The sequence below is a fragment of the Malaclemys terrapin genome, chromosome 2 (genome assembly GCF_027887155.1).
Source record: "Malaclemys terrapin pileata isolate rMalTer1 chromosome 2, rMalTer1.hap1, whole genome shotgun sequence".
Lineage (NCBI taxonomy): Eukaryota > Metazoa > Chordata > Testudines > Emydidae > Malaclemys > Malaclemys terrapin.
The window spans coordinates 37,130,626-37,418,983 of record NC_071506.1 but is presented as its reverse complement, the minus strand read 5'-3'; the positions used below and the strand labels follow the sequence as shown (position 1 = coordinate 37,418,983).

General features: G+C 43.7%; 2 protein-coding genes and 1 long non-coding RNA gene across 6 annotated transcripts; 2 read left to right on the top strand and 1 right to left on the bottom strand.

Moving 5' to 3' along the window:
• The first annotated feature begins 66,224 nt into the window (after positions 1-66,224).
• Positions 66,225-180,887, top strand: GRHL2 (grainyhead like transcription factor 2). 4 transcript variants are annotated; one of them, XM_054018247.1, is made up of 16 exons: positions 66,225-66,654; positions 90,211-90,400; positions 92,636-92,703; positions 94,562-94,952; positions 98,680-98,735; positions 102,193-102,346; positions 105,105-105,216; positions 119,839-119,933; positions 132,776-132,934; positions 155,256-155,343; positions 155,431-155,570; positions 158,349-158,380; positions 160,203-160,297; positions 165,145-165,230; positions 175,157-175,221; positions 176,718-180,887. In XM_054018247.1, the coding sequence occupies exons 1-16, from the start codon at positions 66,635-66,637 to the stop codon at positions 176,830-176,832; spliced, it is 1,866 nt and encodes a 621-aa protein (XP_053874222.1). In that variant the 5' UTR covers positions 66,225-66,634; the 3' UTR covers positions 176,833-180,887. The 4 variants fall into 4 exon arrangements, with proteins under 4 accessions (XP_053874222.1, XP_053874220.1, XP_053874219.1 ...); XM_054018245.1 differs by having other exon boundaries at positions 102,190-102,346; positions 155,434-155,570; XM_054018244.1 differs by having other exon boundaries at positions 102,190-102,346; positions 160,206-160,297.
• Positions 180,888-185,149: 4,262 nt separating this feature from the next.
• On the top strand, positions 185,150-186,455 carry LOC128831172 (uncharacterized). Its single transcript, XR_008443770.1, has 2 exons — positions 185,150-185,785; positions 185,816-186,455. It is a non-coding gene; the product is annotated as an uncharacterized LOC128831172 (long non-coding RNA).
• On the bottom strand, positions 186,014-272,886 carry NCALD (neurocalcin delta). The gene is made up of 4 exons (XM_054017377.1): positions 272,746-272,886; positions 214,712-215,111; positions 203,667-203,772; positions 186,014-197,237 (listed from the first exon to the last, which is right to left on the bottom strand). Exons 2-4 carry the CDS (start codon positions 215,087-215,089, stop codon positions 197,140-197,142), a joined length of 582 nt encoding a protein of 193 aa, XP_053873352.1. The 5' UTR covers positions 215,090-215,111; positions 272,746-272,886; the 3' UTR covers positions 186,014-197,139.
• Between the last annotated feature and the right edge of the window lie 15,472 nt (positions 272,887-288,358).

Below are 288,358 nucleotides of genomic sequence, written 5' to 3'. Positions count from 1 at the left end.
ACTTCCTGCAGCACCTAATCTCCATAGTGCTCCACGGTTGTGATTCTGAGTGGCACTATCCCCTGTCATAGGCTCTGCAGACCTTTGTTTTAGGTCCACTGATCCTTATACGTCAATGCTTTGCAAAGATCATGATACCTAATCTATTTTTACATTACTATCTAAGTCAGTAATGGTATGTCCGCTTCCATATGATAGAAGTGTAACTACCTTTAAAATGCACACACTTTGGGGAAAGTGTTTGATCCTGTCCCAGATGGGACAAGGTTCACTGGTATGCTCCAGCTACGTTTGGGCCACTGCATAAACACAGTAAAACAGGCTGATCAGATGAGGTTGACAATAGCTTTCCAGTGAATCTAGGTTAGTTTGTAGAAACAGAGTAAAGAGATTAACTCTCATCAGGGGCTGCTCCCCATCTGCCTCCCACAACCCTTCCTGTGGAGCTGCTCAGCTCAACCACAATGGGACCTAGGCATCCTCCACCCAGCCCCTGCACTCCACACCACCCACCTGTGTCCCCTGTCTGGTCCCCCAGCCCAACCCAGCTCTCACCCCCTACATGGCTTCCCATGCCCCAAGTCTGCCCACCCCCACCTTTCCAGCTAAGCTCCTTGCTGTTGATGCAGCAGCTGGGGCAGGGGCTGGGAACTGCCAAGGTAGCAGGGTCCCTGGGGGCCAGCTACAGAGTAGCAAGTGCAGCCTGGGTGCTGACATGAAGCCCAGGCAGTGCTGATGATGGTGTTGCCAGGAGAGCCCCAAGCTACTTAGCGCCTAAGCCTTGGTTGTGATCTTACCTGCACCCTGGGGAGGGAGTTGCTGGGGAGGGGGCAGGAGTGCTTCCCAGGCATGGGGCCACTTCCTGCTGCTTGGAGCATGGGCTGGTAAGCAGCCTCCTATGTTACACTTCCAGACCAGGGGTAGTTTTAAACCAGTTTTATTATAAGTTAGTATAAAAAAACCAAATACGACATGCACAAGTCCCATTGCTGCTCAGTCCTTTTAGAACACACACAATTCTGCTGCTGCAGCAAGAGTTATCCCCTTTGAGCCCCTCATCAGATAGGGTTGCCAACTTGGTAATTGCACAAAACCGAACATCCTTGCCCCACCCCTTCTCTGAGGCCTCGCCTCCCTCCTTCCAGCCCCCTCCCCCCATCGCTCATGTTTTCCCACCCTCACTCACTTTAACTGGGATGGGATGGGGATTGGGGTACAGGAAGGGGTGAGGGCTCCAGCTGGGGGTGCAGGCTCTGGGGTGGGGCCAGAAATGACGGGTTCAGGATTCAGGAGGGGGCTCCAGGCTGGGGCAGGGCTTTGGGGTGTGGGAGAGGGTGAGGGCTCTGGCTGGGGGTGCAGGCTCTAGTGTAGGGAGGGGGATGAGAGATTTGGGGTTCAAGAGGGGGCTCGGGCTTGGGGGGAGGGGTTTGGCATGGGAAAGGGGGCTAAGGGCTGGGGTAGGGGTTTGGGGTGTGGGGTGCAGGCTCCAGGAGGGGGCCCAGGGCTGGGGTAGGGGGTTGGGACGTGGGAGGTGGTGTAGGGTGCAGGCTCTGGGAGGGAGTTAGGGTGCGAGAGGAGGTTCAGACCTGGGGCAGGGGGTTTGGGGTGCAAGAGGGGGTTTGGGGTGCGGGCTCTGGCCGGGCGGTGCTTACCTTAGGCAGCTCCTGGTCAGCAGTGCAGCAGGGCTAAAGCAGGCTCCCTGCCTGCCTGCCCTGGCTCCATGCTGCTCCTGGAAGCGGATGGCATGTCCAGCCCTTAGGTGGAGGGTCAGGTGGCTCTACGCACTGTGCTTTGCCAGCGCCCGCAGGCAGCGCCCCCACAGCTCCCATTGGCCGCGGTTCCCGGCCAGTCGAATTGCAGAGCCGGCACTGGGGGCAGGAGCAGCATGCAGAGCTTCCCTGATCACCCCTGCCCTAGTGGCCGGACATGCTGGCCACCTCCAGGGAGCTGCGCAGAGCCAGGTCAGGCAGGGAGCCTGCCTTAGTCTCACTGCACCACTGACCGGACTTTTAATGGCTTGGTCAGCGGTGCTAACTTGAGCCACCATGGTCCCTTTTTGACCGGGCATTCCAGTCGAAAACTGGGTGCCTGGCAACCCTGTCCTCAGACCTTCAATCGCTAAGGGGCAGGACACGTAAATCTAATCCTGACGTTCCCTAATGAGTATGCTCCCCTCTCAAAAATATAATGTTATCCTGACCTTTCTATTAACAAAATATAACATACAGTCCATCCATTTGACTTATTAGCAGTAGTCTATGAGTTCCACAAGCTCATAACTTTCCTTCTCAATTGAGTCTTTGATCAATGGTATAACCATCTAACTCCAAATCACTGGGCATATGGCAAGCTATTTAGAAAACATACTCAATTAACATAATTACAAACTATCCCGAACTATAAAATATTTTAATATCCATACCGAAAGTCAATATCACTTTATTTACCAATATTAAATCAGTCTTGGATAGAAAGCAGGTAAGTTACAGGAAAAGGCACTTGGTATGGCATGTGATAAATAACCCCATGGTGCATTCACCAGTTGGATTTAGACACTGATAAGTAGGTGTCCCTGAGTGTTTGTGTCAGTTTGAGTCACTGTCTGTGGGGCTCTTGTCTCTTTAGTCCAACAACCTCGCCTGTCAGTGGATTGTTCTGGTGATCTGTCCTCCTGTGCACTACTGGTTTCAAGTTCAGTGACCTTGTTTTGCATTCGTGTCTTTCTACAGCAGGTCTGAATGCCACTTCAGTCTGATCAGCAGTTTCCAAGTTTACAGGATCAACAACATCTTCATTTCAAAGACATGAGTGAAATGTTTCAGGCTCTGGATTCAGAGTCTCTGTGCCCTGTGTAGTATCTGGTACCATCACATAATGTAGTTCATCTCCACTCTTGCTATAAGAATCACTGGAGTCCAAACTCCTGTCCTCATTTTCATCTTTTATTTCATTAGTTTATCTTGTTGTCTGTGTCTTCCACTGTGGTGGTTTAGTAGATCCAAGGGTAAGGAGTCACAAGAAAGTAAAAGACTACAGTGAAGAACTCTAACACCTCCTTTTCAATCTTCTGCTTTTACTTCATAGACTGGACTATCCCCTTTCCTTTCAGTTTCATACATGAATCCTATCTTCCTAACAGAATCTTAATTTGCCAGTTCTCCTCTCTCTGAAAGTTTCCCGACAAGAACTTGGTCACCTGCGAAGAGGGCAGCACCATGCACTTTCTGATCATGATTCTTTCCATGAGCAAGAGATTTTTTTAGAACATTTTGATAGCAGTTCTTAAACTTCTTTCATCTTCTGTTTCCATTTCTCAGTCAAATCTTTATGGTCCCCAGCTGCAGACTCAGCATTCATAGGTAAAGCAACTTGTGATATCAATGGACAAATATGGTGCTGTAACTATCTGAATAAATTATTTTCTAACTCTGCCCCTTGTTCGTGATGGATGCTCTTGGGGAAATCAAATTTTTAGAACAAGGTAATTGAAGATTATAGAATTCATAGAAGATTAGGGTTGGAAGAAACCTCAGGAGGCCATCCAGTCCAACCCTTTGCTCAAATCAGGACCAACCCCAACTAAATCATCCCAGCCAGGGCTTTGTCAAGCTGGGCCTTAAAAACCTCTAAGGAAGGAGATTCCACCACCTCTCTAGGTAACCCATTCCAGTGCTTCACCACCCTCTAAGTGATATAGTTTTTCCTAATATCCAACCTAGACCTCCCCCACTGCAACTTGAGACCATTGCTCCTTGTTCTGTCATCTGCCACCACTGAGAACAGCCGAGCTCCATCCTCTTTGGAGACCCCCTTCAGGTAGTTGAAGACTGCTATCAAATCCCCCGTCACTCTTCTCTTCTGCAGACTAAATAAGCCCAGTTCCCTCAGCCTCTCCTCGTAAGTCATGTGCCCCAGACCCCTAATCATTTTTGTTGCCCTCTGCTGGACTCTCTCCAATTTGTCCTTTCTGTAGTGGGGGGCCAAAACTGGACACAATACTCCAGATGTGGCCTCACCAGTGCTGAATAGAGGGGAATAATCACTTCCCTCGATCTGTTGGCAATGCTCCTACTAATGCAGCCTGATATGTCGTTAGCCTTCTTGGCAAGAAGGCACACTGCTAACTCATATCCAGCTTCTGGTTCACTGTAATCCCCAGGTCCTTTTCTGCAGAACTGCCGCTTAGCCAGTCGGTCCCCAGCCTGTAGGAACGCATGGGATTCTTCTGTCCAAAGTGCAGGACTCTATACTTCTCCTTGTTGAACCTCATCTGGTTTCTTTTGGCCCAATCCTCCAACTTGTCTAGGTCACTCTGGACCCTATCCCTACCCTCCAGCATATCTACCTCTCCCCTCCAGATTAGTGTCATCCGTGAACTTGCTGAAGGTGCAATCCATCCCATGAAGATGTTGAACAAAACCGGCCCCAGCAGCGATCCCTGGGGCACTCCGCTTGATACCGGCTGCCAATTAGACATCGAGACATTTATCACTACCCGTTGAACCTGATGATCTAGCCAGCTTTCTATCCACTTTATAATCCACCTTATATTTCATGAACTGTCCCCAAGATCAAATAGATGCAATCAGGTATCAGGGGGTAGCCGTGTTAGTCTGTAACTACAAAAACAACAAGGAGTCTGGTGGCACCTTAAAGACTAACAGATTTATTTGGGCATAAGCTTTCGTGAGTAAAAACCTCACTTCTTCGGATGCATAGAGTGAAAGTTACAGATGCAGGCATTATGCATAATGTAACATCTATGCATCTGTAACTTTCACTCTATGCATCCGAAGAAGTGAGGTTTTTACTCACGAAAGCTTATGCCCAAATAAATCTGTTAGTCTTTAAGGTGCCACCAGACTCCTTGTTGTTTTTGTAGATGCAATCAGGTTATTTCTTTATTTTGGCTTGTGGATCTCCTCTGTGCTAACCGCAGATGCTTTTGTTTGCTTGTAACCTTTTAGCTGAACCCCAAGAAGCTATTTTGGGTGCTTAATTTTTGGAATTGATCTTTTAAAATCTAGCAAAAGCCTAAGTTACAAATGTATTTTCTTTCTTTTTGTTTTTAATAAAATTTACCTTTTTTAATAAGAGGATTGGATTTTGGTGTCCTTAGAGGTTTGAGCATATGTTGTTTAATTAGCAGGCGGCAACCACTAATTTCTTTTGTTTTCTTTCTCAGCTTTTCCATGGGGAGGGAGGGGGAAGGGCTTGAGGGTATCCCACAGGGAGGAATTCCCAAGTGCTCCTTCCTGGGTCCAAGAGTGGTTGTTTTTTTTGTGTTTTTGTTTGTTTGTTTGCATTTGGGTGGTGGTAGCGTTTACCAAGCCAAGTTCAGAGAAAAGCTGTAACCTTGGGAGTTTAATACAAGCCTGGAGTGGCAAGTATTAATTTTTAGAATCCTTGCAGGCCCCCACCTTCTGCACTCGGAGTGCTAGAGTGGGGATTCAGCCTTGACAGAGCTACTATAAGGTGGGTGCATAATTGGCTGGAAAACTGTTCCCAGAAAGTAGTTATTAGTGGTTCACAGTCATGCTGGAAGTACATATCAAGTGGGATTCTTCAGGGATCAGTTCTGGGTCTGGTTCTGTTCAATATCTTCATCAATGATTTAGATAATGGCATACAGAGTACAGTTGTAAAGTTTGCAGATGATATCAAGCTGGGAGGGGTTGCAAGTGCTTTGGAGGATAGGATTAAAATTCAAAATGATTTGGACAAACTGGAGAAATGGTCTGAAGTAAATAAGATGAGATTCAATAAAGAGAAATGCAAAGTACTCCACTTAAGAAGGAACAATCAGTTGCACACATACAAAATGGGAAATGACTGCCTAGGAAGGAGTACAGCAGAAAGGGATTTGTGGGTCATAGTGGATCACAAGTTAAATATGAGTCAACAGTGTAACACTGTTGCAAAAAAAGCAAACATCATTCTGGGATGTATTAGCAGGAATGTTGTAAGCAAGACACGAGAAGTAATTCTTCCGCTCTACTCTGCACTGATTAGGCTTCAACTGGAGTATTATGTCCAGTTCAGGGCACCACATTTCAGGAAAGATGTGCACACATTGGAGAAAGTCCAGAGAAGAGCAACAAAACTGATTAAAGGTCTAGAAAACATGACCTATGAAGGAAAGATTGGGAAAAAATGGGTTTGTTTAGTCAAGAGAAGACTGGGGAGGTGAGGAGGTCATAACAGTTTTCAAGTTCATAAAAGGTTGTTACAAGAAGGGAGGTAAATTGTTCTCATTAACTTCTGAGGATAGGCCAAGAAGCAATGGGCTTAAATTGCATCAAGGGTGGTTTAGGTTGGACATTAGGAAAAACTTTCTAACTCTCCAGGTGATTAAGCTCTGGAATAAATTGCCCAGGGAGGTTGTGGAATCTCCATCATTGGAGATTTTTAAGAGCAGGTTAGTCAAACACCTGTCAGGGTTAGTAGATAATACTTAGTCCTGCCATGAGTGCAGGAGACTGAACTAAATGACGTCTCCAAGTCCCTTCCAGTCCTATGATTTTGGTTCTTTAGTGTTTTAGAAACAAAAAATGTCTTACGACTATGTACACTGCACCTTATAAAAGAGAGACCTCCTGTGCATAAGACTACAGAAGCTGACAGAATACAGGAGATCTTGCACAGGGTGGTCTTAAAGGGCTTGAAGGAGCATTGTGGGATCATGCTGAAACTGGACAATTGCAGTGGTGCAGCTGCAATACTGGGATGCACAGAGCAATGATTCGGCCCTACTTAAAGACAAGTATGGTGTACACAATAGCAGAAAGTGTCCATCCCAAAGCGAGCGCACATGACCCACAGCAGCCCCAAAACAGTGAGTAAGTACAAGGGCAAGGGGGACCGATTGCTTCAGGGCCGTACTTTCCTCTGGGTTTCTGTGCCTTGGGGAGAGCCAACAGCTGCAGGGGGCCCCCATACAGAACACTGTCCCCACATTTTCCACAGGATGAGTTCATCCTGGAAGATATCTCGCTGCTGAGGGTGACCCAGGAAGCAAGGGAGAGTCTTCTACTACAATGTGGCTTTCGCCCTGGCCCTTATGCAGCTTGCCTATGTGCAGCAATGGTCCTCTCCCGCCCTTCACGGCACAGTGGCATGAACATGTTAGCCTTACTGGGACAAGGAGCACAGTAGCTCTGCCAAGGAACCTGCACAAGCAGATTTCCCAGCTTCTGCATGAGACCTTTGAAGAGATCACTGAGGCTGATTACCGCGATGTGAGAGAGCACATCAACGCCCTATTCTGCATCTAGGCATGCACGCCACCTTAACCCTTCTTTCTGCCACTCTCCTTGCCCCAAGAGCCCGCACCAAACAACTACCTTCCCAAAATAAAAGCCACTTACCGGGTACCTCCTCTGCTGTTTGTTCTTCCCCAAGCACCGTCCGCTGCGACTGGCTACCTTCCTCCTGGCTTGAAAACAGCTCCTGGCTGCATGCATCTATGGATGCCGGACTGTCCTCTGGCTCTGGGCCCCCCTCCTCCTCAGCACCCTCATTCCCGCTTTCCTCCTCCTGCCTTGTTGAACTCTGTGCTGCTACGGCCTCTGAAGCGTCCATGGTGGTCTTTGGAGTGGAGGTGGGGTTGCCCCCAAGTATCACGTCCAGCTCTTTGTAGAAACAGCAGGTCATGGAGGCAGCACCGGAGCGGCGGTTTGTATCTTGCGCTTTGTGGTAGGCATTCTGCAGCTCCTTCACTTTAACACTGCACTGCGTCCTGGTCATGGCCCCTTTCCATCATGGTCTTTGATATCTGCCCATAGGTATCATAATTCCTACAGCTGGAGCGCAGCTGGGACTGGACAGCTTCCTCCCCCCAAACATTGATGAGATCCAGCACCTCGCCATTGCTTCATACTGGGGATCGCCTGGCGTGTGGAGGCATGGTCACCTGGAAAGATGCACTGAGAGCACTCCACGCCTTGCTGAGCAAACAGGAAGGGGAATTTCAAAATTCCCAGAGAATTTAAAGGGCAGGTCTGATGGTTGGTCACCTGAGGGCAGGGCAGTAGAGTTCAAAGTGATGACCAGAGTGACTAGAACAGGCATTGTGGGACACTTCTTGAGGCCGATCAGAGCACATTAATAGACCAGGGCGTCCACACTGGCGCTGTGGCGCTCCAGCCGTGGCACAACAAGCTTTATGCTTCTCATGGAGGTGGATTACTACGGGCACTCCAGCCGGGGAGTCAGGGCACTCTACGTGCCTTGCCAGTGTGGATACCTCAGGAGTTAGGGCACCTGGGGCTGATCTAATGCGCTGTAACTTGCAAGTGTAGACAAGGCCCCAGTGTGGGATTGCAGCATTGGTGAGCCCTGCACCAAGCTATTGCAGTGATGATAATGCTTGTATACCATTGCAAACACCTTGATCATAGGCCATGTTATAAGCATGGCAGGTATTTGTAGTGCCAGAATTTTGAATTGAGGACAAGGTTTCTGGGCAGTGCTAAACCAGTCTCCGCTTGGTGTAAGAGGAGTGATGCTTCAGGTGGCAGTTGAAGTTTCCAAGGTATTTTGTGCAAGAGTTACAAATACTAGGATAGGTATCCTGGTTGTATTCTAATTTGGGTAACTACATTTTATCTAAAACAGTTTTCTGTGTATTGAATGGGATTTTTTTTCTTTTTGGTAAATCTACCTTATGCTCCAGATAACAATCTGTAAAATCCCCTCTTTTTATGCTATTGATTTAGTAGGCCTTAATTATTGTATTTAGAGAATAATTTAAAAATCTGTGGTTGTCATTAGTATCTCCATTAATTTATATAAATTCCCAGATTAGTAAAATCTTGCCTTCTGAGCATTATAAGTAGAAGTAACTATGAACTGAACTTTGGTTTTAAAACCTAGATCTTAAATCAGACAATGGCGTTCTACCTTAGAGGGTAAACCCAATACAGTACAGCATTATTTCTTTAAAATAACTTTTGATCTGTATTTGAATACTAAATGTACTAAACAGTGTGGCCGGGCTCTAAGTACAAATCATTATGGCAGAGTTAACTGTGAACTCTCCTCTTGGAGAGGCCTAAATGGAACATTCCATCCATGCTGATGGACAACTAAGGTACTTGCCAGCCAATCAGCCAATCAGGAAACCCAGTGTTCTGAAAGCTGCAGAGACAACACAATTAATTAAGGGTGCTTCAGAATTCTGAGAAGTGATTAGATCACACAAGTAAGGATTCTTTAAAGAGAAATAAATGCTATGCAAATATTGTTTACATTGACATATATCGTGTTAGTCTGTGTCCACAAAAACAACAAGGAGTCTGGTGGCAGCTTAAAGACTAACAGATTTATTTGGGCATAAGCTTTCATGGGTAAAAAACCTCACTTCTTCAGATGCCTGGAATGAAAGTTACAGATGCAGGCATTATATAATGACACATGAAGAGAAGGGAGTTATCTCACAAGTGGAGAACCAGTGTTGACAGGGCCAATTCAATCAGGGTGGATGTAGTCCGCTCCCAATAATAGATGAGGAGGTGTCAATTCCAGGAGTGGCAAAGCTGCTTTTGTAATGAGCCAGCCACTCCCAGTCCCTATTCAAGCCCAAATTAATAGAGTTAAATTTGCAAATGAAGTTCAGTTCTGCTGTTTCTCTTTGAAGTCTGTTTCTGAAGTATTTTTGTTCAAGAATAGTTACTTTTAAATCTGTTATAGAATGTCCAAGGCGATTTGAAGTGTTCACCTCCTGGCTTGTGTATGTTACCATTCCTGATGTCCGATTTGTGTCCATTTATTCTTTTACGTAGGGACTGTCCGGTTTGGCCAATGTACATGGCAGAGGGGCATTGCTGGCACATGATGGTATATATAACATTAGTAGACATGCAGGTGAATAAGCCCTTGATGGTGTGGCTGATGTGGTTGGGTCCTCTGATGATGTCGCTAGCGTAGATATGAGGACAGAGTAGGCAACGAGGTTTGCTACAGTGATTGGTTCCTGGGTTGGTGTTTCTGTAGTGTGGTGTGTAGTTGCTAGTGAGTATTTACTTCAGGTTGGGGGGTTGTCTGTAGGTGAGGACTGGCCTGCCTCCCAAGGTCTGTGAGAGTGAGGGATCATTTTTCAGGATAGGTTGTAGATTGTTAATAATGCGCTGAAGAGGTTTTAGCTGGGGGCTATACGTGATGGCCAGTGGTGTTCTGTTATTTTCCTTGTTGGGCCTGTCCTGTAGTAGGTGATTTCTGGATACCCATCTCGCTCTGTCAATCTGTTTCCTCACTTCCCCAGGTGGGTATTGTAGTTTTAAGAATGCTTGAAGATCTTGTAGGTGTTTGTCTCTGTCTGAGGGATTGGAGCAAATTCGGTTGTATCTTAGGGCTTGGCTGTAGACAATGGATCATGTTATGTGTCCTGGATGGAAGCTGGAGGCATGTAGGTAAGGATAATGGTCAGTAGGTTTCCGGTATAGGGTGGTGGTTATGTGACCATCACTTATTTGCACTGTAGTGTCCAGGAAGTGGATCTCTTGTGTGGACTGGTCCAGGCTGAGGTTGATGGCGGGGTGGAAATTGTTGAAATCCAGGTGGAATTCTTCAAGGGCCTCCTTTCTGTGGGTCCATATGATGAAGATGTCATCAGTGTAGTGCAAGTAGAGGAGGGGCGCTAGGGGATGAGAGCTGAGGAAGCGTTGTTCTAAGTCAGCCATAAAAATGTTGGCATATTGTGGGGCCATGCGGGTACCCATAGCAATGCCACTGACTTGAAGGTATAAGTTGTCCCCAAATCTGAAGTGGTTGTGGGTGAGGACAAAGTCACAAAGCTCAGCCACCAGGCGTGCTGTGGCCTCATCAGGAATACTGTTCCTGACAGCTTGTAGTCCATCCTCATGTGGAATATTGGTGTAAAGCGCTTCTACATCCATGGTGGCCATGATGGTGTTTTCAGGAAGATCACCAATGCATTGTAGTTTCCTCAGGAAGTCGGTGGTGTCTCAAAGATAGCTGGGAGTGCTGGTAGCGTAGGGTCTGAGGAGAGAGTCCAAATAGCCAGATAATCCTGCTGTAAGAGTGCCAATGCCTGAGATGATGGGGCATCCAGGGTTTCCCGGTTTATGGATCTTGGGTAGCAGATAGAATACCCCTGGTTGGGGTCTTGGGGGTGTGTCCATGTAGATTTGTTCCTGTGCTGTAGCCAGGAGTTTCTTGGGCAGATGGTGTAGTTTCTTTTGGTATTCCTCAGTGGGATCAGAGGATAGTGGCCTGTAGAATGTGGTGTTGGAGAGTTGCCTGACAGCCTCCTGTTCATAATCCAACCGGTTCATTATGACTACAGCACCTCCTTTGTCAGCCCCTTTGATTATAATGTCTGTTGTTTCTGAGGCTGTGGATGGCATTGCATTCTGTATGGCTGGGGTTATGGGGCAAGTGATGCTGTTTGTTCACAATTTCAGCCTGAGGTTCTATAATTTCTAGGACTCTTTATTCACCTTTTGCTTTGGCAACTTCTGTTTGGCTAAAGTCCACAGATGAGCTATCACTGGTAATATCTAACTTTGTCTTGGGCTGAAAAGTATGTCTGTGGTTTCTAATGCATAAGCTTAGCAGACAGGTTTAACATGTGCATTATTTACAGCAATAAACCTCTCTTAGTTTCTAGGAGGAGCAGGCACTGAAATAATACCACTTATTTCACTGATCAGAAGTTCAAGAGAGTAACAGTCATAATAGATAAGAAACATACACATGCAACATGGATCAACACACATGTATGTTTGGTGTGTGCATTTAGTTTAACAGAAAATACACACTTGACAGCAGCAGCAGTGAAATATCAGATAAACAAACTGATCTCTTAATCAAGGAAAACTGAGTCCAACACCTTAAACCAACAGGTGGAAAATTAAATAGCACATCCAAGTGTTGAGGTAATCATTTCATTTTGAACAAAGCTGGATAAACAAGGTGTTCTTCTTGATGATAATAATAGTGAAATATTAGCCAAAGGCTCCTTGTCCTTGGGGTGCAAGGGCTAAGAGTTAGGGAACAGGGCTATAAGTCCATGCTGAGACATCTAAAGATCATGTAATTTTTACCCCAAAAATAACCATTAGATTAAAGGAGGCTTCAGCGCCTAGTGAACTAATGATTCTATTAAAGACTAGCCTTTCAAAAAGGGCACATTTCCAATACTTAATGTGCATAGGACCCAGTAACTTCTCCACTTACACTAATGATACAGAGAAGCCATCCTCAATAAACAGTCACTTAGTTCACAATTCAGCGGTCAATAGTAGAGCACTGGAGACCTATATAGCAAAAATATTAGGAGTGGAAAGTGCATCCATCAATGTGAAACTCAAACAACCTCTTGACCCACAATCCACCTCAATTCAATCCACTCCACTTATTCAGACAGAAACTGCTTCCAGCTATGCAAATAGTCCGTTCTATCTGTCTTATTGGCCTTTCCTCCACCTGACCTAATTAGTGTGGGGAGTAAATAGAAGCATGGGGTCAAATACAGGGCTGAAGTTTCCTTCAAATGATTCCAGATCTGACAATGCTGCTGAATAGTTATTGACATCCAAGAGACTGAAGGCTGTGGATAAAAGCTGCAGCATTTGGATGTTTGGAGGTGGAAATAAGAGCAGGAGAATGGCCTAGGAGAGTTACAAACACCTGAAAATTTGGGTTCAGTATAAAAACCCATAGTATCAGTACAAATTAATATAAGTGGTGTAAGTAGATTCCATTGCTTCATGTGCATTTTTGTGGGCAAACTAAAGCATTATCTATCACTGTGACTTTTCTAAAAAAAACATTTCAGGCTCCAGGTGATTTTAAAAAAAAGTTTAATCACGAAAACAAAATTACCACAATCAGGATAGTCTATTACTAGGGTAAGCAAGCCTAGTCAGGGAACTCACATGTTCTTTCCATGGTATGAATCCAGATAGTGGAGTTTTCCAAGAATTTTAATGAGCACGTTAGACTTTTATTAACTTTAAATGCCCTTTTCTTTTGGCATTTCTAGCTGTTATGCTACAGGAAAGATCAGACCACATTCCAGTGCTTTTCTAGATTATTTAACTAGAAGCTATATTTTCAACTGATCGGGTCCCGTGATCTATCTGTGGGTTTCTGGGGGAAGTTTAAGGTGTTCTGTTCCATTCAATATAGATTCTTATACCGCACTCACTACTTAGCATGTGAGTGCTTTGCAGTAGCACAGTAACTATTAAGTGACTACACTTTTGTCACGTGTGTATTTTTCTCATCCTCTCCCAGGAGAGAAATGTATTCTGGGGACCGTCTTCTTTTGAAAGGGTTTTAGGGTTCTTTTGTTGCTATGTATTTGTTCCAATTATGACATTAGATCAAAGAAATGTGCCTTGAACTTGGAGTGGAAGGTGGTGAGGTTTGTGATGGTCCTTAGTTCCTCAAAGCGTTTATTCCACAGTCTTGGACTGGCCCCTAAAACTTCTCTCATACCCTTTACCCTTATTATGGAGAATTCCACTGTGCCAGAGGAGCATAGCTGTCAACCAGAGTTTTCATTCTGGAGCTTTTAGACAGCTTCTAGATATCCTGGGCCCAGGCCATGTAGCATGTTGGAGGTAAGGACCAAGACCTTGAATGTGATCCATAATTCTCTGGGAAGTCAGTGTAGAGAGCGGAGAACAGGTTTGGTGTCCTCATTGTAGCCTGTGTTGCTGAGATGTGCTGCAGTGTACTGCGCAAGCTGGAATTTCCTAATTGCTGAAGGCTTCAGCTCATTGCTGTAGTCCAGCGGAGAAGTGCCAAAGGCATGAATAACTGAGGCCAGGTCATCATCTACCAGGATGGGACAGAGTCTCCTAGCCAACCAGAAATGGTAGAAAGCATTTCTCATGGATGCTGCTATGTGAGAACTTAGCATCTGTGAGGAATCCAAGGCCTGGTCTACACTACGAGTTTAATTCGAATTTAGCAGCGTTAAATCGAATTAATCCTGCACCCGTCCACACAACAAAGCCATTTCTTTCAAAATAAAGGGCTCTTAAAATCGATTTCTGTACTTCTCCCCGATGAGTGGAGTAACGCCGAAATCGATATTGTCATTTTGAATTAGGGTTAGTGTGGCCGCAACTCGATGGTATTGGCCTAATACCGGGAGCTATCCCACAGTGCACCATTGTGACTGCTCTGGACAGCAATCTGAACTCTGATGCACTGGCCAGGTAGACAGGAAAAACCCTGCGAACATTTGAATTTCATTTCCTATTTGCCCAGCACAGGAGAGCACAGGTGACCACAGAGAGCTCATCAGCACAGGTAACCATGCAGGCCGATAATCGAAAAAGAGCACTAGCATAGATCGTACAGGAGGTACTGGATCTGATCACTATATGGGGAGAGGATTCAATGCTAGCAGAACTTTGTTCGAAAAGTTGAAATCCCAAAACTTTTGAAAAAATCTCCAAGGGCATGATGGAGAGAGGCCGCAATAGGGACTCAGAGCAGTGCCGTGTGAAAGTCAAGGAGCTCAGACAAGCCTATCAGAAAACTAAGAAGGCAAACGGTCGCTCCGGGTCAGAGCCGCAGACATGCCGCTTCTACGGCATGCATGCAATTGCAATTCTAGGGGGGGCCGCCACCACTACCTCACCTTCGACCGTGGATTCCGAGGTGGGGGTAATCTCATCAGCCAGACTTGAGGATTCTGTGGACGGGGAAGAGGAGGAGGAGGAGGATGAGCTTGCGGAGAGCACACAGCACTCCGTTCTCCCCAACAGCCAGGATCTTTTTCTCAGCCTGACTGAAGTACCCTCCCAAGCCAGTACCCAAGACCATGACCCCATGGAAGGGACCTCAGGTGAGTTTATCTTTTAAAATATAAAACATGGTTTAAAAGCAAGTGTTTTTTAATAATTAATTTGCCCTGAGGACTTGGGATGCATTCGCGGCCAGTACAGCTACTGGCAAAGTCTGTTAATGTGTCTGGGGATGGAGCAGAAATCCTCCAGGGACATCTCCATGAAGCTCTCCTGGAGGTACTCCAAAAGCCTTTGCAGAAGGTTTCTGGGCAGTGCAGCCTTATTCCGTCCTCCATGGTAGGACACTTGCCCACGCCATGCTAGTAGTAAGTAATCTGGTATCATTGCATGACAAAGCCTGGCAGCGTATGGTCCTGGTGTTTGCTGGCATTCAAGCAACATCCGTTCTTTATCTCGCTGTGTAATCCTCAGGAGAGTGATATCGCTCATGGTAACCTGGTTGAAATATGGGAATTTAATTAAGGGGACAAAGATAGCCGTTCCTACTGGGCTGTTTGCCTGTGGCTGAAAATAAATCCTTCCCTGTAGTAAGCCAAGCACTGGGGGTGGGGGGTGGGATTGGCACTGAGCTTTTCATGTGTGGCTAGCAGGGATCTTCCCTGATACCAGCCACGCGGTGGGGGGAGGGATAAAGCAATCATCCCAGAGAATTGGATGGGGGCGGGGTTAGTTTGTTTTCTGCTGCTGAAGGTTAACAGGAAAGCCTCAGCACTCAACAAGTTTTGCTTGGTATGTGGGAAAGGAAGGCGCAGAAGCCGAAAGACAATGGCTTACCATGGCCGCATGCAAGCCGAATTCTGTTGCCCGGACCTGTGTCTGTGATCTCTAGCAGCAACGCCACAGGCACTCAATATTAAGAGGCAAAATGCAACCTTGCACAGAAATGACATGTGCTATGTAATGTGAATAGTGTTGTTCACCGTGAAAGAGTATAAGCATTGTCCTGTAACATGTATCTTTTTAAAAACTACTCTCCTTTTTTCCCTCCCTCCAGCAGCTGCACATTTTTCAAGCCTCCTTCCTCCGTCCTGAAGGCTATCTCAGATAAGGCGTCAGAAAAAGAGGACGTGAGACAAGATGTTCGCAGAAATCACGGAATCCACCCGCACTGAAAGAGCTCATCTGAATGAGTGGAAGGACACGGTTTCAAAGTATAGGAAAGATGCCAGTGAACGTGAGGACAGGAGGGACGCTCGAAATGAGAGGTGGCAGCAGGAAGATCAGAGGAGGCAGGCTGCAATGCTGGGGCTGCTGCATGAGCAGACAGACATGCTCCGGCGTCTGGTGGAGCTTCAGGAACGGCAGCAGGATCACAGACTGCCGCTGCAGCCCCTGTATGACCATCCTCCCCCCTCACCATGTTCCATAGCCTCCTCACCCAGACGTGTAAGAACGCGGAGGGGGAGGCACTGTGCATCCTCCCATTCCACCCCAGTGGACAACCCAAGCAAAAGGCTGTCCTTATTTTAACCTTTTTTTTTAGTGGCCTTTTCCTTCCTTCTGATCCTCCTCCCAAACCTCACCCAGGCTACCTTCTCAGTTCTCTCCCTCTTTTTATAATCAATTAATAAAGAATACATGATTTTTAAATGATAGTGACTTTATTTCCTTTGAAAGCAAGCTGTGATCGAAGGGGGAGGGTGGGTTGCCTACAGAAAATGAGTCAATAAAGGGGGCGGGTTTTCATCAAGGAGAAACAAACAGAACTTTCATACGATAGCCTGGCCAGTCATGAAACTGGTTTTCAAAGCTTCACTGATGCACAGCGCTTCCTGGTGTCTGGCTGCGCGTAATCAGCAGCCAGGCGATTTGTCTCAGCCTCCCACCCCACCATAAAGGTCTCCCCCTTACTCTCACAGAGATTGTGGAGCACACAGCAAGCAGCAATAACAATGGGGATATTGGTTTGGCTGAGGTCTGAGCGAGTCAGTAACTAGCGCCAGCGACCTTTTAAATGGCCAAATACACATTCCACCACCATTCTGCACTTGCTCAGCCTGTAGTTGAACAGCTCCTGACTCCTGTCCAGGCTGCCTGTGTATAGCTTCATGAGCCATGACATTAAGGGGTAGGCTGGGTCCCCAAGGATAACTGTAGGCATTTCAACATCCCCAACAGTTATTTTCTGGTCCGGGAAGTAAGTCCCTTGCTGCAGCCGTTTAAACAGAGTAGTGTTCCTGAAGACGCGAGCATCATGAACCCTTCCCGGCCAGCCCACGTTGATGTTGGTGAAACGTCCCTTGTGATCCACAAGTGCTTGCAGCACCATTGAAAAGTACCCCTTGCAGTTTATGTACTGGGTACCCTGATGCTCCGGTGCCAAGATAGGGATATGGGTTCCATCTATCGCCCCACCACAGTTAGGGAATCCCATTGCAGCAAAGCCATCCACTATGGCCTGCACATTTCCCTGAGTCACTACCTTTCGTAGTAGCAGCTCAATGATTGCTTTGGCTACTTGCATGACAGGAGCCCCCACAGTAGATTTGCCCACTCCAAATTGATTCCCGATTGACCGGTAGCTGTCTGGCGTTGCAAGCTTCCACAGGGCTATCGCCACTCGCTTCTCAACTGTGAGGGCTGCTCTCATCCTGGTATTCTGGTGCTTCAGGGCAGGGGAAAGCAAGTCACAAAGTTCCATGAAAGTGCCCTTACGCGTGTGAAAGTTTCGCAGCCACTGGGAATCATCCCAGACCCGCAACACTATGCGGTCCCACCAGTCTGTGCTTGTTTCCCGGGCCCAGAATTGGCGTTCCATGGATAGAACCTGCCCCATCAACAACGTCCTCTCCAAAGCACCGGGACCCGCGGTTTGAGAGAAGTCTGTGTCCATATCATGTCCATGTCCTCATCACTCTCATCGCCATGCTGCCATCGCCGCCTCCTCCTTGCCTCGTTTTTCTGGTCCTCATTCAGCATAAATTACATGATAATGCACGAGGTGTTTACAATGTTCATGACTGCTGTCTTGAGCTGAGCGGGCTCCATGCTTGCCGTGGTATGGCGTCTGCTGTGTTCACCCAGGAAAAAAGGTGCAAAACGGTTGTCTGCCGTTGCTTTCATGGAGGGAGGGGTGAGGCTGTACCCAGAACAACCTGCGACAATGTTTTTGGCCCCATCAGGCACTGGGATCTCAACCCAGAATTCCAATGGGCGGGGAAGACTGTGGGAACTATGGGATAGCTATGGGATAACTACCCTCAGTGCAATGCTCCAGAAATCAACACTAGCCCCAGTACATGGACGCACACCGCCGAATTAATGTGCTTAGTGTGGCCGCATACATTCGACTTTATACAATCTGTTTCCAAAATTCGAATTCTGTAAATTCGGATTAATCCCGTAGTGTAGACATACCCCAAGAGTACTCCTAAAACCATGGACTGAATTGACCAATTGTGGGGATACACCGTTCATCAAAGGAGACTGCATCATGGCTGCAAACTCTTAAATGCTTTTCTCTGCCCGTAGCATCACCTCTATTGCTCAGGTTCAGCTTTAACCAGCTGATCTTCATCCATGAGCTGATCTCGTCCAAGCATTAGGTCATTTTAGTGGTAGAGATGTGGCTGTATGTGGCATACATACAGATACAGATGTGTGTCATCTGCATATCGCTGGCATTTGAGTCCGTATCATCTGACCAGTTCACATAGTGGTTGCATGTAGATGCTGAAAAGGATGGGAAAGAAAACTGATCCTTGTGGGACTCTATGGATGAGAGATGTAGTGGTGGAGGTGCAGATTTCCATCACTATTTGTTGGGTGTGTGCCTCCAGGAAAGATTCAAACCATTTTAGTACATTACCCTGGAGCCATGTCACCTCTCTCAGGCAGGACAGCAGTATCTCATAGTCAGGTGTCAAATGCTACAGAGAAGTCCAGGAATGTGAGAATGTATGTCTATCCTCTATCCACTGACAGGAGGAGATCATCCATCAGTGCCACTGAAGTGGTTTCATTTCCATGTCCTGGCCTGAATCCAGGTTGTGCCAGGTATACAATGTTGGCTTCAATTGGATGAGTATGGAGTTAGTCTTTGGCTACCTATTCTACAGGTTTGCTCAAGAATGGGAGGTTTGACACTGGGCAGGAGCTGGCTAGAACCCATGTATGCAGGTTGGGTTCGAAGGAGAAAGGAAAGAATCCTTCTCTGAATGATGCATTGGCTGTTTCAGTCAGGATTGGCACACAAGGTGTTCATGACTCTTTCACAAGCCAGTAATGGCATGAGTTGGATTAATAAATCTTGGGTTGAGATTCCTTTAGGGTATCCAGAACTTCTTGCTGAGTGGGAATGCAGCTGGGCTGTGGATTGGTGAGTATAGGTAGAATGGATCCATATTGGTTGAGAAAGCTTCCTAAATGTGCATGATCTTCTCAATGAAATAGGATTATAGTTCTTAACAGATCTTGGTGCTCAGTTCTGATGCAGCCTGTAAGTACTCAGGATTGATGAAGCAGTTTACCACCCTGGATAGAGCTTTGTGGTGGGCTTTGGTAGCCTGCCTCTCCCTGCCCTGATGCCATAGCGGAGATAGGCAGAGGTACACAATTTGGAGTCCCATTGATGTAAAAAAGAAGGGGCTGCTTGCTGGGCATTGTCTGCAGTGGCCTCATGTCTTTTGGAATTCCAACCATCCCCAACCTTGGTCTGAGATAGCCAGACTGAGATGATCTTCAAGGCACATTAACACCTCCTTTTTTGCAGGTTTTTGAAAAGCGGGGAAGGGGGCGGTGATGAGAGAATTGGGAATTATTGGGGAAGGTGGGGTATGACCTCATGAGTTGCCTGGTTTGTTGGTGGGGTTTTTGGTTTAGGGCCCTCTCTTTTTCAATTTGAGAAATTTACTCCCATTCTTAAACACATTGTGTTAAAGATATTTTCTCCTAACATTTCCCAAATCAGTCCTCTGTGCATGATTTTAATAAGCGCTTCCAATAAAGACAAGCTAGTCTGGATTCAACTTCCATTTGTCACCTCAGGTTGCTACCCAACTCCTGTGAGGCATCTGCTGTTTCACCTGCTGCAAGTAATTTCAAATCAGGATGAGACTCTTACCAAATCTGACCAACCCCACAGCTCTGCACTCACCCTCCTATTGGTCAGCATCTTCTGATCATGCCTAGGCCCAATGTTCCTGCGTTTCTTCCACTTACAGCTGGATGGCACTAAGCCCTTGGTTAAAATTATTTCTTGTCACTGGGTTCCATGGGCTCATTTTCTTAGGAATTTACTAGAACCCCCCCACACAAACACACGCACGCACACACACACGCACTCCCCTTTGGGAAGGTTTTCTGAAGGGTTATATGCGGAGTCATTCCATTACTTGCCACGTGGGTGGAAAGGAGAGTAGGTCTGAGCTTCTTTCTCAGGTAAAATTAGCCAGTTGGAGTTTCCATTAAGAGGAGTGCTAGATCAGACTCCAGGATCTGTAATTTCTATAGTTCATAATAGAACATGCAGCACAATGCATTTGGAATTCAGCTAAAAATAAACTAGCTCCAACAAGCCACGCAAGGATGTTTGTTGATAGGCTATTGGTGCATGTGTTGAGTGCATTGTGAAGCAGCTTCTCCAATTGTAATATTAAGTAATAGACTAAACACTTATCTACACACAGTAAGTTGTTCACACTTTCACTATATCAGTATAGTTAAAGTGGTATACCCTCCACTGCCAGGGGGGAATGCAGTTATATCAGTATAAAGGTGCTTATATCAGTATAACTTATTTCCATACATTTATATCAATATAAATCCACCCTACAGGTTGTACCAGTAAAAAAATCACACCACTAACCAGAATAGTTTTAAATACTGGTGCAAAATCTTTCTATAGACCAGGCCTAAGTAATGGCTTTTGTGATAATGCTTGGAATTGTTATGAGTAAGCAAATTATTCCTATGGATTCTCACTGGCTGTTTCAAATAAGTCAAAGAATATGAAAGCTTTGTATAAAAGATTTTCATTAGTTGCAGGCTGGTATGGGGGAATGTTGGCATTAGTATCCGATTACCCTGAATTATAGAAATGTATGGCTGGAAGGGACTTCCAGAGGTCATCTCATCTACACCCCTTTGTCCACCCCTCCACCCGTGCTAAAGCAGGATTAAGTAAACCTAGACCATCCCTGACAGGTGTTTGTCTAACTGTTCTTAAAAACATCCCAGGACAGGGATTCCACAACCTCCCTCGGTAGCTTGTTCTGGTTGTTAGCTATCTTTATAGTTAGATAAGTTTTCTTATTAGCTGACCTGAATCTCCCTTGTTGCAAACTATAAGACAATTACTTCTTGTCTTACCCTCAGAGGAAATGAAGAAAAATTGGTTGCATTCATAAGTCTAATAGGACCATTCCTCATTGAATTCCTACATCTCATATCACCTGTAGAAGGATTGTCACTACCCAAGCACCCCTTCTGGTCAGATTTAGGTCTGCTGTGCCCTGCCTCAATTTCCCTCCTAGGACTCCAGATATACACAAGAGACATTCATGACTCCACTAATAGCCTTTTCTGGTTTCTGGTTTATTAGCATAAAGTTTAAAAATAAATACAAAGTCTTCCACCCCAGCTCAGGGCCACCCAGAGGATTCAGGGGGGCTGGGGCAAAGCAATTTTGGGGGCCCCTTCCATAAAAAAAAGTTGCAATACTATAGAATACTATATTCTCGTGGGGGCCCCTGTGGGGCCCGGGGCCTGGGGCAAATTGCCCCACTTGCCCCCCGCCCTCTGGGCGGCCCTGCCCCAGCCGTAAACTTGGCACAGCCCCTCCTCCCTGAGGTTCTATCTCTTACTGCTCATTGAGCTGCTGGCGAATCACGAGCCTTTTTGCTATCTCTGAAAGGACAATTAAACTTCCAAGCTGGGCTTTCTACCCAGCCACGACTCACTTCCTCAGGGATGGCTGCAGAAGACTCTCTCTTCCGGCATCTTCACTCTGCAGTCCCCCTTAGGGCTGTCCACCGGCCTGTTTTTCTATACTCCTCCCCACAGCCTGGTTCAGTCACATGACTGTCATATAATTTAATTCCTTCTCTCCACTTGGGGAGGTAAATCAGCTGCATCACAGGTGGGCTGAGACCTATCTCCCTTTAAAAGAGCCAGACACCTTGTGGCCTCACCATAGAAATTACAGACAGAATAAGACATATTTGATCATATTGTCCTTTCCTCTTCCAACGTAAGATTGCTAGAGAGATCTAATGCATCAGTATTGGGACTTGCAGCCAACCAAGAACTCCCAAACTCTAATCCCACCACCATTGAGTTTCTGTGCAGTCTTTAGCAAGTCACTTTACCTCACTACCACAATTCTTCCCATTTAGAATAAATTCTTGACTACTCCACAGGAGTGTTGTGAGGATTGGTATTTTACAGGAAATGTATTAATATAATTTTCTATTAGTGCTAAATATTGTTTATTTCAGTGTATTCTTGAGTGCTTTATCCAGCTCAGGCACCTTGAAATGGAGTTTCCAGTGCTTCCCTAGCATATTGATTTCACAGTTAGGAAATGTTTTCAACTATTCTGCCTAGATTTTCTGTTGCTCATTTCCTATTACTTCTGCTTATGCCTCTTCAGTCACCTCAAACAATTTATCTTCCTCTTAGGTATTTCAACACTTTAAATACCTGTAGGTCATCATATTCAGCTTTAGTCAGCACTTAGCCAACATTTTAGTTCTCGTAGAAGTTCCTCATACTAGCTCCTTAACATTTTAGTTGCTGTTATCAGAGTTTCCTCTAATTTTTCAACATCTCTCTGGTATTAAAGTGCCCAGAACTGAACACCGTATTTGAGATGGAGCCAGCGCTATGACATGGCACCCCTGTATATAGCTCAAAAACACATTGGCTTTGGTGGTTTCTCTATTGCAAGCTCGTATCTAAATTACAATCCCCTGGGTCTCTTTCAGTATAGCTGCTTTCTAAGTATGTGTCTTATTTTTAATATTTAGGACTTAGAATATTTCTTCCCTGACACATTGGAGTTCATTTTTCCATGGTGTTTCCATTTTATTCCCTGTCCTTTTTTTTTATGTCTATTTGTGTTATGTCTTTGTTCTCACTGTGGTTTTTTAAGACTTCTCCATTTTTTTTATTTAGATTTCTTGTTATTCCTTTTTGGAGTTATTGAAAAGATTTTAAATAAAACCAGCCCCTAATAATGATTGCAGCGTATTAGATATCCCCCTGAAAAATCTATATTAACATGTATTGAAGAATCATATAGTAACACTTGCTTTACTTAAGAAATACAGTCTAGGAGCCAGCACTCTTTCCACTAGTAGCTCTTAGTTTGTTTTTCTACACAGCTCTTACAGCAGATTGATTAAATACAGATGCAATTTAGAACACTAATTGCTACATCTTTATTGTTCCAAAGCATTTCTTGCTAATACAAAAAAGTAACTTACATTGGTTCTAGCTTAGCCTATGTGTGGCCACTGTGAGATAATAATATATGGAGATATACCTATATCATAGAGCTGGAAGGGACCTTGCAAGGTCATTGAGTCCAGCCCCCTGCCTTCACTAGCAGGACCAAATACTGATTTTTGCCCCAAATGCCTAAGTGGCCCCCTCAAGGATTGAACTCACAACCCTGAGTTTAGCAGGCCAATGCTCAAACCACTGAGCTATCATTAAGTTACTGTTTTAACATATTGTTCAAAGCACATATTTATTCTGCTGCCTGTTTTATTTCCTTCTGTGTATAGTCCTTCAGCTCAGTTTTCAGTCCATGGGACAGTGTTCAGCTGTTTTTATTTGAATTAATATTGAAAATAGGATATTGAGGATAAATTATTGGGGTGCCTGAGCAGAAACAGAACACAGCAACGGTCAGGTCTGATCAGCAGGACAGAATCTTTATAACTACAAGCCAAATAAGATCATGTCAGCTAAAAGAGCAACTTAACAAAATTTTCCCCAACCAGGGATGAACCCTGCCTTTCCTGAGACATGTTCTTTTTCCTGCCTCTCCAACAGCCCTTCTTATAGTCCTTCCCTTCACAGGTGTGCAGGGAGGAAAGGAAGCTGGGGTTAACCCCTTGTGTTCTGCGCCCCGCTCTCTGTCCCAATAAGGCATATTTAAACTAACTGGTGTACAGATTATTACATCTGTTGCCTCCACTTTTCCCCTGAATAATTTTGTAATTCAAATAAAAAGTTACCTTCCTATCTACATTTTTATAAAATCATCCCTGGGTGTGATCTCTGATCAAAAAGTGAACACAAAAATCTCTCTTCCAGCCCTGCCAGAAGGAACAAGTGTAAAGTTATTGTGTTTTTCTTTCTAATAGAAAAAGTGATTATTTCATACTGTTTAACTGCATAGTTCCGTTGTTCTCTAGGTGCCTTCAGTTGTTGTTTCTCAGTATTTGCTGCATGATTTGATCAGGGATTGAAGTAGGATGATCAATCCTGGCAATTACTTTCTAGTAAGTCTTTTTTTTTTTTTTTTTTAAGTTTGCTAATGTTTATTTTTTTCTCCAGTCCTCTGGTACCATCCTTATTAGCCCCTTTTCAAAAATAATTTCTAGGCCAATCATCTGCACATATATTTGTTTCACAATCGCTAAATATTCTGTGCACTATTTGCTACTGGCAGGGTATAGAAAAGTTTTAATTTCAGTGAATTCCAGCAATTTAGTAAGGTTGGCTGGTTTAAGCCAGGGCCAGGCTTTTCCATGTATCACCCCAATTTGATCCCTTAAAGAGTCTTAAGACTTTCCAACAATAGATTTCAAACTGACTAGTCTGTAGCTCTTAATGTGCCCCGGGCTGCTTTTCCCCAGCAATAGCATTTCGTTACATTTTCCAGTTCCTAGGAATTTCTCTTGAACTTATAAAAAGGTTTGCTAAAGCGTCTCTAATTTCTTTCCCCATTTCCTTCAACACACTTGGATATGGGCTTTTTGTTTTATCAGATTTAAGGATCTCATGTTTTTATTAACCGTTTCTGATCTTATCACCTGGTTTCCTAATTCTTCATAATCCGTTCACAGTAATCAGATTCCTGATTAGGAAAATATCTTTTCTCTTGTACATAGAGATGCAAAGTATGTGTTTAATATTTTCTTTGCTCTTATCGTTTCTTTCTGATTACCTTTAACATGCTAACTAAAGAAATTGCTTTTTTCCCCTTTATCTTTTGCCCTCTGCTAATTGTTTGTGTTAATTTAGATGATCTAGATTGATCTAAGTGTAGCTGGTTCCTCCAACTATACTTTGCATTTACAAATTGTTATTTTCTGATTATCAGTGGGATAAGGGTCTTTCCCACTCTCTCATTTACAAAGCGTGGCTGCATTCTAAAATGATTTCCATTTTTTTTCTGGATGCCGCCTTACCTGTTGATTGAATCACATCCACAATTGTATTCCATTCACTTCTAAATGTGCAAAGAGATGCTTAAGGCCCAGTTGCACAAGGTCTCTGTGCATAGAACATATACTGAAATCAGTGGTAGTTCCATGCATACAGAGCTTCAAGAGCTGGCTGTTGTTTTAGCTGAATGACTAAATTCTACTCCAACTTAAAAGCTGATTTTTGTGGGCAGCATTGGATATAGGAATTTTAGGTGAAGTGGGTGGTGGGTGTGCTCATTTGCACATCAGTATCCATAGTCCCCTTTCAGTTCACATCTGGTTTATACTGTGGGCATAGTTTTGGGGAGACACGGGGAGCGTTGCAGTCCTGGGCAGGCATGGAATTTGTAACCTCCCCTCCCCACGCTTGGCCCCATTGGCCTGTCTGGAGATGCTCCCCCAAATATAAAAGTCAAACTACACCTATGGTTTATACTGTATTCTGGTTATTTGAATTGAGATAAAAACTGCACCGTCTGTGCATGTTTGTGGGTTTGCATGTTGTGTGGCTTGTGTGTACTTGACCAGAATGAATGTAACATGCACTGTCACATTCTAGTAAATTTACAATGAGGTTTGTTTCAGCTATTAGGCAATTGGTTTTCTCTGATTCATTCTGTATTCTCTCGCAATGCTTTTTTAATTGTTTAAACTGTCACTTTATACATATCTGATGTAGTCATGATTATTAGCCCCATGCAACTATCATTAATATATTACCAAAAGTAAATCCAAAATAGTATTGGCCAGTTACTCAACATGCTGTTCCCAGGAATGTACCTGCCTTAGCTCAATGCACCTTGCTTTGGACATTTGTAATTTGTATTCCAGATGGTATCAGTATCTTAACTTTCACATAATCAGTATGCTGGCATTTTAATGGAGTTCTTTGATTTGCATAAACATTTCCTGACATTCTTTTGCCTTGAGTCCTGGAGAACGAACATTTGATCATGATCTTGTACCATCCAGTCTTGTTGCTTTCATCCCAGTCTATACTATTCTCTGCTGCAGTAACTTCATATGCTCCTTTTCTTTTCTCAGAAATACTGTCCAGCCCCAGCAATAAAAGTTTCACTAAAGCTCCTGCTTTTCTGCTCCATCTAGTTTACCCTTTGCCATATTAGATGATGGGATCATAGCATCCTCACAGACAGCTTACTGATATACTCAAGTTTCATGGGTGCACTGCAGATCATATTTGACTGTGAACATGTGGTAACACTAATAACTTTCTTGGCCATTTGTCTTCAGAACGTTAGTTTACAAAGCACTTGCTTTTATTATGCTCTCCTCTCAAAGCTTTGAGGCTTCCACTATACTGTATCTGCATGTACCTTGTACATTGCTCTCCCCTCCCTAAGCATAGTGGTATCCATACTTTCCCAGCGCTCCATGTACGCAACATACTAGCTTCCCTTCTAAAGTAAAGGGTCTGCCACCATCTGTACCTTAATATACATCACATACTGCTCACCCCACACTGTTACCAGCTTTGCCCGTTACTTTGGGATATGCTCATTTATTAGTGTTACTCTTCTGGGGGCGGGGGGGGGGGGGTCTGTATTTCTACCAATATACTGCTTGTGTCACTTGTGTTCTCATATAGACACACACACACACACACACACACACACACACACACACACACACACACACACACACACACACACACACACACATTAACAGAGCACATCTGAGAAGACCAGGTTAATCAACACTCCCAAGCTGACCCCTTATATTTCCCTGGACTCAGCAGGCTGGGTCGAACAGCACCTCCACACTGTCACCCTCATATGTCCCTGGTTCAGCACGTACCTATCCCCACTTTCACATTACAATTGCTCTGGTAGTAACCCACTCGATGAGCAATCCCGACAGGATTTTTGGGCAGTGCAGGGATCTTTTAGCTTAGGTACGAGGAGCGTTGCTGCAGACCGAATGAGGAAACCAAAAAAACTCACACGAGGGGGAGAAAGAAGCAACCAGCTTAATCATGAAAGTTATTTATTGCCAGGTAATAACCATAGGGGAGCCAAACAAACAAAACAGTTATAATATTAAATCTAACTTTAATTTGATTATAAAAGTCAGGTTTACAAAACTATAACTGATCACACAAGTCAGGGTCAGAAGGCCATACCTAGAAAGAGAGAGCTGGGTTCTCACCACTCCATGAAGCTTGAATTGATAAGAGTCCCAGGTGGTGGTGGTAGCTGAGGGTCCAGAGTGCTGGAGTCAGGCAGAGCTCCCAGCATGATCAGTCAGGAGAAGATGAAGTCCCAATGGAACTGATGCAGATTTTGGATACAGGCATCAGAACACTTACTTGAGCATGGATAGGGGGTTTTGTACAGAAACAACAATGGTTCAAGGGAGAACACTAGATTTGTTTACGGGTAAACAAGGGAGTATACCAAAGTTGTTATGTTCAGGTTAGATCATGGAAGCTGATCATTCCTGGCTCTGGACAGTGTTCTTTGGAGGGAGCTCACAATGCACTTAGGGAGCTTCACTATTTGGGTACCAATAAAAGATTTATTACTAGAATTGGTCTGATAACTACTGAATTGATTGTGTGCAGGCGGGGTTCATTAACATCTGGAGCAGCGATCCCCCATCATGCAGTGCTTCCCTGCTTTTCTGGTCCCAGAGTTCCGTGCGGTTCTTGCCTTGGAATCTCTGTTCTCTATTCTGTATGCTGATGGAGATGCCTCCCTGACCCATCTTCAATGCAAATGAGGCTAGGGGAGTTGCCTTAATCCTGTCACCCTTGTTCAGAGGGGTTTAGGTGTGTCTCCCACGGCCTTTTCATTGATTTTTGTAAGTCTTTCTTCTGATGCCGATTTGGTTCAAGCAGAAGCTGGGGGTTGGGGGCAGAAAGGTCGTTCGTGAGTCAGACAGGCTGGGTACTGCACCCTGGTTCCCCAAGAACACAGAGCTGCTAGGTAACAATACCATCTATGAGAAACTGAAATGTTTTTAATTTTTCATCATGGCTGCTCCCCAAGCCCTTCTCCCCTTTGGCCATAGGACAAATCATGAAAATAATACATTTCCTGATTCTGAGTGATTTCAGAGACAATGGTGAAACTGAAGAAATCAAGAACTGACTTCTTTGCAGCCAGTCTTCCACCTGTCTCTCCTGTCTTTGTTCTAGTCCAGTTATTTTCACAGCGCTGGCACTAAAAATCCAGTGATTGGGGGGAGGCCTGAAGCCCTTCTGGAGCAAAGGCCGAACCTTGGGCCAAAAGCCAAGAGTCCCCCCTAAACATTGGATGACTCATTTATTGTACCTGCTTATACTAATCTACCTGTGTACCACCAAGTGCACCACATGATGGTGATTCCCCTGAACTGTTACTAGAGGAGCTCACTACAAAAGAAGTCACTTTCAGTTCCATATGATCTCTCCATAGTTTCTCTGCCCTGCAAAGGCCATTTAATTTTGTCTCTAAAACTCTGCCTAGACTAGGGATGTTAAAAAATCATCTTGGTTCTTTTGCACAGTGACCAGATGACAACATTGTGCTACAAACAGGATGTTTTGACACAATGAATGTGTCGCAGAGTGCAAACGTATACAGGGGCTACCACTTTTCTGGCTGTGTATGAGATTAATATCACAGCAAAGAAGTGATTATCCACTGTCTATATATTGTCTGCTTTGTAGGAGTGGGGATTTTCACTTCAGAGAGAGTAATTAAAACTTGCTGAAGTGATTCTACAAACTATTATAAATGGTAAACACAAAATATAGGAAAGAGACTTTATTGTTTTCTCTTTTAGGTACCAGAAGCCTGGCCAAATATCTTAACATTTACTTAGCTATTAATGAGGTTATCTTAGTGGAGTAGGATTATTGGATAAGAACGATCCTAGTTTATAAGGTCTATTAGCCATAAAAAACTGAGTTCAAAGTACATTATTAAAGCTGCAAAGTCCAGCACTCAAAAGTTAGAAAACACCTTTGAAGATCCATGGGTCCTGCCCATGGCTATCGCAACATGGGGTGTACCTCATCCAGTGCTCTAAATGCCCCAATAATAATTATGTGGGTGAAACCAGAGAATCATGCTCTCGAATGAACTCACACAGGAAAATGAAAAAGGACAAAAACACTCTATCACCTCTGGGTGAACACTTTTTACAAAACAACCACTCCATATCTGACCTCTCCGTCCTCGTCCTAAAAGGAAATCTGTACAACACCTTTACAAAATGAGTCTGGGAACTTAAATTCATAACTTTGGTAGACACTGAAAACCATGCCTTAATAAGGACACTGGATTTATGGGTTATTACAGCAATCTGTAACTAGGGTGACCAGACGTCCCGATTTTATCGGGACTGTCCCGATATTTCCTTGTTTGTCCCGCGTCCCGACCGACATGCGGTCGGGACACTGGACAAACAAGGAAATGCCCCGGAGCCTGGAGCCCGGAAGTGCTCGCGCCCCCCCCCCCCCCGCCCCTACTCCGCCCCCTCCTCCCCCGATTGGCTCCCTCCCCGAATCCCCACCTCTTCCCCAGGCTCACCATTCCTCCCCCCTCCACAAGCGCTGGAGGGAGGCCCGGGAGACTCAGGGGAAGCGCGGGGCCGGGGTGAGTAACAGTCCGGCCTTGCCGTAGGGCAAGGAGGGGGGCGGCCCGCGGGCCAGGCGGCGGCTGTTCTCCCCCCCGGGCAGCGGGACTCGGGAGCAGCCGCTGCTGCAGCTCCCACTGCCGCGGGGGAGGAAGCGGCCATGGCGCTCCGCGGCTGCGGCTCTGGCGCCCCCGAACCCCCCGAGCCGGGGCCTGCTGCGGGGACCCAGCAGTGCGTACGCTGGGCCCAGCCCCTGGCTAGGCACGTCTAGGCTGCCCAGCTGGTGCTATCCCGCGGCGGCCCCGGGGTGGAGGCATCGGCAGCCCAGCCCCGTTCGTTCCCCTGCGGGACGGGGGTGGGGCCGCCGCGGGATAGCACCAGCTGGGCAGCAGCCCAGACGCGCCTGGCCAGGGGCTGGGCCCAGCGTACGCACTGCTGGGTCCCCGCAGCAGGCCCCGGCTCGGGGGGTTCGGAGGCGCCAGAGCCGCAGCCGCGGAGCGCCATGGCCGCTTCCTCCCCCGCGGCAGTGGGAGCTGCAGCAGCGGCTGCTCCTGAGTCCCGCTGCCCGGGGGGGAGAACAGCCGCTGCCTGGCCCCGCGGGCCGCCCCCCTCCTCTCCCTACCACCCAACTGAGTCCTGCCTGCTCGGGGCCAGGCCGGACTCTTACTCACCCCGGCCCCGCGTTTGCCCTGTGTCTCCGGGGCCGCCCTCCAGCGCTTGCGGAGGACGGTTTTTTTTTTTTTTTGGCCCCGCCCCCCGCCACGCCCCCCCCCCCGCATCACCCCCCCCCCGCGTCCCGATATTTGTCTTGGGTGATCTGGTCACCCTATCTGTAACCCACTAACCCCCCTTTTTCCCCCATGACTACAGAGATATTAATTGGCCGCTCTATCCTGAATGTTCTCTTACAGTATTTAACTACTTATGCTACACAATCTGTTCTATCTTGTATTGTGCTGTGACACTCTGGCCATGTCTACACTACCACATATGTTGGCAAAACTTATGGTGCTGAGGGTTGTGAAAAAACACCCCCCTGAGCAACATAAATTTTGCTGGCATAAGTGGTAGTGTGAACAGGGCTATGTCAGCAGGAGAGCTTCTCCCGCCAATGTAGCTACCGCCGCTCGTTGGGGGTGGTTTAATTATGTCGACGGAAGAGCTCTCTCCCATCGGCATAGAGTGGCTACAAGAGAAATCTTACAGTGGTGCAGCTGCTTTGTTACAACTGTGCTGCTGTAAATTCTCTAGTGTAGACATAGCCTCTGAGTACCTTTCCCAGACCTGAAGAGCTCTGTGTAGCTCGAAAGCGTGTCTCTTTCACCAAAAGAAGATGGTCCAATAAAAGAGATTACCTCACCCACCTTGTCTCTCTAATATCCTGGAACAACTCTGCAAAGTGTTAATCGGAGCTTTGACACCTGGTAATGGGGTGTACCAGGCACTTGCTGCCCCCTGCCAGAGAACCTGCTGCCTTGGTGCACCGCACTGTAAGAAGCAGTCCCTTAAAAAGAAAAGGCCAGCGAGTTTGGACCTCTGGGGGTTGCCTAGAATCCCAGGGTCAGCTGCTGGTAGAACCAGTAAGACTTGATCCACCAGCTGCTAGAAGGGCTGAGAGCTGACAGAGGCCAGTCAGGGCCCAGCAGGCCAGATAGAAAGGGCTGGCTGCTTCTATCAAATGGCAGTTCTGGGTGAAGCCAGGAGAGGGGAGGAGGTATCCTCCCTCTGCCTTAGCCCAAGAAGCCATGCTTGGCCAGAGCCTACTCCTGACTGTACTTTGTGTTTAGGTCAGTGAGAGACTTTTGATTTATTTTGTGAAGTGTCAGGCCCAGGCAGGCCATCCTGAGTGAGATATTAATTGGACACTGAGCAGTGGGCAAGTTCACTTCACAATACACCCACCGGCTCAGGTGAGCCAGTGATACACCCTTTTACCTTGAGCTATTTAGTCATCTCAGAGGGCTGCACTAATAAAATCTGCTGCCAGAAGCTCTGGCTGCTCTTCCTTGCCTTTCTAGTGGGAAGAAGCCTGTTCTAGCTATTATTCTAACCCTGATGTTCTAACTTCTTGGTGTTCCCCTAGAAGTGGATGCCTGATTTATAACTTCAATTTCATTTAAAATCTATTTTGAGTTACTGTTTTTTAAAAATAGTAAATGTACGTCATCCCGGTTAATTGTATATGAATAAATGTGTTTACAATACATAGGGTCTGTCCAATCCTGACTCCAATGAGAACAGAACTGGGCCCAGAGTCAAGCATCATATTGTAATGAACAAATTCATTTGTGTGTCTAGCGCTACCTTCTGCAGGACAGAATCAGAACTGCTTAACTGTGTCACAGACCCTAAGCCAGTGCTTCTCAAAGCTGGTCCGCCGCTTATTCAGGGAAAGCCCCTGGCGGGCCGGGCCAGTTTGTTTACCTGCCACGTCCGCAGGTTCGGCCGATCACGGCTCCCATTGGCCGCAGTTCGCCGCTCCAGGCCAATGGGGGCTGCGGGAAGGGCGTCCAGCACGTCCCTCAGCCCACGCGGCTTTCCACAGCCCCCATTGGCCTGGAGCGGCGAACTGCGGCCAGTGGGAGCCTCGATCGGCCGAACCTGCGGATGCGGCAGGTAAACAAACCGGCCCGGACTGCCAGGGGCTTTCCCTGAACAAGCGGCGGCCCGACTTTGAGAAGCACTGTCCTAAGCTAGCAACAGCTAATGGAGAGTGCAAAGTGCAAGGCCTGCACTTTTGTAGAAGTAGGATCTGAGTTCTATACCTACTCGTGTGGCAAAGTTCTCTGCCACCGTAGTGCGCAGCACAATGACTATTTGAAGCCGTGGTGCCAAAAATGTGTTGCAGTAAATATAGAGCAGAATGAAAAGGATATATTTTGGGTCTCCTGAGCTACTTCGATTTACACTAGCTGTGGATCTAACTTGACAGGTCTAACAGACCGCTGTATGAAAAACATTCAGTCACTGGATTCCAGGTATAACTACACATTGCTGTGGGGTTTGAAAAATCCACTCCCTGAGCAACATAGTTACACCGGCCTAACCCCCTGTGTAAACAGCACGATGTCAGCAGGAGAGCTGCTTCCGTCGACATAACTACTACCTTTTGGGGAGGCAGATTAACTACGCCGCCGGGAGAAGCTCATCTTCACTAAAGCACTACAGCTGCACTGGTGCAGCGCTGTACGTGAAGACAAGCCCTAATAAAACAAGTGTCTGGTGCCTATATTTGTCATAGGGTTAGACTGACTGAAGTTGGTGGTAGATTTAAAAAAATTGTAATTGTTGTGACACACTTGTAAATAAAACTGAGCTATAGCACTAATTTTTAAAAAATCATAAACTATAACTTATTAATATTCCTTAAACTATATCTCAGTTTGCTGAGTGTATAACAGTAAGCCAGGGAAAGGAGAGTTGAAGACATTTGTAGTTCTAAATCAATTATAACCAATCTGAAAATATTTTTGAACTTCTAGCACTTGAAGGAAGTTTTTTTTTAAATTGGAAATTACTCTGAGTGCCATAAAACCACTCTTAAAATAACTAAGTGTTCTTCTGTTCTTGTGGAATGAAAAAAAAAATCTGATTCACATCCAACCAGCTCTGTAAGTATTCTGACACTGGATCCCTCTCCATTTGGTTTCAGCCAATAGCTGGACAGTTCCCTGGGGTAGAGAGGTGAACTTGCTCTTCAACTTCCTTCTTGCTTCATTCAGTTTTTAAAAGAGTGCACTTGTAAGGGAACATGAGCCTCAAGAGGGTGTCTTAGCAGGACATTTTGAATGTCTGAAGTTCAAGTGGGTTAGGAAGTTGTGCAGTCATTGGTCCTAAGACTTGGTTTTTATAATAACATTCTGAAGAAAAAGGGCAGTGGGCGGATGAGGAAATTGGTAGTAGGAAATGGAGACTTTAATCTCCAGGTCACCAGTTTGAAACTAGCTTGAGTCAACAGAGATCAAACCGAATAATCATGTATTAACTGTTTCGTGGTCTATGGCTTATAAGTTGATGGTCTCTGCCAAGTTCCTAGTAGATTGGTGTCCACATAACAAGAATTGCCATCACAAATGGCAATCTCAGCGGAGAGGCCAAGGGGTGAATGGGTAAGGAGAATGAGTCTAAAGGTGGTCCACACAGAACAAGACTGGGGGGAAACATACACTGAGTCTGGGTCTATATAAGTCTAAATAGAAGACTTCAGTCTCCAATGTGGTCAGTCTGCTGTGGAACCATTGTCCAATACTAAATATGCAGAAAAAATATATTCTGAAGGAATTGTCTCATTTAAAGCAGTACAAATAGAGAGTTCAAGGCAAGATTAATACAAATCAAAGACCAGATGGAATGTGGGGCCTTAAATACCAAAACTGGGTTTGAAAGCTGCCCTCCCAAGGACAACCCAGGCACCCTCTGGGCCACAGTAATCTCGTCATCTACTGCGCTTTTGGAGGAAGATTGTATGTTAACTTTCTGCCTGGACTTGTTTTAGCCATTGTGGAATATGTGCTGTAGCATGTCAAGTGATTCCTCAGGCTGCCTAGGAGTCTTCCATCCTGTATCCTTAGCGTAAGAATAACTATGAGATCACTGGCTATTAAATACTTGCCATGATGATGTCCCAAGGGATCCCCATTATACCATAAGTACTGTGGTAATATTGTCAGTGCCCTTGGTAAGGCTGACAAAAGAGCTGAAATATTCTTTGAAGCATTTAGATGTGTGCGTGTTCGGAGGGTGGGAGGTTCCACTTTGTTCATGCCTGTTGAGAAGTGCTGCAAAACTCAACCTTCCTTCTTAAACAATTCCTTTCATAATAAAAATGTTTAATGCTTAGGTAGATCCTACATTTCCCCCAGAAGCCATCTAACAGGCTAGCTCCCTCTCCTGGGTACAGAGAGCTGGATGCTGCACGTTCTAACACTCTGTGGATAGGATGAGGGAGGGAGGTCTAGGATAGAGAATATGTGCAGAGCAGAGGGAGGAAGTTACTAGAAGACTTGTAGAGGATAAGTTGGCCTTTTGCATTTTGATGTGCTAGAATGTATGGTATAAACTTGTGATGATTCTCATCATTTGATTTTAGATCTTCATTTTTTAAGTGTTTAGACCGTGATGTGTATATATAGTGAGTGAACTCAGATATTCTGAAATGTCCTAGGAAGTAAAATATAATTCCCAATTGAACCTCTGTTTACAACAAAGTTATTCTGTAGTGGGGGGGAAATTACCTCAATAGAACAGGAATCTTGTGACAGAGGGTCCACTCTCAAAGGCTGTGTGTGTGTGTGTGTGTGTGTGTGTGTGTGTGTGCAGGGAAATCTTTCTGTCTTACAACATCTTGTCCTTATCCTAAGAGAAGCATCAACAACTGTGCTTCAGAGCAGAGCTCCTCTGCTGACCTACATAATCAACAAGACCAGATGGCTCTCATTACTCCCATTGATTCAGCAGATATGAAAGTCTGAGAGTGCCAAAGGAATGGAGAGGAGGGAGCAAATCCTTCAAGGGAAAACCCTGGGACTAGCCGTTTTAAGAGGGAACTCGGACAATGTTTGTACTGGCGTAGTTTTGAAGTATGTTTCTGCTCCAGGCTTTGTTTGAATTAAGTAATTGAGGAAGTTGAATAAAAGCAGCCACTAGAACAGGAGTTGAGTTATATAAGAACCTACCTGGTGTGTGCTGTATTTGTTTTGCTGTGTGGACTCCTGCCTACTCATAGTTCGAATCTATTCCAAGGAGACCGTGCTGGACAAATTCTAAATACATATTATAACCAAAAAAATTCTCCATAACCTAAGTCTCCTCCATCACAAGAAGTACTGCGTGCCAGTACCTAATCACTGACAGTAACATACCATTTTTCTTCTTAAGCACAGACAACATTACTGTACTTTAAACTATCTGTCAAAGGGCTTCCTCTTTGTTCTGCTAGGCTGCTGCTAATATACAATTAGGTCTGTGTGCAAACCATCTTATTTTTTGGATTTAAATATCTGACAGCTGCAGAAGTTTCAGTAGATTTATAAAATATTACACACACAAAATTACATTGAAATAACATTATTAAGGTTGCAAAGTTAAACACTCAAAAGTTAGGAAGTTGCAGAATTAAAGTTAGCTATGCAACCTTAATTTGTCTCCCTTGTGTATTATGATATAGTCTTTAATTACATGATCACATACTGTTTTTTCCATAAGACCTATGCCTCATTCAGTGCACAGACTGGATGGTGCTAACTAAAGGATCAGTTATTGAATAATCTGTTTTCTCCTCATTGTTCAATGTGTGGCCCTAAGCCTTATTTACTGCATATAATTCAAACCATGCTCTAAAGACAGAATTATTAACTTCTTCATGGGATTACTAGGACATTCATCGCTATAGTGTCTGAGTGAGTGCTTCACAAACATTAATGAAATTATTTCAACAACACCCTTATGAGGTGAGAGGGTTGCATTATTATCCACATTTTACAGATGGGGGAACTGAAGCACAGAAACGTTAAAGTAAAAAATATCCACTAATTTGTGGTTTAAGTGATTTGCCTAGCATCCAGTCTGTCCTTGTCTTGGTCTTGTCTCTTCCCCTCCCCAGGCTCCTTGTCCCAGTCCCATTCTTCTCACCTAGCTTGTCCAGTCTCCACTCTTGAGGCTTCTCATCCCACTCCTAGTCTCCTTGCCTAGTCAGTCCTAGTTCCCTCGCCCTCCCTCCCACCTTGGCTCCTCAATAAACCTGTCTCTTGCCCCCACCCTTGCCTCCAGTTACCAATCCCATGTTCCCTATTCCCAATCTCCCTCCCCAGGCTCCTCATCCAATGTCAGTGCCCCCCAACTCCCTTTGACCCGGTCTTTGTCCAGCTTATGTCCGTTCTGTCCCTACACCCTGACTCTTCATCAAATTGGTCTCCCCTCCTTCTTCACCTCCTTCCTCCACCCCACTGGTTTTCAGTCCCAGTCTCCTTTGCCAGCTAGTCCCAGCCTTCCCCCAACTCCTCATCTGAGCTCAATCTCTCCACGCACCTACTGGCTTCCAGTCCCCACACCCCAACTTCCAGTCCAGTTTCCCTCCCCAACCCTGCCAATCTCCAGTCCCAATCTCCACCACTTAGGCTCCTCATGCAATCAATTCCTCCCCCCCCCCCCGTAGGTCCAGTTCTTGTCTCAAATGTCTTGCATTTGAATCAGGCAGATTCCTCCTCTGTGCTGTCTGGGTCCATCAGGGGAGTCATTGAGAGCACAGGAGAGAGTTTCCTGGCTCTCAGTTCAGGTGCCCAGATCAGGCACATCCTGCCGCAGCCCAGAACTGCAATTGCAGAGAAAATCCCCCTGAGCCCCAGGCCAGTGCAGGCCACAAGTAAAGGGGGGGAAATAGTTACACTTTACCAGGGCCCGGTAGGTCCAAGGGGCCCAGCCAGAGGGCCACAAGCCTATTATCATGAGAAAAAAATTCAAACAACATTGTGGTTTAGCATCCCAAGGAAATAATAATCCACACAACAGCAACTTCCTTGGAACTCTTGAGTTACTAGCTAATTATGACAACGTAAGTGTTTCAAGACAGTGGTGCATTTAACATTTAAGAAAGGTTTCTTGAATTCATAAACTTTGGTCAAAAAACTGGAGAACAGATAGCCAAAAAGCAAATTGCCAGCATGAAATGACATAACATTCCCCTTGATGATTGTAAAGGTTAAGGATTTGATAATGGACCTCATATCTCAGGAAAATTAAAAGACTTTCAGGTCTGCATTATGTCCAAAAATCATCTTGCTATGTAGTCTCCTTGCGCTTCTCATTCATTTAATTTCATAGGAGTTAATGCTGCTGCTGCTGCATGTACTGAAACAGTAACATTTTTTTTGGCTGCGTGCATGTTTTTCATGTTTTTCAGCGCCAGTCCTGTTTGGTGGAAGATTGTATCAACTAAGCTACACTGGTCACTCCATTCTCAATCAGACACATGATGGAGTGCATGTGCTGACGCTGTCCATCCAATGGCAAAGCATCTCCCAGGTATTCTGGAGACGTTGGAATGCGCTCCTCAATTAAATTTGACACACAAAGCTTGATTAGAAGTGGAAGCACTGAAACAGACTTCAACTCATTTTCATGCCTTTTGTTGGCTGGCTTCTGGTATAAAGTTCTTTGAAGTATTGATGAGATAAACAAGATTTTACAAGCCTGAGGAATCTCTCTTGATTCAGTCAGCTCTCATCGCAGTTATTATTGAAGAATTAAAGCAACTTTGAGATCAGTGGCCCAAAGTTCTATTGGAAACATGCCTTGAGGCAGAAGCTATGGGAATTTTCTCACAATTACTGCAGAAAAGAGGTTGGATATGGAAAAGATTTCATGAGACACCTGAATAATCATGTTCTATCACCTCTGAAGATGAAACAGTCTCTTTATTCAGAAGAAATGTGTTCTACGCAACTTTGGACAATGTTATATATGAGTTGGAGCACTAATTCAGAACAACCAATTACATTAGTTTTGTATTCCAGTCAGTCCTAAAATGTGTCACATTGGAGCCTGAGGAACTGGAAGAGGAATCCAAATGTGTAGTTCTCAAGTATCCTATGGATCTTTTGGAGAGCTTACTATGCGAAATCTTACATCTGAAAAGAAATTTCAAGTCTACTTTTGGAAAAGAACTTGAACTCCCACCATTTACCTTACTTAATGAGATTTACAACAAACTACAGCTAATTTTCAGTTAAGTGTGCAGAGTCCTATGGAAAAAAAATATATTTTTTTGTTGCACAATGCCAGTGACAGTGGCAGAAGTTGGAAAAAATTTCAACAAGCTGGCACTCATCAAAAACTGCAGGTGGTCTCCTATCATGCAGGAACACTTAGATCATCTTGCTATTGTTTTGTCTATTGAGTGTGAACTCACAAGAAAAATTTACTTTGGTGAGGTCATTCATGATTTTGCAATGAAAAAGCTCAGAAAAATAAAGTTGTAAAGTGATAAGGCCTATCTATGCCATTTCAAAAACAACATATACAGTTTTCTTTGATTAATTAGTGTGTCTCTGTGGGGACCCATGTTATGAGTTTGCCCCAGGCCTGGTGAAATGTTGATTGGGGCTTGGGCTAGCACACACTTAGTGTGAATGAAATCTTTGTGGAATTTAGCTGCTAAAATCTAAGAATTCTTTACAGAGCATGTGCAAACTGTGATGTTTCAGAGGCTTATAACTTAGTCAAATTTGGGTAGATTTTCACAGGGATGGCTAAAAACACATCCCTGACACCAAGGTCACGCTGTGCTAAATTTCAATTCCCTGCCTCAAAGCATAGGAGTGCTAGTCCTGTTCTAAAAAGGTCAGAATTTTTTCACATGGACAAAAACATGTATTTTCCCCTAACCTTGTTGTCAGAAACGGTTGAACCATTTAGAGTGAAATATTCCAGAATAATTCAGCTTGAGGCAGACACTCGGCATAGAAAATTTCAGTCCAAACAGTTACAATTTGGCAAAGTTAAAAGTAACTGAAATACACATCTTATAATGGGAGATGATGAGCAATTTAGGATGTCTCTTTCCCGTGTATCTGCTCCTTCTCTCTAAGAGGAGCAAGTTCCTTTAAACTAATCCCTGTGCACTGAATTCTGAAGGTTTGGCATCCTGGCTTTTTTCCTCCAGTCTTTCAAATTCTTCTTGATTTTGCACATCTTAACTCCTCTCTTGAAATGTTTAGAAAACCTGTTAGACAGTTACAACTTAGACGCTGTTAAAGTGTGAAGCAGCATCAGTGCTGATGAACATATCAGATTGAAGGATTAAATTCCTTCATGTTCATGTTCACAAAAAAGTGTTTAAGAAAATTAATGGATATGCAAAGCTCTGTCACAGGGACACTGCTGGTGTTTGCTGTAATACCTTTAACACCAGCTTCACCTCTCTTCAGAAGGTAACGAGTCTGCTCTCCCTACTAGTGTGAAAATTGCAGTTCACAGACCCGAAGGGTACATCTACACTAGAATAAAAGACCCACTGGCTCAGGCCTTAGCTACACTTGCGAGTTACAGCTCTGTAAAGGCTCCCCCAGCGCTGTAACTCACTCCCCGTCCACACTGGCAAGGCATTTGCAGTGCTGTATCTTCATGGTTGCAGCGCTGCATGTACTCCACCTTGATGAATAGCAAGTGCAGCGCTGCCGCTGCAGCGCTGCGGTGCCAGTGTGGCCGACCAATGCGCTGTGAATGGCCTCCAGAATTATTCGGCAGTATCCCACAATGCCTGTTCTAGCCACTCTGGTCATCAGTTCAAACTCTACTGCCCTGGCCTCAGGTAACCAACCATGTGACTGACCCTTTACATTCCCCAGGAATTTTAAAAATCCCCTTCCTATTTGCTCAGCCCAGCGTGGTGTCGAGTGCTATCAGAGAAACTTTCCAGGTGACCATGCCTCCACGCGTCAAGCGAGCCCCAGCATGGAGCAATGGCGAGTTGCTAGACATCATAAGTGTTTGGGGAGAGGAAGCTGTCCAGTCCCAGCTGCGCTCCAGCCGTAGGAATTACGATACCTTCGGGAAGGTATCAAAGGACACGATGGAAAGGGGCCATGACCAGGATGCCCTGCAGTGCAGGATTAAAGTGAAGGATCTGCGGAGTGCCTACCGCAAAGCCCGCGACGCAAACGGCCGCTCGAGTGCTCCCCCCGCGACCTGTTGATTCTACAAAGAGCTGGATGCGATACTTGCGGTTAACCCCACCTCCACTCCGAGCACCACCATGGACATTTCAGAGCTGGTGTGGAGGGGGAGGAGGAGGAGGAGGAAAACGGGAGTGATGGTAGTGGGCCAGATGGAGACACCCCGGAATCCCTGGAGCCATGCAGCCAGGAGCTCTTCTCGAGCCAGGAGGAAGGTAGCCAGTCGCAGCGGCCGGTATTTGGTGGAGGACAAACAGAAGAGCACGTTCCCAGTAAGCGTTTTTTTTTTTCGGGAAGGAATTTTTTTGGTGCGGGCTCTTTGGGAGAGGAGGGTTAGCCAGGCATGCCTAGATGTGGAATAGTGCATTGATGTGGTTTATCACATCGCGGTAATCGGCCTCGGTAATCTCCTCGAATGTCTCATCCAGAACGTGTGCAATGCGCTTGCGCAGATTTATCGGGAGAGCCACCGTGGTCCTTGTCCCAGCCAGGCTAATGTGTCCGCTCCTCTGTGCCGCGAGGGGCGGGGGGACCATTGCTGCACACAGGCAAGCTGCATATGGGCCAGGGCAGAAGCCACATTGCAGTAGAAGACCCTCCCTTGCTTCCCAGGTCACCCTCAGGAGCAAGATATCGTCCAGGACGAACTCCTGTTGAAAATGTTGGGACAGTGTTCAGTGTAGGTGCCCCCTGAAGCTGTTGGCTCTCCCCAAGACACAGAAACCCAGAGGACAGTGCAGCCCTGAAACAATCAGTCCCCCTTACTCACCATTTTGAGGCTCCCGTGGGATATGTGTGCTCTGTTTCGGATGGGAAAATTATGCTATTGTGTAGACCCTGTGTGTTTTCTACTCCTTAAGTGCAGGGGGAATCATTACTCTGTCAGGTATAAACAATGCTGCCTCTGTTAAATGTTGCGTTTTGCCTATACAGCTGCATCAACCTTGAGACCTCAGCCATCCCTCTTATCGCCTACTAAGAGACTGCAAAGACTCAGGAAGAGACTGCGAAAAAGCAAAGAAGACATGCTGCAAGAAGTGATGCGGCAATCTATTAAAGAGAATGAGAAAGCACAGGACTGGAGGGAGAGAGAAAGCAGGATCCGCCAGGAAAACACAGCGCACTGGCGGCAAAGCACCACGCACCGGCAGCAAAGCACTGATAGGCTCATAAGCATCCTGGGGCACTAAGCAGACGCTATCCAGGAGCTGGTAGCTATGCAGAAAGTGGAGCAGTACTGCAAACACAAACGCCACACCCCCTACAGCCCTTGTCCCAAAACTCTTTCCATTGTGCCACACTGTCACCTCCAACTCACTTTCCCCAACTTCTGTGTGCTTCACGCCACCCGCTGCCTCCAACACCAGTATCTTCACCACCCAGCCCTGAAAACCACGACCCTTATCCTCTGCACTCAACCCCCATCACCATGCAGTATAGCTGTCCTGAAGTGCAGCACTCACTGCACAGCACACCAGACAGGACATACGCCAATCTGTGATTGTACTGTTCCCCACTCCACCCCCTTGTTTCTTTTCAATAAATAATTTTTTTTCTTTTCAATAAATGGATTCTTTGGCTTTGAAAACATTCTTTATTATTGCATAAAGTAAAAGACTCCTTAGCCCAGGAAATAAACAGGCACTGCCAGTCTGCTTGTCTGCTTAGCAAACACTGATTCCTAAAGATTGGAACTACTGCACTTCACTCCCGTGCAGGACACCAGATATCACTGCTGGTTTTCAGCCTCAAATTGCTCCCTCAACGCATCCCTAATCCTTGCAGCCCCGTGCTGGGCCCCTGTAATAGCCCTGCTTTCTGGCTGTGCAAATTCAGCCTCCAGGTGTTGAACCTTGGAGGTCCATGCCTGAGTGAAGCTTTCACCCTTCCCTTCACAAATATTATGGAGGGCACAGCACGCGGATATAACTGCGGGGATGCTGTTTTCGGCCAAATCCAGCTTCCCAGACAGAGATCGCCAGCGGTCCTTTAAACGGCCAAAGGCACACTCCACAGTCATTCGGCACTGGCTCAGCCTGTAGTTGAACCATTCCTTGCTGCTGTCAAGGCTCCCTGTGTAGGGTTTCATGAGCCACGGCATTAACGGGTAAGCGGGATCTCCAACGATCACAATGGGCATTTCAACTTCCCCTACCGTGATCTTCCGCTCTGGGAAAAAAGTCCCGGCCTGTATCTTCCTGAACAGCCAAGTGTTCCGAAAAATGCGTGCGTCATGCACCTTTCCGGGCCAGCCTGTGTTAATGTCAATGAAATGCCCACGGTGATCCACAAGTGCCTGGAGACCCATAGAGAAATACCCCTTCCGATTAACGTACTCAGATCCTAGGTGGGGTGGTGCCAGAATAGGAATGTGCATCCCATCTATTGCCCCTCCACAGTTAGGGAACCCCATTTGTGCAAAGCCATCCACTATTTCCTGCACATTACCCAGAGTCATGGTTCTTCTGAGTAGGATACGATTAATGGCCTTGCAAACTTGCATCAACACGATTCCAACAGTCGACTTTCCCACTCCAAACTGGTTTGCGACCAACCGGTAGCTGTCTGGAGTTGCCAGCTTCCAGATTGCAATAGCCACCTGCTTCTCCACTGGCAGGGCAGCTCTCAATCTCGTGTCCTTGCGCCGCAGGGTGGGAGCAAGCTCCTCACACAGTCCCATGAAAGTGGCTTTTCTCATCCAAAAGTTCTGCAGCCACTGCTCGTCATCCCAGACTTCCATGACGATGTGATCCCACCACTTGATGCTTGTTTCCCGAGCCCAAAAGCGGCGTTCCATGGTGCTGAGCATGTCCGTGAATGCCACAAGCAATTTCGTGTCGTACACGTTACGCGGCTCGATAGCATCATCGGACTCTTCACCCTCACTCTCACTGTCACTTTGGAACTTAAGGAATAGTTCGACTGCCAAACGTGATGTGCTGGCGAGACTCATCAGCATACGCATCAGCAGTTCGGACTCCATTTCCCGCAGACAGATCACGCTGCACAGAAACCGTTGAAAGATGGCGCCAAAGGTGGACGGAAACAAAGGGATTTCTGGGATGTGAAGCGATGCATCACGGGGCATTTGGACAGGACCCAGAATCCCCCACACTCACGCCCCCTTCCCACAACCCACGGCGCCAGAATGGGAAAAGGTGCTCTGTGGGATAGCTGCCCATAATGCACCGCTCTCAATAGCACTGCAATTGCCGCAAATGTGGCCACAACAGTGCGCTGGGCAGCTGTCAGTGTGGACAGACTTTAGCGCTTTCCCTACTCAGCTGCACGAAGTCAGGTTTAACTCACAACACTGTACATCTGCAAGTGTAGCCAAGGCCTCAGCTGACTTGGGTTCATGGGGCTCAGGATGTGGGGTTAAAACTTGTGGTGTAGATGTTTGGGCTCAGGTTGGAGCCTAGGCTATGGGACCCTCCCTGTTCATGGGGTCCCAGAGCTCAGGCTCCAGCCTGAGCCTGAATATCTATGCGGCAATTTTACAGCCTGGGCCCTGCGAGCCTGAGTCAGCTGACCCGGGTCAGCAGTGGGTGTTTACGTGCTGTGTAGATGTATCCTTAAAGAGCATATTATTCAATGCTAAGCAAGGTACAAATTCTCCACTCAGATCTCCATCTGCATTAATGGGAGATGGTCACATGGTCTCCAATCCAACTCTACTTGAAGTCTGTGGGTCTCTTTCCATTAACATTAATGGGAGGTGGATCAGACTCCTGTAAACAGAGAAAAACACCTAAACTAAATACTGCTGTGCAGAGGGGACAGGAGAATGTTGCTCTTGATTTTGGTGCTATGCATTTCTGCTTCTGGAGACCTTTCTTTACTCAATAAGTCAGTGGTGTGGTGGATTTCTCCACCCACCCCCCCGCCCTTTAAGTGAAAAGGGTTGCATTGGATGTAATGAAGAGAAGAACGTGCCCCTATAGGTGGACCAATCACAATATTCCTTTTTCCATACAGGCACTTCACACAAACTGTTGTTTGTTTTAAACAATAGCACATCAACAATTATTCCTTTTCCCAACCTATCCCAACCTTCTCTGACCATTATTATTATTAAATGTTTATATTGTGGTAGTGCTCAGAGGCCCCAAGCAGAACTGGGGCCCTATTTTGCTAGGCACAAGCACAGAATGAGACAGCCCCTCCCCAAAAGAGCTAGCTATGCCCTGAATATCCCGGTAGTGTAATAGTCAAGTACAGCACAGCACTTCCAAACATATTTATTTTTATGTTGTGGTTTGTTCCAGGATGTAACAGGAATGATCTCTATTACTTTGTCGTATACTTACAATAAACAGCCCTTCAGAATGATTAAACACCTCCTCTTCACTTCAGCAGTTAATCATTCTCACCAGACATTCATTGCTTCATACGCAATAGATATTAAACTGCAGTATACCATCAACTTTTAAAGGCTGGGAACAGTGCTGGCTCCTACAAGGACAAGGCAAATACTTTCATGTCGTACCCGATTGTGGATTTTTCTCTTCAAACAATGACAGACCACTAGTATGCTACAGAGATCCTTTGTGGTAGAGAGTGGTGTTAAAAAATATTATTTATATTAAAAATAAGGTAGTGTGGTAAGAAATGACTGAAAATAAGTGAAATAAGCCTTATCTCCATGGAGCTGGATCATGGATTAATTTGGCCCATCACATATTGATAATACAATAATAATTAGCATGTTTCATCCATGTCTCCCAGGGTTTTACAAAGATGGGAATCACTCTCCGTGCTTTACTGATGGGAAAATGGAGACCCAGAGAGGTGAAGTGACTTGCCCAAGGTAATACTACAACAGTTCAGTTGTCCAGTATGAAACAGGAAAATCTAAACATGAGAGCCTTTTCCCAAATATAAAAAAGTTCTTTGAAAAACCATAAATCTTGCTGTTCATGGAACTGCAGGTAGCATTCAAATGGTAGCATGGTGCTGTACAGAGTATGGAAATATCAATGTTTTCAAAACATATGTACAATTATTAATTGTCTACATAGTTTATAAGAAACCAGTTTTGTCAGACCCTCTCACTGGAACAAAATGGTATTGTATATTGAAGCTGGGGATTCTGATGGTCTCTTTGGTAGAAGACTATCATTAGGAGTTGACAGTCGTGCTATTTACCATTGACAAGGTGCTTTTCCTTTAAAGTCAGGTTTCTCTTTCAAAACATGTTGTTTGTTGGCATGTGTGCCACTGGTGAGCAAATTCTAAAGAAAATTCTTAAGCTCCATTCTTCTAGCAGTCTGCTCAGCGTATGGACAGCCAGTAAATGCTGCTATTAGATAGACAAGGAAGAAACGGGCACAACTACACTCAGATAATCTCTACAGTGAGATTCCCCACTACTTTTGCCAGCTTTTTCTAGCACCCCCGACATTTTATGTGTATCTAATTTACCATTTGTTAGGTTTTCTGATCAATACATTCTTGTCACCTGACAAATGGAAAGAGGAAGAAAAAGGGCCAAATGCTCCTCACAGTCCTTTCCTTGGCTTGTCTTCTCTGATACTATTTATTTTGCTTCTTCGCTTTGCAAATAGCTAAAGTCTTCAAGCCAGGGCTAAGCCCAGTCCTTTTGTGCCCTGCAGTCATTGCTGTATCTTTAAGAGAAAACTGATTCTCTGGAATGCTGTGCGTGCACATACCTATCTGAGCTCTACAGCCCACACCTGCCTAACAGGTAAACCAGATCCTCAGTGCTGGGCCTCCGCAGCAACATTCCAGCTAGGCAAGCTATTACTCTCTAATTGTTACCTGTCAAACAGGTAAACTAAGCTCTTGGGCCAAGTCCAAACAAGCATATATTCCCACGAAATCCTAAACCTGCAAACCTTTGACCTTTTCACAGTCCCGCAGATGATTTTAACCAGGACTGACTTAAAATACGATTATATCTTTGGCTGGCAGAAAGAGAGTAGCATTTTCAGCCATTTTTACTGTGACAAAGCTTTCCTGTACATGTTAATACCTGCACTAGTGCCCAGGATTACCACAACACGGCAGAGGAACAATCAGCCCAATAAACATCATAATAACCAATGGCTCTGAAACCGCCCGCATCACTTTATCTGTGTGGTGGCTTTTCAGTGATCTCAGCAATAAGATGTTGATCCCAAAACTGGTTCGATGACTTTGTGGTGCTAATATATAAAGTTTCCTGAGTCTGAACAAGTTAGTGTACAAAGCAGCCCAGAGCCATTTTGAAGAGCTGGAACTGGCACTTCCTGATCATTTGTTCCAGTTCAGACTTGCTCTGCAGAGCGTAACAGGATCAACTTGCTTACAATGAGAGGGTCTCCAAACACAGACTACTGCAGTATCCAGTCACTGTTGTCCAGCTCGTCCATATCAGTTATCACCATTGCTCCCCTCTACATTTTATGAAAAGGCAAAGAAGTGCCAACTAGGGAAAATGGCTCAGGCCCAATTACATCAGCAAACAAGGCTGAGTTTTTTGGGGTAATTTCACTAGAAAGCCATTTTCATTGGCTCTTCTGTAAACGTACATGCAAAGGAAGTCTGCTGCCACGTAACATCCTTAAAATCTCACAGACTTCCACAATGAAACATGCTATCACAAGAAAAAAAATAGCTGTTACTTTATTGAGATTTTATAAATTTGTACCAAATATTTAACACACAAAACAGAAATGACAAGTACCAGCAAAATAACAGGCATAACACACAAGGCATCTTCACATAGTCTCTAAGGGCTTGTCTAAATGAAGACTTAGGAGGAAGCTGGGGAGGAAATCTACTCCTGTTTCAAAGTGGGGTAGGTCAAAGCACACTACAGAGCGTTTTGTGCATGGCAGTGGGGTCGACGTGGACACTTAGTGTGCAGCAGGCTACTGCAGGGTAGACGTAACACCCTAGCTTGCCATGAATTATGTGGTCATGTGGACAAGCCCTGAGTCTCTTTTTCACAAGGCAAACAGACCACTCCTTCCACAAATGTCTTATGCTTTGTTCCACACCACCTGTTACCTATGGAAGGCTCTCCTTGAACTGATCTGTAAGGATCCTCCTTCAAATTCCTTCCCAGGACCCACTTCTGCCATGACTTACAAGGAGTCAGCCACAATTGAGTGGTAGGCTGAGGGGAGGTGGGGGGAAAGCCAATATCTATCTACATAATAAAAGCTAAAAATAAATACAATTTAAAAAAATCAATGTGTATAAACAAACATTGTAGATATTTGACTATCCCTCCACTCCCCACCCTTAACACACTCCTTGTCTTCTTAGATTATAAGCACTTTGGGACAAGGACTATAGCCCCCAACATGCTTGTACTACCTAGCACAATGTGATGCCATTTCTGCTAAATAACAACACTCAGAATGTAGTCAGCTTCATATCCTCTCCCAGCTGTCAGCAAATGCCCAAAGCAAAGGGAGGGGGAGGAAAAGACCTAACACAGACTTCAGACTGTTATCATTAGTAAGAGATTCGTGATCTTGACACTGAGATGGTAAGTTCTCTCCAGGAAGGTAGCTTTCCATTATAAACTTGATTTTTACCTCATCTCACCCTAACTTCACCAAAATTAACCAAATCCATTGCAGATCTCATACGTGTGATCTTATACTACAGGGGATTTTATTTTGAAAGTGTGTCAAATAAATTGGACAAGAGATTAGTTGGAAATGATGATTTGAAAAATTAGTTGTTTTTCACTTTACCAAAAGCATTTTAATTTTTTTAACCTAACTACAAGTTCTAGATTGGGTTTTATTGGTTTTCTTTGGCAAATATTTGTGCCTTTGATTTTTTTTTTTTGAAAGTTGATGGTTTATGTGGTGAGATGAGGTTTGTTTGTACTCCTACAAGTCTGCATGGTGCTTTTGCTGAGCTGTGAGGGATTTGAATGACTCTTTGTAGGGTTAGGAAGTCAGAAGGGTTCCTGAAGTCTACAGGTGAGCTACCAGGGATCATAGGGTTTAGCAGAGCTTTGGATCATGAGTGGACTCCTCCTGTAGGACCTGTGAACCCCTCACAGACTCTTACAGAGCTTATAACCACTCAAAAAATCATGCAGTGTTATCATACCACATTAATACTTCACAAATGTAGATACAACAGGATGTCCTGCAAGGTGATGAAGGGGTTAACCAACTCTCTGTAAAAGGAGAGAGAGCCCTACCACAGCCCCAGGGCTGTTGGGAAGCTGTCAATCATAGAGGGAGGAGCAGACAGCTGGATCTCCTTAAGGGGCATATAAAAGGAGGAGTGTGACTGTTTGGAGAGGCTCTTGCCTTGTTAAGGGTGTATCTTCCTCACGACCTGGACCTTGATGGCAGAGGAGCTGTTGTGAGGGCTCAGTAGGATGCAGCAAAGGACAAGAATTTAGACTCATGGTAGTAAATAACCTTATGAGACTGTGGCCTCTTCGTAAGGGAAGCTGTTAATCCAGCAGGCCCAGGCTGGCTGTTGGGAGTTCAGGACCAGTCCAGTCCCAGCTACACCAGAGGATGTGCAAACAAATCTATGTTTTAGCCTTAGAAACCAACAATGAACATGAGTAATTCTTGAAAACACCTCTTTTAAAACCAAGGCTTGGTCTACATTACCAACCTATATTGGTACAACTTCACCGTTATACTGACCTAACCACCAGAGTAGACAGCGCTGTGTCGATGGGAGGGCTTCTCCCGTTCACGTAACTACTGCCTCTCACGAAGGTGGATTAACTACCAACCGGAGAAACTCTTCTGTTGGTGTAGGAAGTGTTTTCACTAAGCATGACAGTGGCACAGCTGCACCGCTGCAGCACTATAAGGGTAGACAAGCTCTAAGGAAACATGCAGATAAAAATCTTTTAAGATGGATTGAAGGCTGTTAATGTATCAACTACAACACACTTTGTTTCATTTATAGGCTGGGCTCATTGAATGCACTGAGGGCATTCCCCCCCACAAGCTCCCACCCTGAGTGCCACCCTTCCATCCCCTCTATTTCAGGGGCTCTGTGGGTTCTCCTCCCCCCACCATTCTCATTTCTTTTCTGTTTTGGGAAGAGAAGTATTTCAGGCTGTCAGCATTTTAAACTACATTGGGAGGCTCAGCAAAGCTAAGATTTTTTCGGGGGCTGGGGCGGGTGTGGTATTGTTATGCTGAAAGGTGCTAACGGCTGCCATCAGCAGTACTTTGATCTATAGACAATTACCAAGGTGCTTGAGGCTGATGGCTGTGCTAAGCAGATGCCAGGGGCTGTGTGTCAGTTTTCCTCTTGTGTTTTTTTTCCAATTGTCACCATAATCAATACAAAAAGAACAGGAGTACTTGTGGCACCTTACGAGACTAACAAATTTATTAGAGCATAAGCTTTCGTGGACTACAGCCCACTTCTTCGGATGCATCAAGTACTCCTGTTCTTTTTGCAGATACAGAAACCCATAATCAATACAGTTCTGGACACCCATGCCTAGATAGAACATTCTCTGAAATCTTGGAATTGATCAGATGAAATGTTCAGAAGTTATTGTATTGCAGACAGACAAATGCCATTGAGTTGAGTGTCAGACCTCACTTTTGCTTGGCTAGTTACTTAGGAAAAGTAACCCTAAAAGAACATTGTAGTTTAAATAAATAAAATACTGGACAGCAAGGAAACCGATGCAAAGTTAAGGTTAGAATTCCTAAAAATGTAGGAAAGTATGAAAACAGCGTGTAAGTACCCAAATAACTCGGCTCTGACCCCAAGCCCTCTTACCCAAGAGCATGAGGTAGCTAGAGCTGGCTCCAATTTTCTGAATTTTGTGTTCGCGTGTGTGTGTGTGTGTGTGTGTGTGTGTGGCTGGCGTGTTTGTTGTTGTTTTTGGAGGTTTTTGCTCCATACAGGAAACTGACCTGAAGAGCCCCAAAATCTGCCTCTGCTTGGCAAAGAGGCAGCAGCAGAACCCTTTCTCAGCACATAAAGTTCATAGCTCTTATAAAATTCCATACAAAAGCTGTTCAAACACAGGGAGGTACCTTAACAAGCTCCATTCAACTGAATGTTCCTTTTTGCCTTTCCCACTTCATAATCAGCATACTTGGTCATTAAATAGGTTCCTTATTATCTGCCTCCAGTTCTCTGTCAGGCTCCTAATCTCACAGTTTGCAGTGTTTCATCCCAATTCACCATGGAAGACATTGTTGTCAATCACTAAATTGACCAAGTCTTATCTGTTTATCCAGATTCCTTTACTGATGCCCAACACCATACTGTCTGAGCAACTATGTTGAATCTGAGGCCAGTAGTAATATTTTAGGTCAATATTAGCATAAAATCCAAGACATTTCCAAAAGAAGTTTAATGCAGAACATGCAAAGGGTGCCAATTTCAAACAACCATTCTATGAAAATTGGCACGTTCATTATTAATACATGCCTCATTTACTGCATAATGGTCATTTTTAAAAATATTCTTAAGAGTTTCTTTAAACATCTTTCTTGGTCAACCTAATACTGAAAAGTGGAGGAATAAAAGACTATACTATATCAGACCTCACAAAAGCAATCTAATGGTAGAGAATGAAAGATCCTTGTTGAATCAAATACTGTGAGACAATGTCTCTTCCATAACACTATTTTTCATCTTATTTAGGGTCCTGGCTACTGCCAGATTATCCAGTTTTGTTTGTTTGGTTGGTTGGTTGGTTGCACATACCGAGTACTCCTTGCGTTTTTGTTTTGTTTTTAAGCACGAGTCCTCTAACATTTTAGTCCTGCTATGCTGATGTAGCACATTTTTACCAATAGAGATTTAGTCATATAAATCCTGCACAGGGCTAGAGACCTGTAAGTATGGTTTATTTTTTCATACTAGTAAACTTTGGTATGCTATCTTGATGTGCAAAGATATGAGAACACAGGTTCTGTGCATCGAAATGTGAATATACTATACACATACAGTGTGGTGTCGTGTATATGTATGTGAGAGTTTCTCCGGTGGTGAGCACCCTCAATTCCTGACCTAGAGCTTCTGACAGCAGCATCTTACAGGATCAGGTTGCTGTTCCTTGCACAGTGATTAAAGAGGAGTTTTATGTGGGCAGTTGGGAGCACACACCCATTGCTTTCCCAAATTTATGTTCCCAGCACAATGGTTCCTAAGGATGATCAAAAACTCTTGACTCAACAAATCTAGCTAATGGTAGATGTTTTCATTACACAAATGAACTGAACCCTGTTTCTTAAAAATTTACAGGTGCTATGAGAATTAAATGACTGATGCAATTTCTCAAATAAGAGAAAATCTTAAAACCAAACAAACCTTTAGTTCTTAATTGCTACTGGATAAAAGAAGAATAAATACACTAGTACAGCCACATCCCTGCATTAAAAGGGGATTACTCATGTTTATGAAAGTAATGTGTTTTAACTTGAACTTCGGAAAATAACCTAAATCAACTAGGTGATGACTTGGACAAACGAAACCTAGTCAAAATTTTATCTGACGGGATGTTGCTTAATAGTTGTGTGTTGTAATAATGGTGAAACCACTTAAGCACAGAGGCAGATATGGGCTTAAAAGGGAGTTCAGCACTTCTAATAAAACACTGAAAGGTTTTGAACCAAATTCAGTCGCGTAAGGAGGCATAACTATTGACTTCAGCAGAGTTGTGGCAAGACTATATCTTCTCTCTCTCCATGTATTTATGTATATATCTTTCAATCAATGATTAATACTAAAAAAGTGCTTGTGGCAGTGGGTTACCATCTCTCCATGTGAATACTCAGTCTCCTTTATCAGTATGTTAATATAGCCCTCTAGTTGAGCCCAGAAGGAGTAAGTTTTTCATTTAACAGTTCTGAAACAACCTGGAAGTTTCTATGCCAGCCCATGTTTTAGATGTGGTGTGGCAAATATGGAAAAATTCTCCAAGTGCCAACTCTTGACTTTTCAAAACCAGACTTTTTCCAATTCTCTCTCTAAGTTACTATAAGTTGCATGTATGTAGTCTTTGTTGTCAGGGCGCCATACTAGATATTTCAGGCAGCTTGGTTTAAGGTATTGGTTTTAACCTAGGAAATCCCATGCACAAGATTAATGGAGACTCTTGAGCTGGAGCCCCATTATCTTAACTTGGAGAGGGCCGATGTTCTCCAGGAAGGAGCTTTGACTTTGTATCTAGTTTTGCTTTTTGTCTGTAAGCTTGGATTTGTTTGGTGGGCCTTTTGGAAAGCCCACCATTTCCCTCAGGCATCTAGGGAGGATTTGGGTTGATGGGCAAGAGTTATGGGGGGAAGTGGGTTGACCTAATGGTTGCATCATTTTGATCATTGAGAAGGCTGACTATTACTGCAGAATTCACAGGCCTCTCTTGCTGATTGTGAATTTTGCACTGAATATTGTGTTTACTTGTTTGACGTGCCTAGAGCGTTAGGGCTTGTCTACACTGCACAGCAAAGCACTCCAAAGTGGTGTGATTTGTAGAGCACTAATGCATAGCATCCTAACTGCCCTGCATAGACACTGCTAGTGTGCGCTAAAAGGTACCTAGTTCACATTAAATGTTCAGGACTACATTAACATGAACTGGGAATCTTTTAGAGCGCACCAGCAGGGTCTAATTAATTCTGTGTCCTCCGACATCAATTCTGCCCTGCTGTCCCCTTAACCCCTGCATCTGCTCCACCTGCAGCTCCTGGAGTTTCACTCCAGGCATGGGTGAGCAGCTGCAGTGGGGTCCTCGTATCCACTTTCCCATCTAAGTTCTTTCTGCTCCCTTCTCTGAAAACAGTGGGAGCTGTTCCCTCTCCCCTCCCCTCCCCTCCCCAAAAAGTTCTCTCTGCTCCTGTCAGTGATTGAGTCATAGGTGGCCTGACCTAATAGTTGGAGAAAGAGTCCTGCCTCCCACTTAAAGCTGGATTCAGGTGGGGCAGATCCAGGAGCGAAGCCAAGGATCAATGCTGTGTCAGAAACTAATGCCTAAACCAAAGGTTAACCAGAGTTGCAGTCAGAATGTGTAACTAGCAGAGGGTCGAAGCTGGGAGTCGAAGCAGGAAGAAGCTGGGGAGTGGAGCAAGTATGGGCTGGAGCAAGGCTAGAGATAGCAGAGGCAGGGACAGGATCAAGTGCAGCTGTGGTCTAAAATCCATTGAACAGCCACTGGACTGCTGCTGCTACTGAGCTTAAGTATCAGTCGGCTGACTCCGTCAACCAATCAGGTGGCACCGCCAATCAGAAGGCTGTTATTAGGGTTCATTAGGTTGCCAGGAGACTGGCTGTGCTGCAGGCTGGCCCCTGGCAGCTCCTCAGTGGGGAAAGAGAACTCTGTCTGCCTGCTGCAGAAATCCTGATTGGCTGCTCTTTCCCAGGATGCAGGCAAATAAGGAAGGCAGCCAATGAGAGGGGGCATTCCTCCCCACTCCCCAGGCAGGGTTGAAATTTGCAAGAGGGTTGGAGCTTCTTGGATTGTGGTAAGACTCACTCCAGTCCAAGCCAACACTGTGTTATTCACAAAAAACTCGCAAGAGTTGACAACACTGAGAAATGGATGTTTCACTTCCAAATATTTAGAATGCAGGTGATTTCCTCCCTGTGAATTAAAAACTTCCAAAATGAGTCAAATTAGGTGATTAAAATTCTTGATGGTTTCATTTTAATGTAGTGTTTTAACATTTTTTTTTTTTTTGGTCTTTAAATCTGAATAATTGTATATTTCTCCCCTTCTCTTTGCCTTTTAAAGAACAATCCTCATGCACTGAAATAATAAAGCAAAAGGATTTTGCAAATGTTATTAAGAGTAGTTCAGAAAAATAGCTTAGTGCCCAATGATACAAGCACTTATTACTGCAAGAAGTGACATTGGGGACAATGAGACTAAAGCATAGCCAACTCCTGCAATGTTATCACAAGTTTCACAATAATTGGTGCTTTTCTTAAAGCCCCAGCTACTGGATTCATGTGACTTTTGAGAATCTCAGCTTTTTTTTTCCTCCCCCCCCCCCCATTTTTGAAGTGTGACAGGCCATACAAAACCCACACTGGCAAGGAGGGGAGGAGGCCCTCGCCTGTGCAGTGCACCCAATTGGCCCTGCCCCATTACACCTGTAGTAGATGTCAGGTGTGGAGAGAGGAGTTAAAAGGAGGAGACCAAGCTCAGTCTGGGGCTGACCAGGAAGAACAGAGCTCTTCAGCCAAGAGTCTAAGACAGCTGGCTGCGTGGATGAACTTGTGGATGGGATGACTCAGCACAGGAAAGCTGGCTAAACGAACAGGCTGCATGAAGGCAAGCCCGGAGTAGAAGGGTGTGGTCCTGCCGAAAGATGATTCTGGTTTTGAATTCACAGTATCTCTTTATCTTCGGACTTTGATACCTTGGAAGGGATCAATCTCAAGCATGCCTTAGCTGGAGGGTTATAGCAGAGACTATACTGGTCCCATGACAAACAGCGCAGCAGCCACTGTTGGAGACCTCATGTGCCTTCCTGGGCTGAGTGTCTTGTTGGGCCACAAGGGAGCACCATGGAGGACGGCCCTGTCACAGTAAATTTCTAGCCCTCATGATTTTCTAGGGAAGCTTTAAAATGACACCAGAAGCCAAATAACCTCCCAATAATTTTTTTCAAATCTCATGATTTGGGGGTGGGGTGGGAGTTGCCTGTTCATAATTTAACATTTGGGTCTGGCGACATTTGGGCTGCTCACAGTAGTATGCCCCATGTTCAGTAACTGCAGGACGGGCTGTCATGCTCGTGTCACTTGGGTAGTGCTCAGTGTTTACTGTACTCTGCACTCTTGAATCTAGCATATGTTTTGAGGTGCCGCCTGTCCATATTTTGCATGTGCTATGAACTTGGTGTGGAAAAATTGGAAACAGGAATAACCAGACTCGTGCATTTGCAGAAAGACAGCTTGAACTCGCTATTGTGAATTAGGACTCAACAAGCTGTTCATACTGGAGGGCCTTTAACGTGGTGTCTAATTATACTGCTCATTGTTCTGGGAGTTTGGTTCTGTAATGCTGTTTAAATAGTCACATACCCACTCTCACTTTCTGTTGCCAAATATCATTATTTAATTGCTCGAAGCAATGGTAACAGTTGATCACATGGGACTGCTCTGATTATTTTCAGTTTGCCATAGGTGGGGATGGGGAGGCGTGCACTTCAACTGTCAGTCACTAATTAGCCACTAATCCCATACAGTGAAATTCCCACACATGGCAAAGGCATCATTTGGTGACTCTCCCAATTAGCATTATAATACTTCAAGCTTTTGAACAGTTTGTGTATATTTATCTTTCTCTTTAAATCGCATAGGCTGCCATAGATTAAACCAATTTAATACTATAGACAAGCCTATTGTCTGGCAGCTGTTAGCCTAAATCATCCTCTCCCTCCTCCTAGCTAATGGTTAGAAGCAAACTTATGTTAAAGTGGGTATAATTTGAATTTGCTCGTAATCTACCGGTATTGCTATAAAACTGGAATTAAATTTACCATCTAAAGGGACAGCTTTTGCCCTTCCTCTCTAGGCATGTAGGAGCTAATAGGCAGTGGAGTCAGTGCAGTTCTGCTGTGAGGATGAGCGTGCAACAGGAGGAAGGGAGGAAAGGATAACCTGTGAGGAGCCCAGTCTCCATAGGAGCTGAATACGTGGCAGCGGGGGTTGAGGCGGGGTGAGAACATGACCACTGGATAAGAGCCTACATGAATCCATGGGGCTGAAGTACCCTTCTGAAAAGGGAGTCCGTGGCTGGGAAGCCTTCTGCAGCCCTGAACATTCAGTTACCTTCCAGTGAGGCCAGAACTCACCTGCACACTGACCTATGCACAGGGCCAGGGGTTTGACTCTATGGGTCTTGATACATAGTCCACGGAAGTGAATGGAAAAATTCTCATTGACTACCACAGGCTTTGGATCAGGCCCTAAGAGCAAGTGGTTTAAAGAGAAGAAATTGCAAGCTCTTCAGAGGGCTGGGATAGTCTCTTTGTGTTTGTACAGCACCTGGCACAACAGAATGCTGACCCTGATTGGGGCACAACCCCAGTACAAATTTTCAGTCTTCATGTTTCTAATTCCTGGGAAGTCTGCGGGTATTGGTTATGTCACTGTATCCAGTCTTTAGACTGTAAAAAGCATTTACTTATGTGTTCAGCAATGTGTAGGAGAGAGCAAAGGGAAATAGTCTGAAAGTGCCCCCTGGTCTTACTAGTTGTGAGGTAGAACAAAGTAATGCAATGGATAAAAGACGGCTACACCACATTCATACATGGAAATTCCAAGAACTAGCCCCAACTGTGGTCTAAATCATGAACAGCTAGGTACAATGATGTCATTTATTTCATACGTTCTCCCCTGAGCTAAAGGAGGTTGCAGATCCATCATGAGATATAGCTAATGAAGTAGAGGCCAACGTTCCAGAGGTGTCCAGGTCCTTACCTATCAATTCCCAGATTCACAAAGCAACCTTCCACTGTCCATCTCTTGCTGCCACCAGCATTAGCAATGCCGCCAGGCCAGAAGCCATGCTACCATTGGCTAATGACCCATGACTGATGGCATTTAACTGCTGTACCATCTATCCCTGTCTAAATTCATTTCCAATCTACACAACTCCTAGAGAGCTTTGCCATTTTTGTTGCCAGCAAACTATAGTCAACAGAGGCCAACAGCTGCTAACTTCTGAACTCTGTTAATCCTGTTAAACTGGTTCTTTGCTGCAATTTTGAGCAAAGGCTGCTCAAGCACTTTAAAGTATTGTCTTAAAGATCAGTTATCTCCATCATGCTTTAATTGCTTGTTTACAATTAAGTAATCTAAATGTGTGACATCCCAGCAGAGCAGTCTCTTCAATTGGTCTTGTATGCAATGAGAATTTTCAGAAATGCTCCTACCTTTGGTGTAGCACCCATCCTTGCTAAAGTTGGGACGCTTTAGAACCTGAAGAGAATAGCGTAGAGCAAGTGTAAGCATTTCTACCGTCATATCACCTAGCGAGCAGGGTTAGATGTTACCGTGGAATAACACCTGCATTCCCCTGACATGCTTTCATCAATGCTAGACCTTTAGGTGCTACCACAGTATAAAAATAACCAACTGTAGGATAACTTCTAACTTCATCAGTGAAGATGCAATCCTAGAGTGACCTAAAATGCCATGCTCCTCGATTGTACTGTATATAATCTTCTAGCCATTGTGCTTTCTGCATGTATGTTCCTTACAGGTCAATGAGAGTGGCCATACTTACCCGCTGCTTAATTAATATTGAATTTTAGTCCCACAGTCTTGCCCTTGGATATATATCCACAGATCCTGCTGACTTCAGCGGGTCCATCTGCACTAGAGAATTGCACTGAGCATGTGCACTTAGAACAGTGTTGGCAACACCTGTGCCATTACAACAACTTGTGTGAGTGGAACATGAAATGTCCAATAAGCAGGGGCTTCCAAAGGCTCTAGCAATGCTGAATTTCTCTTAAATAGATTGACTTGAAGTGAGCCACATGTCTCCCAAGTGAAGAATTTGGCCCTATAAATCCTGTAATTAATTTGCTTTATTGTACAACTCAGAAGACTTTTTTTCTGAACAAAAGACATCTTAGTTGTACTGTCAGATCTAGTTAGTGCTTGATGTTTGCCCTAGTTCAAGTCATCATGTTAAAGTTACAGGCTGAGGCACAGCACAGCTGCATTATACAGACCCTTAACAAAACTGGTTTAAAGTATGCACTGCAAATATCTGAAGGGACTTTATTTTGGTTTCAGCTTAAAATGCTGAGTTTCAAATATACTCACATGTAATGGAACCACATTCATATTGCAAGAATTCTTTGTTCTTCCGCAACCACTTCCACCATCATGGGCAACATACTTGCTATTAGTCTAAGTATCAAGGCGAAGCACTGATTGAGAATGGTGCCTGAACTACTCTTCCACCCCTAGAGCTGGTCTCTCCAGGGCAGGGTTGAGGGCTGTTGCTGATCATACTGCATTTGTATGCAATATCCAGCAAAATGTTTAAGAATGTGCACATGGGTAGAGTTGGTTACTCCAGTGGGACTACCTAAATGCTCTGCTGAAGTGGGGCAAGAGTGCTCAGCACCTTGCAGCATCAAGCACTATAAGAGGAAGATCTTGTCTATTCGGTCCATAAGCTTTTCATGGCGGCAACAGTCTGTTACTATGAGTGTGTACAGGGCCTGTGGGCCCTTGAGTGGCCCTATAATAATAGAAAATGTTTCTGGGTTGTGGTTAGACGACCTCAGTCTGTCAACCTAGCATCCTTCATGAGCAGAGTTCATTAAATGAAATGATGTATCCATGTACACTAGTTCACACGGGAACGGCACTGACAAAGCACTTGTTTTCACTGTCCCATCCAAACTGACTTTAGCTCAGATCTGCTTCCTTCCCCAGGCCTGAAGAAGAGCTCTATGTAGCTTGAAATCTTGTACTTTCCACCTACAGAAGTTGGTCCAATAAAATGTATTACCTCATCCATCTTGTGTCTCTCAGATCCGGAATCAACGCGGCTACAACAACATTGCAACACTGAAAACAACTTAACTATGTTTTCAATTTACAGGGAGGTGATTTGTCCCCAGAATGACAGCAGTGCTAGGTTTGCATCCCCCTACGGAGTGTCAGTACGCCAAGTTAGTTTGTGGTAAAATAGAAACACACTAATTCGGTGCACTTTCAAGGCTATTGCTGATGTGTGGGAGCAAGAGAAAGAAGTGGCAAAGAAATTGAAATGTAAATCTTACTGCTTTACACCTCACAACCATATGCATTAGATAAACAAACAGCCATCTCCACCTACTTTGTTTTTCTAGCCAAACAAAGACAGGCAAATCCTTAGAATGTTTGTATATCTTGGTGCCACATGAAACTAACTTCTTCAGTAAAATATACTTTCAACTCACTTGGTGAAAAGAAAATGCTTCCATGGAGCTGGAAAAGAGAAAAACAAACCAAGAAAAAGTAGAATGAAGCAGAAAGAAAAAGTACAGGAATTGTAAATAAACCTGTTTATCCTGCGATGTTTACTTTCCATACTGGAATAAAGGAAGCAAAATCTCCAATACAACCCTCATTTGTTTACAAAGTGTCTCAAGGCATTATACAGTACGAAGAGTTTGCAGAGCTCAAACTGCCTGAAAGGCTTGAAAAAACATAGATACCTCATCTCTCTCTTAAACACTGGAACCAAGGAAATAGATGTAATGTCATTACACAGTATATTCCATAGCTTTGAAGCAGGTAACAAAGGCTCTGGTACCCACTATTTACAAACTTTATGAAAGAACAGTTAATAAACTTGTGCCAGTTCATGCAGTACAGGAACACAGGGGTTCAGCTAGATAAGCATCTGGTCTTGCAAAAGGATAAATAAGGCACAAAGCTACGCCATGCTGCCTGTCCTGGTAGCAGTCTGCTTTCAACACAACGGATCTGATTCTTCAATCTGGACATGCTGCGATCATTGCAGGACATAGGCGCTGGAGGAAGGCGGCAAAGTGGCTGTTAGGGAACCATTTGGGAATCTAGTAGTTTCTTCACTGCAAGCCAAGAGATAACTAAAATTATTTCCAGTGGGGGGTCTAAATATGAGAAATAAAATCTCCTTGCGTGCGCTCTGTGTATGTATCTTATAAACACACACTATCACCTAGATTGTGAGCCAGTTGGGACAGGCAGCTGAGTCTGTCGCTGCAGGGGATCCTGAGCTGGGGTCTTTCTGAATCAGTGGGACTGAGTGCTCTTAAAGCTAATGAGCATTAAAAAACAAAACAACAGACAATAACCTGGAACTGATAAGCAGCCCTGAGGAAGGCTGAAGGTTATCTCAGCAGGCTCTGATGGTCCAGTGTACTCAGTCTGGCTTGTTGAGCAGATTTATTTCACTTTTAACCCAGGAAAAATTGTATATCTGCTCTCTCCTTAGAAACTTGGTCTGAATAAATAGAAATAGACAATGGAAATTGATAATATTCTGCACATGTCAAACTGACATAAAAACAAAACTGACCTAGAAACTCAGAGGTGGGCTATTGACCTTGCTATAGGACTAGGAGCCAAGGCCTCCAGAGTTCTCCTCTGGCTCTAACTCCTTTTAACATTCAACAAGTCACTTAACTCTCCTGCCTCGGTCTCCGTGTAAGTAAAATAACAGTTACCTACTTCACACAGCTGTTGTGAGGACTTTCCTAGTAACATTATAAAGTCCTCTGAAGATGATAAATGCACAGTTGGTCTTATCTTGACATTCTTTGAAAGTTGCTATTCTATTTATAAAAATACCATTTCCTAATATTTTTTTCAGTATTAACCCTGAAGTGCTCCCTGCCATCTAATTGATTAAAATATTATTGATAATTTTCAAGCATCATTTTCTATAATTTTCATAGTATTGATTTACGTTGATAGTTGGGGCCAATTCCAGTGCAATTAAAGCTTTATTTGCTGATTTCAACTGTACTGAATGAAAAGCTTTTTTTCCTGAGACTCTTTGGACTGAGTTTACTATGGTTCCTGAAGTGTGGAGAAGGTAAACAGGCTTTGTTTAGAATCCATCCTTCCTGTTAATCTACTGAATGGAAAGATTGCAGAGTGCTGGGAAGTATTCGGAATAAAACAGTTTGAGCAGGTATATCTATTACTTTTAGGACAATAAAGTAGAGCAAAGAGAGATCCTGAGAAAACACACTGAATAGTTTTTGAGTCATTTATCATTTCAAATGGTTATTTTATATCTGTATTTTCTAAAACTCACAACAGCTTTACAATTCTTGCAAACTGGTTGGAAATTCAGTCAGAGGCCCAATCCTGTATTGAGCAGTGTGCAAGCTCTGTGAAAGTCCAGGGATCCACCTGCACAGAGCTCACTGCAGAATTGGGGCACTAGAGTGCACTGTGACCTGGATTATGTTGAGTGTAGAACCAGGAAAAAACACTGTTTTCATTTGTACAACTGAAGGAATTCTTTGGTATAAAACAATAATTTTAATTTGGAAAAGGAGACTGAAATTAAACTAATGATGGCAAATTTTAAAAAAATTATGAATTTTTCCTGCCATTAACAAAAAACTGAGGTCCAAATTTTAGTGTTACTGCCTTCTGAGATTCAACAAAGGCTTGTCACACACTAGACCAAATAATAGCATTTTATGTGTCTCCCCAAGACAGCAAAAACTAAGATCTCAGATGAAGTTACTCCATGAATTTGAAGATTCTCCCCATGATGATTTAGAAAGATTCCCACGGATATATATGGAAGCTGGATCAAGCCCTAAAACTGATGCCTTGATAGCGTTTTCTCATTCACCTCCCACTCTTGCCCATTTATTCTTCAGATTGCACTCCCAACTGCCATATTTACTATAAATTCCTGGAAACTAGAGACTAAATTCTTGGGAACTGACTTCCAACATTTAAAAAAAAAAAAAACAAGAAGTAAATGATGTGTTGGGGAGGAAAGGGGGAAAAGAAAGTGTTATGTGTCTTGTTAAAAGAAAATCACCTGAGCTTGCTGGAACTCTCAGGGGGCAAACTGTGGGCCAGATCTTCAGCTTGTATAAACTGGCAGAGCTCCACTGAAGTCTGTTGGGGATCAGGTCCTACATATATTTAGAATAAAATAAAGAAATTGAACAAAACAATCAAATAAGGTTTCAGCAGGGATGAGTTTGATACAGAAGATGACTACCAAGGAGAGCCTATAGAAGGGCTTAACATTAAGGGCTATATGCTACAAAATTAGTAGGTAGGCAACTTATTGTAAGTGCACGCAGTCTGGATCAACAACTGACAATGACATAGCAGTAGAAAAGTGAAAATAGAGGGTAATCCTTTCAAACTAAGAGAATCGGTTGTCAAACATCTGCTGTCTCACTGAACTTCTTTATAGCATTGTTTTTATATAAATATAAACTTTTAACAACCTTTATCTCACAGACTTCTTTTAGTAGTTTTCAGAAAACCATTTTAGGTACTTACCCCAATTAAACCCTAGTTAAACCTTATTTGCATTTCCTATTTTCTCTGCCCAGTGCTGGCAAGTCCAAACAATGCTAGTTAGCTGTAACGGAGAAAATAATGCAAACATGAGGTAAGTTCTTAGTTGAATTCTACGCTGGTTCTTTATAGGAGTAATGCCATAGTAAAACTAGTGGCTGCTATGCAAACAAGCAAGCCAAAGCAAAGTATGAAAAACAGTGGTTGACTGGAACAGTAAATAAAACTGTTGTTTTAATTGTTCTTGTAAGCTCCAAAGATAAGCCATAGATTTTAAAATATATGCCACATGGCCATTGCGTTTTAGCTCACTCACTGTTTAGACTACAAGAGAGGATGATTGCTCTGGTCAGAAGATATTGTTAGCTGATTTTGCAACTGACTCAATGACACACAAACAAATATGGAGATTTTGTAGATCACGACGAATGAGCAGCAGGTTGGACCAGACAGGACTTGTTTGACTTGCTCAACTAGAGCTTGACTCCTACACTTTAAGATGTATTTCAGTCTGCTAGATGTAGCAGAAAAACTCCATCCAACCAAAGAAATCCCCACCAAATATAGTAGGATGATTTCCAGGATCTATTTTCCTTCTCCCACACCTCCAGGCTGGGGAATAAGGATATCACTAGACATCTCCAGTATCCACAAAACAGAAAGGGATACTACCCTATAATTTTCTACTCTTGTCCCTAGTTTTGACCTTGGACCACTTTCTTTGCAGTTGAAAGCTTATTCAGTCTCCAGGTTAGTTCGTTCTAAGGCAGGGGTGGCCAACCTGTGGCTCCGGAGATGCATGAGCTCTTCATAAGTTACCATAATATGCGGCTCCTTGCATAGGCACTGACTCCCCGGCTGGAGCTATAGATGCTAACTTTCCAATGTGCCGGGGACTTCTCAGTGCTCAACCCCCAGGCCCTGCACCCACTCCACTGCATCCCCCGAGCCTGCCAAGCCCTCACTCTCCCCTCTCCCCACTAGAGCCTGCTGTGCACCGGGCGGCAGGCACTGATTGGTGAGGCTACCGGCAGGCAGGAGTTACTGGAGGTTCGAGTGAGGAGAGCTGATGGGGGGCTGCTGACATATTAGTGTGGCTCTTTGGCAATGTACATTGGTAAATTCTGGCTCCTTCTCAGGCTCAGGTTAGCCGCCCCTGTTCTAAGGGAATCTCCTGAGATCAGACTGCCAAAAACAGTTTTGTGTTGTGATCTGTGTACTAGGACAACAAACTTAAGTTCAGATTACAAATTGGGTTTGATCCAGAATTGTGGATGTGATGAGAATGTTTTTCTTATAAAGTCACCCAACCTTCCATGTCAACACTCCTACCTCATTACAGGTGGGATTTTCAAAAGTACTGATCAATGGCCTTACTCTAATTTTATAGACTTCATTAGGAAAATGAAAAATCACATACCAAATGTTATCGTACTGTTAAAAATAAAGGGAAAGAAAGGATTAGACCCGATATGGGAACCATCTATTTGCCTTACTCATACAAACAGTCCTTTTTGGCCCAATAGTTTCTTTCAAGATAACTAAAACATAAGGATTTGGGATGAAATCCTTACCCTATTGAACTTAATGGGAGTGTTCACACTGACTTCAATAGAGCCAGCATTTCACCATTTATTTTTCCAAAAAAAGCTACTGAAGGATTGTACCCTTAGGCCCTCAAGTGGTTTTAAGGTGGCACCATAATTCCTTATTAGAAATGAGCAAATAATTTCTAGTGAGTAATTTATTGAATGAATTGGCTCTTTTCTGTTCAAATTTTGACTTTCTCAGATTTGTTACACACAACTACTCATAGAATCATTTTTATGAATAATTCTTGATCTATAGATTGTTTGAGCAGTTTATTGCCAGCATTTGTTATTCAAAATTCAAGCTGTTACTTAGTTTTGACTGTACATGCAGGTTCCAAGGTATTATTTTTGTCCCCTAATAATTAGGCCCAGTCTATATTCAAAGCTCTACTGGTGTAGCTAAAATAATTTTAAAATCAATTTAGCTAAACCAATGCAAACTTTTAGCGGACACTCTTAAATCAATTTAAATCTGGTTTATATTGATTTGAGCTTAATTGGCTAGTAACTTTGAATATAGACTCAGGTTTATGCAAATATTTATGCGCCTGATTCTGATCTCATGCTGATTTTTACATGATTGAAATCCCATTTAATTAAAGAGAGCTAAGCCTTATTTAAACTGGGGTGGCAGGAGAATAAAACTCCACAAGTTCAAAATTTTATATATTTGAACATTATAATATTTACTAAAAAATGTACTGTTTCAGTGAATGTTCCTACCAGTGAACACCTTTATGAACTAAAAAGGCATGTGAGCAGAGCTGAAATTGAAATACCAACCTCTTAGGTGCCTTATGAATAGCTGTTCATCGAGGCAACTACCTTTTACTTGATTAATTCATTAATCCTGCTGTGAAACAGGACAACTAAGTAAATATTATCCTTGTGAAAAAGTATATCATATAATGGATTTATACACTATTTAGGATATAAAATATTATTTATAAAGCACAGCAAGCTTTTGTCTCTAAGCTTTTCTAGCTCTTACTTTTCCTAGGACTTCTGTGCTTACAACCTATATCTTGCCAGATGTTCCACACCATTTGCTACCAGTTGCTCTTAAATTCTGATGGTTGGTGTCATTTTCCGGCATCATGTATCTGTCTTCACTATGAAATGTTTTCTTCACTGACAAATCCACCAATTTAAAATTCAGTTCATTACAGCCTCATGAAGTATCTATTTTAAGCCTGAAGAATTGAGTGTCTGTCTAATTCCTATTTCTGTGGAGTTACAGGGCAAATGTTGATGCTTCTCTGGAGAACTTCAAATGACAACAACAAAATGAAACACTGAAACGGCCAATAGATGTTAGTGTGATACTGACAGGGCTAAGGAATTGCAAGAATGGGTGGGTAGGGGGTGCAGGTTACTAGTTGACAGGTTTTGGTTGGGTAAAATCCTAAGGCATATACATTAATTTTCCCTACCATGTACTTAATGCCAAAACCAAAGCTGGACGATGCTGTTTAACTGAGCAGAACTCTCACAAGTGCCCTTTTATAGTCCTGATCGGGACTGTAAATCTTGTATGGGTAAAACTGGTACAATGCAATTATGTAATAGATACATTTGTCTCTAAGTATCAGGGGGTAGCCGTGTTAGTCTGTATCTACAAAAACAACAAAGAGTCTGGTGGCACCTTAAAGACTAACAGATTTATTTGGGCATAAGCTTTCGTGAGTAAAAACCTCACTTCTTCGGATGCATCATGCATCCGAAGAAGTGAGGTTTTTACTCACGAAAGCTTATGCCCAAATAAATCTGTTAGTCTTTAAGGTGCCACCAGACTCTTTGTTGTATTTGTCTCTAAGGTAGCTGTAGACTAGTTACATATTTCTGCCAACCATCCCTCTTTACGAGACAATAAATGTTCTTGTTTGTTGTTCTCAGCCATACCCCATTGGCCATCCAGGACTCTTGATATCCCTGAATTCAATAGCGTTGGCCTTTTCCCCTACTCGGCTGCCATTTCAGCTGTCTGCGGGTGGGGGTGGGGCCGATTGTTAAACAGCCCTAAGGAAAAAGTTGCGTGGAGGGCAGAGAGCGCTGATGGGGCCTCGCTCGGGCCTGTGGGCTCCTGGACCATCAGGTCTCCCCCCAGCTCAGCTCAGCTGCCTGCAGCCAGCCCCGGGCAGCTCTGTTTTCAGCTCTCCCCAGCTAGCTCCGTGCTGCCTTGCTCCGCAGCGAGTTGCCTGCAGTTAAGCAGGGGCCTTACCTGAGCGCGCCTCTTCCAATGGCAGCTCACCTGAGAGCCACCTCCATCCAATCAGCTCGCAGTTCGTCCCTCTGCCTTGTATCCTTGAGTGAAAGAATCCAGCTCCTCTCGAGAAAGTTACCTGTGGGCGCCTAGGTCTGCTGCTTTCCGCTCTGTGCCTCCCACTGCCCCAGCACCACGGGAGAGAGCCCAGCACCCAGCCTCTGCCCACATGTGAGGGGGGAGGGGGCTCTACCTGTCCTACCTCTGGGGCTGGCGGAGGGGGGGGGAGAGGGAGGAAAGCAGAATTACTAGTAGCTCTGGTTCTCCCGTCCCGGGCGCTCACACACACCTTCACCTGCACAGACTTGAAAGTCCAGTTTCACCAGAGAGACTGAGGCAGCAGGAAAAGGGGAGAGAGTTCATTGGATCAAACATGTCACAAGAGACGGACAAGTAAGTGATCACAGACATCCTGCTGCTCCTGCCGCTTTGGGCTGATCAGACCAACTGGTTTGTTGTGTTTTGTTGGTGGTGGCTCTGGACCTGCTGGGATTACGATTCTGCCTCGATAAAAGGCACTAGACTGAGGAGGTCGAATAAATCCCAGGGCTGCTGAGCACAAAGCTGCAGCTTAACGTTTCTCCTCTCGCTCTTTTTTATTCGTGTTCCCTTTTCGCTGAGCTTTCTTCCGTGTGGGGGGCGCTTTCTTTTCGCCCTGGAGCAGAGCAGCTCCTTCCACTGGCCTCAGGCCCGGGCCGAAAAGTGGCTCTTGGCTTTTGTGTGAATGCAACAAAGAGCTTTTATATTGGATCACAAACGGCCATCTTCTTCCCCCTTCTCCTTGCACTGGTGCGTGTGGCAGAGAGCAGGAGGGGGAGCTCTGAAATCTCTCCGGGGGAGTGTCTGGGGGGAGACCCCACTCCAACTCCTGGCTCGGGACGTTGTGAGGCAGGGGGGTGTTTGAAAAGTGGCTTTTGTGGGATTTTGTTTCCTCCCAACGGGAGTCAGGGGGCCCAGGCACAGTCTTGTCGGCAGTCTTGTCTGACCGTTGTTCTCTGGGCTGCTTGTCACTTTTAATTACTACCTGCATAGATCTATTTTTCAGTCTCTAGAATCTGAAATTGTTTTTAACCAGGACGTCTTTGCAGCGCCTAGGCCTCTTGCACCAGCCTGCGTGCGATCCCAGGGGTAACAAAATAACTTTTACAGCCAATTGCCCCAAGAAGCGCCACAATTATTATTATTTTTAAACAGTGCGGAATTAAAACAAACCTGCCCACATATATTTAACGCAAGGACACTTAGACCCCCCGGTGACAGACACTTTAGCATGCCCTGGTTCTTGTTAAACGTGAAAACAAATCCCAAAGGACGAACTTTGAAAAAGTTTCATCGAACTTGTTACGCGTGAGTTTCGAAGGCCACGAGACGGCAGCGTGTGTGCTGGGGGGCTGGTGTGTACACGGGTGTAGAGTACCTGCCTGGGCTGCAGCCTCCGCTCGCCCGAGCCCTGCCTCCCCCCAGTGTGCGGGGCAGGGGGCTGCATCTCTCGGGGAGATGGTTTTTCCCTCGGGATTATATTACTCCTTTCAGCGGCGTGAAAGCCCGCTGGCTCCTTGTAGCTTTGTCCGGTGACTTCAGCTCAGGCAGCAGCCGCCGGCCCTGCAGAGCCCGCCGACGCAGGGAAAGGGGCGAGGCGACTACAGGAGGCTGGGGCTGGGGAACCGATCCTGCTCTGGCCAGAATGTACCTTCTCCTTCCGGGCATGTGCAGCGCAATGTGCGTCGCGCTGGGAAAGTCACGTCTCGCTGAAGTGGCGGCCTTTCCCCTGCCCAGCCAGCGCGGCTGGGGCAGGCTCGGGGGCGGGTTGGGAGCTGAATGGAGGAATCCGGAGGAGAGATGTTTGGGGATGGGGAGGGATACACACGGGGGGCCGGGGACCCAAAGGAGGGAGGGCGCAGGAATGGAGGAACCTAGGCCATGAGGAGAGCAGCTGGAAAGGGGCACCAGGGGAAGGGTGGGTGGGTGAGCAGGGGTAGGACTAGTGATAAGGGGGGGTGGCACCCACGTTGTGCGGATGACGGGAGAGAATGAGCCAGGAGGAGGGTGTGTGGCTGGAGCGATGCCAGGCCAGTGGGAGGTGTGTGTGGGGGGGTGTCCGATATCGGGCCCCTGGGGGGCGGAGGTGGAATTTACAATGTGAGGACACCACGGACAAGGCTTGTCAGTGTGGACAGAGGGAGGGACAGATTTGAGAGGCGTTGAACTGGAAAAACCCACAGGACTCGGCGACAGGCTGCCTGACTGTGTGGGGTGGAAGAGGAGACTAGCAGGGCTGGTGGCTTAGACAGAGCGGGGGAAGAAGGGACGGTTTAGAGGGGAGAGGTGACAAATTTAGTCTTGGCCACTTCGATCATCACCTGGCAGGAGGATCCTGGAACGGTAGATGGTGAGGCGCCATTAGAGAAGGAGAGGGATTGTAGTGGAGATCGAGATTTGGGAGTCACCAGAGCACAGATGGGAACTGAAGCCAAGGGAGCAGATGAGGTCAGTAGTGTAAGTTAAGGGATAAGTATAGAGAGAGGCAAGGACAGAGCCCTGAGCGATGCTGGTGTTGAGGAGGAGCAGTTGAAAGAGAAAAGATAGAGTTGGGTGGGGGACCAGATGACTACAGTGTTCCGAAAGCTCAGGAACAAGAGGGCGTGAACGACTCTGTTAAAAACAATGGGTATGTTAAGGAAGATGAGAAGGGAGAAGAGGCTGTTATGCTTGACAAAGAGAATGATCTTAGTGATAGTGATTTCATTGGAGTAGAGGGGCAGAGCCAGGTTTCAGTGGATCCAGGAGAAAATTGGAGTGGGGAAGCCAGGTGAGGTGAGGGACAAGTCTGCCTGCTCCACAAGCTCCGAGGCAAAGGAAAGGAAGATAGTGGAGTAGGTGCAGAAGTGTGCACTTGTCATTACTGTTGCCTGCTAACCACACTGTGGGGGACACCGGAGGGATAAAGAAGTTGCAGGGGCCATGTACCTCTCAGACATCAACATCTGCCCTCTGCAAGTGTGCCTCTGAAAGATCCTGGGGCAAGGGAAGGGAGGATTTGAAGAGGAAATAAAATGTGGGAAAACGTCACTGGTCTTTGTAGACATAGGTGTGTGAAGCAAGAAGGAAAAGTAAAGTTATTTATCGAGGATAATGGCAGGGTTGAATAAAGAATTGTGTGTGTGTGTGTGTGTGTGTGTGTGTGTGTGTGTGTGTGTGTGTGTGTAGGAAGTCTGTTAATTTTGTTTTAATATGTTCAGTATATAATTGTATCTAATTAAAACCTAACCTGCAGCATTATCTCCAGGTGGCATCTCCCTTTACTTTATACATCTATATCTTATATCTATATCTATCTATATCTCTATATATGTCTCCCAGGGGCAAAACAAGATAGAGATGTTCATTATTATGATGTCAATTAATTCCTGTCAGTTTAATTGGATATTTTTTTGGTTATGTGATATTAATATGTTGGGATAAGCTACCTATGAAAAGATGCACTATTTATTCTTCTGTGTAGCAGGGGTGAGGAAGGTTGGTGGAAGTTAAATCCTAGTGAGGAAAATAGAAAGGAGCATAAACTCTGGCAAATGAAGAATAAAAATATAATTAGGAAGGCCAAAAAAGAATTTGAAGAACAGCTAGCCAAAGACTCAAAAAGTAATAGTAACATTTTTTTTAAGTACATCAGAAGCAGGAAGCCTGCTAAACAACCAATGGGGCCCCTGGACGATGGAGATGCTAAAGGAGCACTTAAGGACGATAAGGCCATTGCAGAGAAACTAAATGAATTCTTTGCATCAGTCTTCACAGTTGAGGATGTGAGGGAGATTCCCAAACCTGAGCCATTCTTTTTAGGTGACAAATTTGAGGCCTGGTCTACACTGGGGGGGGGGGGGGGGGGGATCGATCTAAGTTATGCAATGTACTTAGAACTACTTACCGCGGTTTCTTCACTGCGGTAGGTTGACTGCTGATGCTCCCCTGTCGACTCCGCCTACACTTCTCGCTCCAGTGGAGTACCGGAGTTGATGGGAGAGTGCTCAGCCGTTGATTTATCGCATATTCACTAGACACAATAAATCGCCCCCCACTGGATCAATTGCTACAGAGGTAAGTGTAGACATGCCCTGAGGAACTGTCCCAGATTGAGGTATCATTAGAGGAGGTTTTGAAACAAATTGATAAACTAAACAGCAATAAGTCACCAGGACTCGATGGTATTCACCCAAGAGTTCTGAAGGAACTCAAATGTAAAATTGCAGGACTACTAACTGTAGTCTGTAACCTATCATTTAAATCAGCTTCTGTACCAAATGACTGGAGGATAGCTAACGTGACTCCAATTTTTGAAAAGGGCTCCAGAGGTGACTCCAGCAATTACAGGCCAGTAAGCCTGACTTCAGTACCGGGCAAACTGGTTGCAACTATAGTCAAGAACAAAATTGTCCAACATATAGATGAACATAATTTGTTGGGGAATAGTCAACATGTTTTTTGTAAAGGGAAATCATGCCTCACCAATCTACTAGAATTCTTTGAGGGGGTCAACAAGCACGTGGACAAGGGAGAACTAGTGGATATAGTGTATTTAGATTTTCAGAAAGCCTTTGACAAGGACCCTCATCAAAGGCAATTAAGCAAAGTAAGCAGTCATGGGATAAGAGGGAAGATCCTCTCATGGTAACTGGTTAAAAGATAGGAAACAAAAGGTAGCAATAAATGGTTAGTTTTCAGAATGGAGAGAGGTAAATAGTGGTGTCCCACATGGGTCTGTACTGGGCCCAGTCCTATTCAACATATTCATAAATGATCTGGAAAAAGGGGTAAACAGTGAGGTGGCAAAATTTGCAGATGATACAAAACTATTCAAGATAGTTAAGTTCCAGGCAGATTGTGAAGAGCTACAAAAGGATTTCTCAAAACTGGGTGACTAGGCAACAAAATGGCAGATGAAATTCAGTGTTGATAAATGCAAAGTAATGTACATTGGAAAACATAATCCCAACTATATGTATAAATGATGGGGTCCAAATTAGCTGTTAACATTCAAGAAAGAGATCTTGGAGTTATAGTTCTCTGAAAACATCCACTCAATGTGCAGTGGCAGTCAAAAAAGCAAACAGAATGTTGGGAATTATTAAGAAAGGGATAGATAATAAGATAGAAAATATCATATTGCCTGTATATAAATCGATGGTACGCTCACATTCTGAATACTGTGTGCAGATGTGGTTGCCCCATCTCAAAAAAGATATATTGGAATTGGAAAAGGTTTAGAAAAGGGCAATAAAAATTATTAGGGGTATGGAGCAATTGCCATATGAGGAGAGATTAATAAGAATGGGACTTTTCAGCTTGGAAAAAAGACGTCCAAGGGGGGATCTGATAGAGTTCTATAAAATCATGACTTGTGTGGCGAAAGTAAATAAGGAGGTGTTATTTACTCCTGCTCATAACACAAGAACTAGGTGTCACCAAATGAAATTAATAGGCAGCAGGTTTAAAACAAACAAAAGTCAGTATTTTTTCACACCACGCAGTCAACCTGTGGAACTCCTTGCCAGAGGATGTTGTGACAGCCAAGACTATAACAGGGTTCAAAAAATAACTAGATAAGTTCATGGAGGATAGATCCATGAATGGCTATTAGCCAGGATGGGCAGGGATGGTGTCCCTAGCCTCTGTTTGCCAGACACTGGGAATGGGCGACAGAGGATGGATCACTTGATGATTACCTGTTCTGTTCATTCCCTCTTGGGCTCCTGGCATTGGCCACTGTCAGAGGACAGGATACTGGGCTAGATGGATGTGACGTTGTGCAGTCTATATGGTTTTATAAAAATATAATAAGTGAATATAATGTAACTGGAATAGTTTTATAAAAATATGATAAGTGAATATAATGTAACTGGAATATGCTTCATGCAAAAGGTCTCTTGTAAGGTATCATTACAAAGCTTATAATCTACTGAGTGTGATCATCCCATTTGTATAAATGTACCATTCTTGTATCTAAAACTAGAAATATGAAATATAACTCTGAGGACCTATTGTAATTATGTAAAGTGTGGGCCATTAATGATGGTTTGGAATCTTGATGACTCCCATTAACCAGGACCATTGTCTGCAGATGGCTGTGTTTACCTGTTAGTCTTCCTGTATATGTGTGTGCTGGCAAGTGGGCAATGAAGTCTTGCAGTGACATGTGATCATGTCACCTGAACTGGAATCCATCTTTAACCTGGTGCTTTTCCAGGTGGGGGGAGGGGTGGGAACCCAGAGGGACAAAGGGTTCCCGCCTTATGCAAAAGATATATAAAGGGGTGGAAGAGAACAGAGGGGGGAGAGGAGCCATCATGAAGAATCCCCTAGCTATCACCTGAGCTGCAACAAGAGCTGTACCAGGGGAAAGAATTGTGCCCAGGCCTGGAAGGTGTCCAGTCTGAGAAAAAACTTACTGAAGCATCTCTGAGGGTGAGATTATATGTATTCAGTTTGATTAGGCATAGATTTGCGCATTTTATTTTATTTTGCTTGGTGACTTACTTTGTTCTGTCTGTTACTACTAGGAACCACTTAAATCCTACTGTCTGTATTTAATAAAATCACTTTTTATTTAGTAATTTACTCAGAGTATGTATTAATACCTGGGGGAGCAAACAACTGTGCATATCTCTCTATCAGTGTTATAGAGGGCGAACAATTTATGAGTTTACTCTGCATAAGCTTTATGCAGGGTAAAACGGATTTATCTGGGTTTAGACCCCATTGGGAGTTGGGCAACTGAGTGCTAAAGACAAGCACACTTCTGTGAGCTGTTTTCAGGTAAACTTGCAGCTTTGGGGTAAGTGATTCAGACCCTGGATCTGTGTTGGAGCAGACGGGAGTGTCTGGCTCAGCAAGACAGGGTGCTGGAGTCCTGAGCTGGCAGGGAAAACAGGAGCAGAGGTAGTCTTTGCACATCAGGTGGCAGCTCCCAAGGGGGTTTCTGTGATCCAACCCATCACAATGGACATTTAGTCTAACCCAGGATGGCTGTTTTATGTTCTTATGGGCAGGATTTGCATGGCCCATGTAGAGAGCCTACAGAATTGCTGCAGCACAACTCCCTGGGCACCCCTGAGTTTAGTGGGAGAACCGGTTCCAGTGGATTCACAACTATTCTATGTGGCTCCAGTGGCTATTCTCTCTTAAGAGAAGGTTTATATCAGCAGTCAGGTGACAACAGTAAATAATCAGTCATTTGATTCTAACACTGAAAATGAAACTTTTTTACAAGAAGAAAAAAACCCAGTATTATTCCTGAAGATATTTTCTCTCTCTCTCTGGTTCATTGTACCCTTCGGCCTAGATCCTGTCCTTCCTGGCTTCCTTCTACAGCAGATGTGGGCAAACTATGGCCTGCGGGCCAAATCTGGCGCGCGGGACCGTTCTTCCTGGCCCCTGAGCTCCCAGCTGGGGAACCTAGTCCCTGACACCTCCCCCACTATCCCCCCTCCCCTGCAGCCGGGCCACTCTCTGGCCTGCTGCTCCCGCTGGGCAGCGTGGGGAGCGCAACTGGCTCTGGCTGGCTGTTGTGGCTGTGAGCTCCTGCTGCTGGTAAGGGGGCGGGGAGTGGGAGGGTTGGGTAAGGGAGTGGAGGGTCCTGGGGGACAGTCAAGGAGAAGGGGGAGGTTGGATGGGGCGGAGGTTCTCGGGCGGCGGTCAGGGGATGGGGAACAGGGAGAGTTGGGAGTGAGAGTTCCGGGGGGCCTGTCAGGGGGCAGAGATGTGGATGGGGGTCAGGAGGGCAGTCAGGGGACAGGAAGCAGGGGGCTGGGATCCCAGGGGACAGTTAGGGGCGGGGGGTCCCAGGAGGGGGTGGCCAGGGGACGAGGAGCAGAGGGCGGTTGGATAGGGGGTGGGAGTCCCAGGGGGAGGCTGTCAGGGGGTGTGGATAGGGGTCGGGGCAGTCAGGGGACAGGGATCATGGGGGTTGGATGGGGTGGGGGTCCCGGGAGGGGGCAGTTAGGGGACAAGGAGCACGGGGGGTTGAATGGGTGGGGGATTCTGAGGGGGGGCAGTCAGGGGGCTGGAAGTGGGAGGGGGCGGATAGGGGGCGGAGGCCAGGCTGTTTGGGGAGGCACAGCCTTCGCTAGCCGGCCCTTCATACAGTTGCGCAACCCCGATGTGGCCCTTGGGCCAAAAAGTTTGCCCACCCCTGTTCTACAGATTTAAAGAAACAGTACACATACTTGTACCAGCCAGAAGGGCCAACAGCAGTGGTTGCTGTGTGGCCTGGGTGGGGGGAATTTCTGTTCCCCCAGCTGCCATGGAGCACCCCTTTGCACAGTGTCTTTATTTGCACTGTGCACAGATTACAGGATTTTCCTCTACATTAATAAATTAAAACCTTTTAGTATTAATATTTTCTTGCTGCAGTATATATAATTTAATATATAATTCCTAGATCTTCAGACCAGTGATATTAAGTGCACTAATGATACTGAATAATTCTGGCCTCAGTTTTCATGAGATTTAACTGGTTCATAGGGGCAGATTCATTGTTGCCTTAGCCATAGCCAGTGCAGGGGGGCCGTAGGCCAAATATAAGGCAGGCATGATGAATACAATTAGTGCAGTGTCCCCTTTGACCAGGCACACAGCCCCTACTAGACAGGGCCTGGGGCAGGTGGAGGCAGAGCAAGGTCCCCCATGTGCCCTAGTTATTGCCCTCTGCCTAAAGCCCACAAGGACTGTGGCACTAGACTGGGATCTAATACCGTCCCAGCAGCCCTGGAACTGGGGAGACAAGTTGCTTCCCCTCTGTGCCAGCCCTAGTGCTGTGGCAGACTGATGGTCTATAGTTTAGTATTTCATGGTTTGGATGTCTGAACCTTCCTTGCACTCTTTACAGCTTAGCAGAAAGACCTTCTCATGTTCCTTCCTGAGTGACTGTATCTAAAGGTATTTTGCTCTATTTGTTCCCTTTGTCATAGTTAAGTTAGGAAGTTTAACAGTATGATTATCTGAGCCTTTATTTCTGATCTGCTGAATCTCTCTCCTGGCGAGTTGTAATCCTTTCCATATAAGGCCCAAGTCTTAAATTGGTCTTGAGCTGTTACAGTAAAACCTTAGAGTTATGAACACCATGGGAATGGAGGTTTTGTTCACAACTCTGAAATGTTCGTAACTCTGAACAAAACATTACGGTTGTTCTTTCAGAAGTTTACTACTGAACATTGGCTTAATACTCCTTTGAAACTTTACTATGCAGAAGAAAAATGCTGCCTTTAATCATATGAATTTAAATGAAACAAGTGCAGAAACAGTTCCCTTACCTTGTCAAATTATTTTTTTTAACTTTCCCTTTATTTTTTTAGTAGTTTACTTGTAACACAATGCTGTACTGTATTTGCTTTTGTTTTGGTCTCTGCTGCTACCTGATTGCATAGTTCTGATTCCAAATGAGGTCTGTGATTGACCAGTCAGTTTATAACTCTGATGTTTGTAACTCTGAGGTTCTACTGTATAAGATTACCCGTTACTCAGCTATTAAATATTTATTTAGGCCATATTTTCAAAGGTATCCACTAGTTTTGAATGCCTCAAATGCCCCTGCGTAAAGCATTGTTGGGCCTAATTTTCAAGTGGTGAGCATCCAGCAACTCCAAGAGAAGCCAATCGGAAGTGCAAGTGTTCAGTACCTGCATTTTTCAAAATGTTGCTCTTATCTATTTCAGTGTCCCTTGAAAAGTGTCTGACTTTATGTCAGGGAAGCAAGCAGATGAGTGGTTGCTATTCTGAGGAATGTACAGGATTTTCAAACATAGATTTGCTTGCTAAGAATAAAGTTAGCTAATAGACACATGATGATGAAGGTTGCGTGTCTGTCACGGAGGTCACGGAAGTTATGGATTCCTGCCCTCTCTGCACTGGGGAAGGGTTGTGGAGGCAGGCCGGTGGGGATGTGCTCTTAGCCTGGCCACATTAAAAAGCTCATCACCATTGCTATGGATGGGGCATCCAAATGTGAAATCACCTGAAACCAGTTGTCACTAGATGTCTTTTGAAAAATATCAATTCAGTGCACTATTGGAGAGTCCTTTGCTTGTATCATATTCTCCAGTAGTCATTGGAGAAGATGGTCTGGGTTGTCTTATATTGCTCAAAATAAAACTATCAAATATTCACCAAGATTCTGGGATTCACCATTGTATGAATCTGTTAGCTTAGTAATGCCCCTCTGAAAAAGCAGTGACTAAATACAATTTGGGGGTTATGGTAGATAATCAGCTGAACACGAGCTCCCAGAGTGACACCCCAAAAGGGGTAATACAATCCTTGTATGCATAAACAAGCGAATCTTGAATAGGAGTAAAGACGTTATTTTACCTTTGTATTTGGTCCTGGTATGACCACTGCTGGAATACTGTGTCCAGTTCTGGTGTCCACAATTCAAGAAGGATGCTGATAAACGGAAGGGGTTCAGAGAAGAGCCATAACAATGATAAAGGATTAGAAGTGTTGTAGTTGGGTTGGTCCCAGGATATTAGAGAGACAAGGTAGGCTAGGTCATATCTTTTATTGGACCAACTTCTGTTGGTGAGAGAGACACAGAGCTCTGTGTAAGCTCAAAAGCTTGTCTCTCTCACCAACAGAAGTTGGTTCAATAAAAGATATGACCTCATCCACCTTGTCTCTCTAAAAGAATAGAAAACATGCCTGAAAGCGATAGACTCAAAGAGCTCAATTTATTTAGCTTAGCATAGAGAAGGTTAAGCTCTGACTTGATTACAGTCTATAAGTACCTACATAGGAAACAACTCTTTGGTAATGGGCTCTTCAATATAACAGAGAAAGGTCTAACAATCCAATGGCTGGAAATGGAAGTCAGACAAATTCAGATTGGAAATAAGGCATACATTTTTAACAGTGAGGGTAATTAAGCACTGGAACATCTACCAAAGGTTATTCTGGAATCTCCATCACTGGCAATTTAAAAATAAACATTAGATGTTTTTCTAAAAGATACTCTATAGGAATTATTGTGGGGATGTGCTATGGTCTGTGCTACACAGGAGGTCGGACTCAATAATCACAGTGGTCCCTTATGGCTTTGGAATCTAAATCATAGGCTTCTAATCAATGACTGGAAGAATAACAGCTAATCAGCAGAGAACAGCTAACAGCAATAAATAACTAGCTCTGACCTCCCAACAGATTCGGTACACTATTCTTCTTTTCTCTAATGATATCAAATATGTAAAGAGGAAGATAAATCTTCCTTCTGAAAGAATGACTAATTAAACCATATTAAGAGTGTTTGAACTGTGGAGAAATCAAATATTGCAACATCCTTGTAATTTGTGAATATATGCCTAATAACTATTGCCTCAAATGAGAGAGACACTCACAGACTTGCTATTTTCCCTAGTAGTAGTAGAATGCAATTCTGTCCCTATTATTGAAGAATTTATCTATTTTATGTTTGAAATAAACTAAGATTTTATGATAATATGCTTTTTCCATTGTGAGAAGTCATGGCTCAAAAGAGGTTAGGACTATTGCATTTGTGCTTTCCATATGATTGTTGCATCTTCAGAATAGAAAGTCTCTTTAGAGAGCTGCATTGCTGAGGCTATAATTATTGCATTCCTATTAACTTCAGTGAGAGTTTTGAGTGAACCAGGGCTGCAGGCACAAGCCCTACAATGCAACAAGTCCAAGGAGCTTTGTCATTGCTACTTGGAGATTAAAGAAGTGCTGTGGGGCCACCTGCACAGAGAGATCTGTTAAACAATCTCGTATATTTCCTGTCAAAAGAATCAAAATACAGAGGGACCTGGATATAGGTCCTGATACAAAGCCCATTTAAATAAATTCCTGTTGACTTCATTAGGCCTTGAATCAAGCCCATGGTGCAAATCCAGAAAGTCCTCCGTTCTTTGAAGATATGCCACATAATATTGTCCTACTTAATAGAGTGAAACCTTCCTTCTGTAACTACCCAAAGGTCAACAAAAATTGGTTGCGTAATAGAAATTGTTTTTAACTAAGTCAAACAAAACTGTATTTGAAACCACAGAGATACTTTAAAGTCTTTACTTAAGACAGGAAACTGATTATTAGAGGTGGACCTTAGTTCAGGTTTTACTGTATATTTTTTATCTTTCTTTCTGTGTCAAATACTTTTCTGTAGCTGCCTTTGACACATTTAATAACATATCCATGTACCCAATATACTTTACTTTCCCTCAGAGATTAGTGTAGGCAATATAATTGCTTTTAGTCATTCAGCATGTTTGATCTTGTTGAGATTTGTCATTATATTGAAAAAGAAAAATTTACCTAGAATTACAAAAGATCCCAAACTAGCACTCCTTAGTAGGCAAACTCCCATTGCCTTCAATGGGAGTGTTGTTTGATTGAGGAAGAACTGCCGATTGGGCCAGAGGTCTGGTATCTTCTTACCTGTAATTTCCAAGTAGTCTAAACACTTGTATTTTACTCTACTTTGAAGTTATTTGTGTACAGTACATGTTTGCAGGGTTGGGGTGAAGTCTATTATAAGGACTTTATGTCTTCCTCTGAAGCTTTAGTATTGTCCATTACTAGAAACAAACCATCTGACTAGATAGACCATTTTCTTATTTGAGTATGGAAATTCTTATGCTTCTTTATAACTTTGGACACTGTCATCTAATTGAGGCCCAGATTTTACTGGCTATTAAACTGTAATTTCTGGGACAAGTTCTCTGGATTCCAACATATCTATTAAATAAATTAAAAAGTCATAGTGAGACAATGGTATATTTTATTCTTCACCTCCTGCCCACAAAAATATATTGTGAGTAGAGTTTGGGCTGACCTAGAATTCTCAATTCAAATCTCTTCAAGTTCTAGGAAAGTCAAGACAATGATCAGAACTTTTTGGCTTATGCTTATTTCTGTAATGGGCACAAGTAGAACTTCAGTTTCAAACACTCTCAAACTTGGAGAAAATTTAGATCTAGATCTTAAAGTTGTGAACTGGACCTATCACAAAAGAGAATTTTTGTTGTCATTTACCCACACTTTCAAATTTGTTCAGGATGTGTCTTCCCTTTAGCTATGTGTCCCTCAAGCAGGGCTTTCCCGTGCAACTTGTGTGTGGACCCTGGGTTTAAATCTAGTTTATATCAGCTTCACACGTCTGTAAAATTTACAAGCACAAGCTAAACTGATCTAATCAGTTTTAAAATGATGTAAGAGAATCCACACACAAAAATTGCACTGGTTTAACTAAACCAAATTAAATTAAACTGGCACAATGTCTGTGTTGAGACAAGCCCTCGTTTAGTATCTTTTCACACTTCTATATAGTGGCATGTTGCCTGCAGCCTAGAAGTTTGGTGACTTATTTAACAGCTGCTACAAGCTGCCACATAGATCATATCCAATTCTGAGCTTGTGTCTCAGCCTACTTGCATCATATTGTATCATTTGAATCAAATATTTATTTGAAATGCAGTTGTAAATGTGACAGGTTTGTTGATCTACACATTTACTCATTCATCTAGAAAGCAACTACACAACAGCACATAACAAGAATCAGCATATCAGAGAGAAACTCAATAAGGGCACGTCTGTACTTGAAACTTGTTGCAACTTTTATGTATCCGCATCAAGTGATTTGCATTAAGTGATCCACAATAACTGTTGTGCAAGCAGTTTGTATACACCACACTGTTATCCTGCATTGTTTTGTTTCTAAATAAATGCTCAGCATTCTGGTCAGCCATCCCATGATGCATTGCTCTGTAGCTATGCTGTATTCATTCTGGGATTTTTTGCACTGTGCATTGTGGGGTATCTATTGGCAGGCAATGGAACTGTGGGGCTGAGGGACAAACTAAATAATTACCATGATTCCTCTTATTTCATCCCATCATCCATCTGGCTTTTGCGAGCTAGCCAGCACCATTTTCAAAGCACTATCAGGCGTCATAGAAGATACATATGAGAGCACTATATTCATCATCATCTAAATTCATCCAGTATTCTTTAGAACCAGGTCAATAGAGGTCCTGCTAAGGAGGATGACATTGAACACACATTTCTCCTAGATCTCTTCCTGGGGTGGCTTCGCTTGACAGAGAGCTGCTTTTGGGCACAGACAAATAGCACTTACTGGTGAGACAGGATAATGATGCAGACCTGGGATGACTAACAGCAGTGGCAGACCTTCAAGATATCAAAAGTCACTTTCCTAGAAATTTGTATAGAACTAAAGCTGCAGTAGCAGAACACCGACACGAGAGCTCTTGTCAGTGTGGAGACGCGCACGGCCACTGCTGTCTGGAAGCTCACAACCATTGGTTGCTACTGGTCAGTAGTTAAGCAGTTTGGTGTTGTTAAATCAATTGTCTGGGCTATTGTCATGGAGATGTGTATGGTCCTGGGCATCAGTCTGGGCTATGCACAGAGGTTATTAATGGGTTTGCATGGTTTGGGGTTCCCAAATTGTGCTGTGCACATTGATACGACCTGTGTGCATATTCTTTGCCTCCTCACCCTCCAATCTTGGAGTTAATCAACAGGAAGGGATATTTCTTGATGGTGCCGCAAAGCGTAGTTGATTACTGTCAACAATTCACTAATATTGACATTGGGTGGTCTGGAAAGGTCCATGATCCCAGGATCTTTAGAATCTCTGGAGTTTTTTCCTGCAATGAGAAATTGAATTTTTGCTCCCATGGTCTCAATGGACATTGATGGTGTTTGTAGATGGTGTTTGTAGCCATATTGGTCCTGGGATATGAGAGAGTCCAGGTAATATCTTTTATTGGACCAACTTCTGTTGGTGCACGGGACAAGATTCCACCAGTCATTCTAGAGACTCAGCTTTACCATATGTTCCCCTGACTTTTGAAGCCTTTTACTCTACACTTGGATAGGAGAAAGGAACTGTTTAACTATACTGTGACAGGGTGCACTCACTGCTGGTGGCGCCTCTTCCTGGCCATCCCAGGGATTAGCTCTGCCAGGTGCTGTGCCCCCCTTCCAGTGGTGTCTTCACCCATCCTGTCTCATCCTGAGGCCCCTCTTGTTCCAGGAACTGCAGCCTCCCATTTGTGACTTGGCTCTCCAACGAGGTCACTAGGTGATTTCCCTTTCCGGGGTTAGGAAAGTCGCTTCTCACAATAGGCTCAGGCAGTTTTCCCTGTTCACTGCCCTGCCAGTGCCACTTCCCTAATGGCTGGTTGGGGAACCCAGGCCCAACCTCTACTCTGGCTTCCGGCTCAGGGACCCTCTAGTCAGCAGTCAAGGCCTGTTCCACCCATATCTTGCTGCATTTCCCTGAGCCCTTTCCTAACCTTCTGGTTCTCCCTTCCTTCTCTGGATCTGTCACCTTCACATCACTCCCTCCTCCTAGGAAGCAAGTTCAGGCTACATGCCTCTGCAGCCTCCAAACACTCCTCCCTCCTTCCAGGGAGTGACTGCAGCCTTTCCCATCAGCCCTTTTCTGTTGCCAACTTCCTGGCTTCATAAAGTGAGGACAGCTCCTCCTCCAGCTGGACTTTATCAGCAAATTAGGCCTTAGCACTCCTTGACTCTCTTCCAGGTGTGGCTTATGCATTAATTGGCCTAATTTACCCCATCAGGCCTTGTGTGAGGTGGACACCCCATCACCTATACCTTGAGTGTTGCAGAATGACAGTGGACTGTGCATTTGGGAGATTGATAGATAGATATTGGGGTTTGATGTCTAGGCTAGAGGCTGATGAGAAATAGCTGTTACTTATGACAGCTGCTTGCTGTGTTTTTGCACAGCCTTTGTTAGAACAAGGGAGAGAGCCTTGCAGATGGATGGGAGGAGGAGGAGGTTGGCATACTTGATTAACATTTTCAACAGCCAGAGAAGATGCCTCTGTGAAATGCTGCAGCTACTGAGGGGCACAGTTCAAGATGTATGATGTTCCTATTATGAGGCTAGGGGTCACTTGTGAACAATGTATATGCTTTTGTATATCATATTGCCTCTATATAAATCCATGGTACGCCCACATCTAGAGTGCTGTGTGCAGATCTGGTTGCCCCATCTCAAAAAGGATATATTGGAATTGGAAAAGGTTCAGAAAAGGGCAACAAAAATGATTAGGGGTATGGAACAGCTTCCATATGAGGAGAGATTAATAAGACTGGGACTTTCCGGCTTAGAAAAGAGACAACTAATGGGGGTATTATAGAGATCTATAAAACCATGACTGGTATGGAGAAAATAAATAAGGAAGTGTTATTTATTCCTCATAACACAAGAACTAGGAGTCACCAAATGAAATTAATAGGCAGCAGGTTTAAAACAAACAAAAGGAAGTATTTCTTCACACAACACACAGTCAACGTATGGAACTCTACCCAGAAGATGTTGTGAAGGCCAAGACTATAACAGGGTTCAAAAAGAACTAGATAAGTTCATGGAGGATAGGTTCATGAATGGCTATTAGCCAGGATGGACAGGGATGGTGTCCCTACCCTCTGTTTGCCAGACATTGGGAATGGGTGACAGGGGATGGATCACTTGATGATTACCTGTTCTGTTCATACCCTCTGTAGCAGCTAACATTGGTCACTGTTGGAAGCAAGGATACTGGGCTAGATGGACCCTTGGTCTGACCCAGTATGGCCATTCTTATGTATACAGCTTAAATCAGGATCACTGTGCTCGTATTAATGTGTACGTACAGTGCTGTTAGCTTTTGACATTCTGCATATAGGGATTCTAGTATACTCTATGTGGAAATTTTTAACATAGCGTATTGATGGATTGTATTATAGTGCATGTGAAGGTAGGCATTCTTATGAATTAGGTTAATGGACATATGCATTTTCATGAATTGTTCTAGATGAAAAACCATGCAAAGACATTTTCAATAATTTTAAAATAAATAACAAATACAGTACACCAATTTGAAAGTTGTGATCAGTAAAAAAGTATTCAACATTCATAAGATTGTGTAAATTGAAAAACACTTTAAAACATTTAAGTTATAAAGTATAGTGTGCAAATAAGTTTATGCTTTCAAAGTCATAAATGTATGTACGTAGGGCACTCAATACTGCTCTCTGCATCTTGGAATATGGGATGATGGTAGAAGGGAATCTCTCTGTGGCTCACGGAACATGATTTTCTTTATCTTGTGCCGTAGACTGCCTAGAACGAGAACTCTTTCCTGGCATTGTTGCAGTGAATGGTGTGTCCCAAAATGTGGAGTTTCAGAGGTAGAGGGCTGCACAGGTCCATAGGCTAGGGCATAGGCCTTGACCAAAGAGCCCCTATGCTCTAGTCTACAGGACAGTTGTTCGCCTTTCCATCATCTGCAGCAGCTGTGTATATATGTACCTAGCCATGTCCCTGTTCTTTTCTTTCTCCTTTTCTGTCATGCTGCAGGAACCCTTCCCTCCACTCCTCTGTCATTTATCTCTCTCGGGATGTTCTTTGAACATATCATGCCATGTCATCTCTTGAGCTCCTCTTCCTCCTATGCAGATTGGACAGATGTTCATGCAGTGTTAGCACCCTATCCCTGCTCATTAAGGTGTCTGCTGCGATAGCCAAAAAAAAAGAAAAAAGAGAGAGAGAGAAAGGACAACTAGTTACTGTTCAAATTGAAGTCTCCATGCCAACAGTAACTAAATGTTGCTTTTTCCTTAATTTTGGAATTCTATTCCTGAATCTCTTCCCAGTCTTGGGTGAGCTTGGAGATGGTAGGATGTCTTCACAATCTTCTCTGTTTTAACAGGACACCTTCACCTGTGATTTGAGGGGGGTGATTTGTTTAGCCAACTTGGGGAAAGGGGTAATAAATATATGGTGGGCTGTGGATGTTGGGATGGGGGCTATCTAAAGATGGTGCAGAAGAGGCAGGGTAGTAATTACACGTGCATCTCTGCAGGCTGTCCTTACTTTGGAGGATGTTACTCTGAGGCATGTCACCAAAAGGCAGAGGAGGATTCTGTTCAAAAAGACCATTGGCAAAGCAGAAAAATAGGCTGTGCTGCTGTTTATCAGGATGGTGCCCACAGAGCTGGGGTACATAGAATAAGGAACCACAAACTGTGGGCAGTGAGAGAAGAGCTGCATTGCTGTGCAATCTTCTTGCCAAAGCAGAATAATATCTTTGGTTTAGGTTCTGTTTTTAAAACACCCATGAAACAGCACAAAGTGCCCTGTAAAATAAATAGAATGCTGCAGTAGCCCAAAGAGAGCTGAAATCCTTACAGTGCCTAACAATAATTTTATTTTTGGAAATGTTTATGTCCCGTTACTTTTCTGATTTACCTCAGAATACCGCGCATTGGCTAAAAGCTGAGGGCATTAACGAAACTGTGAGCAAGATACATGATTCTGGTGTTTTTCTTTTCTGTGTCGGCCACTACGATAAAAATGCTTTTACTTTACACCATCTGCTTTTTAACCCATGCAATGCCACCATCTTGGCTTGGGGGGGGGGGGTTATTCATAGATTCTAGGACTGGAAGGGACCTCGAGAGGTCATCGAGTCCAGTCCCCTGCCCTCATGGCAGGACCAAATACTGTCTAGACCATCCCGGATAGACATTTATCTAACCTACTCTTAAATATCTCCAGAGATGGAGATTCCACAACCTTCCTAGGCAGTTTATTTTAGTGTTTAACCACCCTGACAGTTAGGAACTTTTTCCTAATGTCCAACCTAAACCTCCCTTGCTGCAGTTTAAGCCCATTGCTTCTTGTTCTATCCGTAGAGGCTAAGGTGAACAAGTTTTCTCCCTTCTTCTTATGACACCCTTTTAGATACCTGAAAATGTCCACTAACTATTTGTGTCTGTGTGTGTCTTCAATCTAGAGGAGTTGGACATTTGCTGTTTGCCTAGAGCAGCAGAAACCCGTCGAGCCAACCACACTCAAAGGCCTGGTGATTAACCATTTGATGTAGCTTCCTGGTGTAAAGGAAGCACATTAATGAAAATGGTGACTTGCTCCAGTACAGCTGACATGGAGAAAACTGCAGGTTCCTGGAGCAAGATCCAATCAGTCCCGGTTTACACCTGTTCACTTGGCCTACATTAATAGGAGTAGATAGCAGTGCACCATGTACTGATATAGCTGTATCAGTGGCTAAAACAAGAAAAAAGAAAAGGAACTAAACTCTGTCCAGATGTACAGCCAAAAGTGAAAGCAAAGGAACAGTGCATAGACATAGATAGTGTGCATCACAATACTTTCTTCCTTGTCATTTCAATCAATTATTTAAACCCCCCTGATTACAGCCTTTTCTGCTCTGCCAGTGCAACCAGTGGCCGGAGAACACCTATTGGCAACCTTTTCTTCTTTACCAACACACCCAACCACCTCAGACCAATGTTCTGATACCCCTCAAAGAAGACCAGAAAAGCATATTCACAGCTCTGACAACTGGAAGGAAAATGTACTGCAGACGAGTCATAAACAGCATTGTGTCAAATGGGCTTGAGTAGAGCCAAGTGGTGCCAGGAATTGGGGAAGGAGCCTGCAAAAGTGCCTTGCGTGACCCACGTGCAGAAAGAACTTAGCCTAGAGGGATAGAGGAGATTGTGAAATCCTGTCTATTAGGGAAGGAATGGTTTGTACCTGGGAGGGCCAGATGAACTGTTTAGTTCTTGTAATGTTTCAGAAACCAGATCCCAGGAATGAGGGAACTTTATCTGAAGCATGTTGGATGTGTGCATTCCTTGGAGAGTCAGAGGGCAAAGTGTGGCTTGGACAACCCAATGATGGGACAGGCTAGAATGAACCCTCCACATTTGCTCCAATCTCTTCAACCTGTGCCTAGCTTTTGGTACTTAACAGGGGAATTATGTTATTGTGACATGACGTTTCTATGGACATTCTGAATCTCATGGTATTTGTGAACTCCATGGTATTTGTGGGCCCAATGCAGGTGGCCATGCTCTGGGGAGTAACTTACAGGAAATCAAATATGGGAGCAGGAGAGAGGCAGACACATGGATGAAAAGGGGATGCTATTGCTATTAATAATGCCTTGCGCCACTCCAAATGCCTCATACTAGGATTGCCAATTTCGGTTGGATGTGTCCCTGGAGGTTTCATCACATGACATAATCTTTAATTAAATATTAATCTTTAATTCATGGAGACTCCAGGACAATCCTGGAGGGTTGGCACCCATACTTACTATCTCAAAATGAGTTCTTTAGGGGAAGGTGCTAGTTCAGTTTAATTTAAACCTGTTCCAAGTTTACTTAAACTAAACTGACCTTTACAATAAGAGTTTTCAAATAGGGTTTTTCACCAGTTTAAATATATTGGTTCAAATTCATACCTTTGTTTGTAGTTGTGCAACTTTCCTGTGTAGACAAGGCCTCAGATTAGGCTTATACTATCATGGAGACCAATTTGCTACAGTGTGTAAACATTTTGTTGTACTAAACCTGACCCATGAGTAATGTGATAGTGTTGCTGTTCTTCACAAGCTTGTATCCCTTCCTTCCACCTCACTCCCATCCTTCCTCCCCATCAAAAAACTGGTGATTTCCACGTAGTGCTGACAGGCAATGTTAGCAATGCAGTGTCTAGACAGACACTTTGTTGCCCTAACTACATTGACCTAAGCGCTATGCCTCTCGTGGAGGTGAAGTTATTAGGTCTGTGTAGTGGGGGACTTACAAAGGCAGCAGCAACCCTGTAGTGTAGACATTTAGAGTTAGGTTGATGTAACCTTATGTCGACCTAACTCTATAGCAGGGGTCGGCAATCTTTCAGAAGTGCTGTGCCGAGTCTTCATTTATTCACTCTAATTTAAGGTTTCGCATGCCATAATATATTTAAACATTTTTAGAAGGTTTCTTTCTATAAGTCTATAATATAGAACTAAACTATTGTTGTATGTAAAGTAAACAAGGTTTTTAAAATGTTTAAGAAGCTTCATTTAAAATTAAATTAAAATGCAGAGCCCCCCAACCAGTGGCCAGGACCCGGGCAGTGTGAATGCCACTGAAAATCAGCTCGCGTGCCGCCTTTGGCACATGTGCCATAGGTTGCCTACCCCTGCTCTATAGTGTAGACTAGAGCTAATATTGCATTCTGCCCATGACTAGCTCTTCTGATAACAATCAATTGGTTGAAATGATTTCACAATGCTTAACTGGTGATAATTAGATCTCCGCATTAACCCCCCTGTGAGCTGACTGCAGGGCTCAGGGTAGAGAAGTTTTTATTTCTGTTAGTGTTATTGTTTCAGTTTGTTTTCAAGCTCCATAAAATGACAGTGCTTTTGTTTACATGCTGCAGGCCATCTCTATAACCAGAGGAGACAGTCATTTTATTTTTAAATATGAAAGCATAGAATCTAGAGAAAATGTGTTTAGTTCAATCTGAAGGAAGACCCTAAAACCTAATCTCCTGATCTCTGCTGCCATGAATTTTTACCTCCCAGGCTATTTAATTACACTCATCACCTTAGTGTCTGAGTGCCCTCCAAAATGATAGCTGTATAACTTATGGAACTCTCCTTTCTTACCCCTTGAAGATTGATCCTATCAAGGACTGAGTGCTTAGAGGCTGATTCCTTCTGGTTTGGGTGTCTAACATTTCTCCAGACAAGCCCTGTTACAATTTTAAACAGGTGATTCTTGTGATAAGCCTGTAGCACTCACGCTATGAAGTCAGTTATGATTGTCAAATGCAAGAGCTCCAAGGGACAGAAGAGTGAATGTTTGTAGTTTTTGATTATGAGCTAAGATCACTACAGAGGAGACTGTATGTGGTATTGGTGCTGCTCACAATGGGCAGTTGCCCATGTCATAAAACCATCATGTGTTTAGTTAAAGGAGAGCTTTGTTCAGGAAAGAAGAATCCGAAGGGAATAATTACCTCTTAGCTGGTTGAGAAGTGGCTCTTCCAGGGCGGGAACAAGGTTTCAATCACCTCTTAAGCACAAAGAAAGAGGTTATTGCAAACCTGAGTTGAGCGTCACTAACAATACAAAGCTGACAAGGAAAGCAGGCCTTGCAGTTTCTTACAACTGTCTTCTAGTATAAATAAATGCTTTAGTTTCCCTCACTGTAGCTTTAGGTACCCAATTATAGATATGGAAATGAGAGGGGGAAGCCCTAAAATAGTGCAAAAGGCCAGATGATGGTGGAAAGACACTGCAAAAAGGAAAGGAGTATCTTAAAGTCAAGATATTTAACCAGAAGGAAAAAATAATCAGAGATCATTATTCTGGTTATTTGTGTAATGAAGTTATGAAATGCTCTCTCCTGCAGCTCATAAAATTTTGATCCGTGTATTGGCTGATTATTTTGTTTCTTGTTAAACGAAGTAACATGCAAACAGTGCTGTGTTCTGGAGAAATGATAATCTCTACCCCCAAAAATCCCTTAATTATTCCACAAGAAAATTCACTTTGCAAAGCCCATTCAACCATCAGTAGCGTTCAATGTGAAGTTTGTGCTTTTCAGTAAATTTACAGTAGGGTTCATTGTAACTGGAAAATTGTGGGTCAGGGCATATCCCAGGGGAGTAAAGGTAAGGGAAGCACTTATTTGGATTGTGAATTCAGTTTGACCTTTATTGTCTCCTATTTCTCAATTCAAATATAGAACTAGATTGCACAGTGTTTGTTTTAACAGAAGTCCCACTAACTTCAATTAAAGTTTTGCCTGCTTAAGAACTGTAGGATTAGCCCAACAATAATTAGAGGCGAACCAACAAATCTAAAATGAGCAGTTTTTACATAAATGTAAACGATTGTAAGGAATTAAAAAAAAAAACTTCACAAGAAAGGCTAGTCAAGTAAATAGGCTGGCAAATGAAGAAAGCACATTCAATTCTAAGTCATTTTTACCCAATTTGATTGTTCCTCGGAGAACTGATACATTTTTTGAAGAGGAAATGTATAAAAAAGATTTCATCAGGTGCATAGTTTGAACAATCAAACTGACTCAGTGCTTCCAATGAACAATGGGATTATCTGCCTTTCAATCCAGATAAAACATTTCCCTCCCAGTGCTGGGTTACTTCTGATTTTTTGTGTAGTAATAATACTTTGCATTTATATAGCTGTTTATCTGTTGGATCACAAAGCACATTATAAAGGTGCTCATTGTTATTTCCATTTCCAGTAAATGAGGCTTTGTCTGCAATGGAGATTTCAGCTATTGGTAGTCAGCCATCAGTGTAGTTGTATCAATACAAACCCATGATGTATGTGTGCAAACCCACTATAATGCCTCGATTCACACAGGTTCAGTGTATCCCAGTTTCAAGCAAGGGCAAACTACACTTGTGCAAATCATAGTTTATAGTGGTTTTGCCTGTCTATGCCAAGGGTTTACAGCTATACTGGAGGCAGAAGTCCCCAGCATATACAGTGCCTGAGACTCAGAGAGGTTAAATTATTTGCCCACAGTAAGTCAGTGGCAGAGGTGGGAATAGAATCCAGGTCTCCTGACTTCCACCCCATTGGACCACAGATGCCCCAATTATTGAAAGGCAATCTGAAATCACTGTCAAATTACCTTCCAAATAAGCAAGAAGGGAGAAAAATAGTTCTGCTATAAAACAGGCATGTTTCTTAACTGGAAAAATAATACCTATTGTTTTACAACAATTTGAAAATTATTTTAACAGATACACCAATATACATAGTACAGTGTGAGGAAAACAATGCACACAAATCATTGGGGTGCAGATGCACACCAGTTTGGTCTTCTGGATGCATAGATACATATAGTTAAGGTTTGAGGATCTCTATCTAGTATTGATGCATGTTTTAACAGCAAGTTTAGTACCGAAGTCTTTGCTTGACACTGTTAGATCAATTTTACTCCATTTTGTCTTATTTTTTGCTCATCCTCTCTTGAAAAGATTATGCAATAGAAAATTGTAAGGTGGCTTGTGGATCTGAAAGGAAAAATCTCTGGTGAATTACCATTGTGTGCCTTGTGTTTTTACAGTAACAAACGGCTTGTGGCCTTAGTACCAAATGAGACACCATTCAATACCAGACGAGCCTACACAAGTGAAGATGAAGCCTGGAAATCGTACCTGGAAAATCCCCTAACAGCAGCTACCAAGGCTATGATGAGCATAAATGGAGATGAGGACAGTGCTGCTGCTCTCGGCCTATTGTATGATTACTATAAAGTAGGTAACTTAATTGTTATATCTTCCAACCCTGATAAATTTAGCAGGGGTCAGTTTTTAAGGCATATCAAGAGAGAAAATTATGCTGCAGAACAATTTCCAAATAAGTTTCTTCCCACTGGACACTAGCATTAAACTCCCTCTCCATTTCAAGAAGACAACTTAAAGGCCTTTTGATTTAGCTACCACTGGGTATTAAAGCTACAATTACAAATCTTAAAAGAACCCAGGACCCACTATTTTGTTCAGCACAGTATTCTTGCTTTTCTTCATTTCTAAAAGCCTCTGATATAATTAATTAAGTTTTCTTTAAGTTTCTATAATTAAGTTTGCTTTTGGTTTATAAGCCTGGAGTATTCTTTAAAAAGCAGAGACCTTGCTCATCTGGAGGTTTTTCTATGGCATCAGGACTCATTTTGCTTAAATTGAAACTTTTTATTTTTGCCCACTCCTTAACTAGGCTTTCTCTCTTAATGGCAGTTCCATTTGTTATTGTTGTTGTTATTTATTTGTATTAAAGTAGTGCCTAGAGGCCCCTCTGGGCTCAGACCCCATTGTGCTAGGCGCTGTACAGACACAGAATAAGAATCAGTCCCTGCCCCAAGGAGCTTACAATCTAAATAGACTATGAGAGAGACAAAGGGTAGAAGAAAGGAAGTAGTATTACCCTGTTTACAGATAGGGAACTGAGGCTCAGAAAGATTAAGGGATTAAATCAAACTCACATAGGAAGCCTGTGACAAAGTCATGATTTGAAAACTGAGTCCCAGCCCAGTAGCTTAACAATGAAATCATCTTTGTTCTCGTATCTCTGATAATGTCTAAGTATGGCTGCTGCTAAGACTCCGGCCCTGATTACTGGCTACGACTGAAGTCAAAGCAAAACCATGGAATGCTTCTTACCAACTTTGCCATGCAGTACCTGTGTGAGAAATACCATTTTAACCCCTGCAGTGATGGTCCCCTGCTCTAAAACTCAATGCTGATTCCCGTTTGTGTAATCTGAAGTTCTTGTTGTTTCACTTAAATTGTCTTGGTCCCAATGTCTCTCATGTGTTGGATGACATTTTTTACATTACTATTACAATGAATGTGCATTTTCGCATTCAAGCTGTGTTTCAATGTGGTTTTTTTTTATATTTGGTTTTTAACAAATCAAACAATATTCACCTCAACAATTTAAAATCTCTTGCAGGTATAAAAAAAATTATCTAAATTGATCAGAGGGGTAGCTGTGTTAGTCTGTATCCACAAAAACAACGAGGAGTCCAATGGCACCTTAAAGACTAACAGATTTATTTGGGCATAAGCTTTCGTGCGTAAAAAACACTTCTTCAGATGCGTGGAGTGAAAATTACAGATACAGTGGCACATGAAGAGAAGGGAGTTATCTTACAAGTGGAGAACCAGTGTTGACAAGGCCAATTCAGTCAGGGTGGATGTGGTCCACTCCCAATAATTGGTGAGGAGGTGTCAGTACAAAGAGAGGGAAAATTGCTTTTGCAGTGAGCCAGCCACTCCCAGTCCCTATTCAAGCCCAAATTAATGGTGTTAAGTTTGCAAATGAATCGTAGCTCTGCAGTTTCTCTTTGAAGTCTGTTTTTGAAGTTTTTATATTGAATGTCCAGGGAGATTGAAGTGTTCACCTCCTGGCTTGTGTATGTTACCATTCCTGATGTCCAATTTGTGTCCATTTATTCTTTTACTTAGAGACTGTCCGGTTTGGCCAATTACATGGCAGAGGGGCATTGCTGGCACATGATGGCATATATCACATTAGTAGATGTGCAGGTGAATGAGCCTCTGATGGTGTGGCTGATGTGGTTGGGTCCTATGATGGTATCGCTAGAGTAGATATGGGGACAGAGTGGGCAATGGGGTTTGTTATAGGGATTGGTCCTGGGTTAGTGTTTCTGTGGTGTGTGTAGTTGTTGGTGTGTATTTGCTTCAGGTTGGGGGGAGGGGAGGCATCTGTAAGCAAGGACTGGCCTGCCTCCCAAGGTCTGTGAGAGTGAGGGGTCGTTTTCCAGGATAGGTTGTAGATCACTGATGATGTGCTGGAGAGGTTTTAGCTGGAGGTTGTACATGATGGCCAGTGGTGTTCTGTTATTTTCCTTGTTGGGCCTGTTCTGTAGTTCTGCAAATAGGAAGAGAATCAGCCCCTGACTATATTAACCTGAAGTTGCAAATACAAAGTGTTATACTTGCCTGACCAATGCCTGATGCTTTTCTCAGGTTCCCAGAGATAAAAGGCTGTTGTCTGTTAACAAAGTGAGTGACAGTCAAGAAGACCAAGATAAAAGGTATAGTATCATTTAAAATAATATATTAATACACTGCAGCTAAAAAAAACTTTGATCAGATGTGAATCAAAAGAATTGTTATGGCTTCTGACTTCCTTCAGCAAGATAAAAGAACAAAGTCTAATGTGGGAAGCAATCATTACACAGCTCTACATATTAAAAAAATTAAATGGGATTTTTTAAAAATGTGATTTGCAAAGTAATAAAGAATCCCAGTGAAGTTGTCATGTTATTTGAAAAAGTAAACCAGAAAAAAATATTGCCATTAGAAATACTGCTTTTTTTTTTTTTTGGTAACAAAAGCTAAATAGTTTGGCTTCAGTAAACTGCTTTAGATAGTTATAGTATCAGAGGGGGAGCCGTGTTAGTCTGAATCTGTAAAAAGCAACAGAGGGTCCTGTGGCACCTTTAAGACTAACAGAAGTATTGGGAGCATAAGCTTTTGTGGGTAAGAACCTCACTTCTTCAGATGCAAGAAGAAGTGAGGTTCTTACCCACAAAAGCTTATGCTCCCAATACTTCTGTTAGTCTTAAAGGTGCCACAGGACCCTCTGTTGCTTTTTAGATAGTTATACTTAGCCTAATCTCATCTCTGTCAGGGAGCAAATAACTTTACATAACACCTTCTTCATTAAAACTACCTTCTGTAAAACATTTTCTTCCCCTCACACCTGTAAGATCATAGCTTTTGCTGTGTCTGGAGTCAAAGTTGCTAAAGGGTCCTGTGTGGTAGGTTAAGAAAAAAACAACTGACTTTATTGAGACTCATGAGCAGGAGAGAGTGAGGCTATGTCTTCACTGCAAAAAATAGATATGTTTGTACATCGAGTTAGCTATCTCAATGTAAAATCCTAGTGGAGAGAAGGCACAGGTAACTTTTACCTTAGTTAGTCAAGGTCATAGCTATGCCCCAAAGTGGGTTTTGGCTCAGCTAGTTACATTGAGGTAAAAACTAACAGTGCCTTGTCTCCACTATGATTTACATAAAACCAGCTATCTTGATGCACAAAAAGCTACCTTTTTACAATGAAGACATAACCTGAAACTACTCCAGTCAGCATCTGGAGAGAGAGTTCCACTTCCATCTGGCTCCAGAGAAATTCCGCAGCAGGATTGGCAAAACATCCATCCAACGGAAAGCCAAGATGGCAGCCATTTTCTCATCAGCGCAACTCTCATTAGTTATTGAAAATGAGAACAAAACACTTAGCAGCTGTTGAAAGCTGAAAGCTTTATGAATTAACCATTTCATGTGTGTGACGACTGCGCATGGGGCACCTTCAGTTAGAGATAGGGTGGTGCTGCTGAAAGCTACTGTGTACCCGCAACAATTACTGTTCTGCACTATTATGGGATTCCTGGAAGTACATCTTCAGGAATTATATCAGTAAACATGGTCGCCACCCCGTGGCTGTCTGAAAGGGCAGATAGCAAAATATTAATCTCATTATTGACAATTCACTCGCTCTATACCACATGAAAATTGTTCTACTGTCAGTTATATATATTATTTCATGTAAAACCCTTGATGTTTATTTTGGCCAATAGGCTTTTGTATTGATCTATTAACTATGTATCCAAATAGTAGTCTAAGGAGAATGAAATATAGGTCACATAGGATTTGTCAGACTAGATCAGACCATTCGATCACTGGGTCCTGCATTCTAATTCCTGCAGTGGCCAATACCTGATGTTTCAGAGGAAGATAACCTCTCCTGGTCCTCAATACATGAAGAAAGTTTTGCACTGAGGGTGTATTTTCTTCCTGACTTCTGTAGCAATCAGTTTACTCCCTAAATGAGGAAATTTGATGCCAGTTTCTATTAGGACAATTCACAGGTTTTTGTTTGTTTCACAGAAATTGTCTTGGTACTAATGAAGCTCAGAGTAATTTGAGTGGAGGAGAGAACAGAGTTCAAGTCCTGAAGACAGTACCAGTTAATCTCTCCTTAAACCAAGAACATCTGGAGTCTTCCAAAAGGGAGTACAGCACAAATGTATCTGGGAGCCCAACGCCAATCTCAGTGACTGGAGTTACTGTGGTAAAGGCAGAAGAGTTCACACCAGTTTTTATGGCCCCGCAAGTGCATTATGTTAGGGGTGAAAATGAGGAGCATCGGGGGGTTATCTTTGAACAGACTCAGTATGAAGTGCCCAACATTGCCCCCCATACAAACTATCTCAAAGATGACCAGCGTAGTACTCCTGATAGTACTTACAGTGACACTTTCAAAGATGGGGGAACAGAAGTAAGTTTTTCATTTATGAACTAGTATCTTGGAACTCATTAAAAAGAATCATACAGTGTGACTCTGTGTTGTACAGCACCGAGCACAGTGGGGGCTTGGTCCTTGACTGGTGTTCATAGTTACTACTACAATAATAATAAATAAATAATAATAATTAATAAATAACACAAGCAGCATATTTTAGCTCTTTCCACAACAGAGGAGCAGGTGAATGACCATGACCATCTTTAGTAAATTCAGCTGCTCCTCACAGTGTTCTTCTTTGCCTTCTGACAGCATAAGAAAACACCATCGTCCTAGAGGGTAGTTTGGCTTCTTACCTATTGGAAACAATGAGAGGTGATGGGTATTTTAATAAAGGGCATCTTGTGGCTTCAGTCCCATTGAGAATAAAGGGGGTAGGGATGGCTTATTTTGAAAGAGGGCAAGCAGGCTGTAGCTTCAGTTCTATTCAGAACAATAGGAGATGGCAGCCATTTTGAAAGTGGATAATTGTTCATGAGCATCTCTTATGGCGGGGCCAGCTCCAGGCACCAGCCGAGCAAGCTGGTGCTTGGGGTGGCAGCTTGTAGGAGGCGGCATTCCACCCAATCCTAGGGTGGCACGGCCACTTTTTTTTTTTGTTCCGCTCCAGCCGCCCTGTAGGGGGCAGCGGCGTCCTTCCCTCCCAGCCGACCGGAGCGGCACGGAGCCCTCCCTACCTGGCCGCCCCCCTTCTCTCTCTCCCCTCCACTCCTTCCCCCTCTCCCTGCTCCTTCCCCCTCTCCTTCCCGCTGCACCGCGCCTCAGGTTGTTGTTGTTTTTTTTTTTTTTTTGCTTGGGGCAGCCAGAAAGCCAGAGCCGGCCCTGTCTTAAGGGGAAGAGTTTATGCATCAATCTCTGTTGAGGGATAAATTTTTTAGTTGTGAAAAGTAATGGCAAAAAATTACCATTAATCCTAAATAGTTCATTTCAAAAGATATCTATTGCACCAGATCTGCTCATCAAAAAGGGCACGAGGGGGAAATGGGTGGCATTAGGAGGGTGCAAGGGAATGTAGAGGTTAAAAGGTAGGGGGAAGGTGGGGTGTGTGGGTGGGTGTTTGTACAGAGGAATGTTGAGGACAGGAGGGAGGGAAGAACTGCTGTGTGCTCTGTCTGCTATGCACTGCTCTGGCAATGCAAAGCAACTGTAAATTCAGTGTAACTGGCCAGTATTCTCTGGTTGCTTTGTGCTGCTCTAGAGTGCCTGACCCTAGAGGTTAAAATTTAAAAAATAATTTAAGGTTGATACTACATATCTTCAAATCACACAGTAACATTCTCTTTTGGTTTCCTGATTCCTGTTAATGTATGAAATTATTAATAATTAAAAAAAAACAAGGAAGCTCCCAGTCAAAAACTACATTAAGATGGAGTTAAGGTTGAGAGTATGTATGACTCATTTAGGAAAAAAAGATTACAGGGATGTAATTATCTCCAAAACAAGTATTCAAACCCAGGAAATGCAGAATTAAACTTAAACTTAAAAGAAATACAAATATGTTAAGGTATGGAAATGCATATTCAGGGCACCTATACAACCTGAATTCTCTTTGTGGTGACATAGTGAGGAAATCTATTGTGCCTTTAAAAATCAGTTTAAACTAAAGTGGGAGCACAAGCACTATTATGAATTAATTATAATTATATGGCTTCAACCCTTATGCTAGGAGACTGGTAAATACCCTGTTGTAGGAGCTGGGGAGTAGTGTGCACATAGGCTTTCCCCAGGGTAGTTCATGGCACTGATCCTATCATGCCAGTACATGCTGTTGGAGATGCAACTGAACTCTCACAGAACAGTGAATCCATCCTATAAAGTGCTGTCAAATGGACAAAATTAACAAACTGGAAAAAAAGAGCAAATACATATATTTGCTAATACCTCAGTGACATCACTAATATTTTATCACATTTTTTTTTTAAATATACTCTGTCATTTACATTACCAATTTAAAATTAGGTATTACGCACTGTCTACTGTAACTTACAAACATGGCTCAAGCCTACCAACATTCCTGCACATAAGCAACTTCACATATGTAAATATTCTCGGTGCAGTCAATAAGATTACTCATATGAGTTATGATTCTTGTTTTTGAAAATGTGTGCAGGATGGGCCCAGTCCAGCTCTCTTATTTATGTGAACAATCTCCTTTAAATCAATGTGAATATTCATGTGATTAAGAGCTATGTGTGTGAATGAGTTTGCAGGGCTTTAGACCGATTGTCTCAAGTGTGAAGTGTAAGTTTGTAAAAAGTAATTTTTCCACCAACAAGATTGCCTCCCCACATTTCATTGCCCTATGCACATACATTTGTTATAAAAGTGCAAGTGCAGATACCTTTTAGAAAAGTCATCTTGATGTATATTCTTTTAATCAGTCAAGGCAGAATGCAAGAGAATTATGTATAACATTCCATGTAAATTACAGTACTATGATCATGATTTTTTCATAATATTATAAAAGTGGTAATTTCTTCTATCTGATTGTTGCCTGATTTTAATATGGATTTAAATAACTGACCAGATTTTAAATTATGTCTCAGATTAATTTAATAAAATAGTTTAATTACATACTAATTAATATAAACTAGTTGTATTGATCTAACAAAAACAAGGATTAATATTTTAAAATTGCTTATCCTCTGGAGACATTCTTGGCATCACTACACCAAGCCATACATGAAAATATCACATAAAATGATATAAAAATAAGACCAGTCAACTGCAAATCTACAACCCACTGCTGTGCCATGGTAAAAACACTCTGTAATAAACTGGCATCTCTTAAACAGGTTTCAAGTCTTTTTATTACAGAGCATTTTTATCATGGCACATCAATATGTAATTAACCTTGAGTGGTGACAAAATAGTAATACTAATAATTAATAATCCATGAGATATTACCTAATGATCCATTAGAAACAGTGTATTATGGCCACAAAAGGTAAACTAAAAAGAAGAAAAAGCAAGGATTTCACAGAATATAATTTTCCTCTGCTCTATAATGTAGTGTATAGTTCTTTATTCAATCTATGCAGTGGACATCATTTTCATAATTCAGCCTCTTGATGCAATATATTTCACATTTTTCATCTATACCTTTTTATAACTCTGGTTTCATTTTGTCAAATGAATCTATTATTCTAACATGATCCTGTATTACATGCAGAATACTTCCTTAGCCTGTGTCCCCATTCCCATCCAAATGAGATGATACAATAATATGAATTTTTATGAGCCTCAGTGCGTGGGTTGTGAAGAACAATTAGAAATAGATTCACATAAACCCTCTTTAAAAACATAGACACCGTAAAAGCTTTCATTTAATTTGCAGCTTAGGACATGCTTGCAATTGTGAGTGATGCGTGTTATTACAGGTTTCTTTTAAACATGTGATAATGTAAGGGCAAGCAGAACACAAAAATACCTGCCACTTTACTGATATGGTTATAATGAGCTAGTTAGACTGACAAAATCCAAACACTCAGTGCAAATAATTTCTCTATGTCAACTCTAGAAGTGAAACCACATAGGGACTACTAAGGCTAATAGGTTTTTTGAGTCTTAACTACCTGATAGTTTATTATAAGGGTTCCCTAATTAGAAAAGTTTTAATATGATCTTGTCAGTAATTTTAATTTTCTTTGTATCCAATAATTCGTCATCTGTTTTTTGTTTGTTTGTTTTTTATAACTTTCAGAAGTATCGCAGTGCGTCAGTAGGGGCTGAGGAATACATTTACGAACAAACAGCAAGGTAGGTTACTGAAAGACAATGGGGAATAAATGGAGCTGATTGGCCTCATATTAAAATATAGTTGGAGAACCCCACTTTGCCACCACGAGGGGTGTACTGTACTCCTCCAGCCTGGGAGCGCAGCTACTGCTGCTTCCCTCCATTGCTCTGCATGTTGGCTTTAAAATCTGACTAGTGTGTGCGTGTGTCTTCACTGACAGCACGTCTACACTTACCGTGAATCAACGCTGTGGCGATCAATCTACCGGGGGTCGATTTAGTGGGTCTAGTGAAGACCTGCAAAATCAACTGCTGATCGCTCTCCCGTTGACTCCGGTATTCCATTGGAACAAGAAGCATAAGATAAGTCGACAGGGGAGTTTTTCCCGTCGACCCAGTGCGGTGTAGACACTGCAATAAGTTGACCTAAGCTACGTCGACTCACGTAGCGGGAGTTGCATAACTTAGGTCGACATAACCCCGTAGTGTAGACCTGCCCTGAGTGTCAGGGCCTGATTCTCTTCCTATTTGCATCAGCTTAAATCAAAAATAACTTGGCTTAAGTCAATGGCACTGTACAAATGTAAAACCGGTGAGAGGAGAACCAGGCTTTCGGTACCCCAAGTACAGAGCACAAATTGCCAACCTGCTCCTGGAAAATCTTCACTGCCTTCCAGGACGCACATGTCTGAGGTTGTTAAGTCAGTTCCCCAAATTTTATGAAATTCCCATTTTGTTTTGTTTTGTAACAATTGGTTTTGGTGGAGATCTTTGTCACAATATATTGTGGTATGTTTCTGTGTATTTTGTATTATTTAATCTGTTGGGTGTCTGTCACCACCCAGCTAAGTACTGCACAATAAAACTAAAGTTTTGGAGACATAACCGGTCATCACTGTTAGCTACTAAACACAGCAAAATGCATGCATATAAATGGGCAAGAGCTAGATTAGTCATTGACTCATATTAGCTCTGATCCAGGAAAACACTTAAGCATGTACTTAACTTTAAGCACATGAGTAGTTCAATTTATATCAGTGAGACTATTCATGTGCTTAAAGTTAGACATATGCTTAAGATTTTTCCTGGATTGGGGCCTCATGCCTGGGGCTTTTTTCCCATGGTGTAGCTTTCTTAAGGCCCAATCCCTTTCCTGATAAAGTCAATGGCAAAATCCACATTATCCTCAATGGGATCAGGACTGAGACCTTAGGCAGGAGTATATCTGCAGCATCAATGCAGCAGAGTTTCCATTTCCTGTGTTGGTTATTTTTGAAACCTAATCCAGGAGTGTTTGTATTGTCAGCATTTCTGTGAAGGTGAAAAACTTTAGCATAGGGCAACTTCAGATGATAATTTACAATTCAGAAAGGAAATGCCTCCCCCCTGTGAATTATATAGCATTCTGCAAAGTGTTCCATACCCTGTATGTACAGAAATGAATGCTTCAGATAAATAACATCAACATAACTTAGGGCTTGGTCCAAGACCCACTGAAGTAGATTGAAAGATTCCCATTGATTTCAAAGGGCTTTTAGATCAGACAGTTGATGAGATTCAAAACAGGCTTAGAACGTTTTCTGAATAATAACTGCAGTTACATTTGCTAGGGTAAAAATGACAAGTGGTAGCAATGCTCATGCTTTAGGGCATAAACTGATTGCCAATTGGAGTCTGGAAGAAATTTCCACTACGGTATAATACAGGTATTACACAATTGGCCAGGTGCAGTATGTCTGATATTTTTTTTAACACCTTCTGAAACATCCAGAGTAGGAAACTGTCATACACAGGAGAACAAACTAAGGCACATGGACTATTAATCAGTTGTACTGTGGCACTTTCTGGGTCTGATTTTGATTCACACTAAACTCCATTTTAGATTCCTTTATACACTGACTGATGTTAAGGAGCCTTAATGTCAATGAGAATCTGGCCTACTGTGTTTAAAATACCCTTCTATCATAAACAAAATGTATACAGTACATCCATTAGTCTTTTCAAAACAATGCAAAATTTAGCACAAAAACCCCAAACTTTTTTCTTTTTAACATTAAAACAGAATAGATTTTAGAGTAGAGTAACGTAATTAGGAACACCTTTAAAATTTAGCCTTCATTTCAAATTATAAAAATTACTACTAAACTATATTGAAACTAAACAGTTTCTGAATGCTCTTGCATCAGATGGAGGAAAGATGCAATGGAGGGTTTTTTTTCCCATCTCTTTGGGTGGGATTTGAAAACAAATTCTTGTTATTACTGAATTGTAGTTGTTATTTTTTATTTGGTGGCTAAAAATAAGAAAAATAGTATTTTGGTCTTTGCCTTATTTCCTTTTCATATTGCCATAGGCAATGGTATGACATCAGAGTACATTTGGTTTAGACTAGAAATTCAAGGACACCTTAACCTTTTGATTTAGCATGTTCTTGCTTTTGGCCCTGATTCAGCAGTGCTTAAATGCTTTGTTAATTCAGACCTTTGAGAAGGTATTATTTTCTTCAACTTGTGGTAATATCCTATAAGTGACTCTTTCCATTATGGTGTCTGCAAAAGTATTTTGAAGGGAAATGTTTATTCAGCAAGTTTTACTATAGTGTGATGGGGATGAATATACTAAATTATCGTAATGCAACGTGGTAGGATGCCAATAGACAATGTTCTGTGAAGAGTGTGTTTAGTGAAAGAGTCTATAGGACAGAGATTCTCAAACTTTTTCATAGTGTGCACCACAGATAAAGGTGCAGTTTCTCTTATGGAACATCTTCCCTTCCAAAATCCTAATTCCCCTACGATAACATCACTGATATCTTGTCTTTTGTTTTTTCTAATTGTATTATTCATCAATTGCACTACCAGTGAAATCTAGGTATTCTGCACTGTCGGGTTTATTTCTAAAGAATTAGAAATAAATCCTGTAAAAATTAGATTCTAATTTAAAAACTCTGCCGTTCCCCTTTCCCATTTCCTCGTACAGTAGTCAGGAGGCCTGTTCCTCCCGCACACTGTCTCCGCAGCTTCTGTATTGCTCTCACTGGACTCTTCTTCCTGTGCCAGCTGCAGATTCAGATGTTCATGGAGGCAGTTTAGCTCCCCTTACTAGCAGTGAACCAAGATCTATTCCCACCTGTCAGTCAGCACCCTTATCATTGGGGTGTATATCGAGTCCCATCGTTATGTACAGAGAAACTAAAGAGACAGTCCCTGCCCAAAGAGGCTTACAATCTAGCTAGTCCATTCTTAATGAATTCCAGATTTGATGGATTTAAAGGAAGATAATTTTAGTTATTGAATCACCTGTCTCTATTTTTACGTATTTTGACCTTTCCCCATCATTATTGCTATTTAGTTTCCTATTAGTTTTATGCCAATACTGTCTGTATGCATATGAAATGTATAAATAAATAAGGGAAAAAAAGAAAAGGAAAAGTCATAGAGATTGTTTGATCTCTCTTTCTCTCTCTCTCACACAGCAGCACTTTTCAGTATACTCTAGAAGCTACCAAATCTCTGCGTCAAAAGCAAGGGGAAGGACCGATGACCTATTTGAACAAAGGACAGTTTTATGCCATTACTCTGAGCGAGACGGGTGACAACAAGTGTTTCCGACATCCCATCAGCAAAGTCAGGGTATGGCAGCCTTTGCTAGACAGAACAGAACTCTGCCGATATGTTCAGGGGGTTGCTCATGGTTTGTTTTATTTTTCTTGTGGGAACAGCAGAGACACTTGGCTACAACACCAACAGAAATATGGGGAAAAGTTATCAGCTATGGATACTTGCTGTATATTTTTTTAGTCCTTTTTCAGTCCCATCTCATGAGCTGCCCAGTTGCATATATATCTGTCTAAGGCCATGATTCAGCAAGACACTTAAGCATGTGTTTAACTTTAAGTATGAGTACTCCCATTAACTTCAGTGGAACCATTCATGGGCCTGATTCAGCAAAGCACTTATTCCTCTACTTAACTTCAAGCACATGCTTAAGTTGCACTGACATCCAGTGTTAAGCACCTGCTTGAGTCCTCATGGCCCAAACCTGTGAGGTGCTGAGTGAGCTCTCCCAGCTCCCACTCAAGCCATGGGAAGTTGAGGGCATTAGCAGCTTGCAGGATTGGGCCATTAATTTACTAATGATCTGTTTTAAAAATCAAAACGAGCATGGTGTACGCGTGTGAGCTGTTTTATATTCAAGAAGAACACAAACTTTATGGAGATTCCCACTTTGGAAATCAGACTTACGGCTTCATCGCAGTTCTCAGCTTCTGAAGCAGAGCTGTGACAATCAAACTGTGGTGAACACACTGGGCTCATCCGATAGTGTTTCAGATTAACTGGTGATCACCCGTTAGACTTGAAATGAAAAATGAGCCTCAAAGCTGCTGCCCTGAGAGTGGCACTGTCCCCTGAAGCTCAAAGTGCAGTGAGTATGTGAAGCAGATGAAATACTACTAGGTTGAGAACGCTGTGGCCATTGTAGTCCAATCTCATTCTCAACATGTTTTTCTTGCTGTGTGTCAGAGACACAGTGGGGGATTAAAGCAAGATGAAATAAATCTGTTTATTGAGGCTCTTAGATTATTAGATTTCTTAAAGGGGTTACCAGATTTATGACATAACCCCTTCTGAGACAGTTTGGGGACAACCCTCAAACCCTGCTAGAAGGGCGAAAATGTGAATATAATCCCAGAACAAATGCCTGATGCAAAGTCAATTGCAGTTAGTGAGAGGCTATTCAGCGATGTCATTGCACTGGATCAGGTCCAAGGGAACACCATCAATTGTGCTTTTTATCTCACTCATAGTTTTGGGAGACTTTACATATAGAGGCAGCAATTTTTTTAAACAGTTTGGTGATTCAAGGTGGGAGGTTATTTATGGGGAATTTGTGTGGAGATTGGGAAAAGCTTCTTCATCTGAGAACAAAAAGAACACATTGAAGGGGCTATTTTTTGTTTTCCATAATTTCAGGTTACCTTGGCATGCAGCATTTGTGACTGCAAAGAGAAATTTTTTAAATGTGCTCAAATAGGCAATTTTTTCCTGAGCTTTTATGACTCCAGTGTTAAGATGTAGAGTGAAGTTACAATTTGGTTTGGTTTGGTTTTTGGTATCACATAATTAGAGCAAAATGAATCCAGAACTTGAAATGAAAACTCAAACGAGGCTCAGTAAAAAACCCATATAGCATTGTGGTAAAAATAAAAATATATGCAAGACTTCTGACCATAGACTGGGTGCTGGGGACTAAGGCAATGGTCCCCAAACTGTGGGGCATGCCCCACCCTGGGGTGTGTGTGGAGGAATGTTCGGGGGCAGAGAGGGAGCGCTACCCAGCTCCACTCCACCCCCAGCTCTACTCCGGCCCCGCCCACAGCCCCAGCCCCTGGCCGCAGCTCCTGCCTCGACCCCAGCCAGACCCACCCCCAGCTGCGCCCCAGCCACATACCGCTTGCCTCAGTCCATGCCCTCACCTCTCCCCCCACCCCCGGGAGCCATGGCTCCGCTCTCAGCCGTGGGTCCTGGCGGGGGGCATGGACAAGGGTAAGAAGGGGTGCTACTCTGAAAAGTTTGGGGACCACTGGACTAAGAGAGATATAAAGTTGTATATCCACAAATGCAGACAAAGAACACTTTTTTAAAAATGATTGCTGCTCATCACATATGAAAACACCTGTTTGAAACTAGCTCAAACAGTAAACATCACAGTCTGTAATTTGTCTGAATTGTTGACTGTTGCAGGCACTAAAATACTATGTTTTTCTTAGGGTGTATTTTCAGCTGCGTTAAATCAATTTGTGGCTATATATTTTTTTAAATCAAACAACAAGAACATTCACAATGATATTTCCTACTACACTTCTGATTTTCCTGCAGTGCAGTCCCCAATCCTGCAAGCCCCCCTTAGTTGACTGCAGCATTATAGGAACTTTTTGTTTCTTTTACCCAGAAGAGCTCCTATCATACAGAACATATCATTTCTACTTTTATATAATCTTCTAAAGGCCCAACGAGTCCAAATGACTTATTCCAAGTATCTCAGTCAGAATTAGAATCTGGGATGCTTTTGCTTTTGAGATCACCACTTTTAGCACTATGAAATACAGCCCTCTTAAATGTAAATACTCAGTCACATTTTATTCAAACTCCAGAAAAAGCATCGTCATTGTCCCTGTTTTAATTTTTAAATTACCTTTCTATTGCACTCAAATATTAAATGCATCACACATGTAGGGCAAGAATACAAAACACTGAATGGTATTCCCTTCAAGGATAGATTTTCTAGTTGCAGTGGAGGCAGGTGGGAGTTTCTAGTACTTAGGCATCTCAGAATTAATTAAACGTGAGGTACTGCCAGTAATGTAGTCTCCACTCCCCTTTTCTGTAGAGTGTGGTCATGGTTGTATTCAGTGAAGATAAAAACCGAGAGGAACAGCTGAAGTATTGGAAATACTGGCATTCTCGGCAACACACAGCTAAACAGAGGGTCCTTGATATTGGTAAGTGAGTAGTTCTATGAATTTATATTCTCCTCCATACTCCATATTGAAATGTGGAGAAGCACAGTTTGTTATTATGTGAGGGAATAGAACATTCAAAGAGGGAAAAATCAACTCTGTAAAAGGTAGATGCAATTTATATGTGAACAGCATTGCAAATACTGTAGAAAATTACCATAGGTGGTGGAACTTTTTAACACATGGACTACCTAGTGATTACAGGTAAAAGCTTTGTGATACAACTGTTAGCAATTGCAGAGCCCCATTGAGGATTCGTCTGAGGGGAAGAGAACCAGTGAAAGATCTGTGCTGTCATGTGGTACTCAGAGAATATGATACCCACAACTTCTCCATTGATTGGAAATCTATGCCCCATGCACTCCAACTCCTCTACATGGGGAAAACTCTTTTAGACAGAAAGGATGATAGTTTGGGAACTTTGCAAGCCTAAACTTGTGGAATATCCCAAGCACTTTTTTGATTTGAATGTCTAAGCAGTCCCTCTGTTTCTAGATAGCTCTCTTTTAGGGCTTGTCTATGGGGAAAGTTATACTAGTATAAGATAAGGTTGAATTTAAACCACTCTAGTTATATGGGTATAACCTCCTGCGTGGACAGTCTTATTCCAGTATAAGAATGTCTTTTACTGATTTAATTTACGTTTCCTTGTAAGCTGTTTAAACTAAGCCACACACACAAAAAAAAAAAAAAAAAAAGCCACACTTATTCTGGAATAGGAATGCCCCCTTGAGGAGTTCCACCAGTATAACGACAGTGGTTTCACTATACTAGTATAATTATAATGGTGTCACCGGTGAAATTTTCCCATGTAGACAAATGCCTAAGCTTAAGTATATGCTTAAGTGCTTTGTTGAAAAAGGATGGGGTTACTCATATGCTTAAAGTTAAGCATGTGCTTAAGTCCTGTTGAAGTCACTGGGACTTGAGCACATGCTTAGGTGCTTTGCTGAATCAGAGCATCTGTGTATGCCTGTTTTGTTAATCTTTCATTTTTAATTAGAACACTAGGACTCATAATTAGCCTGTAAAGATTGCTTCTTAAAAGCTTTTTCCTATTTATTTCCTGACATTAATTTTGAAAATAAGTAGCTTTATCAATTATTTTTATAATATCTACACTGCAGTCAACAGCTGAATGTTCAATGTTAAATAATAGTGATTGGTGGGCAGGGGTGTTGTTTTAGTCAGAAGAAATTCCAGAAATTGTCAGTAATCATCGAATAGTGTCCAAACTCCTGGAGTCATAGACTCATAGACTTTAAGGTCAGAAGGGACCATTATGATCTTCTAGTCTGACCTCCTGCACAATGCAGGCCACAGAATCTCACCCACCCACTCCTGTAACAACCTCCTGACCTATGTCTGAGCTATTGAAGTCCTCAATTTGTGGTTTAAAGACTTCAAGGTGCAGAGAATCCTCCAGCAAGTGACCCATGCCCCAAGCTGCAGAGGAAGGCGAAAACCCCCCAGGGCCTCTGCCAACCTGCCCTGGAGGAAAATTCCCTCCCGACTCCTAATATAGCGATCAGCTAAACCCTGTACACATGAGCAAGACTCACCAACCAGAAACCCAGGAAAGAATTCTCTGTACTAACTCAGATCCCACCCCATCTAACATCCTATCGCAGGCCATTGGGCATATTTATCGCTAATAGTCAAAGATCAATTAATTCCCAAAATTAGGCTATCCCTTCTTACCATCCCTTCCATAAACTTATCGAGCATAGACTTGAAGCCAGATAAGTCTTTTGTCTCCACTGCTCCCCTTGGAAGGCTGTTCCAGAACTTCACTCCTCTGATGGTTAGAAACCTTCATCTAATTTCAAGTCTAAACTTCCTAATGGCCAGTTTATATCCATTTGTTCTTGTGTCCACATCGGTACTGAGCTTAAATAATTCCTTTCCCTCCCTGGTATTTATCCCTCTGATATATTTATAGAAAGCAATCATATCTCCCCTCAGCCGCCTTTTGGTTAGGCTAAACAAGCCGAGCTCTTTGAGTCTCCTTTCATAAGACAGGTTTTCCATTCCTCGATCATCCTAGGAGCCCTTCTCTGTACCCGTTCCAGTTTGAATTCATCCTTCTTAAACATGGGAGGCCAGAACTGCACACAATATTCCAGATGAGGTCTCACCAGTGCCTTGTATAACAGTACTAATACCTCCTTATCTCTACTGGAAATACCTCGCCTGATGCATCCCAAGACCGCATTAGCTTTTTTCATGGCCATATCACATTGGCGGGTCATAGTCATCCTGTGATCAACCAATACTCCGAGGTCCTTCTCCTCCTCTGTTACTTCCAAGTAGGGTGACCAGATTAGTAGTATAAAATATCGGGACGGGGGCGGAGCAAAAAAAAGGGGAGGGGCAGAACAAAAAAAAGGGGAGGGGCGGAGCAAAAAAAAAAAACAGTTTTAAAGGGACCTGGGGCATTAGCAGGCCCCAGCCCCGCACGCTGCCCTCCCAGCGGAGCTTCCCGCCCCCCGGCCTGCCACGGGCATACGTGGGGCACGGTGGGTCCAGGTGGGGGCAGGGCAGAGTGGGCAGGAGCCGGGTGGGCGGCAGGGGCCTCCCGCTGCCCCGGCCACATGCGGCACGCGTCCCCTGCGCCTAGTCTCCCTCCCGCTGGGAAGGAGCAGCTGGACGTGTGCCGCATGTGCGCGGGGCAGGCCAGGGGGCGCGTCCCGCCGGGAATGAGCCGCAGTCGCGAGCGGGAGGGAGAGGCGCTCCCTGGCAGCAGCGGGGATTCGGCCCACGCCCCCGCGCCACCCACCGGGCCCCTGCCCGCTCTGCGCTGCCCCCGCCCGGACCCACGATGCTGCCCCGCGGGCTGCAGGGCTGGAGCAGCCTCCAGGGGTTTCACAGATGAGCCCCCCATCTCCCTCCCTTGCCAGCTCCCCTTTGCCCGCCCGGTGCCCGGGTGCCGGAGCTGACTCACCAGCTCCAGGATCCAGGCACCGCCGCCACTCCCTCCCTCCAGGCTCGCGCCGCCATGCTGCAAGCCTGAGAGGGAGGAGGAATGCTGCGTGGTTGGGGAAAAGGCGGGGCCAGGGTGGGGATTTGGGGAGGGAGCCAATGGGGGGGAAGAAGAGGGCGGAGCCGGGGCGGGGGGGGGGGGGCGAGCGCCAGAGCGGAGGGCAAAATTTCTTTTTTGTCCAGTGTCCCGACCAATGTCAGTGTCCCGATGCGGAACGTCTGGTCACCCTACTTCCAAGTGATGAGTCCCCAGTTTATAACAAAAATGCTTGTAATCAATCCCTAAATGCAGGACCTTGCACTTTTCACTATTAAATTTCATCCTATTATTATTATTCCAGTTTACAAGGTCATCCAGATCTTCCTGTAGGATATCCTGGTCCCTCTCTGTATTGGCAATACCTCCCAGCTTCGTGTCATGTTTGGTCATGGGAAAATAAGGCTTCTAATAATACTACAGCTGAATGCTGTCTTTGAGTCATTCACTGTTTGGTTTCAAGGAAATGAATCAATATTCCAGTTTATTTGCTGTCCTTGTTTTCTTGAGTGGTATTCTTACAAGGTTGGACTTACCCCCAAATTGTGCCTCCTCTCTGTATTTCTCAGATGTTTTCGTTCAGCGGCAGGTTAAGGCAAGCAACCATAGTATGACTAATGTGAAAAAATTCCATGTTTCTAATAAGCCTCCACTGATACTGTCCAAGGCAAGGTTCTTTATTTTTTAAAAAAAGAAGATTCATTGACCAAGGCACGATCTTTTACCCAACACTGTTATAGGCTCTTTCCAAAGCCTGCTTCTTTAAAGATAGTGAACTGGTGGATTCATACATCCACACAGGGCCCCATCAAAATCAAATAATGAGTCTCTGTGCAGACACAGCAGTCCATTTGCACTCTGTCTGTTGTAGGATTAGGGCCCAAGATGTTACAACGCAGGGCCGGTGTAACCATTTAGGCGACCTAGGCGATCGCCTAGGGCGCCAGGATCTGGGGGCGCCAGGATCTGGGGGCGCCATTTTCTTCGGCAGCGACTGCAGCGGCCGGATATTTGGCTGCCCTGGTCACCGCCGGCATTTAGGCGGAGGGAGCTGGGGCAGTGGAGCGCGGGGAAGGCTGCCTGCAGCAAGTGGGGGGCGTGCTTGGGGAGGAGGCAGAGCAGGGGTGAGCTGCTTCACTTCTCCCAGCTCCCAGGCTTGCGGCGCCAATCAGGTTAGGTGCCGCAAGCCTGGGAGGCAGGAGAAGTGAAGCAGTGACGGCGTGTTCGGGGAGGAGGCGGGGCAGGGGTGAGCTGGGGCGGGGGGAGGTGCCTCAGGGTGGGGGTAGGGAGCTGCCGCAGGGGGGCACCTCAGGGCAGAGAGGGGGAACTGCTGCGGGGGGGGCACCTCGGGGTGGAGGGGGGGAGCTGCCACAGGAGGTGGGGGGTGCCTCAAGGCGGGGGCTCGGGAGGGGGAGGGCGCAAGGTGGAAGTTTCGCCTAGGGCGCGAAACATCCTTCCACCAGCCCTACTACAACGTCATGTCCATTCAGCACTTCATATATGATGCCCTAGAAAATCTGAAAAAGTGAAACATACAGAAACTCCATTCCTAAATCTAAATTGATCTACTAGGAAGACGTCCATTACTATAAAACATTCCTGCTATTAGAAAGCAGTGCTGCAAAACAATATACATGTGCAAATATCCATTCTTGGTGTCTGCTCAGGAGCTCGGAGTCTGCATGAGTGACAGCCAATGAGCACGCAGCACACCCCATCACCCTTTGTTTTCTGCTTTTTAACTGTTTGTCTGACCAAAAACTGGGAGTAAAGCTGTTTGAACCCTGATGAGTTATCCTGATAAGCACCTTTATTACTTATCCCACGACAGGCATTTACAAGATTCTCTGAGAGCCTGCAACTGCCCTCCCCATGTGCTTGGGAAGATCTCATCACTGGCTGAGCTTCCACCTTCCCCCATGTGCAGTTCACATACCTGGTAATCTGCAGCAGATTCCAGCCTAAGGAGTTTGCTAGACCAAAGCAGGCAGAGTTTACCTTGTTTTGACTGCCTGAGGGAACCAAACAATTGAGTGCAGGGAGGGAGGGGGAGAAATGAGAAAAGCAGCACTTGGAGATGGTGGAGAAAATAGCACTGTTAAAAACAAAGGAGTAATCAAAGATCACCTGTACTGTACTGGGAGCAGTCCCTAGGCTCTCAGCCCAGACAGAGAACATCAGGTTTGCCTGTCCACTTTCCGACGTTGCCAGCTTCTACTGGGGCCAGGTCTACACCACAGAATTAGGTCCACGTAAAGCAGTTTACATTGACCTACTCTGTAAGTGTATACACTACAGTGTTCCTCCCACTGCTGTAACTCTCCCTCTACAGTGACTTAATATATACATCTTGGCAAGAGGCGTAAGACTTAGGTCGATGTAGTTCATAGTTCGTAGTTACTTGCATTGCTGAGAATGTCAGTTTCACTGCTGATAGGGGCCCTGTTTTGAAATTGAACCCCCAGGGCAGGGGAGGGGTTCCAGCTGTGAGCCCTGCAATGCTGACAGCTGGAGCCTCGCTGCCTGTGCTGAAAACCCGGGCTGTGGGCAGGGCCGGTGCAAGGAAGTTTCACGCCATAGGCGAAACTTCCACCGTGCGCCACCCCCACCCAGCTAACCCCCCCCACCCCCGTGGCAGTTAACCATGCCCCCCGCCTCCCCACCAGAGGAGCCCCCCCGCGGCAGCTAACCCCGCCCAGGGCAGCTAACCCTGCCTATGGAGCGCCTCCCCTCCCCTCTGCGGAAGCTAACCCCGCCCGGGGAGCCCACCCCAGCTCACCTCCGCTCCACCTCCTCCGCTGAGCATGCCGGCATCACTCTAATTCTTCTCCCCTCCCAGGCTTGAGGCGCCGATTGGAGGAGAATTAGAGCGAGGGCTGTGTGCTCAGCAGAGGAGGCAGAGTGGAGGTGATCCAGGGTGGGGAGCGGTTCCCCTGTGCGCCTCCTCCCCCCCATTACTGCGGGCGGCCCTCCCCGCGACCCCCTGCCCCAGGTCACCTCCACTCCACCTCCTCGCCTGAGCGGGCTTTTAGGCACCCTCAACCACTAGGCACCCTAGGCGGCCGCCTAGTTCGCCTAGTGGTTGCACCGGGCCTGGCTGTGGGCTCCACATGCAGCTCAAAGCTGGAGTCTCCCTGCTGAGCTGCCAGCTGCCGGGCACTGAGAGCCCAGGCTCTCAGTTCCCCACACTCCCTTCATAAATGAGTGGAAGGGCTCCTCATGAGGATGCGCGCCACCAGCAGAAGGAGGATAGTGTGGACATGAAAAAATGGAGTAATTACTGCAGTGTAATTGTGTAGTATAGACAAGGCCTCAGACGAGGATTGTTTAGAAACCCACCTATTTGGTGAGAGCTACTAAGGTGCTGGTACTGAGTTCCTTCCTACCAACCTGGCCCCAGTGACTCAAGTTGAAAACTGTCCATCCGTTGAGGACGATTAATTAAAAATTCCCTTTCAGCTCCCAGGCCAAATAAATCTGTCTGTTTAGTTGTCATAGGAAATACTCTAACAGAGCAAATGTAGAGAGAAGTTGTATCATGTCACAACTATTGTTTAAAGCTGTATATTTTGGTACTAGTATATACATGCTGCAGTACCAATGTTCATACCTTTGCACCTTTGATGACATGGGGTGAAATTCCTACTGACTTCAATGGACCAGGATTTCACAATGGTTTAATTGATACATTTTAGGCCCTTTGCCCAAACAAGTAAATCTACAGTGTGTGTTCAGTATACCGGAGTACAGCAAAATGAATGCTGTGCATAAGCAGTGTGTTATATATGCTAAAATTAATGTTTTTTACATTTGTATTAATTTGAAGAGAAATAGGCCGTCACTGACTTCCAGGCACTCCTATCTGTAGTTTTTACTTTCATGAAGCCTGGAATAACTAGGTTTAATGATACAATGTTCAATGTCAAACACGAGAACTATTTAACATGGATCTAAACTTTGCCAAAACATTTCTCAGGAATAAGCTCCAGCGCTCTAGGCACTGCTGTATGGTATTTCAGCTAAGTGCTATTGAAATAAGCTCTTTGGTGGTTACCATTGCCAAATAAAATATTTACAAAACAGATTTTCCTTTAATCAAGAATTAACATTTTGGACATTGGGCTTCCCAAACTGCTGGTGTCACAAGTGATGCTGCCACTTCGGAACAAAATGATTGTCAAGTATAGTTCATACGTGAGCTTTCAAACACTGTGCTCCGCAAAACAGCTGCACTTTTCTTTTTCATGGGACATAATAACTCGGTCCTTAGTGTATGCTACAAATATTCCACAGAGAGGGCCAAGTCGTGACAGAGGCAGAAGACGTTATGCAACATTGTGTCTAATTTTCATGAAATTGTATTTGCATGCAGATCTGGGTGTTAACTAATGAACACACTTTGATATTTGTAATGCTTATTATTTATAGTCAGTTTATTATTCCTCATGCTTCTGTTTCTGTTGCATCTAGAGTACAATATCAGGGCCTTCTTAAAGATAATTCAATAGCTACCAGCTTTCTCTTGGAGTGGAAGAATTCTCGTTCTCAAGAGTGCTAACATAACAATAAACTGGTTAGTGTTTGTGATCATGTCTCCTGCTAGTGGCTGGTCCAAGAAGCTCCTTTCTGGTCTGTTCTCATACTAACTGGCTGGGTCATTTCTATATTCCAGCTTGTAAGCACTTTGAGGCAGGGCATTGTCCAGCTATCTTTCCTGAGGCACCTACAACATCTTTAGGCGTGGTACAAGTAACGCATATTGTATACACTTCATATTAAAAATACAGGATAGTTTATAAAATATTAAGAAATGATTAATTTATGTTGTAGTAAATTGCCATAGCTTGTTATAACCATCTATAACACCTTGTACTGATGTGCTTATAGCTAATGCTAAGTTTTTGTCATGGATATTTTTAGTAAAAGTCACCAACAGGTCACAGGCAATAATGAAAAATTCATGGAAGCCTGTGACCTGTCCTTGACTTTTACTAAAAATGCCCATGACAAAATGGGTAGCCTGGGCAGCTGGGGGAAGAGAGGGTTGGGAACTCCAAGGTCCCCCCGCTGGAGCTGGGAGCTGCCGGAGTCCCCCCTGCCACCCACAGCAGCCGGGAGCTCCGGGGGTCTGTCTTGCTGCCCGCAGTGCATGGGAGCAGTGGGGGTCCCCCCTGCCACCAGGTCCCTCCTGCCTCCTGGGGTGCAATCAGCAGTGGGAATTCCTTGCCGCTGGGTCCCCCCTGCCACCTGCAGCAGCGGGGAGTGGCGCGGGTCTCCCCTGCCACCTGTGGGGGCAGGAAGCGGCGTGAGTCCCCCTTGCGACCCGTGGTGGCCAGGAGCAGTGGGGGAGCTGCAGGGCTCCCCCCTGCCAGCCGTGGTGGTTGGGAGCTGTGGGGGTACCCCACAGCTGGCAGAGGACCCTGCAGTTCCCAGCCAGCGCTGGCTGAAGTCACAGAGGTCTTTGGAAGTCACGGTGATCTCCCTGACTAAATTGCATCTTACTTATAGCCCTCTATGTCACATATTATTTATGCCTGTTACATGCTTATTACCTCTATTAATCATTCACTAATCCTTTATAAACTATTCATTAATATATCCTTAATATAAAGCATGGCCTACAGAACAACAATGGTGCTCAAAGCTAAAGGAGTAATTCCTTTAGCTCAGATAATAGGGGCTGGTGCTGAAGGTTCCAGCTGTGTTACCTGCTAGCCGCTCTGGTGTCCATGTGTCTGTGCCAATATTCCATCATGTTACTTCTTTTTAGATACTCCTGTCATCAGCTTCTGTGCATTGTTCTGCTTCTTTGAATTAGAGATAGGCTTGAGCTGCAACCTGCAGATGTGGAGCCAACTTTTACCCAAATTCAGGAGAGTCCAGATCTGGGGGGGTTGGCTTGGGCCCATCTCAACTGTGAAGTTTGCAGAAAAGCATCATCTACCGATCATGTGAATGAACTAAGGTTCCATGACAGGTTGATGTCTCAGTCTCAGTGTTCAGATTGGCTTCAGTATTGAGAGCATGGAGTGAAGCCAGAGCACAGCTGTTCACAGTTGAACAGCTCGTCACTCCCTTTTTGTCTTCCATTAAAAGAAGATATGTGTGTTAGCAATAAATCAAATGCTGAAATGATGCAAATTTGTATTGACAACCCCTGGAACTTGCAAGAAGTCAATTTTCCCACTCCTCAGTTATGCACCTGAAGGCTGGAGAGACCAAACAGAGGCAGAGGGAGTCTGAAGAAAACACTCCGGACACTTTGCAGAACTGAAGACTCCTTTTCCCCCCTTGCTGCTGAAAAGATGAGCCTTCTGAAGGATAACTATAAGCACTGTCTCACCTTCAGCAGTGCAGTGTGTCATACTTGCTGATTTCCTGTGGGTCTAACTGTTGAACAGCTAGCAGTGGGAGGGATTCTTAGCTTATACTGGGACTAGCAGTGGGAGGGAGAATCAGTTGATATTTGGATGATGTCTATATTCAGGAGTCCAAATATTTAGATAACATTCAGACACATACCCAGCCCCAAAATACAAATGGCTTCTGATAGACTCAGTATCGTTTCTCTGCCTTCCCCTATGACTTAGGGCTGTCCCTGAAGAACACTTCTCTTTCTGATGTAAGGTTGTCTTCTTGGGGCAAGGGGGAAGCTGGGTAGCCTGCTCCAGCTCACTCCAGATACATAGGGGTGGTTAAGTTTGTACACTTTGATTTAGTGCTCCAGCTGGGGTGGAAGAATGGTCCAGTGGTTAAGGTGTTAGGTGGGGACTTTCGAGACCTTTGTTCAATTTCCTGTTCCACTACAGACTTGTGACCTTGCCCAAATCAATTAACTCTCTGTGCCTTATCTGTAAAATGGGGCTAAGAGCACTTTCCTACTACATAGAGTATTGGGAGGATAAGTATGCTAAAGATTATGAGATGTTTCGATTCTACAGCAATAAGAGCCCAGTATATCTACCCTAGAGTTCTATCTCCCCATCCAAAGTCCCTAAGCATATACTTAACTCTAAGTATAAGCTTAAGTCCCAATTACTTTAATGGGGCAAGCACATGCTTAAACTTAAGCAGTTGCTTAAGTACTGTTCTATATAAGAAAGGATTTAAGGGCTTAAGCCCTTAATTAGCAGGGAGCAAAGGAGCTTTGCAAAATCAAGGCTAAATGTAGGTATGGATTTTTGCGGAAAAGGAGGTAGGCACTTCCACCTCACCTCTTTTCTTCCGTAGGAGGACTGGGAAATATTTCTGACCTTTTAACACTTACATGCTCAGACATCCCACAGTGCACTGACTTTCTCTTCAAAAACAATGGAGCATAGAAGCGAATTACATTACACGCTGTAATCATTTGGCCAGGATTGATACCATAGTATGACCAACAGTGGTACAGTTTTACCTACATTTTACTTAATATTGGTATCATTTGGATGCTTAAAACAAAAACAGTTACCCATAGCATATTATCCATGCAAGCTTGTACCCAAGTTATGAATTTATAGTGTTTTAATAGACTGCAAATTTCAATATTGGTTTCGTATAGAATTTTCCAAACAAAATGGAAATAATTCTTGCAGAGCCATTTTCTTGCATATCAAAGAACCCCAATTTCTGTTAAAGCAGTAGCAGCTTGAGAGGAGAAAGTATAATGATGGCAACTTTCCAATATCCATGGAAATGATTTCTAAATGACTGTTTTTCGTTAGTTCACATTTATACTGAGGTAGCATCTAGAGGCCTCAACCAGATTGTTGCTTAAAACAGCTACAGTAAGTCATTTTCAAAACCAGGAATGCTGATTTATCTGCTCTGGCTTCTTTAGTTATCTTTGAGCTGGCGGGAATGATGTGCAGCTCTGCTGTTAAATGGCATGTCACACATTTCCTGAGATTTGTGTATGGCAATTAAGGAAATGGAGTGGGGGGTGTTTTGGGGGAAGAGAGATGCTGGTGGGATGGTGGGTACTTATTGTCTTTTACATGAAGAAAACATATGTCTTTACAAGACATCTTGTTCACCCCTTTCCAAGATACACCTACACAGCATGCTCATGTGCAGCAATCATTTGCACAAGGCATTTTTGGGTGAATCATAAACCAAAGTGGTGGGTGGGAAGGTGGGTGCATGTGCATATTAAACTACATATATATATCTCCTAATTCTTCTTGCTTACAGGAAAGTCAATGTGTTCATTTAGAAAGATGACCTGTGTTCACAGTGGGGATAAAAAAGCCCAGAGACCGTCTCTATACACATTCACTGTGTCCAATTGCTTGACCTCATTGAAAGTTTCATGCCATGCCTGTGGTCTGAACGTTCTGAATTCTTTGATCCAAACTGTTTCAAGCATTCCAGGCGTGTTGTTTCACTAGTCCAGACAGCATCCCTGTGCTTCAAAGCAGAGAATTTTATATGAATTATAGTTCTCTCCCTTATCACACCCACAACACTGGCACTTTTGCCATGCAAGCGTACTTGAAATTATTGTTGCATCTTAATTATTTTTTGAAAACCTAGATAATGTTCATTTTTCTTAAAGGAATAACAAGGTTGAGAAAAAGAATACCAAATTCATATAGGGCCATCACTTACAGAATGTAAAACATTCTCTTTATACAACTGAGTACAAAGCTATGAATCAACATACTTTTAAAGTGCAGATGCAGGTAAAAGTTAAGATAAAGGTTATTACATTGAGTAATCTCAGTCCTCTGGTACTGAGTCCAATTATTGCTCTCAAGGGATTCTTGGACAGCATATGTCCCATGGAAGGTTGACACATTTTCTTTTTGAAGAATCTGAAACCTTTTAATCTGTGATTAGGTATGGAACAGAAATATTAAAGGAGACTGGTAAAAGAGAAAAATGGGTTATTGTCCCTTTTTGCTTCTGTGATGTATAAAGAAAAGCTGAAATCTCCCATATTCCTGCTTCCTTCTCCCACAATTTTTTTCCTGCTGTTTTCTACCTTAGAAATTCAGGTCTCACTTACATTGGGTTTTCCCCTTTCAATACTCTTTGGATGACTAGAGTATTGATAGGGTTATGACATCATAGGTCCAAAGGAAGCAAAAAAACAATTAATTGAGGGGGGATATGTTTGGTTACTTTTGTTTTTGTTTATTCTTAAACACTCATGGATTTTTTGTTTGTTTGTTTGTTTGTTTGTTTGTTTTTGTTAATGCCAATACAATTTTTGGAAGAAAATATCCCTTTGTTAAAAATCCAATGCCCTGCACCTTCAGTTATCAGAAAGCAGAGAGAGTTTGTAACCACTGCACTGGGGACACCACTGGACACATTCCTGATATATCTAATATAAAAACAAGCAAGATTTTTTGTTTGGCAGTTGGTGGTGAATGATTTGTTTGTTTATTTAAATTGCAAAAGAAACAAAACTTTCTCGTCAAATTGGAAAGAAGCTATTTATAATATCTATATGCCTTTTCTCTGATGATCACCTGAGCTTGCTTGTTTGTTAAAGTGATCATGTCTTTAAATGTATTCAGACACTATGAGAAACTGAATGCCAGGAAAGCTTGCTTGTTAAGAGGAATTCTCATCCTTTGATCAATAATGAATAGTAAAAATGCAATTATCCAGGCTGTGGTGGTCTAATAGTGGAGTCCCAATATAACATACATTCATGCTGTAGGCCTGGATTTAGAAATAGGTTCATCCTTTTTATTCTACAGAAACGTAAAAGCTGGATCTGCTGTAGAGCAGGCCTTGCTTCTGCTTTCAATGAATCTGTCAGAGCTTTTAAAAAAAAATCATGTAAAGTAGCATCTGGCAGAAAGGGCTCAAGGAGACCAGTGGCAAAATCTTGTTGATTTCACTGGAAGCAAAAGTGAACCCCAAGGGCTTAATCCAAAGCCCACTGAAGCCAGCAGAAAGACTGCCACTGACTTCAGTGGGCTTTGGATCAGGCCCTCAATGACTAGAAATACACAAAAATCTTTCTCCTTCTTCAAATTCCTCCCTAAACCCCAGTTACTACTTCAGATTCTTTCCTGCTCAAGGGAGAGAATCTGAGTGGTCCTGAGAGGTGCTGAGCATCCTTAACTCCCATTGACTCAAAGGGAATTGGATGGGACCATTTGAAGAACTGGGGCCCTGGGAATCGGCACATCATCTTGGCTGGGTAACCTGTAAATGCTCAAACTGACTTCAGCAGGGTTCCATGCTGGTACAGCCATCTGCCTGCATGCTACACAACAATCGGTTTATTGAAGTCTTGTGGTATCTAAACTATTGTAGTGGCTTGATTCTGCTTACATTGAAGTCCCTGACTATGCTCCCTTTTCCTTAGAGGAGTGGAAGATCAGGTCCTAGTTTTTCCTCACATCTCCACTATAAACTTGGGCAGGCCAGTGTTCCTAGTTACAAAAACCAGTAGAAATGTTTTGTTTGTTTGCATTTTTAAATTTTAATTGTCTTTTTAACCAACAATTCAAAACCATTTTACCTTCCTCCTCTGAGGATTTCTTATCTAGATAAATTATAGCTTTAGAGAGTTTAAGCACAGATGGATCATTAGATCATACAATCTGACCTCCTGTAAATCACAGGCCATTCAGTTTCACCCAGTTATCACTGTATTGAGCCCAACCACTTGTGTTTGACTAAAGTGAACTTGTGTTTATCTAAAACATATATTCCAAATAGTATGATAATGAAAGAGCATGTGCTTGTTTAACAAATAAGCTTCTTCATTATAGCTTAAATAGTGCATTGTTACTTATTCCAAACAATTGCTGCTAAACTTCCCCATGGAATAGGAAGAAGGGTTTGGCGGAAGAGAAACCACAGAGAGGCTGCATTGCAAACTATAAATGTGAAGAGTCACACTGCTCCCTCCCCCCACCACCCCCAGTAAAGGCATTCTGCTTTGTATCTTAATTCCCCATTGAGCTCTTCCTTCCCAGATAGAGTATTATACCACTGGAGTTCAGATGTGAGTTCTCTGGAGACATGACTTTTCCTGCACTATGAAAGAAAAGTTCCTTTGCAAAGTCCGCAGTGCAGGAGGGTGGAGAAAGGAGAGAATACTCCTCCCCCTCCCCTCAAAAAAAAAAAAATGCTGGCAGATGGATGCCAGAATAATACTTGCATAGCATGTTGCAAGCCTTCCTCAAACTTCGTTGCAAGGCTCATTGGTCTCCTCGGCTCCATGCGTTTCCATAAAGGATTAAATGTTCCTTTTAATGTTCCCATTACCTTGTTTAACTTCCCAGTTTCAGCCTTTCCTTCCTACTGCCAAGTTAACAAGCACACACACTCATTCTCAATACAGAAACACCGGTTCCACGTTAACAATAAAACCTCCAGTAAAAATACAGCTAGCACAGTGTAATAAAGAGTACGGCTCCAGGAAGATTTATTACTCTGAACAGCTGAAAGCTTACATCTTTGTAAATCAGATTTTTAATAATGAAACATGAGCAGCACCATAGCTTTTCCTGACCCCCTAGACATACCTGCATGAAAAGGCAAAGGACAACCTTGCAGAAGAATCTGTGAACTATGAAGATAAATGATAGAACCCTGTTCTTAAAGTCATTTTTATTGGTTGTGTCTTTCAGCTGACTACAAGGAGAGCTTTAACACCATTGGGAATATTGAAGAAATTGCATACAATGCTGTGTCCTTTACTTGGGACGTCAATGACGAAGCCAAGGTGAGTTGCAGCACAGAGTGAATGTATTGTTATTATGCTATTTATAAATATCACCTTCCATCCCATTCATCATTAACAAGCATACGAAAGACAGAAGTGAGCAAGTTCCACATCCTCAAAGCCAGCACAGTAAAAGCTTGGTCACTCACTGACTTATGGTGTGGTGGTAGAATCTGTACAAGGCCAGGTGATGTGTGAGAATAGGAGCCCATCAGGAGGAGACTCCTGGAGGAATGTTTCAAATATAGCCAGGTCCCTGTCTACTAAAGTGAGGTTCAATGCAAAAAAATGACCATAAAAACGGTATAGTTTGGGTCCATATTTATTGACTTTCAATAATTTCCATATAAAATATGCTCAGTTTTACACATAATAAGAGGGTGGTTTTTTTCTAACTGCCAGATCTGCCAACCCAAGCTGGGATCTGAGACTCAAGCTGGGGTCTTCCCTTTTCATGCATCATCACCAGTAAGAAAGATTCTGCAAGCCAAATTATGCCCTCCATGATCTGCATGCCATTGTTTTCAGTGGGGTTGTAGGTGGACATAAGTCTAGTATACCTCTTCTGCCTCATAAGTGGTGTCATCATAAGGTTTAATTAATCTTTGTTAAGCTCTTTACATTTCTGTGGAATCCATTATCCAAGGCTGTCAAAGTATTTTCGTTATAATTCAGACACATTTAGGAACTTGATACAGCACTACAGTTTAAGGGAAAGGATGAATGAGTGTCACAGGGGCTCTTCCCTGTAGTATACCCCTTGGGGTCTCTCATGGCTCTTCAGGTGCATTGCATTCAAAGCTCACTTGGGTTTGTCAATCAATTACCAAGACTATGATTCAAAACATGTACGCCCTTGGTGGGGTCTGATTGGTTAAGTCTTTCTACAAAGTGTAACTCAGTTCATTAGGTGCCCCAGTTCACCCCCTACTTTGGATCCACATGAGAGTTCTGATCAGAAGGCCTCCCCAGTCCCCTTCCTGAAGCTTGGGCTGTACTTCAAATGGTCACTGTTTCTTAGGCCAGCAGTCCCCAGCTCTCTTCCCTGGAGCTGGGTTGTAACTTAGGTCGGCTGTAGGGTCTTTGCCAGCTTCTCCTTCAGCTGGCTCCTTTTCCCTAATTAGACCTCAAGTTCAGAGGGTTCAGCAGGCAGCCTTCTCCTGCTGATGTCTGCCCTGCTATGAGGTAGGAGGCAGGCGGCTTTATGCCAGTTCCCTTCTCTCAACTCATCCCCAGTTGGTTGGGTGAGAGGGGAGCTTTGCCCAGCCCACTCTGTAAGGTTCCTGGGCCCTTACAGAAACAGTAATGGATTTTTCTTCCAAACACTGCTTTTTCCTGGGACTGCTTCTTTTCCACCAGTACCTCTTATTTCCTGTCTTTGCATACATCAAAACCTCCCAAAATCTTAAAGGGTCATGCCATATGATGCGAGAATCTGGACGCCTAGGCCCCACTACCCTGTCATATACTGATACAACATGCAATCATATAGTCATGTAAAACTGAGGAAAATAGCTTTAGAACCAGTGAAGGGGACCCAGCATGAGTGCAGGAATCTGACCATCCATCAGGAGTAACTACGAATGAATGCGAGAAGGGCAAGTGATATTTTTTTCCTGAGTTTCCTGTTTCGAAGGAGGAGGATTTTGCTATTGAGAACAAAAGCTACTGCTACAGCTGGTGAACATTTTTTATTTACAACTTTTCTGTGGGGGGGGGGGGGGGGAGGAGACAGGAAGGGAAACAAAAAATGGGCTTTTTTCTTGAACTGATCAGAAATGAATTTTTCCTAAATTTTGTTGTGTAGAAATATTCTAATTCTTTTTGTTTTTATTCTGTTTCAAAACTGAAAAACATTCAAAATTGTGGATTTCCGTGCAAAATGAAAAATCTGGTTCCTGCACAGCTCTCTTAGATGGGAGCATTCCAGCCTGCAGGAATAGATGTAATTCTGACTAACATAATTTATTCATGGAGATACAGTTAATCAGAGATTGAACTGAGTGCGTATTCATGTAGAGATTGTATGGCTACCTAAATCAGTGTGAGTTTATCTAAACTTTCCCCTATTAATGCTTAGCTGGATTTCAACTGGCAATTTCTGGGCTTTTCCAATTTTGTATTGGCATGCAGGTCATTACTTTAAGCTGTGCGGATGCAATGATGTGTGTGAGAAATGAAAAGCTGTAGGTAATGCTAAAAACAAGCTTGTATTCTCTAAGCTTTTATCAGCAAGCGGAATGTGCAGTGTAAAAAAGCTTTTTAGAGATCTAGAAATAATAATAAATATTGAACACTGTCAGTGCTCAATAGATTATGGGCCCAGCTTCATTTAAATACAAACCCCACTGTTCTCATGTAGCACAAAGGGGCCGACAAACCTAGAAGGACAGATACACTCACAGCCTAGGTCACCACTGCATCCTACCACAGCAGCATTCTACTCGGAGCAGGCTGCACTCAGAACGGAGCAGCAGGCTTAGCTCCCATTCTCCCAGCTGTTTGTGGACTGGACTGGGAACACTGAGATTATTTTAAGAGAGTTTTTTATATTTAATCCATTGTAGAAGAAAAAATACAGTCAACACATCTTTAAAACAAAGGTGCTGGAAAAGCTCCCAAGTTCCTTCAGACGCTGGGGCTTGTTAAATGATATATTTGTACTTGGCCTAGTTGCCATGAAAAATTCCTGTAGGACTTCCAACCCAACCTGCCGTCACCTCATGCCCAGGAAAAGCAGGATGTCTAAGAAAATCCAAGGTGGGAAGGGAGAGCTGGAGCTACATGGACCCCTCATAGACAGAGCTCTCTCTTGTTGGCACCCTTGTGTATACGGTAGTAGCATGATAACGGTAAGGACACTGGCCAGGGGAAGTTGGTGTCCAAAGTAAGTGGTGGGGCTGGCAATTAGATACCCCCCTGCCCTGCAAAAATATTTGACACCCATCACAAAATCGTTTCTGACCCCCCTCTCCCTGCAAATAAAGATCGACTAATCAACTTGGGGCTCTTCCTACAAGGGAGGCTAGAATCTGCCTCCTTCCCCTCCTGCTCTCTCCATCGTGGAGAGAACGGAAAAAAGAAAGGCAGCTGCTACAAGGTCTCTTTGTTTAATGAAAGAGAGGGGATTAAAGACCCAGGTAGCGTAAGCTGTACTTACAGGATGGGAGACCCTATCCTGGGAAGCAGTGGCTCTGAAAAAGGGGTGGTGGGGAATAATCAGCTGAACATGATCTCCCAGTATGATGTGGCCAAGAGGACTAACATGATCCTCTGGTGCATAAACAGGGGGATTGCAAGTAGGAGTAGAGAGGTTGTTTTACCTCTGTATTTGGCACTGGTGTGACTGCTGCTGGAACACTGTGTCCAGACCTGGTGCTCACAATTCAAGAAGGATGTTGATAAATTGGAGAGGGTTCAGAGAAGAGCTACAAGAATGATTAAAGGATAGAAAAGATGCCTTGTCGGAGCTCAATCTACTTAGATTAACAAAGAGGTTGAGGGGTGACTTGATTACTGCCTGTGAGTACCTACGCGGGGAACAAATATTTGATAATGGGCTTTTAACCTAGCAGACAAAGGTATAACATGAGCCAATGGCTTGAAGTTGAAGCTAGACAAATTCAGACTGGAAATAAAGCATTCATTTTTAATAGTAAGAGTAATTAACAATTGGAACAACTTACCAGGGGTTGTGGCAGACTCTCCATCACTGACAACTTTTCAGTCCAGGGCCTTGGCTACACTCGGGACTTCCCAGCGCTGCCATGAAGCGCAAGTGTAGTCGCGCCGCCAGCGCTGCGAGAGCTCTCTCACAGCACTGTATGTACTCCAGCGCTCCGAGGGGAATAGCTTGCAGCGCTGCAGGCTCTGATCACACTGGTGCTTTACAGCGCTGCACTCGCTGCGCTGGGGGGGGGAGGTGTTTTCACACCCCTGAGCACAGCAAGTTGCAGCGCTGTACTGCGCCAGTGTAGCCAAGGCCAAGGTATGCTCTAGGAATTATTTTGACGTGTGTTAAACAGTAGGTCAGATAAGATGATCATAATGCGTCTGATGAAGTGGGTATTTACCCACGAAAGCTTATGCTCCAATACATCTGTTAGTCTTAAAGGTGCCACAGGACTCTCTGTTGCTTTTTACATGATCATAATGGTGCCCTCTGCCTTTGGAATCTATGAAATTTATTATTTTATTAAAACTCAGTATTTGAAAGCCAATCTCATGATTTCTGGGTGCCTGGCTCCTGATTTTTAGCTACTTGGCATTGGCAATTCTGTAACCAGCCACAACTGATACTGCCAAACCATCCCCGGCCAGCACACCAGGGGTTTTTAGAGTGGTAAGGGCTCTGCCATTCCATGTGAGATAGGAGCAGAATGGCCGAGGGAGCTTTCTCCCACTATGCCACTCCAGTCACTCCCTCTCCATAACGTTAAGAAGGCAACTCTCACTTAAATCATTGGCAATTTAAAATAATGGGAGCTAATGAGTCTTTTTAGGACCAAACGATGCTGCCAAGCTCTATGCCTGAAGTCTAGGAAACCTGTTTCCTGCAGGAGTTGCTAGTTGAAATGCATGGTAGCCTGTGCTTATTCATTGACGTGATCATCAAACATTTGACTCAAAGTGGACTTGAAATCTATGTGTATTGACAAGAATGAGATGGTTAGTGATAAATGTGGGGGTTGCAGTTAGCAGATTATATGATAACATGATAGGTACAACTTGCTGCAAGTTACCACCGTACACTAAAACGTATTGGCCAGCGCACACACACTATGAGCTAGGGGTGTGATTCCCTTGCTTGTATACACATGCTTGCTCTAGCTCTCAGCAAGCTAGCGTGAGTATAAACAGCAGTGCAGCTGCGGTACCGCTGGTAGCAGAAGTGCAGGAGGTGCTCAGCTGTGCCAAGTACAAACCAGCCTGAAACCAGTGGGTATGTACTCAGCCAGGCTCAGACATGCCCTATCTCCAGAGTTAGATCTTTCCTTTCTCCATCATTGCCTGCTCCACCTGGTGGGCAGCTGATTTAGGGCCAGATCCTCCCTCCCATATTCCACCTGAGTGGAACAATTTGAGGAGAAAGATACTACTCAGCCTGAGTAAGGGCGTCAAGATCTGGGCATCAGCAAGGGAAGGCTGTCCAAAACTTTCACACAGACTATCAGTTCGGTCTGATGTAAAAGGAACAAACACACACACAAAGAATTCAAACAGAGACCTCTTTTATCTCCTCGGTTATAAGAGAATTACAGCTTCAATAAAGCCAGCTCATCTTGCTGTAATCCTTGATTTTCCCACTGTTCCTTAGTGTAGGTTGGAAGAGGGAGAGGAATCATTCTCCATGAACCCGATATATAGCACACTGAATTCAGTGGGCGTCTGTCCACGAACTTTAGTGGGCTTTGGATCCGGCTCCATGTCAGAAGAATCCTTTTCTTTTGCCAATTAAGATCCTTCAGGACTCGATCCTACTGCCACTGAAGTCAACAGCAACTGTCTGACTCGGTTGAGTGAGAGCAGGATTAGGTCCTCAGTCAGCACACACTTCCTCCTCCTTCTCGATGGGGACTTTTTTTTACCTATTTAGGCTAAATCCATGGGATTTATTGGCTAAATCTGGGGCCCAGGGGAGTCAGAAGAAGAGATTTCCAGTCATGTTTAGCCTCATCTCCAGCTTCCTCAGAAGAAAGACACTGTAGGTATTAAGGGAGTGTCACTAGAACGGGAAAAAAGGATTTTATCTGGCGAGTAACCCATCTCACTTTCATTCCCCCACTTGCCCTTTACGCACAGAATATCGTTATTTAAGAGCAAGGTGATGAGCTGGTTTCTCACCTAGTTTAACATGAAGGCAGCCTTTAATGTTGGTAAAGGAAGATGGAAAACAAAAAACTAAGCATGGAGTGGCTGTGTGACTATAAAAAGCTAATATTTCTGCAGTGTCTGTTCTGCTGTACTATAGACAAGGCCGGCTCCAGGCACCAGCCGAGCAAGCTCATGCTTGGGGCAATAGATTCTCAGGGGCGGCTTCCCTCCAATCCCCCCTTTTTTTTTTTTGCTTTGCCGCTCTGGCCGCCCCGCAGGTTTTTTTTCTTTTTGGTTCGCCGCTCCGGCGGCCCTGCAGGGGGCGGCAGCATGGAGGAGGGGAGTGCCATGCTGGGAGCGGGCTGCGCGCCCTGTCTGCCCCAACTGGTGCCAGGTCTGAAGCAAGCCCGGCAGGGCAGCCCGTGTCCTTCCCTGCCCACCGACCGGACCAGCGCGGAGCCCTTCCGGCAGGCGGCGCTGCGGGAGGGGCCGCGTGGCGAGCGCCCCGCTGAAGGAAGCCCTGGCCGCCCCCCTTCTCTCGCTCCCCCTGCTCCCTCCCCCTCTCCCCCGCTAGCCGGGGTGCGCACTCTGCTGCCCGGGGCACGTCTGCAGCGCAGGGAGTCCCCCTGCACCCTGGCTCCGGCCGCCCCGCACGATTTTTCTTTTTTTGCTTGGGGTGGTAAAAAAGCCAGAGCCGGCCCTGATTATAGATGTGCTGAAGTCACAGCTTGGTTGGATAACAAAGATTTAGTGGAACTTTGGTGACAACATAACCCTTTTTTTCCCTGGAAATAGTTACATTTTCAGTTTGACTCATGATAAAATTTGAACTTTTGGGGAAAGTAATTAATAATCAGACCAGAGACCAGACTAGCTTCATTTTTCCTAAGCTGCACAAACTCTTAAGATGTAGCTGAAAATAAATTGGTGCCGTGAGCATGATTAATAGAAAACAAATTTAAACAGTTAGGACTGAGTTACATCTGAGCTTTCTCCATGGTGAAAAAACCGTGCACACAGGGAATTTACTTCCAGCGATTATTTTATATGAAAGTCAAGGCACCAATTCAGTGCACAGTTCATGAAGAAAAATATCACTTTAATGCAGATGCAAAGCAGCATGTAGATTGGGTTGAGGTGGTTGCACTGTGGTGACCTATGTATACTCAATGTAGACAATGTCTTTTGTTTATCTTGTGAGCAGTGTAGGATTTGTGATGGCCTTACCCATTCATATCCTTGCTAAAGCTACATCAAATTCCATTTCACTGGGGAAGAAATTAATTATTAATGGTTAATTATTATTATTTTTTTGTATTACTGTAGCACCTACGAGCCCCAGGCCTGGACCAGGACCCCATTGTGCTAGGGGCTGCACAAACACAGAACAAAAAGAAGTCCCTTCCCCAAAGATTAGTCTTTTTCAAACTTTTTTTTTAAATTTAAAGCTGGAAGGAATAGACATTTTGTATTTGAGGACTGGTACCAGAACTTCTTTAGTATTAGGCTTGGAGCCAGGTTTAATAAATCATCCCTCTGTATATGTATAAAGAGGATAATAAAACAGCTTGTGGTAGCAAGCCAGGTTGAAATTTCATTGTATACAAATGGTTCAGTAAATATGCAGCTGGGATTAAGGGCAAATGGCATTTTTATGTAGTTGCTGGGGTGTGGTGTGGGTTAAGGAAGCTTCAAAAGAGAAATGTAAACATTCTCTGGAGACATTGGTCTTGAACTAAATCAAAGGCCTTACCTTTGTATAGGATTTAGAAGGTAATGCACAGCAAGAAAAACTATAAAGCTGCACTTATGGTAATATAAAAGGGATGATGGGATTGATTTTTTTTTCAGTGAACAGACATGTAGTTTAACTCTTTGGTGTCACAGTATGGAATGTGGTGTTTCAAAAGCTGAAGCCTGATCAGTCCTCTAAAGAGCAGCGCTCTGGATATAGACTCCATATATTGGCAGCGATATATAGGGAAATGGTTGCACAGTTTTTAATTTTTTGTTATGAAAAATTCCTATCAGTTCTTTTTAAGGTGCTGAAAACAAGAAATGCAAACAGTAATAAAAGGTTTATATGTTACAGATTTAATGACTAAAGACCTTTACAATGTATAAAACAGGAGATTGAGGTAGGAGTCATGTTGGCTGGATTAAATGATAAAGGAGAAATTAATCCCTGAGCCTTGCATTCTCTCCTGGCAGGTAGCTGTGTTTTTTGTCTTGTACAGCACTAATTACCCTGCCATTGTTATCAAATGATAAGTAATCCTTATAATTGTTGCACAAGAGAGGAACTCCTCCCTGAAAAGAGGTAGAGATTTTGGCTATAGGTTCCCCATATGAAACAATCTAGGCTGGCCTCAGTTTCTTATTTGTTTTAGGCCAGTTCTGTCAGCTTCTAATGCATCAAACGTTTCTCCAGTTTAATTTTTCATTGTCAAAGTGTACTTGATCCCCCAGTAGCTCAGGTGAGCAGATGGATGAAATACCATCACATTGCTCAAACGTGTTCCTCACATCCAGCGGAACCCTAGCTAAAGTTCTCTCTATACTAAAGATACAACCAAGGCTCTTTCCTGGTTGCAAAACATAGTTAAGGTCCAGTCTACACTACATATTGGAGTCGGATTTGTAAATGAATTGGGGGACAAGTGCCTGTAATCAGAATCCCAAATACGGTTGTATATGGAATATTAGACAGGACCTTAGGAAAAACAGCAGTACTGCTATTACAGCTTTTTCCAAGTCTATGTTGTCCAACCATATGACTCTACCATGGAGGAGGCCAGGGCAAGAAGGCTCTGGGACCAAAGAGTATCTTTGAATGTGACACTCTTGTTTCTCCTGATTCCTGACTGTCAGTGTGTTAGGAAGAATGGTCCTGGGAGCCTGGTATGAGTTAATCTTTTGCACCCTTTTATGGCTAGTTGTGATGTGTGTTCTGCTACCTCAGAAGAGGCTGTTTGCACTCTCAGCCTCAGACAAGAGTAAGGTTTACATGAGTGTTATACAGGGAAATGTGGACCCCACTTGAAGGGGCAACTGAAATTACTGTTGGTCAGAATAGTCCACATTTCCTCAGTCATTGCCTCAGGGAGTGGGGAGATGAACATTGGGTCAATATTAGGAAGGGAAAGGAGAATCTTCACTAGGTTAATTGGGTTCCTTTCATTGCAGAGATATACTACAATAACTATTATGGCCAGTGCTAAATTCTTCTAGAGGGGAAAGGAGAGTAACAATTTAGGATGTCAGAGGAGGCTATAAGGGAGAAAGATGGTACTGTAGAGGATTACAGACTGGGTGATCAAACAGAAGAGGTTCAGCAGATTCTTTTTCCATGTTGTTGCTTTTCCTCTCATACCAAATTCCAAACTTGTCTTCCTCTGTTCTGAGGAACAACATATATGGGATGGTGTGTAATGCACTTTAAGAAGGGATCAAAGCTAGAAGCTGAATTCATAGTTATCAATAGGACAAGTGGAAAGACTAGAGACGGTTCATCCTTTATGATTTCATAGAACATATGTAACAGAAAAGGCATCTGCTGTAGAATAATTTGTTTGCGAAGAGCAATTCTACTGTCTGGAGCAAAATAGTCCATGTTTCAATTTCTAGTCCTGCTGCATGTGGTAGTTCGATTTCTCGTTGTGCTCTCTGCTGCCTGCCTATCTACTGATCTATTCCTAGAGCATCAGTCACCGTGGTATCTAAGTGCCATCCTGTCTAGGGCCGATCACTGGAGTCAAAAACTCTGTGAAAATTTAAAATGCGCTGAGAAATAATGTAAGGTCCCCCCTCAGCATTCAAATAATTAATGACTGGTCAGACAAGTCTTCCAGAGGCAAACTCCAACGGAGCACCTTGTCATCTTCAATGATGCAAAATAAGAAAAGAAAATAAACTCCAAGAAGGTGTATAGTCTTCCCACCCTACCACATTGTAAATTGCTTTTCCAGATCAAAAGCCTGCTTTAAAGGGAAGCTAATAGAAAAGCGTTCTGAGACATAAAACCCTTCTGAAAATCAATGATCTGTGTTAATTCTAATCCACCTATCTATCCACATGGTACAAATGAGACATTAAGCACAGTATGCCAGTCCTCACCTTCATATGTGTGCCATGAATGTACAACCATTGACCATTGGAGTGATGAAATATCACTATGCAAGATTAGGATATTGAATTTTATTGTGTCTATTATTTTCATTAATTGATATCTGTCTCTGTAGCAGGGACCTTTGTAATGTTTCAGAAAAAAGAAAGGCTAACAGCTGCAACAGTTTATCTTCTCTGATATCTCTTACTATTTCTCCTACCTCCAGAAATGTAGGCCAGAGAGAATACACAGTGCATGGAATTGGATAAGATGGGGGCAGTGCATTATGTCTTATGTGAGCACATGGTGTGATTCAGAGCGCCTCAGCAACCTGTTGAGCAAACATGAAGTGCAAATGTGGCATGGGTTTCCACTCACATTTTTGATGTTGCGTTTAGTTCTTTCTGGTGCAAAAATATATACTAAAATATAGCAGGACCAGATTCTCACCTTTTAAGGCCCTTCACCATGCTCTAGCAATGTAAGTTAGGGTTACCATCCGTCCGGGTTTCCCCGGACATGTCCAGCTTTTTTAGCTTTAAATGGCTATTCGGGGGGGATTTCTAATAAGGTAGAAATGTCCGGGATTTCCCTCTTCCCCTCATGCAGAGTGCGGTGTGGCTGATTGGATGGCTGGGCCTGATTGAAAGCCGCTCGCAGCCACTGGGGCCTCTAGCAGCCAAAGTCCCTCCCCCGCTCCCTCCTCCCCCGCAGAGCAGCACCTTATTTGTTTGGCTGCACGTGGAGCCCGCAGCTCTCCCTCGGCCTGGTGGGGGGGCAGGCAAGGGACAGGGAACGGGGGGTTAGATTGGTCGAGGGTTCTGGGGGGGCTGTCAGGAGAAGGGGGTGTAGAGAGCGGTTGGGGCAGGCAAGGGACAGGGAACGGGGGGGTTAGATTGGTCGGGGGTTCTGGGGGGGCTGTCAGGAGAAGGGGGTGTAGAGAGCAGTTGGGGCAGGCAAGGGACAGGGAACGGGGGGGTTAGATTGGTCGGGGGTTCTGGGGGGGCTGTCAGGAGAAGGGGGTGTAGAGAGCAGTTGGGGCAGGCAAGGGACAGGGAACGGGGGGGTTAGATTGGTCGGGGGTTCTGGGGGGGCTGTCAGGAGAAGGGGGTGTAGAGAGCGGTTGGGGCAGGCAAGGGACAGGGAACGGGGGGGTTAGATTGCTCGGGGGTTTTGGGGGGGCTGTCAGGAGAAGGGGGTGTAGAGAGCGGTTGGGGCAGGCAAGGGACAGGGAACGGGGGGGTTAGATTGGTCGGGGGTTTGGGGGGGGGCTGTCAGGAGAAGGGGGTGTAGAGAGCGGTTGGGGCAGTCAGGGGACAGGGAGCAGGGAGACTTAGATAGGGGGTGGGGTCCTGGGGGCAGTTAGGGTGGGGGGGGGACAGGTAGGGGGTAGGGGGATTCTGAGGGGAGCGGGAAGTGGGAGGGGGCGGGGCTAGGGCGGCACCCCGTGTCCTCTTTTTTGATTGTTGAAATATGGTAACCCTATGTAAAGTGGTGTTTACGTTCTCTTTAAGGCACTGTCAGAACAGTGTAACAGAGACTTAAGATAAATGAGCGTAAGGCCCCCTGTGTTTCCAAGAAATTTGCACCAATGTCCACCCCTAACCTAGGGAACTAGACAGGCTGGGCTTTAAACTGAAGCAAAATAACACTATCAGTTTCAAAATCAGTTTCAGCTAGGGCCCTTCCCTGATGCCTTCCCCTCATTTCAGTTAAAGTTCAACTACTTGATTTGTAAATGCAGCAGTGTGATACAATCAAGTGCAGAAATGCTGCTGTGCCATTAGCTCAGTCAGGCAAACAAGCTGTGCCAACTCCATCATAAACTACCTTGCGGTAATATTAACTCCTGCAGTTAGAGTAAAGTGCCCCTCCCCCAAAGCGACACCAGCACTGCTCTTTTCTCTGGATGCAAGCTAGCACAGAGATATGAGGGGCTGGACTTTAATGTTCCCTGCTAAACAAAAATCTTTCCTTTTGTGGGTGGGGAGAGGCCTCTGCAATTCCGTGATGTCTCTAATTCTTATACCACCCTGTGGATTCCCACCGCCTACAAGTCTCTGCTCTGCACCCTCGAAGTCCCACAGCAACAGCTTGTGTCCTTGCAGATGAGCAGGACTTTGGGCTCGCTATGGAGACCATCAAAGTTCTTCCTCTAGGAGTCAGTAAATTTTATTCCAGAAGGTTTCATTGCCATAACTTAGGCAATTTGTATTGGCAGTTTTCCTTTGTATCCTCTTAGTATAAAGTGCTTAGTTTTCATCTGTGGGAAAGAGATAAATCTAATCAAGTTAAAACGTAATCAGCACAAACGAATATATGATGCACAGGTACTTCAATGGGAAATAACTAAAAGCAACTGGATTTTTAGTATCACATTTTCATCTCTAAAATCCCATGTCGGGTATTCTGGATTGGGAGAAACCAGTATTTCAGAGCAAAACTAATAATTTATTATTTGTATTGTGATAGCACTTAGGAATACCAGTCATAGACCAGGACTGCACTGTGCTAGTTGCTGTCCAAAACAGAACAAAAAAATGGTCCCTCCCCAAAGATCTTACAATCTAAGCATAAGGCAAGAGATAGCAGGTGGATATAGGCAGACAGACCAGGGGAATACAAGGACACAATAAGACAATATTCATCAGCACACCAGCTGCCTAACTGTTCTCAAGTTTTATGTAAACTTCATGGCAAAGAAGAGTGCTAAGAAAGGATCTGAAGAAGGAGAATGAGGCAGCTTCACAGATACTTATGAGGAGTTTTTCCCAAGTGTTTTTTAAATGAGATGACCCTGGCTTTAATCTTTGCCAGACATTTCCATAGGTCCCAAGTGTCCTACATTTAGTAGCAATTTCAGAATAACAGTTTGCACAGCATTTTAAGGTAACTTCTGATCTCCATCTCTCTGCTTCAGATTTTCATCACGGTGAATTGCCTGAGCACGGATTTCTCCTCACAAAAAGGAGTGAAGGGGCTTCCTTTGATGATTCAGATAGACACATACAGCTACAATAATCGCAGCAATAAACCCATCCACCGGGCCTACTGCCAGATCAAGGTCTTCTGTGACAAAGTGAGTGAAGATAACATTGTGAAAGATGGAGGGAGCCCATATCCAAGGTCTCCTTTTTCTCTCTGATGTGCTTGCTATCACCAATATTTGGAGTGGCTTCTCCCCTCTCCTCATATGGGTTGGGGCCTGGGTTCTTTTATTTTTTCTTGGTGCATGGAGCCTCCACACAAAGTAACTCCTCACTGTGCCCTATATACAGGGGTGCAGTCCCTTGAAAAAATCAATGATAACCCTATAAGCTGGAAAGGAGTGTAAATCCCAGGACACAGGGGACAATAAGGTAAATAATACCAGTGCAGAAACACCCCTTCAAAAATAACAGTGTAACAAAGGGAGGGGGACTTTACTGGGAACAGGAACATAGGATCTGGGGAAGGAAGGGATTAAGGTTAACTAATAAACATAAATAAGCCAATTTTCCGCCTCCTTATACTCACAAACTCCTCCAACCACACCTCTCTCCCTGGCACCTTAGCAAGTTTAGCCAAGGCTGCATGTGCCAAGATGGAGACTTTTACCTCATCCCTTGTTGGGCAAGGTCCTCTCCTGATTCCAGCCAGGCTCGCTGGTTTCCTGGTCTGAAATTCTCCTAGGGTCTTGGTTGGCTGGCAGTAGCTGTCACTCTGTCTGGATGTTTTCCACCGTAGTGCTGCTGCTGCTTGATCCAGGCAGCTAAAGTTTCAGAGCATGCAAATACCCCTCGAGGGAAGGGAGAATTCAGCAGGAACTTCTGAGCTGCACTCACTCTCCCAGCTCCAAAACTCAACAAAAACCCCTAAACCACCTTTCTTCATCAGTTTGTCCCTTACCCAGTTCACTTGCTGGAAGCTGTTCAAGCCTGGCTTGTCACTGGTCCAGTGGACTGCTTGTCCAGATTACCCCATGAAGAAGCTTCCCTAACTGGCCATAGCAGATATTTTTAGTTTCTTTTGCCTCCACCCCTAATTCCAGGCATGCTGGAAATAAGGTCAGGGGATTCTGGTAGCCATTTTAGTTGTAGTTCTATTGGTAGTGCCCCTTAGGGTATGTGTAAACGGCAATTAAAAACCCAGAGCTGCCTGTGCCAGCTGACTCGGGCTTGCAGGACTTGGCTAAGGGGCTGTAGACGTTCGGTCTTGGGCTGGAGCCCTGCAAGGTGGGAAGGTTCCAGAGGTCAGGCTTCAGCCTGAGCCTGAATGTCTACATCGCAATTAAATATCTCCGCAGCCCGAGTAGGGTTGCCAGGCATCCGGTTTTCGACTGGAACACCCGGTTGAAAAGGGATGCTGGCGGCTCCAGTCAGCACCGCTGACCAGGGTGTTAGAAGTCCGGGTGGCGGGGCAGCGGGGCTAAGGCAGGGGCAATCAGGGGCAATGCTGCCTCCGCCCCCAGCGCGGGCTCCGCAGCTCACGTTGGCCAGGAACCACGGCCAATGGGAACTGCGATGGCGGTGTCTGCAGGCACAGGCAGTACACACTGCGCACAGCTACCTGGCCGCATCTCTGCCTAGGGGTCAGATATGCCGGCCGCTTCTGGGAGTAGCGTGGAGCCAGGGCAGGCAGGGAGCCTGCCTTAGCCCCGCTGCGCCCCCGACTGGGAGCCACCTGAGGTAAGCACTGCCCGGCCGAAGCCCGCACCTTGAAATCCCTGCCCCAGGTTAGAACCCCCTCCCGCAACCAAACTCCCTTCCAGAGCCTGCAGCCCGCATCCCCTCCCGCACTGCAAACCCCTTGGCCCCAGCATGGAGTCCCCTCCTGCATCCCAAACCCCTCATTCCCCACCCCACCCCAGAGCCTGCACCCCCAGCCAGAGCCCTCACCCCTTCCTACACCCCAACTTCTTGCCCCAGACCAGAGCCCTCTCCCATACCCATAACCCCTCATTTCTGGCCCCACCCCAGAGCCCGCACCTCAGCTGGAGCCCTCATCCTCTTCCGCACCCCAACTCCCTGCCCCAGCCCGGAGCCCCCTCCCGTACCCTGAACCCCTCATTTCTGGCCCCACCCCAGAGCCAGAACCCCCAGATGGAGCCCTCACCCCCTCCTACACCCCAACCCCCATCTCATCCCAGTGAAAGTGAATGAGGATGGGGGAGAGTGACGGAGGGATGGGGGCTGGAGTGAGTAGGGGGCAGGGCCTCAGAGAAGGGGCAAGGCCTTGGGGAAGGAGTGGGGTGGGCAGAGGTGTTCAGTTTTGGGCAATTAGAAAGTTGGCAACCCTAAGCCGAGCCTTGCAGCATGAGCCACTTGCTGGTATAAACCAGAGTAAATGGTGGATTCTCTGTAACTTGAAGTCTTTAAATCATGATTTGAGGACTTCAGTAACTCAACCAGTGGTTTTAGGTCTGTCACAGGAGTGGGTGGGTGAGGTTCTGAGGCCTGAGATGTGCAGGAGCTCAGATTGGATGATGACAATGGGCCCTTCTGGCCTTAAAGTCTATGAGTCCATCCAGAAAGGAACAACTTCAACAGGAGAGACTGAGGGATACCCATATCAGAATTCTCTATAGCTCAGTGGTTAGTGCACTCTCCTGAGTGGTCGGAGACCTTTGTTCAAATCCTTTCTCCACCTCTGGCAGAGAGGGGGAATTAAACCTGATCTCTCACATCTAACCACTGAGCTAAAAGTTATCAGATGGACACCTTCTCCAGCCAGATTTTGAATGGGCCCTGATCCAGCGTACTCAGAGGCAGGGGTGTGTGCAGGAATTTAAATTTTATCCCTTTAGGAGGGGCACGTTCTGTGCCCCCACCAAGGCCCAGGGTTGGAGGAGCTGTCAGCTCCCAAGGTGGCCCCCAGGGTTGGGAGGAGCTCACTTCCCCCCATCCCCTACCAGGGCCAGAAGGAGCTCACTCTCCTCCCTCCACCACAACCCCAGGGACTGGAAGAGCTTGCTCCTTCCCCACACTGTGGCCCTTTGGCTGGAGGAGTTCTGTGTCCCTGACAATTACCTGCTTGCCCCCACTTCTGCATGCCCCTGCTCAGGGCCGGCCCACACATTTTGGCACCTGAGGTGGGGAGCTCAAGTGATACCCCCATACCTCCTCGCTTGGGCCAAAACTTTGAAAGGTCTCAATTCTGCCTTCTTCCTGTTCTGCTCCTCTCATGGTACTGTTCTGCTAACTACCCCAATAAAGGAGAACTAACAACTTAAAATGCCTTGTTCAAAAATTTTAAGTAATACTTAACTTTCAAACGCCTGATCAGCAAATGTAACTTCTCTTGTCTGCATAGTAAACACTGGCATTTTTATCTGTTTGAATAATCAAAGTGGTGCTTTCCATGCCTTCTTGGTTGCAAAGATTTTAACTGCTTCCTGAAGGTCCACAGTCTGGGTCAGCTCATGCTCTATTGAGATGGTTGCAAGGCCGACCAGCCTCTCCTGTGTCATTGTGGAGCGTAGATGTGTTTTTATTAACTTCAGCTTGGAGAAGCTGCGTTCTCCACCGGCAACTGTTACAGGAAGTGTTAGAAATATGTGCAAAGCAACAAAAGCATTTGGAAAGAGGGTGGTCATCTTATTTGTGCACATATATTCCAGAACAGCCTTTGGAGTTGATCCTGATGAAATGTATCTTGAAAGGGCTTTCAGTTCATCACCTAAATCACTCGCATCAATATCGCACATGTTATCATGTGTCAACACTGTCTCTAGTGCCCTGCATTGCTGGTGTAGGTCTTCTTCAGGTATAGTGAGGAGTTTTGGAATATCATACAACATCCCAAATATACTGCTGTGTTCCTTGAGCTGCATGAAATGTACTTCAACTGACTGTATTGCACAATCTAGCCCCTGGTTAAAGAATTCAACTTTGAATTGTTGTTTGGGGTCTCTTATGGGATTATCCCGTGCCTCGTAATCAAAATGTCTTCTTCTTCGGTGACTCTTGTATTCTTGAATGGGTGGGAAAATAGCTTCAGTGTGAAGTTCCTCTGCCAACATTCTTCAGAATGTTTTGAAATCCCTCATCTGACTGGTAAGACTGTAGGTATGACTTCGTTTTGTCCAGTTGTTCCATTGCTCCAGATATATCAAAATCAACACCTTGGAGTCTCTTGCTTACAACATTTATTTCAAACACTATGTCATGCTACAACACTAAGCTACACAGAATTTGAAGTTATGTATGTTTCTGGTGATTCCATTTCCCTCTGCCTCTGTTCTCCCACAAACAGTTCCTGTCATAGCATTATTCTCCATAATGGCAAGTATGGCATCATCTATCTTCCCAATTTGGTGTTTTATAGGCTTTATCGCCTCCACTTGACTTTCCCATCGTGTGGCACTCAGTGGTTTCAGTGTCAGATAGGATGTTCCCAGATGTTGCTTCAAAATTTGCCATTGATGAGTTGAAGCAGAGAAAAATACATAGATGCTTTGAATTACATTAAAAAATTCAGCGATCCTCACTAGAAGCTGATGCTGCATCACTGACCACCAAGTTCAATGAATGAGAACTGCATGGGACAAAAAAAGCTCGAGGGTTTAGCTCTTGGATCCAGGTCTGCACTCCTCTGTTCTTTCCTCTCATGTTGGCACCATTATCGTAGCCCTGACCTCTCATGTCAGTTTTCATAATTCCCATATCTTCCAGCTTTTTAAGAAGCACATTTGTCATACCAGCTCTTGTAGTATCATCAATGTCAATAAATTCTAGAAATGCTCTCTGACAGTCACCATTGCAGGGGCATTTTCACTAGGTTCTGTTGTTGTTACAAAATGCACCATTAAAGTCATTTGTTCCATATGGCTGATGTCAGGTGTGCAGTCCAGAATAACAGAGTAATATTTTGCTGACTTCAGATCTGCCACAATCTTCTGTTTGACTTTTGTTGCCAATAACTGTATGATCTCATTTTGAATTGTTTTTCCAAGGTAGCAGTGTGTGTACATTTCTTGGGTGGTGACTCTTCTTAGATGCTCCTGGAGTACAGCATAAAACTCAGCCATCAGCTCCACAATTTTAAGGAAGTTTCCATTGTTTGGCACATACAGCTGATCTGAAGTGCCATGCAGTGCTAGGTTTTGGGTAGCAAGCATTCTCACAATGGCAATGAGCCTTTTCAGAACATTTTGCCAGTAAAGAGACTCTGATGCAATCTTCTCTTGATGCTGATCATCTATGGTGGCCTTTAACGGTAATCTCATCTCAAGATCTTTCCACCCAATGAATGCTCTCTGGTGATTTGCTGCCTTCTCATGGCGTGCCAGATTTCTAGCCAGATTTTTCCAGCCCTTTGTTCCTGTAGAACCCACTGTGGCTGGAACATTAGACTGGAAGAGTTTGCAACAAAAACAGTATGCAGCGTTCTGGGTTTTTGAGTACATAAGCCATGGCCTCTCCAGTTTGTCACCATTGGGGATTTCAAGCCAGTAATGTGTTGGATGGAAACTATTCTCATTGTGTTTGGGGAACATGAAGTTTTTCACTTGCTGTGGCCCATGCAGTACAAGGAAGTCCCTCAAGCTACTGCTCAAGTGGGTCCACAGTCCTGGATCATCTAGACTTAAGGAACTAAACTCAGCAGCAGCTGTTTCTTGCGCCTCCATCACACTCTTCTCTGATCTACACTTTTCTTCAGGAATGTGCATGGTTACATCTATTTGAGATGGAGATATGGATGCTGTAGTAGCTGCCAGGTCACCTGCACTCTGACTAACTAGAAGATCAGGCATCTCTTCACCACTCACATCCTCACTGGGGCCAAAAGGCTCACCGTGAACATTTGTGTCTATGTATCTCAGGAAAGCTCCTTCCTGCTTAGATAGACAAGCTTCCTTTGTTTTCTTTCTTTTTCTGAATGCTGCCCCAGAGGAGCGTTTTCTTCTTTCACCCATGACTGCTGTTCTGTGCCAGCTATAGTGGCTCTCAACACTCAATTGAAGGGGACAAATAAGCAGACTGGTAGCAGGGCCTGAATGAGGGAGGATATCAGTGTCTTAAGGGTCTAACTGGCTCCTACTACTTCAGTTGACTGCCTGTTCTCCTCAAGTGAGTTCAGGGAAGCAGCAGGAAACAGGAAGCTCCCTGAGAAGCTGGTGTTAATCAGTCCAGGCTCCTGGGGGTGCTAGAGAGGTCCATAAGAGGCTCCTCCTCCTCTCTCTCCCTGCAGCTCCTGCTGCGTTCTGTTATTCCCTCTCACCTTTTCTCCTGCCTGCCTGTTATGTCTCTTGTGCCCTTCTTCCTCCAGCACAGCACTCCACCATCTCTGTGCATCTAGAGCAGAGAGAATACATATGCACCAGCAGCAGACACAATTTTCTACACTCTGGGTCCTAGTGGCGCCATCCCCCCCCCCCCCCCCCCCCCCACACACACACAGTCTGGCACCTGAGGCGGCCGCCTCAGTGCGCCTCATGGTAAGGCCAGCCCTGCCCCTGTTCAGAGGCTGCCTACTGGATCAGACCCTGCATGCAACTTAGGCGGGTGAACACCTATCTTCCCCTCGTTCATGAATTGCTCTGTGGCTGAGGCAGGAGACTGGCATCTGAACACTTAGAGGGAGGCAGCAGTGCACATGCAAAGAGACAGAAACTTAGGCTCAGAGGGAACTTTTACCCTGAAAACTTAGGTGCCAAGTGAATTTAGGTGCTTACAGGGTTCAGCTGGAGTTTTGTGGATTATAGTGGAGCCTCAAACTGGAATTTAGGCACCTGAACAAACCTGAGATGTGAGCACCTAAGTCTGGCAATTGAGTGCCTAAATGCCTTCGTAAATCCTGCCCTAAGTGACTTAGGCACCTACACACCATTGAAAGTCAATGAGTCTCAGGCAACTAAATCATTTAGGTGCTTTTGAAAATGTTACTCAGAATTCTGATTCCCATTTTACAGATGGGGGCAGAAAGATTAGAGGCATGCCCAAGCCACAGAGAGTCAACTTTTAGAGTGAGAGTAAGATCTCATGTGGCTTCTAGGCCTCTCCTCAGATCACTATACCACTCCCTCTCCTTTTTTCCACTACCCCCCTCTCACATTTCCCCCTCCTTCTAGCACCCTCTTGGCAACAAAATCTTTGAAGGCTAATCAGGCAGTTTTATGAGTGGAGAAAAAATGTTGAAAGTAATGAATGTAAATGTATGCGCTGAAGTCATCTTAAGGCCTAAGTGCTATATTTTTAATTGTAACTTTGAATGTCAAATATTTACAGAGATTTGAAGCTACAGCTGGCTGTTAAAAGCTCAGTAAATATCAAAGGAATGAGTGTTTTTCATCTACCCATTTTTAAAAAGCAATTAGAAAAATCTGAACTATTAAAAGACTTAAAAAAGAAAGAAAGACATCTAGAGCACAACCTCATCAAGGGTGACCTGAAGATTTGAATTATAAATGTTCATTACTTTGACTATCTATCCACCTAATTGATACTTCACATTTCCAGGCTAGGAAGCAGGAAATGAATGCTGAGACATTTAATCAAAACCGTCTTAAAGTAGGAGAAAACATCACAAGGGTAGTTAAAGTGTTACACACATCAAAACTGTGCTAAAGGTGTGGGCTGGAGAGCTCAGGGGGATTGGGAATAGGATATAAACCCCTTTAACTGTAGGTTGTCCTGAAGACTGATAATGACTGAGATTCATCCCTCTCTGAAGGATGTTTAGTGGCCTATGTGAAATGATGTGGTGGAGTCTCAGTCAAGTTCTTAATGTGCAAGAGTTCACGTCCCTAACCTCAACATCACCATTAGTGCTCACTGGCATTTTGTGTAGAGACCGGAGCCTGATTCTCTGCCCCGTTACGCAGGTGTAAATCAAGATTAACTCCACTACAGTTGGTTTGAGTTACACTGGTGTAAAATGCTTGTAAGTGAGAGGAGAATCAGGTCCCAAGTATTGGTTGGGCAAGGAGATCAACTACCCTCTGTGCTCTCTCCTATAGATATATGTGTAGTGCTCATATCCACCTAGTTACCTTCTTCAGCATCAGTCTCCTTACGAGATTTGATGGACAGGCCTGGGTTCTTTTGGTTCCCACCTCTACTCAGCAAGGTGTAAATTCTTTATTTTCTTCCCATGTGAATTTAGTCAGTGGTGCCTACACACTTGCTCCTTTCTGGCAGGTCAGCAGGTCAGCTTGGGAGAAAAATTCTAAGCACTGGGAAATCCCCACTTACTTGCCAGATAGTTGGAGACGCCCAAGAAATAACAAACACAGAATACATATATTTAACAGAGTAATACAGGAAGTAAATATAACATAATGGGGTAAAACACTACTCTTAGGATCACTGCTGCCCACACTGATAATACCCAGGAATTTCCCCAGTCCCATGACCTGATAGAGCAAAAGTAAAATTTAGCATCCCATTGGTACATGTACTTTGTAGGGGCCCTTGATGACCTGTGAACAATGATATCTTCTATAGTCCCAAAGCAACTTGGCTGACTGGGTTTAGTACAGCCCACAAAATTCACACATGGGATAAGGTGGTAAGTCCCTCCACAGGTTTAATAGGCAGCAGGAAATAAAATCTTCCAACCCTTATCCCTCAGCTGGAGGACACAGTTCAGGGGATAGGGGGTCCCCCAAACAATTTCCCGGACTAGCTAACTAAAAGATGGTGCACTCACAACTCCATGAATGAACTCTGGACTCCTCAGCAACTGCAGAGGGGCTAATGATCACTGCTGTCAGGAATCCCCATCCTGCAGGAATGAGACTGATTCTGTTCCTGAGATTTCCCCTCACCACTAAGGGATGCAAGGTGCAAATTGTAATAACTCAAATTCTAATCTCCTGCCCTAGCACTGAGATACCCTCCCAGCAGCCTGGCACTAGCAGCAAAAGCAGTACTTGCCACGTGGTAGCTGCATGTATTTAGGAGCTGGAGGACTAACCCAGTCTGGTAGGGTAGGGAGTTTTCCCAGCAGAATTCCATACACTGGGGAGTTACCTTGACGAGGGAAAGGACAAGGCTTACGGCTATTGCTTCCAGGTACCCAGAAGCCAGTTCTCAGGGGAACCCTGCATGCAGGCCTGGGACTCAGGAGCTCACCCCGGAGCCAGTCCTTCCCTTTCAGTGGCTGGCTCCAGACTCCTCCAAAAATGGCTTTTCCCTGCTCACAACACTCCTAGGGGCAAGTATCTCACTTCCTGTTGGTCAGGCTAGCTCAGGGGTTCTCAAACTGAGGGTTGGGACCCCTCAGGGAGTTGTGTGATTATTACATGGGGGGTCGCGAGCTGTCAGCCTCCACCCCAAATCCCGCTTTGCCTTTAGCATTTATAATGGTGTTAAATATATTTAAAAGTGTTTTGAATTTATAAGGGGTGTCACAGTCAGAGGCTTGCTATGTGAAAGGGGTCACCAGTGCAAAAGTTTGAGAGCCACTGGGCTAGCTCTTCTTCGAGGGCTTATACTTGTCAATTGTTCGACTCTACCCCCCCTCCCGCTTTCTCTCAGACACTGCTCCTCCTTTGAACAGGTGCGCAGGTGGCCATACAGGCACTCTTCTACCACCGCTCCCCTCCTCCCCTCGAGCCAACAGGGGCCTCTATTGTTCAAAATAGTCTCTTTCCCTCTTGGTTGCTCAGCAGACTCTGAGTCTGCCCTTGGCCTCCGTTCTGAGCAGGGGCAGCGCCTCCCCTGAGTGACAAGCACACAGACCCAGGAACCAAGTAAGCTCCTTGGGGGTTACATATGGTCATTCTGTGCTTCTTGCAACTGGGCAGCCAGACCTTCCTGAGGATTTAAACTGACTGTTTCAGAGTGAACGCAGACCAAAGTACTCAGTGGGGATTGCAGCAGCAGCGGATGCCCTTTGCATCCTGCTGAGGCAATCAGAGAAATTCAGGGAGCACAAAGGAAGAAGCGGACATGAGCTGATCAGAACAGCAAAATAGACCAAGATCCTGGAAAGGAAGAAAAGGAAATTTCTTTGTGCCTTTTGTTGTTCCTTTCCACGATTAAAAAAAATTACCATGAAAACCGTTTTTAAAAAGATAAACACACAGCCCCTGATGTATTTGCAAAACAATCATTGCAGCATCTGGGGAGCAGATAGACAGAAAATGAAAGTGACTAGAAAGTGATTGGGTTATTTTCATTGTCCAATTAGGGGAAATTGCGAAGTGAAATCCTCCTTCCAGCATAAACCGTGAGACGCAAATACACTTTTATCATCTATGGCAGTGGTGGGCATCCTGCGGCCCACGGCACATGCAGCCCATCAGGGTAGTCCAATGGTGGGCCGCGAGACTGTGTTTACATTGATCATCCACAGGCACAGCCGCCCACAGCTCCCAGTGGCCACGGTTCGCCATTCCCGGCCAATGGGAGCTGCGGGAAGCAGCGGGGGCCGTAGGGACGTGCTGGCCACCACTTCCCGCAGGTCTCATTGGCTGGAAATGGTGAACTGCAACCACTGGGAGCTGCGGGCGGCCATGCTTGTAGACGGTCAATGTAAACACTGTCTCACAGCCCGCCAGCGGATTACCCTGATGAACCGCGTGCGGCCCGCAGGCCGCAGGTTGCCCACTACTGATCTACAGCGTTGTTTGCAAAATAGGGGAGAAAACATTTTAAAATGCTTTGTTTTTTACCTGCCAGTATTGTTGTAAATAGCTGCCGGTGGTTACCATGCCTCTTCAGAGCCCAGAGAAGTCTGATATATTAACTAAGCGTATGTCTACACTACAGCCACTACCACAGCACAGCTGTGGCACTGCAGTTTTGCCGCTGTAGTGTGAACACTTCCTACATCGACAGAAGGGTTTTTTCCATTGATGTAGGTAATTCATCTCTCTGAGAGGCTATAGCTAGATCAACAGAAGGAGTCTTCTGTCAACCTAGCTGCATCTACACCGGGGGTTAGGTCAACCAAATAATGGTCATAGGGGGGGAAATTTTTCACAGCCCTGAGTGATGTAGCTAGCTAGGCTGACCTAAGTTTTTAGGTGTAGACCAGGCCTTAGTCAAATCACAGATAAATGTGACTAATTTTGAAGGCAAACTTCTAATTGAACAAATACACTATAACTGAAACTCAGTATCAAAGTACTATAAGAAGAATCCTCAAAGAAATAAAATAATATCCAAGAGTACATTTTATGTACAGCAATATTATTTACCAAGTATTGCATTTCTTTTGCATATAAATTATGTAGGACCTGATCTAGCTTGTGCTTTACTTGAAGCATAACAGTAAAATAGTAAACATGGCAAAGGCGTAACTGGTGATCCCTACATAGTCTCCAATGCTCTGTCCCTGGTGTTGTCCACCAATGACAATCCAAGCAACCTTTATGGAGTTCATTTTCCTACATGTTAATCCTGCTACCCTTAATGCTCCTTTACCGTATGCAGAATATTCATGCCTTCTTATCATAAAATTATGTAATTTTTATGCCTTAATAAAATTACATAGGTTGTCAGGGAAACTTGCCACCAAGTCTATTTATATTTATGAATTGCAATGTGCTTTTACCACACAGAATGATAGAATTAGGGCTCCAGAAAGGTTTGATTCTTTATGTTACAGTTCTGTTAAAATAGTTGAAGAAGCATTTGACTCAGGACATTTTGTTCACAGTACAATACTATGTTTTCCATAGGCATCAACTCTGTGGGTGCTCTGGGGCTGGAGCACCCACAGAAAAAAATAGTGGGTGCTCAGCATCCACCAACTACCTGCCGATCAGCTATTTAGTGGGCCCTGCTGATCAGTTCCTCCTCCTCCCCCCAGCACCTCCCACCCACCACCAATCATCACCCACCACCAATCAGCTGTTCAGAAGGGGCAGGAAGAGGCAGAGAAAGGGCAGGGTACACTTGGGTGGGAAGAGGCAGAGCGAGGGTGGGGCTGTGGGGGAAGGGGTGCAGGGCCTTGGGGTGGAGCGGGGATGGAGTACCCCTGGGGAAAGCTGGAAGTAGATGCCTGTGATGTTTTCTTCCAAAGTCAAGAGGCCTGACCCCATATTCCTTACATTGATTGCTGTTCCTATTCTTCCCCCTGCTCTCTACTTTGACACCAGTGCTATGGGTGGAAATGGATTTCCCTTTGTACATTATTACAGTACATCAACCTTCAATGCTAAATAGAGGAAATTTTGTTTCTGTGGGCTTGATCCTGTCAGGCACTGCGCATTCTGACCCTGATCCAGCAAAGCACATTGTGGTGACAACTGTGACCATGTAGGCAGGGATAGCTCAGTGGTTTGAGTGTTGGCCTACTAACCCTAGGGTTGTGGGTTCAATCCTTGAGGGTTCCATTTAGGGAACTGGGGTAAAAGTCTGTTTGGGGATTGGCTCTGCTTTGAGCAGGGAGTTGGACTAGATGACCTCCTGAAGTCCTATCCAATCCTGATATCCTATAGGAGTATTGCCCAGCAGGTTACAATTTTAAGTACTTTGCTGGATCGGGGCCAGAATGCTCAGCACCTTGCAGGATAGAACCTTTTATGAATTTCAGATTTTGGGGGGCAGACATACATTTCAGATAATCTGAAATTCACATATTGGGATTTGCCAGTATTATTAATAACTAGGTCCATTTTGTTCAATTTCATGGTCAGAGGATTTTAAAAATCATAAATTTCATGATTTCAGCTATTTAAATCTGAAATTTCATAGTGTTGTAATTGTAGGGGTCTTGACCCAAAAAGAAGTTTTGGGGGGAGAGAGGGGTTGCAAGGTTTTAGGGGGCATTGCAGTACTGCTACCCTTACTTCTGCGCTGCTGCTGGCGGCAGTGCTGCGTTCAGAGCTAGGCAGCTGGAGAACAGCAGCTGCTGGCCAGGAGCCCAGCTCTGAAGGCAGAGTCGCTGTCAGCAGCAGCGCAGAAGTAAGGATGGCATGGTATGGTATTGACACCCTTACTTCTGCGCTGCTGCTGGTGGGGTGCTTCCTTCAGAGCTGGGCACTCGGCAAACAGCTGCTGCTCTCCGGCTGCCCAGCTCTGAAGGCAGTGCAGAAGTAAGGGTGGCAATACCGCAACCCCCTAAAATAACTTTGTGATCCCCCTGCAACTCCCTTTTGGATCAGGGCCTCCAATTTGAGAAACGCTAGTCTCCCGCATGAAATCTGTATAGTATAGGGTAAAAGCACACAAAAGACCAGATTTCATGGCAGGAGACCAGATTTCACAGTCCATGACACGTTTTTCAGGCCGCAAATTTGGTAGGGCGCTATTAATAAATAACAAAAGAAGTAATGAGCATGTTGCTGCCCTATAAAACTATGGTACTATGCTTGTCTGGGTGAATCCATTCAGAGAAAAAGGCCAACAGCATTAATATTACTAAGAAATAAAGGTCTATAAGCCAAAAGCTCCGAAGTCACAGATGGATCCAGACTTCCCCCAAATGGAGTTTTGGAACAGACGTTATGCTTCAGGACCATGTCTGCAAAGAAGGGAGAGAGCATGGTGGAAATAATCCAGCCTGTGTTGTTGCCTTTTGGAATTATAACAGTTCATCCAGCTAGCAGTAGAGGGAGAAAATATGTCTAGTAAGGGATGCACATTCATTTATTTGATTTGTCTGGTTCTAGCTGGTTTTTAGCCCAGCATTTCTGTGCTGAGGACTGTTTCCACTACAGGAAACATTCAGTTAATATTAAAGCTCTGGTTTATCAAATATCAATATTAGAAGATTCAGCCACAGAAGTCCACCATCAGGAACCGTATGCTCTGCTAAAACTCCAGCCTGGCTCATTGTCTCAGCATCTAAAGCAGGGGTCGGCAACCTATGGCACACGTGCCAAACACGGCATGCGAGCCAATTTTGAGAGGCACGCAGCTCCCTGACATGGTCCCGGCCCCCAGCCCCACTCAGCCGCCCCGCTCACTGCTCTCCCCTGTGGGGGCAGGAGGCAGAAGCTTGGCCGCAGGCCCTATTCAGCCCGCTGCCGGCTTAGCTGAACAGAACCCCAGGCTGGCAGCGAGCTGAGCAGGTTGGTGGCGTAAGATCAGCATTTTAATTTAATTTTAAATGAAGCTTCTTAAACATTTTGAAAGCCTTGTTTACTTTACATACAATAGTTTAGTTATATAATAGACTTATAGAAAGAGACCTTCTAAAAACGTTAAAATGTATTACCGGCACGCGAAAACTTAAATTAGCGTGAATAAATGAAGACTCGGCCCACCACTTCTGAAAGGTTGCCTACTCCTAATCTAAAGCAAAGACAAGCAGAACAGGTCTGATTCACCACTGCTTTGCACTCTGTCTCATCAATGCCACTTCTGCTAAATGAGTGGAGAATGCTAATAAATCAGAATAGTAGTTAGTTTTTACATTCATTTTGCATGCATGTAAGTGACAATGCAAGGTGCAAAGCAATTGAGAATTGTACCCAGTGATGTGCTGTTAAATAGCTGGTTCATTTCATTGGTAGGCAAAGTTACTCTTGTTGGCTCAATCCTGCAAGGTGCTAAGTTCCTAGGCCCTATCCAATGCTCACTGAAGTCAATAGGAATCTTTCAATTGCTTTCTGTGAGTGTTGGCTCAAACCTTACTGCAAAGTACTGAGTGCCCTAAACTTCTAATGAAGTCAATGTATTTGTAAAGCACATTTGGTGCCATGTAGCTGAATGGCACCAAATCAATGCAAGCTATACAGAAGAGATGCCTGTTCTGAAACTGTCTCTGTCCTTGAAAGTTTGGATGTCTTATCTTGACACCAGTAACATTTGGCTTAAAGGCAAAGTCTTCCCAGGCTCAGACCTTTCAGAAAATATTAAAGGAAAGCACTAAAATGTATGTTGCTCGTAGTGTGAGAAATATCAATCAGGATAATGGAGGGAAAAGCACCTCCAACTTTTAAAAATCATTGGCTTCAAATTTGGCAAGTGGACAAAGCATATTGAGAAAAGGTTTTCATGCTGAATTAAAAGAGATAGTGTTGTGTTTTAGCCTGTTGATGTTGTCAGTGCAGAATTTGAAAGTGCCCGGCCAGATTCCAATGAAATCAATGGAGTTACTCTGGATTTATAGCTGTTATAACTGAGTTCAGAATCCATTTTCAGTTGGATTGTAATGTTACAGTGGAACTGAGCTATACAACTGTTTTAGCCCCCTACTTTATGTCTGGAACATTTTCCCATCTTCGTTATACCATTTGTCCATTCACTAATAGTAGTGGTGGAACTGTGAAGAAGGAGGCACTTGAGAGCCAGTGAGCACTCTATGGCTCCTCCATAGGTCTTCCACTTGCAGTGAGTGTGGAGAGAAGATCTATTTTAATAGTCAACTGAGTGGAAAACATAGGGGCCATTTTGAATCTATATAGGTGAATTGCTGTGTTCTCTGCTACCACTCATTTTCAGTGTGCTTATATGGCCAATTTTTACAGGAAAGTGCTGCTGTTAAAGAAAGCAGATCAACAGACAGACATGATAAGAGCTATGTAGCTTTTCAGCAGCAATATGGAGACTGTATTTCAGTCATTAATGCACCAGTTGTACTTGTGCAACTTTGTGCTGTTAATGACAGCATAAAAAGTGGTTGTAATATTGAATCAATTACCTTCCACAGCAATTCTCCTCTGCTCTAAGGGTATGTCTACACTACGGGATTAATCCAAATTTATAGAATTCGAATTTTGGAAACAGATTGTATAAAGTCGAATGTATACGGCCACACTAAGCACATTAATTCGGTGGTGTGCGTCCATGTACCGGGGCTAGCATCGATTTCTGGAGCATTGCACTGTGGGTAGCTATCCCATAGCTATCCCATAGTTCCCGCAGTCTCCTCCGCCCATTGGAATTCTGGGTTGAGATCCCAATGCCTGATGGGGCCAAAAACATTGTCGCGGGTGGTTCTGGGTATATCTTCCCCCCTCTCCAGGGAAGCAACGGCAGACAACCGTTTCGCGCCTTTTTCCTGGGTGAACAGTGCAGATGACATACCATGGCAAGCATGGAGCCCGCTCAGTTCAAGACAGCAGTCATGAATATTGTAAACACCTTGCGCATTATCGTGCAGTTTATGCTGAACCAGAACTTGCAAAACCAGGCGGCGAGGAGTAGGCTACGGCAGCGCGGCGACGAGAGTGATGAGGATATGGACATGGAATTCTATCAAACCATGGGACCCGGTGCTTTGGAAATCATGCTGTTAATGGGGCAGGTTATAGCAGTGGAACGCCAATTCTGGGCCCGGGAAACAAGCACAGACTCGTGGGACTGCATAGTGTTGCAGGTGTGGAACAATTCCCAGTGGCTGCGAAACTTTCACATGCATAAGGGCACTTTCTTGGATCTTTGTGACTTGCTTTCCCCTGCCCTGAAGCGCCAGAATACCAAGATGAGAGCAGCCCTCACAGTTGAGAAGCGAGTGGCGATAGCCCTGTGGAAGCTTGCAACGCCAGACAGCTACCGGTCAGTCGGGAATCAATTTGGAGTGGGCAAATCTACCGTGGGGGCTGCTGTGATGCAAGTAGCCAAAGCAATCACTGAGCTGCGGCTACGAAAGGTAGTGACTCTGGGAAATGTGCAGGTCATAGTGGATGGCTTTGCTGCAATGGGATTCCCTAACTGTGGTGGGGCGATAGATGGAACCCATATCCCTATCTTGGCACCGGAGCACCAGGGTACCCAGTACAAAAACCGCAAGGGGTACTTTTCAATGGTGCTGCAAGCACTTGTGGATCACAAGGGACGTTTCACCAACATCAACATGGGCTGGCTGGGAAGGGTTCATGACGCTCGCGTCTTCAGGAACAATACTCTGTTTAAACGGCTGCAGCAAGGGACTTACTTCCTGGACCAGAAAATAACCGTTGGGGATGTTGAAATGCCTATAGTTATCCTTGGGGACCCAACCTACCCCTTAATGCCACGGCTCATGAAGCCATACACAGGCAGCCTGGACAGGAGTCAGGAGCTGTTCAACTACAGACTGAGCAAGTGCAGAATGGTGGTAGAATGTGCATTTGGCCATTTAAAAGGTCGCTGGCGATCGTTACTGACTCACTCAGACCTCAACCAAACCAATATCCCCATTGTTATTTCTGCTTGCTGTGTGCTTCACAATCTCTGTGAGAGTAAGGGGGAGACCTTTATGGCGGGGTGGGAGGCTGAGGCAAATCACCTGGCTGCTGATTACGCGCAGCCAGACACCAGGGCGATTAGAAGAGCACACCAGGAAGCTCTGTGCATCAGAGAAGCTTTGAAAACCAGTTTCATGACTGGCCAGGCTACAGTGTGACATTTCTGTTTGTTTCTCCTTAATGAAAACCTGCCCCCTTTATTGATTCATTCTCTGTAAGGAACCCACCCTCCCCCTTCCCCCAGCTTGCTTTCAAAGGAAATAAAGTCACTATCATTTAAAAATCATGTATTTTTTATTAATTGATTATAAACATAGGGAGAGAACCGACAAGGTAATCTGGGTGAGGTTTGGGAGGAGGATAGGAGGGAAGTAAAAGGCCACTGAAAAAATTCAATATAATGACAGCCTTTTGGTTGGGCTGTCCACTGGGGTGGAGTGGGAGGGTGCACGGAGCCTCCCTCCTCCCCCGCGTTCTTACACGTCTGGGTGAGGAGGATATGGCACATGGTGAGGGGGGAGGAAGGTTATACAGCGGCTGCAGCAGCAGTCTGTTATCCTGCTGCTGTTCCTGAAGCTCCACCTGATGCCGGAGCATGTCTGTTTGATCACGCAGCATCCCCAGCATTGCAGCCTGCCACCTCTCATCTCGAGCGTCCCTCATGACCTCATGTTCACTGGCATCTTTCCTAAATTTAGATACCGTGGCCTTCCACTCATTCAAATGAGCTCTTTCATTGCGGGTGCATTCCATTATTTCCGTGAACATCTCGTCTCATGTCCTCTTTCTCCGCCGCCTTATCTGAGATAGCCTTCGGGACGGAGGAGGGAGGCTTGAAAAATTTGCAGCTTCTGGAGGGAGGGTTGAAAAAAAGGAGAGAAGTTTTTAAAATGATACATTTTACAGAACAATGCTTATACTCTTTCATGGTGAACAACACTATTCACATTACATAGCACATGTGATTTCAGTACAAGGTCGCATTTTCCATCTTAATATTGAGTGCCTGTGGCTTTGGTGTTAGAGATCACAGACGCAGGTCTGGGCAACAGAATTCAGCTTGCATGCGGCCATGGTAAGCCATTGTCTTTCGGCTTCTGCGCCCTCCTTTCCCACATACCAAGCAAAGCCCGTTGACTGCTGCGGTTTTCCTGTTAACCTTCAGCAGCAGAAAACAAACTAACCCCCTCCCCCCCCATCCAATTCTCGGGGATGATCGCTTTATCCCTCCCCCCACCGTGTGGCTGGTAACAGGGAAGATCCCTGCTAGCCAAACACGAAAAGCTCAGGGCCAATTCCCCCCCCTGCTCTTGGCTAACTGCAGGGAAGGATTTCTTTTCAGCCACAGGCAAACAGCCCAGTAGGAACGGCCACCTCTGTCCCCTTAATTAAATTCCCGTATTTCAACCAGGTTACCATGAGCGATATCACTCTCCTGAGGATTACACAGCGAGATAAAGAATGGATGTTGCGTGAATGCCAGCAAACACCGGGATCATACGCTGCCAGGCTTTGTCATGCAATGATACCAGATTACTTGCTGCAAGCATGGCATGGTCAAGTGTCCTACCATGGAGGATGGAATAAGGCTGCACTGCCCAGAAACCTTGTGGCAAGGCTTTTGGAGTACCTCCAGGAGAGCTTCATGGAGATGTCCCTGGAGGATTTCTGCTCCATTCCCAGACATGTTAACAGACTTTTCCAGTAGCTGTACTGGCCGCGAATGCATCCCAAGTCATTAGGGCAAAGTAATCATTAAAAAACACTTGCTTTTAAAACAAGTTTTATATTTTAAAAGGTAAACTCACCTGAGGTCCCTTCCACCGGGTCATGGTCTTGGATACTGGCTTGGGAGGGTTGGGAGGGTAGTTCAGTCAGGCTGAGAAAAAGATCCTGACTGTTGGGGAGAACGGAGTGCTGGGTGCTCTCCGCAAGCTCGTCGTCCTCCTCCTCCTCCTCTTCCCCGTCCACAGAATCCTCAGGTGTAGCTGATGAGATTATCCCCGCCTCGGAATCCATGGTCAGAGGTGGGGTAGTGGCGGCGGCCCCCCCAGAACTGCATGCAGCTCAGCGTAGAAGCGGCATGTCCGCGGCTCTGACCCGGAGCGACCATTTGCCTCCTTTGTTTTTTGATAGGCTTGTCTGAGCTCCTTGACTTTCACGCGGCACTGATCTGAGTCCCTATTGTGGCCTCTCTCCATCATGCCCTTGGAGATTTTTTCAAAAGTTTTGGCATTTCATCTTTTCGAACGAAGTTCTGCTAGCACTGAATCCTCTCCCCATATAGCAATCAGATCCAGTACCTCCCGTACGGTCCGTGCTGGTGCTCTTTTTTGATTATCGGCCTGCATGGTTACCTGTGCTGATGAGCTGAGCTATCTGTGGTCACCTGTGCTCTCCACGCTGGGCAAACAGGAAATGAAATTCAAATGTTCGCGGGGCTTTTCCTGCCTACCTAGCCAGTGCATCCGAGTTCAGCTCCTGGAGGCCAATACCATCGAATTGCGGCCACACTAACCCTAATTCGAAATGACAATATCGATTTTGGCGCTACTCTGTTCGTCGGGGTGGAGTACAGAAATCGATTTTAAGAGCCCTTTATTTCGAACTAAATGGCTTCGTTGTGTCCAAGTCAAGGGGAGCTTTGCTGTTGATGTCAATTGGAGCCGGATCAGGACTTAAATCTGGGTCAGAGGTTCCATGATAAATGTTAATTTTTAGGGATATGTGATCCGCGTCGACCCACCTACCCGTTAGGGGGCGGTGGGGAGCTATGAGGTCACTGGCCGGCCTGGGTCACGCCTCCGTCAGCGGGGAATTAGCGGCGGGGCGGCCGCCAGCCAGAGTCTGTAGCGCGCCCCTCAGGCAGGGGAGCACCGGCAAAGGTCAGTAGCGCGCCCCTCAGGCAGGGGAGCGCCGGCAAAGGTCAGTAGCGCGCCCCTCAGGCAGGGGAGCGCCGGCAAAGATCAGTAGCGCGCCCCTCAGGCAGGGGAGCGCCAGCTAAGGTCAGTAGCGCGCCCCTCAGGCAGGGGAGCACCGGCAAAGGTCCCGGCGTGGCTCGGCCGGGTAGGGGAACGCAGGCCCACCCTACACCACTGCGTTCCAGCCCAGGGCCCTGACAGTGACAGGATGAGGGTCCCGCCACTGGATCAGCGGCATCCTTCCGCAATACAGACTCACCACTGTGCAGCTCTGTCCCTGGGCTACTTCCTACCCGATTGCTCGTCCGAATTCCTCTGGTCCCGCCAGTGCGTTGGGGTAGTCCGCTGCTGCAGCTCCAGCTCCCCCTCAGGCTCAGGCTCCTCCAGCTTCTCTGGGTACTCGGCAGCGGGCAGTCCTGGCAGCCCCAGTCCGTCCTCCAGGTGAGGTCTCCGCTGGTCCAGGGCCTCCCCTGGTGTGGCAGCAGGGTCTGAAGGGAGCAGCCCACGGTCTGCGTCTGCCTCCCTCCCTCGTGCTGCCCCAACTGAGCTAAGGGCCCCGCCCTTTATACTTCCTGTTCCACCCCTCCCCTTCCGGGGGATGGAGCGAGCTTGGGCTGGCCCCGCCCACTCAGGCTGAGGGAAAGGCCCTTTACCCTCAGGTTCGGAGGGCAGACACCCTGGCCCCCTACAGGATAATAACTTCTTTTTTTTTTCTCCAAATGAACATTTTCCATTTTCACTCTCTGTGTTGGCTCTTGGTCCCATTGCAGTCATCAGACGTGCCATTCATGGATCATGTCCAGGGTTCCAAGAAGGTTAATGGCATATTGGGCTGCATTAGTAGGAGCATTGCCAGCAGATCGAGGGAAGTGATTATTCCCCTCTATTCTGCACTGGTGCAGCCACATCTGGAGTATTGCGTCCAGTATTGGGCCCCCTGCTACAAATTGGACAAATTGGAAAGAGTCCGGCGGAGGGTAACGAAAATGATTAGGGGGCTGGGGCACATGGCTTACAAGGAGAGGCAGAGGGAACTGGGCTTATTTAGTCTGCAGAAGAGAAAGGTGAGGGGGGATTTGATAGCAGCCTTCAATTACCTGAAGGAGGTTCCAAAGAGGATGGAGCTCGGCTGTTCTCAGTGATGGCAGATGACAGAACAAGAAGCAATGGTTTCAAGTTGCAGTGGGGAAAGTCTTGGCTGGATATAAGGAAACACTATTTCACTAGGAGGGTGGTGAAGCACTGGAATGGGATACCTAGGGAGGTAGTGGAATCTCCATCCTTAGAGGTTTTTAAGGCCCAGTTTGACAAAGCCCTGACTGGGATGATTTAGTTGGGGTTGGTCCTGCTTTGAGCAGGGGATTGGACTAGATGACATCCTGAGGTCTCTTCCAACTCTAATCTTCTATGATTCTCTGATTCTCAGCCTCCAGAATCGTTTCATTCTCTCTTACTTTCTTTTGTAGCTTGATTCATTTAGTTCTGAATAAGTACATGTGAATTTTACTGGCTCCAAGTGAACATCTCCCACTTTGATTAAAATAAAAAAGAGGAACTTCTATTTTTAAAGTGAAAAAACTGGGATATTTCATATTGAGTGATGACTGTCTTGGGGCATATGGATTTTTATTTTGCTTAACAATATGTCTGTACTTCTATTTATACAATAAATTTGAATAGGTTCAAAGGAGGTTTTGCTGCTTGTTATGTCAATAACAAGGCTTATTTTATAAACTTCTTAGGAATGTATTTACATAACAGCCCAGTGACTACAAAGGAGCTGTTAGGGCCTATTAGGTCAACACTATGCATCTTCAAAGTCTGTATGTACTTCTCCATGTCTTTAAATGTCTATAAATATCTGTTTACATGCTTGAAGGCTGTGGCCTGTACGCTCTTATGGAGCTACATTAGCTTTCCCACCATTGCTAATAATAATAGTACCTAACTCTTATATAGCGCTTTTCATCAGTACTTCTCAACAGGGCTGCCCGGGGGGGCCGGGGGGGGGGGCATTTTTTTATGGAAGGGGCCCCCAAAATTGCTTTGCCCCAGGCCCCCTGAATCCTCTGGGCAGCCCTGCTTCTCAAAGCGCTTTACAAAGCTAGCACCTGTATAGAGCTGCTGTGCTAATGCAAACCTAGGAGATCCTAAGGGAGAGCTCAGTGTAGACAAGGTTTAAAGGAATGCCAGTCCTGCAGTGTTCTCACTTTAGTGCATAATGGAATGAAGCATCTAGGCACTGTGACATGATACAGAGTTGGCCACTGTATTGAGTTTTCACTTGCCTTGGTTTATTTCACATTAACTTGATTCTCTCTCTCTGTTTAAGCATTTCTAATGCACCCATGACTGTGGTGTCTAGGCATCACATGTAGTAGTTTTATTAGCTGATCCCTGTAGGGTAATATCTGTATTTTTGGTCTCAGGGAGCAGAAAGGAAAATCCGTGATGAAGAGAGGAAGCAGAACAGGAAGAAAGGGAAAGGCCAAGCATCACAAGCCTCATGCAATAACTGTGAGTAAGAAAGGCCAGTCCAGATTGCTCTAAGTCATGCTCATTATGCCTTCTATCATCATAACACTGCTTTGTGATCCTTATTAGCAGCTGAAGGGAAATTGTCTGCTCTCCCTCTGCAAAAAAAGAGCGACATCACCTACTTCAAAACAATGACTGACCTGGATTCTCAACCAGTTCTCTTCATACCAGATATTCACTTTGGAAACCTACAAAGGACTGGACAGGTAGGAATCAACAATGAGAAGCACAGGTGTCTGATAGTTATCCAGCTACCTATGCTGTAAGACATACTTCATAGACTCAAAGCAGGGGTTTGGTGACAGGATTTTTTGTTTTTGTTTTTATTTTAATTTAATGTTGCTCTTGAGTAGCCCTGTGGTACAGGTATACCAGGAAGACCTCAGAAGAGAGGGGAAACATTGTTCATAGTTCTACAGGGGAAGGAAGGAGTTAATTTAATATTTCTAGATTTTTAAGGTAACTATGAAGGGAACAAATAGGAGCTTCAGAATAGGAAGTTGACATGTGACCGAGAGAAACAATTGTTTCTTGTCTGTGCTGATTGACTTTAGAGACACTAGGTAGGTGAGGTAATATCTTTTATTGGACCAACTTCTTCTGGTGAAAGAGACAAGCTTTTGAGCTTACACAGAGCTCTTCTTCAGGTCTAGGAAAGGTACTCAAGTGTCCCAGCTAAATCCAAGGTGGAACAGATTGTTTAGCATAAGTAGTTAACACATGTTGTGAGCAGGGTCGACGGGCGGGGGGGGGAAAGCTGGTACAAATTACCGGGGCCAGGCTTCCTCGGCCTCTCCCCCTCTCGTCGGCCCTGTTTAGCCAGTCCGCCCTTGCTGGGGGGCCCGAAAAAATTCCGGGCCCGGCTTCCCCCCCTCTCATGCCCTGTTTAGCTGGTCCGCCCTTGCTGGGGGGCCCAAAAATTTTTTTTCACCAGGGCCCGAACCTGCTCTCGGCGGCCCTGATTGTGAGAGACTTCAAGAGATAATGTGCCCCCTTGTGGTAGAAGAGACACCCATTCCCAGGATGATTTAAAACAATGACCAGTATGATCAAATGTTAACTCCATGTCGGCCTGTCAGGTTTTTGCTGTCTTTAAAAGTAGTCACAAGGAACAAGCTCCCCTAACGCCATTACATATGATTCCTGTCTCCTTGATCTCTGTATTTCCTTAGAAGAGTCTTGCATTCACATAGGTAGTGATAATGAAACTCTGGAGATCAAGGGTAATGCTCAAAATCATTACTTCTATTGTTCACAAGCATGATTTACCTTTTTTAAAGACCTGTGAATTAAATACAACAGAGTCTTTGCTGGCTTGGTTAGAGCCACTCCTTTATCTCATTGGGAAAGCTGCAAACCTGAATTCTAGCTCCATCAGTGGCTTTTTCCTAAACATGGATATATTAACTGTGTACTGCTTAGTGGATGGAGTGAAAGCTTAGTAATAGGGACTGCCAAATCTGTGTCTAGGTATATGCACATCTCACTAGAAATGTAAAAGAAACAAAGACCAAAGTGACATTGAGTATGAGTTTATAATTAATTTTTAAAGCAGCCAGCATTGCAGAAGAGATTATGAAAAGCATATAGACCTTAGCCGTCATGATCACAGCTGCCACTAAAATTATTCACCAGGAATGGAAAGACTCCCACTTATATGTCAGCACTGGGTACCTTCTATTCTTGTGACTTTCAAATGCGAATGTGTATTTGCATCAAAATGTAAGAAGATAGAATTATTCCTTACTACATGGAATGTAAATAATTTTCCAAATTAAAATGGAATATATCATATTCTTTCTGACTGCACGCTTATAGATAATATTTATCCCTATTCTATATCGCTGTATACTAGGGTTTTCTGGGTATCCTAATGTTTTTATCCTTAGCTATTCTTTGTGTTTTGTATTTTACAAAACCTCCTATTTCTTGATTCCAAAATGTTTTATTAGAACAATACTTTGGAGTTATACAGCACCTTTCATCTGATGAGCTTATACTACTTTACAGATATTAATGGATTTAGCCTCAGCACACTTCTCTGCTCCCCGTGTTCACTCCACCTGGCTACGCCACTGCCCTCATCTCCCACTGAAAGTTTCAGTTGCAGTTGAGTGCAATCAGCACCTTGCACATTCAAACCATAGGAGACGTGTCCAAGGTCAGTCAGGAAATCTGTGGCAGAACTGGGACTAGAACACAGGTTTTTAGTTCTGTGTTTTAGTTCCTAGTTTTCAATGTTAGTAGAATAAGCGAGCATTCTTACCTACCAGTAAGCATTTTTACCTATCTACCTACTCACATGCCTTGCAGGGGGGTTGTGAGGACTATGGTTGATCTAGTGTCTTATACAGCACCTGAAACATGGAGAATGCTATGAAAATACTGAGCATTATTTGTATCTCTGCTACAGACTGTAGTCCAAGACCCTGGCTGGTTTAAAATGGTGCCACTGCATTCAAGCTATGCTTATTTACAGGAGCTGAGTATCTGGCCCTGTATATAGGTGCATCATGCTAGAAACAGATGTGTACCATACATACTAATACCATTTGCATATCCATTAGTGCCTTTAATTTTTGTATTAGTTTTTATATTTTAATTAGCTTCCTCGACATCTATTTTATATATAAAGCTTGTGACTGCTGTGGTTTAAATCACATTGGGGTTATTTAGGCAAGTAGTAATCTGATTTTCAGGACTGTTATACTTTCCTAGCGATTGGAAGAATGATGTAAACCAGACTGGAGAAGATTCTTGTCAAAATACATTGAGGTACCTCCATTGTGGCATACACAACAGCAGTTGTTCTAATCCACATTTTCTTCAGGTCACAATTAAAACCATAGACAATTGTTTTATACAAGGGGCAAAAAATTAACAGATGCAAAATTCAAACTGTGTCTCTTTTCCTTTTTTGAGCTCTTCCATATAGCGGGTATCTATGCTGCAGCAATAAACTTGTTCCTTTTCCACCCCTACAGGTTTGCTATAACATAGACGACGAGAGAGAAGGGTAAGACATTTATTGCTTTGCGATAAAGTTTTGCAGCCAGTAGTCCAAACCCTTGAAAATCAGGCACGCAACCACAGAGTCAAATAAACAAGAACCATTTTTTCCTTCCTGTTCTGTGTTCATAACTTGTGGAGTTGAGAAGGCAAAGGTTTTTTATTTTGACTACTGTTTTCCGCCACATGGGCTGGCTTCTTTTTATATCTGTTTATTTTTACAGTCCATAATAAAATAGTGCATTAAGCAGGAAGGGTCATCACAAGGTCAATACAATGTACTGGATCATAACATAAAATAATAATTTTACATTTATATTAGTACTGTACCTTCCACCTTAAGGAAACTCCAAGCCCCTTTAAAATTTTTCCATGTAGGAATTGCTTAAAGCACCATTGAAAAGCAAGAAGCTCTTGAGTGGAAGATAGAAGCTGTTTAATAGTGCAGAGCAACACGTGACGCAACTGTGTAGGAGAAGAAGTGGATCCATGTCCAATACAAATGCAGAAGGATTTTAAGTCGGCTGAATATAGTTAGGTCAGCATGTTGGGGCTGACTCCCCTACTCTTGCAAACAAAATGGAATTTTTAATGGTACCAAGTGGCCCAGTCTCAGTTTTGACTTATCCTGAAGATTGTAGATCCACTATCATAGTGCCCCCTAGCAGCATGCAGAAGCATTAGCTCTCTATGAGTGTAGAGGAAGAATGCCCCCTACTTAAACACCACAATAATTTCCTGCAGCACCTTTGGTTTCTCTGGTGTCTCCCAACCAGGAACTGACTGTTTGAACCTGTTTAAATATGGTGAGATCACAGTTGGAAGTTTAAAGGTTGCAGACTGCAACCACAACCCCTTTCCATTCTACAAGTTATGAATTCTCTGCATTAACTTCATGTTCCTCCTTCCTTTCTCTATCTTTTGTACAAATGAGCATGGTGTTGCCTTTTAAACAAGTGTAAAGAACAGGAGTTTGGAATACTATTGAGCAAGGCTCGACCATATAAATTGCAGAGTATTATTGGCCAAGAGAAGCAAAATCTTACATTCAAACTGATGGCATTTCTCTTTCTGTCTGTCTGTTTGGATATAATGCAATAATGCTTCCAATAACACATTCAACCAGGTCTGTAATTGTCTACAGATCAAAAAATTGGTTGACGGCAGCCATTAATAGCTTCCAGCATAACAATACCCCAGTCTCATCTCTGCCTATCTTCCCAACAGAGTTTCACATGTTGACACCTTCGATGATTTATCTCCCAAACAGAAGAAAAGGAATAAAATGTGGGGTGGGGAAGGTGAGATGGGGGGCATACAGAATCCCAGCAGGGAAGGAGAATGGAGAACCTGGTATGGGGAAGGGGGAAATGAGGGAGAACACAGAGCCCTGGCATGGGAGTAAGGGGGAGATGTGGTGTGTAGAGTCCCTGAAGGGGGAAATGAGGAGATAGTGGGGGGCATACCCTGGCATGGTGGAGTCCTTGATATAGAGGAAGGTGGGAGAGTGACTGTATAGTGACATCAGCAGCTAGGTCTTTCTTTTTTCATGCTCCTTCCTCATATGTTTAAACAGATATTGGCCTTTGTAATTTGTATTTAATATTGGGAAATATTTACCTGACATAGTCATTCTGGGAAATTCAAGAGGCTTGGATAGTTCAGAGAAGGATCAGGATCTAAATCCTTGCAGTTCTTGCTCTACCATTCCTTGAGACGCTAGTGGGAGTTTTGCTTGAGTATGGAGTGAGATATAAACTGTCACTGTTGGCTCCTCTCTTGTTGGAAGGAGAGTATTATGACAAAAAGGCTGTTTTGTTATTTTCTAGTAGCAGCATCCTGGTTAAAAGGATGTTCCGGCCTGTGGAGGAGGAGTTTGGCCCATCGCCTTTGAAACAAATGAAAGAAGAAGGACTGAAAAGAGGTAATAATTAATTATCAGGAAAATAAATGCACTGGTCTGCATTCTTCACTCATGCAGTCTAGGGCAGTGGTTCTCAAAGCCAGGCCGCCGCTTGTTCAGGGAAAGCCCCTGGCGGGCCGGGCTGGTTTGTTTACCTGCCGTGTCCGCAGGTTTGGCCCATCATGGCTCCCACTGGCCGCGGTTCACCGCTCCAGGCCAATGGGGGCTGCGGGAAGCGGCGTGGGCTGAGGGATGTGCTGGCCGCCCTTCCCGCAGCCCCCATTGGCCTGGAGTGGCGAACCATGGCCAGTGGGAGCTGTGATCGGCCAAACCTGTGGACGCGGCAGGTAAACAAACCAGCCCGGCCCACCAGGGGCTTTCCCTGAACAAGCGGCGGACTGGCTTTGAGAACCACTGGTCTAGGGTGAACCAGAAATTACTCAAATGAAAAGCAGTGGCATTACAATGGTGTAAAAATAGAGTAAGTGACAGAAGAATGAGGCCCACTGCCACCACACCAACTATTATACAAGGAGAATTTCTAGAACATGCTAAGGGTAATCAATAGGTACTAGTTTGCATGCTATCTTGAGAAGGGATAGACAAATGTGATTGTATAAAATATAAACTGTCCAGAACGTTTCCCAACCCTTGAAACAGACTTTGAGGTTCAAAAAAGTTCCCTTGACAAATCCTTCACTATTTATTTTTCATTTGCATTCATCTTAGCACTTTCTTGTTCTGGATAGGACCACAATACAAAGGACACAATACACTGGGTCAGATACAGACATCCAAGCTCCTGCTGACTTTACTGGGAGATTAGCCTGAGTAAAAACTGTAAGGATTTAGTCCAATGAGAGAGCTACTTTCATGAGACTTTCAGTCAAATATTGCTGAAGACTCCAGAGGTTTGAATAGTTCGGATCAGTCAAACCTGCCAATGTGTTGAGATCGTGAGTGTGTGTGTGTGTGTGTGTGTCCTTGACAATATTAAGACAACAAAACACTGAGATGTGCTACACATCGGTGTCCTTTCACCTTTCAAGGAATGTCTCTCCATGTGCTTAGATCTGTGATCTTTCTTTTGCTGGCCATGGTGGTGATGTACATGAATCTGTGAAGGGTACCAGATGTACCAGGTAGATGCTGTTGTCTGCTTAGAATTAATGAGCAGAAAGATTTTTAAAAATCAAAATGAAAATGTGAGATAAGCCCAAGTCAAAGACTCAGATCTGACCAAACTGAAGCCCTGGTCAGTTCAGATTTGGGGGTGTTGGCACCACCCATTGAAAGCAGAGGGGCCAGCTACCAGGGCTGGGTGTGAAACCCTTTTCTCCCTACATCCTGGGCCCAACAAAGAATTCCCAGCTAACAGCATGGTGAACTAGCATGAGAGAGATACTTGCTTTGATTCCTTCAGTTGAGTGATTAATTTATAATATGGTTCAGGAAGATCACACAGGCATGCACATAGGAGCCATTGTTGTACAGCTCAAAACACCTGTGTAATTCTTGTTCTGTGATTTGTTGTTTTAACGTTATTCAGGATTCACAGCTATGTCAGGATGAAGAATTCAAAACATAAAACATTTTAATGGTGACAAAATTTGAACTAATTAAAGCCAGCAGCCTCCAGCTGCCCTGTTCACATCCCCGTTCATGCAGTGCTACCCAGAGGTTTTACTTTGCTGGTCCCAAGCCAGGCCTCTTCCAGCTTGCCTTCCTGCCCTGGCAGACTTTCTGCAACCTGTCTCAGATTCTCCATCCTGAAGAATGCCTTGTCTTTCTAGCTTATGTCTCTCAAGAAAATCACTCTAAATTACACTAAAATAGTTTGGATTTGTAGGGTCGTGTGAGCTGTTCACATGGAACACAAAACCCACCCTAAAGTCTTGTCTACACTGAGCATTTGCACTGATGTAGCTGCACTGGTACAAACCCCAAGTGGTAAGATCCACGAGCGCAAAGCACATCTTTACTTGTGTAAACCACTTCTCCCTCTTTTTTGTTGCATAAATCACATCTCCCGTCATTGTAAATTATCCATAACCTACGACACAACACATTGCACTGATTTGTCACACCTTGGTTACTTGTATCATACCTTGGCAGGTTTGAAGGCTGAGAGGCATGAGGCTAAGATTTTCAAAGTGGGTGCCCAAAGTTAGGCTCCTAAATTCCTTTTTTCTTTTTATGTGGCATCTCCATTACTGGAGGTTTGCCCCCATGTTAGCCCATTCTGTACAGCCCTCTGCTAATCTCTTTGTGGATGATCAGAGCTTTTGATCCGCACAAGGTACCACATCATCCATCCAAGATCATCTTTGCCTGCCTCATGTTCTTCTGCCAACTACTTTCCCTTCCAGTTCCCATAAACGTGCATCACCTGCTGAACCCCTTAAAATGCTTCCTGCAAATTGAATCTTTCTTTTCATAAGGTCTCAGTATTTGCTGAGTTCCAGTCATCTCCAATAGTTTTTCATTGATTCTGCAATCTATCCATTATCTTTTCAGAATTCTTCCATAACATCATAATTCAAATTCATATTTAGACACCTAAATTAGTGGCCTGATTTTTCAAAAGAGCTGAACATCCCAGCAGCTTTGCTTGACTTCAGGGGAGCTGCTGGGTGCTCAGCATTTTTGAAAATCGGGCTGTTTATTTAGACACCTAAATATAGATTTAGGAGTCTACCCATAGGGACCATATTTGAAACTCTTGGACTTAGAGCATTAAGTAACACAGTGCAATCCAAAGCTGGGAAGACAGTAGGTACTGAATATTTAGAGCTAGGAATAGATAGCTTAGAGGTTACAGTTTTTCTGATTTGCCCCTACACACAGCTCACTGTCTATTACTATATCTAGCCTGTCTTTAACACTGTGATTTATCCTTGGTAAGAGAGACTGGCTAGATGACATGGAAATAGTGACAGTATGATGGACACTTAATCAGATGTGATAAGAGATGTTTGAATCACATAACTGAGTGAATCAATGACAGAATTCCATTCACGCCACTAAAACACCATATATTTACAACTCCATGTTCTATGTACACATAGCAGTGATTCAGGTTCCCCATTATCCCTGTAATTGATCCTTCGTTCAACATAATGTTCTCTGACATTCTCAGTACAGCAAAGAGATTTAACTTTAACTACCCTAACAGTAACATTTGATTGAGTGATTTTCCCCCTTTCAGATATAAGCTGAAAGTTACATGGGAACTGTTTCGAGTCACCAAAAAGCCATTCTTGAATAAGCAAATCGTGTTACTACATATCATCAGATAGATTAGGCTCTCTACATTTCACTATTACATGGATTTTTAAGGCTTTTACCCATCCCTGGGTGCACTTTATATGGTTCTATAGTAAGGTCCTTAACATTGCTAAATACGAGGAGCAAAAACATCATGATCCCCTGAAGCCCAGTTTTAAGGCAGAGAATGGACAGTGATCTTGACAGCTAAGTATGAGCTCATTTCAGTCACCTGAAAGCCCGGGCAAAGAAGTTGCAATTCTTCCTAATGTGTCCATGTTCACACTTAAAACATATTTCCAATGGGAATTAAAGCTATAGCAAATACTCTTCTGCCTCTGTCTTACAAAGGAGGTGATTCTACTGTAAAATTAATATAATCTGGTGAAAAATATCCTCCAGACTCTAAGGGTTAAAAACTAGTCTCTCTTTCTTGTATTTCCAATTTGTAGGTACAAATAATGGCTGGTGCAGTTTGTCACATAGACCTCTAAGTATCTGGTAGAATATGTATATGTGCATGTAATATACATTAATTGATATCGAATTTCCTGGTAGTTTGAAATAAACTGTCCCTTTAGAAAAATAGTTATCAATACCTTACACTTCTGTCTAAAAAAGTTTAACCTACTGCAGTTACAAGTAACACCTAAGATTCATATAAGTGAAGAGATTAGACAAAGAAATGTGTTTTTCTAATTTTCAGTTTGTTTACTTTGTACCTGTGTCAGCACTTTGTGTAGAGTCTGTTTCACTGTTTCCCCTTTTATCTGTGAGGGTGTTTAGCACAGCAAGAGGGGAGAGAAAAAACATCTAGATCAGACAGGAAACTATGATTGCAAACCCGCAAAAATTGGCAGGGGTCTGAGGAGGAGATTTTCAAAGGCACAAAGGGCAGGTGAAAATCAATGGGAAGTAAGTGCCTAACTGCCATTTGTGCCTTTGAATAACTCCCCTGTAGTGCCTGAAATTACTTTTAACTCATTCTGTGAAATTGACTAGATTTCATTTTGAGGGTGCACATTTAAGGTTGCCAAAATGGTAACATCAAAGAATGTTACTTTTTTTTTAAACTTACTTTTTTCTCAGGGTATTGGCTAAAGGCAAATTTAATTTACGAAGTAGACGTGCCTTTTCTGAATTCCTTTTCCTAGCCTTTTGGCTAAAGGTTAGAGAGGTGCAAATCTTATAAAGAGGTTGCAGAGAGAACTGGTTATAATTTCAGTTGTTTGATCCCATGATTCAGCCCAGGGACTGAAAATCTACAAAGCAATAGCTCAAATGCTCTTTAACGGGGACTTCACATATTTCAATAAAACTATTAACTAATCTTAAATTCACAAAAACATGGATTCCTCAAAAATTTAATGTAATTGGTTTAATTTTCTTTGTGTGTTTCCAAACCAGCCAATATGCCTCCTGCAAGTTTACATCAGTGTTTACAGGAGATGGTGTTATTTTTTAACAACATCATCTGGCTTTCATTATTTGTGTTGATTTGTCATTGATTCAAAATTAATATTTGGCTTCCTATTTAATAAGACGTATTTCATCTGCTCAGTTGTCTGTGCCTGCTCCAAATTTGATCCTTGCTCTTTCAGTGCTTCTGTATGTGAGGAAAGAGACTGATGAAGTGTTTGATGCTTTGATGCTAAAGTCACCCACAGTGAAGGGGCTAATGGAAGCGGTAAGTATCTCACATCCCTACCTTATTAATCTTCCACTGAAAGAAAAATCTTGAGATTCTCAAAGTATTACTTAGACAGAACACATAGTGCACACACAGCCATCCTCATACATATTTAATTGCTTCATAAAGACTTTTTGGAGCATGCCTCCTTATCTGAAATTCACTACTGTCAGCAGGTCAATGAGATAAGACTAATTCCTACAGCTGATTTATGGGTCTTGAGAAACTGAGGTAATTAACAAATGCCTGAAGAAGAAAATAGGGTCAGACTGCGTGTTCCGACATGCCTCCTATGCAAGAGAGATTCAGAGCTCTTTAAACCTTTGCCTGTAGCAACTGCATGTGTGTCCACTGCTAATGCCTTTTAACCTTAGGATACTGACTGTGAATATCCCTTTTCCTAGGGCTTTTGTGGGGTTGCTCTGCTGGGGGTGAAAGGATTGTTAATGGTTACTTGGCAAGAGCCAGTCCTCTCCTCTCCTCGATACCTTCTGCCAGCAACTCCCTTTCTTTTCCAGCCTTCCAAAATGACCTACCTTCCCTTTATGAACTGCCTGCGCCCGCTCTACTTCTCTGATTTGGCTTTGCTGCTACTTGCAATCCAGTGATCCCTGATCAGCAGTGGACACCTCCAAATTTAAACCTAGTTTGATGACCTGGCACCAGTCAAGGTCACATTGTGAGGTCTAGTGAGGTGCAGGGAAGACCCCAGAGTGGAGAGGGGGATGGAAAATGTCAGATTGCCAGTGAGCTGTGGGTGGGGTGGCTGGGTGAGGCAGGAAAGTTAGAATTTGGGAGGTTAGAATTTAGTTAAGAAGAGAAATGGGAAGGGGACAGGAGCACCAACTTAGAGCTTGTTTCCAGCTCCTCAGCTATGAGCACTAAAAAAAGTACACTGGCACTGTCAGCGTTAATGTTGGGCTTGTTCTTGTATACGGCCCAACAGCAGAGGCCTAGAACGAAATGTCCTGGGTTACAGTCCCCTGTAACGGGCCAGTAGCAGGGGAGAACAGATGGCTGGCTAATGAAGTAGTTCTAAGGGCCCTGAAAAGTTTGCTGTCTAATTAATAATGTTATAACAGGATCTGATCTTGTCGTTGTAGCTGGGCTCCAGTTGTGTTATAATCAATTTAGACCTAAACGTCCTCTTCATCTCTGTGCCTATTCCCTAGGCAATGTGCATTTGAAAAGATAGCAGAAGTAGCTCAGAGACAGAAAAAGTTCCTGTTTCCTGTCCACGGGCATGGCTGTGGGTTCAGTATTATTTTTAGCACTGATGGAATCTAGTCTGGGAGTGAAATGTTCATTTTAGTGATCTTGAACACTTTCGGAAAACAGACATTCTCATTGGTAGGCAGAATGGTGGTATGATGGGGAAATCCATACCAAACGCTGTTTATTTGCATGCACCATGTATTCTCCCCACAGTCTTTCCAGCACTTCATTTTATGAGAAGGTCATTTGTAATTTTACACACTCTAAACTCAGTAATAAGGTTTGACAGAATAAGGCTCACACCCCTGAATAATGAAGGGTTCCCTGAGTGATCCTAATTCAAACTCTGCTTTTGTATTTACAAGATATACATTTTTTTTGTTCATCACACTTCCTGGTCTTTGGCGTTCTCCATATTTTCCATGACACTTGACAGTATTTTCTCAGACTTAGGGTTTGTTTTATTCTTCTCCTTCCTATCACTTTCCAAAAGAACAGTCAATTTCCTACTCAGATTACTCTTTTCTGGGGAATAGCTACCGTCTCATGTTTCAGAGGTAGGCGGATTCAAAGACAAATGCAAATATTCGTCCTTTCTACGCTTGCCTTTTACTCGAGGCACTCGTGGTCAGCAGAGAACAGTTACATGCATCAGTAGTGTCTAGAAAAAAAGATCAGCAATCACAAAACACTGCGTTCCTGCTGATTGCTGACCGTCAGGGGCCTAATTCTGCTTTTGCTTGAGTTGATTTCAAAGCAATGTAATTCCATTGATTTCAATAGAGTACTTCCAGAATTACACTATGTAGGACCAGAAGGGGCCATTTGCTTTATTCTAGCTGCAGAGGGAAAAAATCAGGCATCTCCCAAGCAAGGAATATCTCTCCCATGGTTACTAAAAAGTAACAAATGAACCCAGTAGAGTCTGTTTGGACAAAAATTGGAATGTAATGGGTACTGTCTGAGTGCAACTTCCCCATGGAGTCAGCTGCGCTGCAGAGAGAGGGCAGTAATTTTAACTCCCAGCCAGAGAGGAATCAATACACCCCCCAGCCAGCCGGCCATCCTGAACTGGCCTGCATGCTTTGTAGGCTGTGCTGGTAATCTCCAAGACCCCAGTGGAGCAGGAATTGCAGGTCACATTGCCTGTGCCACTGTATCCCTGCTACCTGCTGCTACAGGTTGGCTTTCCTCTGCTGGGTACCTGCAGCCCAGGGAGTCAACAGAGTCCAGTTAGTTTTAGTGAAATTCTCCCCTCCCTGTGAACTCCAGACCAAAGAGGTGTTTTGCACCTCTGAACAGGACAGGGGTGGGCAAACTTTTTGGCCCAAGGGCCACATCTGGGTATGGAAATTGTATGGTGGGCCATGAATGCTCATGAAATTAGGGGTTGGGGTGCAGGATGGGGTGAGGGCTCCAGATGGGGGTGCGGGCTCCGGGGTGGAGCCAGAAATGAGGAGTACAGGGTGCGGGAGGGGGCTCTGGGCTGGGACCAAGGGGTTTGGAGGGCAGGAGGAGGATCAGGGCTGAGGCAGGGGGTTGGGGCATGGGAGGAGAACAGCGGTGCAGGCTCCAGGCAGTGCTTACCTCAAGCAGCTCCCAGAAGCAGCAGCATGTTCCCCCTCCAGCTCCTATGTGGAGGCGCAGAGCCCCCTGAAACATACCACTGCTTTCGGGAGCCACGGCAAACGCGGAGCAGAGCAAGCCCCTGACCCCGCTCCCCAGCTGGAGCGCTGGAGCGGGGCAAGCCCCAGACCCTGCTCCCCAGCAGCAGCTCGAGGGCTGGATTAAAACATCTGATGGGCCCAGGGCTGGCTTTAGGAAGTGTGGGGCCCAATTCTAACATTTTTGGCGGGGCCCCGGCAGGGATGACTTAAAAAAACATGTTAAAAAAAACCTTTAATTTCTTAGCAACCAGTTCCCTATAAAAAGTTCTGATTTAAGGGATGTGCCACAGTATGCATTTTTTGTACCAATAGGGTTACCATACGTCCGTATTTTCCCGAACGGCAATTTAAGAACCAAAAAGCCTGACATGTCCGGGAAAATACAAATGTATGTTAACCCTACCTAAAGTTTTTAAAAAGATGGGCCTGAACATGTGTGGGTCCCCGCCACTCCCTGGGGGTGTGCTAAGGTGACCAGATGTCCCGATTTTATAGGCACAGTCCCAATTTTTGGGTCTTTTTCTTATATAGGATCCTATTACCCACACCCCCTGTCCCGATTTTTCACACTTGCTGTCTGGTCACCCTAGGGTGTGCACATGTGTGGGTCCCAGCTGCTCCCTGCCCCCCTCATTGAAGCAGGTGTGCAGGGTTACTGCCCTGGGAACTGCAAGGCACCAGTGGACATGGGGCTGACTGGAGGTAGGGTCTGGCTGCAGGCAGGGCAAGGGGTGCGGGGCTGGCTAGAGACAGAGGGGTTTGGGATGGGCTGGCTGGCTTCAGGCAGGGCTGCAAGGGGGTGCGGAATGGGTTGGCAGGGCTGGAGACAGAAGAGTGCGGGACTGGCTGGCTTCAGGCAGGGGGGTGCGGCAGGGGTTAGCTGGAGACAGGGCAGGGAGTGCGGGGCTGTCTGCAGGCAGGGCAGGGGGTGCAGAGCTGGTGCGGGCAGGGGTGTGGGGGGGATTGTCTGGCTTCGGGCAGGACTGCAGGGGTGTGTGGCAGAGGTTGGCTGGAGACAGGGTAGGGGGTGCGGCAGGGGCTGGCTGTGGGCAGGGGGTGCAAGGCTGGCTGCAGGCAGAAGCAGGGCAGGGAGGCGGGGCTGGTGCAGGCAGGACAGGGGGTGCAGGGCTGGTGCGGGCAGGGGGTGCGGCAGGGGCTGGCTGCAGGAAGAGCAGGGAGTGGGGGGCTGGCTGGAGACAGGGCAGGGGGTGCGGAGCTGGCTGCAGGCAGGGGCTGGTGGGGCAGAGCAGGGGGCACGGGGCTGGCATGGGCAGGGGTGCAGCAGAGGCTGGCTGCGGGCAGAGGGTACGGGAGCAGGGGTACCACCCTGTACGGTAAGTGTCCCCTCCTCCAGCCTCCCCCACCAGGGTAGCAGCAGCAGCCCGGAGCTCAGGGTCTATTTAAAGGGCCCGGGGCTCCCCTGCTTCCACTGCACCAGCCCTGTAAATAGCCACCGGAGCCCTGGGGAAGCGGCGGGGCTCCGGGGGCTATTTAAAAGACGGGACAACAGAGGCAGCTGGAGCCCCCCCGCTACCCCAGGGCTCTGGGGGCTATTTAAAGGGCCTGGGGCTCCCCTGCTTCTACCGCCCCGGCCCTTTAAATAGCCAAGGGAGCCCTTGGAAAGCGGCGGGGCTCCGGGGGCTATTTAAAGGACCGGGGCGGCAGAGGCAGCTGGAACCCTGGCCCTTTAAATAGCCCCCAGAGTCCCCCGCTATCCCAGGGCTCTGGGGGCTATTTAAAGGGCCCGGGATTCTCCTGCTTCTACCGCTCCAGACCTTTAACTAGTCAAGGGAGCCCTGGGGAAGCGGCAGGGCTCCAGCGGCTATTTAAAGGGCCGGGGCAGTAGAAGCAACAGGAGCCCCGGACTTTCAAATAGCTCCCAGAGCCCCGCAGCCCTACCCCAGGGCTCCAGCAGTGGGGTTCTGGTGGCAATTTAAAGGGCCGGGGGCTCCAGCCCCTGCTGGAAGCCCCAGGCCCTTTAAATTGCCCCCTGGGGAAGCTGGGCCACCTCGATATGGTGCACCGGCTCTTGCCGGTATGCCGTACCGGGGCTTGGGCGCGGGGCCCTCTTAGGGGTGGGGCCCGATTCAGGGGAATCGGTGGAATCGGCCTAGAGCCGGCCCTGGATGGGCCGGACATGGCCCGCAGGCCATAGTTTGCTTACCCCTGGAACAGGGATTGGTGGAGTGAGGAGATATAATCCACTGCACAGGCAGGGGACAGGCAGAGGAAGAGAAAGATTAAACAAAAACAACCAAAACCTCTAAACTAACATCATCCTCACGGCTTCTCCCTTTGTCCCGTGTCTTATGTCAATTTACATTCAGACAGCAAACTCCTCCGAGCAGGGACCCCGTCTTTCTTTATGTAAACACAGAGGGCGCTATTTGTGCTTAACAAATTAGTAATAGAAAGAAAGATGTTTAAAGATAGTGTTTTAGGCCAATATCGGCCTATGTGATATCAACAGATCGCTTACTCAAAAGACTATAAAGTGCCAGGGATGTTTTTTTAGCTATTTAGGAGTCTCGTTCATTGTTATAGTAAAGAAAGGATAGCTCTCACTATTAAGGATGGTTCAAAAGTTAGCATTTTCTGTTAAATTGCAAATACTGAAGTTACTTCACTCAGGGCTTGTCCACATGGTGTGTTAGTCCACACTAGAGGGGTGTAAATTCTAGTGCACACTAGCGTGTAGTACACCAGCGGGCAAAGTGGACCCTGCTAGTGCACACTAAAAGTTCCCAAGTGCACATTAATGTAGTCCCATTTCAAACAGTACTACGTTAGCTGGCATTAAGAAACTTTTAGTGCACACCAGCAGGGTCCGTGTGGGCCAGTTAGTGCCCAACGTGCTAATGCGAACTAGAATTTACATGCCTCTAATGAGGACTAACATGCCACATGGACAAGCCCTTAGTTATCTGAGGCAATTGGCCAATATTTTAAGGGTGACCACTCGAACTAGGAGCAATGAGGTGAAATACAGGAAGGGAATATGAAGGCTGAATGTTAGGAAAATGTTCCTAACAGAGAGGTCTATTCTAATGTATTATAGTCTCCCTGAGGAAAGGGTAGAAGTCCTATTATTTGGGTTATTTATAATGAGACTGGTGATAGCTCCAGAGAATATTCTGCATGCTAGCCTGCTTTGGAAGGATCCCTACACTAGGATCCCAACTAGCCTGCTTTGGAAGAGGGTGGTAAATGAGATGCCCTGACAGTACATCTCTAAATTCTCTGATTCTATAACAGGCCTTTAGGATTCTAGCACGTTTGCTGTGGCTGCTCATTTTCAGAGCCTTCTGAATCAGAGGCTTTCCCATAACCCCACTCTGAGCCCTGCCTCCATAGTTTACTATTCTAAGTAGTTGGCAGAATCTTTAGTGGTTCCTGAGAAATGTGCTTAATTCAGTCAACTTCAGGTATTTCCCAAAGCCCAGTAATCCAGATATGTTATATAAATCCTGCACCTGCCCTAGGGTTTGGCAAACAAGGCATTCCCCAAAGTATCTCCTAATAATATACTTAGACTGGGACATCCCAAACCACTTCCAAAAACATGTGATACTTGTATCTTAGGTCCACTGAGGCTTCCCAGGAAAGCTTTGCCTTGGTATGTCTGGTATGCTATGCATTAGCTGCTGTCAAACGGCCTTGGGACAGGGAGATTTTTCTTTTACATGTTTGCTTGACATTTTCGATAAACATTGCCGTGGGACAGAGATACAAATTCAGCAACTCTTTCATGTAGCTGTGTTAACAGCTTGTTAAAATATTGACATTTAAGACATCATTAGGCTTCAGAGTCAGCTCCCCAGTGAGGTAAAAGGGGCAGTCCATATCTATCACAAACCTATTATTTGAGCCTGTCTGCAGACTCAGGCAGACACTGCTGCACCACTTTACATTTGAGTAACATGTTCAAGGATTTCTTCACAACCAACAGGAATAGAGTCTTAATGGTTTTTTTCAAATGAAAGTGTAGACTTGGGAACACACGAGAGCAGCAGCCACTTACCTGATATTATCTGACCCCTGGTCACTACTTAACAAGGATTGTGGGATTCTGTGTTTGTACAGTGCCTAGCAAATTGGGTCCATGACTCGAGCTCCTAGGCGCAATGGTAATACAGATAATTACTAATAAGGGGGAAGTAAAAGGAGGAAATGGGAATACCTCTGAGAATTTAATGCCTGGAAATGGCAGCTACTCTTACGATTTTCTTGCTTCTTCTTGAGTTACAGTGACAGGGCAATTTGCCTTGAGTGTACTTTTAAACCTTCCCCCCTTTTAGCAATCAGACTTAGACACTTTTTCTATCATTTCTGTTTTTCATTTCAGCTAAATTACTTTTAGAGCTTCACCTTTAAGCCTTAATCTGCTGTCTCTCTTTCTTCCCTCCTCTCCCAGACAGTATGCACATATATAGGTATGTTCCCCTCTTGACGCACCCCCTGCCTCTTTGGAGGAGAATAAAAAGCAGTTAAAGAGCTTTCGAGTAGCAATACTGACTGTGATTAGTTTGATAAGGATACTGTCTAAGCCTCCAATTCTGCAACGTGAGCTACATGCCTGCAGCAGCCCACCTGCTTAGGTCACAATGCAGGATTGGAGTCTAACTTTGCAAGCAGTTACATGCTGTTAACTATGGATAGTAGATAATGTTTTCACCCCTCAGCTCACACACAAACCTCACCTCTCAAGCTTTCTTCACATTAGCAGAGTGTTAACTGTTTTTTAATGCAAATCAGTTTAGAACATCTTCACCATCCTCCTATGAACAATGGGCCTGGCCCTGCAAGCTGCTGCATGGCCCTGGGAGATACTGAGAACCCACATTCGCATGGAAACCAATGGGAATTGAGAGTGCTCAGAATCTTGCATGATCTTATCAGCGTTACCCGTGTCCTTTCTCTCTCCTACCCCTCTTCATGTTTGATAAACCCACCTGTTATGTTTTGTTTACTTTAGATTGTGAGCTCTTTGGAACGGTGACTGTGCTTTACTAAATGGCTGTAAAGTGCCTAATGCAATGGGTCCTTGATCCTCATGGAGGCCTCTTGGAGTTATTGTAATACAAATGATAATATGGGACCAGGCCTAGCATTAGCACATCCAACCATTTCCAGAGGCAATGAACCATGTCAGAGCCATGATTGAGAGCAACCAGCCTGACAAAGCACAACCCTAATAAAATTGACAGTTTGCAAATTTCGCATGGAAACCACACTGCCAAAATTTAAACTGCATCACATTCCTTATGGGGTGTAAAACCAGAAGTGTGGATGGCACCTGAATCTCTTATCAAATCTCCCTGATCTAGTCTTGCAGTTCCTACCAGGCCCATTGTCAGAGCGGCCAGACACAGCCATTTGCAGTGCCCAACATTTTTTATTGGTCCTGCAAAATCCAGGAATTATACTATATATTCTTGAGTGCCATCTGCTGGTGCCTTATCTATTAGCTTCTACACAACACCCATCATGTCCAAGCACTTCTCAGATAAATTAGATCAGTCTTTCAATGGCCCTAAAGACTTCCTAGGAGGCTCTAGTCATGATCACTTCTTGATGTTAGGAAGCCATGTTTTGATTTTTGTCGTATCATTTTCATTAACTCCTGAGACTGCCCTTGGTGCTGGAGTACTGGGTATTTGTTGCTCTTCATTCTCTATTTCACAGCAATTATGCTCATTTAGCTTTCGAAAACATTCCATTTTCTCAAAGTCGTGCTGAACGCGCGCACACACACACACACACACAGCCCCCTACCTAGGACTTTCTAGTGGCTAATGTCTGACAGTCTTTACTCAAAATGAATTTTTAATTGTGCATTTCACTTCTCTAATACAGCAGAGAATGAATTATTTAGTTGCAACATAATTTAATTTCACCTGGGAGAGGGCAAATAGTTTGCCTGGATGCTAGTGGCATCCTCTTGCCTGGAACAGTTTGTGACAGAGACACTCTCTTTGACATAATTATTTTCCCCTTTGGAACAATCTGCTTTTGCCCTTCCTTTAAAGGAAAAAAGAGACACAGCGTTCCTCCCCAAAGAATGAAGTAATAATTCTGAAATGCAATTGGTACAAGATTGATGAATACTGGAATTACTATCTCCGTAAACATTAAATGGGTTTATCGTGGCATGGTTTATGCTGTTATAATGAGCATGAAAGGAGTTACCAGTGAACTGCCACGTACTGCAAAGGGCTGCCTAAAGCGTTATAATGGAGTGGATTTGTCCTTGGTAATTTCAGTTAGCTAAGATGTCATCCTTCAAAAGTTCTCTTGTACATTCTGGTTCACACATGGATACATCTCAAGAGATGTTTTTGAAAGCCTTCTAGTTTAATGAACTTTTCTGATGTGCCTCAAGGAGTCAGACTACAGCTGGTTCAAAATTTCAACAAAAAAATGAAATTTGATGAAAAATGAAAATGTGCACACGTCTTTTTCATTGGTCAACCAGTTCTAATCCAGGTTGTGGGTGATCCAGTGACAGCCCATCTTTCATTCTGTGGTTAAGGTGTCCCTGCAGACTTGTGCTGCAGGAATGGATGCTGGGAGCATGAGCCCCCTGCACTGAAAACCACCACTGTCAGCAGAATGACAAATTGCATTTGATTGTGTGGAAGGTATATTAATGGCCTTGCTAAATGCACAGATGTGACCAGTGACAAGAAATGTTAACTGCTGGAGCAGAGCACTAGGAGGAACTCTTAAACTGCTTTGGTGGGTCGCACTCAAAGGTGATTATAGTTACCATGTTTCTTGGTGCTGGACTGATGAGTGTTTTTATAAAAATCTAGTTATTTAGGATTATCCCTCTCCAGAGCACAACAGTCTTCAATTAGGCCACATTGTCCATGAAAGTAGGTTGGTGGTGACCCTTTTAACATGGGGAAAAATATATATATTTGCTAAAAGAGTCTGCATGAGTTGATGCTTCAATATCTTGTCCTAAAGGTACAGAATGTTTGTCCTATTCCTCGTTTATCTTTCATTCTTGTTGTTGTCGTTGTTTAATGATTTCAGATATCTGAGAAATATGGGCTTCCAGTAGAAAAGATTGCAAAACTTTACAAGAAAAGCAAAAAGGGGTAAGAGAAAGTAAAACCTTAATTAATCATTATGATTTTTTGGTACAGTACTACCCAGAGACTGCAGCTACGATCATGGCCCCATTGTGCTCTGTGCTGTACAAATACCTAATAGGAAGCAAGTCCCTAACCCAAATAGATGACAAAGGGTGAAAGATATTGAAAAAGTTGATCTCTAGTCTGTGTCTGGAGCACGTAGTTTCAGTATTTAAGGACTGAATGGGGAACAGCTGGGTATCAAGCCCATAATGGGGTGAGAGCAGAGTCCTGTGCAGACCATCTATGTAATCTTTATGATTTACTGGCCTATTGCTTCTCCAGCCTTTAACTAGTGGGTGCATTCAGAATGGACTTGGCAGGATGTAGAGTTTCCTGGGAATAGTCTATGGCCCCAGAGCTGAAAGTTTAACAGGGAGCTGGTAGTTGAGGGATGGGCAGAGCTACGTTCAATATTAGAACATTAGCTGAGTAACTTTAGACCTTTTACAATGATTCAAATGTACCAATATTTTAAAAACAACCAACCTCCCACCTCCCAAACCTTAATGTCCTGACTTCCAATGTTTACTTTGAAATAACGACAATATTCTAGTAATGTCATTTTAAATTAATTGGCATCTATTTACAGCCTTAATTCTACCTGAACAAAGTGTTCTGTGGGGGAATTTCGATGGCTTCCAAAAAAATTCCAGTTTGCTTTTTAAGTCAGCTTCTTCCTAACACCATATTCAGCTGTTACATTTCTTAGAAGAAGCTATTTTTGTCGAAAAGAATGAGGAAACATGTTACAATCTCACATACAAGCTGACCTTTACGCCAGCCCACCACATGTGGTGTGGCTCAGGCTTCACACCCAGCTACAAATCATTTCCAAAAGATCATTGACTCACACAGCAGTAACCCTCCATGTGTATATACAGCAGGCTGGGGTAGCAAGATGCATTTGGGCAGACCAATACCTGTGCAGGCAAATACGAGCTACCGGGCAAGGAGAGTGGGGAAGCTTCATTAGAGTTGCATGATGCAGAAGCTTTGGCTGAAGCTCTACTTTTAGGTAGTTTATAAACTCCACAGATGTCCTGCCCCTTGCAGCTCTCTTTTGTCCTGCAGAGCTTATAAGTACTACAGGAGACCCAGCTCTGACAGCTTCCTCTAGTCCAGAGGCTATAAGTAAAGAAAATAAAGCAAACAAACTAAATCCATTCTCCCACCCCATTGAGATTTCATAGTGCATGGCTGTGGGAGGGGAAGGGAGAAGGAGGGGTTGAGAGAGGGGGATATTCTGTTCTCTTCAGGAAGTGGAAGAGATTTCATCAGTGGGACTCTGAAAGAGATCGCTGTATGTCCCTTATAGCCTCCCGCCCACACAGTTTGGGGTCAATCAGGATTAGGTAGTGAGTACACCTAGCCAGGCAGCATTGCTTTGGGCAAGTGTGCAGAATCTTCCCCTTGATTGGCCATGTATGTAAGAATACTGATTTCTTCATTTTCACCAGAATCTTAGTAAATATGGATGATAACATCATTGAACACTACTCCAACGAGGACACTTTCATCCTGAACATGGAGAGCACCGTGGAAGGCTTCAAGATCACGCTGACTGAGATCTAGCCTAGCTCAGGGCCCTTTCCTGAGGAACCACAGAATTTCATCCTTGTTGTGAAGAAGAACATTCCCCAGGACCCTGGCAGACTTGTCAACGCTGATCAGAGAAGCTGTTACAAAAATGCATTGAAAATATTGCCCACTCTGTTATTCAATACTAAAAACAAACCCAACAAACAGTGACTTGAGTCTGTTAAGCATGAGGCCACACATTCACTTGACCCCTTATTTATTGCTCCCCCCTCTTCAATGTACAAGCGATTATCAGACCAGTTACCCACAGCTCATGTGAAATAGCAACTTTTGAACCCAGATGTTAAAACAGCACAAAAGCACCCTAAAAGGGAAAGGAATTGTATTGGTCCAACTTGGGAAATCTGATTGAAATCCCTTTAACGATAGCCCCCTCCACAATCAATTGCCAGAAAATCTGATGCTACTAATTGGTGCAGTGCTAAAGATGGGGAAAGTGGCCAACTGAATTCACCTGCTCAAAATGATGCCTATTGCTCTGTAGTGCATAGTCTTGCCAAATACCTCTGGTAGTTCTCTGCATGTAGCAATGAGGACGTGTAAGTAAGGCATTCATCTATATTGTAATTTGTAAGTAAGCTGGAAAAAATACCATTTTAACCTTGTATATAATGTTTATAATATGCAATAATATATTTTAACCTACTGTACATGGGCATGTTTACTGCCACTGTGGTTTTTTGTGTTTGGATTAAGGGTGAAACGAGTCTCTCCTTTCCGAGAGGTTTAGATTTCTGCAAACTGCTGAGAGGTGAGGCGGTGCTGGGAAGCCCATATTCACATCTGAGTCATGAGTTTGGTTCAGTATTTATACTGGAATATTTACAAGTATCAGGCCAAATTCCTCCCGGGTGTAACTCCATTAACTTCAAAGGGCTAAATTTGGGGATGAATTTGGTTCATTGCCTCTAAAAGTCGAATGCACAGCAATTGTTTGGTGGCTCTATTGGTGTGTGTCTATTTTTTTCCTCCAAGACCCTTTCCTTTCTGTCTCCATGCGGGTCCATTTCAGTCATGTTGTTGCAATGGCCACCTACAGAAATGTTTACCCAGGCTAATGGGCCTGATTCTCTCTTGCTTTGCACCTCGTGTTGTCATTTCTATCTGTGCAAAGGTGGGTGTAAAATGCTGCCAGTCTGATCTGGTGGTATTAACACTTGCTTTGTACAGATGTAAGCTCCCAACCCTGCACACATGCTTAACTGTACTCATGTATGTAGTCCTATTGACATCAATACTTGGCAATAGTAGTTCAGCATGTATGTAATCATTTGCAGGACTGGAACCCAGGCAAGGTTCAGGGGAGAATCAAACCCAACATATCCAGAATCTGCTTTTTGCTGTATTTCTGTCTGCGCTGTAGATCTTCTATTTTTTCTGTTTCCCCTCCCCAGCTGCAGCTTGCTCTCCATTAAGTAGTGCTGAATGGTGTGTCATGGCCTTTTCACACCACACACAGTCCTACATGGCTGCTTTTCTCACCCACCTGTGACGAGGTATAAGAGTGGACACTCTGAGGAATAGGAATTGTGTGGTATTTGAATTTGGCTTTTGTTTGGAGCAAGGATCTACCCTGACTTGGGCCAGATCTCTATTTCTGAGTCTTCATAAAAAGAAGTGAATTCTGGCAGGTTAGATTCAGGCATGGGTATGATGCACAGTCCTACCAAGTTGTTGGATTTGTTCTTGTATTTTTCTTTTTTGAATGGAAGAAATGTTTGGAATTCTAAGACATCTCACAAGGGCCCACTGGGGCTATGCATGTGCTTAAAGTTAAGCCTGTGGGTAAATGTAAACAAGCATAGGAGCCCTTTGATATCAGGCAAGCTCTTTTATCTGTTTTACCCATCTGTGGCTTTTGATACTAGACTGTTTAGCAATACACATCAATGGCAGATGTCGATGGGGATTCTGGATTCACCACATAGTTGACATAAATAAAGAAAGGCTCAGCAAAACCTGCACATGTAGCATCAGCGCTTGGGTTAATAGTGGACTTTGCATTCCCTCCCCCAGGAATGTGTTTATTCCTTCTCGCCTGCATAACTGAAATGATATGAATGTCCTGTGGGTTGCAGTGTGTCCCATTGTCCTGGAGCACTGCTGCTGGCTAGCTTAGGACGGGTGAGAACTGCAGGGTGTGAACAGGGGTGAGACAAAACATCTTTCTAATCCCAGGCTCGGGAGCTGCAGCTTGTGCACAATCTGCAAAAGGGAAGGAGCATCCAAGGCTAACTGAAAAGATTTTGTAAAAGACACTTTAAAATAAAGTGTTTAAGATGCCATGACAGTGACAGGACAGCCAAATCCTTCTGGCTTTACTCACACAGGTAGCCTTCCTGACGCTAAAGGCCTCTTTGGATGAGTACGGCAAGCAGGATTTGGCCCGATATAGAGACAGGTTTAACAATGACTAATATAGCTACATTAAGCAAATCTGCTAGTCATTTCTTCTTTAGCGTTACTGAGCTGAAGTTTAGGGGGCTCCAGTGGATGGCATCACAAGCACCTAAAGCCTTACAGAGAACACAGCTTGCTGCCCTGCTTTAGGTTTTAGTGACAGCATGAGTTGTGGAAGGAGAAACACAGGACCCTGAACTCTGGTCTTGACAGGTTATAAGCGTGCTGGCTCATCTTTCAGGGCTTTTCGTCAAAAGGAGGAGTTCAAGTCACAGGAAGGCCCAGTGCCAATAACTCACAAATCCTAGAACAGTGGGAGAGCTCCTCTGGCCAGTCTAAATATCCATTACACAGTGGTTCAAAGGCTTCAGCTGGCCCAGAAAAATACCATGCATTTATTTACATTCATACTGGTTAAAACATGTATCCTTCATCAAATCCTATGATGAATAATGTAGCTTACATTTAAAATTTGCTCCTAATTTAAATGGGAGTGAGATTTGGCAATGGTGCAGCAGAGGACAAAAATGCCTGTGTTAGCTTGCTGGTTTGGGTTGGGTTTTTTTTGGCACTTTGTGGTTATTGGTTTAAAAGAACAAAAATCTCCTCCTGCAAGCGAGGCGTCCTGAATATGAGCTAGTGGAGGCCGAAAGGCAGCTTGTTCATGGAGCGCTTTACACTAAGGGCAGCTTAGTGTTTCCAGCTGTTACACTAGTTTTTAAACATTCCAACAGGACTGTGCGTAGAAGCTGTCCCAGAAGCTATAATGCAAGCAGTAATAATTCCTGAGCGGTCAGTGGTTCGTTTCATAAATTTGTTTGTATAGCCGTCCATTGAATGCCTTATTATGAAAGCCAAACTATGCAATAAAAATCTAAAGTCTGCTGCTGCTCCAACATATTTCAGCTGCTTAAAGCCCAAAGCAAGTGCATAGAATCGTAACCCCTGTTTTGAAGGCTACATTTTTTGTTCGTGGGGAAAGGGCGCCTCCTCCTCCTCCTCCCCCCTCCCCACAAGATTAGCGATAACTACAGTTTGGTGAGGTTTGGAGAATTTTTGCCACTGAAGGGCACACACACAGAAAAAAATTGACTTTTCGTCCTTGTGTGTATCTCCTGCTCGCTCGTCTCTTGCACCATGTGTTGATCAAGGAACTACAGATGATATTGTTTCAGACACCGTTCCTGTTTATTTTCCTCTATTTAATGCTATGGATTGTTTAAAAGTTGCAGATTGAGTGGAACTGATGGCTTCAGTGCTAGCAATAAAAACGAAGCTGCACCACTTTTTCTGAATGCAGCATGTAGTGTGACATGGAACTGGAAATGAATGCGCTTCCTGAGACTTTTAAAGTGTAAAGTATGTAAAATGTTTATTCCCTTCCCCACTTCCTTTAAATTGTGATAAGATACAAACAAGTGTGTTTGTGCCAAATTTTGTGACAGCCCCTCTCTCTGGCAAGCAAGGAAGCTTTATGTATAAACAGTGTGCGTTTATATTAAGGTAATAGCTCATGTAACTTAATAGTGTTGTAAATGGGAGAGGGGATTGCTAAACTATAAATACAGGTATTTTATTTTTTTGTACATTTTTCAGAAGGAAAATAATAAATATTCATATGTAAGAGATACTGGTGTCCAAGAGGTTCATTGGTGTATACTGAATTATTAGGTACTGTTTTTCCATTTCCTCTTTGTGTCTCTAAGAAACTTTCCAGAAAAGTAGAAGTAGCACTTATTATGAAGGAATCAAGAGGGGCTGATGAAAATACAAATTATTCAAGCTCTGGAGTCAATACTCATGTATTTATAAGTAGGGACTGGAAGTCACAATATCAGCCTTAATCCATGGGCAGCAAAGCACAGTATTACACTGGTGTAGTGTTTGATTCATGTGCTGAGGCCCCGTGAGTTTCATAAAACAAAGTCAGCGAATGTGGGCTAATTGCATGGGGCACTGCCCCAAGCTCCATAACAAACAGATGCACATTTTTAAAGCTGATTGTCATGCTGGATCTGCTAAGCAGGTGACTCCAACTCCCATTAACCCTCTTCCCCTTGCACTTTTCCTTCCTCCTGGCCAGGTGGGAGGAAGGACTCTGACTAGGAAGGGATTGGGCAAGCCTGGGAGCCAGGAGCTATAGAGAAGCGGCATACTGAGAGGAACCCCCAGGAACTGTATGCAGAGCCTGTGCCTGCCTGATGTTACAGCTGGATGCAGATCTCTGAGGGACTTATGGGAGAGCAGCAGCAGCTGGGCAGGGAGTCAGTGCAGCAGGGCCCCAACGAGTGAGACTAACTGAGTCTGGCCTGTAACCCAGCAAGCTCCTGACTGGACTGGAGAGGCCCCCCCCGGGCATTAGGCCCAAAGATCCCTGCTGCTCAGTTGGACCGCCCCAGAGACTTTAACATTTCTCACATGAACGGTGACTTTTTAAGGCTCTGTACCTGGAGTATTTGCACCCTTCCCTGCCAGTCCTAGTAAAATATCTTTTCCATTAGCCATACATCTGAATGGGACCCACCATGGCTAGCATCTGTAAGGCCTAGCTGCTGAAGCACCTACAGTACTTACTTCTGAGCTGCAGTATACCTCATATGCACGTAACACCCCTAGGGCTTGGTGTATGCCAGCATTGAGCCATTATAATAATTACAGTTGGCAAAAGTCCCTCTTCCCGTGTGTGCAGTTTGTAAACTGCTTTTCTGTTCCCTCTGCTTTTTCAGTCACTGTCCCAAAAGCCACAGCAGGGGTGTGTACATGAGCAGCTCCATCTGCTGAATGGGGCGGAAGATGGGTCCATTGCTTAGGGCAGTAGCCAGAAAAGCTCGGTTCACGTCCTTGCTCTTCCATGGCCTGCCTGACCTTGGGCAAGTGCCACCAAGGGCCATAGGCAGACATTGCAATAACTTTTAGGGCATTCACGACCCTGAATTAGGCACCAAGACTCCTAATACAGTGCGGGGGGAGGGGGAGAGCTAAGCATGGGCTTCACAAAAGCCAGCACACTGAGTTGAGAGAAACCCACGTTAGCCAATGGAAGATGCCAAAGAAGCTGGATGTGTCCTAAATCCCGCCTCACTCTCAAAGAATTAGGCACTTAAGTTGGGCTGCAGGGAGGTGTCTGTCTCTGCTAGTGAGTCTCAACCATGACTGCGCCTGGAGTTGGGCTTGTGAAGAATAGGAGGACCAGTGGTTAGGTACTTACTTGGGATGTAGGAGACCCCATCCTTCCAGGCTGCTTCTATCTGACAAGACGGGCGCTGAACGGGGGGGCTGGGGACTCCCGCCTGGCCTGGCCAGTGCATAATGGCGGCTGGGGGAGACTAAACCTCCCCAACCATCGTGGGGGTGGGGAGGGAGGCAGTGGGAGATGAACGCATGGCCCCATGGGACCTGTACCCAGGGGACCTAGCCAATTTGGGGCCCTGGAAAAATTCCCCCCCCCCACCATGTCCCAGGAGCGGGGGGGCATGAGAGCAGTGAGCCGGAGCATGGCCTCGGCCGGAAGGGGGCGGGGGCCGGACGGCTCGGCTGGAAGAGGCAGGACAGGGGCTAGCCTCCCCAAGGGGAAGCTTCACCCACCGCCCATGGTCTCCTGCCTCTCAGGAGAGTGTGCAAACCACTAAACTAGGGGCTATTCTGACGTGGGGGCTCCCTCAAGCTCTCCTGCTGAAGCCTTTCAATGGCGGCAAACTAATTAAAGAGTCGCTGGGCCAGCAAGTGAGACTGCCTCCAGCCTGGGTTGGAGGGGGAGGAGGCATATCTAGCAGGTGGAAGACCCATGATCCAGTGCCCCTGCTCCAATGACACGTTAATTAATTAGCCAACGAGCAATAGTTTCCAAAGGTGAGCCTGAGGTTGCTCCACATCAGATTATCCCATAGCTCAGTGGCCAGAGCACTCATCTGACAGATGGCAGAGCCCTGCTTAAGTCCCTTCTCTTAATTAGGCAGGGGGAGAACTGACCGGGGGGAGGAGGGGAGAGGGTGAGTGTTCTAACCCTCTGGGCTAAAGGTTATGCGGGGGCTCGCCTTTGGCGGTTCTGTGTGGCATCAGGAGGTCTCTGAGCATGCCCGGCACATCAGGCCCTGCAGGCAAATCAGGTGGAGGCACATCTTTGTGAATTGCTCTGAGGCTAAGGCCTCTGGCCTCCTGGCGTGACACTGCAGAGCACAAGTCTAGAGGCAGAACCATAGGTGGACAGGAAACTTTTACAGCAAAAATAATAGGCGCTGGCTGGGTTGGGTGGCAGCTGAGCAGTGATGCCAGTGAATGCCTAACTCAGGGATTTAGGTGCCTAACATGACAGATGGGTGCCTAAGGCCCTTTGTGATGCTAGCCCTTAGTTCTGCTGTGCCTTAGTGCCACATTTGTAAAATGGGGATAACAGCACTGCCCAGCCTCATGGGTTGTGAGGGTAAATCCTTTAATGACTGAGAGGCGCTCATCTATGAGGGTAATGGGGGAGGGCGGGGTGGTGGTGTCAGTACCTAAGATAGTGCTAGCCATGACTAGAATTATGTGCATAAATGCAGCACCACCAGCACATAAACATTCCCTAGAGCCTTAGACTGCCTTGATGAGAGTTAGTGCAATGAATTTACTGCCCTGTAAATCAGCTGCATGTTGTGTATGTATAAGCTGCTTAGCAGCTTTCACACTAGGCCCAATCCAGCTTGTGGCTACTATAAGGCCAAGAGCAGCTGCTGACTGCATCCTAATGGCATTTCCCCCCCACCGCCCGCAATACTGCAGCCCTGAGTCACCTTTCACACTGGTATGCACTGGGCCAGAGGGTGCTAAAACTATCCTCAGGGGAAACTAAATCTTCCCCCTTCGTGCCCTTCTGACCGTGCATCAGTGAAGTGGGGGGAGATGCAGGGTCACACTCCCCCCCTCCCCCCAGATTTCTGCCTTCCATTTGGCAACAGCTAAATGTTCTGAGGGGACCCATTCAGAGGGGCTGCTGCAGCCTGACCCACAGAGAAGTGGGGGTGAGCAAGGCCTCAGGCTGCCTCTGGCCACGACGCCCAGCACCAAGGAGGCAGCAGCTCCCTGTGGTGGCAGCATTCTCCGTGTGTTTGTGCTGCACAGGGAGGGAGGCGGCAGCAGGGCGGATGGCTGCCCCCCTGCCAGCTACTTGGGGCTGCTTCTCTTTGTGATGCTGTGGTGACACAGACCCTGCCTCTCTTTGGCCAACGACCTGGTCCCAACCACTATCCTTTGTGCGGGGGGGGAGGGGGCATCTTATAGGAACATTTGTTCCCAGCATGCTTTTTTGAAGCTGGCCCTTTAAATATGACAGAGCCAAGTGGCTGCAACCCTAATGTGGCCATTTTGCACCTGGCAGCTGTTTGCTGTCTCTGTCTCTCCCAGCTGATAAGCATTCTCTGGTCCTTGTGTTTCCTCCTCCCTTTTCAGTTCCTGAGGAGATGGTACAAATACTCCTAGTGTTTCTTCTCTCTTTTACAAAACTGCTCTTTAGCGGTTTCATCTAGTGCTGGGGCACAGGCAGGGACATTAGACCCAAAATGTTTCAAATAGTGCATCTGGCATGTGGGAAATAATTTCAGTCTAAAAATAGTCTTAAGGGGGACTTAGAGACGCACAGACTACACTGGGCCTGTGCCCTCGGATGAATTCCACCCTAAATGCATTAGCAGGAAATCCCAAATCTAATGCCACTTTCCTATATAGTATTTAAATTCTGGAACATTAAAAAAACTTTACTTAAACTTAAGTTCCACTGTGTATAAATTGTGAAAAGAGCCACTCTATAGCTCATTTCTCTATATACACAAGTCAGCCTTAAGAAAGGTATCGGATTAAGAAATAGTTCAACCTTGCTGCAAAGACCATTTTAATTAAGGTTATTTATTCTCTTTATCAGCGTGAACTCTATGCTTTTCCCAACAGGAAATTTCCAAGCCCAGTCATCCCAGCTGGGTCCAAATGTAGAGGCATAGTGTTTAATCCTCTTTGGAGGATGCTGGTTTCACAGCAGGACTGGAGGAGGGAGGCAGGTTTTAACTCTGCATACTATATGTTGTAAAACCAATATAGCCTGGAAATTCTTGTTCATTGCTTCCTCTCACATGTGTAGAAAGCTCTCAGCCTCTGAAGTCACATATCCATGACTAAGACCCAAATTGAGGGATACAACTGAAATAGGCCAGAAGGAAGCTTGCAACGATGCAGAGACATGTGTAGTTTCCTCTAAGCCCAGCTTCACGGATTGTCATTTCTGATGTCAATAACTCATAGTAACAAATAGAGAGGTGAAGTCAGTCTTGTGAGAGAGGGAGATATGTTTGAATTTAAAATGACTAACATTTCATTTCTGTCAACCAGGTAAGGTGGGGGAGGGTGAGTTTTTGTGGCAGGGGATTTTTTAAACACTGATCATAGGTCACCTTATCCTATTTCTTCCAGTTTGTGAGTAAGAAACCGTGCTGCCAATGGCAGTGTAATATTGATTCAGTACTTTGAACTAGTATCAGAGGGGTAGCCGTGAGTCTTAAAGGTGCCACTGGACCCTCTGTTAGTCTTAAAGGTGCCACAGGACCCTCTGTTACTTTGAACTAGTGCTAGTTCCAACTGGAATGGACAGGCACTTCTGAAAAGTGAAGACAGAGACAGTGTTAGGAAAAGAATTCATAGTGAATCTAGGCACGGAGGTTTTTTCTCTAAGTCTTATGGCTAAGTCGCTCAATTTTCTTCAGGAGCAATACAATAGCACTTTCCAGAAAACTAGCTGCAGCAGAATATTTATTAGTAGGCAGGAACATTTAGGGGCTTCAATAGGGAAATTTTTGTGAACCTTGGTATTCACCATACACTGATGTTCATTAAGATTGTTCAAGGTTACGCATTTATATAAGAAAAACAATTCAGAGTTCGGTGCAATCAGTAATTCCAGTATGAAAAAGCACCATGTCACAAAACAGTTTACAATACAAAATTCTTCAAAAATCTAACATTTAAAAAACAATATTTGTTCAACAATAATAATAATACAGTAAAAAATTCTTATTTCCCTTCAAACAATACTGCTCATATGTTTGGCACTGAAAAAGAAACTGTCACAAATGTATCTTTTTTAACCACACAATTCTGTTTTATGTGTGTTTGTATAACAAGGAAAAACAGTTGCTAAATTTATCATTTTGCCAGATGCATTTTAAACTGTTTTCTCATAAAAACATCTGTAAGATGCAGTGGCACAGTGTGCAAAATGGATCCATATTCCTCTCAGAAAATTTGTTAAATATCGGGATTGGTCCATCCCAAAATCCTGGATGTGAGCACCCCCAAACTTTAAAGGAATGTGGATCTAAACTTCATAATTGGTCCCATCTGGGTAATGGGCTGAACCTAAACCCTAGCTCAGTCCAAACACCCTGACTAGGATTCAGACCCATTAGCAGTTCAGGCTCATTCGTATTTAAATGATACAGTTTTTAAGTCAGTTACCCACATCAGCATGAAAAAAGGACTACGCTAGGCTAAGCTAAGGTAGTAACCCATTAATTTTGTTTTGACGTAGCCAATAAAGTATGAGGGGAAAGTCATAGCAAAAGTGACTGATCAGTCTGTCTTGTGGGGGTAAAGGCCTGAGTGATCTAGTCAGGACATCATAAGACAGCTGAGCACTCCTCACTGCTATTTCATCACCAGGGTCACATGGGAAGGGAGGCATAAGTCTATGGGGAAGACTTCCGAGTCTTGCCCTCATGCCAACCTGGTCACAGGCATGTAGCACTGGGAGCAGCACAGAATGTGTGATCAAAAAAGCTTGAAGTTGAGAGATAAATACACAAAAATAGACTTTTCAGGAAAAGTCTGTGTGTGTTTTAAACTAACCCCTACTAAAAATAAGATGCAGCTTTTGTACACGATGTAAACCAATTGCATCGTTATAATGACTGTCTGCAGCTGCACAAAGGAAAAGTGAACAGGAACATGCATTTCTTAGTTCTGTTTCTATGAACAACAACAAAAGAAGTCAGTTTAAATAGTTTGTACATCTTACAACAAAGATGCCGTTTCTAAAACACATTACCACACATTAGTACAGTCTTTAAAAAATGCAAACTAGTGCTGCTAAGACTTCCATAAAACTGCATGTCATATATACAGAAGAAAATGTCTGACATATTGGAAAGGATAGTCAATACAAAAATAAAACATAATGCAGGTACATTAGCAGAATAAGAAAAGTTTACTCCTTTCACATTAAAAATTCCAGAAATGTCCTAAACATTTATAAAATAGCAAACAGTGATCATGCTTAGAAACACAGACTATATACTCTAGTGGCTATCCAACTCCTTCTCCCTTTTAATTTAATTGGCTGTTTACCAATTTCATTTCAGAGATTTGCTTTAACCACTGACCCTGAACATTTCTAACACATATCTATGAATAATACCCAGGGCCCAAATCCTGAAGTCTTTCCACTGGCAAAGCTCTCACTGATGTCACTTTCATTGAGTTTTGTCTGCGTAAGAACTGAGTAAAGTCTCACAATGTGGCCAAATGAGTTTGCAGCAGAAACAAAAAAAGTGACCCACAGCGTTCTGATGTGAATATACATAGAAGACCGATGATTTCAGACAGCTGTAATAAAGCACTAGTTTAATTAATATTTGCCCTTCTTTCGGAATTTAACATTTCTTCCTTGGGTTACATCGATTAGGTTACAAAGGGGTATTTCAATTTTCCAACCTAAGAGATGAAGATGCAAGTGGTCGACTTGTGGAAAGCCCACTGACTTCAATGGAGGAGGGGGGTATATGTATAGTATACATACACAATTGGGCCCTAAATTTTTACCCTACATCAAGATGTAGACCTGTATGTTCATAACTGGTAATGTTATTAAACTGATCAGCCTCAAGTGTTTTTGCCAAAGTATAATACTGATCACCCCTTTAAAGTTAAAGTTAAATAGGACTGAATCTGCAGAACCATAAAAGGGAAAACTGCAAAACCCAGAGAGGCTGGCATGGGTGAATGGAGGAATTAACAAGTACTAATACAAGAAACAAGTCAAACCAATCACAAGTTCAACCCTATGCAGCAAACATTGTGCAGACAAAAACAAAATAAAACAAAAAGCCAACAAGAAACAACAAAAACAATCCCTAGACCAAATTAAAACTCCATTTTTACTACACACAACCCACTTCTGTTACTCAGGCAAAGCTCCCACTGAGATCAATGGAAGTTTTGCTGGAGTAAGAACTAAAAATAAAAACAGCCGGACTAGATCTAGTAAAATGGATTTCACTCTGATTCAAAATAGCTCCGAGAAAAACAACACAATAAACAGAAATGTTAATAAAGGAATTAAATAATAAAATAAAAAAGAACACAATCATCTCAAGCATTAAAATGGCCAGCATGAGACGCAAAATAGTTCATTGGCCTCTTTAGATCTTTATCAGCTTGAACCTCTGTTGTTTTTTTCCCTCCAAACACTTTACAAATCAGGTTTTGGCTGCAGTGGAAATGCTAATAGTTTAATTGCAGAGGATACATGAGAAAATAAAAAAACACAATCTCCCAACAAATGATTGTGTGGGGCTCCACTAATCGTCACACAGCGGATATCCAAGTTGTAGAGCAAATGCAGGTTTGGCATTAAAGCAGATTTTCTCAGACAGTTTTGCTAATCATCATCATCTGCTCCTTCAGTGTTCAAGGTGGCCATCAAGTCAATCAAGTGACCGTGGCCTGGCTCTTTGGGCAGATGGGATGAGAATTCTCTGAAAAGCACAACGTTGTCTAACTCTGCCCTTGTTGAAATAACTAGTAAAACTCCATCAACTTCAACAGGTATAGAGCTAGGCCAATGCTGAGGACTCTTGAAAATGCCATCCACACTCTTCACTTCAATGTTCTTATCGGGGGAGAACAGCAAAGAAAAGATCTTTAATATGTAGCGTTGAGCTTGTGTCCGAGTATGTGTTAGCATTAAATTGTTATTGAAGGCTCAGAAGGGCCCAGGCACGATCAGGGCTCTCTAGTGCTAGATCCTGACACTAGAGCTATACAACAAACTGAATTTTTTTTGGTTTGGGGTCTGAACTGAAAGAAAAAAAATGGGTCTGCGTCAAACAAGCTGTTTTGTTTTGGCTTTGAGGGTTTTTTTTTTTTTTTTTTTTTTTTTTTTTTTTAAAGATTAATGAAGTTGTAGTGTCAAAACGAAAAGGCATTTTACACTGAAAAATCCAAATGTTTTGTCTTAAAAATGTCAAACGAAACATAACATTTAGATTTTTTTCAGGATTTTGTTTGTGTTTTTTGACTGAAACAGTTTGGCACAAATCGATGAAATGTTTCAGTCAACCCAAATCTGCATTTTTCAATGGGAAAAATTTCTGATGAAAATTTTTGTCTTGGTCTAGCTGACACGTAGGAAGACCCTGTCCCAACCCTGAAGAAATCAATACTCTATAAGCCATAGGGATGGCTAACAAAACTGATTAGCTTCAGTTTGCAGCAGATTAATAGAAACAAAATAATTTAACCCACACATTGTTTCAGATGATTAGAGTTTTGTTCAGTATTTAATAATAATAAATATTGTGGTTTGGTGAGCAGCACACAACAACACAGGCTCCCAAACCTGGTCCTGCCCCGCAAAAGTCGACCCACAGAGATGCAGCAGTACCAGCACTTCCAGATGTCAAAGGCATAGGGCTAGTGCCTCTTATTCACTGATTGGGAGGGGAAGAGTTGTCAAATGGATCATGGTAATTAAGTACTGTATGTAGATGAGAATCCAAACCCAGACTTGACTCAGCCTAATATAGTCTAATACTCTGAGTGCCTGTGCTGAGGAAGCTTTTTTGAGGATTACACTGGAGTGGACAGGGGAATGTCCATTTACCTCACAGTTAATGAACACAACTACAAGGTGGGCAAAACTTTACCTCAGAATATGGAACTAACCAACTGAATTGAAAAATTCTCCAATGTAAAGCTTTGTTGAGGGACACAGAATTCTCATTTTTCGTACATTGATTTTCCTGGGTCTTTCAGTCTGTACCACGCAGGGAGAAATTCACCCCTGGGCAAATGCTAGACCTTAACTGGGCCTGAAGTGGTGCAAAGGTTCTGCATGGCCTTTAGTCCAGGAATGAATGTCACCTGTAATGAATTCAAACCTTGATCTCTGGACAAAGGCACAATTAATATACGTTCATTTTTCTGATCTTTTCATATTGTTCACTATATATGAGAGATCTCATTTGTGTTGTTCATTGTGTATTAAACATTTTAGGAGGGATTTCTTAATCCCTACTGTACAATTAAATAATGCTATGTTCTGGGGCAGGAATTTAATATGTGCATTCTCAAAGAAATGCGTCAAATCTATATGGATATTATTTTGCTTCATAGACTAACATAATTAAAGGTGGGCAGAGCAGGTTCTGAAAAGTTTGTGCATCTTATACCTCTGAAATGTAGCACCAACCTCAGCTCCAAAACTATCTCCACCTAAAACCATACAGATTCTTAGAAACCCAATACCACCAGCCAAAGTCACACTGAAAGGAGAGATACAGTGAGATAGTCATATATATTATAGTCAGATACAGTCTCATAGGGTAGAAGTGGTGGAAAGACATAGATCCACCTTTCAAAATGACCCGAATACATATATAACATCTCCTGCAGGTGTTCTTTATTTCTAGAGTGTGAATGTATTTCATGCTGATTTGAAGAAGACCCTTCTTCACTTTTTTCCTTATGTTTTAAAAATGGCTGTTTACTTTAAGTGCAATATGTCTCTGAACATTTTCTGTGAAATAGGCATCATGGGGTTCTATGTCCATTGCTTCATAATAATTGTATATCAAATGTTCTCAATTTACAAGTAAAGATTTTTTTCAAGGCCAGCTTGAAAACTAAAGCTGGTCTTCAAAAGTCAAGCTGAGTTCTCTCCTTCTTGTGTAAGATGATGGCGAACAAAGTTCTGCAGGCCAAATTATGCCCTCAGTGACACCTGTGAAATGCCATTATCTTCCAATTATGCCCTTAGTGACATCTGCTAACCTGGCTGGAGTTCTAATTGGAGCACAGTAAACAATTCTGTTGATGATGCACATGAAGGCACAAAATCCACCTGCCTCTCCTCCTGACGTGGATTCTGAGGCAAAAAGTATTAAAAACTTATTTATGTCACTGCAGTCAGTAGCTCTGACTCTGACTAGACACGGGGAGCAGATCTACTGAGTTAGAAGGTGCCGTTTTTTATGTAGTAATATCTAGGGTTGGAAGGATTTGATTTAAAATATATATATATTTCTATTGATAAGGAAAATTTACAGAAAAGCAAAGTAAGAAAAATGCTGCTTGAGACCTTATTAGAGTTTGATTTAAGGATATGTACTTTGTGTATTTTTGACATGTGATGTTGACAATTTGTGTTTTTAACAGTTATAAAGCTTTAACATTTGGACTGTCAACATCTGCTGTCATTAAATAATTATTGCCTGATCACCCATATTGTCTGATTCCACACACACCCTCCCCCCACCATTTCCCACAAGTGTGAAAATTTCAAGAGATAAATAGATAAACATAGAACAAATTCTTAAAAATAAGCATTGATCAGTAAAAATTATATTAAAAAATTCAAAATTCTGCCAAGCCTAGTCGAATCTCAGTGAGAGACCACACTTTGGGCCTGATTCTCCACTGCTTTACATCTTGGGTAGCCATTTACAACTGTGCACAGGTGTAAATGACAACACAATATTCAAGGCAGGGCCCTTTGTCTTTAAAACAGCTAGTAAACAACACACAAATACACCAAAAATGTGCCAGTGCACCATGGGGAAAATATTAGAGAAGCAGAACTAATTATCTCACTCTTCTCACAAGCACCTGCTGTGATCCTGTAGCTTGCTGGAAATATACTTGGTTTTGGTGGTAGAGACAATAAGGTTCCAACCTACTGTTCTACCTTTGTCCCTTCACCCTTGAGTGTTGTTTGTCCAGTGTTTGCAAAGCTTCTCTATGCTTTTATAATTATATAGTGTCCTTAACATCTATAAAAATCAATTTCCCCTTCTTTAAATATGTTAAATAAAGTATAAATGTACAGTGAAACACAGAGCAAATATAGATCCAGGATACTTAGGGTTAGAAGGGACCACAAGGGTCATCTAGTTTAACCCCTGCAAAGATCCGGCCTGCTTTTGAAAACTTCCACTGAAGAAGCTTCCACAACCTCCCGAAGTGTCTTTTCCATTGCCCTACTGTTCTTACACTTAGGAAGTTTTTCCTGAGATTTAATCTAAATCTGCTATGCTATAGTTGGAAGCCCTACTTAGCAAACAGTGGGTAAATATTACTTCCAGCAGATCTTGCACCTGTCGCTTCATCTTGCAGCCAAAAAAACCAACCCACCACAGGTACCAACTGAATCAACAGAGTTATGTAGAAAAGGTGGTTCGTAACAGTGATTCATTAGAAAAAAGACCCTAGCCTCAAGTTCACACTTCCACCGGCATAGGGTGTAACTACACTCTACTCTAGTGTTAGTACACCAGACTGCAATATGAAACATCTAGGAATTATGGCTGGCTGGTGGCCTCTGCTACCGAAGTTTCCCTTACCTTGACTGGGCTGCTCTGCTCATGTTGCTGTGCTTTTTCCTGAGTTCACAAAATAAGCATTGGTTTAGAAAACGGGACACATCTCAGAGCTTACAAAGTTAGCTTTGAATGTACAGGTTTACCTCAGAGTCATAGACTTTAAAGGTCAGAAGGGACCATTGTGATCATCTAGTGGGACATATTGCACATTGCAGCCACAGAACTTCATCAAGTACCACATTAGCAAGTACAAATCTACTGAGAAAGGTGTGGGGAACAGTTATATTTTTAGATCATCATAGTATAATTGTCTCCAGGTGCACAGCTTATACATTTCAAGGTGCACTTATATATCTTCCATTTAAAGTAGTTATATACATAGTTTCCTGTTGTTCTAAAACAATGGTAATGTTTAGGATATTTAAACATGAGAGAGTGTAGAGGTCAAATGCTATAACAGAAAATAATGAAGCATGAGGCAACTCAACAATGATGGTGAGAAATGTTCAAAAGTCATAAGCTTAATAGGAAGTATACTACAACTTTACCTGAAGGTCTCAGAGGACCTCCAAATCCTTTGGGTTCATGGGGTTTCAGATGTTGGAAGAGGGTTGTGCTTCATTTCCCTCAAATCCAGAGTGCCCCAAAAAGTATGCTACCTGGCTTTACAGAGGCTGTGTTTCAAGTTCCCAATTTCCGAGCTCAGTAAAGTGAATACTGAATGGCTTTACAGCTTGGCTGCTATAGTTTCTGTTCTGCTATAGTTTCTGCTATAGTTCTGCACAGATGACTGGTACTCTCCTTCAAGGGCAAGCCCCCAGCAAGGAACTAACACCACTTCTGTTCACTAGGAATTCCATGTAAATAGAGTTCTAATTTACCCTTTTACGGTTGCTAGGTCTACATGCTAGACACAAAACACTAAACATTTTTGGATGCCAGATCAGTCAAGTTTACCTATCAAACAAACACAAGTATTATTGAAAATGTATCTACAAAGTTACAGTAAGTGGTATCAAGCAGCCTGTACTGTCTACAGTCTGAGATGCGGATACTTTCATTCCCTTAAAAATGGCTATGCTGCTGTGACATTTTGTTTTGGTCATTCTTTTTTTGAGAGATCACTGAAGGTAATAACGACAATTAGCAAGACAATAAAGAAATGCTGCATACCAGTACTGTGTTTGTTTTGTTAGCCAATAAACTGCAGATATTCATTTAACAAATTCAATTATCGATCATTTTAAAAATATCTACAATTTTTACTTGAAGAGTAAGAAAGGAACAGTTAATATTTTGAAACAAAATAAATTGTGAAAGGCAGGCAGAAATAAGGAATAATCTTCATGCATTTTGTAAATGTTTATACAATAACCATATCTCCAGTTATTTATGTCCTCTGCAGCTGTGGGTTACATTCCTAGTCTTTCAGTGGAAAGAATTACAACTCCACTGGCTTGGGGTCATATCACAGGTTGCATTTTCAAGCACATAGTTTAAAGTACTAATACACAAATTGATTCTGTCAAAAAACAGCCAAACACCAAATTGAGGAACTAGGTTCTGGGCCAAAGGATTTTCATAGTACAAAAAAAAGAGATGGAAGGCAGCTGCTTAAAAAAAGCAAAATTTTAATAGTTTCAGTCACATGCAACTGCTTTCACTGTATTAAAAACAAACTAATTGTAGGAGCTAGCCACTTTGCATACTTTACTTCAACTTTAATAAATGTCAATTTTTCTAGCTTGTCTGCTTTTGATCCACAAGCCTGCAATGATACCTGGGATTGGAATTTTTCAAATGTGTATTCAGATTTCTAGAAAATTTATATTCCAATTTATTTTTCTTACATAGTGGATGTGATGAAGTGACCCAAAGAAGGGCTTTGATACAGTGACACTAATTGCTTATGTTTGATGAAGGAGCAGATCCTTAGTGGGTGTAAATCAGTGTAGACCCATTCACCTTAATGCAGCAATTTACAACAACCAAGGATCTAGCCAGATTTGTCCAAATGAAAAATGGCCCTCCAGGCAATAAGGAGAGAACTGACCTTTGATTCAGTATGAGGAGATCTCAGCAAATTTCTTCTAGGGCCAAGGCCTCTCTGAGGTCTATTTCTGACAAACACAGAAAATTATCTTGAAGAGCACAAGTGCTTTAAAGGTTCTGTTTTGTGCATAGTATTTCCAGTGGGATGTGGATAAGACAGGGATGGGAAATAGGCAAAAAACATTTCAGCCAACCAGCAAATTTCACTGTAGTATTTCCATGACTGTGCTAAAAGCTAAAAAAGTTATGTATTGAACCTGCACTTGTGTGTGCCCCGGTCTGTCTGTCTCTCACACATAACTCTGTTTGGTCTTTTAGCTCATTTAGCAGGAGAATTACATCAATGGCATTTCTGTTTAAATTGAAAATGATTCTGGATAAGCCCTTTAGGTCATCCGAGACAAAGAAATGGGCCTGATGACCTTTTATTCAGGATTGCTTTGCCACTTACAGTAAATTTGAAAGATCTTATTAACTATGTTATCTATAATTAATTTTCACTGTGCTCCATATGTTAAGCATGACAGAGCAAAATGATATTGAGAATTAAGTCAAGGATCTTTTTCCTTCCTAAATTACTGTATATATGTTCTCCTAGCTAGTGATCAGTGTTAATATATTCTACTGCTTTTTCCTGATAGCTAATCAGCATTTAACTAGTTTGCAGGAGCAGATCTAACCTATTTTACTCAGTTTATTTTAAATTAAGGCTAGTTGAGGTTTAGCATCTACAAGGTCACTTAATAGAATATCAACCTCGCTCCTCATACAATGATTATACTATAACAGTCTCACAAGTTCCTGATATTGGGCAGTGACTGCAGTGATATATCACCTATCATATCACAAAGCAGACTCAACAAATGACAGGTTATCTCAAACTCGGTCAGCATAGTACCTCCCGTTGCTAAGCTTTTTTGCCAAAGCAGTGCTTGCAAATTCCTTAAGGGATCCCAAACGTACACACTGCTTGGAATATAGTGACCCTGACCAAATGAAAGAATTTTGCAGCAGCAAGTTTCAGAAATCCTTTTGCATCCAAGAGAAAAGATAAACATTCAACAGTTTTCTCTTACATCTAATTTTTTTAAAACATTTATATATATATAAATATATTATTAAGCGTACCATGTCCTTGTTTCAGTACAGATCTTTCAACCCCACTAAAGTAAATGAAGTATGAATTCTACAATTCTAGCTTTAAAACAGTTTGTGATAGTAGCTCTCCAACCTTTAGAAGCAGACACAGGAACCGCATTATCTATGTGCACAGAGAGAGAGAGAGAAAAAAAAGTCCAGTCTAGACAAAAACATTCATAACAGTGGACATGTCTCAGTGTCAGCTGCTTAAGGTTGCACAATGTTATTTCTTAGTTCAACTCCCAGTCTCCTGCAGTAGAAACTGCTTTATTACTAATCTGAAAATCTTTCATTCAACGCATATCTCCCTTAAATTTGTGTTCAATACTCAGTTTGTAATATACACAACTACACTTACTAATTCCAAATGGCAACAGGTAACATCCATCTGTTTTTTTTTGTTTTTTGTATTAATCAGGATTATAAATTGTGTTTGATTTCCAGATAAAACCGTGTTAAATCAACCAGCACAAGCCTGTTAAAAAAACAGCTGATCATTTCCCCCCCTTCTCAATGCACCTTAAAAACTTTCACAGTATAGAAACAACGTGGCATTGTAGGGAGATTGAAGTAGGCTAGAACTTGCTAATTTATTGTATTAACACTTCTTACTCATCCTGACTTGTAGTTTCACTTGTGCCTGCTGGATAAAAAAGACTGTACAAATCAAATACTGCACCTGTTGTAACACTTTGCACTTCAACCACTATTGTGCTTCAGATCCTGTGGGTGAATTTTCAGCTATTAAAACAGCATTCTAAAATCTGGCAATAATGTCTTGCTGAAGGTTTCTTCCTTCTTGTTGTTTACTTTTGAGAGCAGACAAACTGAACAAAATAAAATCTTCTAAACAAGTTAACACCACAATGTCCATTTAAAACAGTATTCTGTCTGTGTTCTGGACAAACTATTAAGAGCATTCAGCATTCTTATAATTAATCCACAACAAAAGAAGCTAAAAGATGCCACAAAAGAAGGCATAATTGGTCATACGGAGGCAACACCACCATGAATGTTGTTTGGCAAAAAAACAAAACAAAAAGCAGATACATAATTCATCCAAAGAACTGTTTTAGAATTGCCCTGCACTGCTAGGATCACACTGAAGGAGACGGACTATGGATGGATCACTCTTGGCTCCTCGGATGAACTCTTCCAGAGAGAGTTTGCCTAATAAAAAAAAAATCATAAATGTTTGTTTAGCATTATAAAATGTACTAATTAATCACAGCACATATGCAACACTTTAACACTATGGATACACACAGAAATTTACAAATTGTCACTACAAGGAAAGCATGGGGAAATGGTTAGGCCTTGCAACCTCCCTGAAAGTAGCAAAATCTGGGCTCTGGTGAATCAGTATTGTGGGGAGAGACTTTCAGATTTGAAGAATCCTCTCTGAGGGCAGGTCTACACTATGGGGTTAAGTCAACTTAAGTTACGCAACTCCAGCTATGTGAATAATGTAGCTGGAGTCAATGTAGCTTAGGTCGACTCACTGCAGTGTCGACACCGCGCTGGGTTGATGGGAGAAACTCTCCCATCGACTTACCTTAGGCTTCTAGTTCCAGTGGTGTACCAGAGTCAACAGGAGAGCGATCTGCGGTCAATTTAGTGGGTCTTCACTAGACCCTCTAAATCAACTTACAGTGGATCGATTGCCGCAGCATCGATCCATGGTAACTGTAGACATGCTCTGAAAATGCTCCCTCCATTTAAATGTGAGGGCTGGTGGCACAAGTGCTTTGGTGCTTTGCAATAGACCCAGAATCACAGGAGGAGACAGGCAGGCTCTAAAAGCTATGGACTTGCTCTGAGTACACACAAGTACCTTTTCCAAATGTATGTTTGAATTAAGGACCCATATCCATCTATTCACCTGGGGTTTCTTTAGGGTGCCCATTACAGTTGTATCTAGGTGCTGATTTGTAACTGCAGGTTTTATCACTACAGGGCAACCTCTATCTGAGACGCTTGTGTGCTATAGACCAGATAGAAAAACTTCCATTGGAATGGAGAATTGGTCTGAATTCAACAAGATGAAATTCGGTGAAGACAAATACAAAGGGCTTCACTTAGGAAGGAAAAAATCAAATGCACACCTACAAAATGGGGAATAACTGGCTAGGTGATAGTACTGCTGAAAAGGATCTGGGGGTTATAGTGGATCACAAATTGAATATGAAATAATGTGACAATTGCTAATAAGGCTGATATTCTGGAGGTGTATTAACAGGAGTGTCATATATAAGACACATAATTGTCCTGCTCTTCTCAGCACTGCTGAGGTCTCAGCTGGAATACTGTGTCCAATTCTGGGTGCCACTCTTTGGGAAAGTTGTGGACAAATTGGAGAGAGTCCAGAGGAGAGCAACAAAAATGGTAAAAGGTTTAGAAAAGTTTACTTATGAGGAAAGGTTAAGAAAACTGGGCATGGTTAATCTTGAGAAAAGGACACTTGAGAGAGGACCTGATAAGTCTTCAAATACATTAAGGGCTGTTATAAAGAGGACGGTGATCAATTGTTCTCCATGTGTCCCCTCAAGGTAGGAGAAGTAGTAATGGCCTTGATCTGCAGCAAGGGAGATTTAGGTTAGATATTAGGAAAAGCTTTTAAACTATAAAGATAGTTAAGCTCTGGAATAGGCTTCCAAGAGAGGTTGTGGAATGCCCATCATTGGAGATTTTTAAGAACAGGTTGGAGAAACACCTGTCAAGGATTGTCTGGGTTTACTTTATCCAGCACAGGGGACTGGGCTTGATGACTTCTTGACATCCCATCGAGCCCCACATTTCTATGATTCTATGACTTTCTGGCAAAAATAAAAAAAAAATAAAAAAAATCTGTTTCTGCAAAATCAAAATTTTCTATGGGAAAAAAATCTTGATTTTGCTGAAATTCTGACTTTCCATTGGGAAAAACTGAAATAAAATATTTCAGATTGGGTTGAGTTGACCAGAATCAGATATTTCATTTTGTTGAACTGACCCAAAATGTTTTGTTTTGTTCAATAAAACATTGAACTGCATTTCCCTCTCAGCACATTACCTTATGGGATTTGTAGTTTGGTCCCCCTTTCTCTCCTACTGCATGAGCTCCCTGGAGAAATACTTCTCTCATAATACAATGTGGATTTGTCTCTCACCGGAACTCCCACGAGGTAATATGCCACAACGGGAAATGCAATTTACTTTTGAACTGACTGCAAACAAAGCATTTCAATTTGGGAGTGTCAAAAAGTTTCATTTGGACTGAAAATGTCAAGAAGAAACATTTCTACATTTCCAAATCAAAACACTTCAGTATTTTTGTTCCCCCCACAAACATCTTTTTTCTTCAAAATTTCAATTTCTTGTCCTGATTTGGGATGAAAACAAATGTTGAAATGTTGGAATTCCCTGTGGGACAGACATTCTGAATTTTGCTCAGCTCTAATCTGCATCTTCTCCAAAGGACATTGCCAACACCGCTCTGCAAACCAGATGGGCCTCTACTTTAGCATGGCAGTGTATGTGGCTGCAGTGGGAGTTATTCAGAGTATTACTTGTATCCTACCACCAGAGGGCAGGGACCCAGGACAGCACTTGCCGAATGACTCGCCATATACCTTTGACATTCTGGTTCTACGTTGTTGCTGAGTTTTCTCCCTGTCTTTTCTAGAAAAGCCACAATCCTGCAAAGGTTTAGGCATGTGCTTAATAGAAGACCATGGGATTACTCATGGTGCACATAGATAAGCACATATCTAAGTCTTTGCTGGACTGGGCCTGTTGCATGTAAGCTCTTTGGGGCAGCACTGTCTACTTCTATACGTTTGCACAGTGCCTAGCACAATGGGTCTCCGATCCCGACTGCTGCGTTTAAGTGTGATCACAATACTAATAAATCATAATAAGTAATGAAGACCAAATTTATCTGCTCAACAGGGAGTACAGTAGAAACTCAGCGTTACGAGCTGACTGGTCAACCACACACCTCATTTGGAACCGGAAGTACACAATCAGGCAGCAGCAGAGACCAAAAAAACCCAAACCCCCTCACCAAATACAGTACAGTATTGTGCTAAATTAAAAAAATAAAGGGAAAGTTTTAAAAAGAGATTTGTCAAGGCAAGGAAACGGTTTCTGTGACTTTCATTTAAATTCAAATGGTTAAAAGCAGCATTTTCCTTCTGCATAGTAGTTTCAAAGCTGTATTAAATCAATGTTCAGTTGTAAACTTTTTGAGGAAAAAACACCATAACGTTTTTGTTCAGAGTTATGAACAACCTCCATTCCTGAGGTGTTTGCAACTCTGAGGTTCTACTATACTGCCATTTCCCCCAAAACAATGAGATTCCTAACATGCTTGATCAAAGCTCCTAATTCAATACACTCTTCCAGAGCCAGTTATCCTGCTGGACAGGGAATTTTAAAGGAGACTAAAGGGAGACAGTGGCTTAGTTCCCACCAAACGACCTTAGGCTCCTTTGAATACCCCAGCCCTAGTCTGTCTATTAGAGTGGCAAGGCACAGTGGTCTAAGGAGCCAGGCACACCTGGATTCTAAACCCATGTCTCACACTGAAAGTCTCCACAATGATGAGCACCCGTACAAAAGCCTACAATAGATAGACTCCCATCTGAAAAACAGTGATAATATTTACTTTAAATTAACTACTAACTTTACAAGGTTTCGTGGGGAGTCATATTCAATGTCTGTAAAGTGCTGTGAAGATGACAAAAGCTATATTGTCTAAGCCTGATGTACTTTTTTAAAACGGAACCACTTAAACTTAGCTGTTTAAGACCGAACACAAAGATTTTTAAAAAAACCAACAACTTCAAATCCAACCGCGGTCCAAATGTACACCACACCTCTTGCCATGAAATGTTGTGTACATGACTTCACTTTTGCAAACACTTCTGATTTTTCGTTTAATTAATTTGCAGAACATAGGTTTCTAAGCAACAATTCTGCAGCATCAAGTCCCCTTTAAAAAGTCTGACCAATTTTAGAACTATTTCACTTCAGTTTAATGAGGTTACATTTCCATGGCTATGGTATTCTACTAATTTCCTTTCTTTAAAGCAAAACTAAACCCTGAAATTCTGAAATCTGAAACATAAGATAAGGCCATCAGTTTTCACACAGCCTCTTGGTTAGCTGTATAATTAGCAGAGATAAATTAAATCTTTTCTTTCCCTCCTTGCAAGATGGATGCTGCAGGACTGCCTGAAAGCTGTAGATGTCTGCTAAGCAAGACTGTACAGAAGAAAGTAAACATTAGTATTATATTTACAATAAGGCAATGACATGAGTTAAATAGAAAAGACTCTAGAACAGACACTTTTCCAATAAGTAATGGCTTTTCATTCTTTATTGCTTTATAATGATTTTTTTTACTCAGCTGCTAACAACAATGTAGCGGGTTATTTTAGCACAAAGGGACTGTGTATACTGATGTGAGAGAGATCCCCGAGAGATTTCATACCTTGGAGTCTTCACTTTCCTTCACCTTGTACAATTATTTACACCAATGCAGAGTGCGTGTTCTGCTGTGCTGGTTCTCCAGCATAACGTAGATGGTTTGAAGGCTGTTTCTACATTACCGTAGCTGCCAATGGCCCAACAAGGCAGCCATAGCTGCTAGATACCAGAGACACATGGGGTGTCCCAGACACACCCCTTTTCTTCTAGCCATGACTTCTCAGCTGACAACAGGTAGGGGTGGTGGTATAGGAGTATCAATACTAGCTCTATGACACTGTAGGATCCCTCTGTGCTGGGGCAGTCTTCCTCTAGATGGTTATGCCCCAAATCTGCCAGGAGTGCAATGTAAAGCAACCACATCATACCACGAGATCAGGGTTGTTTATGGCTAGATTCACAAAGAGGCAATAACGGCCTCTTTATGCACCTAAATCCAACATTTAGGCGTCACTGACATTCTCAAAACCGCAGCTCAGCTGCTGCCTAACCCTGCAGGCAGCTAGGTTTTGCCTGGCAGGCACACACAAAGCTGCCCAAGTCCTGATACTGCCTCACAGCGCATACCAAAGCTCCAGGAGGATTCTCAAACTAGGTGTCTCCCCCACCTATTTTGCTTGTAGGACCTGATCCTGTTCTTACAGCATCCCTACCGGCTTGAGCCTTGGGTGAAAGATAGCTGGGGGTGAGCAGGCAGGGAATTTTTCATGTGTCCAGAACACCAATAGCCCAGAGCCAGGGGTGGCTCCAGGCACCAGCACAGCAAGCACGTGCCTGGGGCAGCAAGCCGCAGGGGCGGCTTGCCGGTCGCCATGAGGGCGGCATGCCTGCGGGAGGTCCGCTGGTCCCACGGCTTCGGCAGCGAGTACGCCGGAGCCGTGGTACCGGCAGATCACCCGCACAAACGCTGCCGAATCTGCGTTACCAGCGGACCGCCCGCAGGCGTGCCGCCGAAGGCCACCTGACTTCCGTGCTTGGGGCGGCAAAAATCATAGAGCAGCCCCTGCCCAGAGCACTCACCTGGGATGTGGGAAACCCTCTGCCCGACTTGAACTCAGAGCACCCACATTCCAGGAGAGGGCTCGAAAGAAGGAGGCTCTTGGTACTCAGGGGCAGGGCTATCCCTAGCTATTTTGGGGCCCTACGCAGGGTTCTGTGGGGGGGGGCAGGGCTGGCTTGGGGGACAAGGGGAACCACCCCCCAGCATTCACCGGCGGTGCAGCTGGGGCCAGGTCACAAAGAGTCTGAGTCTCCCACATCCTAGGTGCATGCCCTGGCTAAGGGCTATAACTGGGTGGGTTTCTTTCTCTCTGTGTGTTTTCACAAGAAAGGGCTGACCTGGTTTAGGCATCTAACTCCAGGAGAGGTTTTTACGGCGGCGAATCCCGAGCAGAGATCGGCATCTTCCTCCAGCTCATCAGTCTGGTGCCTAGAGGGCCCGATCTTCGCCCAAAGCCCCGCCCCTTTCTTCTGCATTTCACTCCTGGATAGTTTAGGCAGTGCCCTGCTCAGCTTGCTGGCTTCAGAAGATCCCTGTCTTCTGTGCCTACCCTTCCCCATGTGCTATATGGGAGCCTGGGCACCTAACCTGGGGCTGAGGTTTCCACTAGGCAGCCTAGAAGTTAGGAGTAACAACGTTGAAGTCCCTTTGTGATCTAGCCTTTCATGTTTTCATCTTCAAGGCATTTTATAAACATTAACTAATAAACCCTCCCCAAACCTTCTTTGAGTTAGGTAAATGGAGAAACTGCAGCAGACAGGTTAAAGAGCCAAGTTCTGCTTTCAATTGTAGGCACTGGTAGAATCCAGAGCCTCTTTGCACTGAAGTCAGCAGAGCTAGAGCATAAGTGTCCTAAGTGACTTCCCCAAGGCCATAGCGGAGTCACTGCTTTAAATTCTAGCCCATGAAAGCTTATGCCTAAATAAATTTGTTAGCTGGTGCCACAAGGACTCCTCGTTGTTTTTGCTGATACAGACTAACATGGCTACCACCCTGAAACTACTGACTGACTTGACATGGGAGTGAGCTCTCTTTACTTCCTCAATCAGTCTAGCTCTTTGATGGAATGCCAGCTGTCAGTAACTGCAGAGTAGAGAGTGTTAAAGGAAAATGCCTAAGATTCCTACCATCTCGATTGGTGTCCATCTGACGGAAGATTTTCTCTGTCCTTTTCTCTGGTGTTGACTCATCTTCTGGCATCTTCATTACCGAAGAAACCATCTTATAGATTGCCTAAGTGAGGTGATAGAAGCAAAGTGTTGATAATAGATATCTGATCTGACTAGAATGGGGCAATTATTAGATGCTGAAAACAACAAACATAGCATCACATAAACCTCAGCCTGGATTCTCACCACAGATTCCTAGTGAGAGTGACAATGCACAGATCTATACATACCACATTTGCTCTTTTACACTGGAGACTTTCTGATAAATAACCTTGTTTCCTTATCTAGTTGTGGTTAATATAATTCTGGCTTTGGACTGAGGTTGTATTTTTCCCTATTACAATATGCTTCAGAACAATTTATCATACTTACAGCACATTGCTACAAATCATCAAAATGCATTAGATCAATAAACTAATGAATGGATGGTTCCAAATACAACATGATGCACACTGTGTCACTCAGGCAACTCTTTAATCTTTTTGCACATCCCTTCCCCAACCTCCCACTCCATTCCCATTCCCCATTATTTACTTTGCCCCAAATCTGCTTCCTTTCCTCACTCTTTTGTCGGTTATTTTGTCAGTTTATACCGTAACTTTTCCAAGGGAGGGGGACCCATCTTATTGCATGCCTGTGAAGTGCCTAGCATATTACAAAATACGATATTTTACCGCACCAAGTTTTATATGTGCATAAACTGACAGATACAACAACCTCCAAAACTGTACTGTATCCAACATATTTTATGTATTTACTCTTCTATTTGTGATATATTATGTTCCTCTGCTATTCCTCCTATTAAGAGAGAGAGATTAGAGAATTTTAATCTTATGACAAAAAGAGCCATATTTTCTAAATTGGCTCCCTGAATTGTGCCTGCAAAATGTGGATACACTGACTGTGCATGCAAACCCTGTATTTGCACATGCAAACTGGTATTTTTGCATGCAAAACAGGTAATTGTGCACCTAAGTCCCTATTTACACATGCACAAATACATGTTTTCCAGATACCTCAGGTGCACATGCAAAATTTGTAGCAGCCATTTTATAAATTGGCCCAAGACATCAACACTTTGGTTATTTCCTCTCCCCCTCTGATTGTTTTTCATCCTGGGTGTAGCCCCAAGATCTCTTAATTTAATTCCACTGTCCAGCTTGCCATCTGCCCCTTCATGAAGGCCCTTTGCACTGGAGGTTTTAACCATCAAGTCAAAGGAGACTCAAGGGAACTGCTTCTGGAGCACAGCAACACAGCTTCATCACCCGGAGGATACTGTTAAGCAATGCAAGACACTTCTGTCTCTGAATGATGAACGTCCTTCTTTCCCAGCATTCACAACTACTTCCCTTTTGTCGACAAAACCTGCTCACCTTTCAGAGCTCATAATTTCTAAATAACAAAGAATTACACCTTGAGAAAGACATTTGCCTGTTTAATTAAATATTCATCTGTTTGATGAATGCAATCAAACATCTGTCCCCTAAATTATGTCACTAACATTATGGCAACAGATTGCGCTGGGGGACCTCTAATAGTTCCTTGACTCAAGTTCTAAAAATGATTGTAGGTTCAGAAAAGGATGTTTCGATATTAATTGACAACTGAATAGTGAAAAGTGATGAGCACCTGATTCATTCATTTTTGCTCTGAGCAAGGGGTTGGACTAGATGACTTCCTGAGGTCCCTTCCAACCCTGATATTCTAGGATTATCATCATGATGTATAATGAAAGTGCCCAATGGCACCAATGAGGATTGGAGTCTCACACTGCGGGATAATGTCTAAACACAGAAGAAGACACAGTGCCTATCCCAGAGAGGTTACAGTGTAACAGACACAAGAACAGAGAATGGAGGGATAACACACAAGCAAATGAACATGGTGATGGCAGGAATAGGGAGTGAAGAGGAAAAGGAAAGAAGGTGAAGGAGGACACTCAGCGCTTACACCTGCCTAGCTCTGGTTTGCAGAGATCACAGCAGCACTGATCCTTAGAAATCTGTCATTCGTTAAATAGCTAAACTTTTATTTAGAGGGGAGGTTAGTCCATCCCAGCATGTTAGAGCGCCGTATAGCATAAAGAGAAAGCGTGGGGCAAAATTACATTAGCTGGGCTCACAGTCACGGTTACACTTCAAGTAACCATAGTAAGAAAATGCAGATTTTTAGAACAAAATTGTTTAATGATGTCCTCATCCTACAGAGTTCCTTTAACATAAGAGTGTTAAAAGAATAATATATGAGATGTTCTAGGAGAGCCTGAGCATGATGGAAACAATAAAATGCTCCTTTTGTGCTGAAAATGATGTCTCTGATCAAATCTTTATGGCCTTACTCAGTTGTTCAGTGGGAAGTTTCCCTATGTAATGGCCAAGTGAAAACTGATTCTGAAACTCAGGATTTGCCCCTGTATTAATTGAGTGTAACTATACAGTGTTTTTCAATGAGAAAGCTCTCAAAGGAAGCAGATTTATGTAATAACGTGAAAATGTTCGGATAGTCCCTAATCTGGGACCAAATGCTGCTCAAATCTCTATATGGGCATGAAAGGGTGCAGGAGCCTTGTCCACTCCCTGTGCCTCCGGCATGGGACAGAGCATAACGGGAGTCCTTGGGCTCTTGGAACCATCACTAGTACTAATCACTGCTGATTGCTGACTATACACAACCTCCGTCTGTGCAGACTGTTCCTCACAGGCGCACAGCACTGGTTAGGGCAGCTAAAGTTGGCATAACTCTGGAGTAGAGAAAATCATGATGGGGACCAAACTGGGCTGGACTCGATGACCTTTCAAGGTCCCTTCCAGTTCTAGGAGATGGGATATCTCCATTATTAATTAATTAAAAATAAAGCCATCCCCAACAAGGGTCCTGAGAGAAGCAGGAGCAGCTCTCTCGGAGGCCAAGGGGACATAGGCCAGGTATATATTTTATGACTTCATACGTTTTAAAAGCCAGAAGGGACCATCATGATCATCTAGTCTGACCTCCTACATAACACAGCCCATAGACCTTCACCCAGTAATCCCTGCATCAGGCATGTGGGGGTGGTTTGTGTGGGAGGGGAGAGAGCCAGGCTGGGGGGAGGGGGAAGTACACCAGTTTTATCTTACTCTGCTGTTGGCTGGTTTTCCTGCTGAACTCTCTCTCCCTTAGCTTTCCACATTTGCTGAGTGACAAATGGGTGCAAATTCCACTGCTTTGCCACTTACCCACCTGTTTATGACCAATTAACACCCAGCATATAACTGGCGCCATCCTTTATTCCACTGCTGAATTTGGCACAGCGACTTCCATGGGGGCTGCACCTGCTCCCTGCATTTGACAAAGTGTCTGAGAGCCAGTGATGGGGGTAGTGATGACAGCATGAATTTCTAGGGAATGTTTTTAACTGTACTAGAATTGAACAGAACGCTATTCTTTCTATTTGACTTTCGTGTAGTTTTAGTACAGGGCATCTAATGAAAGGAACAAGGGCCTGATCCCGCACACACTGAAGTTCCATTGGGAGTTTTGCTACTGCCTTTAAAGGAAGCCACCTGAAGCCCAGTTTCTCCCCGGCTTACAGATCAGTTAGCTCACTAAAGTCTTGTCTTCACTACCAGCTAAATCAGTGCTGCTGCAATTGACGCAGCGGTGTCGATTTAGTGGGTCTGGTGAAGACACGATAAATCAATGGCAGAGTGCTCTCCCGTCAACTTCAGTACTCCCCCTCCCCGAGAGGTGGAAGCTATGTCAACGGGAGACGCTCTCCTGTCGACATACTGCAGTGTAGACACCGCTGTAAGTTGATCTAAGCTACGTCAACTTAAGTTATATAACTTACGTAACTTAACTAGTGTCACTTATCAATTTACCTCATTAGTATAGAACAGGCTTAAGAGGGATGGCCAAAGCCACTTCTGTTTTTTTTTTTTTTTTTGTGACAGCTGAAAGTGCTACATTTGTCCCTGGGATAGGTATTGGGAAGATGCCCTAGCAGCTCCACAGAATCAGGTTGTGTTGAAGTTTTACACTTATGGCAAAGTTTAAATCTCTTCACTTAAACCCTTAATTTTACTCAGGTCCTCACCAAACATGTTCTATTTCAGCAAGGGGGCAGACTCGAACTCTTTAGCTGGATTTCAGCTGTAGCTTGAATGGAGTTGTTTGTACTGTGGGCAGATGTATGCTGGAAGTGAAAAGGAGTTTGTTATGCAGGCGAGGAGTCTGAGAGGGCATATGGCATTGTAACATTTGGGTGGTAAAGCACTGTGACCCCGGTGGGAAACTGGGATGGAAGGAATCTTTCCACAAAGCTTTGTGGATGCTCTATGCCTGCTCCTGCACCCAAGAGGCTACAGTAGCCCATAAATTTGCTGTGATCCTCCTCTAGTGTGAGCAATAGTTACTCCAGCCATCAGCTCCTCCCCCCCCCAACCCAGCCACAACAGGCTGCCAACCTGCAATGCAGGGCCCCAGATGGGGTCTTCCAGATCATGCCACCACCTTGGGGGAAATTCAATCCAAAATTCCTTTGGGGATGTCAGTGACTGACAAAAGTCATGACACTCAAAATTAAGCATCAAACTCCATCCTTACAGCAAAAATGAAATGCTGCAGCTTAATCTGAGAGAGCTAAAGGACTGGAGTTCTCACTCCCAACACGTATAGATTAAAACACAGCATTTTCCAAATATACTTTAGAAATAATTGTCTGGTTTAATAACTCCATAGCTGTGGCTAGTTCCAGAGTCTCTCACAACAGGACTTAATTGAGGCGCATGGAGGCTCTTTGTACAGGGGTGAATTTCATCCTGTGTGAGTCACTTGCTATGTGTTGCATGCAGCATGCTATAAATAGGGTTCAACATGAGAAAAGAGCTTTGCCAGCCAACCCATCAGCCTGAAGGGAATATGGAGTTCTACAGGCTGACTTGCACTGTCAGTGGTGTTCACCCCTTGGTGGATGGCCTGCACAAAAGCTCCTCAAGGCATGGGAGCCCCACAGTGCCCCTAGGACAGGGCTGAATGGGAGTAACATGGGATTTCTGTGTCTAGTGGGAACCAAGATTGTGGTCTCCACGATGGCTCTGAATAGGCTGAAACATATGGGAGCACCGGAGCACAGGGCCATGGGGCAGGGCCATGAGATCCAGCAGCCAGGAACCTCCTCATAGGGGTGGTGGAAGCGGCTTCTATTGCAGCACCTAGGCTAGAGTAGCTGCTGAGCAGGGGCTGCAGTAGTGATTTTATTTCCTCTCCAATCCTGCACAGCTCCCCACAGAGCCTGCTAAGTTAGGTATTTGCAGGGCTGGGGAAAGGAAAATGTCACCTCAAGACAACTGGCAATTGGCTGGAGATGTTATTTCCAAAAGACTTCGGAATTTATCAAATCCAGACATAGGCACCGACTCGATGGGTGCTCTGGGGCTGGAGCACCCACAGGAAAAAAAAATAGTGGGTGCTCAGCACCCACCAGTCACCCGCCAAGCAGCTGTTTGGTGGGCCACACTGATCAGCTCCTTCCCCTCCCCCCAGCACCTCCCACCCGCTGTTGCTAAGCTGCTTGGCAGAGAAGCGGGGGGCAGGAAGAGGCGGGGTGGAGCCTTGGGGAAAGGGGCAGAGTGGGAGCAGGGCTTCGAGGCCCCGCAGGGGTGCAGCACCCTCCAGGAAAGCTGAAAGTCAACAACTGTGCAACCAGACACACACTGTAACTAAAATTATACCCTCTTTTTTCCCTGTGCACAGATCTGCCCAGTGTCTCTTCAGTCTCAGCTCTGCTGCTGCTGCTATTGGTAAACGCCTTCTTACAGAGCGTGTGTAAGAGCAGGCACGTGAGCTTCCCTTCTCCCCACCCAAGCACTGCACTGTGACTGGACTGATGTCATACAATAATAATACCTAGCACTTTTCATCAGTATAGCACGTCACATTCCAGGCTACGCTGCTATTTACGCCCACACTCGTGCAAGTATGTGTACACGGGCAGGGGGTCACACCCCTATCTCGTAGTGCACACGTTGCTTAATAGCCAGGTGTTGAGGCACCTAAGTCCCTCTGTGGATCTGTGTCCAAGGGCTCTAAAGCACACAAAATCAGCAGACTGACAAAAAGAGAAACTAAATGTTTTTCATCTCCTTGATTTCACTTAAAGGAATCCCTGGGGCTCCTGGTAAGAACAGTGGAGGGGGGAGAGGGGATTTCCAATTAAATGATTTTCACATTGACAGTGTCCTTTTATGCATTAGCTTGATGCGTTATCCTATGCAGAAAATCAGCTTAGAATATAATAAATCCTACTGTATCAATATGCAAATGTATCATAGGTCAGAGACTTGTAATAGGTTCCTGAGGGATATATCAACGATGCAAGCATAGCTCTTTTTTTCTTCTTCTCACAAAGAGAAGGATCCTGATGACTTATGTCCGAGTGGAACACATTTGATACAGTATTCTCTATTCCCACAATTAAAAAACAACCAAACAGCCCCCCCCCCCACAACTTTGTTGAATTACAGCTCAGATTGTTAAAGTACATTTCTTATCAACTCAACCACTAAAAATTAATCTCCAGTAAGACAACAAAACATCCACATCAATCTCAGTTTCACATGCCCTTGCCACTCAAACACACTCACGGAGCCCTCCCCATCAAGCCTCAGCCCTCTGAAATATACAGATGAGAAGTGCTATAGAAATTTTATTAACGATGAGGTATGAAGCAAACTAGGGAAATGTGATCTAGATTAAATTACTATTAGGTGGGTGCACAGCTGTAGAAAGACCACACTCAAAGAGTAGTTATCAATGGTTTGCTTTCAAACTGGGAGGATGTATCTAGTGGGGTCCTGCAACGGGCTGTTCTAGGTCCGGTATTCTTAAACATTTTCATTAATGACTGGGATAACGGAGTGGAGAGCATACTGATAACATTTGCAAATGACAAATCTGGGAGGGGTTGCAAGCACTTTGGCGGACAGGATTAGAATTCAAAAGGAATTTGACAAATTGGAGAATTGGTCTGAAATCAACAAAATGAAATTTAGTAAAGACAAGTGCAAAGTACTTCACTTTGGAAAGAAAAATCAGCTGTACAACTACAAAATGGGGAATCACTGGCTAGGCAGCAGTACTGCTGAAAAGGATCTGGGGGTTATGGTGGACTGGAAAATTAAATATGAGCCAAAACTGTGATGCAGTTGCAAAAAAGGCTAATATCACTCTGGGGTGCATTAACAGGAGTGTCGTATGTAAGACATGGGAGATAAATGTCCTGCTCTATTTAGCACTGCTCTATCGAACTTGGGTGCAGGGGGCTGGACTAGATGACCTCTCAAGGTCCTTCAGCCCTACATTTCTATGGTTCTATGAATTGGGATGGACAAGGGGACACTTGTAGGCAAAGTTGCCTGGCAAACAGAACACATAGCTGCATTATGTAGCAGGCAGCTTCTCTATTTGGGAAGTTCCCTTTAGTCTGTAACGGGGAGCAGTTGCTGAACAAAACTTACCAGGTTTCTTAGATTGAGTTTCTCACTGTCAAACCTTAGAAAGTCCCTCAAAATTTTGGTAGGAGAGGGAGAGTTGGAAGCACAGAGACAGGTAAAATGAGGAGCTGTCAAGGTCTATGAGCAGGGGAACCAGAGCAGTATGGCAAGGGTACCAATCAAGGTTGGTCCTAGACCAAATGGTACCCCAGGTGAGGAGCATCTTCAGCGCCCACCCCACTCCATGTATTAAGCTTTTGAATATCTACTTTTTTATTGCATGTGTAACCCATTTCACAACTTTGATGCAAGATTTGCATGCATGATTTATCCCTGTCATATAAGAAGATACATTTGCATGTTAGGATCTGTAAATCTGTATTTATTCATGCCGTATATAAGCAAATATGAAATACCTAAAACATGTTATTTCTAACATTCTATTTTCCTTTTTGTCGCTGATAACAAAAGCAGCACCCTGAACCCGGCATCCCCCAAGCCCAGCACCCCAGGCAGTCGCCTGGATCACCTTCCCTATATCTGGCCCTCCTGCCAATACTGAATGGTTGTTGAATACATTAATTAATGGAATTTGTCCCTAAAAATCCAGTGCTTTGTTGGCCTATGTGATGAAAAACAACACAGGTGGAAGGAAGAGGTATCATATTTTTAATGCATTTAATTTTTTTCCTCCAGTGATGTGATAATGTGTCTTGCAGCAAAATGTGTTTTGTGAAATTTCCAGTCTGTGTGTTCCTATTATAGACGGAGTCTGAAAAAAAAAAAAAAAGAGAGAGAAAGAAGAGAGGAGCTTGGCTGTACAAATTTCAAAAGAGGTCTGATACTGTACTCAATTCTTTCTGTTTTTAAAGCTAGGGCTGGTTGGCGTCTGACACTGATTCTTGAGTGGTCATCTTGAGCACCTTCTAACCTATTCGTCAGTTTTTACTTGATTTGCGGATTTTTGTGTTTTGTTATTTTGCCTTGAGAGCCACTTTTTTTTTTTCAAATGCAGGACGGTGGCCCATGGGGGAGGGGGACAGTGTGCAGTCTCAGGTATGGTTGTACATGCCCCCCACACACGAGGTGGCAAACAGCCAGCCCAATTCTCCAGCTAGCCGTTAGTGCATGAGTTTTCTTTAATGAGTTGTACAGTCGTTCACATTGATATGAGTGAAGAGACATCCTCCATCCTTCCATTTTTGAAGTATAAGTGGATAAAATCTGATCTCAGTTTCATCCCTTCGGTGCCCCTTGATTTCAGTGGGGTTTTATGGGTGAAAATAAGCAATCTGATTAGCAGATCTGTGGCAACTGAAAAAATTGTTTCCTTCGTAGGAAAACTACAAATGTTGTGAACTACATTCTCCATATTTTTAAATCGATCTATTTTAGGATTTTATATTGCTGGCCATCACCAAAATGTCTGCAATCCTTCCTTGTCCAATAGATTGGCAATAGTTAGGTCCTGAGTGTGCTTTATGGAGTTTCATGATCTTTTCAATTTTCAGGGATAAAAAAATCCGTTTGGGTGAGGGAACATTTTTATTTGTTTTGACTCTTTTTTTATTTGTTTTGCAGGGAGAAATTTGTAAGGGGGGCAATATCTTCTCACTAGAATATTTCATATAGTTTATTATGGCACAAAGGCAAGGTTATGTGTATGTCTTTGAAAGAAAGAAAAGTGATTGCCTTGGTTAAGGAAAGCGTGTTTTATTGGTCCAATGAAGTGTAATGCCCCAGTCCACTTTCAAAACGATCTTAGCAGCTATAGAGTCAAATTCAGAAGAAGTGACACATTGGTCAGCTGGTGAAAATGACTATAAATGGGTGCCAATTATATACTAAACCAGGGATTGGCAACCTATGGCACGCGTGGCACTCACACTGCCCGGGTCCTGGCCACCGGTCTGGGGGGGGCTCTGCATTTTAATTTAATTTTAAATGAAGCTTCTTAAACATTTTGAAACCTTATTTACTTTACATACAACAATAGTTTAGTTATATATTTTAGACTTATAGAAAGAGACCTTCTAAAAAGGTTAAAATCTATTACTGGCACGCAAAACCTTAAATTAGAGTGAATAAATGAAGCACACCACTTTTGAAAGGTTGCCGACCCCTGTACTAAGGGGATGTAAGGAGAGGTGAAACAAGTCAACAACTCATAGGAGATGTAAGAAGCTGCAAAATAAAGCAGCCTCCCTGCATACACTTTTATATCCTCCTATTAGCTGCTTTTCCTGCTACAACCCTGCCTTTCTGTCCCCTCATCTGTATTTCTGCCATTATTCATACTTCTTCTGAATGTCCCGTGTAAGCAGATGCAATTTCACTGATGGTGGTGTTGTTGTACCATTTATACCAGTCTGAATTTGGCACACAGTTGTTAAAATATTCATTTATGCCCCTCAGAGTTAGCTACATGAAGTCCTGCTTAACTCTCAAACTAGCACACAAACTACAAAAAATAAAAGAAGACGAAGGTGACTGCAACTCAGTCAAGTATATGGTCTGATGTATATGGAATAGAACGAGTGTCATCACTGGTTACTGTTGGGAGGATGTTCAAAGACAGACTAATAAAAAGGACTAGAATAGCATGCATTATAATGATTCTACCATATGTAATTAGCCATCATAAATTTTAATTTGTATGCATTCCATTCCCTCCATTTCTATCAGATCTTTAAATATGAATAGTATCATATCTAGTTAGTACTTCAATATCTCCAGTGACGAGGAGGCAGGTGGTTCCCTAGCAGAGGTGGATTGCACAGATTAAAACTATGCAATTGTACTATAACAAAAAAAAAATGAAGCTTTCAATGAATTTGATGTGCCCTCAAGGGGAAAGACACATTAGAGAAAGATGAAAATGGGAAAGAACTCATAAGTGCAACATTAGATAATATACCTGAAGCCATGCATGGAATCACAAGAGCGGGCTTGTCTACACTGGAAAATTATATTAACTAACACAATGTAAAGCGCTCAGGCCATGTTCGGGCTAGGAAAAGAGCTTTCAAACATTTTAGCTATTTCTTCATACAATATGATTTTAAAGAGGACTTTGCTTCTAGGTAGACAGGGCCAGTCCCGCTTAAAAATGTGTTAGCTGGTCTTGATCAACCCAAGGCCCTGCACTAGGGTGACCCACAAGCTGCTGACATGATGTTAAATATGACAGTCCTTGTCTACATGGAGTTCTTTGTAATATTTATGATCATGTTAGTTATCGTGTTCAAACTCAAGGTAATTTCCCTGCATGGGGAAGCCCACAAAGAAGCCACATGGCTACTCAGTAAAGCTTCAAGTAGCTATAAACATCTCCATTCCTACTCTAATTGGTATTCCACCTTTGCCAAATCTAACAGTATCTTTTTATGTTCAAGCAAACATATAGTAGACTAAAATGTTGGAGAAGATATCACAATAAGGGTTTGCACACCCAACATTCACAATACTGCCCCCACAATTTAATCAGAGTGAAAGAGAAAACGTAAAACCCTCCTGAACAGTACATACCTGCACTATCTCCAGCATTTCTGACTTACTGATGTATCCATTTCCATCCAGATCATACATGCTGAATGCCCACTTCAGCTTTTGCTCCAGTTTACCTCTAGATGTTACACTCAAGGCTATGATAAATTCTCTAAAATCTATTGTTCCATCGCCGTTAGCATCGAAAGTGCGGAATACATGTTCCGCAAATTTAGAAGCGTCCCCATAAGGAAAAAAGTTCCCATATATTTTCTTAAACTCCTCCATAGATAAATGTCCACTTGGACAGTCTCTCAAGAAGCCTTTGTACCACTCTTGGATCTCATGTTCTGTAAAGTCTGTACTTTCTAGCAAATCTTGCATGACCTCAGGACGTAGTTTGCTGTTCTGTTTTCCCATCTTGGTGTCAAATTTTTTTTATCTGAGGAGGAAAAAAAACAACAAATTAATTTTGTTTTTAATTTTTTTTGGGGGGGGAGGGAGGGAAGAAGAAAAATTCTGAATTTTTTAACACTGATTGACTTCAGTGCAGTTACTCTACACTTTTGCCAATGTAAGCTAGATCAAAATGTGGGGCAGTAAATATATTTATCATCTTTCCTGCTTTGAAAAATGCCATCATTTTTACTACCAGTAAATACCTACCTCTATGCTCTTTTCTGAGTCTTTTCATAGGAATTACAGTGCAATCAAATTCAATTCTGATTGATCTTTTAATGCTAGTTCACTCTATAAGCAAATTCTGCTCTTCAGTGGAATGCCAGCCATGCTGCTCACAGCAGCTTATGAGATACCTTTCTTGTTGGGTATGGATCTGTATAAGACCTTTTTTTAGTTAACATTAAAATTATAGGGGGTGGAATCTGGATAGAAGCCAGGGGTGGATTCTTTTGCATGCACCTGTAAATGTATTTTCGATACTCCTTTGTAGCCAGGAATAAGAGCTATCAGATAATTGTAAATTTATTTAGCTAAGGTCCTTTCAAAATCTCATATGGGTAAAAAAGTGATCTGCTAATCACCTCATTTACAATATTGGAAAGTCATTTCCCTTACAGTAACCATGAAGAAATATTCCTGAATACAACTCATATGTATAGTTTTTCAATTAAATCACCTTAGTTACATTTTGTCAAAGGCAAATTGCAATGTACTGTATTGTGCTATGGGTGCAGTAAGGATTAATGGCCTTTGGTTTTTAAATACCGTTTCAGAGCCTGATCATGCTACTCCAAAGGACGGTATCATTAATTTTACTGGAAGCTTAAAAAAGCACATCTCCAAAAGAAAACCCACCTCATTTTCATGGTTAAAAGTACTTCTCCTGATAATTGCTGTGCATTTATAGCCAGATTCCCCTGCTCTTATTAAGTTCTAGCGTGTGACTGAACTGTGGGGGAAGCCATTCTTTACAAACAAAAATTAACACAAATGGTCAGATTCATTATGCAAATGAAAGCCATGAAACTTGATTTATGAAAATGTAACTTAACTGGGTCATGGCTGTTTGTGATTTAATCTATAAAAGCCTTCAACATTGTTATGCCGTGGTAGATTCACTATTTCACAGGAAGAAGAAGAACAGGAGTACTTGTGGCACCTTAGAGACTAACAAATTTATTAGAGCATAAGCTTTCGTGGACTACAGCCCACTTCTTCACAGGGTCGAACTTGTGAAAAATATCTGTAATGGCTAATGAACTTCTAACAAAATATCTCTGCACGTTCACGATACAAAATTTCTTCTTCACTATTTAAAATGTATAACAATAGTCAGTGGGAAATGTCATGTTCGGGGGAATTTATATCCTGCCTCTCCCCCTTCATCCCTGGAAAGAGGAGGTGAAAATGTAGGGCCTGTCCTCATTGGTGATGAGCATTTCCTGTCTGCTGAGCATCTGCAACGCCCACTGAAATCAACGGGAGATATTTTTCAGGATTGGGCCCTTAAAATCTAATGCTTATAGACCTGAACAACAAAACCAAACTGGCCTTTAAAAGAGAAAATGTCTGTGAAGTACTTTGAAGATGGAAAATGCCATTTTAATGGTAAATATTGCTACCATCTTTTCCTCATTCACCCTTGTCAAGTGATGCATTATAAAGCCCTGACAGGATCCAAGGCCTGAATTCCTTGGAGATGGTGCAAAGGCTGTTGATTTATGGGCCAGATCTAATATTCATGAGGTCAGTGGAAGGACTCTCAGTGAGTTCAAATGGACGTTGGATTGGGTCCATAATGAACAACCTGGGAGTTTTCAGAGTGAATGGATTACATTAAAGCGACCAGACATTTTCAAGCTTGCAATCTTGGAGTTTATATCAGGAAAAATGACACATGCAGGTTCTGGGAGCAGCCTGGAAGATCAAACAGCCAGGTGAAATGATGTAGATTGGCTTAAAGCAGTATTGCTTTAATTAAAAAACAAAACCCCAAACCCCTTCGTTGGTTTGGCACCGGGGCTTGCCATTATTACACAGTTCTGTAGGTTCTGCTACTTTCAGGGCATAAAACTGGAGATGTAAGTGCTATTCTCATCTGAGCTATGAGGACACTATGCAAGAAAGCTGCAGGAAAGGATGTGTTAGCATTTATAACCATTATAATCCCTAGTTTGTGATGTTTAATATCCCGGCCATTTGACTGAAACTTGGAATGAACATTTTCACTCCAAAGGCTTTATCAAATCAAACGTTAATAAATGGAAACAGCGGCCTTCAACAGATGGCTTTTGCGACTGTGCCTCATTCTGGGGTTACAGAAGTGCAAATATTAATCTTTTATAAATGTACATTAAGATGCATGTGAAATATACTTGCACCAGACAATAAAAACACAGCATAAAATAGCACACACACACACACAAAAAGTTTTAACAGTAATTACTGAGCATCATGATTAGAACTAGCATTCTTCTGTAGGGCCGGATTTCGCAGTAGGCACGTGACTAGGGACACTGGCATTCTAGGGGTGCCAAAAATTCAAATTTTGCCATGCCCGGGTCCTAGCAGGGGGTGGAGCTTGCTGAGAGGGGAAGGGCACCATGCAACCCTGCTGGAGTGCTCCTTGCTCAGCCCAGCGGACAGTCACCTCCAGCGGGGCCGGTGAGTGTGGCTGGGGGGGCGGGGACAAGGCTTGGGAAAGTGGGTTTGTGGGGGGGCGCTGGACAGTGAGGGGGTGGGGGATACTGGGCAGTGGGCTTGGGGGAGGTCTGTGTATGTTGGGGTGCTGGGCAGTGAGGGGTCAGTGTGGAGCACTTGGCTGTGTGGGGGTGCTGGGCAGTGGGGTGCCTAAAAGTTAAAAGTGGCAGGATACCCCCGCTGCCCACGGCAGTTGGGAGCTCCCAACCATGGTGGGGGCACCTTGCAGCTCCTGGCTGTGGTGGGCACAGGGGTGGTGGGGGTTCTGAGCCCCTGCATCTAGGGATGCCCAACATGTAAACCTGGCCCTGTTCTTCTGGCCTTCTGGGGGAGACATGCTAAGCAAGTTTACTTGCTGAATCTTATTACAGAAGAGCTAATGGGATGAAATCCATAGCTGGTGTGTGAGAGAGAGAGAGGACAATGCTGTTGAAGTCTCATAGACTTTAAGATCAGAAGGGACCATTATGATCATCTAGTCTGACCTCCTGCACAATGCAGGCCACAGAATCTCATCCACCCACTCCTGTAACAAACCCCTAACCTATGCCCGAGTTATTGAAGTCCTCAAATCGTGGTTTAAAGACCTCAAGGTGCAGAGAACCTTCCAGCAAATGACCCGTGCCCCACGCTGCAGAGGAAGGCGAAAAACCTCCAGGGCCTCTGCCAATCTGCCCTGGAGGAAAATTTCCTTCCCGACCCCAAATATGGCGATCAGTTAAACCCTGAGCATGTGGGCAAGACTCAACAGCCAGCACCCAGGAAAGAATTCTCTGTAGTAACTCAGATCCCACCCCATCTAACATCCCATCACAGACCATTAGGCATATTTACCTGCTAATAATCAAAGATCAATTAATTGCCAAAATTAGGCTATCCCACCATACCATCCCCTCTATAAACTTATCAAGCTTAGTCTTGAAGCCAGATATGTCTTTTGCCCCCACTACTCCCCTTGGAAGGTTCCATCTTGAGGTTCCATCTGATTATGCTTGTAGTGTATATGGACCAATATGTTCCTTGCCCCCAAAATGCTCCCCTAAATAGGCCACCCTCCAGAAATTAGTAATTTTGGGATGAATCATCCCTATTTTATCCACAGGAGATAAAAAACCCTTTGCAGTCTGAGTAGAGAATACACACTTGGAGATCCTTACAATTACTTCATCTATTGTTGCCTAGCTCTTCATCATGGCTATGTCTGGCTCACCTTAGATTAAGGTTAGAGTCACTGAGCTAAAACAATTTTTACTACAAGCAGCAAAAACAAAAATGTGGACCTGGTTGTAGATATTTCTCCACCCCTTCCCCCAAGTGTAGAGACCTTAAAATCTTAGCTTTAAATAATAAAACATTGCAAGGAATTAATGAACTAGGATCACTGTGACATTTGTGGGAGCAAAGTAAAATATCTCATATATTGAAAAATAAATGCTGAGAAGATATAAAAAAAGTTAAGAGTACTGATATTTATTTTTCATAACATTTTTGCACCAATAGTAATTCCTTCATCAGATACTATGGTGAATGGCATGGTATAAATAAAGAATCTTTTGAATGGGACAGCATGATATACTTGTGATTATATCAACATACTATAAAAGTCTATGGAGATGATGTTGCGAGGTTGTGACAGGGTCTCCAACGTGCAACCTGGACTGTGAGACTGCTGAGCCCTCTGTCCCACCAACCTGGGCTGCCTAGCACACTGTGATGCTGTTGGCAAGCTACAAATCTCTGGCAGGAACTGCACTTACACAGCCATCCACAGGCAGGGACACACCCACCTGAGTTACAGGAATGCTTCTCCCAGCCACTCATGAACCAACAAGAGAGAGACTCAGGCCAATTCCTCCTCAGTCTTGCATCCCAGAACTGTACCAACTTGCCCTGGTCAGAAGCCTGAGCAGTGTAAGTTTATTGCTCAGTCCACCCCTCCCTTGATGTGGAGAGGACAAACACTAGCCTTTGTAAACGGAGCTGAGATTTCCTGTCAGTGCTCATGGCTCTCCACCTTCTGGGCCATTATAATGATGTTCCTTCCCTCTGCACCCCATATTCTTCACAATGATATTATTAGGATATGATTATGACATAGTTATGATGCATTTTATGCAAAATAAGTCATGTGAGATGTCATTGGAAAGATTATGATTTGCTGAATATGATTATCATATTTGTATGCATGTAACATTTTTGTATCTGAAGTTATGAACATTGACTATGTATCCATATTTCACGCCCACTAAACAAGATGTTTTCATTCTAGACCAGAGGTGGGCAAACTACTGCCCGTGGGCTGGATCCGGCCTTGACCTCCAACTGGGGAGTGGGGTCTGGAGCTTGCCCCACTCCAGCGCTCCAGCCAGGGAGCAGGGTTGGGGGCCGCTCCTAGCAGCTCCTGGAAGCAGCGGCATGTCTTCCCTCCGGCTCCTATGCATAGAGGCAGCCGGGGGCTCCGCTCTGTCTGCTGCTCCCGCCCCAAGCGCCACCCCCGCAGCTCCCATTGGCTGGAAATTTCATGAACATTCATGACCTGCCATACAATTTCTATATCCAGATGTGCCCCTTGGGCCGAAAAGTTTGCCCGCCCCGGCTTACACTGTACAGTTCCCTGCGCAGAACAAGATGGTACAATTTTGGATTTATACTCCAGAGAGAATGCATGCCTGAGAAGCTGGTAGTTGCCCTAGCTGTCGCCTTCTCATGCAGGGGCTGGTCAAAGTACCTGCATGTAACTGCAGCCGGATGTGTCCCTAACTGTATGTATGCTGGTGAAAGTGCAGGCTGAAGCCTGGAGGACTTTGCAGTTGGTCACAGCAGTACAGTGTAAGAGGGAGCCCAGGCTGGTGGGCCAGGGGGGCTCAGTGGTACTCCAGTTCCAAGTGGCACCCCGGGGAGAACCTGTCACACCTTCCTCTTCTGCTGCTATCATTCTAATGAGTGCAGAGGAGAGCCATGTCCTCCTTAATTTGGGGGAGGGTAGTTTAAAACTGGAGGAAAGGATAAGGTTGAAAGGAAGAGAAGGGAGAATATAATGAGGGGTGGGCTGCTACTAGACTAAAGAAGAGAGATGGGGTGCAGGCAGAATGGAGAGACAGGCTCAGTGGGCACTCGGCACCTGACAAGGGAGATATAACTGCCTGCAAAGTTTGAAAGGCATGAAGAGTCAGTTCTGAGACAGGAACTCCTTGGAGTGTTCAAAGTGGCAATAACAAGGCAAATCATGAGAAAATACAGACTTGATGATTAAGCACATATTTGGAACAGTGAGTACTATTAGATTGTGGAAAACCTTCCCAAGAGAGTTTATGTGAGCCCCATGTCCCAAGCTATTTAAAACCAGAATGAACAAAACAATTAAGAATATACCTTAGGGAACAATCCTGAACTGACGGTGGGATGAACAAGATAACTGAGTGGGGTTTTACAGCTTTAATTGCTACAATGCTATGAATACAGGAGTTACACGTTGAGAGTTTCTGGTATATGAAGGTGGAAAGTTTCAGCAACATGATGCTAACTGTGAAGAATATTTCCCCACCATATCTGAGCTGAAGGCATCTTATACAGAGGCCAGCAGCAATCATGGGATAGAACCACCTGAGCAAAACAACTTGACCGGTATCAACTCAAAATCTTGTGGAAAATAATCATGAATCACTTCCCTTTTTATTATCGTTTGCCTTCAGAAACAGCTAACTCATGGTCTCTTAGGTACAATCTGATCTGTGTCCAAGGAAAATCCACTAAGGGACAAGTTCTGTCTTTGGCTTGTCCAAGTTATATAATTTGAGAGCCTCATTGAGAGAAGCAGCTGGTAGGAATACTGACTTCTGCTAAGCAATTGAATGAGGTCCTGACAATCCCTGAAATGGACCAAAGCTTAAGAGACAAAATAACATGTCATGATGCAACAACATAACCATTAAGGGAGGCTGTTATCTACCATCTCAAGCAAGCAGCATTCAAGTCAGTTTCCTAACCCAGAGTATATTGGTTTGTCTATAATCAGATTGTTTTATTCAATATACATAGTTCTCCACTCATTTGCACCTCTACTCCCTTTCTCCACAGTAATTAGTGATGACTACAGAAGCCAAGAGTTACAACAATGGACACATGAAAAATGGAATCACATAAGCAATCTGTAACTCGGACTATCTGTGAAGTTGGACGTGGCTCTCTATTTCTCTCAAGTCTTGCAAGTGAGGAAACATATTCATATAAATTAGTGAAAAGCCTATGAAGCCACCTAATCCATCCTTCTGTCACTGCAGCATGGGACTCTGGTCTCTGCAATATAGTTTAGAACACTTGTTCTTCCTAAATTTCCTTCTCTCTCTCTCTCTCTCTCATTACTTCTGGTAATAGCCCCATTTTTCGCTTTATGTAATTCCTGTCCTTTGGATCTTGCTTCATAGAAGGAGGGTCTTTGCTCTGTTCTGGCCTGACTCATCCCTACAGGATGGGGCTTGGCAACAGGGGGGCTCAGTGTGGGCAACCCTCCCCCCTCCCACACATGTGGAGAATGAGAATTGAGAAGTGTCTGTGGCACTCTGTGGCTTTCCCACCATCAATTTCCTGTTTTTGGAAGAGAGGGCCTGTCTTAGGCCTGATGGGCCCCTGGCCTTATGTTTGACAGCTTCATGACACAGGTAGCAGCTGGTGCAGGAGAGAGAAGTGGAATTGTTTAGCCCCTTCACTGTTTTGATTGCCTTGTTTAGCTCGCCTATCCGGGTATACCGGAGAAGCACAGCCTCCTTCCGGTATCACTTTCCAGTGATCCCATTGCCAGGCATGGCAGTAAGTGTGGATGGGAATTCTCTGACCGGGATCGGTTGGAACTGGGTGTTCACGGACCAGGTCAGAACAATGTACGGCAGGTTATGGAACTCTGCCTGGAGCCAAAGGGTCAGGATTTGTCTCTTGCTGTCAACACCTTTCAGATGTGTGTGTTATTACACTCATCCCTCCCCTCCCCCAACTGCTGTCATTGCTTAGTGAAATGTTACATATTTACTTCTACTCTTCCTTCATATAGCGTGTCAGGTCTCCAGTCCCCGATCCATCACATGCATGCATGTCTCTCCTCCGTTCCTCCTAAAATCCCTTGCAGGACACAGGAAGGTGAATATTTACCTAAGCCAGCCTATTAATGCACACACTCCTGTAAGGCATGTTTTCCTTGTAGCATCAGTTATTCCTTTAGACTTTCATACGTTTAGCTGCTAGCCATGCTTTAGAATAATCAGCCGTCTCTCTTCAAAGAAGCAGCTAGCTAACATAACACATTTTCTTCCCATCTGCGTATTTTGTTTCCCTCTGTACCCAAATCACTGATGGCTGGAAGGTTTGTGTTGCCATGGCCAGATAATTAATGCAACTCCAACAGTAAATATGACAGTGTGTGGGCAATGTGTTGTGTGTCATCTTGTAAATCACACAAATGTGTCACACGAGGCACCAGTTGCAAAGATAAGAACCAGTATTCAGTAATTACCGCAGTGCACAGTCACAGAGGGCTGGGCAAATATTCACTGGTATCCCCACAACAGGTTACCCCTGAGCATTTTTCTTCCTCAGCCTCTCTCAAATTTCTCCATTTTTTCCTTTGTGTCGTTCACAATCTCATGACCTTTTCCAGCTGCCCTCTCCTCTTTCAGGTGTAGGTGAACTAAAGATATGTCTGCACCGCAATAAGACACCTGGGACTGAAAACGTCAACTGACGGGCTCGCAGGGCTCAGGCTGTGGGGCTATAAAATTGCAGTGTAGATGTTGGGCCCAGGCGGGAGCCTGAACTCTGGGACTCCCAGAGCCCAGGCTCCAGCCCAAGCTCGAATACCCACACTGCAATTCTATAACCCCGCCAGCCGGAGTCACCTGACACAAGCCAGCTGCAGGTGTTTTCTTGCAGTCGTAGACTCACCATAAGTGAACAAACTGCAAGTGAATACCACACACACTCCCAGCCTTGGTGGGCCAAATTATATTCTCAGTTTGAGGGATTTAACTTCTTCAGTAAATCTATTGGCATTAATGGAATTACTCAGACGTTACCCCTGTACAATTAAGAGCAAAATCTGGTTGGGTCAAGCTTCTTCCCCACCCCCATTCCCCGGTGTCACAGTTCAAACAAATCACAAGATTTCCTTACTACTATTTCTATTTTGCATTCATACTGTTTGTTTAACTACTGCAGCGGTACTCCTAAGTGCTGGGCAAAAGGCTTCTTTTTTTAAAAAGCAACATATCTGCAGCATTTGTTCTGAAGGAAAAAACAACTTATTCAAAACTACCCAGGCTTTGCAAACAGCAGGGGGAAAAAAGATACAGAAATAAGATTTGGGCCTAGCCTCTCTGATTATAACCCTTTAAACTGTCAAACTGCAAACTCTGTAAAATTCATAGGAAGGATGCATTTTAAAAAAAAACCTGATTCTTTTTGAGACTATGCACAAGTAATTTCAGCAAATAGAACTGTAATATAACAAAAGGAGTGCAGCATATAAAAGAGGTATAATATGCAGAAATATGCTAGATAAAACTAAATTGTATAATGACCAGGAAGTAAAAACAGTGCATGAAGGAGGAGCAAAAAGAACAGAAGAAAAGGAAGAAGATCTGCAATCAGGAGCATTATTAAACACTTATACTTTCTTGATTGACATAAGATACAGCCCTCATATACTATCAGATTTTCCTTTGCTATTTAGTAATCTATTGTAATTCCCTTTTACAAAGCTAGTTTAGTGAATGATACCATTCTGTCTTTCATGGTAGCCTTGTAGTCTTATCCAATGTCCTAAAGTGTTTGTTGCTGAGGGTTTTTTTGCAATCATATTTATCATATTACACATAAGAATCCTTCCCAAATACAGGGTGCCCTCAATTGCTACTTAGACAACATGATGATATGCTCTTCCTTTATATCATATAAACCGTGCAAAAGCTAAAGACAAAAATCCAAAATTTATAGCAATGTCCTGTGAGAGAGGTTGTGCAGCAGCTGGTCCTATTTGGGCTGCCCAAGTTAATGTGTTAGGAGCTTAGAGACTCTTATGGATATCAAACATCAAAAGAGTAGTCAGTCCCTAGTCCCTTTAGATTTATTCTGGCACAGAAGGGCTTCAGCTACAACCATGTTGTCTCCTGTTTCTCTTTGTCATAATTCCTTTGTACTGTCTCGAAGATTGCGGGGGGGTGGGGGAGGGGAGGAGGCAGTGCTCCTGTCAATAATTGCTAATTAATTATTATCAGGATAGTCAGCATCAATGGTTAAATGGATAACCACCTATTGTCTGTCATGTTCTGAGCAGCTGTATTCTTTGTTCCACTCTGGAATCTTTTAGAGACAGACAGACATATGGCAGTTATGTGTCAGGAGCTGGACTGCAATAGGAATGCCCTCACGCATTCCCACTGCTGTACTGGCTTCAGTTTAATCAGAGATGCCAGAATGATGGTCTCCTGATTCCACTGAGTTTCATGTAAGACTGATGGTTTGCACCAGTGAAATATGACCAAGCATGAATATTTATAGCACTGGAAGGATGGGGATAAGTCCATATTATGTTGATTCATGCTCTGCAGAGCTGCATGTTATACTGTGACTCCACTTAGTTCATAGTCTGTTACCCGGCCCATTCCAAAAACCTGTATTTAGGAGGTCATAATTTGGTCATAAAAACACTGCCCAGGTGATATTGGCATCTATCTATTGATCAATTATTCTTTCGTTAACCCCACCTTAGTATCTGACAGCATGCAAAATCTCAGATATTTAGGATGCAATGCAGCCAGGTACAGAGCACACTGGGAGTGCCTTCTACATCACTTAAGGCCCAATTCCTCTCCATAAGGACCAGTACAGGTGCAGCCAATACTTGGGACCTGCTGCATCACCCTGAATAGGCTGGGCAAAAAGGGCTGATGATGTGGGTTGGGGAATGGGCTATTCGATCTATACACACACACCAATCCAGTGCCTCAAAATCCACAAACAGAGGTGTGGGATGGGCTGAAATAGCAGATGTGGTGATTCAGCCTGTGATCTGCCCACGCATGGGGAGAGTGGATCCGATCCTGTCCCTTCAGTTATTTTGGCTTTTGGAGGTGTGCAGTTTTCACTCTATGAACATGTAAGAAAAATTATGCAAAAAATGTTGGTTAAGCATTTATTACCCAGATGAATTACTCAGTGCTGAGTGGGAAGAGCTTCAGACACACAGCACAGCTCAGACATAATATTTTCCACTCTTAGCCCTGCTCTACACTAGAGGGGGAATAACGTAGCTGAAGTCAGCGTACTTAGATCGACTTACCGTGGTGTTTTCACTGCGGTGAGTTGACTGCTGCCACTCCCACGTCGACTCTGCCTGCGCCTCTCACAACTCTGAAGTACAAGAGTCGACGGGAGAGCACTCGGGGGTCGATTTATCACATCTAGACTAGACACGATAAATCGATCCCCGCTGGATCGATCGCTGCCCAGCGATCCGGCAGGTAGTATAGACATACCCTGAGTTACAAATAGTAAGATAAAAAGAAAGCCAAAGGAAAATAAAAAAACATAGAAAGCCCATGTTGCTAAAATCAGAGGTTAAATCACAAAAGCAGAGTCCAGCTGGTATCCCTAACCTACCACTTGGGCATGTTATTTCATATCATCTTTCCCTCTTTGTCAAGAGTATACTGAAGTCAAAATAATATCAGTCTTCATACTGCTTTTTGTTCTTTAATTATTCCAGAACAACAACTCTGTTGAAGAACAATAATTTACTAGAGGCTTTATTAATAAATGTAGTAAAATATTCATTTAACTTATCAGAACCATCCATGGCCTTTAAAGCAACTAACTCCTTGTCCCAGACGACTTCAGGAATGAAATATGTTTTTCTAGCCTTTGTGGGGCTGCATTTTGGAAAACAGCAAATTTTATAAAATATTTGCTGCTTCCTAATAATTATAGACCAAAATGGGAATAAAGAGTTTTTCCAGCCTCTATTGCATTCAACTGTTTCACTGAGCATAGGGTATCCCTAGTATTCATCAACACTGGTGTTAAGTGAACAGCCAGGGAGCTGGCAAAATCTCTCAGCTGGTTCCAGCTGGGGGTGACTTGATCTAGCGGCATTCTTTCAGAAGGAGGCCATGTATTAAGAACATGATGACAGACATTTTCTGCAGTGAACCTGGCTTCTATTATGAGAGTAACTTGGGAGCCTGAAGTTTCTTTGTTCAAAAAGCTCAGTGTGGGCTAGATTTTCAAGTGCTCAGCACCCACAACTGGAGCCAGATTTTTCAAAAAGACAATTGGCTCCAATTAGGCACCTAAGTAAGGGCCAGAGTTTAATGAGAAATCAGCACCCAGCATGAGATCCTCTGAAAATCTCACCATTTATTTTGGTGTCTAACTGGGAGCTGAGCATATTTCAAAGTCTGGCCCTAGCAGCATGTCTGTTATTTTGGTTTTGTTCTAATATTCACATATCTAATGATATTTAAACTATTTCCCCTCTCCTGAAACAGCTCTCTTTTGTACAAGGAACTCACTGATGGCGACAAAAACCACCCAAGTGCACAAAAACATTCCAGTCATTGGATGCATTTAGCAACAACTTGATCAGGCTTCTAATCTGGCCTACATCTAGTTCAGTGTTCTTGTAACCATATATGTAGTAAACTTTTTGAATAGTGGTGGAGACTGAAACAGAATGTGCACAGAAGCTGCCTGGCCCTAAGTAATATGAGAAGCCAATATTCCAGTGTAAATTCATGCTCCTTCTTCTGTCTAAATAAATAGCATGTGACTCTCACAAAGACCAACATTTGTGCTTAGATTATCCCTTAAAAAAAATTGTTAACAGATGCTCTCTCATCCCATAGCTGTGAATTAGTGTTGAACAGTTACAACAAAAGCATGATATTGTAAAAACTGGTGCAATGGATTCTGACAAGGGTCCATGGGTAATGTAACGCAAAATATTCAATAATAAAACAAGAATTTTAAAATAATTTTCATAAAGCAATGTTTATAAAATATAGAAATACTGCATGTAACACATGCATAATGAAACACTATTTCCAAGAAGTCTTAGCATCTTGAACTTACTAGCTGAGGATATTGTATCACTGGATCCTCAACAATCAAGCTGATTCAAAATTTTGGATGGATCCAGTTTCCAATTGGAAAATCAAAACATTTTGCAGGAATGAGTTAATTTTGACAAAAATTTCCCCAAATAATGTTGAAATGAATCATTTCAACTTTAATTATTTCACTCTGATAATGTCAAAATGTTTTGGTTTTGACGTTATCATTTCTATTTATTTTGTTTCAACTTTTATATTATCAAAACAAAAAAGTTTAACATTATTGAAATGATTCAATGGTTCCAAATCAAATTTGGGGGGAATTTCTGTTCTGCAGGAGATTTTGAAAAAATTTACGTTTTGCTGTGATTCCAAATGAAGACAAATTTCAAAATATTGGACTTTCCTACAGAATAGAAATTCCAGTCTATGACCAGCTCTATTCAACAATAAAGCCAACTGCTTTCTATTATGAGTTAGGGCAATATTCCGTACTGATTGATATGCAGTGTAGCTTATTAAAGTCAATGCCATCTAACAAGTCTCCAGCTCTTAGTAGTCTAGGTGAAGTTCAAGTCCAGCCATTTTGATTGTACATACAGAACTGCCAGATCATGACCCGAATTCACATGCGAAATCCAAACTCTATTGAGAGTCTGTGGCAAAATATCCTTCCAGTACCTTGTGGCACAGCCTACAGCTTCTAATAGTCTACTCTAGACAGAGCAGCTGTCCAGCCATTCATATAAATATTAGAATCACCAAACTGTATTTGCAATTAGTGACCATTATCTATAATATTACTCCACAAAAATATTAAAGTCAACCAATATTAAAAGAGAATATTTGTTATCTGTCTCTACTACAAATTGTCATTTTTGTACAGTAACTGCTGAATGGTACATTGAAATGGAAGATAAACCTATTTATTAAATTTAATTTTATACTACTATCAAAATTATTAATTGACTCAAATGACATTCAGAATTGTGTATTTATCTTGATACCTCATAATGAGATATATGGATAAAATGTGTGTGATAGAATATAATAGAAATTGTTTAACACAGTATACTGTATGTCATATCCTGCCTGAATACTCTTCTCTGTCTTCTGAGATATATTCTATGTAAAGTTTACACAGAGCACATAATTCATACTATGAATTCAAGTACACATAGGAGACTTCAGAAGAACATCAGCCTTTATAGCCTTCTACATCAGATTTAACTGACTGAGACAACAATGGTTGATTTCTTTTCCTGCTAGCTTGTTTCAGTAGGTCACAGCTTTCTAAGCGAGGTACAGTAATTAGTTTTCTTATAATGAAATAGAAGACTCATTCCTGAAAAATGCAAACACAAGATTTTTAAAATGTAAAGTTTTTTTAAAAATTAAGTAGCAACATTTATCTATTAATTTTGAAAATAATGATGACATCCAGTTCTGATTTCACATGCAAGGAGAGGCACAGACATGTCTCTTATCCAACTGCTAATACATGCATGGGCACTAGGACCATACCTGATATGCAGCGATATCTACCTGTATGAACTGAGGTTTGGACAACATCCTGCAAGTCAATAATACACTGACTCTTGCAAAAGGAGTTTAACTACATTTTTACATTATGCATCCGAAGAAGTGGGCAGTAGCCCACGAAAGCTTATACTCTAATAAATTTGTTAGTCTCTAAGGTGGCACAAGTACTCCTGTTCTTTTTACATTTTTACAAATTACTTGCTGTGACGCTCTCTCTCTCTCTGTATGCAGTGGCTTCTCTCTCTTTTACTTTTTATCATTAGATAATGTAACGCTGACACACACAAGTGTCAGCAGCAGGACCTCTTGAGCTTAAATGCATGAGCCTCTACTGCATGAGCTAAAAGACACATCTCTGTTATACAGGGCTGTAGTAGGCTCATCAATCTCTAGCTAGCCGAGCCACCACTAGAGGGGGATAGTGTGCCATTCCGAGCAAGCAGGGGTTAGGTGCAGAGAAGCACGTCCCAAAGCTTCAGTGACTTCCCAGTTGAATTGCCTGAAATCCCTGTATGGGACACCACTTGTAACGCTGACTCACATGGGACATTGTCAGCAGGGACCAAACCTTGGACCCCTTGAGCTTAATACATGAGCCCCTACTGCATGAGTTAAAAGATGCATCTCTGTTAGCCAACGCTGTAGCAGGCTCATCAACCACAAGCTGGCCTAACCACCAGTAGAGGGGACAAAGTGCCACACCAAGCAAGCAGGGGTTACAATAAGGTACTGACAGAATTCACCATTCTAAGCAGATGGACTAGCTGCTCACACAGATTAGTATTGTTTTACCTAACAGTATAAAGGTAAAGGAAACTTTCTAACAGCATCCATTCATAATTTAGATTGTAATAAAACACATTAGGGGTGATGTTTCAGTCAAGAAATATTTACATAGTTATAGCCAAGAGACAAGATAGATGAGAATAGCTTTTATTGGACCACTTTCTGTTGACAGAAGGGACAAACTTTCAGGCTACACAGAGCTCTTCTTCAGGTTTGGGAAAGGAAAGCGGAATGTCTAAGGTAAGTACAAGTTGTGACAGATTATTAAGCATACGGGGCAATGTCTGTTGTAGGAGGCCACTTAAAATCATTTTTCAATACTCACTCAACAGCTTCAAAAGGCGAGCGTGGGAACTTAAATTCATAACGCTGCTAGACACTAAAAACTATGGACTTCGCAGGGACACTGGTTTCATGGCTCATTATAATGATTTGTAACACACGCCTTCCTGCTAACCCTTAAGAGCCCACTTCAAATCCCTTGTCCATAACAGTCTGATTCTTATTGCCCATTCCATTTCAAGTGGCCTCCTACAACATGTGACCCCTTCTGCTTAACAATCTGTTGCAGCTTGTATTTATCTCAGATACTCTTCTTCCTTCCCCAGACCTGAAGAAGAGCTCTGGGAAGCTCAAAAGCTTGTCCCTCCTACCAACAGAAGTCGGTCCAATAAAAGATATTACCTCACCCACCTTGTCTGTCTGTCATGTCCTGGAACCAGCATGACTACAGCAATACTGCAAACCATATTCACAGCTGCTCAAATAGTACAGTGGTGGCCACAGCTAAAAACCTAGATTAAGTATCTGATGTTTGCTTGGTCTTCACTGAATATTATTTCTTCCTCTAAACCCACCAGGATGCACTCATTTGCATTTGATGAGTTAACATCATTTCAGTGTTCATTATTACTGACCACTGAGGAAATGAACAGAAATGCAACAGATAACTGTTTTCAGACAAACAAATGAACCATTTTTTCCTCATGAAAGTACAAACAATTTTTATTGTTGGTGAAAGTTTAAGTGGGAGAGCCAGAAAATGTTCTGACCCTTATTTCCAGGGTTTCGCTTTAGAAATGCCAGAATGTATTCAACATGGCATAACGAAAGTCATGTTTCATAACTCCTTAGCAGTCCTAAATAAATAAAAATGCTAGCGCCGGTTATATTTTCTATGCCTGTTTACTTTTTGCCTCCTTCCTGTGCTCCATGTGGCAGCTTCCCTGAGATTTCAGTTTGCCATTCTCCTGTTGTCCCCATCTTTTAATTTCCCAGACACTTTATTTCATTCTGTACTTTTTTTAAACTCAATACTGCTAACCCTGTTATTTCTTTCATTCTTTATTCTCTTGACTTCTGTTTTTGCTCTTTTCCCCCTCTTTTTCTTTCCCTAATCCTTTAGACCTAACCTCTTTTTCTTTCTTTTTATATTATCTTTGGCCATGTCCCTTTTGCTTTTTTCTTCTCATTTTTGCTTTATTTTCTAACTCAGAATCTCAGTGTATCGTCTGTGAAGCACCATTTCTCTATGGTGCCAGTTCTGGTCATGCAATCAATGAAATATTTTGAGGCCCAAAGAACAGGGTATTGGAAATATTGAAGGGGAGGTCTTCTGTGGTAGCATCTGTCTTTTATGAAATGGTCTGCAGAAGAAATTAGTGGGAGAACCCATGCTCGAGAAGTCTTCTCTTTCCTCCCGATCACTTCCCTCTCAGTTATTTCTCACGTCGCTTCTGCCCTGCTGCCTTCGTCTTGCTATTAGGTGGATTGCTGCCTAGCTGGCAGGGGAAACAGTTCCCTATGCTAGTTTTCACAGCATTATCAATAGGGTCGCATGAAAGAATCATCCATCAGTGATCTGGTCTGTTTGCACTGGAAACCACAAGCTCCAAAGCTGTAATATGGTTGGTTGGGGGGTGGGGGGTGTTCATGTCATGAGTTACAGGCTGATGAACACTTCAGATACATTCATCAAATGTACATAATCATAATCTGACCTCCACCCGATCTCACTTCCTCCCTCCTCCTTTCTTGCACTCTGTGCTACTCACACTCTTTCTTTACCGATTTCAATCTTCTTGTACTCTCAACTCCGTGTCTTCAGCAATGTAGCCCCCTACATTTGGAACCATCTCTCATTCTTGCCAAATACCCCTTAAAAGCCTACTTTTTAAGCAACTCTTCCTTGTAATTCTTACCACTACTTTCTCCTTAGTGTCCCCTACCTGAACATCCCACACTGTGTCTGGTGTCTGTGCCTTACATTGTAAGATCTTTGGGCAGAAAATGTTTCTTAATCTATGGGCCTGGTTCTTCACTGTGTTACACCAATTGCCAATGTAACTATTGAAATCAGTGGAGTAACCCCAGTGTGGAACTGGCATAACACACTGGAGAATTGGCCCAGTATTTGTAAAGTGCCATGTAAATTTACATCACTTTATAAATTACTTGCTGGATATTAAGTAATAATAGATACAACAGAACTGTTCAACAGAACTCATCTGATGCTTTATGCCCTAACATTTTGATGACTTCCATGAAAAGTCACATAAATCAGCAAGAAACAAAGGATTGCCAAAGGAATCCAGCAGGAGAGAGAAAGATATCCATAACAATTTCAAAAGAAAAGTGGACTTCTGGTTTTCTATGTGCTTTTTCTTTATTAAAAAGCATTATTAACCAGGAAGTTACTCATGAGACTAATCACTTCTAATGAATGGGTATTCTAGGAAAAATACACAAGGCTTATTGTACCATACATTAAGAAGCAATATACCCTTTGCACATCAGTTATACACCACCGTCCATTACTTTGCTAGTTTAAAATGGGGAATGTATCTACACTTTTTCACATTGTTCCCTCACTATTAGTTTAGAGGACATTCATTTTTCAACCATTTACCAATAGGCATTCAATTTGATCTCTGTATAGGTTAAAGATTTGACCGATCTGCATCATCCCTCATTATATAACATGCACAATTTACACTCATGCGATGTTCAATCATTCATGCTCAGATGAAAAGTTGTTTCAATTAACTGCTAGTGATTTGTGAAATCAAATGTCACTAAATCTTGCTTGAGAAAGGTGAGTTAATGTGAAACTTCTGCTCTTCCCTCCTCATGATCCAGTATTATGTGAAATCTTAAATGTTTATCCAAAAGAATAAGCCTCAACATAAAAATAATAATCAGAATGGATGTTCGCAATTGTGTTTGATCATTGCTCCTATAAAAATATTGTACAAATCACAATGCCTTATTCAGAACAGAACTTGATACTACTATTTTCTATTTGTGTTAAAATTTCCCACCCAGTATTACATCCAAATTAGACTATAACATCTATTCCTCATTCTATACCATCAGTCTGAATGAGGTGTGTTCTGCTGCACTTTGTTTATGTGCAGGCTAAAATAATTAAACAACTCCAGTGTTTTTAAACTTACTATGTAGGAGCTATAAACAGCTGGCAGCTTCCAGAACTTTGTATGAATGAAGTCTCCTCCTCTGAAGAGCCCTGAGTGCAGGTGAAAGGATGGCATTGTGGCTAAGCACTGGATTGGGACTCAGGAGATGTGGATTCTTTTCCTGGCTCTGCCACAGAAGTCCTGTGTGATCTTGGGCAAGTTACTTATTCTCTCTCGATCAAAGTTCCCCATCTACAAAGTGTGGATAATTCTTTTTCCTTCCATTCTTATTTAGATCCAGTTATTTGGACTGTAAGCTCGTCACGACAGGACAGGACTATGCACCCAGCACAATATGGTCCCTATTTTGGTGGAGTCTCTAGGTACAATTATAATTCAAATAATAATAATGACAAAACACTGTATAATGATACAGAGTTATCACTAATGACTCATTCAGGCAGGAGGATTTTGTTAGTGCCAGAAAGGATGAGACTGTAACTGCTACCAACAGTGCAACTGCACTAGTGCAAGCAATGATGTCAGTAGAGTGCCCCTGTGTTTACCATTGTCTCAACACAATGGGGAAAAATGGCTGAGCCCTGACCACACCCACTGGTGGATGTTGCTTACATAGAGGTACTGTTTATGGGAAGTCAATGGGAGTTGTGGATACTCAGTACCTCTCAAGATTTAGTGAAATAATTTAGGAAGATGTAGCTAATCAAGTGTGATCAGCTACCACAGAACTTATAGATGGAAGAGATCCATTAAGTCTGTGGCAGAGCAGAGTACAATGAAGTGGGAAGAGAGCGGAGAACTGCTGTATGTACTACAGTTGGAGCAGATCTGGGAGTTTCAACAGCCACTGAAGCTCATTCTGCTGCTAACTCAGATGCTTCTTGAGTCTTCAGTGTTGCCAGCACTCATCGTTTTACTGCACGTCTTGCAATAGATGGTGTTCTTCCACAAGCCCCAGCCACTGTAGTCAGATTGTTAGCTGAGAATCTCAACCTTCATTTAAAAAAAGTAAGTTTCTCGCTCTCACAGTTGCAAAAAATAGATTGAAAATGTTGCTGGTCAGGTCTAAAAAACCAGAAGGGGAATGAAAAGAGACCCAAATGTATTATTCTTGAAAATGTTTAAGCCAATCGAATGATTCTAAATGCTTGGAGCTGGCTATGTTGCTCACAACAGCTGGCAAACTTTTCCAGTACCTGAAATCAATATATTAAACTTTGGAAGAGAGCAGAGAACTTTGGTTTGTAATTACAGAGGGGCGTGGGAGGGAGCAGTAGGCCTTGCTTTTAGCGGCAAACTTTTCCACAGGCAGCTTCATCAAATGAGCATTCCCACTTTCCAAAAGAGACTCAAAAGTTCTGACTGTGACAGCTGCCTCTGTGCTGAAAGGAGCAGAGACATCAAGAATTGCTTGATTAATTGTTCAGAAACTTCCAAAGAGGCAAATTATGGGCAAGTTATTTATAGGCCCCTCTGATGCTGCACTTGAAGCAGCTAAGGCCAAAGTTCAGCTAAAAGTAATGGACTTAAAATGCTGCGATCCCCTCTAATCTGAGTTTTGTGCACCAAAGAAACCTAATGCACTTTTGTAAACGTCTGCCAAATGACAGAGAACCGGAGTACGTAAGAGGGTTGGATACATGCGTGAGCCTCTTGATATGTGCAGAAATTCGTAAACAGGCCTTTTCTATTAGTGATGCAAAAATTGTGCACCACAATTCAGTACCACAGAGATAATTTTCAATATAGAAGGGACAATGTGACCATTGTCACATACTACGTATGGCTTCTATACCCACTTTCCAATTGTCTAATGTGTTCCGGAAGGAACCGGGAAGGAAGCCCATGGCGTCTATAATGGTTCTGAACTTGGACACCTAACTACTGAAGTTTGACTCAATTTGGATGTGTCTTATTATTGCCAGCAGCTTGGCAGCCAGAAGGTTTGAGATGTTTCTTTACACCCATATTTAAGTGAAAGATTCTTCCTCTACCTCACATGGGAGGCAGCCAGAATTTGGACACTTATGCTAGATGCCCCAAAGTTTATGGGGCCATAGCTCTATGTTTCTTCCACACCAAATGGCAGGCCCAAAAGCAGAGCACATAATGCATCTCAAAACAGTACGAGTCACTCCTCAGTATTAGAGGCATTTTTAAAATGTCCCAGTTTCTCAGTATTTGACAATCTTCACATTATCCAGTTTTATTACTACAGTGTGTCTATCTTCATTATCAAAATCCTTTGAAGCACAGGCTTATGTTTGTCACTGGAAACAACTGGCGCTTCCAGAGGGTTAAACAGCCCACAATTATTACAAATTAATTTGTTTCCCGGAAGACTGGTGGTATTCCAAGAGATAGAAGCCCCAATGCTTGATAACTGGACTGGAGAAAGTACAAAAAAAATACTATAGGGAAAAGGCCTACATTAGTAAGTGGCTGGACTAACTGACCTATTTGGGCTTTTCCATCTCTAATTTCTATGATTCACTCTATATGCACATACTACATTACTGACACACATTAATGACCATGGATTTAAAAAGATTAGGCGTTTTAAATTTGTGTAATACCCTGCTTTATTACATGTACACATACACTTTACACAAGGCCATACACAGACCAGTTTTTCCAACAGTGTTTCCAAATCTAATCTTCTGTTTTAAGCAAAGCAAAGAAACAAAAAAACAAAACAAAGCAAAACTAAAATCATCACGTGTTATGCAATGTTTGCTTTGAAAATAAATCCATACAAAAGAAAAAATACTTGTTCTTTTTTTCTCCAGAAGTATATCTCAATGGATTACGACTCCTGCTTCCTGCACATGATCAGATTTGAACTCACACAGCTTTGAAAGATCTGAATCAGGAAGTCTTGCGCATACATTAGTCAGTCATTTAGGCTGCTGCAATACATTCCAAAATCATTTGCAAAATCAAAATCAGCTGATAACTCCCAAATAAAAGCCGATATATATATATATATATGGAAAGTAAAAAGCAACAGAGGGTCCTGTGGCACCTTTGAGACTAACAGAAGTATAGGGAGCATAACCTTCGTGGGTAAAAACCTCACTTCTTACCCACGAAAGCTTATGCTCCCTATACTTCTGTTAGTCTCAAAGGTGCCACAGGACCCTCTGTTGCTTTTTACAGATTCAGACTAACACGGCTACCCCTCTGATATATGGAAAGTGTTAGTGCAAAATGAAGAGAGATGCTAAGGGCTAGCTCCACAAAGGAATTTAGTCACCTCATTCCAAACTTTAGATCCTCAAAACCGCAGCTCAGCTGCTGCCTAACCCTGCAGATGCCTAAAGTTCCTTGTCACCTAAGTTACTGCAAGTGAAGTCCTCTCAGCACCTAAACTTCTGCTGATTGGCATGCACAGCGTCACCTCAGGCCAGGTGCTGCCAACCTGCTCAGTGACTAAGCCCTGGAGGGATCATCAAACTAGGTGTTGCTGTGCCAATCTCACCGGTGGGGCCCAATCCGGTAGGAAGTCACCAAGGCTGCCTAAGAGCATAGCTACCAGACAGGAGCCGAGGAGGTAGTTCCCCCTCTTCCCTAATGTTCCAGGAGTTCAAGCATTCCATAGGGATGTGGGAGCCTCAGGTTCAAATCCCCACCTTGTCTTCTGGGTCTCAGCAGGAATTTAAACAGAGACCTCTCAGGGGAGCACCCTAATCCAGCTATTGGTAGCTCTCAATAGCTCCTTTTGAAACTGTTTCACTTTGTCTAAAATACTTAGTGACGGATGCATCTTTTAACTCCAAGTAGCGAAGCACTGGAGGGACTGTCAGTTATAGAAAAGATTTTGCAAGTGTGTTTTGTGTGAGTATATTCTGTTCAAAGCAAGGTTAGGAACTCTACCTGTTTATAGTTACACTCTTTCACATTCTGAGGAGAAGATGACTGGTGATCTACTGAGGCGTGTAGCTTCAAAGAACAAGAATGACCAGTAAATAAGAATTTGTCTTCTCCCAAAAAGACCCATCTAATTGAGGTCCCACTCTTGGAAACCTACTATAAAAGCTCAAGGGATAGGTCAAAAAGAAAGCAAAACTGAAAAACTGCCTGATGCTATAGCAGTAAAGAAAAAACAAGGCTAACAGAGTTCAAAAGATGAAAGCAGAGACAACCTTAGTTCTGGTACTTCCTAACTTTTGAGTGCATGACTCAAACCTTAATGTTAAATTCTTTAAAGTAATAACATGCATAGATAGCACTGAGTGTATGGAGAAGGTGAAGTACTTTCACAAGGTGAGAAAACAGCATCCTGAATAGAATAACATTCTAAAGTGCAAGAGACTTTGAATACTGAGAAATAGGTTCTGGACTCCTGACTAGATGCCAAAACTAAGCAATAATGCTTTACATATGTGTGAGGAGAAATCCATGTGGCTTCTCTGCAAATCTCCTGGCTGGGGCAGATCTCAGGTTAGCAGCCAAAGCTGCTTTGAACAGAATTTACTGAGCCTTTACATGACCTTCAAGCTGCAGGCCTGCCTAGCTGTTGCAGTGAGATATCCACTGAGGGCTATACTGTGACTTAACAATATGCCTGGAGTAACAGGCAGCACATGTTCTGTTCCACAGGCAGTGCAACTATTTCCTGGTTCTCTTCCTTGCCCCATGGAGACACAATCTGTTATAGCACTATGCCAGTAGCAGATTATTTTCCCCTCTTCACCAGTTCTGCTGTGCAGGATAGCACTAAAGCAGGTAAAAAGTTGGCATTTCTATGCTGCGGGAACTGCTGAAATTCTGAAAAACATTTTGTTCTAAAACAGAACTAAAAGAAGCATTCCAAAATTTCACATGGAAGGAAAAAAAACGTTATTTAGAAAATCAACTTGTTTCATTTAAAAAATTGAAATTAATCTGACTCTGGGGGTATGTCTAACACGGCAATTAGAAATTCGCGGCTCGGTTGTGCCAACTGACTCGGGTTCATGGGGCTCGGGCTAAGGGGCTGTTTAATGTGGTGTAGGGCTAGAGTCTGGGCTCTAGGACCCTGTGAGGTGGGAGGGTCCCAGAGCTCAGGCTGCAGCCTGAGCCCGAATGTCTGCACTGCAATTAAACAGTCCCTTAGCCTGAGCCCAAGTCAGCTGGCATGGACCAGTCGTGGGTGTCTAATTGCAGTGTAGACATACACTTATAGCCCAAGTGGCAAGGCTTGCAGCTCAGCCAAAAACTGAATTTGGGTCAACTGAAACATTAAGTGAATTCATGTCAAGTTCAACAAACAGTTTTGGCCAAGGGGGAAAAAAATCTGAAAAACAGTGGCAATTTTTAAATAAAACTTTGATTTTTTTAATTTAAAACAACTTTTCGTTTAGAATTTTCCCTTTAAAAAGAAAGGTAAAAACATCAAATGAGGTTTGTTTTTTTAACTTTCATTTTGCCAAAAATAATTTAAAAAATAGTTTCCAGTTGACCCGAAACATTTTTTTCCCCCAATTCGGCCGCCAAACCAAGAGACCAGTTATTCACATATCCCCTCCCGAGAGTCCCCAGGGTTTCCCCACTCCTCAGCAAAAACCCCAGAAGCTCTGAGGTCCCTGGCTGTAGGGCAGGCCGCATGATGGAGCCACAGACTCTGGAAGTCTTGGGGTCCCCAGCAACCCACCAGGTGAGCTGGCAAGAAACCAAGTTGTTGAACCAACTGGAATTTTTCAATGAAACCATGCACTAGGCCAACCAACCAGCTCTAGGACCTCAGTTTTGGGGCATGATTCTGTAGCATCACCTGATCAATATAAAACATAGTATAAAGTCACTAGAGCCTGAAGCTCATGTACTTCATGAGCTGAACTTGCTGCCACTAGGAAAATGACCCTTCTAAGACGCTTCTGCATGAAATCAAGAGTGCGAAACTAGTGAACAGTTCTACTAATACAAGTAGCTAGGGCCATACTGAGAGGTTTCTCCTACATTATGTAAAGGATATATACAAATGCAGTAATAATGTATTACAACTTCAAGAGCTAGATATTGTTATCAACCAAAATAAGGAGAAAAAATATATCAGGTCATTGATTCTGTTATCATCCACAGAGACCTGAAGATTAAACCCATACATGATTAAATGAAGCAGATCCTAGCTAGCCACTCCCCTTCCCTCTATTATTGTAAAGCTTGCTGTCTGCCTGGCTACTGCTCTTCCCACTCAGAGGTAGCTGCATTTCAGTGACGTTGTATGCACTATGTAAGCGTTTGCAAAATGCTTTAATCTGCAAGTTGAAACATACGGAGCACAACGCTCTTGTCATGGAATTTGCCACAGAATCCAGCCTCTACCAGGGAGTTGTGTGTTAGAACAAAGCTTTAATTACTTAAAAAAAAAAAAAAAAAAAAAAAAAAACATTTCTAGCCTTCATGTTTGTGAAGAGAAATCTTCCAGACAGGAACTGAATGAAAACCAATGTAGAGTTTCCAGATGTGTGACTTGCCTGATCTCAGTGGGGTGTTATCTGTGAAACCTACTGTATGCATCCGAAGAAGTGGGCTGTAGTCCACGAAAGCTTATGCTCTAATAAATTTGTTAGTCTCTAAGGTGCCACAAGTACTCCTGTGCTTTCTACTAATGACAGTTATTGAAGAAGTAACTACTTCACTCCTGTTTATTTCAGCAGACCTGAAAATTGTTGCCCAGACCTGAAGAAGAGCTCTGTGTAAGCTGGCAAGCTTGTCACTTTCACCAACAGAAGTTGGTCCAGTAAAAGATATTACCTCACCCACATTGTGTCTCTAATATCCTGGGACCAACATAGCTACACCACCACTGCATATTTCAGCAGAAATATTCAACTAATCTGCTCATCCGTCTTACTGGCTGCAGTATCAGACAGTGGGTATGTGGCAGGCGCTGGTTAGAGCAAGGATTGCTGAGACAGGGAAAAGGAAGTTCAAGTCCTCCACAATCAGCTTCGTTATCTCCCCTGCCCAAAAATGGGGAGAGCAAGAGGAGATGCATTTTCTTCCCAGTGCCAAAAAACAAAATCACTTCGACCTTGGGCGATCCAAAACCCAAATCAGCTCCTATGACTTGTCCCAGATGTCCTTGATTCAGCTGTCAAAACCTCTGGCTCCTCTCTCAACAATCTCCAAATGCAACCACTATAAAAATATGTAACGCTTTGAACACTGAGAATATAGGGGCAATGTGAGCTGCTTGGGGCAGGAGCTGGGCTTTCCCGTATGTTTGTAAAATGCCTAGTGTATTATAGGCACCACCAGAAATGCAAAATAGCAAACAATAACACTGGAATTACTCCAGATTTACAGTGGACTCCCTGAACAGAATTTGCCGCACTGCATTTAATATAAGAATAAATAAACCAATGGTGGTGTTTGAGCAGGGAGTTAAAAGAAACAGCCCGAATTAAACAGAAGCTTCGAGATGTGTGAACCACTTACTGAAAAAGAATGATGCAATTTTACTAATGTAACTTTGTCCTTCTACTCTCTCCTCCCTCCCCTCCTTTTGTTTGGTTAGATGCCCCTCATTTGTCTGGTTCAGTCTGATGTTAGATTGTAAAGTCTCTGATGTAAGGTCCATGTCCCACCTTATTTCTATTAAGTGCCTAACCACTTATGGGTCCTCAAAAATAAGTAACAATTAGTAATGTTCATATTGAATTCAGTAACACCCTCCGTTTTGAGTGCATGTGAAGCTGCTGCAGGATTTTCAGTTTGCTGCAGGGATCCAGCAGCAGATCACTGCAGAAACAAGGGACCTGTTGCAGAATTCAGGTTCTGCTTCCTGCATAATACACAGGGCTATGGCTTATAATATGAAAACTCTCATTAGAGGAAGCATGCCAGTTATCTGCAATGGGACACTTTTCTCTGTTTTGTCCTAATAATAATAATTAATGGAGATATCCCATCTCCTAGAAATGGAAAGGACCTTGAAAGGTCATTGAGTCCAGCCCCCTGCCTTCACTAGCAGGACCAAGTACTGATTTTGCCCCAGATCCCCAAGTGGCCCCCTCAAGGATTGAACTTACAACCCTGGGTTTAGCAGGCCAATGCTCAAACCACTGAGCTATCCCTCCCCCCAAGGAGCTATCCTCCTTGTCCTAAGGAGCTTCCAGATTATTTCTCTATTTGGCTCCCCCTTTCTGTCGTCGTGAATTGTGTCTATGAGTAACTACTCTGTCAAAACAACCATCTGCTACATTTGATCATTTATGGGTTTTGTCTGGCTTGATCTTCGGGTCACTACCATCTGATTTTTGCAGCTTATACCTGCCTCAATGACCTGATTTATCTTTATTTTTCTTTTGGTTGGCTATTCTATTGCACTGAATGCTTTAATATACTGGTATTGTAGAGTCTTTTTGAGTGCACATTCTTTATATAAGGTAGGTATCCTATTTTGCTTCTCTTGCTATGTGTGCACTTTCTCTATTCATTCTTTGGTGTAATAATTGTATAGTGGTGGTGCAGAAGTTACATAATCTTTAAAAAAGGGCAAAATAAATTATTTTTACCAAACCTTTCAGTAACACTTTTCAATAGGATTTCTTTACTCGGGAATTCATAGACAATTAAGAACCTTTTGTGATTCCTTTCCTATTCTATAAAATGTATACATTAAGCCACTATCATAAATTATATAGCATTTTAACACCAAAGGACTAGACCAGGCAACAACAGAACAATTAAACCATAAACAGACAAAGGGTACGTCTACACTTGGAGCTGGAGTGGTAATTTCCACTAAAAAGTAGAAGTGTAACTACAGCAGCATGGGCAGCAGTACGGGAGATCTGCCCTAGAACTCCACATGGGACCCTACTTGAGGCAACTAGCCCATCCTGTTGCTAGCCATGGTGCTGTGGCTACACTTCAGTTTTTAGCATGCTATCTTGATCAACGCTAACCCATGTTTGCCTGCCTGAGCTGGAAATTACTCCTCCAGCTCGAAGTGTAGATGTACTAATAGAGAACAACTGGCAGCCCAATGCCAAGGGAATAGTGGGCTACTGGAGGCAGGGCCGGCTCCAGGCACCAGCCCACCAAGCATGTGCTTGGGGCGACGCCTGGAGGGGGGCGGCGCGGCGGGGTGCTATGGCCCAAGAGCGGGGCCGCGACTGGGCTCGCCGCCCTCCGCGCGGCGCTCCGACCAGTCGGGGAGAGTGGGGCCCTGGCCGGGCTCACCACCCTCCCCCCGGTGCTCCAGCCGGTCGGGGCCGCAGAGGGCTCTCCGCCCTGCTCCCGGCGCTCTGGCCGCCGGGGAGAGCGGAGAGCCCCGGCCAGGCTCACCGCCCTTCCCCCGGCGCTCCAGCCAGTCGGTGATTGCGGGCCCGCGGCTGGGCTCGGCGCCCTCCCCTGCCGCGCTGGGGAGGTGGGGCACGGAGGTGGCTTTTTTGCTTAGGGCAGCAAAAAAGCCAGAGCCGGCCCTGACTGGAGGAGAGTCAAGGAGCACTGGACTGGAGTAACTGTCATTGGAAGAGAAAAAGGGAGAGGCCTGAATCTGATCTCACTTCCATCAGTGCAATGGAAATGTCAATGGAAAAAACTTCTTATTTATACAAGGGTCAGTGACCTGAGGACCAGGCCCTTATGGCCTACTAGTCTGCTCCTTGTTTTCATAGGTGTAAATCTAGAATAACTCATGGACATCAGATTTAATAAAGAGTAGAATTTGGTCATAAGACTTTAAATGGTATTTAAAATGACAAAAATTCATTCTTTTTTATAGATTTATAGAATATCAGGGTTGGAAGGGACCTCAGAAGGTCATCTAGTCCAACCCCCTGCTCAGAGCAGGACCAATCCCCAGACAGATTTTTGCCCCAGATTCCTAAATGGCCCCCTCAAGGATTGAACTCACAACCCTGGGTTTAGCAGGCCAATGCTCAAACCACTGAGCTATCCCTCCCCCCCATTCTGAGGGCTTGTAACATTCACTTGACCACAGCAAGTAGGAATCTTTTTCTTTCCCCCTGGCAAGTGCCCTAAATGGCTGCCGAATCAAAACCAATGTAATACCAAAGTAAAACAAAATTTCTAGCCCTTATTATTGCAAAGAGAACCTCCCACATGTGAACCAAGTTAACGCAGCACCATCTTCCCAGGTATGCCAGCAGACAGATCCAATGCTCCTGCCGCCACAGCCAAATGAAAGCTTTTTTCACTTCTGCTTGGGAACCCTGTGACACCATCAAGAGAAATTTCCCAGTCAGAGGAGGTGAGCACAGGCGCTATTCCCTCAGGAGGAGGACACAAAAACGCAAGGGAAAGGGAAATTAGCAGAGAACCCACCACCACCATCACTTTCTCAGTAGCTAAGTGGCTCTGGGTCAGAAAGAGAAATGACACAGACAGTTACTAAAAAGTTACATGGAAAGCTGACTGACAATGTGACAATTAAATATAGCACAAGACTGGCTTATTTTATTGCATTGCAGGGAACACTGCAGCACAGTTATTTTCATACTGGCTCATGAGTGGGCTTAGTCCTCAAGTTAGCAGGGTGGCAGGTAAAATTTTCAAGACCGGTCCACATTGTAATAATAATAGCACTATTACTGCAATGTGTTTTCAAAGTACAGCACATATAGCTCCATTCCTCACCCCTCACTGTGGCATAAGAAAGTAATCTTATCTCTATTTTACCGACAGGATAATAAACTTCTCCGTTGAAGTGGCTAAACCACAGCTACACTGTAAATCAGTGGCCAAGATGGGATTCTGATCTGCGATATAGCACTGTCAGTCTGGCGTAACTGAAGTCAGTGGAGTTATATTGGTGTAAAACTGGCCCTACTTTCTAACCCAAAGCTCAAATGCAGACAGCGCTGCCTATATATCTGCACATTCACCATGTTCAGTAGAAGCTAGTACACCAACATTGCCCACCTTAAGAAAAAAAGGCTAAAAACTTCTATATTCACAGGATCCAGAATGTCCGCAAAATAGAGCACAATGTGAAAACAAAACCAGGCCACCCCAAAACTATCCAATCATGTTATACACAATCTATTTGTCTTTCCCCTCCCTTCCCAGAGAAACCTTTTAACCTCATCTTACCTACCCAAGATACTTATATGGGCTCCACCCCACTGTAGTATCTGAGCACCTCACTCTCTTCAGTATACTTATCCTCACAACACCTCAGTATGGCAGGGAAGTATTATCTGGAGAACTGAGGCAAAGGACACTAAGTTACTTAACCAAGGTCACACTAGAAATTGATAGCAGAACAGGGAATTGAACCCAGGTCTCCTGAAGGCTCAGAGTGTCTATATGGGGCTACAGGCAGCTAGCTGTGAGCTCCCTGAGACTATGTTCTCTTGTGTAAGTGTACCTGGTGCTGGGGGTGTTTCAATTAGGCAGTTATGTCCAGGAAAGCCAGGCAGATTAAGTAGAAGAGTATTATAAACACACATCATTTAAATAAGTTGCTCAAACAGTGGCACTCAAACTGCCTCTATAGGTTATTGCTTTCATAGCTCAGATGTTCATCCAGAGTAACACATTTACTCAAACAAAGCAAATGAAACAAATAAAAAGCACTCACATGCTAAGTAAAATTAATGGGCCTTATGTTGTGCATTGAAGCTTGCCAAGCTCAGGTCTGGTAAGCCATCGAGGGAAGGGTGTTCCAAAGACAGCACCTGCAACTGGAAAACCTTCAAATTTACTCTAGGAACTAAAAGAAGGGGTATCCCAACTTCAGCTGTGGTAATGGGTGATTTACCAATGTTCTCATGCAAACTGTCTCAGTAGTAACCCCAGTGCCTGTCAGGCCAGACTCGTCAAATATGCAAATCTCCTGTCTCCAATGGAAGTTGCATAGGAGCAGTGTTGCAATTCGCGCTGCTAAAATCTCAGCCGATGCCACTGACCATGCTCAGAAGTGATTTTTTTCAAATCCATTTAAACTTTCTTTTCAATTCTTCTCCCCTCACCTGAAGTTTGCAACAAGTTTCCTTCTTATGGAGAACTAACAAAATGCCAAGTGTGGTGTTCTTTGTTCAGCCATTTTTTCAGTAATCTGTAAGGGAAAAAATTGAGTGCTGTATCCTCAGAGGCTATAAAATCTCCTAGCAACTCTGAAGTCCGACTCTGCTGAAGTCAATGGAGCTAGGCTGATTTACACTAGAGGAAAACCGGACTCTTCTTTTTCCAACTGAGAATTTCTATCCACTCAAAAATGGCTGAATTTTTCTTAACCTTTCCAGAACCATTTGCTTTCGGGCTCAGGCCAAACATTAGCCCCAAAGAAAAATTTAGTTCTGGGCACGTGAAAAAGAAAAAAAAGAGGGTAGTAATAGTCTAAATGCAGCTTTCTCCAGTAACAAAGCTATAAAGCAGTCACTATGTATGCTGTGTAATACACAATGTCGTAACATTATGTACGTGAATAGCATCAGACCAAGGGAAAGGTAAGTAAGCAGGGTGTGTTATAATAGTCCTAATGATGAAATAATCGCCTTGATTACTTCTTCGGTTCATACATCAAAAATATCACAACCCAGAGGAGAAGACATTGCATGCAAGGTCCTCAGTTTTACAGACATTAAGATTTCCAATAGTTTATTAAACAATATTTTCTTTTTTGTTTCAACACTGGAATTACATCCATAAATGTGCTTAAGAGGAAAAAAAGCTACTAGTAAAACTGTTCTTCCTCTCTTTTTTTAAATATAGAGATATAGATATAAAATTGCAGTAGCATCTAGGAGCATGTCTACATTGCAGTTGGGAGCAAACCTCCCAGGCCAGGAAGACAGACTTGTGTGAGTGGGGCTCAAGCTAGCATGCTAAAAATAGCAATGGGAAAGTTGTAGCTTGGGCTTTCAAGCCCACCTGACTAGGGTTGTCAACACTATATTTCAAAAATAAGAGACTGTTTTCTTAGCACCTTGCCCCATCCCTCTTCCTGATATTATTATCAATCATCATCATTATTAATACTACTACTAAGAAGCAGTACTCATGTACATTCACCAGGAGTATTCCTTGCTGCTTTTTGCAGCACTCGGCAACTCCCGATCTTGTTGTACAGAGATGAAAAATTAAGAGACGTCCGTTATAATAAGGGACTGTTGGCACCCTACACCCGACCCCCTTGGCTTGAGAGCCCAAGGCACTGTGTCCACACTGTTATTTTTGGTGCACTAGCTTGAGCCCCACTAGCATGAGTCTTTTTACCCAGAGCATCACTCTCTGCTGCAAGGTAGACATACCCTACAGGTCCTACCCAAGACTGGGGCCTCCTTGTGCCAGGCACTAAAAAACATAGTAAGAGACAGTCCCTGATGTAAAGAGCTTCCCTCTGAGAGGGAAAACAGAGGCATAAAGAGATCTGATGATTTGCTCAAAGTCACACAGCAGGTCAGAGACTGAGACTACAGCTAGAACTTACTCCTCTGACTGCCAGTCCCAGTAACCTATTTATTAGGCCATGCTACTGGTTCTCTTTTGATTACTTCTCTCAAAAGGTGTATAATTTTTCTTTGTGTTCTCCTCACCCCCACTTTCCTGTGTATGAATTCCTCTGTATCTGTTTGTCCTAAAAGAATTATCTTCCCTTATCTGTTGCTAGGAAAATGATAAACAGTAAAAATATTTTTTTTAAACTGAAAAGGTTTTAGATGTGTCAACTGCAATTTGGTGGATTGAATATGAATAGCATAATTATACATCTGCTCTCTTACTCCTATTAATGAATGTAAAATAACTGGAATATTCTGAAGGCTGTCGTCATGGTAACAGACATACTAGCCTAGCAAAAAAGGAAAAATCTGCAGTTATAATTCAAGGTAAAAATCTCATCTCTTTACCAGAACTGGAAAGTATCAAAGACTTAATGCATGCTTTTGTCCTTCTATTATAATCTCTTTTAAAACATATGATGCATGGTTACTGGGAGAAGGCAACATTTGCCACACAACGGTCTCTCTCAAAGGCTGCTCTAACTAAATGGGAAATTGTTGTCTTTCTGATATCATATTGTGGAAACTGTTGGTAAAGGCTGACTTTGAAAATAGTAATATGGTTTCAGTGACCAGATCCTCATCTGATGTAAAGTGGTGTAGCTTCCTTTAAGTCAATGGAGTTGTACAGTTTATACCAACTGAGGCTCTAGTGCGATAGGCGTAAAATTGCATTGCCAGACATATCGGCATAGTCTATATGCAGAATTCCTTACTCCAGCAGAGGGAGTACTAATGGAAATCCTTACTTTTGATGACACCATTGAGAAAAATCGCTGGGAAACTTCCAGGCTTCTTTAAGAATGTAATAAATAGTGGAATGTCCCCCACAACTATACCCCTCACCTCCAAGACATCTGCGCTGTCCCCCTTGGCTTGTGCTATACCACCCAAGGTTACACATCAGATATTCTAATCTGAAGTGAAAATTGCCATGCATTCAGCATGTCAATCATGCACAACTGGAGAGGAAAAGGATCATTAGTAAAATCAACGTTATCTGTTAGAATAAGAGTCGTAACAGAGAGGCAAGAAGGACTCAAACACTGGCAGTAGGTGACTATACAAACCTGGTGCTCGCAAAACAATTGGGATCAGGACTCATGTAAGTGAAAAATACTTATAGACAAAAGATTGTTGAAATGGACTGCACTGAGGGAAAGTGCGTAGGCTAGCAGTGAACCTCAGCCTGCTCAGGTATTGTACCAGACCTGTCTTATGTCATAGTCCATTAAGTATCAGGAGGTAGCCGTGTTAGTCTGTATCTACAAAAACAACAAGGAATCCGGTGGCACCTTAAAGACTAACAGATTTATTTGGGCATAAACTTTCGTGGGTAAAAATCCCACTTCTTCAGATGCATAGAATGAAAATTACAGATGCAGGCATTATTATACTTTTAATATCAGGGTCAGAAGGGACCTCAGGAAGTCATCTAGTCCAACCCCCTTCTCAAAGCAGGACTAATCCCCAGACAGATTTTTGCCCCAGATCCCTAAATGGCCCCCTGAAGGATTGAACTCACAAACCTGGGTTTAGCAGGCTAATGCTCAAACCACAGAGCTATCCCTCCCCCCCGCAAAACACAAGACACATTCCAGGAGAGGCAAAGTTGCTTTCTCTTTGAAGTCTGTTTCTGAAGTTTTTTTGTTCAAATATGGCTACTTTTAAATCTGTTATAGAATGTTCAGGGAGATTGAAGTGTTCTCTTACTGGCTTTTGTATGTTACCATTCCTGAGGTCCAATTTGTGTCCATTTATTCTAAGAGAAACCGCAGAACTAAAATTCATTTGCAAATTTAACAGCATTAATTTGGGCTTGAATAGGGACTGGGAGTAGCTGGCTCACTACAAAAGCAACTTTGCCTCTCCTGGAATTGACACTGCCTCATCAGTTATTGGGAATGAACTACATCCACCCTGATTGTATTGGCCCTGTCAACATTGGTTCTCAACTTGTGAGGTACTCCCTTCTCTTCATGTGTCATTATATAATGCCTGCATCTGTAGCTTTCACTCCATGCATCTGAAGAAGTGGGTTTTTTACCCACAAAAGCTTATGCCCAAATAAATCTGTTAGTCTTTAAGGTGCCACCACACTCTCCTTGTTGTTTTTATAGTCCATTAAGAAACCTCTCTCCAACATTAACTGGCAAACACTGTGTATATCAATCATAATATCCATAATTCCACCGAAAGACAAGGTTGAAAGTATGCTTCCATAAAGTCCAGCTAATATCCAACCCCAATGTTATACTTTCTTTACCAAACATACCTTTTCAAATCCAAATGGTAGAAGGTCTAGGAATAAACAGGTAAGGGGAGACCAGGGGAGCTGGGGGCTTGTTACTTAAATGTAAACCTCAGCCCAAACACCTGAATTTTTTGAGAACATAGTCTGAGGTTTGTATGTGCAACCCAGTCAAACCCCAGCCTACGTCTGAGCAGGTCGTGGGCTTGTCTCCATCTTAGGCTCAAGCAAACAGTTCAGATAACTTGCTAGATAGGCAGGAATGACAGTCAGTAAGAGTGTGACATTTTGGGGTTCAACCCAGACCAATAGGGGCTGTGTCACCGCCTGCCCTGCAATGTTGCGTGCCTTAAATGGCATGCTTCTGTGGCTCACAGCCCTGACGCCAACAGCCAGCATCCAGGTCACACCCTGGCTTCCACCACAGAGTTACTTTTTGCAAAGTGAGGCCAGAACCCTCCAAGTCCCAAATTTCCCCAGAATCATCTGCCAATGTGACAATCTGCTGATGTATCCAGAATTGAGAATTATTAGATTACCCCCTCAGCAAGTGAGAGTTTTGCTACTGATAAGCTATGTGACAACACCTTGACACACCAGCTCATCTACCTTGCCAGCAAATTCTTCAGGACTCTGCCAGTCTAAACCTTGCTGTGCAGGCTACAAAACACTGAACCCCAACTCCCAAGTTCCCCAGAGATGTCCTCCTGCAGCATCCAGCCCTCTCCTGGGACAGTCACAGAAGTTATTAGGTTTGTTGTTCCTTTAAAGAGGACACTCATTAATTTAACTGGGGTTTGACAAACACTGCTATTTTAATCACAGCACTGCATTGGTTTATAATAAAAGTAAAACAAGTTTATTAAACAAAAAGTCATAGATTTAAGTGATACCAAGTATGAGGAATAAAGATAGGAAGGGTTACAAAGCAAACAGAAGTAAAAATATGCTTCTAAAATAAACTTAATTTCAGCAAGTTACACTCTTTGCATAAGCAGGTTTCTCACCTAAACTCAGTTCCCAGAGATTTCTACCCCCTTGGCTGAAGGACCCATTTTTTCCTCAGATTACAAGAGCTCTGGCTGTGTCCAGTGGTGGATAACTTAAATGTCTTTTTGCCCCCCCCTTATCATCCCAAAATTCACTCTCTCTGTTTCAGGAGGCAGGAAGGCTTCTTACTGTTCTTCCCTTTTTATGGACTTCCTATCTCCCTGCTGATTCATATGTAAATGGAGCTTCCATTGTTTTGATTTCACACTGTTTAATTTACACTGGGGACAGGTAGACAGCTGCTTTCCCTCCTGTCTGTGAGAAAACCAGTTTCTCCCTGCGTTTGGTCATAAGCTTTAAACCATAATATCCATAATTCCACATATAGTATTAATGAAAACATTTCACAATGATGTTAATCACCAGTGTGTCACCAGCATTCATAAAAGACCTTATTTTTTTAATACAGTAATATTATATACAATCAGTTGATACAATTGCTTATCATGTAAGGTTCAGACCCCCCGTCTTTACAGTTAAGAGACGCTTTCCCCCATTTGCTAGTTTGATGGCTTTGTTGACCTTTTATGTAAATATATCTTCATTGTCTCTGCCTGATGACCAGGCTGGTCAGACAAGCAAATACACATTCCGTTGTTTAAGGCAGTGGGTGTCAAATGTGTTTGATCTCGCCCCCCTTCTTTGTTTCTGTAGTAGTTTACGCCTCACCTCTTTGGGTGCCCGGCCAGCAGCTGCCATCACTCTCCAGCCACCCAGCTCTGAATGTGCACAGCAAGTTTTTTTTTCCCCCTAGAGGTTCCCACCCGCCCCTGAATACATTCTGCACCCCACAGAGGGGTGTGCCTCAGATTGAGAACCTCTGGTCTAAGGGAGACCGTGCTTGTCAAACAAACATAATTCTAGCACATATTTATAACTCTTTGTACACACCCTCTACATACCTTATGCGAGAATATTCATGATCACAGAGTTGTTAGTTTTCCAATGCTATATTACATGCCACCTTTTGGGTATATATCATGACAACCGTGCATTAGGTGTAGTGAGTATGACAGGCCTGACAAGAGTTGCTGACGCAAAGTTGTTGCCAATGGCCTTTGTATAACAAAAAGTTTTAAGCTTCTTTTGATTTCCCCATGGATTGTGATGAGTTATGCATGCTCAGACAGTATATACAAGAGTAATTCATTGGGATTCTGGTGAAAATTAAATCATGAGCTTTATGGGGGGGGAGGTTCTTCTCTTGGAGTTTGTCATGTCAACAAGGTTCCAATAGGCATAGGTTTTAATGTTATATGTACACTGGATATTTGATCTTGTATAAAGAAAGCACAACCCAACAAATCATCTCATATATAGTGATTATAGTTCAGAACCAGTGTCAGAATAGTACCTACAAGGCACATTACTAAAGTCTACAATATAAATATTACCTTTTAAAATGTAAAGCCGGTTGGAGGGAAGGGAAAGTTCAGTTTAGCGTGCAACCAACCCAAATGGGGGCAGTTAGGAAGGAGAGGGGGGTTAGATGGGGCAGCAGGGGGCAGTCAGGGGACAGGGAGAAGGGGTAGTTTAATGGGGCAGGGGTGCGGGGGGGGCAGTCAGGAAGGAGAGGGGGGTTGGATGGGGCGGCAGGGGGCAGTCAGGGGTGGGGGATCTGGAGGTGGTCAGGGGACAGGGAGCGGGGCGGGGGGATGGATGGGGCAGGAGTCCCGGTGGGGAAGTCAGGGAGTGAAAATCGGGGGGGGGGGGAAATCGGCTAGGGGGAGGGGATCGGGCCATACCTGGCTCTTTGGGGAGGCACAGCCTCCCCTAACCGGCCCTCCATACAATTGTGGAAGCCCGATGTGGCCCTCAGGCCAAAAAGTTTGCCCACCACTGATTTAGACCCATTAGTGCTGTAAATACACATTATAGATACACTTTTAATGTGCAGCAAGTACATACAACTGCCCCTCAGCCTGGATTGCAAATGAAGTGAAATGGGGAATTCTAGAGTACTGGGAGTGCTGTAATCAGGGATTGCTCAGGGGCTTTGCAAGATTTGTTGTGTTCTTTGGATATTCACAACACAAGAAAGGGGAGGTCAATGGGAGCTGGTTGTTGGGCGTGTTAGAGGAAGGGGAAAGGAAAGGCAAATGGATGGAAAGGGCAGGAGTAGGGGTGACTTTTTCTGAACCTGAAACAATATTTCATTTTGGTTCAATGGGTGTACAAAGGTTTGGGATGGTTTTTGTTTTGCTCGAACCATTTCTCCCATCCCTACTTTGTATTTACCTTCACATTAGGGCTGTGAAAAGTTTGAACAGATGTTCAGATGCAGGCGGAGGGAAGTTTTAGTGCTGCTCTATTTACTTCCTCTTGCAAGATCTGCTTACATTTGCCTATGTTGTGAAGAGGAAAACATTCAAGCAGCTTAACAGCTACCTGGGGGAGATCTTGATTTAATGTTCGTCTGAAGCATTATGAATTAAGAAAGGAATGTATTGTGCCATGAAACCTCACTTAACTGGAGCTTTTATGTTTCTCAAAATTAGGTCAGCAAATTTATTGGTACAGTAGTTTAATCTCCTAGCACATTAACTATGCATGTGATGGACTGAAATCTGAACTCATTCTGTCAATAAAGTGACTTTTTGAATCTTGATTTTGCCAGATACAAAGCACATCAACACAAAGACCAAGTTCTAAGTAGTTCCACTCATGTCAAAACCCCAGAATTCTGGGCTTGATTCTTCCCTGTATCTGAGCTTTGCTCAGCACAAGGAAGGGAAGGAGGGATCTTCACAAACTGCCTATAGCTCTGGTTCTGCACCAGCCCAGCCCCAATCTCAGTGGCATGGAGCTATAAAGAATAGGGGCTTCTCTAACTGATGCCACTGGTATAAAGTCCACTGGGGACCTCACATCAGTGGTGGAGAGAAGCTCCATTCCACAATGTCCACCAAGCTCCTTAGATCAGGAGTGGAGGGGTGGCTGGTGCAGGGGTGGCTGGTGCACAGGTTGCCTTCTCTGGGTTTATGCTTGCAGGGAGTTCCCACCATGACAGGAATCCTCAGTTATTCATTTACAGCCATAATCCAACCCCTTGTGCTGCCTGAACAGTGCAACGGGGCCAAGTATAGGAGAGGATATGCTGGCTCAGTCTAAAGCTGGGATCTGCGACATTACAAGGATTATACAGTCCAAGACTCAATAGTCCCTCCTTCCTCTATTTGTGACTGGACAAGACACAGCTCAGTTTTCAGGCTCTTGTGATCCATCCATGTCCTCCAAAGCCCTCCAACATAAAGAGGGAAAGAGGCCAGCTTTTTGTTGGGGAGGGGGGTTGTGTTACAATTTTAATGCAAGAAATTGCAGAAAAATCATTTTATTTACTATTATGACCCATATCAAGTCCCTCCCCCCCATAGGAGCAGCCATGCTCCAACCTTATACCTAGCAGCCTGCTGCCAACAGCTCACCTGAGACCCACAAAGCCCAGCCCCACAGTGAGGCTCCTCCCTTGAAGTATGATTGGCAGAGTCCCATAGTGACTGATTGGCCCACTGGCCCTACTTAAGCTAGCAGCAGGAACAGGAAGCTGTCTGAACCATTGGGTTCCATGCTGCTCTGGACTTTGTGCCTTGTGTTACCTATTACCCACTCCTGCTTCCCTGGCTTGATTTTTCTGGCATCTGATTTGTGGTTCCGAACCTCCAGTTTGCCTCCTGCCTCTGACCCCCAGATATCCTGACCTGGCCTGACTCTGGTTCCCAACTCGTGGTTCTGATTTACAGTCTGTGTCCTGCTTCTGACCTCCAGCATTCTCTGCTGCTGTCTTATGACTGTGGATTCTGGCTCTGACTACTAGGTCTGGCCACCCATGACCCACCTGGCCATGACATTTAGGGAGATACAGGATTAGTGAAGGGCAACCATAGGCTTTGTTTCTGCTTTGCAATTCAACAAGATCTCCACACCATAGTCCAGCGCATGAAAGAATTTTCACTTCTGTATCTAAATTCTGAAAACATTGACCCCGAATAATGAGTTTAGTAATCTGAATCTAGAATTTAGCTTTAAACCACTCCTCTGACATAAGAACATACGCAGAGCAAAATCCACATCATCTAACACCCAATTTATATCTCCACAGTTCACAAGTTTTGTTTAAGAGACGTTCCACGTTGAAGTTGTAGAGATGTTGCCAGTCAGAAGTGAAGTGTCTTGGCAGAACTACCTGATATGGAAACCTCGACAGACCCTGCTTGTAATAAGCTTCAAATTAGTGCAGTGGCCCTTCGCTTTATTAGCTATAATAAAAACATTTAGGTACATTTAAAAAAACAAATAGAATAAAACCAAAGTGTAAATCTAAAGTCAACAATTCCCATAGGGGGTGTAGGTTGGGGAGTGAGTTTGACAAATGCCTCCTTTCTGAAGTAGCACTTTCCAAAACAGCTGGTACCTTGCAAAAGAAGGAGCTATCCAAACTGTCCAGTGGTTACTGCATCCAGTGCAGAAAATGTTACCAATATTCACTCCAAAGCCAGTAATGTAAAGGGATTGTATTTATTGCATCTCAACCTTCATCTGCAGTAGATAACATCTGATCATTACAAATCAATACTCCGTTGCATCAAAAGTGTAAAACGGAGTGTTGTGTAAGAGGATGATCACATACCGTAACGAACTGGATAGGTCAAAAGAGTCAGGAAGCTATGTCAGTTCATGCATTAGAGAGCATTAGAAGCAACAATACAATTAGTGCAAAATTTAATTGAAATTAGGATTTAAAGATAATCTGAATAAAAAACACAGCCAATCGAATTTAACCTTAAAACCAAGAGGCTTTGCTTAGTATGTTGTTCAAATCTGTTAAACAATATGTTTTCCCTTTAAGTGAAATCATTTATCTAATTTTTCATTCAGTACTCACAGGACATATAGCATTAATCCAAGGGCAATTCATTCTTCATATAAAATCTGTCTTTGTAAAAATGTTTTATTTACCTGCAATATTTATTTATTTATGGAATTCAATAAGAATACTTTGTATTGATGCAACCTAGCACTTTTCATCTGAAGATCTCTGAGCACTTTATAGCAATTGGTAAGTGTTATCCCTATTGCAGAGGTGAAGAAAATGAAACACAGAGATTAAGACTGGAGTTTTCAAAAAGCACCTAATCTTCAAAGTCAATGTAACCTGTGCTTCTAAATCATTTTGGCTCAGATTTTCAAAGATGTTCATTCCCCACTAGGTGCAGATAAGCACCTAGTAAGATTTTCAGTCTGCACCATTAGGTGCCTAAAAAAACCATATGAAAGTGAGGTCTTTAGGCAATTTTGAAAATCTCACGTTGCACGATTGTCCAAAGCCACAGCAAAGAGCAGTAGAGTCAGGCCTACAACCTGCATCTCTTTACTCCCCTGTCTGTGCTCTAACTAGAAGACCTAGCTGCCGCCTAGCTCGCTGTTTGTGGGCCAGATTCTACTGTCGCCAACCAGTGAATCCTCGCTTTCTTTAAATTTAGAAATAAAACTGATCCCCAAATAATTAATATTAAATAGTGCTTTGTAGATGGTACTAATAAGTAAATAGCAGAACATTCCAGGTGTAGAACTTTCGTAGAAGAGCGGACATTTTTATCTTTCCATGCGCCTTCTCACTCCCAGTATCCCTCAAATAATGTGAACACTCATTTTAATCAGGAGAGGCACTGGTATAAATCATTTAAATTCTTCAGTTCCTGCTGTATACAGTATATGCATCCAGCCGAGCTCTATAGCAATCACGTGATTATTTACAAATAGTTAGAGGTTAACCTGTTTGAAGGGTTGCCATTGGTCCAAATAATACAGGGCAGAACAAGGCTGGGAGGGAGTCAAAACTCCAGGAGGCAACCTTGGATTGAGCTTCTCGTTCTGCCCTCTGAAATTCCCTGCCTTGGATTTGAAATATCAGCACACCATGATGATCTAGCAAGTGCTACCAATGTATCTCACTGTGTTTCTTTTAAGTGGAACACACTCCAAAAGCCTTCAAATGAAAACAGATTTGCAGCTATTTTACTGGGACATGGGAGCAAAGCCTAATAAAATGAAACTGTCCTCTTCAAAATGACAGCGATAGATATATTACCCATCAGCTGAACTCACTGTCCACATTTTGGCTATATAATGAATATCTTCAGGGCAGAAAAAAAAGTGTTGATTCTTATCTGTTCAGTAAGAGCTGTTATCAGAAAACCTAAATGAAATAATCTGATGCCAATTTCTCTCAGGGGAAGTGTAATTCGATTATCCAGTGTTCCCATTAGAAACCCTAAACCCAATTAGTTTACGTAAGCATGTTTTCTGGAGAAGGTCTATGTTGTTAAAACTTGTATAATAGATCTTGCTGTTGTCTACTTAAGAGTAAACTGATGAGCTTTGGATGTTAGATACAGTGACTTAAAATGAAATGCAATAAAGGTTTCCACAGTGCATTGCATTTTTCTTAACACATTTAACCAATTTAAACTAGTCGTCTACTGACACCTTTTCCTTGCAGTGGGGGATTTTTTTTTTAAAGAAATAATGTATTTTTACAGACATGACAAGCCATCCAATTACCCAGAGCTTGTCAAGGCTAATGCATTCAGTAATAAGCGTGTCACACAACAGTATCGTTTTGAATCCTTTTGTGCTAGACACCTGTAGAAATTCTAAATATCTGCCTAAAAGGCAGTTATTATTAAGCTTTCCAGAAATGGGAGAAAAACTTTTCCTAATCTAATCTTCATAATAACAGAGAAAAGCATGTTACTATTTGTTTACAAGAACAAATTTAGCAGCACTTGTGAAGTCTTGAACAATATTACCCATCAGCAAAATCTGATAACCAACTTAATTAGTAAGGAATAGTGAATTATGTGCAGTTGAGCAATGGCAATTTGGAGAACATTGACAGCTTAATAGAACAATCTTAGCAAAATGCAAAGGCTAAAGAACAATCAGTACAAACACTGATGAAATATAAGGTCAGTTGAATAGTGTTTATTACCAAATTTATCAGCTGTCTTATTGTGCAGAACAGGAGCACATTTTGTTTCCAGAATTTCCCACGGAGCTACTCCAAAGAACTACAGTAGATTAGGGCCAGAGGCTGTACTGTTAATGGGAATGTAAATCTTCAGAAAAAATGTTTAGATTTTGAAGCACTTACCTGATACTGCCTTCTTTTGCTACTTTGTGGAGGAAAAGCTTGTGTTCAGTTGTTTATTTAATAAAAAACAACTATTACACATTGTCCAGTTTCCTTGGATTTCACTCAGACACATCAACCCTTCACCACAGAGAGCAGTTTGTGGGGTGTGAAAGACAATATTTAATCACTGTGGAAAAATGACAGACTTACTTCCAAGAAGTCCCCTAAATTAGTTAGAGGAATGCAGAACACTGCAGTTTCTGTTTTCAGGTGGAGGTTTTGAACCTTTCCATTTTCATGGGTTCATGCCCCTGGTTTTAGTTTCAACAAACCCAAAGACTCTCAAACTGTAGCTCAACCAAAATCACTGACTTTCACAAGACTTTGATATAAGACCATGAATAAAAACAAGGAGCACTGATACAGGGCTTTCCATGCAACAAAACTGAAAGCACTTGATAAAAGTTATCTTTACATCACTGTAAAAGCTAATTCACTAGCCTAAGGTCAAAAAGCAAGAGCCTGGACTAGAACCCAAACCTGAAGACACCTAGTCTAGCATCCTAGCCACCAACCCACTATACCTCTCCTGAATGCACCCTAACAAACCTTTTAATGACTCTGATCCAAATTTCCAGTCTGCAACAAAGCCTAAAACCAAGCAGGTTTTGTGACTTGTAGGATTAGTGACATGCCCTTTGTAAAGGAAGCTGCCACACCTTTAAGGCACAAGGGGCACGACATTGGAGGAGGGTTGATTTTATTGGGACATTTGAGGGAAGGGGAAAATGGCCCATCTCAGTTCCATGTCAAACATAGAATATAATAATGAAATCAAGCAGTCTTAAAAAGAGTTCTCCAAGGAACAGCAATAGGTAAGTGCTCCCCACACAAGACTCTGCTTAGAACTACACCTCTACCCTGATATAACAAGACCCCGATATAACACGAATTCTGATATAACGCGGTAAAGCAGTGCTCCGGGGGGGGTGGGGCTGCGCACTCCGGCGGATCAAAGCAACTTCAATATAACGCGGTTTCACCTATAACGCGGTAAGATTTTTTGGCTCCCGAGGACAGCGTTATATTGAGGTAGAGGTGTACATTCAATTTAAGTTACATCCCTATGCTGAAAACATAAGGGTTGAGTTCAATAAACCAGGAGCAATGAGTGTAAATTGCAGCCAGAACTCTTTTCTTTTTCCTCAGTCAATGCCATAAGAGAGCATCTTGACATTATCTCATGGCATCCCTCCCTGGCCTGAAATACAAACACTGCAAAGCATTGCAAATCACAGCCATTATCATGTTCTGCACTGTGTCAAGCTGTTGTCTAAGACATTAAGCCAATTTTTCATGTGATACAATACAGACCTGTTGACCCATAGCAGGAAGATGTCAAAAAGTGGGTCCTTTCACTGTCTTAATTCTTTTGGGGAAAAAAAAAAAAGGCGTCATGTCAATCTATAATTGAAATGATTAATATGGACAAAAGCCACATACTCATTCTGGAAAGATTACAAAAAATAAAATAAAATGAGAGTTTTGTACACCCGTCTGCACATTTTCACATATTTATAAACTATTAAAATGGATACCTGATAAACAAGAAAATCCTAAAACTGAGTGAAACCTGTATATCAAATTGTTATCAAAGTGGATAAACCTATTCTGCACAAGCTTAGGTCAATGCATACATGCTACTATCCCTCTACAAATATACCTGCTGAGACCACTGTCTATCATGCTGACCAATATTGTCTCCGTTTCCTTGAATTCCCCCATCTATCTTTATCCATCTGATGTCTCTTGTCTTATACTTCAAGTGTAAGCTTTCATCTTTTTGTTCCGTGTTTGTACAGTGCCCACCACAAGGAGGTCCTAGTCTATGACTAGGATAGGGCTCCTAGATGCTATGATAATACAAATTATAAACAATAATAAGAGAGCCAACTCATTTACAGAATAACTATCCTGAAATATCTGTGTCTAGTCATTCCATGGTTTGTTGCTAGTTTTCCTAATCATGTTATATTCATCATATCTTTCACTTAATCCACATTTTAAAAAGTTCATCACTATATTTTTGATGACTTGAACTGCCTCTCTTCCAGGCTTGCCTTGGCTACTTATACTCAAGTAGGAGGAAGGGGCAGATTTGCTGCGTGGTAGCCACCATAAGGGATTGGACCCACCTGACTGCTGAGTTTCAGAAAGACCTTTAGTTTCCCTGAGGTTTCCCATTTGGCTGGAAGAGAGGCCCTCGAGTCTGGGGAGAATCATCTTAGGAGCAGTCAGGTAGTCTTTCAAGTGGACAAACAAGTAGAGGCCCATATTATCAAACTCAAGATATAGAGTAGGGTTACCATATTTCAACACTGAAAAAAGAGGACACTCCACGGGGGCCCTGGCCCTGCCCCAACTCAGCCCCTTCCCCACCCCCTTCCCCGCCCCCATTCCAACCCCTTCCCCAAAGTCCCTGCCCCAACTCTGCCCCCTCCTCTGAGCACCCCACATTCCCCCTCCTCCCTCCCGCTCTGATCTTGGTTGGGGGTTGCTAAGTGCTTCCCTGCTCCCCATTCGCCCTGCAGCCTCTGCACCTCCCCTTGCCCTGCAGCCTCTATGACCCCTGCTCCCCACTCACCCTGCAGCCTCTGCACCCCCCCGCCCTGCAGCCTGTGACCCCTGCTCCCCACTCACCCTGCAGCCTCTGCATACCCCCCGCCCCTGCAGCCTCTGTGACTCCTGATCCCCACTCGCCCTGCAGCCCCTGCAATCCCCCCCCACCCCAGCAGCCTCTGCACCCCCTGCCTGCCCTGCTCCCCCAGCAGCCTCTGCCTGGTGGGGACTTCAGACGCTCAGCAGGTCCCTGCAGCCCCAGCAAATGCCGCACTCCCCGCGCCGCAGCCTCCTTCCTGCCACCGCCGAGCACGTTCCCCGGCCTGTATGTCCCTGCTGGAAACAGCTCCCACGGCACCGGGTTCCGAGCCGCGCGGGGCGACAGGGCCTCAGGAAGGGTCCCCCAGTGGCCGGGGGGTCCCCGCACGCGAGGGAAGCCCAAGCCGCTGGCTGGGCCCGGCCTCCCCGTGATCCTGAGGGCTCAGCTGGGGCGCGCGGTCCACCCGGCCTGCAGGGGCAACAGCGGCCCCTCCGCCGCCTTCTGCGGCTGTGCCCCTCCCTCCCCCCACCCGAGCTCGCTACAATGTAGCCGGAGCGGCTGGGCTGCGCTGCGGACCCGATGGGTCATGCTGGAGCTGGGCGACCCTGACTTATGCCTCCCTATTTTCCCGGACATATTCGGCTTTTTGAAAACTCCCCCCGGACGGGGATTTGAGGACCAAAAAGCTGGACATGTCCGGGGAAATCCGGATGTATGGTAACCCTAATATAGAGGATCATCACTTTGGTAAGGAAGCTTTATCCTCCACTATTTTAACTATCAGGGTGGATATGGTGTCATATTATTAACTGTACTTTTGATGCCTAAAGTCACTTTAGCTGGCGTGATTTTAGAGAAGGCTCACATTCTGTTCCTGCTGTGATAGTGGTGGTACCGATGGTGGTGTTTTGGAGTGCTCTGAAGTTACCAGCAATCGGGACTGAAAAAATCCTAGGGCTAAATTCCCTTCTCCCCTTTAGCCAGCTGGCAGAAAAACCCAGCAGCAAAATGCATGAAAAGGGTGGAAGTTGGGGGGGGGAGAGGGGAATGGCCACAATTTCTTCTCTTCCGGGAGGAGGGAATGCCATGGGGCCTGTACAACCCAACACTGGCTGGTGCTGGCCAGGAAAGAGGCATGGCTAAGGGATGTGCAGATTCAACACATCACCACATCAGCCTCTAATGGCAGAGGTCCTCACAGAGCCTTCATCAAGAATCTCTCTGACAGAAGCACTGAGGGAGAGTAGGCTAGGGGTACCACTCCCTACCCTTCCACTCAGTGAATCCTTCCCTCCAGGGCAGGGGGCCATGCTATTACACAGGGGTGTCAGTTATACCTCTTTTTGCCAGCTGCAGTGAATCTGAGCCCAAACCTGGGCTTGGTTTTCCAGTAGTATGGGTGATTCCACAGTGGTATATGGGTCGGGGGCGGGGGGAGAAGAGTGTGTGAGTGATGGTGATGGGTTGGCCTGTCTGATCTACCAAAGCATCACATTCAGCAGGAATCTGTTGTTGCTTTTAATCCAGCAGTACATCTATGCTACAGAGGTGTGACTGTGGTACTGTAAACACACCTGAGCTTTGATCAGGCTAGCTTGAACAACAATAGCAGTGAAGCTGCTGCAGCATGGGCTATGGAAGCCCACTCAGGGTCCCGAGTATGCACTGGAGTGGTTAGCCTGTGGCTTGACTGCTATTGTTATTTGAGCTAGCTAGATCAAAGCTGGCTCAGGTGTGTCTACACCTGCTGCAGTAACACTTTTGACTGTGGCGTAGGCATACCCTAAGTGATAAGTGAATCAACACTTCCGTGACAGCAAGGCAGTAACAAAGATCCTTTATACATGAGGATGGGAAGCCATTGCTATGGTATTAGTTTTTTCATCTTTGGATCATCTCTGGATTTCCTTGGCCTCCCTCCAGTATAGGTAGCTAGCAAGGACTGCACAGTGTAATATGGCTATGTCTCCTCCTGTCCATGACACACACATCCATTCTAGACGCTAATGGATGGGTGGCATACCCTGGCTCTAAGCCATCTCACCATTTTCCTTTATAATGGGAAATCCCAGCTGTCCTCTTGGGTCAGTTTTAAGAGATACAGTGAGAACTGAAGATCTGTTTCAGTAAGATTAACTCAGCAAGGGCTATCTGCCTGACTCTACGGTTATGTTTCTTTGTCATCATTTCTCCACACAAAAAACCCTTTCTGTCCCTAATTGTTGCATGCCATCAAGAAGCAATGGTTCTAGTCAACTGCAAACACAAAGGTGCCCTACAGGAGATCTACATGATCCCGCAGCGCAGCCTTGCACTATGTACAGTAATCACATCTTTTTTGTAGCTAGAAACCATTCACACATGTTAACTGTTCCATTTTTTAGAAAGTTACTTACATCCATATTACATCATTCTATGGAGCTAGAACAATTGTAGCTGTGCGTGCAAAATATCAATATAGCCATGGAAACCCAACTGTAGACTCGGTGCATGAGAACTATCAAGCTTATTCTGGGGATATGAAAGTTATAATATTATCCAAAATACTGAGAATGGCCAGTTGTTTTATCACCTCCAATTAAAACTAAAATGACAGTGCAGAATTTGCCCTCACACTGACACACCAGGCATACAGCTGTCCAATTTGGCTACGTATTCCCCTCTTCTTCAAGTTCAAGCAATTCCTTCTGTTAAAAATGTTATTTCGGAGAAGAAATGAGTAATGGGAAAAATACTGTAAAAGCACAGGAGAACTAAGTGAACAAAAGGAATAAATGCCAGTCTGGAAAATGCTGTAACCCTTTACAGTGTTAACAATAAATCTTTTTACCATTTTGCTGCTGCTCCTCCTCTCCGGCAACTGTGCAATCAGCACACTGCTCAAATTTGCAAAGTCTCTACTAAAATCACAATGGAGCATTGTGCTGGACAGTGTACCAAGAACAATGTGCATTTTACCTTATGTACCTGCCATCTTAGAAGCTGTAATGTGACAATTAATTACACACTAAAATTTGCCTTTCATTGAGATCTTTAGAATAACGTAAAGCAGAGTTTTCCACAAAGACTCCAGTGTTTAATGAAGGGCTGAGCAAATGCAGAGCAAACAGCCACACACACCAGCAACTTTTCTATCACCTTCCTTTAAAAATAACTTTGTTTTTTAATTAACATGGTTTGCTCAAATATTCACAGACATTAAATGGGCATGTTGAGAGGTGAACAACACCACTACAGGCCAACTCACAGTCATTGGACTAGACTGGACTGCAAAGGAACGTTTTCTTTTCTGTGTACGGATGGCACTTAGTCCAGCAAAAACTGCAGAATTCACATAACTGCCTGGCATCCTGAACTTTTATTAATAAATTCAATAAAATCTCCCAGCCCCCCCGGACCACATGTGTAGCAGGTTCACTGCAGTTCCTTTAACTCTCACCTGCATTCACCACCAATATTCCCCAGCGTTTTGCAAGCTTTTTCTTTTTAATACACACACAACACTGGTAAATTTTTGAGAAGTAGCAACTTCCTCAGAATTCTAATATACATGGGAATTTTTACCAAAGGAAAGTACAGGTGACCTTTGGGGATACCTTTGCAGCCAGCACAGCAGGCCACCCTGCCAGAGAGGAAAGGCCCCAGCAAAGCAAAAAGAAAGTTCCATGTTGTGGAGTAGTTCTCGGGATGCTGGTGGAGGAAGAACTTATGTATCGAGGCGCTGCAGTTCCTCATCCTTAATCTGACCCACTCCACCCCCAACCCCAGTTGGGGCTGCGCACATTGGAACTGTCCCAAGCAGTACAATATAATGAACATTGTCAGGGATTGGGGCATGAAGAGATGCCAGGAATGCTGTGTTTAACTAAACTTTGTGAGTTGGTAGGTGAGGAATCCTCCATCTCAGGTCAGTTATGGGAGCTCCTTTCCCTGATTGCTAGAGACTGGGGGTGGGGTGAGAGGGAGAGTCTTCCTCAATCCAGATAGGAGACACCTCACTCCTTTCTTATCATTGTTTGGATGGAGGGAAAAAACCTTTAGCATAGAAGAAGCTGTAATCCAGGAGAGATCCTCCTCCCCGCCCCATGTCAGGGACAAGACATCAGGGGTACACATCAAGCTCACTATCCATTCCAATAGTAGCTAAGGAGGATGTTAAACAGTAGCTCCTAAAGTTGGACATTTTTAAAGTCAGCAGGTCTGAGTAACTTGCAGCCAAGAATTTTTTTAAAAGTTGGCTGAGGTGCTCACTAGACCATTAATTCTAATTTTCAAATAAATAAATAAAATAAATTAATTAATGAAGATATCCCATCTCCTAGAACTGGAAGGGACCTTGAAAGGTCATGGAGTTGAGTCAAGTCCAGCCCCCTGCCTTCACTAGCAGGACCAAGTACTGATTTTGCCCCAGATCCCCAAGTGGCCCCCTCAAGGATTGAACTCACAATGCTGGGTTTATCAGGCCAATGCTCAAACCCCTGAGCTATCCCTCCCCCATAACTCTTCTAACACTGGAAGAAAGCTAATGCTGTGTCAATATTTAAAAAGGATAAATCAGGACAACCTAGTTAATTATAGGCTCATCTACCTGACACTGATCCTGGGCAAAATAATGGAGCAGCTGACATGGGACTCAAAGAATTGAAGGAGTGTAATATAATTAATGCCAATCAACATGGGTTTATGGAAAACAGATCTGGTCAAAATAAACTGATACATATATATTTTATGATATTACAAATTGATCAATAAAGGTAATAGTGTTGATGTAATATATTTAAACCTCTGTAAGGCATTTGACTTGGTACCACATAATATTATGACTACAAAAATGAGAACAGTACAAAATCAACACGGCACACGTATGGATTAAAAACTGGTTAGCTGACAGGTCTTAAAATGTACCTGTAAATAGGGGAATCATCTTCAAGCAGGTATGTATCTAGTGAGATCCTGCCAAGATCAATTCTTGGCCATGCGCTATGGAACATTTTTTAATCAATGACCAGGCAGAAAACAAAATCACTAATAAAGTTTGTAGATGACATAAAAATTGGGGGAGTGGTAAATAATGAAGGGGACAGGTCACTGACACAGAGCTGAATGACACTGAATCATTTGGTAAGCTGGATACAAGAAAATGTGTTTTAATACAGCTAACTATAAATCTATAATCAGGGAACAAACAACGTAGGCCAGACTTGCAGCACAGACGGCTCTATCCTAGGAAGCAATTACTCTGAAAAAGATTTGGGGGCTCCTGGTGGATAATCAGCTTTTGACATTGTCTGCTGCAAGGACTTTCTGCGGAACGATTCACTACTCAGGTAATTCTTGGAAAATCCAAATAATTGAACAACCCTATCAATATGTCAGAATTAGAGGGGATGTAACAGAGAGTGTGTCACGAAACACTACTCATTCTGCCACATATTTCTGGATTTTCAGATACGAAAGCCCTCCAGCAGACCAGAATGAAACAGCAAGTTTTCATAATATTGTGACATTCTTAGCACTTAGCTGAGGGCAGTGGGCATTGAGGGTTCTCAGCACCTCTTAAGATCAGACCTACATGATAACATACAAGCAAGGAGTAGACCAAAGACGGGTTCAAGATTCATCCCAAGCCAGCTATAATTTCATATTCTGCTCTCATGCACCGCAGCCCATATACACATGGGAAAGTTCCACGAAGAACTTAACTGTCAATACATTAACAGGGTCAGTGTGGGTTTACATATAAACTCACACATAAAACAGTTGTGATTAGAAAACTTGACAGACATATACAGAAGACAGCAGACATCTCTGCTGAATTATAATTGCTTTAATTGGACCGGTGCTTACTAAAATGGCAAAGCTAGAGAGAATTCCTCAATCATGCTACCATTCTACACAAAAGAATAATGCTGTGAAAACAGGCATAAATGAGTTGTAGAAATAAACAGCTTCATGTTCACTCTCTCCCACCCACCCTCAACATCTTGGAATTGGCCATCAGGAATATTCATACAACATAAACTCAAGCAGAATATTTCTTTTGGAATGAAACATTTTCAGGATTGTGTCACAGTTTCAATGACTATGAGTGTGCCATTTAAGTTAGACACTTCAAGTGAGACATGCCCACTATGTTTTAGCAACTTTGGAAAAGCTATAAATGAGGTCTCAATTAACTAGGAAAAGTTGCTTCATTCTACTGCCTTCAGTGATTGAAAGAATCCTATGAAAGAAGAATCTAGCTGAGATTTATTTTGAAATGTTTCTGCTTTAAAATTCTTTGGAACGCAAGTGCTAGCACTTAAATTATCTTATATGCTTGTCTAACAAAACCTCACGGATACTTAATCTTGTGTTCTTTCAAACTCCACTCTTTTATGAGAGCGTCCTTGAAGCCCTTGAGAACAAACTCTTGATTCTTCAGCAACACCTGCTTGTGTGTTTCTTCAGCCCCAGAAAACTGCTAGCGTTTCTATTTTACGTATCTTCCAAACGATAAACCAACTTTTTTAGCTATTTTTAAAAGACAACAAAAGTTACAAATGTTTACTAGTTTCAGAAGCCTTTTGTTTTCCTGTCTTTTTCAAACAGCTCTGTTCTCTACATGGGGTTCAGCAGGCTCATAGCACACCCTAGTAAACACAGCGGGTACAGTTTTCAAAAGTGCCTAAGCCCCACTAAAATTTTACCCAGTATAATTATGCTGTGATTTAAAAAAATTAAACAGCAGTTACGGACATTTAAAAACACATACCAAGTAGGCCTAATGACGGTGTCAAAGGTTTTTAACCATAGTCTGAATCTGGTTTAGGGCTGCCAACCCTCCAGGATTGTCCTGGAGTCTCCAGGAATTAAAGATTAATCTTTAATCAAATATATCATGTGATTAAACCTCCAGGAATATGTCCAATTAAAACTGGAAACCCTATAATTCCATGCATATTAAAGTGAACTTCTCCATGGGCTGGAATAGTGACAACTGCTCCTGTTGCATCCCCTATCCAAATCCACATAAATTCAGGGCCAATGAGCGCTCCCTTCTACGCCAGACTAACAGAGTAGACAAAAAAAGAAGCTGTGCAATCTGTATACATTCCCAGTCCCCTCTGTGCTCCACTACCATGAAGCCTCGACAGCAGGAAGGGTCATTTACCTGTAATGAAAACTCTTTCCCGGTACACAGTATGGTGTATGCTGTGATTACTTATAAAATATAACAAAATAGATCCAGATGATGGCATGTGCATTGCTCTAAATAGTAACTATGATGCAAATTCTCTCCCCTGTGCCAAGCAGAAGTATATGGACTGGACACAGCCGGGGTGGAAAGATGTCCCATGGCTGTCCCAGGAGCAGAATCCTATTCCTCAGAACACTGGTGACACTACTGCAGCTATAGAATCAGCGGGCTCAACATACGCACATGTAGCAAGTTTGCCCATTATCTGCACTGTCACAGATCTACAGGAACCTTTCCTATTCTTCTGTCCCACCTCTGCCCCATTTTTAAAGCTCCCTCTGGTGGAGGACAAGGAGTTTCTGTGAAGCACAGGTGAGTGGTGTGTGTAGAGTGTCTGTGCACTGAATGGACCCCACCCTCTACGGAGTGAGACTGCTCTGGTTCTGCCGTATACCTAAAGTGGTGGGCAGGATTTGTTCCTTGAAGCACACTCCAAAGGGTGAGCTGAGTAAACTCAGAGGGTATCTATCAACATGAATCCAGATCTAAAGATACTTTGAACCTTTAGTATTTCAAAGATGCATGTTTTCATTTCCAGTTAATACCAGGGCAATCTTAACAAACAACAACATGAAGTTTCAATAACTTCAGGGATTGAAATCAATGAGACTCACGCAATTACATTGTGAATACGTACTACTAAGTCTTAAACTTCCAGAAGCAAACAACTACTGTGCAAAGCCTGGAACTCCATCCTTTACTCATCCCACTGAGACTAGATGTTGCTGGGGATTCCTGACATTGGGTCATTTTATGGCATTGCCGCTGGGGCAGATTAAAGGCAACGTTTCAGTCCAAGCAACAAGCTTCCTGGCTTTTCTGGGTGTAAGTCAGATTCTTAACATCATCTCAATGTCATTTTGTGGTTGAAAAATATTCAGTAACTCATAGCAGTGTCAGGCTGAAATCCTACAGAACAGGGACTTTTGCTTTAAACGATTAAATGTTTTTGTGGAAGTGAATCTCACGAAAAATGAAGTTCAGCAGAAAGTCAAAAGGAGAGTTGAGACCACAGAAATGAAAAGAACTCTGCAACTATATGTTCATATTTTCCAAATATAGGATTTCACCATCAGCTACAGTTTTAACAAGAGCAGCTTCTTTTCTGTGCTCCCTTTGGGAAAACGGTGCATTCAGTGATTTGAGCTGCAGTTTCTAATTATATTTTCATACTGTAATGCTGACTGAAATGCAAATTTGATGACAGAACAATTCGATCCATGTAAAATAATCACAAAATTACTGTTTCTCAAACCTCAACTCTTACTCCCTGCTATTTAAGAAGATAAATTTAACAGCAGTAAGAGTGGAGCCAAAACACACTATTTTTAACTGTTATCTGACTATGGCTGCCTGCACAGATTTCAGCTTGTTGTAAATGGTTCCTTTTGAAATGTGAATACCAAAAACATTCCAGAGTTTGGCTTTTGTACTTGAACTTGGTACAAATCATGGAGTAATCATTTACTTTGCCTTTCCAATATCATATGCATGGCATCTGGGTTTAGTTAAAAAAGCAACTGTTGATTAAAAAAAAGCAACTGTTGATTAAAAGGCTAAATCTCCACTGTTACTCAGTTGTCACTTTAACTGTTTGTTGCTAATGTGGGTGAAAGACATTATCACGATTTAGTTACTTTTAACAGGGTTGAAACTAACTTCTGCAAAAAATGTGATTTAAGGGCCTGGTGCTCCATTGGTTTTCCTATGGTGTGATTCCACTTACTACACTGCAGTTACACTGGTTTTATTGTGCTGTAACAGAGTGGAACATTGGGCCCTTAAAATGCCCGCAGAATTGGCACTCTTGAAAGGTTTTCAAATCCATGTAAGACGATTCGGAGTATTGCAAGTAGGAAGCTATTAAAAAGGTGACTTAGATTGTATTGGCAAGAATTGGCTTTTAACATTCTAGCCTATATTTGGATTGTCATTGTCCATCAACTCACACAGATCAAGGTACAATACACTAAACAATAAAGTTATTTCTAGAGTAAATGTATCAACAATTTGAGCATGGTTTTTAATTTTACTAGTTGAATCCAGTTTTGCAATGAGCTTTATATTTCATTTTTAGCCAAGATCTCCCTTAAGGTGAAGTACTCTGATTCTACGGTAATTACCAATCAGTTCACTCTTCTTTATGGATAAAGAGACAAGACTGTACAAAGGGATAGTCTCCTGATGTGTGCAAGGGATTGGCATGTGTAACTCTTATTAAGACTAATGGGAGTTACACGTGTCACTCCCCGTACAACCAGATGAGGATGTAATGTCACCTAAGGCGGGTGTAAGCAATTCACTGTAAGTAAGATTTGTGGGTTTCAAGTATGAGTAAGTTTACATTTTAAAATCTCTGTCTCCACAAATATTGCATGGGACAGAATATGGAGAAGTGATCTAAATCATGGGTTCTCAACCACCCTCCTATACAGGAAGGGGAAATCTGATTTCCCCCCTCCCCTCCCCCCTTGGTGTGGTAACATGGGGTCATCCCATGGAAAAGGTTGAGAAATCAAATTCTAAATTATCTTGTGAATATCACAAACACAGAAGAAGATAAATCAAGTGTTAGTCAGAAAAATGCTTCATAACATACAGGATTAACCAGACTTAAAATACGCTGTCCCTGAGAGCTGTGCATAGCATTAGGGACCTTTATCACTAGCCATCTTCCTCATTTCACATGAAGCAAGGATGTGTGCATTTTCCACAGTTTCTGCATTCTGAACTCAAGGTCGGCCTATCAAACAACCAACTTCCACACTGTTAGATTCTTAACAGTAAATAAAAAACAAGGCATTCTTCTGATATTCATATAGGGCCCAATGTGGAGAGGGACTGAGTGTCTTTAGATCCCACTGAAGTCGATGAGAAACGATAGCTCTCGTCACCTTGCAGAGTTGGACAATACTTGGTTCACTCAGTTTAATCAATACTCTTGTACTTCACACCTTTTGTAATAATATTGCTAGAACCATTTTGGTCAAATGGGGAACTGTTTGTCTTCCTTCCACAGATCAATCTAATCCTTTTATTAAGACTTGGTTATTATTGCTAGAGCAAAACATATCTTTAAAAGATGGAACTGATGGATCTCTTTTAAAATTATTATTAATTAATGGCACATGGGCAACCACTACATGAATTATTTTTCTCCCAGCAGGCATTTCTAAGGATATCAAGCACAATATAATCTATGGGAAATTTTATTCATGCTCTAAATTAACGTGATTGTGCATCAGCATTCATTGTATGGCACTAGTGAAACAATAAACAAAGCTTGGTAGATAATGGTTTACATATATGGGACAGATCCTGAAAATGTGAATACAAATAATTTGTTGTCCTACTCAATGCAAGTAAGTAATTGACTGGTGTACATAATTGCTTTCAGATTCTGGCCCGGTCACTGTAAATGAATGAACATATGTACCTTTACACATTTAGGGCTAGATTCTGCCACTACTTGTTATGTAGTACCTTACTCAATGAGTAAGTCTCCTTGATTTCAGTGAGCCAGATTTTTGTAATCTCTCTTCATACATGGATATATGGTGAGCAGTTACTCATAGGAGTAGTCCAAATGGTTCACCTGTGTACAGGATTCACAGTCTAATGCAACAGGACAACAGGCAGAATAGATGCAGTGTGAATAAGAGTAGTATTAGAAAGTCTTGTTCACTTGAAGGAGGAACAAACTTTCATATAAGATTTTAAATGATCGTGAAGTTAATAAGAATATATTAACCATATAGTATTTCAGAGTAGTTGCAACATTATAGATCTTAATTAAATTTGCCTAAATAAAAAAGTAGAGTGTACATAAAATCTGATGCTTTACCATTAGGTGAAATTTTTTTTTAAATGAAGTTTAAAAATATAGAATTTTTTTGACAGAAGATTTAAACTCCAAAGTATAGATTTAATACCAAGTACAACTGTTTTAAGATTTTAGATGCATTTATTTCTGGTGTTCTGTTTAAGCAAATTTATTCTAGACTAGTCTTTTCAGAGGTGCTTTCAGTCTTAATATCTATTGGTTCACTTTTAAAAACAATTATTAATGCCACCATACTTGGATATGTATCTGTTTCTATATACTTATCTTTCTTACTGCATTGCATTTTAAATTGTTGCGCAGCTCCTTGAGTACTTCAGCAGAGGGGCAGGTTTAAAAAAATTATCAAAGTTTAAAGGTTTTATTTTTAGCTAGGGAACAGGGAATGGTGGCACATAGACATGTTAGAATTATCAAATATATTTTTTTCCAGGGAAGAACACACACTGCTTCATCTGTGATCTATTCTTAGAATTAATAATATATATGTACCCACACACTAATGTAGCCAAAGATTTACAACTTTAAGAAGTGACGATTTCTGCTCTTTGACAACTTCCTTTCAAGAAATGTAATTTTTAAAAAAACCTTCAGAAATTTTTTTGCCAACGTAGCATTTTACTTTTCAATTAGTACTGCATTTTTCATGCTGCAATTCTTTTTTTTTTTAAGCTAATCTAACCACTCTTTACCCCACAAAGAGAAACAGAAAAGAAAAGCTCTGTGTGCGCATGTGTAGGGGAGAAAAGGGTAGGAGCATACATTACAGTTATCTTGGTATCTTGGCATATTTCAGATTATTTTTCAGGAAGCTGTTGACCCTTTTGCTCCATAAACATAATACAGTCAATCAATCACATGCCCCAAGGCTCTGATAAAAAGCTTTAACATTGTATGATTGCAGCGTGTGCTGAGAGCATGCATGAACACAGATGATTTAACAGAGAACTCAAACTTTTGGAGTCTAGTAGCATAATGTTCCTATCAATGTCTATTGTTGGCTTGTTAAACACATCGGGAATTAAAACAAGAAAATTGATTCTCAGTTTAATCTGAACAAGACAGCAATTTTAAAAAGTTCCAACAATACACAAAGCTATACTGGTGCCTAAACCAACAAAATTCCTAACACCATTATTTTTGTGTACGCCAAGACAGAATATTTTGCTGATGTTCCTCTATATTGCTATGTAGTGGTTTAAAGTGTCAAGCAAGAACTACTTACTATATTTTATTTTCCCTTCATGGACCATTAATCCAAATTTAACTTTGCTTTGCTGTCTGCACACAGAATTAGTAACTGGAAGCTGCTTTGCAGTTGTCTGTAGTTGCTCATCAAGGCAAACTTGCAGCCAAAACAAACCAGCAAAAAGAAAACTCAACCACAAAACGCTTTAAAAAAATATATTATAATACCTGATTAGAGCATAAAGCAAACCGGTAGCCTCCCACGGTAGAATGCAAGGCGTTAGTAGTCCATGCCCTGGCAGCCCCTGGGAAGCAGCAGCAGCAAGGGGGATAAGTCCAGCATCCACCAGATTCTCACAAGCCTTTGGCTGTGTGGACTAAACCACAGACTCTGCCTCCAGCTGACGTCAAAGTCACTGTCACATGGCCAGATGAAAGCCAAGAGAGCATTGGTTGTCGTAGCAACCACAGCACGGCTCTGAAATTATTTCAATAGGTCATCTGTCATACTGTGTGCACATTTGAACCATCACGGGCTCCCTGACAACCCAAACACCAAGAGCTCATTTCAGTTTCGCTAGGAGGAGGAGTCGGGGCCACCTTTGCTCGGGGGTGTTTTTACTCATGTCCCTTTAGGAAAAGACACTTTACTAAAAAAAAAAATAAAACCCTCCTCTCCAAACCTCACTTTGATGCCTATCATCAGCCAGATGAAAAAAGCATCTCTCCCCCCACCTCACCCCACCCCAATAAATCAGCAGCCGCCCTCAAAGCACGTAGAGACTCCGTCTCCGCGGTTAGTTTGCAGGCGGCTCGGCACAGTGACCGGCCTTGACAACGCCCAGACAAGGGTTTGCACAACGTGGCGGGTGAAATTAACATAGCTGAGCTGTTATTGACAGCCACGGGAACCGCTGGGTGTCAGCCTCTCTGGCCGGGAGCTGTCTAGGGAAGCCCAGCTCCTCGGTGAAGCGTGACGCTGCAAGCAGATCCCCACACCGAGGCAAACTACGCATGGCAGCGTAGCTAATCAACATTGTGCGAGTCTGAATGAGAACAGCTGTAGGACCCCCAGCTACACTCCCTGCTAACATCCGAATGACTTGGGGACCCCCCCAACCCGCCATCCTACTCCAAGCACATTGTTTAGAGAAAAGAAATGCAGTACTTTTCCTGCTGCTCTGGATAGTGATGTCGTGGGAAGAAAAAAAAATTAAAGCCTTACAAACACTTTACCCACCTTCTAGAGCCCTACTAGATACAGCACCAGACTCCGATTTTATTGAAACTTTAGAGCAGCTAAAATCAGCTCAAATTGCCACTTTCCTTCTGTCTCTGCATTGCCACAACATCCGGAGCTTTGTAGCTGCTGCAGAAGAGAGCAGGGTGGGAGAATTTCGCCTTTCATAAGTGGCAAGGAAAAGAAAGGTTGTAACTGGAAATTATTTTTATGCTCATCTGAAGGAAGGAAGATGACGGTCAGTGCACAAGAGCAGATTAAGACAAACAAAGCCCCAATACACATAGGATGCATTATCAAAAATGGTACATACAGAATGCTGACAGCAAATCAAACAGTGGAAGTCTCTCTGAAGTTAGTTTTAGCAACCTCACTTTGAGAAAGCTAGAGTAGAAATGGAAGAGACCTAGGAAAGGATAACAAAGAGCACTAGCGGAAAGGCTTTCATCAGTGTATGGGAGAGATGACTAAAGGTTTAGTATGGGAAAGAGGAGAGCTAGAGGAGAGATGACTGAAGTAAACAGAGTTATGAAGGGACTGTTGAAAACTGACCAGCCTTCCTTTTCACTCTGTTACAGAACAAGACACTTGATGAAATTAAAGGACACTAATCTTTAGAACATAAAAAAAAACTAATTTATGCAGTTTGTAGGGAACATATTAATTTTTCTTCTGGAAGAGGTTATCAGCCATTCAAATACTGTGGTTAGATTAGGGTGACCAGACAGCAAATATGAAAAATCAGGAAAAGGGGTGGGGGGTAATAGGAGCCTATATAAGAAAAAGACCCCAAAATCAGAACTGTCCCTATAAAATCAGTACATCTGGTCACCCTAGGTTAGATTTAAAATACACCCAAATAATTTCACTACCAGAAATATTTGTGCAGTAGCGATTGAAGCTGAGATAATAGAGAGTAATCAAATTTCATGCTTGAGGGCATACAATCATTGCCTGCAGTGGCCAGGGGAGACTCTCTTGCCAAGAACAACAGTATGGTACAACTGCTAGGTGCCTTCTCAAGGAAATGTTCCCTTCCTCTTCAGCAGTTACCATTAGTCACTACCAGCATCAGATGAGGCTGATCCAGTATCGAGGTGCTTCCTGGTGCTCAGGGGCCCAGAGTTCAGGGTTTTTTTTCCTATATGATCTTAGGCAAGTAATTTAGTCTCTCTCTCCCTCAGTTCCTCATCTGTAAAATGAGATAAGAGCACTTCCCTATCTCATGGGGGTGTTGTGAGGATAAATACAAAAAAGACAGGTGCTCAGATGTAAAATTTTCTATAAAAACGAATGTTAAAATTATATAATACACAGGTTAAGGAAAGAGCGTCTGTACATCTGGGTGCAGGGCCAGCTCCAGGCACCAGCTTACCAAGCAGGTGCTTGGGGCGGCCACTTCGGAGAGGGGCGGCACGTCCAGCTGTTCGGCGGCAATTCGGCGGACGGTCCCTCACTCCTGCTCGGAGCGAAGGACCTCCTGCCAAATTGCCACCGCAGATCGTTATCGCAGCTTTTTTTTTTTTTTTTTTCCTTTGGCTGCTTGGGGCAGCCAAAACCCTGGAGCCGGCCCTGTCTGGGTGTAGTGCTTAGATTATCCAAAAGTACAAAATCTGGTTTAAAAGTCCTAAAATACATATAGTAGATAATCTCCAATAACCCAAATTTAGGCGAATAAATTTAACGATACAGTTTAGGTATTAGAATCTGAATACTCAGGCCTTGGCTACACTTGCAGATGTACAGTGTTGTGAGTTAAACCTGACTTCGTGCAGCTGAGTAGGGAAAGCGCTGCAGTCTGTCCACACTGACAGCTGCCCAGCGCACTGTCGTGGCCACATTTGCAGCAATTGCAGCGCTATTGGGAGCGGTGCATTATGGGCAGCTATCCCACAGAGCACTTTTTCCCATTCTGGTGCCATGGGTTGTGGGAAGGCGTGGGTGCGGGGGATTCTGGGTCTTGTCCCAATGCCCTGTGATGCATCGCTTTGCATCCCAGAAATCCCTTTGTTTCCGTCCACCTTTGGCGCCATCTTTCAACAGTTTCTGTGCAGCGCAATCTGTCTGCGGGAAATGGAGTCCGAACTGCTGAGGCGTATGCTGACGAGTCTCGCCAGCACGTCACGTTTGGCTGTCGAACTATTCCTTAAGATCCAAAGTGACAGTGAGAGTGAGGGTGAGGAGTCTGATGATGCTATCGAGCCGCGTAACGCGTACGACACGAAATTGCTTGTGGCATTCACGGACATGCTCAGCACCGTGGAACGCCACTTCTGGGCTCGGGAAACAAGCACCGAGTGGTGTGATCACATCGTCATGGAAGTCTGGGATGACGAGCAGTGGCTGCAGAACTTTCGGATGAGAAAAGCCATTTTCATGGGACTGTGTGAGGAGCTTGCTCCCACCCTGTGGCGCAAGGACACAAGATTGAGAGCTGCCCTGCCAGTGGAGAAGCGGGTGGCTATTGCAATCTGGAAGCTGGCAACTCCAGACAGCTACCGGTCAGTCGCAAATCAGTTTGGAGTGGGAAAGTCGACCGTTGAAATTGTGTTGATGCAAGTTTGCAAGGCCATTAATCGCATCCTACTCAGAAGAACCGTGACTCTGGGTAACGTGCAGGAAATAGTGGATGGCTTTGCACAAATGGGGTTCCCTAACTGTGGAGGGGCGATAGATGGGATGCACATTCCTATTCTGGCACCACCTCACCTAGGATCCGAGTACGTTAATCGGAAAGGGTATTTCTCTATGGTTCTCCAGGTGCTTGTGGATCACCGTGGGCAATACATTGACATTAACACAGGCTGGCCCGGAAAGGTGCATGACGCACGCATCTTTCGGAACACATGTTCAGGAAGATGCAGGCCGGGACTTTTTTCCCAGAGCGGAAGATCACGGTAGGGGAAGTTGAAATGCCCATTGTGATCATTGGAGATCCCGCTTACCCGTTAATGCCGTGGCTCATGAAACCCTACACAGGGAGCCTTGACAGCAGCAAGGAATGGTTCAACTACAGGCTGAGCCGGTGCCGAATGACTGTGGAGTGTGCCTTTGGCCATTTAAAGGGCCGCTGGCGATCTCTGTATGGGAAGCTGGACTTGGCCGAAAACAGTATCCCCGCGGTTATATCCGCGTGCTGTGCCCTCCATAATATTTGTGAAGGGAAGGGTGAAAGCTTCACTCAGGCATAGACCCCGAGGTTCAACACCTGGAGGCTGAATTTGCACAGCCAGAGAGCAGGGCTATTACAGGGGCCCAGCGCGGGGCTGCAAGGATTAGGGATGCCTTGAGGGAGCAATTTGAGGCTGAAAACCAGCCGTGATATCTGGTGCCCTGCACGGGAGTGAAGTGCAGTAGTTCCAACCTTTAGGAATCAGTGTTTGCTAAGCAGACAAGCAGACTTGCAGTGCCTGTTTATTTCCTGGGCTAAGGAGTCTTTTACTTTATGCAATAATAAAGAATGTTTTCAAAGCCAAAGAATCCATTTATTGAAAAGAAAAAAATTATTTATTGAAAAGAAACAAAGGGGTGGAGTGGGGAACAGTACAATCACAGATTGGCGTATGTCCTGTCTGGTGTGCTGTGCAGTGAGTGCTGCACTTCAGGACAGCTATACTGCATGGTGATGGGGGTTGAGTGCAGAGGGTAAGGGTCGTGGTTTTCAGGGCTGGGTGGTGAAGATACTGGTGTTGGAGGCAGCGGGTGGCGTGAAGAACACAGAAGTTGGGGAAAGTGAGTTGGAGGTGACAGTGGGGCACAAGGAAAGAGTTTTGGGACAAGGGCTGTGTGTGGGGGGGTACTGCTCCTCTTTCTGCATGGCTACCAGCTCTTGGATAGCATCTGCTTGGCACTCCAGGATGCTGAGCCTATCAGTGCTTTGCTGCTAGTGCGCGGTGCTTTGCAGCCGGTGCACTACGTTTTCCTGGCGGATCCTGCTTTCTCTCTCCCTCCAGTTCTGTGCTTTCTCATTCTCTTTAATAGATTGCCGCATCACTTCTTGCAGCATGTCTTCTTTGCTTTTTCGCAGTCTCTTCCTGAGTCTTTGCAGTCTCTGAGCAGGCGATAAGAGGGACGGCTGAGGTCACAAGGTTGATGCAGCTGTATAGGCAAAATGCAACGTTTAACAGAGGCAGCATTGTTTATACCAGACAGAGTAATGATTCCCCCCGCACTTAAGGAGTAGAAAACACACAGGGTCTACACAATAGCATAATTTTCCTGTCCGAAACAAAGCACACATATCCCACGGGAGCCTCAAAATGGTGAGTAAGGGGGACTGATTGTTTCAGGGCTGCACTGTCCTCCGGGTTTCTGTGCCTTGGGGAGAGCCAACAGCTTCAGGGGGCACCTACACTGAACACTGTTCCAACATTTTCAACAGGAGTTCGTCCTGGACAATATCTCGCTGCTGAGGGTGACCTGGGAAGCAAGGGAGGGTTTTCTACTGCAATGAGGCTTCCGCCCTGGCCCATATGCAGCTTGCCTGTGTGCAGCAATGGTCCCCCCACCCCTTGCGGCACATTGGCACAGACACGTTAGCCTGGCTGGGACAAGGACCACGGTGGCTCTCCCGATAAACCTGCGCAAGCGCATTGTACACGTTCTGGATGAGACATTCGAGGAGATTACGAGGCCGATTACCCCGATGTGATAAACCACATCAGTGCACTATTCCGCACTTAGGCAGGCATGCCTAACCCTCTTCTCCCAAAGAGCCCGCACCGAAAAAATTCCTTCCCAAAAAAAACCCCGCTTACCGGGAACCTGCTCTTCTGTTTGTCCTCCACCAAGTACCAGCTGCTGCGACTGGCTACCTTCCTCCTGGCTCGAGAAGAGCTCCTGGCTGCATGGCTCCAGGGATTCTGGGGTGTCTCCATCTGGCCCACCACCATCACTCCTGTTTTCCTCCTCCTCCTCCCCCCCCCCACCAGCTCTGAAGTGTCCATGGTTGTGCTCGGAGTGGAGGTGGGGTTAACCGCAAGTATCGCATCCAGCTCTTTGTAGAATCGGCAGGTTGCGGGGGGAGCACCCGAGCGGCCGTTTGCGTCGCGGGCTTTGTGGTAGGCACTCCGCAGCTCCTTCACTTTAATCCTGCACTGCAGGGCGTCCCGATCATGGCCCCTTTACATCATGTCCTTTGATACCTTCCCGAAGGTATCGTAATTCCTACGGCTGGAGCACAGCTGGGACTGTACAGCTTCCTCCCCCAAAACACTGATGAGGTCCAGCAACTCGCCATTGCTCCATGCTGGGGCTCACTTGGCGCGTGGAGGCATGGTCACCTGGAAAGATTCGCTGATAGTACTCCACACCACACCGGGCTGAGCAAACAGGAAGGGGATTTTTAAAATTCCCGGGGAATGTAAAGGGTCGGTCACATGCTTGGTTACCTGAGGCCAGGGCAGTAGAGTTTGAACTGATGACCAGAGTGGCTAGAACAGGCATTGTGGGATACTGCCAAATAATTCTGGAGGCCATTCACAGTGCATTGAGCAGCCACACTGGTGCCGCAGCGGCAGCGCAATACTCGCTATTCCTCTCGGAGAGGTGGAGTACATGCAGCGCTGCAACCACAGAGATACAGCGCTGCAAATGCCTTGCCAGTGTGGATAGGGAGTGAGTTACAGCGCTGGGGGAGCCTTTACAGTGCTGTAACTCGCAAGTGTAGCCAAGGCCTCAGGTACATCACTCATGAAAAGTTATACAGAGAGTTAGTTGTAGAAAGCAAATATAGGAAAGAGTACAGATTGTCCCTCAGTAATTGAACATTTAGGATAGGTTGTCCCTTAGTAGATATAATCCATCAGAGAAGTTTTTCAATTACTTTCTGATTTCCCTTCTCATCAGCACTCCAGCTCATCTCTCCTGGTATTGCTGATATCCAGTGATGTGTTCTAGATAGATGTCCCCTGACCACCTGATGGCATCTGACACCATGAGTTGCCACATCAGTCAAGTGTAGCGTTGACTGATTCCACATTCTCTCAACACTCGCTCGTTACTGGGGCCCCATTCACCCAGGGTGCCAACTATCAGCACGTGAGTTTGAACCTCTTGCCCCTAGCTCTCAACGTGGCAGCCAGAGGGGCATATTTCTCCAGCTTTCAAGATCAGGCGTCATGGAAGGCCGGGGTCCTGTTTTCAAAGGAAACTGTGATGTCCACCATGATGATCTTCTTCCATTCCTCGTTGTTGATAACAATGTCCGGTCGCAGTTGGCTGTCCGTTCTGGGGATGGTGGAGTTCACAGCCACCTTTCCCATGGGTGGCGGGATGGCTCTGACTAGGTGATCTTGGATGGCATTGTGGCGCAGCTGCTAGGCTCTGGAATGGAGCTTGCAGCTACACAGGACATGGGGTAGTGTCTCATTGGCATAGCCGCACTTCCTGCATTGCTTGTCCCAATTCCCATGGCAGACGGCTCTGTTCAGTGGGACGCAGTTGAGCTGGGGCCTGTGGATGAATCTCCAGTCAGCAAATTGGGTGAAGCTGCTCCCGGGGAGGAAATGATTGCTGGCATCCCACTTGCATGTCAGCTCAAAGGCCTTGCTCTGGTCTGGCTTCTGTTTCAGGTTTTCCATGTACTGGCAGCAGATGGCATCCTTCAGTGTCTTCTCCAACATGGTTCTAGCTCTTGGAGTGATGATTCTGTGCTCTGTGTTCTTCACCTGTGGCACTAGGACTCCCAGCTCCTGGCGTTTCTCGCTCCACGTCCAGTGGCAGCCGATACACTTCTCCAATCGTCGCATGGCATTGTCGTCTGAGACATGTGGAAGATAGAGGTTGTTCTTTAATTCTAACAGCAAAAGCCCTGAATAGTCTCAGTATGTTCCTATATGATTTTGTTGTCTTGACATAAAAAGGAAGTGCCCTCACTGCATCTAGTGTTTGAAGTTTAGCTTCCCCTGGGGTTGAACAAGGTTTGGGAAAGAAAATGAGGTGATGGATTGACTGATTTGGAACTGAGACAACCTTGGGCAGAAACTGGCGGGGGGGGGGGGCGGGCGGGAGGGATGCCAAAGAGTGACTCTGTCCTTATGAAACAGTTATAAAGGGGTTAGGATGGATTAGATTTTTATCAATAAACATCAATTTCACTGTACACACAAATCCATGAAAAAATATTTCCATTGATAGCAATCAAAATTTACAAATAGGCAAGGTAAGAAAAATTCTGCATAAGAACTTAGAGTTAAAATCTAGTGATTTGGACTTCTGAATTAGGCTTATTAAAAATGGACTAGCAAATGAATAGTAAAAGTAGGTATGATTTGTTGATTTGATTTAAGAATATTTACTTGTATATTATATATTTTGTATTCATTTACTTTTTATAGGTGATACTGACCATTTGTGTTTTAACAGTTTATTAAACTTTAATTGTTTGAATCTCAATGTCTGTCATTAAATAAATGTCTGACTAAATTATCACCATAATTTCCTGCAACTGTGAAAATTTAAAAATATATAAAAATCTAAAAAAATGCTTAAAATAAACATCGATTATATCCATTGAAATTATTTAAAAAATAAATAAATAATTTTGCCGTGTCTAATTATAAGGAGGATCTATCACGAAGGCCTGACTCTCACCTACCCTTTGAGCTGATGTAATGGCTACCAGAAAGGCAGTCTTCATTGATGGGTGGTACAATGAATAGGGTGCTAAGGGCTCAAAGAGGGGTCCCATCACCCTGAAAATAGGATATCGAGGTCCCAAGCAGGAAGGGACTCCCAAACTAAGGCAAAAATATGTATGAGACCCTTAAGGAATCTTGCCACTGTAGGCTCCTAGATAGGAAGGTGATGCTAGATGGATCCTTATGGAGCTGATGGAAAGCCCAGAATGTTTCAGGGCTAGCAAACAGTCCAATATTGCTGAAACTGGTGATGTCACAGGAGAAAGCTGGTGCAGAGATGCCCAACTAGAAAACTTCTTCCATTTAGCTTTGTAAGTAACTCTGGTTGAAGTTTCCTGCTTTGGAGCAGAATGCTCTGAACCTCTGCTGAACAGCTTCTTTTGGTGGGCAACATCCAGCCAAGATCCAGGCTGTCAGCTGTAATGACGCTGGGTCCGAGTGAAGGATCTGACTGTTGTTTTGTGAGACTTCATCGGGTACAGCCAAAAGGGTGGGGGAGGGAGGGGGGCTGTATTGCAAGGGTCATCAGATCTGAGTATCCAAACTGCCTAGCTCTTGCTGGGGCTATCAGAATCATCAGTCCTCCATGTTGCTTCAGTGTCGTCCTTGGTATCATGAGAGTCAGTGGAAAGGCATACATCAGTCCTGGTATCCAGGGGCTCAGAAAGGCATCTGTCAAGGAGCCTGGACTGGAGCCCCCTCTGGAACAGAGCATCTGATATTTGTTGTTCTGGTCTGCGGCAAACAAGTCTATTTCTGGGAATCCCCACTTGTGAAAGATGTTCTGTAGGACTGAGTTGGAGAACTGCCTGCTAAATTGATCTGACAAGTTGTTCTGAAGGCTGGGAAGGTGCAGAACCACCAGTGTGAATTGGTTTGGAATGAATCAGTTCCACAGGCGCATAGTTTCTAATCCTGACAGAATGGGGATAATCTTGCTTCCCCCCTGGCTTGCTGACATAATGCATAGCTGTGGTATTGTCTGTCAGACTTTTATATCGTGGATCCCTAAAGTGGAGGAATGTTGGCACACCAGGTGGATGGCTTCAAATTCTAAGACATTTATATGGAGTTGAACTTCTTGAGGGGATCATGGGTCCTGAATTTGAAGGTAATCTAAATGAGCCCCCATGCCAGAGTGGAGGCGTCTATCACCAAAGTCTGGATATACAGAGGTATACAGAAGGGTACTTGCAAAAAGAACAGGAGTACTTGTGGCACCTTAGAGACTAACAAATTTATTAGAGCATAAGCTTTCGTGGACTACAGCCCACTTCTTCGGATGCATATAGAATGGAACATATATTGAGGAGATATATATACACACATACAGAGAGCATAAACAGGTGGGAGTTGTCTTACCAACTCTGAGAGGCCAATTCATTAAGAGAAAAAAAACTTTTGAAGTGATAATCAAGCTAGCCCAGTACAGACAGTTTGATAAGAAGTGTGAGAATACTTACAAGGGGAGATAGATTCAATGTTTGTAATGTCCCAGTTCAATGAGGAGAGGACTTTGTGAAGGACTGTGACCATCATGTCCTTTCAGTGTCTAATGGGTAGTAACACTGATTTCAACCATCTTTACATGCACTGAAGATGAAATCTGGCATGCTGGATGAAAAGTGTAGGAGGCCATGTGACCTAGAAGTCTGAGACATGTTCTCGCTGATGTTTTTAGATAAGCTTGAAAATGGTTGATGAGAACTACTCTTGTTTGGAATTGCTCCTGTAGAAAGTAAGCTCTCACTGGCCTGGGGCTAGATTCACAAAGGGACTTAGGTACCTAACTGCCACTTTAGGACTTAAATCCAACATTTAGGCACTACTGGCATTCAACTAACCTAATCCTGGAAGTGCCTAAAGTCCCTAAGTGTTAAATTTTCCACTGTTAAAGTCCCCAAGGTGCCTAAATTCCAGCAGCTGAACATGAGCATGGTTGCCTCAGTCCTGACCAGCAGCTCGGCACCTATCTCATACCTAAGATCCAGCAACAGAGGGTCCTGTGGCACCTTTAAGACTAACAGAAGTATTGGGAGCATAAGCTTTCGTGGGTAAGAACCTCACTTCTTCAGATGCAAGAAGTGAGGTTCTTACCCACGAAAGCTTATGCTCCCAATACTTCTGTTAGTCTTAAAGGTGCCACAGGACCCTCTGTTGCTTTTTACAGATTCAGACTAACACGGCTACCCCTCTGATACTTAAGATCCGGCAGGATCCTCAGAGTAAGCATTCCCCTGCCCGTTTTGCCCGCAGGGCCCAATCCAGTAGGTGTTCTCAGAGCACATCTAAATCCACACAAAATGTCTGAGGAGTGGCAACTGCTACTCTTATAATCTTTGGCCCAGTGGTGAGGGCACTCACCTGGGATGTGGGAGACACCAATTCAATCCCCCCACTGCCTCGTATAGAGCACCTCAGAGTGGGGTCCACAAAAGCTAGCACACTAGGCAGGGAGCTGCCTACATTAGCCCTAGCTGATGCTGACAAAAGGGATGTGTCTTAAGCCCCTCCCCATCAGGGAATTAGGCCCTTAAGTCCCAGCTGGAAGGAGGCAATTATTTCTGCTTGGGATCCAGAGCTGGGAATTCTCTCCTCCCAGGTGCCTAAGCTGTTTCTTGATAGAACAGTGGCAGTGTACAACCAGCTCCACACAAAATGGTCATAAGAGACAAATTCCCCCTCTAGGTCAGTGGTGAGGGCACTCCGCCACTATGTGGGAGTTTTCAGTTCAGTTCCCCCCTCTACCTAATTAGAAGTCAGGATTTTAATATCGATCTCCCACCTCTGAGGTGAATGCCCTAACCACCAGACTGTGGAATTTTCTGCTATGGTTCTTTCTCAGCCTCTCCTCTTAAAGCTGTTCCACTGTGTGTGAAATAATTAAATGTGCATTATGCCAGAGAGAATGTCAGAATGACGATAGCCCAGTGGTTAGGGCACTCACCGGAGAGGATACTGTCAACCTAAGTCTCTCAAGGAAAGGTGACTCCAGTCTCAATCCCACCGATAAAACACTCAGCATTGTGTACAGTTAGGAGCTGAGATAGTCAGTGCCAATGTAGTGAGTACCATAAAGTAGCCAGTACCACATGGAAGGTACTGGGCCTCTGATTATAGAGGCACTTGGTGCTTGGGTTAGTGCAAAGAGAATGGTACCCAGCGCAGCACTGTGCACCGATTACTTGGAGGTAACTAGGCTTATAGCCCTTAGACAGATGAGTCGAGAGTCTGATGACTGTTGTGTGTTTGACAGGTGCTAGGGACAGTGACCTGTACCTTGGCTCATCTTTGGAGCGGTGCTCCTTTCTGCCGGTCAGAAGACATCAGCAACAACAGAGTTGTGGATGAATGTGGCTTCTGAATAGATGCAGCTCAGGAGCTCAGCATGGAATTTCAGCTCACCAGAATACTAACAGAGAGAGATTGACCAGGTGGCTTTCTCTCGGTGTTTAAGGAAGGTTGCACCAATCTCTTGTGCAAGAGCAGTTTCAAGTGGGCTTCCTTTACTCTGAGTGCACTTGGAGAAAGAGCATCAGACAGAACATTGCTCGGGGATGCGCCCTTCTCTAAGGCTATGTCTATGCTAGAGATCTTACAGTGGCACAGCTGTATCAATGCAGCTGCACCACTGTAAGGTATCCCATGTAGCCAGTCTATGCCGACGGGAAAGCTCTCCCATCGGCATAGTTAAACCACCCGCAATGAGCAGCGGTAGCTACATCGCAGGAGAGCATCTCCTGCCAACATTGCACTGTCCACACCAGCGCTTCTGTCAGTGTAATTTATGGTGACCACCCCTGAGCGACATAAATTTTACTGACAAAAGTGCTAGTGTAGACATAGCCTAAGACACAGTGAGCACCGGGAGTACCTGTCATTAATGGGCATTGAAGCATTATTTGCATAGTGATTCCAACCTAAAATGGGTTTAACAAATGTTTGATTAGATGAAAGTAGATGATGATGTTTAACCAAGCTCTTATCTTTGAAAAATTCCATTGCAGATGCCTCATTTTATTGTATTCATATCGACTCTTTTTGTTTGGGCAACTACAATTTAATCTACAGTACCAAGCAACACAGGTCTTTATAGTAACAGCAGCTACAGCCACTGTCTTCAGGTGAAATTCACCCGTGTGCAGAAGGCCAGCACAAGGCTTAGACTCCATTTAAGTTCCACTTAAGCTCTATTTTTCTGTCTCCTGCCCAACTGATATGTGTCCACCCTATCTTGCTCTTCTAATGTACAATGAACCCTCCCCACCCATTCCCACTCCTTTTAAAATTTATTCCTTCTGCAGATATTCAGAAACGGGGAACAGCAGCCTGCAGCAAAGTTCTTTAAACATGGCTATTGTTTATTAGGATATGCTAATTATATGTATGTGAATATTATAATTATTTTTCAGTCAGCTCAAAGATACATAAAAGTGAGGGGTGTGGGGGACGGGGACATTCTGCCACAGAAAATAACAGAAGCCTAATAGTCAATCTTACAGGGCTCAGCTGAAATCCTGTCAGGCCTGCCTCTAAAAATGACTGAAAAAGAGCTTCTCCACAGAACAATGTGACTGAAAGCTTCACTTCTCCCTAGTGCTTTAATGTAATTCAAAACCGTTTTCCAGCAGCACTAACAAGCTTTAAATCAGTAAAACACACAGAAAAGGAAAAGTAACAGCATTCACCCTTTGGAGGGCTCAGAGCATATCTACTTGCAAATACTGGTAGAAAAGTTGTCATTCCCCTGACTTACTATTTTAACTTTTACATGGTAAAATCCCCAACTCCAAATTAGTTTTGCTCATAAGGGCAGCATAGCAGCAGCTGGGTGCTATGCAGCAAGAGATACACCGAGAGGGGGAAAATGAAAAAAAAAAAAATTGAAAACCAAATGTCTTTAAAAAAACAGCTTCATTTATCCTGGCACCACAAACACTATGATGCCTTAATCATAAGCATATCCTTATTGCTGGGTGTCATTACAGGGCAGAAGGTTGTTTGGATGCTTTACCTGTGCATTTCCATACCTTAACGTGTTTGGCTTCCTTTTAAATGTAACCTTAACTCTAAATTTCCTGAATGTGGTTTTGGGATAATTACAGCAGCCTTGTAATGGTTTTTACCCTTATGTTATTGATATAGCCTTAATTCCACCATAACATCCTTTTCCTGCTTGGAATTTAGATTGGGCTATTAACTGTAGTATCTAGGTGCAAATGAAAGAAAGTTGTAGTGACTGGTGTCACGACAAGAAAGAAGAGGGTAGGGCTTTGGGGATGTTAAAAGGGAATAAAGGAATTAGCCAGGGCTTAAGGTGGCCTCCAGCAATGCCAGGTGATCGGAAACTATAGGGATAGACTCTAATGTAAGAAGTTAGACAGTCCATGCAATAGAAGTTGCTTAGCTCACAACAAAATTTTAGGGTTTAAATAATTTGCTGAAATGTAAATGCCATCCCAAAAGCAACCAATCCTTCTGAGAGCTGACTCAGCTCTCCCTCTATTGTTCAGGCCAGGTCTGCACTGCTATGCAACTCAACTCACTGTAACCCTTGGAAATGACTATATGCACATTTGTTCTGTGCTAGCAGCTCTTGTTGCCTTATATTCCAGCTCTTTCATGTAAAATGCTTGGAGAGGCAGAGACTCTCAGTCAGAGGCTTCCAGACCCCACAACCCCAGGTGCCACTGCAAGACTCAAGCTCTACCTCCCCACACATTCAGTGTGACTGCAGAGCAATTCCTTGGACTCCCAACCCGTCCAGCTCCCTGGGGAAATGTTCATGACTCTGCCCAGTCTGATTGTCATATGTAACAATTCGCTCCTTGGGAATATCACCTCCCTGACCTCCCAGCAGGAGCGGGTGCGGGGTTCTGATGACAGCTGGGGAGAATGTAAGAACAGGGATGAAGCTAGCATGTTGAGGTGAAGAAATCTAGCCTTCCACAATTAGGAGGAAGGGAAGGAAGACCCAACCATCTCATAACCAAATTAGAGACCTTGGTGCTCTCTCTCCTCTTTGCTGGAATAGTAGTACAGAGTCTGTTGCATCAGCAGATTCCTGCACCATAAGTGAACAAGGAGAGATGACACCAGGATCAGTGGTGTATGACTGCTCAGTTCTGGGAGGGGATTTTGGGATTGTAGCTCTCCTACTTACTGGAGGTGTGATGCAAAAAGAATGGCTAGATAAATTCATGGAGGATAGGTCCATCAATGGCTATTAGCTGGGATGGTGTCTCTAGCCTGTTTGCCAGAAGCTGAGAATGGGCGACAGGAGATGGATCACTTGATGATTACCTTTTCTGTTCATTCCCTCTGGGGCACCTGGCATTGGCCACTGTTGGAAGACAGGATACTGGGCTAGATGGACCTTTGGTCTGACCCAGTATGGCCGTTCTTATGTTCTTATGTAATGGTTACAACCAGGGCCGGCTTTAAGCCGATTCAGCCGATTCCCTGGAATGGGGCCCCGTGCCTAAGAGGGCCCCGCAATGTCCGGGGCTGCTGGGGGAGCAGGAAAAAAAAATATTAAAAGCCACGTCCTGCTTCTCCCCCCTCGCTCCAGCACTTGCGCTGCCATAAAGCTGATCAGCGCAAGCCTGGGAGGGAGGGGTGAGGAGGAGGAATGCTGCGTGCTTGGGGAAGACGCAGGGCCAGGATGGGGATTTGGGGAGGGATCCAATGGTCCAGTGAGGGGGCGGGGCTGGAGGCGGGACCAGGGCGGGGATTTGGGGAGGGATCCAATGGGGCAGAGAGGGGGCGGGGCCGGGGCGGAGTTGGGGGGGGCGAGACAATTTGCGTCCCGGCATAGGGCCCTGCACCTGCTAAAGCCGGCCCTGGTTACAACTCATCTCCTCTCAGAGCCATAGATTCCAAGGCCAGAAGGGACCACTGTGATCATCTAGTCTGACCTACTGTGTAACACAGGCCATAGAACTTCCCCACAATAATTCCT

Excerpts from the sequence above, each read along its gene's own strand:
- GRHL2 (XM_054018243.1), top strand. The coding sequence starts at position 66,635 with ATGTCACAAGAGACGGACAA. Across the intron at positions 90,401-92,635 it reads TATTGTATGATTACTATAAA|GTTCCCAGAGATAAAAGGCT; the intron begins GTAGGTAACTTA and ends TGCTTTTCTCAG. Across the intron at positions 158,381-160,202 it reads ATAGACGACGAGAGAGAAGG|TAGCAGCATCCTGGTTAAAA; the intron begins GTAAGACATTTA and ends GTTATTTTCTAG.
- NCALD (XM_054017377.1), bottom strand. The coding sequence starts at position 215,089 with ATGGGAAAACAGAACAGCAAACTACGTCCTGAGGTCATGCAAGATTTG. Across the intron at positions 203,773-214,711 it reads AAATGCTGGAGATAGTGCAG|GCAATCTATAAGATGGTTTC; the intron begins GTATGTACTGTT and ends CACCTCACTTAG. Across the intron at positions 197,238-203,666 it reads GATGGACACCAATCGAGATG|GCAAACTCTCTCTGGAAGAG; the intron begins GTAGGAATCTTA and ends TTTTTTTATTAG.